Source organism: Halichondria panicea, chromosome 15 (assembly GCF_963675165.1).
Source record: "Halichondria panicea chromosome 15, odHalPani1.1, whole genome shotgun sequence".
In the NCBI taxonomy this organism is placed as follows: domain Eukaryota; kingdom Metazoa; phylum Porifera; class Demospongiae; order Suberitida; family Halichondriidae; genus Halichondria; species Halichondria panicea.
In genome coordinates, this window is record NC_087391.1 from 1,445,297 (window position 1) to 1,671,990 (window position 226,694).

Here is a 226,694-nt window from a genome sequence, read left to right on the forward strand (position 1 = left end):
GGCAAGAGGTTTTCTTTCCGTTGTTTCAAGGAAAGCTTATATTGAGAATTTCATTAGAGCTTTAGGTAGCTTTTATGGTATCTGGAATTTGGATTCTTTCGTACCGTCATTCCACCTATTTGTGCAACGGACATCAGTCAAATAAATGTGCTTACTTTGGACTATGCTATTGCTTTTTATCCATTGGTATTGGTTATTCTGACTTACTTTCTCATTAGTTTGCATAGCCGTGATGTACATATAGTTGTTTGGTTGTGGAGACCTTTTCATAAAGTTTTCAGTTTAGTTAGTCAAAGCTGGGATACGAAAGGGTCGATTGTGAATGCTTTTGCGACCTTCTTTTTACTCTCCTACTTAAAATTTCTCAACACTACTACTGATTTGCTAATATTTACGAAAATGTATGTACTGAAAAACAACAGCAGAGAATATGTTATAAAGAATGTCCTTTACTATGATGCGACAGTGGAATACTTTGGACATAAACATCTTCCGTACGCAATAGTAGCTTTGTTTGTCGGAGTTTTCATTGTAATACTTCCTATAGTGTTTCTGATTGTATATCCAATGAAATGGTTTCAGAAATGTCTCAATTATTTCAAAGTTCATTGTCAACACCTTGATATGTTTGTCAACTGCTACCAAGGTTACTACAAGGATGGAACGAATGGTAGCAGAGATTATCAATGGTTTTCTGTGTCATACTTTATTCTTCAGCTGATTGCGTTTGTACTATTCACATTCTCGCAAAGTATCTATTGTTTTTCCATTGGAGTGATATTCATAATTACCCTCATGTTTATGCAACTTTCGTTACGACCATACAAGGAAGAATTCAAAGTGTATAACATAGCTGATGCCTTCATGCTACTAATTATGAGTGGAGTGTTCATTATGATAATTGCAGGAGATGAAGCTGGCATCAAAGCTTTTTACTTCAGGAAATTTTCTTATTCATTTCTAGCCCTCATTGCAATTGTCCCGATAATCTACTTTCTTGTAGTAACTATTTGGTGGCTCCTGGTAAAGAAACAACTCAAAACTTGGTGCATCAGCAAATTTCGTAGCTTTCGTGCTCCACCTGAAAATCCACAAATTGATGAGTCATTTTCAGAGAGTGATATTCCACACCGGTTAGAGAATCCATCAGATTACTCATTACCAAATACTCCGCTGATTTCTGCCACTGGAAAAGATGCAAAGTATGGCTCAGTTGCTTGAAGTGTCATTCCAGAGCCATGATTGAAAAGCTGACTTAGTATAATAATGTGGTATCCTTACGACATGGAACTAACATTACGATAAAGATTGTGATTCCGTAAATACTGTACTGTAAGACTGTGATTCCGTAAATACTGTGTTGTGTTAGTTCTAGTGGTTTCATGTTCGTAATTTCTGTACTTTCTAGTGTATAAATAGCCTGTGTATTTTGTATGTATCAGAGTTCGAATTATTGAAGTTATCTCAGTATATATAAAGGTTACTGGCAGTATATAGTTTTCTTTCACATACATAGGTTGCATGCAGAAAGTTGTTGTGTACCTCTGTGACATCGTTATTCACTATATATATATTTATAATTATTTATGTAGCTAAATGTACCTTTGTAAGTTATGATTGTCCCCCTATAATATACAAATGTCAGTGTGTGTAGTACATATATAATTATTGTGTGGGTATTTCAAAGTGAAAGTACTGCACAAAATATTAATGACAAATTCAGGTGATGTCATGCATTGTATAAAGAGATGAGTAATGAATAATGCCAGAATCACTGTATAAATGTATCAGCTTTCTCAGTTCTCACTACCCTGGAATAAGCGGCTGCTGATATATATTACTGGCACTAGTCACTGCTTATAAAAACAGTTAATTTCATAGGCAAAAACGAAGTATACTGCACATAATTATACATACAGAGTCTACCAGTACGTTGTTGTCGACGGCCTCCTATTCTTAATTCCCTCCTTCTGTGCTGAATTCCCCCCACCCCACCTGATCTCATGCACTCCACTGGAATGCTGATCTGTATAACTCACAGTTTGCCTTAGTACCAATATATAATCATCTGAAATCATGAAATCTATCTAGTAAGGGCAGATCATAAATAAGATTGCTGTCAACCTATACAGTTAGCCAGAATATGAACACGAAGACTATAGCAAATTTTCTGCGTTTATTTGTTATGGAATGCCCTACATTTACCCTGCAATTAATTACTAATAATTATATTATAGACTACTATTGGCTGCCAGTACACAGTGAATATGTTATCATAATGGCTGTAATAAATTACACCTTTGAAGTTTTTTGGGACCACTATCATAATGAAAGCACCGTGCATGGGTGCTGATGCCTCGGTGGAGGTGCCAAAGCTACATATAAACTAGCTTTTATACACACATTGATCATGATCACAACATTTTATTTTGCTGCATGCAGAATCACAGGGAAACTCGGGTAATGATTGAAGATGATTGTTGTTAATGGTGCCAAAAATTCAAATGTAAAATTAATGGCTGCAAGTCAGTAGAGCCTTGCAGCTCTCTTCCCAGGGGTATGGAATAGGGGGCTCACCTCCCCCTTCCTTTTAAGAACCGACATAGACTAGAACTGCCCTCGGTAGACTAGTACAAATCCAATACATGCACCCTTGATATCCATGGTACAACTATTTAATACATGTAGGTACCATTTCCTATTGCTGTTTTTGTGTGGAGTGCGGTGTATGTTGTACCCATGTGTCCTAGCGTGATTACTTCTATATATAATTATGTTAATTTGCATGTGTTACAATTAGCACGCTATAAGTAAATTAGTAGCACCTGATCCAATGTTCCAATCGAGCCCCACTAACCAGGTCATGTACAATTGCAATTTCACCATGCATGATGTTTGGAGTACCTACTTCATGCACACAAGAACTGAAGGTTTTGGCACTGATCCAGCACTAGCTAATCGTGCATAACCTTTATAGTCTGCTTGCACTATAATTACGTTCTTCTGGTTTTGACACTGATAGACACTTCCTAAAAACACTAGAATGACCACATAATTATATCAATCGGATTGCAGTATTTTGTCTAGGAGGTTGTTTGTATAATGTGCTCCTGTTGGTTACACAGCCAAAAACCCACAGGATCGTTTCATGACATTTATACGTATATCATCTGCTCGCACTATTCATTCAAGTTATGAGTGAGTTAGTCTTGGAGTTAGTCTTGCACTAAGGCGGCTATAGCTAGCAGTGGCATAGGCAGAGGGGGGCTGACGGGGCTAGAGCCCCCCCCCCCCCTTTTGTGTTTCATCAACTCCAAACCAGCTTGAATCACCTTGATCTGTCAATCTATTCTGCACTGCACTGCATGCGTAGCTAATTACTAGAATGATGTCATTCAATGGAAATGTGGGCAGGGCCATCTACTGCGCATGCTTACTGCTGATGAAAAGTGAAGACCAGGTAAACAGTCAAATCAGAGGAGGTTGGCCACGCGTCATCAATCATGTGACATTCCTAAGGTCTCTGCTCACGTTACCATAGATACCGAATAACTGTAATAAAAAAGTTATGGATACTCTTGCTTTACTGACTTGTAACACCGGACTAGCTGTGTCTGTTGTCTGGCTGGACCAAGATTAGCTAGACTATAGGGTAGAGTATAGTTTAGCAGTGCTGTATGAAGCTTGCATTGTACTGGCTGTCAAGAATCTAGTAAACACTGTATGCACTGATAACTCGCCAGAATAAAGGGGATCGGTGGGGATCGGGTTGGTTAATGAAAGTTTTATATCAAAAGAAGCCAGCGAGGCACATACAGTTTGCCTTCAGTCTCTAATGACCGTGCAACACCAGCTAAAAGTTTACATAGAACTCATTTGTCAATTTTTGTGCCAGCTCAGCAAAAAAAGTGGTGCACGTGATCGTGTCCAACCTCCTCTGCAGTCGAATGGCCAAGGACCGTTTTAATTAAAAACAGGAAGTAATTCCGGACAGTGCCTTGCTCTTGCGGTTTTTGCTTCCGTTCTTCTATCCTTACTTTAAACAAACGTAACTTATTTACTGCTAATGCTGCGACGTTCTAACCTGTCCTGAACTCTTGTCTGGTCTTCCTGGAGCAGATTGATACTAGATAACCAACTGCTTCCCTTGGATTTTTGCTTCTAGCCCCCTTCTTGCACATACTACTGATTCCATAACAAAATTAGTGGTTCTAAACATGCCGTGCAAAAAGTTTGTTCCCATCGTTTACAGCCCATAAAATTTGGAGGGTAGTTAGACCAATAGCCACTTGTTGTGCATAACAAAAAAACAGGCTGTGATCGCACAAATTTATGAAGCTAGAGCATGCCAACAACCTTGCATGTGTTCATAGATCTAGCAGTCTGGTTTTCAAAGAAATCTGCAAGAAACACAAGGACTACACTATAACCTTTTACCGGTCAAAATGTTGTAATTTTTACAACAATAATCTGGGAGGGAGCGTGCTATCAACTTGTGAATGTTGCACGATATTGGATTCTGTGGCAGATTGGATAGTATCATGAATGCGATTATCCTTTGATGTTCTGCTGAGCTGTTCAATTAGGACACTTAAAAAAAAAAAAAAAAAAGGTTTAAAACAAGCTATACAGCATGTAGGACTGAGTAGTATCCATTGGTAGACCCTCTGGACTATCTTGGTAGCCATAGAATATTTTCGAAGAGGAAGCAGCAAGCCATTTGTGTACACAGGCACTTCACAAGTGGACACAAGCTCTACAATAGTCTACATGCTTGCTAAGCAGCTTAGTTGACCAGAGTGCAGCTTTTAAAGGCCACACATACTTCCATCGAGGCAGCAGCAAGGCATAAAATCGATGGTTAGTTTGTGCACAGCCATTGATCGACCCACGCCCATCTCTACAAGCCATTAGCCACTTCATTTGGGGCGGAGATAACATCAAGCTAATTTGGTGGGTTGGGCTCAGATGCAAACTAAAGTGATGGAACTGTTCCAGACTTTCCAGATTGTGTGCGGCTGAACGGTAAAGGGATAATAAGATCAATACAAAGTAAGGCAACCTTTAAACACATTGGAATAAGGATGTCCATGGGCATGGGCTGAAGACAGAGAGGAGAGTTGGAGTAGTACACAGTGCATTCTCTCATGATGGTCATTGGTATGGCCTTACTTCCTTAGCAGAGACACTGATAGAGACTTGGAGGAGTCTGCAGAAAAAAATTAGAAGAAAATAACAACATAGAGACAGACTGTTCAGACATGAAAACTCAATAACTTTGTTCCATCATAACTTTTTTTGTGCATCTCATCACAAGCTACAAAAGGTATCATAATTATTATAGATCTACTCTTACTCTATCTAAATCCAAGATATTAAAATATATAAATGATGGGAACAAACGTTTTGCACAGTATGAAAACATAAGTGTGCAGGATTGGTTATTTATGCATGTTATACTGACATTAGCATGATATGTATAATTGCATAACATCCCCACATTATACATGTAACATATAATGTTGATATAAAAATGTATAATGTGCATAATGTCACATTCATACAAGTGATGTAATAATTATGACATTATGTATTTTATACTTGATGTATAATTGTTATGCATATTGTGCATAATGTCACATTTTAGTAAGTGGTGTATATTATGCATAATATGCATAACGTCAAATTTTATATTTGATGTATAATTGAGCTGCATAATGTGCATAATGTCAAATAATTATTTTAATTGTGTATAATATGCATAATATGCATAATGTCAAATTTGTGAGATCCAAGTTGGGATGTGTAGGTGTTACGGATATAGAGTTTGGCTACAGGTACACTTAATTGTGTATGTATATTACGCATATAATGTGCATAATTTCGGGATTATGGGCGGTTATAAGGGTACACTGCATGTAAAAAATGGTGTGTGGTTTGCGTGACTATTGTGGAAATTATCAGGAAAACCGCAAGAAAAAACGCACGTTTGCCACAATAGCCATGCACTCTGCGTCAAAACCACACATCATTTTTTACAGTGCGCACTATATAGCTATATAAGAGGTTAGGTAACGGTATGGGTATAAGGGTTAGTTAGCATAAGGGGTAAAGGGATAGGGTTATAGGGCGTAAGGTTAGGGGGTTATAGGGTAACAGGCTAGGGGGTCAGGGTCAGGGTAAAGGGCCAGGGTAAGAGATTAGAGTTAGGGTAAATGGGTTAGAGTTAGGGTAAAGGTAAAGGGGTTAGATCGAGTTAGGGTAAAGGGGTTAGAGTTAGGGTAAAGGGTTAGAGTTAGGGTAAAGGGTTTGAGTTAGGGTAAAGGGGCTAGAGTTAGGGTATAAAGGGTTAGAGTTAGGGTAAAGGGTTAGAGTTAGGGTAAAGGGGTTAGAGTTAGGGTAAAGGGGTTAGAGTTAGGGTAAAGGGGTTAGGGTTAGGGTAAAGGGTTAGAGTTAGGGTAAAGGGGTTAGTGTTAGGGGTTAGGTGGGTAAGGTTAGGGTAAAGGGTTAGGGTAAAGGGGTTAGAGTTAGGGTAAGGGATTAATATAGGTGTTATGCACATTATATACACTGGCACAGTTGTGCGTAAGTGTGACATTATACACGTTGACTTTATACTGTATAATGTCTAACATGCATGTGTATAACACTGTGTATAACATGTGTATACGTGGTATAATTATGCATGCGTTATGCAAATTATACTGGTATTTTGGGTCCCAGTTGTGCGTAAGTGTGACATTATACACGTTGACTTTATACTGTATAATGTCTAACATGTGTATAACACTGTGTATAACATGTGTATAACGTGGTATAATTATGCATGTTATGCACATTATACTGGTATTTTGGGTCCCATCAGTTGTGCGTAACTTCGGTAAGTGTGACATTATACACGTTGACTTTATACTGTATAATGTCTAACATGTATATAACACTGTGTATAACATGTGTATAACGTGGTATAATTATGCATGTTATGCACATTATACTGATATTTTGAGTGTACAGTTGTGCGTAAGTGTGACATTATACACGTTGACTTTATACTGTATAATGTCTAACATGTGTATAACACTGTGTATAACATGTGTATAGCGTGGTATAATTATGCATGTTATGCATATTATACTGGTATTGAAAGAATACTGACTATCAAAACAATGACATCATAACTGAAATAGTAAGACAATGCACGAAACTGATTCACATTATACTTATTATACTTAGATTATGGTGGTAATTTGTGACTTTATACATCACTCTATGCAATATAACATGTGTATAATGTGTATAGAACCATGTAAAACCTCTATGTGTATAACATCCTAAAGTATAAATAGTATAAAATAGCCAATCCTGCACTGCTCTCTATGAAAACATCCACTACAGCAACACTGGTTTTAGTGGGTGCTACTCAGGTTGGATTATCTTCATGCCTCCTTACCTTGACTGGCTGGAAACGGCTGCATTAAACTTCTATATGATTAGCCTTCACTCAAACTGTTTAAAGTTATAGTTATTGGCGCTGTCATCCACAAAAGACAGTTAAACAGACAGCTACAGATCGCCCATTTTTGGCACGGATTTGATAAATGACGTAATGATAAATGAATATTTGGACCTTGGTCATCCGACTGTAAAATTCCAAGCTATTCAGCGCCTGCATGCTCTGGCCCTGCTCAATGGATTTGAGCCCTGCCCTTCCCAAAATCCTGGCTACGCCACTGGCTAGCTATAGCTATACAAGAGTCGGCTGCAAAGCTGTACTGTATACTGGCTATTGTGAACTCTGACCCCCTTTTAAATTAATATCAGCTGTTGCCATGTTACATAATTATTAACAATTACCGGTATGCTCCCCAGCTAGGATTAGGTCACAATTTGTCATTAGAAAATGCTTGTAGTAATACTGCAATCTGATAGGTCACTGAGAGGTCCATTATTTCACTTATGGACCTGAGGTCTTCTAAGTAGGTCTATTATACTGATTATGCCTACAGGCAAGATGATGTCAAGATTAACTTGTATGGAACATGGCAACATCACACAGTTTATGTTGAAGTCATAGTAACGATGATACAGTGCATCATTAAAAATTAATTTTTTTTTAAAGTTTTGTGTTCTGCAGTGCCGCTTTGCAGCTTTTATCTCTCTCTTGCAGCTACAATAGCTAGTGCTCTAGTGCAGAGCTAACTACTATGACAATAGCAACTTTTTATTTGCAATGCGTGATTCTCAAGAAACAGAAACTGCCTTCATCAATGTGAGTTTTTTTATGTAGACTAGCCAGAGCAAAGCTTTAACGTTGCTTGAGGCTTGTAGAAACTCTTGGTTTCAGAGTCTTCTTTGTGTTAATATAGCCTAGCTTGCTTAGCACTATTCTAAACCAGTTATAGGCATCGTCAACGGTCACTATGGAGTTTTGAGACCCTCAGGCCCTTAGTAGCACCCTCGCTACGCTCGAGATGCTACAGCCTCGGGCCTTCAGGTCTCAAAACCCCATAGAGACCTTGGACTCAGTCTATAACTATTATTTAGTTGGCTTGTGTGTTTGCCTGTGATATGCATTGTAATTCTGTCCCCAAAGTTAAATCTTTTTATGAACTCCCAGTTTGTTGTAGGATCACACTTACTTTATATGTGCCTATGAGTGATAATATGTGCCTATGAGTGCCATTGCATGTAAGTTTGCTTGTGGGAGCCTATAATTATACATAATTATGTCTAAGGTTGCATGATTCATAATTATTTGGCACCCTTGTATGAGATGTACTGTACTTTGTGTATGGCCATTCTCAATATACTTTTTTAGGTTTGTTGGCTTGTGAGTTAGTGCTGTGTTACATGTACATTCCTAATTTTTAGTCTGCTGTCTATTATAGCAATTCAATTATAATTATGTGGCTGAATCTTATTATTCAATTTAGTGTGTGTATTGATTGCATGATAATCTTTTGATCTTTTAGGCACCACCCCAAACAAAGGTACATTTAAAATTCAATTTCTTTATGGCTGGCTTGTTGGCTGGTGTTTGTCTCTGAGGAGGTTATGTTCTACTGTGTGTAAGAACAATTGATTCTAGAGGTGGTCTGCTTGGTTGGTAATACTCCTTCTTCCTCATGCAGGTCTGTGAAACTATCATCACTGCTATCTGCCATGGGACCACCACCATCTTATGGGTCTGAGAAGCTCTACTCACTGTGACTACTATCCAGGATACCTAGGAGTACCTCATCCCCTGTGTACAGAGGCCTCTTAGTCATTGTTGTACCATAGAATTAATTGTAATTGTATTTATTATAATGTATGTTCACTTTTGAGATTGATATTGAAATATAAATTTCACATGAAAATTTCAGCAAATTTTTGATTGCTAACCTATGGTGATCGGACTCAGTACGGCTTCTGTTGACCTTCGAGAGAAGCCTTGCAAAGCTGTGGAGCTCTGGAAGGTTGTAGCTCACCACAAATTAATTAAGAGTAGAGCAATGTGCGGTTGACGCTTTGAAGCGTCAACCGCGGCTACCAGCTACAGCTGTTTGCATAGACCTTGAAAAATACTAAATCAGCCCACTGCATTACCACAAAACCACAACATCGCCATACAATGTTGCTATGCAAACAACATGCAGTCCTGAGCAATGATGGGTTCTAGAACTTGTATAACCGGTACTTTTTGAGTAGACCATCGAAAAATACCTGCTATATAAGGTGGTATAAATTATATCAAGAGTAGTATCTACTCTTGGTGGTATGGAAACTCACATAATTATGGTGAGGTTTGAAGTTTCAGGCTGAAGAAACTGTTAGTACGAAGTACCTTAAACACTAACAGATCACAAAATATTGTTTAGTGCTAATCTAGTAGAGAAATATGATCAGACTTGATGGTCAAAACCGGTATACCACAGTGAGCAAGTTAGTAGGCTCTTTAGCGTAACAATTTTTCAGCATAAGGCGTTGGTATAGAGCATTCTCTACTTCAAATCTAGTTGGGCGGAGCCCGACCGTCCCTGACGGGAGGTCGGGTTGCAAGCCTATCTGGAATTTGTTCTGCACAATATGTAGTACTGCTATGAATATTATTATTCTCAAGTGGGTGTTAACCGACTTGATGACGTGTAAACCACAGGATAGCACAGCAATACTGCATGCGGTTTTGCAACTAGATGCAAGCGGAAGTGTAACCAAGCCACGTGAAAAATGCTGCAATCTCATAGGGCGCCACTATAGTGGCGCTAGAACAAATCCCAGATAGGTTTGCAACCCGACCTCCCGTCAGGGACGTCGGGCTCCGCCCAACTACTTCAAATCCTCCCGGTTCTATGACTCTCCATGTAGTCTATTTCTTGAAGTCATGCACCATTGCTCACTTTTTATGAATGTGAATGTACCCAATACTATTTGTTTGCATAGCAACATTGTATGGTGGTTTTGTGGTAATTCAGTGAATGATTTAGTATTTTGCAAGGTCTATGCAAACAGCTGTATTCACGTATTGACGCTTCAAAGCGTCAACCGCGGCTATTCGGTTAAAGTCCCCATGAGAACCCACGTCCTCTCACGAGTACTAGCCACACCCTTAACCACTAGGCCACATCCATTCTTCACCAATCTTTATCAGGAGCTCGTAAATAAATTTTTATGACGGCTCTCTTCTGATGCTACACAGTTACAATACATTTATTATTGATAACAAAGCTGCATGCGCAATTGTGTGGACACATTGACTCAACAAAGCATTCACATCAGGTATAATTATGGTGGATAGAGTGCTAGTAGTCACCACACAAACATTTATAATTGATATAAAGAACAAATTAAAAAATAAATGCCAGCAGTCACAGTTTATAATGGCTAGAGGATATTGTCAGGCTAGAGTGACTTGCAATCTTCCCTTGAGGTCCTCAGCAATGTCAGCTCTACTGATAACGGGAGACTCTAGAGCTGTCAACAAGTCCTCCAGTTGTGGACCACCTAGTAACCACTCTACGAGCATGTGTGTGAAACACTTGGTGATACTGTTGGGCCTTCTGGCATTCTCCTCAGCTATCACCTACAGTGTACATTATTATTATAATGACATCATTCTGTAGTTCTACGGTATATCGGCTGAAATTATGAATCATGTCAAGTTAATTGTTGAAAGGAATTCAGTGGCCAACCAATTGCTACTAACATGCAACACAGCCACCCACACCACTAAAGAAACAAAACTACTAACAGAGGAGGGGGGGGCCATGGGCAAAAAATACCCCCCCCCTAGAAATCTGAATATTAATGATGTCATAATAAAAATGTACAACTTTTCTCCTTAAAAATGTCTACAATCTCGTGACATTAATTTTATGCACACAAAAACCCTGCACCTCAGATAACCATTCCTCAACAATTTTTCCGGGGAAGGACCCCATGCAGACCCCCTCAATTAAACGTTTCCCCCTCCCAGCTAAAACTCCTGTATGAACCGCTGACTAAAAATAACCACATCAGGATATGCCATTGTTATGTAAGAATAAGCTTAGCAAAATTGAAAACGTGCAGTACTGCTTGCTGGCACATTCCTTAACTGATGATGCCTGACTGTATGAGCACAGGGCTATATCAAGAGTTTATGATAGAGAGAGAGTATCGAACGTAGGCATACTGTACATCAGATGTATGCGGAGAGTAACGTGACTTCCTGTATCTGTCACAAGCTTGGAATTTGCACACTGACCAATCCAAGCGTGGGTGATGTAATCTATCAACCCATCCAAGTGTGGGTGATGTAATCTACTTTCTTGATAGATTACATCACCCACACTGGATTGGTCAGTGTGCAAATTCCAAGCTTGTGACAGATACAGGAAGTCACGTTACTCTCCGCATACATCTGATGTACAGTATGCCTACGTTCGATACTCTCTCTCTATCATAAACTCTTGGCTATATTAGTACACAGTCATCTACTGCTATACAGTGTTAAGTACACACACAGCAGAGCACTCACATCTAGTGTCCCCTCATTGACACCCAACTGCTCTCCCAGAGGACGCCATGTCCCCCTCACCTCCCAGGCAGCTGTCCTCACTACCCTCAAATGATGATCCACACTCAGTCCCTCTGGAAGGAACACACAATCATGACAACAACATAACACTATCATTATAATTATTCCTAAGCAATGCCTACTAACTAAAACACACATTACTGAAGGAAACTCTGTATTGTACTGATAAGATCAGCTACATCATTATTCACTGCTGTTAGTTAAATCAAGATTAACCCTTTCCCGGCTTTAATTAAAACAAAATAATACAAAATAAATACATGTTTTTCTTTAAAAATCCATATCTGAACCATACATTGAAATCACTCGTAACTATTTCCTACAGGTAGCCCAGACCCCGGGGGTACCATGACATAATCATCGTTACCTAGCAACTGACCACCCCCAACTAATTAGCGATTGTTTACAAACATTCACAATTATGTACACAAACAATATTATACGAAGGCACAAAGTGATTATAGACACTAAGTAAGTGTTCTCAATGTTCTCACGGTGACATAGTTCGATCAGGATCTGCCGAAACTTCTCTGCGAGGTCGTATCAGCAGACGCCCTTTTCCCGGGAAACGTTCTTCACCTACACACGTACACACGTTTACAAGTTCAATGGTGGCTCATGATATCCACTGCTGTACTAACTAGCCTAAGCAAACCTATACTAAAGCTATCCTGAAGCTATCAGAATACAGTATGTTGTACAAATGCTACTCTAGACTTACCAGATCCAGAAACTTGGTCCAGCTCCTTCAGGCTCCTCAGGCTCTTTATTTTTTAGCTTGAGGTAGCTTCCTACCTAGCTACGATCCCAATCACTGTCCTCTCACTCTACAAGGCCATAAGCATCGATATTCTCACTGTCTAGCAGCTCTAGAACCCCACTGAGGTTGTACTACGAAGATCTTGAAGTCATCATCAAACGGTCACTTTTCTTTCGACGGTACTGCACGAAGCGTACCTCGAAGCAGGATGTTGAAAATACCACGTGAAAGAGCAGCTCAATGCGCATGTGCTGGTACCTACCGCGCGCATAGCTCCAACACAGTGTGCACAGCAAATTTTTGAAAAATCTCGGTCCGCTGGACGACATATGTCGTCCAAAGCCGGGAAAGGGTTAATGTGCTTACCATCGTGAGTGAGAGGACAAATATCAGGAGAGATGTCGCTGGTAGCTTTTGTCTGTAAAGAGAAATCAAATATTAGTTACTTGTGTTTATATAACGTATAATTATAGAACATGTTCTGTAAAGACTTGTAATATAGTTGCCAACCTTTATGGTTGTTGCAATGTCCCCACGAGCAATGGCGGGAGACTCGAGTGCTCTAACAAGGGCAGACCAGGAGGGGGGAGGAGAGGAGCGCTTCACCCAGTGTGTCAGCATGGCCTCAAAGCACGGCTCAACCCAGCGATAGTCCTTCTCAAGACTCTGTATCAGTACACACAGTGAAACACAGTATTAAATACTTAGTAAGAGCTCAGCATTACGTTGCTATAGTAATCTGTTAAAAAGGTTGTTACTTTATACAAGATTACACCAAATATGCAGAGTCAGCATTGCTAGAGATACCTCATTCTAAGAATGCTTACAATTGAAACGCTCACTATTCAACCATTAAATAACAGTAGCAGTCAATTAAATAGTGCACACACATAATTAGAATGAAGGGACTACACTGGGAGAATATACTCAAGGTGGTGGAGGTAGTCATTGTTAAGGTCTCACCTTCCTAGTTGCATAGTCAATGTCCAGTTCTATAGCCAGGCTGTACCAGTCAGAGCGTACCTCTTTGATCACTTCCTTCATATCTGCAAACAGCTGGTCAGTTTCAGAGCTGGAGGTGTCCTCTGTAACAATTCAAATATAATCATACATTGTACAGTACACACGTAACAATGTACACACAATCTGCACACATGCTCTGACATTATTCTCACCAACACTCTCTTTGAGGCAGTGGTACACGGTGAAGAAAGGCTTCTGGTTCTTGGAGATCTCACAACTGATAAAACCCTTGAAGTGACTATTTGACAAAGCCTTAACTTCCAATTCATTTTCCCTACCGCTAAGTCTCGGACTTCTCTTCTTCCACTTGAAGGAGAGGCTTGGCTCTAGGTCCTCTAGATCAGCAAATGGCAGAGCAAGGAGAGTAACATCATCTCCCAGGCTGACTTCCTGCACACACACACAGAAACAATAAGTCAATGCACGGAGAAAAATATAAATGCCAGTATACACAAAATACAACTAGTTCACTTACTTCTGCAAACCAGCATTCTTGGTGAGGGCTCAGTGAGACTTTGCTAGTGCATTTAAAGCAGGGATCAGCTCCAGGTGTGAGGAAGCAAAGCTTGGAACCATCTTCATGCTTGCCACAGTAGCAGTCGAAGGCAATAATCGGAGTGAGTAGTGGACTAATATCCTTCATCACCAACAGGAGGGTTGAGAGGACGTAGGAACAAAGCTCGTGCATCGTATGGTCCCTGTCCTGTCGAATAATCCGTATCTCATAGCAATCGACGTGAGCAATCAGGGTAACAAAATGCTTGGCAGATTCGTCAATGTGAAAGGAGACGAGGTTTCTCTTTACTGAGGTATCAGTGGCAAGTTTCCAAGTCATGCCCAGAATGCCTCTGTCTTTACTCCCCCTTGAGACCAATTCACTGATCATGGCACAGAATACTCCAATGGGAACGTATTGGGGTTTGAATGTGATTTTGATTGGAGAGGGTGTATCAATGTCAGTGGGGGGTGGTTTCGTTAGTTCCTCGCGAGATGCACACTTGAGAATAGCGGGGATGAAATACGTCGTTTCGTCCTCTTTTGTGGTATGGTCTTCCTCCACTGTTGTGATCTTGGCCAAGAGGTGGGAATGCTCGAGTAGTATGAGCAGCTTCTCAACAGGAATCAACTGGTCTTTCTTCACACCCTGGTTTACATCGGAATGGCATCGAGTGATTGTTTTCAGTGAGAATTGTCCCTTGAGTATCCAATTCCTTCTCTCATCATCATTAAACTGAATACGGCTGTCTTCAGAATGGAGCTCCAGCAGCGGATTGACAACGAGGACACTGAGGCTGTTGAATACCACTTGGGGGTTGCAAATGACAAAGTTCCCAAACCAACCATCTTTGTCCTTGATCTCTGGATGATAGATCAAAGCTCCAACGTACCGATCCAGATACCAAACGGTGAATCGAACCTCCTCCTCTCTCATCTTCAACCCCTCGGTACCGATACGAATGCATTCTTCCATAGACACAATGTCAAACTCTTTTCTCAGTACAACTCCAAACAAAAGCTGTTGTGGGCGAATTCGAAGCTTGGCATCTTTGAAATAGCTATTGAATAAGCCATGAAGATGTTCACGAAGAGGTTCCATATCAGAATCAGTGCCTTCGTAGTTGTCCATTGCTATGAACTTCTTGTCTTTTGGGTTAGAAAGTAATTTCTCAAACTTGCTGGTAATCTTGCTCACGGCTTCGTTTTTCTGTGTCAACTGTTGCTCTAAACGGTCTTGGAAATCTTTCTTGAAAGTGTCTGAGTTGAGGTGTTGGCTGACTGTTTGCTCAATGGCAGCCATGTCTTCTGCACTGACGTTAGCATGCTCATCACTCTTCTGTTGAGTCAAAATGTTCCGAAGTGTTTTCTTTTGTTCGTGTTCTTTTTGGCTCTCGCTGGCAGTGGTACTATCGCTCTTGCTGGCAGTGGTGCTATCGCTCTTGCTGGCAGTGGTGCTATCGCTCTTGCTGGCAGTGGTGCTATCGCTCTTGCTGGCAGTGGTGCTATCGCTCTTGCTGGCAGTGGTACTATCCCTCTTGCTGGCAGTGGTGCTATCGCTCTTGTTGGCAGTGGTGCTATCGCTCTTGCTGGCAGTGGTGCCATCGCTTTTGCAGACAGCTGTTGTGGAGGCACAACATTTCTCGTACAGAAGATCAACTTTGATTTGCATTGCCAGTTCATCCTTGAAAGTACCTATGAGGGTAGCAACAGGCTTAGCAGAGCCTAGATTGCCCAGTTTACTACACTGCTCTCTGTCAATATCCGAGTCAATCTTGGTATGGTGGCTGATAGCTGAGAGGATTTGAGAGAGTGTTTCTCTGCTTGTGTACGTTGAATCGTACGGTGTGATCTTGTCCTCTCCTCGTTCGTAGGAGACTTGACACATGTCATCGAGGTCTTTGTCCAGTCGAAAGAATACCAGGAAAATCCCTGCGCCTTTGCTTAAAAATGGAATCATCTCCACGAATCCAGGCTGCCCACCTATATCGACCAGATTGAGTAGGATTTTGTTCAGCAGCTCTTTAGTGTACTCTCCTGAACCCACAATACTCCGGAGTCTCGAGACAACCTTTCCAACATCTACAGTGGTCACTTTCACGACCTTTTCCGGTGGTTTTGGTGTTGGCTGATCAGTTGGTGATACTGTTTCTGGTGTTGGCCCAGGTGTTGGTGATAACGTTTCTTTGGGTGCAGTAGCAGCTTCATCGATCTTTTCCGGTGGTTCTGGTGTTGGCTGATCAGTTGGTGAAACCGGTGCTTCATCGATTTTGAGTTGAGTTTGCTTCTTGGGGTCAGTGGTTTCTTGTGTGGGCTGTTCCTTAGGTGGACTGACAGTGCTGTCTTCAATAGGTTCACAGGACATAAGGTAAGAGAAGATAAACTGTGTTTCTTCCTCTAGACTTGAAGATGCTTTGAATTCAAGCTTTGTTCCAGATTTGTCCACAAAGGCCAATACTTGTTCACACTCGGCTAGTAATGTACTGCAACGTTTCCTTTGATCTTTGGGCAGCAAAGACAGGTTAGTAATGGATCCAACAAGCCGCTGTCGAGTGGTCGTTTTGCCAATACCCGAAGGACCAATGAAGTATGTCTTGAGATAGTGTAGCTTAATGGTGTTGTTTTTGTCGGTCATCAGCTCGTCCAGTTTCTTCAAGTAGGTTTGGTTTTGAATATCGACTGTAAAGGATTAAACAATCGGTCATAACATAATTATTGAAATTGTTGCACATTTTGTATCATTTGCAATTGTGTAAATCAGAGGTCCAGTTGATATAATAAACTACAATTCAATGCTTCCAGAGGTGATTTCAGTGGTTCCAATTTCATGAAACCATAAAACAAGACCTCTCAAAAGTGTTTGGCGATACGTATCATTGTAGTACATGTAGCCGTCAGATAAGTTCCCGTTGCGTTTTTTTTTAACGGCAAGCTGGCGTAACAACGGAACAGCAACGCAAGGCAGCTCATTACATATTTATACCAATACAATAACTTAAGTTACTTTAGCGAAATATCAAGATATTACAATGCGCAGGGTCTACTAAATATTGTCGATGAGCAGAGCCCTAGGTCCAGAGGAGAGCATGGCTGCAAGCAGGTACTATAGGTGAGGGATGGAGGAGATGCTCAAGTGATACTGGGAGACCCAGAGGAGAGCATGACTGCAAGCAGGTACTAGGTGAGGGATGGAGGAGATGCTCAGGTGATACTGGGAGACCCAGAGGAGAGCATGACTGCAAGCAGGTACTAGGTGAGGGATGGAGGAGATGCTCAAGTGATACTGGGATACCCAGAGGAGAGCATGACTGCAAGCAGGTATACTAGGTGAGGGGTGGAGGAGATGCTCCAGTGATACTGGGAGACTGCCACCATCACAATAGGAGAAAGGAAGAGATCTATACACATGAACTGCATACTTTTTTTTTGTCACTTGTTAGTATTATTATAATATGATGATATCAAGTGATGAATGAAATGGTTCACAGTCAATATAAAGTGATCATGTGCTGTATATACTCATGATAATTATAAACAAAGTATACACATGAAGTCATACAGCAATGTAACAATCAACATACGATTATACAATGTACACTTGCTTTACAATGAATGGCTATAACCATATAGGCTAGCTGAGAAGTTGCTTTGTTCTCAGATTCTTTGTGTCCTGATATTGCTGATTCAGTCACAGTTTCACCCGTTTTTATGATCGTACAACAAATTTTATATAAAACAAAATTAGAGTTTTTCTGTAAACAGTACGGGGAACTTTATTCTGACAGCTACTGTATGTATGTATGTTACTACTCATGCAAGAGGCTAACACAACTAGAGCTAGAGGCATGCTGACACTTTTGAGAATGGAATTTAGTAGTGTATGAGAACATGCATTATGGACTAAGTCAGCAAAGAAGACTGGAGTCTTAGATATAATTATGGCTCTTCTGGGGCTATAGGATCAGGATAAGCAAAGAAGCAACAATCACAATTATAATTACAATTTTAGCTTTCTACTTTAGTAACCCTTTTTTCCATCTGGTACGGGATCATGTAAACTCATACCTCGAATAAAGGACGCGTGTAGCTAGCTTGCCATGCAGCCAACGATGGAAGTTCCGTTTTTGCTTGCTTATATTCAACAACGAAGCTTTAATGCCTTAACGCAACTTGTTGTGTGAAGACTATCCATGCTGTTGACGCAGTGCCATGAAGCCTACTATATACATGACTATATACATCTCTTTAATTTATTATGATTGATCATAAATATAATAATTATGCAATATTCAACACAGACGACATAACTTCAATACAGCAACCCTAACCCTATTATTATAACAAGGTGAATGACATCAGTAATCCAATATATCAGGAGAATATTGACTTGGACACTATACAAATGATACAGAAAACCACTCATAGTACAGTGTGTGTGCGTGTGTGTGCGATGTCAAGTTCTGACCTGGTTCTGGTGGAGGCTCGGCTGGTACCGGGGTGGATTCTATAAAGATACTTGGGAAGACCCCCTCCTTATTGTTGAGCCTCCCTCTACACCATCCCTCCTCCTCTTCTGCTATCACCTCCACAATCTACACAACAAAGCAGAATACTCATTTATCATCAAATGTACAATTCATTTTATAACTAATGTTCAAGCTGGCGCTGTGCTAATGCCTCTCGCCATATTTTTGCTTTCGCTCAAAAGTATTAGAGTGTTGTATTAGTTTTTATAATGAATTTTATATTAAAGTTAGCTTATCTTAGAAAATACTTATTTATTGTTGTTATTTATTGTATTATGTGGCTTACCAGGACCTCAAGAAAGAAGAAAATTGATTCTTCCAGGATCTGTAGTTCAGTGTATATAATATCTAGACCTGTGTACATGCATATTGTTATCTTTATTATATTGTTATTATGGTAGTGTTTTGTGGCTTACCAGGCCCTCAAGACAAAGATGATTCTGCCAGGAGGATCTGGATCTTGGATATTATTTTCTCACACGTGGGGAATTAGTGCGCATGCGCATTACATCCACAGGAATAATTAAAGGGTGTGTCCAAAGAGATCAATTTCTACTGCTAGCTAACAGATATTTTCTGAGTATTGTAGCTAACAAAAAGCTAGCGCTTTAGTGCAAGGCTAACTCATAATTTATGTTGAATAGAAAGTTTGTGCGGACAGATGATGCTATGAAAGATTCTGAAGAGACTGTAACAGCCTTCAATGTGAGTCAAACTAGCCATAACTCGAGAAAGAAGCTTTAGTTTGCTAATCCACGAATCAAAATCCAAGAGAACGTGGCTAGAAGCCTATAGAAGCTGTTAGCTTTCGTCGCATTGCAACCGTTGAGCAGTTACAGCTGGAACAGACACACACACAGACAAACACACACACAGTCAGCTTTACCGTATCCCTCGTGCGGCTACGCCTCGAGGCATAATTATGTAAAACCTCGGACTTCCTAATAAGATGAGCAGTTACTCTGCCTAACGCTTTATGATGGTACAGTGCACATAACAAAGGAAAGCACATGACTCTAGTGTATAAGACAATACTCTGCATGACAATAGACTGGTTTACACAGTTCATAAACATCAAAAGACCTGCACAGAACAGTCAGGTCTTAATTACCTGTCCAGCTTCAAGAGAAAGCTCGTCAGGACTTTCTGCAACAAAGCTGTATGCCACCTTAGCACGTCGGCTCTTTATAGCTCCTCCACCATCTGAAATCACGCAGACACGCACATGTAACGTTAGCATAGTTTACATACACACATCAGGATATATTTTCCTTGTAGCTCTAACTAACTGTTAAGTACCTCGCACAACCGGTGGCTGTGATGGTGGTTCTGCTGGAGATGGGATCTCGGCTGGTCTCATTTTGACAAAATTGACAGGGAAGAGCCCTCTTTCTCCATTCAGAGTTCCTTTACACCAGCCTTCATCACCCTGTGTGTGTAAGTGGGTGGGCTTGTATTAATCCTGTAATGTTAATTTATGGGTGAAAACAGAAAAACGAAAGTCTAGGTGCACAGAGCTCCCTCTGAAACTAGAACCAACACCCTTTCAGAGGGGTTATTGCTCCAAATACAGACTCCCCCACACAGGAAAACACTAGCCTGACCAGTACATACATATACACACCATTTACAAGACACACTACATACAAAACTAAACACTGTCACAATAGAGAAGCCTGGATCCCTAAACAGTGAAGCAACACACACAACTCACTGTCACAACATCTTGAATGATATCCCCCACCATCAAAGACAGCTCACCATCTTGAGTTTTCGGAAAAGCAAAAAGCACTTCTGCCGCTGCATGTTTGGAAAAACAACACTTAATCCTTTCCCCGTTGAAACCGTTATATGACGGCCACTCTATTGGTAATTTTCAAAAATTCGCTGTGCAAGCTGTGTTGGAGCTATAAGGACACTGTAGGTACCAGCACATGCGCATTGCGCTGCTCTTTCACATGGTATCTTTAATATGCTTCCTTGAGGTATGCTTTGTACAGTAATGTCAAAGGAAAAGTGACCGTTTGATAATGTTTCAAGATCTTCGTAGTACAACCTCAGTGAGGTTCTAGAGTAGCTAGGCAGTGAGAATATCGATGCTTATGACCTTGTTGAGTGAGATCATAGCTAGATAAGAAGCTACCTCAAGCTAGAAAATATAGAGCCTGAAGGCCTGAGGAAGAAGCTCTTGCGATGGACTAAGTTCCTGGATCTGGTAAGTCTAGAGTAGCATCTGTAGTCTTGTATAACTGTATTTAGGCTAGTTACCACCATTGAACTTGTAAACCTGTGTGTAGGTGAAGAAAACATTTCCCGGGAAAAGGGCATCTGCTGAGACGACCTCGCAGAGAACTTTCTGTAGATCCTAATTGAACCATGTCACTGTGAGAACATTGAGAACACTTACTTAGTGTCTTTAGGCACTCTGTGCTCTCATACAATAATTATTATTTGTGTACATAATTGTGAATGTTTGTAAACAATTGCTAATTAGGGGGGTAGTCAGTTGCTAGGTAACGATGATGGTGTCAAGATATCTCTGGGGTCTGCGCTACCTGTAGGAAATATTTACAAGTCATTTCAATGTATGGTTCATGATATAATTATGAGAAAATTGTTATTTATTAATTAAAACGGGGAAAGGGTTAATGAAAAACAACATAATTATACAACACAAACAAATTCAATGATTTTCTGATTTTTTGAAAGCTTAGAAGGAGCTCTTTCAGATCACTTGCTCAAATCTCAAATTTAAAACAGGCCATAATTTCTCTTTCAGAAAAAGACCATGGGCTACCGTATAGCGGGTATATTTCGAGGGTATAAATGTTCGCGGTTTTCGCCTGTACCGCGAAAATTTATACCCACGAAAATTTATGAACAGTACTATTAGTAGGCGTGTTCAGTATTATTGACCACACCTATCGACAATAAGAGGAAAGAAAAAAGGAATCAAGAGACAAGGACGCCGGTATAGGCCAGATTGTTTTGTACTGGTGCATGCATGGTATCCCCTGACCATGGCCTGCATAGCAAACGTTCTGCTAGAGGTGGAATACATAGTGCCTTACCGATTCTATTATTTTATACAGGCATTCGAGGCTATTACCGCTAAAGGTGTGGAGGTACAGCTGCATGTTGATGTGCGCATGCGCCAGAAGGCTGGAACTCAGACCACGAAAATAAAATCCGTGAAATCCTTCGTAGAGGTCCATCCGCGAAAATTTATACCCTCAAAATAATACCCGCTCGGTACATAGCTTTGAAAAAAACCGTTTGCTACTGCCTAATGATAGCTGTTACCTAATGAAAGGCAGTATAGGGCTGCTGCCTAGCAACAAGTCAAAAACGTGGAAGGAAGGGGATAAGTATAATTGTACTAAGCAAAAAAGTTAGCCATATGAACTCGATGCATCAAAAAGTGGAGAAGAGCCTACAGAAGCTGTATCACTGGCAGCTTCAATGCAATGGTAGAGCAGTTACATCAGTAACACAGGCGGACAGCATGGACTTTGAACCCAACAATCATGATCGATTCATTTTTACACACTACCATATTCCTTCGCTGTGCATGCGCACCGAGGCATAATCATTAATAAGCACAAAACCAGTATCTATACTCCATATATGGGCGTACAGTAAACCCTTTCAATCACAAGGTCAGGAAACATAAGTATTATTATAGTGTTAACGTGTTTTCAGCATTACACAAAGCGTGTGTGTATAAAGAGAAGAGGGCATGCAACTCACTATGTATACTAGGGAAAATATAAAAGTGTGAGGCTGTATCAATGGCATCCATTTACACATGAACGGCAGGTCTAAAAATAGCGACAGTATGAATTCTTTTGGCTGAGTCTGAGCAGCATGCCCACTTCTCTTAATTTAAACGTACCACTGATTGGCACTTCATAATAATAATTATTACTCACTTGATGAGGTTAGGTTAGGATAATCCTCTGAAGAAGTGGAAGGAAGTTGTTTGGAACCATTTGGAGTATCTGAGGGTGTACAGTAATAATGAAAGCACCGCGGGTGCTGATGCCTCAGTGGAGGTGTCAAACAACATAAACAAATAAAGCTATACTAGCAATAGCTTATACACACATTGTATCATTTTTTTGCAATTTTACTGCTGGCAGAATACAGGGAAACTCAAAGAGTGGGTAATGATCGACCATGATTGTTGTTAAAAACGATCGATGCCGAGTATAAAATTATAGTGGCTGCATCAGCAGAGCCTTGCAGCTCTCTTCTCACTCTTGCAGCCACCAATGGCTAGCGTTCTAGTGCAGAGCTAACTACTAAGTAGAGTAGCAACACTCCATGGACAAGATTTGCTACGCACTCTTCTGAAAAGGCAGCAATGACATTCCAAGTAAGCAAAACTAGGCATTACTCGAGAACCAAGCTTAAAATCCACGAATTAAAATCCAAGTAAACATGACTAGAAGCCTATAGAAACTCTTACTTGCACTTTATTGATCCTAGAAGCAGCTGTAGCAGTCTACACAGACACACACACACACACACACACACACACACACACACACACGCACACAGACACAAACACAGACACACACTACCGTATACCTCGCATGCGTACCGAGGCATAATTATTATGTCATGTAATACATAAAGTACATTATAGTGTAATAGTGATTCAGAAAACTCTCCGATCTACGTAACAGTAGATGCACCCACACAAGTGCTAGTGATGTATTTATAGGCCAAAAAGTAGAATGGAATGTGTGTGAGAGCTACTAACATTCCAGGTATTATTGGGGTCTACATATTGGGGTCTACAAACATGTATAATTGTACCACAACCAATTGTCCTACAAAAACATTGAAGGTATCAATGGTATTGGTGTGCCAAGTTTGAACTTGCTATATCAATATTTGTGGAAATTAGGTATGGGATTTCTAGTGACACATACCTGGTTCAGGAGTGGACTTGAGATAGTCAGCAACTTCAGTCTTCCTCCTCCGTACTGCCAAGTCAAGAGGAGTGTTGCCACGATCATCAGTCACACCTGGACAGGTGAGGGACAGAGATCTTGTAGTAGTACTGACAGCATTGACCATTACCATGCAGGATGACTACATTATTTTATTATCACGTACCAACAGTGTATTGTATCACAGTTGCCATGACAATACAACTGCAGGTACACTGATTGTTTCATTAACATGCACATTGAACCACATTAATATATTCGCGGGTTGTCTATCAGAGGATCTAATGAAATAGTATACCCATGCACTACAGAAATCACTCACCAACATCACACTTGCCCTCCTCAACTAGGTATTTCACTAGTTGTATATGTCCTCCCCAACAAGCACTGTGCAGTGGTGTCCAGTTGCCCTTGTCCCTCACATCTGCATGTGTGTGTGTGGTGATATCTCAATAATTAAGTGAGATATGTTATTATAGACTATAGACTCAAAAAATAAAACAAGCCTATATACAAATAGAAATAGTTGGTCTTATATTGGTATGCAAAGTTTGAACGTGATACACGACTGTGTGCGGAAGTTAGGTATGGGATTTCTAGTGACGATTTTAACTTTAGCCATGTATAAGTAAGGTCAAGATGGACTAAACATGTCATTGTACCACAACCACTTGTCGTACAGAAAAATTAAAGGTAGCATAGGAAAGGGCATGCCTTGTTCTATTGGTGTGCGCTTGATACACCACTGTTTGTGGAAATTAGGTATGGGATTTCTAAAGCGCATACAGAAATGCCTGGCTTAATTAAGTATCATACAATGTTAGTCATGCATGCTGGTCCATTATCCCTGGGAATGTTGTTATTAGTGTACACAGTTATAGACATTGTCACTCACCAACATCAACCTGGCACACCTCCACTAAGTACTGCACGACTTGTATGCTTCCTCCCCCACAAGCAATGTGCAGTGGTGTTAGGTTGTACTTGTCCCTCGCATCTGTGTGTATACCTCAGTGAAGTGATGACATGAACACACAACACACACAATGACAACATATGTAGAGTGGTTTGCAGAATTCTATATGAAGCCTACCATTCGACAATATAGAAACAAGCATCTTAAATGGTCAGTAATTACACCAGCTGGGTGAGATAATTATGTTAGTAGACTATTTGTAGGATGGGAACGAAATACAGAGATATCCGAAGAGCACACTAAATCTCACCAACATCCATCTTCAGCTCCTCCACCAGATACTGTACCACGTCTTTACTTCCTCCCCCACAAGCAGTGTGAAGAGGAGTCTCGTCATCATTATCCCTCACATCTGTTGTGGAACAAGGTTCAACTATCACATAATATATTTTTAACAGATATTTCTATGGCAATCGTATAGCAAAATGTTTATGTATTTCAAACAAGTGTATATGTATATATCACTGTTAAAACTGGGGCGTAAAAAATGCAAGGAGGGGTGTAAACAACAGCCCTTATAGGGTGTAAATCTGGTACTGGTGTAAAATGGTGAACCCTGGGGTGTAAAATAGTTAACATGGGTGTAAACAGGAGCCCATAAATAAGAGAAGGAGCGGCTAACTTCAACGTATACTCGGGGATTATGTCTCGTAATTGCCGGTGAAACCGCACTTCCTTGTTTGGAAGCGACTAAGTGCTTGCAAACCGCAGCCCTGTATTGTGTATAACACGTGTAGGGATTCAACCACTTAAATGACTCTGCATATATGGAAATGCGGTCATAACCACTTACAAAACGTGATCCCCGTAGTCAGCCTCTCCTTCTCTTATTTATGGGCTCCTGGTGTAAATAATCCCACAAGAGTGTATACTGTAGCAATATTTCCTGACCAGTGCATTTTAGTTTCTGGTCGGTGTCTTTCATCACCTGGACATAATATTATGCTTTTTATACTTTATGCTGTTAGCAGACTCATCACATTGTGACAGTGTAGCTGTGCTTCAGCAAGTACCCCCCAAAAGTCTACAGTATATACATCTGGTGTACGAACGATCTACCTGGAGTATTTTTGTAAAGGAAAAATCTCAAGGCATTGTTACAAAGCCAGTTGAAAGATATGCACAAGTTTGCAGCTAGCTATTGAAGTGGTGGGTGCTCAGTAGATCTGTTAGCTGTGAAACCATGTGCTGCTCCAAAAGACAAAACAAAGACAAGAGACAAGACAGGATTTGTTCACTGACTGCATTACAAGACAGAATAATTTGTTCACTGCATTACATGAAGTGGATGGTGTTACAGTGTACTTCTATGACAGGTAAGGAACAGACAGATGACTAGTTATCTATAATTAGGTAAACACTGGTCACTGTCTATTTTTCTACTTTCTAAGCATACATAGTCCACCTTTTTCCTACAGTAAATACTAACTGCATGGCAAGTATACATGTCAATGTGAGAAAGAATAAAGCAATCTGGCCGGAGCCAGGCGACCCTACAGAGTTACAAGGTAAGTATGTTGTGAAAATAGTTTTCAATAACATGATATGAACTTTCCACATGCCTAGGTGAGTGCTTCATTGTCAAGAGTGATCGTCTTGCTATACCTGAGTTCTAGTTTATGTTACACCAAGAAGACGTGTTCCGTAAACAATCAATTTCCTTTGTATTGTCTTTCCTTTTAACTGTTGTTTTGTTAGTAACTGTTGTCACTTTTCACTTCAAACACTGTTAACATTTTAAAGTTGTTCATAACCTATATCTGCATGTGTGAAAAAAGTACCCTGGATGAGTAGTAGCTATACACTCTTTGGGGGTATAGTTTACTCTTGTATGGGTGTAAACTAACTGCTCCAGTTTACACCCCTGGGGTAGAGTTTTTAAAGGGTATGCATCCAGTACCCATAATTGGGTGTAAATTTCCACCCCAGTTCTAACAGTGTACATTGCAAATAATTATTCGCAATTGAAATGTAGCGTTATTAAACTTTCCGCTGTATGCATGGTATGAAAACTTCACATACACAACGACTACTTACCAGTGCTACGACTGCTACATCGCAAATAATTATTACACTACGCGAAATTACTGACACAATTGATATTGCTATACACAGTACATGCATGTATATAATTCAGATACCATAATGATACTGATGGAGAAACAATTACAATACACAAATAATTATAATGACTACTTACCAGTGCTACACCCGACCTCCTCCTTCAAGTACTGCACCACCTCTTTATGACCTCCCCAGCATGCCCAGTGAAGTGGAGTCTTGTTGTTCCTCCCACCACCTTTATCAGTACGAGCTCCATGAGTAACAAGTGTCTTCACAATCTCAAGGTAGCCTTCATCACAAGCCCTGTGTAATGGAGGCTTACCCGCCCACTCGTCACTCCAGTAGAGCTGGTGGTTGGGGTCTGCTCCCTGTCCCAACAGGGACCTAACTTTGGTGACGTCATTATTGACTACAGCCTTGTATAAGTCCACGGCTAGCTTCTTTTGAGCACTGTACAAAATAGATGGTTGGGGGTCAGTCATACAGAAAATTACTTGATATGTGTATATAGTTTATACAAGTGACACCATGCACATATCCAGCTGTCACTTTGCTGTACAGTATTCCACCTCTGATCATAGCCTGCTCTGACTCTACTAATGGAATGAGCCTCCCTCCATGCAATCACAAGGTGCTACCATGAGTAGTAATTATAGTCTACATGTTCACTCACTCTGAATCCTGTTCAGCCATTGAATCTTTGTTTAAACTCTGTCAAATTCCCCCCTTGTTTCTCAGTAAACGAAGCAAAGTGCCACCCTCGCTCTTTCTGCATAGATAGTGTAGAAAGAGGGATTGGAAACGGACCGCGATTGTTGGCCAGTCCAGGCTGCGCAGGAAGTTAATTCACTGCACCGGAAGCTAATAATAGTTTCTTCACATCACCTTGGGGTACAGTGGATTGCAGTGCACTTGCACAGAAAATTTCCAAACAGCAAAACCACAATCAGATAAATTATTATGAATATCATTATCAGTTTTTTGGAGTTACTCTGAACTTTTCCAAGAGTACTTTGACTTTATTACAGGTAGAAAGCATAGAGCCAACTGAAATGACAACCACTTTTCAGCAAACACACCCATTGAACCTCTCTAGGCATGCCCCCTCCCCCCCAAGAACGATTTAATTAACATGCATGACATTTGTACACTGTACATGCAGTCGGTCAAGCATTCTTGAAATGTATTTCATGTATTTCTATGTTCAAGGCTTTTCAAGAATGCTATATCAAAGTAGCCATTCTGTAGGTATCTCTGAGTGATACTAATAGGAGTGCCCTGAGATTATATCTATATAAAATCACATGGAGGTGTATGACTGAGCACCTTTTTGGGCTTTTGAATTCCCCCGGGCCCAGCTTGTACATTCAATTTGCTCATACCTGTACACCTTTAGGAATAAGCAGTTGTTCAATGAGATTCTGCAAAAGTACAAGCTGAGCTTAGAATTATTATTGGTAATGAAATTCATATCTGGTGGTTTTGCTGTTTGCAAGTGCACTGCAATTCACTGTACAGGGTTTTCAGAGTTCTTGCATTTGCAATGTCTAGAGCGGAAGTACTTGTCACGTGAACTGGCAAGATTGAATTTCTACCTCATTCCAAACCGATTTTTTTCTAATACATGATTTAGGAGAAAATCAACCTTTGGAAATAGCCTTTGCAAGCCTTTTGCATCACCGCTAAAGCTATCCTTGAGATTGTAAGCAGTTCAAATAGTTTTGTGAGCTACTATTAGTAACACAAGACTGGATGTCTAGAGCTAAGAGAGATTCTACTGTCTGTATTACTCATCAGCTAGTCTCGCACCAGCAAGCAACAAGTAGCGTTGGATTGTTGGATTGCTATTTTTATGTTCTTCATGCAGTTCATTTTATGTTTTTCATTTGGCATATCCCAAGGAACTGAAAAATGTACTGCTCTTCTTACAAGACTACATTCTAGAGCAACCAGACTCGCAGAAGAGGCCTGGAACATATTTGGCTGTGGCAGCAGATATTAAACGATTTTTCAAGCAACAAGTAGCGTCGAATAGACTAAAACAAACTTGAAACTCAATGCAGGTTTGTTGACTCTTTTCCCCATTATCTTGATTTTAATATAATTATGTGTAACATAATTATACACAACATTGTAACACTTCATGATCATAATGAATCCTCTTGTTTATTTTCTCTTGTTGTCCAATTTGAGTCTGCTGCATTTATTAAAACGTGCATGATCATTAGAATCATGTATATATATAATTATGTGGGTAGCATAATTATAGTTACAGCATTTTAATGCATGTGTATACTGTTACGTTATATGGCTATACTAATAATGTCATTTTTACATTAATGTATAGGAGAGTCACTCTAATCAAAACGTAGATTAGGTATACGTTCAATAATCAATATAATATTTACAATAACTGTTTCTTCAGTTAAAATATACATTTTTACAATGACTGTTTCCTTCAGTTAAAGTAACTATTATAATTATACATTAATTTAACTATACCTTACATTAGTTACAATTACTGTTTCCTTCAGTTAAAGTAACTATTACAATTATACATTTAACTATACCTTACATGAGTTACAATGACTGTTTCATCAGTTAAGGATAACCATTATAATTAATACATTTAACTATACCTTACATGACTGTTCCATCAGTTAAGGTAACCATTATAATTAATACATTTAACTATACTTTATATTAGTTGCAATGACAGTTTCATCAGTTAAAGTAACCATTATAACTATATATTTAACTATACCTTACATTAGTTACAATGACTGCTTCATTCAGTTGGAGTAACCTTTAAATCACATACTTATTTTAACTATATCATATAAAAAATATACGAGTTATAATTACATATTTTTCTTCAGGTGGGAGTAACAAATATTTTAGTTATATTAACTTAAATCAGAAGTATCAATTCAACTACATTAAAGTATTTTTAACCATCAAGTTCAATGGTTAATTTGAGGGTTAATGATGTCATCTATAGTGAACCGAGATTTGGGTCACCTGAGTTGCAACCATTTCAACCCATTTTTGAGGGTTACTTTAAACAAAAAATTTTTTCAGTGTACAAGGCCCTGTCAACGCAACAAACTAACGAGTAACGAGAAACTGTAGCTGCACTGTTAAAACAGGGGTGTATTCAGTACCCAGAGGGGTGTAAACAACACCCCATCTAGGGAGTAAATCAGGTGCAGGTGTAAACTGGGGAAATATGGGGTGTAAACAATCCACTTCGCAAGGTGTAATTAGCTATATATAGCCAATGAGCAATTAATCAATTGCTTGTGTTGTAAAAAGCACATATATACTGCGGTATATACAAACCATCATAATAATCAGAGACAATCAGCAAAATTCATTTCAAACGTGGCTATATATTAGATGTTGGCACACAAACAACGATAATAATAATATAGGTTAACCAACACTGAATTGAATGAAAAACGTTTTGAATAATGTCACATTAAGCACAGGTGACACTTTGAACTGTGGCTCGAATGGAAGTTTCACACTGAATGTGAGGAATTATCCCAAAATTGTTTTTTATATACGATTGAACGATTTCTTGGAATCCATCAGATTATTCATCACCAAATACCCTGCTGATTTCTGCCACTAGAAAAGATGCAAAGTATGGCTCAGTTGCTTGAAGTGTCATTCCAGAGCCATGGTTGCAATGCTAAAGTTGACTGTACTGAAAGTGTACCTTTCCTTCACATACAAGTATAATTATACAGGTGTTAGTGCACATGCAGTGCACAACTACAATTATATAGTGGTAAGACAGCATGTAATATTATATGTCATCATTATTTTATTCCTAGAGCACTACAGAGACAAATCGGCCTGGGAACAAGTATTATTAAGTACAATGTATAATCTTAGCAGCACTTAGCGGTTTGACATAATTATTTGTATAGACGATTCAGAATCCACATATAGTAAGACGCTCCATCCCCTCATCTGCTCCTGGTATACGTCAAGAGATTTTTTATGACAAATTGATTTAGTACCTCGTGTATAGTCTGTCTGAACATACTATTAGCGAAACATGCATTTCATTTTCAATACTTCATCATGTTCATGTGTATGTAGCTATCAGTATACATAGTGGAGTCCATGCATGCTTATACATTGTGACATCTTGTAATGGTATACACCATGCAAGAGTAAGAGTGTTGAACTGCTGTAGTAATCGTGCATGGAACCGCATTTGCCTTAACATGCGTCATCACTGTCGTCACTATTCAATTAATGAGCGCACGTGATCTGTGGTTTGTAGCACTGAACTGCACAATCACAGCATGTGCGGTTTCTTGGAAGTGTTGCTAACATAACAAATTAGTACTGATTCATATTAAGTGATGACGCAGGAGCAGGTTCCGGTAAGCTACGCCTACGTTAACATTTCGTGTAGGTCAGCTTGCCCACGAAAATAACGAATATTTTACCCCACGAAAATTACCTGCTATACGGTACACACAATGGAATTTTCATGCATGCATGATGGTGTTGCGTAATGTAGCGTAAGAGCATAATTTTGCCCTCAGCTCAGCTATAATTATATTATTCTATTTGGATTTACTCACAAAAGTCTTTCAGTTGACTGTTTCAGTTGACTATACATACAGACGAAAGAAAACAGAGTATTCATAATTAAAATTCCATGCAATACATAAAATAAAACATTCTATTATAACATGATATTGTTTACTGTTTCACTTTCGTCACCAAAATAATACATTTAACCGGGTGCATGCTAGTGCTCTACTAAATAGGCTTATGCTTACCAAATAGATAACAAGCTCCCACAGTCTAAGATTTATAGATATGGACTTCTATTATTATCTCCTAATGTTAACACTTTCCTCTCATCTTATGATTGCTACTGCTAATTCTGTAACAGTAGAAGCAAACACTGACGCAGTGGATAACAATACTTGCTGGACAATACCCTGTGAAACTTCATCAACCACACAAACTGGTTTAATAAAAGATCTCAGCTCAAAGAAGTCTATTAGTTCAACAGTGATCCAAGATCATGACTTGGATTGTTATCCTTGGATGTTTCGTAATTCAACAAATGAAAAATGTGAATGCAGTAACATTCCATATCACTCTGTACTATGTGATGTTGAAATCAGCAGGACATCCATTCTTGATTGTTATTGTATGACTTACGATAGTGAGAGCAATGAAACTCAATTAGGAAGATGTGTGTATGGTTGCGGACATAAAACGGACACTGTCTTTTATCCACTTCCAAATAACACAGACGATCTTAATTCATACTCTTGTGGAAATATGAACCGCGATTCAACACCGTGTGGGAAATGTCTACCAGGATATTCACCACTCTTGTACTCGTATGAAATGAAATGCATGAACTGCACAGGAGAGAACATGACGTACAACTGGATCAAGTACATAGCAATTGCTTACATTCCTTTAACATTCTTCTTTTTCTTCGTCGTAATCTTTAAATTTAACGGAACTTATCCTTTGCTGAAATTGTTCATTAGTATTTCCCAAGGAATGTTTTCACCTATAGCGGCAAGAGCTTTTCTTTCCGTTGTTTCAAGGAAAGCTTATATTGAGAATTTCACTACAGCTTTAGGTAGCTTTTATGGTATCTGGAATTTGGATTTCTTTCGTACCGTCATTCCACCTATTTGTGCAACGGACATCAGTCAAATAAATGTGCTTACTTTGGACTATGCTATTGCTTTTTATCCATTGGTACTGGTTATTCTGACTTACTTTCTGATTAGTTTGCATAGCCGTGATATACGTATAGTTGTTTGGTTGTGGAGACCTTTTCATAAAGTTTTCAGTTTAGTTGGTCAAAGCTGGGATATGGAAGGGTCGATTGTGAATGCTTTTGCTACCTTCTTTTTACTCTCCTACTTAAAATTTCTCAACACTACTACTGATTTGCTAATATTTACGAAAATGTATGTACTGAAAAACAACAGCATAGAATATGTTATAAAGAATGTCCTTTACTATGATGCGACAGTGGAATACTTTGGACATAAACATCTTCCATACGCAATAGTAGCTTTGTTTGTCGGAGTTTTCATTGTAATACTTCCTATAGTGTTTCTGATTGTATATCCAATGAAATGGTTTCAGAAATGTCTCAATTATTTCAATTCATCGTCAACACCTTGATATGTTTGTCAACTGCTACCAAGGTTACTACAAGGATGGAACGAATGGTAGCAGAGATTATCAATGGTTTTCTGTGTCATACTTTATTCTTCAGCTGATTTTTTTCTTACTATTCACATTCTCGCAAAGTATCTATTGTTTTTCCATTGGAGTGATACTCATAATTACCCTCATGTTTATGCAACTTTCGTTACGACCATACAAGGAAGAATTCAAAGTGTATAACATAACTGATGCCTTCATGCTACTAATTATGAGTGGAGTGTTCATTATGATAATTGCAGGAGATGAAGCTGGCATCAAAGATTCTTACTTCAGGAAATTTTCTTACTCATTTCTAGCCCTCATTGCAATTGTCCCGATAATCTACTTTCTTGTAGTAACTATTTGGTGGCTCCAGGTAAAGAAACAACTCAAAACTTGGTGCATCAACAAATTTCGTAGCTTTCATGCTCCACCTGAAAATCCACAAATTGATGAGTCATTTTCAGAGAGTGATATTCCACACTGGTTAGAGAATCCATCAGATTACTCATTACCAAATACTCCGCTTATTTCTGCCACTGGAACAGATGCAAAGTATGGCTCAGTTGCTTGAAGTGTCATTCCAGAGCCATGATTGAAAAGCTGACTTAGTATATGTGGTATCCTTACGACATGGAACTAACATTATGATAAAGACTGCATGTGATTCCGTAAGTACTGTGTTGTGTTAGTCCTAGTGGTTTCATGTTCTTATTTAGTAATTTCTGTACTTTCTAGTGTATAAATAGCCTGTGTATTCAGAGTTTGAATTATTGAAGTTATCTCAGTATATATATAAAGGTTACTGGCAGTATTATAGTTTTCTTTCACATACATAGGTCGCATGCAGAAAGTTGTTGTGTACCTCTGTGACATCGTTATTCACTAATTATTTATGTAGCTAAATGTACCTTTGTAAGTTATGATTGTCCCCCTATAATATACAAATGTCAGTGTGTGTAGTACATATATAATTATTGTGTGGGTATTTCAAAGTGAAAGTACTGCACAAAATATTAATGACAAATTCAGGTGATGTCATGCATTGTATAGTAATGGATTAATTAATAATGCCAGAATCACTGTATAAATGTATCAGCTTTCTCAGTTCTCACTACCCTGGAATAAGCGGCTGCTGATATATATTACTGGCACTAGTCACTGCTTATAAAAACAGTTAATTTCATAGGCAAAAACGAAGTATACTGCACATAATTATACATACAGAGTCTACCAGTACGTTGTTGTCGACGGCCTCCTTTTCTTAATTCCCTCCTTCTGTGCTGAATTCCCCCCACCCCACCTGACCTCATGCACTCCACTGGAATGCTGATCTGTATAACTCACAGTTTGCCTTAGTACCAATATATAATCATCTGAAATCATGAAATCTATCTAGTAAGGGCAGATCATAAATAAGATTGCTGTCAACCTATACAGTTAGCCAGAATATGAACATGAAGACTATAGCAAATTTTCTGCGTTTATTTGTTATGGAATGCCCTACATTCACCCTGCAATTAATTACTAATAATTATATTATAGACTGCTATTGGCTGCCAGTACACAGTGAATATGTTATCATAATGGCTGTAATAAATTACACCTTTGAAGTTTTTTGGGACCACTATCATAATGAAAGCACCGTGCATGGGTGCTGATGCCTCGGTGGAGGTGCCAAAGCTACATATAAACTAGCTTTTATACACACATTGATCATGATCACAACATAATTTTATTTTGCTGCATGCAGAATCACAGGGAAACTCGGGTAATGATTGAAGATGATTGTTGTTAATGGTGCCAAAAATTCAAATGTAAAATTAATGGCTGCAAGTCAGTAGAGCCTTGCAGCTCTCTTCCCAGGGGTATGGAATAGGGGGCTCACCTCCCCCTTCCTTTTAAGAACCGACATAGACTAGAACTGCCCTCGGTAGACTAGTACAAATCCAATACATGCACCCTTGATATCCATGGTACAACTATTTAATACATGTAGGTACCATTTCCTATTGCTGTTTTTGTGTGGAGTGCGGTGTATGTTGTACCCATGTGTCCTAGCGTGATTACTTCTATATAATTATAATTATATTAATTTGCATGTGTTACAATTAGCACGCTATAAGTAAATTAGTAGCACCTGATCCAATGTTCCAATCGAGCCCCACTAACCAGGTCATGTACAATTGCAATTTCACCATGCATGATGTTTGGAGTACCTACTTCATGCACACAAAGAACTGAAGGTTTTGGCACTGATCCAGCACTAGCTAATCGTGCATAACCTTTATAGTCTGCTTGCACTATAATTACGTTCTTCTGGTTTTGACACTGATAGACATTTCCTAAAAACACTAGAATAACCACATAATTATATCAATCAGATTGCAGTATTTTGTCTAGTTTTTAATAGGTTGTTTGTATAATGTGCTCCTGTTGGTTACACAGCCAAAAATCCACGGGATCGTTTCATGACATATACGTACGTAATGTATATAATAAAGGATTATAAGGAGAAGCATTGTAAAGTGTACACATGCATGGGGATGCAATTGCATTTAAAATATGCATTCATATAAATTATTGTGTGGTTTCATTGACATTAACATTAATTAAAATTAATTATATATGTAAAACTGATCTGATTACTTGATGCTTTTTGGGATAATCGTTACAAAATCACATATTCTTACTGACAATAAAACAACACTGATAATTAATGAGAACTATAAACTAAATAGTCAAGGTTAGGTTCGGTTCATAGTTTGAGATCTTGCAGTAAGAGACCAGTCATGTCCAATTAATTTTATCATCTGGAGAAGAATGAAGGGGAAACAGTAATGGGCATACATGTACATAGGAAGAATTATTTCATGTACTGGCAATCTGCTATGATTACAATTTTGACATACTCCTATACCTTCAGCTAGCTACCACAGCACTATTAGTGTACAATGTGTAGGGTCATGAATAACTACAATCACCAAAGCCTTAGCATGCATATACAGTGTAAACACAGTGTCAATATTATGACCCACCCCTCGTCCCTCATCATGGTCAGTGGAGGCTGAGAGGTCCTGCTCCAGTTGCAGCTTGCTCTGTGCACACTGCATGGAGGATGCCCTCTTCCACTGTCCCATCACCCACCAGCCTCAGCACCATCACATCCCTGTATGCATTCATGCAGGGAGGGGGAAAATATAGAGTATGAACATATAGAACACCAACACACGATCACCCTATAGTCAGGAAAAACAATATTTATTGTATACTCACATTCTTTTTCAGTTCTGAACTCAGCAGAATCCCATCTCACAACAACAATTAATGAACCATAATTATACGCGTATACCTTTATGTCGTTCTATATTAGGATAAAAAATATATAAATGTGTGTTCATGCAGACACCGAATCAAAATTATTCATATGAAGTGAACATTATTAATCCGCAACGCAAAGGTGATGCAGTCGTTCGATACTTATACAATTGTGCATCAAAATTTGATTAAGCAATGTACCTTTGAATAAAACTTATTCAAGAACTCAACGACCTCGTCCCTGATACAATGTCGTTTAATGTTGGCATTGTTGGGTAATTTGAAGGACAAGGGCAATCTAAGATATGGTTGGTTGGACAAGAAAGATTCTTTTGACCATGTACAGAAAGTATTCGAGAGTGTGATGGACGAAAAGATATCGACAATCAGGGAGTATGTAAAAGAAAAGTATGAATGACAGGATAGAGAGGAAGAAGTGGTTCAAGGAAAAACATGGAACCAAGTGCGACACTCCTAAACTCCGCCTGTGGGCAAGAACCATTTGTGATTTAAATAATCCCCCTGATCTTCCAGTGGTTTTCGTGGTTTGTTGTTTGGAACTAAACACTCTAGATTGTTCTTTGCTGACCATATACCTATTCTAGATTGTTCTTTTGCTGACGGCATACTTGTTTTTTTGCTGACTGTGCATAATTTTGTTGTTAGTAATTATAAGTGTGCTGTTTTGTTGTGATTCGATTACCTCTTCACTGACATTGGTGTACATATTCATCCCATTCAAGCGTGCTGTGCAATCAATATCTCTGTCGAGTCATCGAATTGATGACACAAACCTCCTGAGAGCTCTTGACAATGCAGGGGATGCAGTACCAATTTTTGTTTCTCTGGGGAAACATTTTCAAGAAGCGACAGGGAAGAGATTGATAAAAAAGTTTCAGACATTCTGACTGAGAACAACATTAACATCAATATATGCAATTTCAACGCACATATACCATCGTTTGCATTGAAGGTTAATATGCCATTTCATTTTATGCATGTCATAATTATGTCCTTCAATACATGTATGATTAGTCATAATTATGTCCTTCAATATATACATGTCATCTATCTTTTCCAGCTTGCAGACCTTACTGCAGTTAGGTCCATCTCATGACGAAATATGGGACTATTTTGTGACAAAAATCCTTCCAGTTGTGGCACATTAGCAAATTGAAAAAGTGGTACAGACTGAGCTCACCTATACTCTATAGGAGCAAGTGGAGTAGCTGCTATCATAACTCTTTTAGTTTCTGGTATTCTGGAGCAGCTTGTGTCTTCGGATGCAAATCTGATTCTCACCACCAGACACATATTTGAACCAGTCAAACAAGGTTTAATTGAAGGATTTACCAAATTGAGTAATAGCCACTCTGAAGGACTTAGAGTAATCAATCGAATATCGGGCGGCACCTATTTCCGGACACGGCCACGCCTAACTAGAGAACAGCTGTGATCATTTATTGCCAGCAGTACATAGCAGGGGCCCCTACTAACCTGGACACAAAATTTCGAGTCGTATCATTAGTCGTAGTAGAAGCAAGAGCTCTTGAAACGCAAAATACGGACATACGCATGATCATCCAATCTGTTGTATTCTCGTTTAGCCACTGCAGAGACCTCTTGTAAAGAGCAAACAGAACGATAAGTATACCTAAAGAAAGATAGACTACTGTGCTATACAAACAGCATCTAAACAAAACTCTTGGTGCTATACAAATTACACAGTTCAAGTAATCGTTGTAGTGAAGGTTAAAGTGCGGACATCTTCTCTTCCATTGCTGCCTCCCTGATCACACTACCTCAGCAGATCAATTTCAAACACGTGGATGGATTAAAGTTAGCTGATGAACGTGTGCATGTGAAGGGCTCTGTACTGGACCTTTAGCTTGCTTTGAAATTTGTGAGTTACACTTACTTGGTTGTAATGTTTTTGTACACAGTGTGTATGATTAAACTGTTACATGAACCTGAGACTTTCTGAATAATAGTCAGATGCTCTTACTACTGAGCTACCAGAGCTCTTAGGCATTGGAACGGAGAATATAATTTCAAATTCAAGCCTAGAGCTTTGTAATAGGCCATATGTGTAGTTTAGCCTGTAAAGGGGCATGTGATTGGCATGCCAGCACACCTAAGGCCAGGCACGTGTGTAAAAGTATGCCCCTTGAATAGAAATATAGTGCTAGCTATTCTGCACATACATTTAAACGTACATAGTCTCATGCCCAGCCACTTTACCTGTGGTAGGCTAATTGCAAGAACCTGCTGTTGTGGGTATAAGGCACAGGATACAAAGTATTCCTTTGGTTTTTAATATGCATATTTTTGTTGTTTGCAGTTGTTTGATGGCTCAGCTCAGCTTGAATGACCGTGTGTTTGTCGCACGAAGAACTTTTACTCTCTCGCCACCGCGATCGTCTTATATACCCACAGTTGCGAAACGACCAACCTCTTACAAGTCATGGACTGAAAGTACCCTCTATAAAGCATACTTAGCACATATTGAAGATGGGCTCTCAGTACGAGATGCTGCCGAGGCATATGGAGTACCTAAGTCAACTCTTCAGGATCGCGTCAGTGGACGAGTTAAGTTTGGGGCGAGAAGTGGCCCACCAAAGCTCCTCACTGATGAGGAAGAGAATGAACTTGTTAGTTTTCTCTGTGGTTGTGCATCAATGGGCTATGCAAAATCCAAACAGGAAGTTTTGGCACTGGTTCGTAACATTGTTCAAACAAAAGGACTTCGAACTGCCGTAGTCACTGATGGGTGGTGGACCTCGTTTAAGAAGAGGCATGGTGAACTAGCTGTACGTGCTGCAGAGCCATTATCATACTCAAGGGCTGTAGCAAGTTCTCCCCAAGTAATTTCTTGCTATTATGACTTGTTGGAGCAGACGCTGACAGAGAATGATTTACTCGATTGCCCATCCCAAATCTACAACATGGACGAAACAGGCATGCCCCTCGACCCTGCACCTCCAAAAATCATCACTGTCAGAGGTGTAAAACACCCAATAAAAATCTCAACCGGAAATAAAGCACAGCTTACATGTGTTTCAGCTGTCAGTGCAACAGGTCAAATCATTCCTCCTATGATTATATTTGACAGAATGAACATTAAAACAGCTTGGACTTATGGAGAAGTACCAGGAACTAGGTATGGAACATCAAAAAATGGATGGATTGATAGTGTGTTGTTTGAAGACTGGTTTAAGTGCCAATTTTTGCCTAATGCATCTCCAGTGCGTCCTGTGTTGTTAATAATGGATGGCCATTCTACCCATTACCAGCCGAGTACTGTGAGACTTGCAGCTTCGGAGCAGGTAATACTCTTCTGTCTCCCGCCGAATACAACGCATTTAACACAACCCCTTGATAAGGGCTGTTTTGGGCCACTGAAGCGTGCCTGGAGGAAGGAATGTCATAGTTATATGGCACAAAGTGGTGGAAAAATGGTGACCCGATACGAGTTTTCTCGGCTGTTCAACAAAGCATGGTTTGCATCAATGACCCCAGCTAATGCCATAAGTGGATTTCGATGCACAGGCATAGTCCCTTTTAATCGAGAGGCAATTAGGCTACCTGTTGCTGATTTTAAGGATCGGGTTTCAAGCTTAGCACAGGAAACAGGCCTTAATTTCATACCACTCTACAACTGCAGTCCATCAAGATCTATACATCTACATGATGCAAGTGTTGAAGAAACAGACTCTTCTGATGGTGACTCCCCTGCTAAGAGTCCTGCTAAAAACAGCTGTGTTCTACGACAGACTGCTGTTACGAAATGTCTTTCTGCAGTGACGGTGCCTGAGTTGCACACCCAACAAGCTAAGCCAGTTGGCAGTGGACGGGTGCTAACAAGTTCTGAAAATCTGAAGATTATTAACCAAAAGGAACAAATGAAGCTTGAGAAGGAACTTAAGAAGAAACAAGCTCAGCAGAAGAGACTTCAGAAGCAAGAAGCAAAGAAACAGAAACAGAAGCAAACTCTCACACCCGCAAGGTTGCCCAAAGAATCGACTAACTGTGAGTCAAAGTACTGTTATGTTTGGTCGTATAATTATAGCTTATAATTATTTATGCAGCTGTTCCTGAGAGTGATGTTGTCTTCACCGACAACGAGTGGGACCGTTTTGAAACGAGGCTGCTTGAAGGCTATGATCTTGCACCAAAGGGAAGGTATAAACTATGGCTTGAAATGTATCATCCACAAGGTGGGTTTTGTGTGTTACATGTGGAACGTTACATTCGTTCTCTAGAGTGTACACGTACTGTACACACATTTTTGTTTCATACATGTAGCTGGTGGTACCTGTAACAAACAAACTGACGAGCGTGAGTCGGATTTAGAAGTGTCTCCTCAACCAGGTACTTACATGTACAATACACTTCATTATACACTTTACGTAATATTTGTTTCCTGCTTTTGAAGATGCTGATGATTCAGAAGGTAGAAGATCGTTCGGACCAGGTACATGTACATATTATATGTGCTGTATTGGATTTGCGAACACAATAATGACTGGTTTTTTTTATTACTGTAGATGATTATTGTGATCCTATTGTGGATGCCCTTTTTGATAGTTGGTGCTATTCAGGAGATGAATCTATTGGACCAGGTAAAGAATATAATATGTACTCATGATACAGCGTGTTTGATTTTCACTCTGTAATACAGTTGTGTACCCTATAATAACATGCTGCTTTGTTCAGATCGTGAAACAGAGTCTGTGCCTGATACTACTGGCAGTTGTCTGCCGAGAGCTGGTGAGCTACAATGTAAATGTTTGCTGTACTATAATTGTACAAAGTTACATAATTAATTTATACAGTATGTTTATTAGAAACTTTTTTATTTCAGGCTCACAGGAAGTTACTCCACCTGTTCCTGGGAACAGTCAAGGTATATCTCACACATGAATATGTGAATGAGTGTGCATACATGTACCATATACAGGTACAGTTGCATACATGATAAGCCAACATGATTCACACAGATCCGTTATCAGTAAAGAGCTGTAAATATACTCTTAGGAGTTCAAGGAAAACTGGTAAATTATTGGGTAGTTTTTGGAAAGTTCATTTTGCGCCATTTTAGTCTCGCAGAAAGTTTCACCACCTGGTCCTGTGAACAGTACAGAGTCTGTGTCCAACAAGAAGCTTCCCCCTCTTGGGCGCCCACGGAAAACTGGTACAGTATGTTTTGTATAATTTTACTGTGAGGGGACAAACTTATAAATTTCATTTTTGCGTAGTCTCCCAGAAGGTTACTCCACCCATTAAAATAACTGTAAATAGTCAAGGTGTTTAAAAAATACATGCAGACGTTGTGGCTTTGAAAATTAACGTCTAATTAATTTATTTAGGAGCTGAGAATAGTGGGTCAAGAGTTGAGGGTATATGTACATTTGATTTGTACTTACATGTAACCATTAGGCACTAAAATTTAATGGTACATAATCGCTACATGTACTTGTATAGCATGATCACATGTACTAGCTACATGTACGTGTATATGGATCGTACAGTGTAATAATAATGTTAACTATTGGATCATAATAGTAACCTTTACTGGATCATAATAATAACTATTTGCATATTAATAACTTTATTATGATACAATAGTTTATACGTTATTATTACAATCCAATGGTTGCGTTATTATTACGATCCAATGGTTGCGTTATTATTACGATCCAATAGTTAACGTTATTATTACACTGTGCGATCCAATTAAATGCATACATGTAGGTGACCTTCATGTTTTATAATTGTCACAGAGCCTGTGTCAGCTGCTGCGAAGAAAAATGGCAGTCTCATCAGTCAAGGTCCAGACAGCAAGAAACGCCCTGTTAGGTGCCCAAGGAAAACTGGTATGTTGTATAATTATGCTGTAAGCCTGTGGGACAAACTTATAAACTTTCATTTTGCTTCTTTTTAGTCTCCCGGAAGGTTACTCTACCTGTTACAGCAACTGTGAACAGTCAAGGTGTTTAAAAATACATGCAGACATTGTGGCTTTGGAAATAATTATTAAGGTGTCTCGTTTATTTATTTAGGAGCTGAGAATACTGGATCACAGGAAGTTGAAGGTATATTATACCATCATTAGGCACTAAATGGTTCATGATCGCTACTTGGTGTAGCATGATCCAACCTACAGACATGTAGTAGTTAATTATAAATGCGTTAATTGTCACAGAGCCTGTGTCAGCTACTGCGAAGAAAAATGGCAGGCTCATCAGTCAAGGTCCAGACAGCAAGAAAGGCCCTGTTGGCCGCCCGAAGAAAACGGGTATGTTGTATAAATATGCTGTGAGGGGACAAACTTATAACTTTTCATTTTGCTTCTCTTTAGTCTCCCGGAAGGTTACTCCACCCGTTACAGTAACCGGGAATAGTCAAGGTGTTTAAAAAATACATGCAGACATTGTGGCTTTGAAAATTAACGTCTAATTAATTTATTTAGGAGCTGAGAATAGTGGGTCAAGATCACAGGAAGTTAAAGGTAAACCAGTAAGTTGTATACACTGTTCCATTTTTGTCTCAATAATGGAGGTAAATATGCACCACACTGTCTGCACCTAGCCTCACGTCATGTGCTTACTGTCTGGTTATTGTACATAATGTAAATTTATGATCTTTGCAGAGCCTGTGTCAGTTACACACTGTAGTACTGCTGGTCATGCAACGAGAACTGGTAAGCTACAGTTAATTTAGAATAGTAGTACACACTTACTTATAAGTTTTACATGTATACACCTTTATATTTGTTTTCTTAAAATTAGTGCTGCGGAGGGTTTCTCCACTTTGTCCTATGAACACTCGAGGTATTACACACACACACACTCATGACATTGAGCTCTACAGTTATACAAATCATTTTCTCTCAGAGTCTGTGGCTATCAACAAGCACAATGTTGGGCGTCCAAGGAAGACTAGTAAGTTGTGAGAAAGTAACGTATATATTAGAAACTTGATATTGCTCCATATTTCAGTCTCGCAGAAGGTTACTAAAACTGGTGTTGTGAGCAGTCAAGGTATTCCCTTCACACTTGTATGCACCCATTGTCATTAAAGTTAATGTTTCTTGTGTAGGTCTGTGCATCAGCCGTAGGTGCACTAATGCTGATAGTGGTGATTGGGTGAAGTGTGACAATTGTGGGCAATGGTATCACTGTGAATGTGTGGGAATTGTTATAGAAAATGCCAAAGAAATCCGTTTTGAATGCTGTTAGATCTATTTTTTTGTGAATCATTTTGCAGTATTGTGTTATATAACTGTTTATTAGTTTTATAATTTTTCATTAGTCATGTGTTTTTCATTAGTCATGTGATGTTTGGTATGATTGGTAGAGTCTACACACTGTGTACAAAAACATTACAACCAAGTAAGTGTAACTCACAAATTTCAAAGCAAGCTAAAGGTCCAGTACAGAGCCCTTCACATGCACACGTTCATCAGCTAACTTTAATCCATCCACGTGTTTGAAATTGATCTGCTGAGGTAGTGTGATCAGGGAGGCAGCAATGGAAGAGAAGATGTCCGCACTTTAACCTTCACTACAACGATTACTTGAACTGTGTAATTTGTATAGCACCAAGAGTTTTGTTTAGATGCTGTTTGTATAGCACAGTAGTCTATCTTTCTTTAGGTATACTTATCGTTCTGTTTGCTCTTTACAAGAGGTCTCTGCAGTGGCTAAACGAGAATACAACAGATTGGATGATCATGCGTATGTCCGTATTTTGCGTTTCAAGAGCTCTTGCTTCTACTACGACTAATGATACGACTCGAAATTTTGTGTCCAGGTTAGTAGGGGCCCCTGCTATGTACTGCTGGCAATAAATGATCACAGCTGTTCTCTAGTTAGGTGTGGCCGTGTCCGGAAATAGGTGCCGCCCGATATTCGATTGATTACTCTACCAAATTGAGTAAAAGCCACTCTGACCTGGGAGTATACGTAGGAATTGGAATGGGGATTGTCGGCGTCTGTGCGGCTATCGGCCTTATCTCAATTGCCGGTGCTATACATATACACGCACACGTCGACCATCATAGTAGGTGAATGTAATTTGTATTCCATTATGTGTACGTCTAATGTCAGTGTGTACTGTACCAAAGTGGAAATTGATAGTATTCATCAGCGGTAGATCCAAGGGCCTAGGGGTGATCCAAGGGAGCAATGGAACCTCCCTTTTGCTCAGAATGTTGGAAGAGTCATTAAATTTTACAGTATTAAAGATTACATACCTACATTACACAAAACTTCTGTGTCCGGAACAGCGAAACTGGTCATTACTGAACTGGACGTTCAAATGGTGGACCTGTACGTCCAGTACATCCGCCCTGTCCAGATTGCCAATAAGACCTCCAAGAGGCTACTAGTCCTCTCTGGTGGACACAACTTCAATAAATTCAATCAAAGATCAAAGCAGATATTCCACCATTTCGGGTTGAAGCTCATTTCGGCTACGAGATCTCGTAAGTTAGCTGCCGCAACTAAGCTCGACCCGAAGGACAACAGCCTGATGACTGCCATGCAGGCACCTCTCCCACTCGACAGAAACAGAGGTACTGCACTACCACGCCTTTGCCTCTGCCTCACACTCTGCAAATGCAGTCGAGATGATACACAAAGCAACAACAAAGGTCAAAGACAAGGAATTCCGGTAATTATTTTCACAGGTAGATTTCTGTTTAGGTATTAAATTCTGCTCAAGTTGTGAAATTCATAGTTTTCTAATTATTTGCAAGTTGGTTTTAATGAGCATTTTCCCAATTATATACACATTTTTGCAATTTTACTCTCCTTCACAAAAATAGCAAAACACGCAAAATAAGATTTGTATACACAACAGCATGTGGCTGGGACGCCTATACCAGGGTTTCATACAGGATTTTTAGCTAGGAGGGGGAAATGTTTAATTGAGGGGGGTCTCCCGGAAAATTTTTTGAGGAATGGTTATCTGAGGTGCAATTTGGGTTTTTTGTGTGCATAAATTTCGTTCTATTAATGAGATTGTAGCATTTTTAAGTAAAAAGTCATACATTTATTATGACATCATTAATTTTTAATAAAGTTTAGCTGGGGGTGGGAAATCCCAGGGCGCCCCCCCCTCTGTATGAAACCCTGCCTACGGTGTTAAGTGGAGTTGCCTAATTAACTCTTGGAAGCTATATAGAATATAGATGAGTAAGGGTTGTGACTTGTATATTGACAATTATTGTTGATTTTTTTTATTGTACAGACATACAACCACCACCGCAACAACGAACAACCCCAAGGAGAACTATAATGAATTAACTTTACCGGACCACCAATTGTCACAATTATCACTTTACTTGTTGTATATACTTTGTATTCTCGACAGTTATTATGCATGCGTAGGGAGGGGCAGGGCTTTGGGGGCTGGAGCACCCCTTCCTCTAGTCTGGTGTGGCCTGACTACCCTTCCTTCTTTGAAACCACACCTTTCTGGGGGAAGGGGTGTGGGTAAGACCACACGCTTTCCCTGAACCGCTATTAATTCAAGGAATGTTAGTGGAGCACTGGACCATGGGAGACATGTCAGGGTCTACGCACACTGCGCTAGGCAACCGTGAGTTAGTACATGTACCGTACTGGTGGGTGTTTTAATTCGGTGATTTGGCGGATTTTACCATAATTATAGCTCGGATAACTGGAGAGCTCAGAGAACTGGAGAGGGCTTGGAAAACTATAGAGAGCTTGGAGAACGGAGAACTGGAGAGCTCGGTAGGATCCCGGGTAACTGTGGTACTTAGACACAGGGGATAAATGCCATGGGGTAACTCACATCATAATGACTAGGTATTGAGGCCAAAACGAGAAATTAGAAGATCTGAAAACGGGGACTCCATCGGTGTTGAAGATTACTGATATGTTGTTCGGGTTGGACAAAAAATTTAAAGACATTTGTTGCTGATAAACTTTGCCATTAATAAATGTCAGCATAGCTGTTGGTGGTTTTGTTTCGCAATTTGGAACGACTCAATATCGTTTCCATTACACCATCTCCTAAAATAAATAGTTATTATAGCATGATTATTAAGCACACTATATGTGACTTACGTTCAAGGATTGCTTTTAATTGCTGGTCGAGAGGTAATTCAATAAAAGATGACACAGAGTTTAATTGGCTGAGCGAAGCTCCACATACGCATTCTTCACAGTTTGCACCATCAGCTACTTCGGTTACGCATTGATTACAAAAGTAGTGAAGAATGGGTTTGTATTCCAGTTCTGGAAATTGCTTCTTAAACTGATAAACGGAACTTAAACACAAGTTAGGTGAGGGGCAGTGTATCTTAACAAGTCAACCAGAGCTTCTTTAGTAATGTTGTGTCGCATAACAAATTTCTGAATAAGGACACTGCTGGCTGTCACGTTTAGACGTGATCCTTCATAAAGAAGTGTATCAGACCGAGACAATGATAAAATACTGTCTTGGAGCAGAAAGTCCTCATCAACATCTGGCACATTGTCCCCTTCAGTCTCGCTTTCTTCAGCATCTACAGCCATATCTATAACAGTACTGCCAACGTAAGAAATAGGTCTCAGCCCCTGCTGCGGATATTCGATTCGTTCATGATCACCCTCGCCCTCAGGCTGAGATAAGCTTAGGTCCACAGCTTCACATACTTTACTCTGTACCTTGTGCTTTTGCTTGCTGAACGTGGGCCAAGTGGGTCATCAAATTTAAATCTTTCATTGTAGCTTGCAATCTATCGTAAGATCTCGATTTAAAGCGACGCTTTTTAATAATTACGAAGCCAGAGGTCGCATCTTTTGGAGGTTGAAAAATTATATTGAAGTCCTGGTGTCGCATATTTAGAGGGTCGGATCTAATTGGAAGTAACTTTACAGAGTCTACTTGCCTCGATTTCAGGCCGCTTAAAAACACTGATTTTCCAGTGGGCTACAATCGAGGCTAGGGAGTGGCTACATTTACCTCTATTTAGAACGCGACATTAAAAAATAATTGTCAACGCAGCTGTCGCTACTTTTAGAGGTCAGAAAATTGCTGAAGCTCCTGGGTGTCGCATATTTGGAGGGTCGCCTTAAATCGAGGTCTTACGGTAGCTAGCATTGGATAAATTTGCTCTTTAAATGGAATAAATGCTCATTAGCTAGCTAGCTAGATCTATAGCAAATTTATTCCATTTAAAGAGCAAACACGTGGTTGTCTTGACACGTGGAATACAGATGCCAGCATACACAAAAAAGGCGCTTGTGTTAGTTTAATAGCCAGCTATCGATAATCTATGATCCAACTACGTACCTAGCTAGCCAGCAAGATATACCTACCTACCAAGGCCAAAGATTCGACAGACAACCGTGTTATCGTAACTATAGTTGGCCTCTTGTGCACTAGTCATCAACGTGCATCATGAAGAAGTTTGTTCTAGTGAGGTGGCTGGAAGAGGACAGTGTTGGTGTTATGCCAACAAAGGCTGTCCATAAGGAAGATGCTGCTTCCTTAGTTGTAGGAGCCATGATCAGACTTAAATGGAACTCGACGTTTTATGACGCTGAACTGTTTGGTAAGCTTGCTGTAATGTATACGTAGGCTTAATTAAACATTTGCTATGTATAGGATTGGGTAGGGAAACCATTATTGATTCACTACTGACTTTTTCCATCCAGTTGCTAACACCTGCAGATAAGCATTTTTAAGCCATTTTGCTTGGGAGTGATTAGTGGGCATGTCTAATTCTGCTTGTCACTATAATTGGCCTCATGCAGCCCTCCCTACTTAACTCATTCTTTATCAGATTATCAGATATCGAATGAAGATGTTACTTTTATGCATTACTAGACAACCGACCCCATTTGGTGAAGCTGATGGAGCGTTTCATTTCTATGAGTATCACTAAAGAAGAAATAATGAGTAGCAATGACTATGAAGAAGATGAACCACCCGCTACAGTAGACTCCACTACTGATATCAGAGTCTAAAGGGCGAATTGCGGCAGTGATGCATGTTCTGTTCCACTGGGAAACGCCCGCCAGTATCCCAATCAAGCAGCACCCAAAGCTCAATCCTTTGCCCTCTCATTACTACTACCTGGCAAGGTGTTGCACTTCAATGCGTTGAACGAGAAGAGTGGATTAACCGAACAGGACGTAGTTGTTGCTGGTCCGGGAAGGATTGTTCTTGTTGCGCATGCATGAGCCGAGAAAAGTAATCCCCTGTAACAACAGGGACTGGAAGATGATCGTGGTAATTAAGGATGCTATTTATGTCCGCACAGTATTGGAAATTCTAGTTCCCCACAGTTGGTGGAGGATGGACTCACTGATGATGAAAGGGTATGATTCCCGACAGTTGGTGGAGGGACTCACCGATGATGAAAGGGTATGATTCCCCACAGTTGGTGGAGGGACCCACTGATGATGAAAGGGTATGATTCCCCACAGTTGGTGGAGGGACTCACTGATGATGAAAGGGTATGATTCCCCACCGTTGGTGGAGGGACTCACTGATGATGAAAGGGTATATGATTCCCCACAGTTGGTGGAGGGACTCACTGATGATGAAAGGGTATATGATTCCCCACAGTTGGTGGAGGGACTCACTGATGATGAAAGGGTATATGATTCCCCACAGTTGGTGGAGGATGGACTCACTGATGATGAAAAAGTATGATTCCCCACAGTTGGTGGGAGGATGGACTCACTGATGATGAAAGGGTATGATTCCCCACAGTTGGTGGAGGGACCCACTGATGATGAAAGGGTATGATTCCCCACAGTTGGTGGAGGGACTCACTGATGATGAAAGGGTATGATTCCCCACCGTTGGTGGAGGGACTCACTGATGATGAAAGGGTATATGATTCCCCACAGTTGGTGGAGGGACTCACTGATGATGAGAGGGTATATGATTCCCCACAGTTGGTGGAGGGACTCACTGATGATGAAAGGGTATAATTATGATTCCCCACAGTTGGTAGAGGATGGACTCACTGATGATGAAAAAGTATGATTCCCCACAGTTGGTGGGAGGATGGACTCACTGATGATGAAAGGGTATGATTCCCCACAGTTGGTGGAGGGACCCACTGATGATGAAAGGGTATGATTCCCCACAGTTGGTGGAGGGACTCACTGATGATGAAAGGGTATATGATTCCCCACAGTTGGTGGAGGATGGACTCACTGATGATGAAAGGGTATGATTCCGTGGAGGATAGACTCACTGATGATGAAAGGGTCGGTCCAGTTGATGGAGGATAAACTTCACTGATGATGAAAGGTCCCCACAGTTGGTGGGAGGATGGACTCACTGATGATGAAAGGGTATTAATATCTCTGTGTGGATCGTGCTTGAGGAAAAAGGGAGCTTATCACCTCTACTGGCTGAAGCATGTCTTTCCTTCGAATTTGTAGAGCACACTAATACATGCATGCAGAGTTGTCCGAAGTACAAGGATCAAGAGACAAGCTATTCGAGCAAATTCACCCGTAAGGGTAAGATAGCACATCGTGTGAAAGAAATGACCCGGAAGGGTAAGATAGCACATCGTGTGAAAGAATGACATGCTCAAGCTCAAGAAATGACATAAAACTAGTCAGTGCTTACGAAACTTTGTGGTCCTCGCAGAGCATAATCATAAGTTTTATAGCCAAGTGATAATTAATTGCAGTTTGGTTGATAAACAGCTATTATATAATAGCTGTATGCTTGTTGGGGGAAATAAGTATTGGAAAAAATCCTTCACAGCCACAACCATCAATATCCCTCAGGAAGTGTATACGCTTCCTTCTGTGGCTAATTGTACAGCATTCTTTGTTCTGTCCACAAAAGCTGTCACAGAGTTATAGCTAGCAGAGAGAAAGAGACTAAGGTAAAAACCCACATTGTTGGCACTTAATGTGTCAAAAGTGTGGGATGTGCCCCTAAAAAAATCATAATTATGAAGTACAGCAAGCCCACATTTTACCATAACCATACTTCTATAAACACGGACTAACTTACAGAATTTTAAACATAATAGTTTCAGCATAACAGTATAATAGGGGAGAATGAGTTGCTGTGCTTCAAAATGGTGAAGTTTGATATTACAAAAATCCAACTCGAATTCTTATAAAGTGGGATGCGAGATCTAGCCAACTCCCAACACGTGATCAGCGTCCATTTAGGCACGTACATGTATAGTATATATTCGCTTTAAACGCAACAGTAAGCCACATCTTTCAGAAAAAAAACATTGGCATGCCTGTCAGCCCACTCTACTACCAAGAGCTCCACAGATCAAAAACAAAGTGTAATTACGCGACATTGAGAGGAAATCATTATATAAAAGCCGAATTCTGTGTAGCAACTTCTTAGGATGCGAATTGGAAATAATTATGAAATTAGAATGTGATAACAGCTGCAATTAACATTATAAATGATTTAGCCAAATCCCATGAACCAGTTGGACGTGCTCCAAGATATTTATGGCTGCTCTGAGAGACGTTCTAGGTATAGCTGATCTAAACAAGAAAAGCCATCTTTTCTCAGCAACCAGGATATCTAGAAGAGCTGCTAGAAGCCAGGAAAGCTGCTCGACATGAAGGGCCACTAATGCGAATCGAGAGGATAAAGTTCATCCGTCGTGTAGTCGGGGAACCAGAGAGTGTAGCCAAAAGAATGACTTTGGTATTAAAGGTAAGTTAACATTGTTAATTAGTCTCTTTCTTCAACAGGCCCACCAAGAAATAGATCACCAGTGTTCTTCGCAAACACTGGCAGCTGGTATGAAAGTCAACAACCTCACTGTGGCTGATGTTGCTTATCCCCTAATTACGAAGAAGGTGAAAAACGTGTTCCAGTTGCAGCTCATTCACGTGCGCAATGGCTGCATCGTACCATATTATCAAGGACAAATCAAAGAGCATCCATGGAGCAATATTGCCCAGCCGGATACACTGCAACTGATGGTGGAGGGAGCAAATATGAAGTAATGAAACAGTTAATGGATTTATTCGGTGACGTCCAGCCTGGAGAAAACTGGTCAATCGTACCATATTATCAAGGACAAATCAAAGAGCACCCATGGAACAATATTGTCCAGCCGGATACTCTGCAACTAGATGGTGGAGCAAATATGAAGTAATGAAACAGTTAATGGATTTATTCGGTGACATCCAGCCTGGAGAAAACTGGTCAATCGTACCATATTATCAAGGACAAATCAAAGAGCACCCATGGAACAATATTGTCCAACCGGATACTCTGCAACTAGATGGTGGAGCAAATATGAAGTATAATGAAACAGTTAATGGATGTATTCGGTGACGTCCACCTGTTATGTTTGATGAAATTGGAGAGCCCAGTACCAGCTATAGACATGGAGCAGTTAATTTTGTTCTACTTTGCTGAGCATCTTACATTATACGTGTATCTACCAAGCGCTTTCCAATATAGATCTGCCCTCTCTTGACAGATGCACAGGTCCTCCGAGGGCAATAGTGCATGCGGCAGCCTACCTTTAACGTGAAGCTGCCCTTGATGCTCCGTATTGGGAGAGAGAGAGCACCCCAGGCGCAAAAAGTTTCTAGTTGCCTTGAACCAAGCACAATACACTGAGTCATACTGCGTAATGGACAGGGTTGGCCAGTGTATTGCAAGCTACTTGCATGGAAAGAGAAGGGTGTGCATCGGTTTTCAAGTGGACAAAAAAAGGAGTTTTCGTGTTGCGAAGAGAGTTCCTTGTCAAATGAAATGCGAGTATACAATAATTATTAAGAAAACTTCTGTCACAGTATATATACGTGTTCATTTTAATCTAGAATGTGTACCTTATACAATGTCTGTCGGCAGTGCTTTGACATATCAAGACTTAAAGATTGTTCTAAACAAGCTGCATAAGTACTGACCGATTAAAGGGTGGATACTGAAACTCAAACGGAGTTGATGTTATGTACATTGCAAGAAAAAACATGGATTCTGTTTCCGTGCAGAGTAAGTCTACGAATAACATTAATTTCACAGAATTTAACACCAGCACATGTGAAAGTAATGAAGGTACTACATGGTTACAAACCACATACCTAAATAGTGACGACAAGCGTTTCACTTTCTGCTGATGAACCGTGTCACCGTGAAAACATTGGGGAACACTTTTTTAGTGTCATATTGTTTGTAAAAATGGATGTGGTCAGTTGCTAGGCAACGATGATTGTGTCACGATATCTCTGGGGTCTGGTGTAGTATGGTTGCAGATGACTGCCCATCTCCGGGCTCTGATCATGTGTGCAAATTGTGTGCCTGCGCCCAGACCGTGAGTCAACGTAGTTTAATCCTGTTGCATTGCGTGGGCGTGGAGTGTTGCCTCATAACTTTCATCATCATAACTTTTTATAACTTATGCCCATGCGCAAGCGATGTATACGCCGTCTGTCTGCATTTTGTGCTACAGCTGCATGCTGATGTTCCTTATTCGAGAAAAAACATTTTTCATTAACGGGTACTTTCCCTAAGGGGAAGGTATTTCTGACGTTCGATTCTATGAACAAACTGATCGACTATTATGTCGATGTCCTCGAGGCAAAACCCTAGCAACTACTTTTACAAAAGAAAGAGACCAAAAGGGACCACCCAGAACTGCTGCGAGAACCACCACGGCGAGACCTACAGGAACCACAGGAAAGACAAGGCCCCTGAGGAGAAACTCACGAAGAACTAACCCCAACCACATCCCAGTTGACAGACACAATATTTGGATATGTCCGAGGAATATGTGTCTCATGCATTCAAGTATGCTGCCTGTGTCGAGAAAATCCCGAAAAAGGCCCCGGTATATGTTGATAGGGGAGAGGAGATAGCTAACAATAATGATGTCTAAATTTGTCATCCTGTACACTCACAATAGTGAATCCGTCAGATCTCCCGCCCCTCGTATCTTCTCTGCATCGGAGACTCCAAGCAGGCGGCTAACAACCCCAGAGTGGTCTGGTCACAGTTGAATAGCTCCTTGTATGCCCTGGCTAATCAGAACCAGCGGGGGAGGACGTGCCAACATTGTATGGAGAGTCCTCGGCCCTCCTTCGAATCTGGGAGACTCCCGTCTGAGGCATTCAGATAGGGATAGGGGCCACTGGGACAGACGCCGGCTTCATGTGGGGACGTTCGGTAACAAAACTAGTTCATAGTAAGCTTCCACTCCAATCATTGTTGACAATATGCTATAGCCACCACCACTGTACTGTAACAAATTATCCCATCTTGATAGATCGTCAGCAAACCCGCTTATTTGGCTGTAAGGTAAGGTCAGTATACAGTGGTTTCCATACCTTTGTGCAAGAGCACTGTAACCATACCCCACGAAAATTACCCGCTATACGGTACTATTTTTCGAAAATAATCCCATCCTACATGCATGTATATGTTATACAATGAGACACATTTTCTTTCATACTTAAGTATTGACGTGTTTGGTCTTTCTTAGAAGCTTCATAGCCAGTACATGGATCACCCCCTTTCCCTTTATGGAGCAGCTGAGAAACAGCGCCACGAAGAGGGTGTTGTGGTCTCCCACTGAAGCTTATCCAAGTGCGTAATGGATGAATCTACGATGATCCAGAGTGCCTACCGTTTGTGCATGAGCATGATCACTATACCACCCCACTGGCAGCCTGTGAACGTTTTATGCTTTTGGTAAGAAGGTTCCACCAGACAGCATGTCACCAAAGGTATGTGCCTGTCTGTATCACATATGCTGTACTCTGGTTTAAAGTTGGGTGTGCGAGCACTACTGGCTTTCCGACTGGACCATAGCCACTGACTATACTGACATATGCACTTGTGAAGTCTATACTCCTCCTACTTCTGAAACACACGGCGTGTCATAGCACCTCAGAGACTGTCTGAAGGAAAAGTGTTTTTATGAATTTTCTGAGAAAGGGTTAAACAGAACACTATATGTATAGTGTCTATGCCACATGGTTAGTCATCTTGTTACAAAAGACGTTATTTGTATTATCGTGATAAAGGAAAAAGAATACTTCTGTCTGCTTTGTGCAGAGCTAATAACAGGTTTAATCGATTCGCTACTTAAATAACTCATTGTCTATAATACGTATCTTATACCAAGATATTGATGCTACCAAAGAAGAGATTATAAAGAGATTATAGGTAGCATGAGCAAGATGAACCACCTGACTCCACTAACACCTAAAAAAATGAAAGTGAGCTTAATTAAAACCAGTGAAAAAAAATTTGAAAAGTGAAAAAAAAAGAAGAAACCAACTGCCTCTCAAGAAAGGGCAAAGGAGATATTTGCGGCACAGAAGCTGCGAGCAGAGGTTAAAATCCAGTAAGTTATATATAAAAATATTATTAATTTTAACTGAGGGTACATCCACAGCTCACACCAGTGTAACAAATAATGTCCTTTAAAATTTGATTCACTTTCCAAAAAATGTGTACTTGAACGAATGCCTCTCGCCATGTTTTGCTTTCACTCAAAAACTAGTATAGAATATAGGATGTGTATTTTGCTTTGTATATAATTATAATGTTGAATGATCTTCTAGAAGTAGATCGAAGTTGTAGTAATGGGAGTGGGCCGGCCAAGGGAACACATGTCACTGTCTGCGTATACCTTATCAAGCCAGCCAATTACGATACGTACATACGTTACATATAATAGCCCGTTTTTTATAGTAGTACCGTATTACTGGGTGCATGGAAAAGAAGGAAATGGATAACGGAAGGCGAAAATAAATAATAAAAAAATCACGTGTGCCAACTGAGGCGTGTGTACCGCGCGTGCATAATTATAATGGAAATATGGTTATGGTGGATGAATACTATTTTCCTGATCACATGCAGGACGTGTTTCTTTACCTCCGACTCTATCTCTTTTGGCTCTGGTGGAGGGTGCATGTACGTGTGCTTTTAGTGCTGATTCGATTCTTCAAATTTGTGAAGCGCACCCAAATTACTGAAATTCGATAAAGAATGGGTCGTATCTAAAGACATGTATTTCGATGAATTTGGGGAAATAAACTCAATGCCTTCATTTGGTCATACGAATGTCTTGCCTCCAAGTGTGACAAAGTTTCACCAAGTGAACTTATTCCTGACGTCGTCCTCCAAGATCTGGACACACAATGTCTCCTGACAATTTTAACAGTGCTCTTCTGGTTGTAGGTGGAGCCCTAGGCGTGATTAATCATTTTGGAGTATTTTCTATAGTAATCGCGTATGGGCCAGATGCCAGCGAGCTGGATTTTATTCAAGAGGGTCCACTGCTTACATGATGGAGCGTTCAGCACTTTCATGCTTCCCCTATGCAATTGACGATATGGGGTCGTATGCGGGTAGAAAACAGCTGGATATTGGAGAGCTTGTTGTTGATCCGTACAACGGAGCTAAAACTGCAAATTTAAGATCGGGAGCTCTTCAACCTTGCTCGGCCCCACTTATCGCAACCAATACACCTCCAAAGGACGATCCAAGGTTAGTTTACTTATTATGTAAACATTTCACCATTTGCCTTACGGCCCTCGTCACCAACCACCTTGAAGACCTGGCGTCAGTGGGAAAAGGGATTGAAAAAGATTTTACGGCCCTCGCCACCAACCACCGTGAAGGTCTTGAAACACATGGATAGGGCTTGGTCTATTATGCCTGGCCATAGGTGTGACGGCTTTACGAACGATACAAACGAAAACTCCTGAAAGCGAAAATCCTCTTGTGAGGTTGTCCTATGTAAATATTATTTGTATGTGTGTACGTCAAGACTGTGATGTCTAATGTCACACTAAGGGTGAATTGGAAATTGATAGCCAATTCTGCTTACCGGTACCCCAGCATTCACTATTATCCTGAGGGCTAAAGGTATCATAATAATTATGTATGCCTCGAGGCGTAGCCAGACCACGTGTTATCAGAGATACAGCAGTTTGGAGATGAATGTGACCAAATGACACTCAAGTACCTTAGTTCTTAAAAGAATGAGAACTGGTTTTGCCTTCTTCTCTGATTGGAAGGAAGATGTCATTGAAAAAGGTGTATGTTCATAATTATTACTCTTGATAATGCCCACGCATACAACTGGGAATTTAACTGAAACATGTATTGCATGTAGGTGTGAATGTGAGAGACCCTAAGCAGACAGCTTGGCAGGTATAATATATACATGAACACGTATCTATAGTATTCGCAATACATGTGTGTACATGTTGCTGTCGTGTATCTGTGTACACAGACCTGGGACTTGCTGGACTTTGCCAAGAGTTTATACGAGACCATGGTGAAACAAATCCCATGGTGAAACAAATCATTACATTGTCCCCATTTAAATCAACGGGAGCTCAATTGAGATTAGTCGATTTAAGTACAATGCAAACGGGAACCTTTCGGCTGTTAACTACGAATCTACGATGGCTCGCTTACTTAAACTAACCAAGTTTCAAGAGAGAACAAGAATGCAAGAGATGAGTACAGAAACACCGATATACATGTTCATGGGCAGATTAACTTTGGCTGCATACGGTTTAAGTTCATCTCTTGCTCCATGTCTGATCCCAGAATGCCTTCGTTTGCTTAATTATAGCACATAAACTTCTAATTTTACTCACATGCAGTCACACATGTTCGATCACTAATGACGAAACACCAGCTGTTTGAAGGATGGAACCCAGAGGGTGAGAATAGCTTGATAGCTGCGAGTGTACACAAGGGCACGATGTAAATTCTGCCATATTGTTCCTTTCCATTACACCGAAATGAGCAAATTGTCGCATCAATGAAGTATTGTTCCTTGGTAGTAAAATTCGATTGAAGCTACGTACTTATCTGGGGCTATTGCCAGTTACTTCTTGTTTTCTTCCGTGACAGTAAGGCAGTAAATATCACCTAGAACATAGCACCCAGGAAACAATGTGTGACCTAGTTTGCTCTGTGGAGAAGCATATGCATTCAAGAATGACAGCACTCGCTCTGATTCTTTCAAAGTTGCTATGTCATCTTGTAAAGAATCTAATGTATTGTTGAGATTAAGAAAAGAAGACGAAGAAAGGAAATTTGAAGAACAGTGTAGGAGGAATGATGAGATATATACATGATATATTGTACGTTGTACAAAGTATCATGCATACAATAATATTGATTTTGTGTGCAGTTGATGGATCACAGTTCTCAATCGCAGAATTATTCTGGACTGTCTCAGGTAATGTTGTGTTCATGCAGAATAGGGTACATCTGATTTACTAATTATTATTACAGGCACAAACTGTGAACCTCGATAAGAGGCTTCTGAAGCTGGCAACGACTATCCGCATATTAAGACGGCTAGAAAAGGGTGGGGGCACTGGGAGGACCATTGACACCACCCCGAGCGATCAGGTGGATGAGGATCCTAAGTACACGGTAAGAGTATACTATAAGCATTATAATTATTGTTAATTGTACATGCATGCAGTACAATGGAATCAACCTGCTGACTCTGTTTGGAAAGGACTATTTAGCGTATGGACGACTCCTTTTAAGCCATCTCTTCACTAAAGAGGAGCAAAAAACGTCCTTATTCCACAAGACTCATGGAAACAAGTCTATAAAACCCACCCTGGACACAGAGAGGGTGCAGCTTCTATATGGTAAGTGTATACTCAGGCGTACACCATTTTCTATAACAATATATAGATGTATATATGCCAATGCACGCCCAAATTATGCACATCGTAATAGTGATGCATAGTCCGTACAGAGTTTTTAAACTGTAATAATTATACTACCTCGGAGGAGACTGCATGCAACTCTGTTGAAGGGTTCTTGAGTAGTTCCAAAATCAGTACAACATTATTCGGTATATACATCCCCCGCCAGCTGTCGGAGTTCCACATGCATGCTGTACTTAAGGTTACGGTATACTAATTGCTCATGAATAATTCCTAAGATATTTATTTTCTTTATTTCTCATCACTACATTATTTTTGTAACTAGCAATGATTATCAATGAAAAGAGAACATGAAACAATGCTAGCTATTATTGTAGCTAAAAGTATCTATGTCTTATAATCCAATGAAGTGGTCTGAGGTCAGCTGGAAAAAACTGAAAATTTTAGCGTCAAGTTTTGTTGACTGCATAGCTTCCAGATTGTCTTTCTGACCAGTATTCGATGCCTAAAGACTTACTGGAGGGCGTCTCGAAGAGATCTTGTTCATAGAGACCTTACAGCAAAAATATATCCTTGTTACTACTCTACAGTCGCCATATTAGCCTACAAAAACAGCTAGAAATGGCCGTAACTTTGTTTCAACTTACTCTCTTGGGAAAAACTCTTAGAGTCGCCCTGCCCCTTTATTCGTATAATAAGAAACAGCAGACTATACGGTAAGGAGGGGTTTCCTGATGCTTAGAATTGACGCCAAGTGACCATTGCCAGATGAGAGCCATTTTACTAGTGTACTGCATTGAACACCCACGCAAATTTGAGCGTGGGTGGAACAGTATACCGTAACCTTAAGGCTAGCCACATTCCACACAATTTTATGTGAGAAAGTATGTTTACGTTGGTTTCGCTGAAGTGTGCAGGTAGGAAAAAGTTGCTCATGTAGCTCGAGGCGAACCACTCGCAACGGTGCATTAACTAACTAGTACATATCGCGCATTTTCTCGCATTTTCTTTCCACTTTTACTGTTCATGCATTCACACATCATAATTATTTATAATTTTTTACAGATTGTATGGACTTCAAACACAGAGGTTTTATGACAAGGTAAAACTGATAGTAAGTCTCAATCAAAAATGCCGAGATGCAAAGACAATAATCATACAGTGAAACTGGCTACTTGAGAGAAAACTTTACTTATTTACAATTTCGGTTTTGTATTGTTTTTGTATTGTTTCTGTGACATGATTTATTTACAATTTGATCCCTTATGATCTTGAACAGTCTTTATTCAAAGATCACGTTAGATCTTTGATGATCTAGTTCCAAAACATTGTATGATCTTGGCTATGATCTTGCACATTCTTGTAGCAAGATCTTAGATAGATTTTTCAATAGGGTAGCTGGAGGGAGGTGGGGTTAATCAAAAACAGTGAACATGCTAAAATGTACGTATCCTGGGCCTATATATACTCAAAAACACTGCTAGCCACACACATTTTAACTATGTACTACCAGTGTGATCCAGCTAATACATAATTGTATTTTTGGAAAAATACCCACTATAGAAGTCCACAATTGGGCCCGAAACAAAATTAAATTGATTTAAGCACAATAATTATTTTAATTATTTTGTGTAGCACTTTCAAAGAACTACTAAATTCCAAATACGTTATGAATTATTTATGGTCAAACTCATAGCTAGGCATCCGCTCACCTACGACTGACTTCTTGTCTCCGATGAAGGCACACACACAAGGAGACTCGTTGGGTAAACTAAACTGGATCTACGTACGACCCCATGGTGAGACTAGTAATTGTACAAGATAATTACTAGGTACCAGGGGGAGAGGCGTCGCATAAAGTGAAGTTATGTTGACAATAGCTATGCATGTCAACAACTGTCCCAATGTACAGTTTGAAGGTATGACAAGAGAGGAAGGACACTCACTGACTTTTGTATTTGTATGTACGTAGCAAAAGTGCGCAGAATGTTTGTGCGATCGTGCACATGTGTCATGTGCAGTATCTAAACGCGTCTTTTGTCCGTTCACATTGGCAACAATAATTTCACGCTGTGTTATAATTAATAGGGCAGCACTGCGAGCTACTTTCAGTTGGAATCTAGTACACTGGAACTAACCTCGCTTCATTGCTGCTTACTGATCAAGTCTTCTTGTAGCTGCTAAACTATCCAATATGGTGAAGAGACGTCCTCCTCTGAAGGTACAACAAACCCGGACCTAGTGCAGATCCCACAAGAAATCCTCATGGCTCAGATCAACTTTGTCCAATATCTTGTGTTATGGCAAGAAAGATGTTGTGGAACCTGACCACATTATTGTTGACAATAATTATGCTATACCCACCATCACTGTACTATAACAAATTATTATATGGTGAATCTAATCTAAATCTTGATAGATTGTCAGCAAACCCCCTTTATCACGAAGAGGGTGTTGTGGTCCCGCTGAAGCTTATCCAAGTGAGTAATGGATGTATCATAGATAGTAGAGGGGACTATACCACCCCACTGGCCACTTCTTGAAGCACACAAGCAAGGTGGAAGCTGTGAACGTTTTATACGCAGCGTGGGATTGGCACAGAAGGTGCATGGTAGACAATCGTAGGCGCATGCGTGCTCTTGGTAAGAAGGTACCACCAGACAGCATGTCACCAAAGATATGTGCCTGTCTGTATCACTCATACATACACATTGTATTCTGGTTTAAATAAGTTCTTGTAGAAGGAAAATTATGATTGCAAGGAATAGTACGAATGCGAAAGGAGATAGGGCAAGTAGTGGCTACTGCCGTTACTCACTCATTATGCCTCGAGGCGTAGCCGCACGAGGGATACGGTAAAGCTGACTGTGTGTGTGTCTGTATTCCAGCAATAACTGCTCAACGGTTGCAATGCGACGAAAACTAACAGCTTCTATAGGCTTCTAGCCACGTTCTCTTGGATTTTGATTCGTGGATTAGCAAACTAAAGCTTCTTTCTCGAGTTATGGTTAGTTTGACTCACATTGAAGGCAGTTGCAGTATCTTCAGAATCTTTCATAGCATCATCTGTTCGCACAAACTTTCTATTCAACATATGAGTTAGCCTTGCACTAAAGCGCTAGCTTTTTGTTAGCTACAAGACTCAGAAAATATCTGTTAAAACAGCTAGCATGCAGTAGCCATTTGTGAAATTGATCTCTTTGGACACACCCTTTAATTATTCCTGTGGATGTAATGCACATGCGCGCTCATTCCCCGTGTGTGAGAAAAAATAATATCCAAGATCAGGTCCAGATCCTCCTGGCAGAATCATCTTTGTCTTGAGGGCCTGGTAAGCCACAAAACACTACCATAATTATAACAATAATAGATAACAATATGCATGTACACAGGTCTTTTCTTCTTAGATATTATACATGTATACACTGAACTACAGATCCTGGAAGAATCACTCTTTCTTGAGGTCCTGGTAAACCACATAATACAATAAATAACAACAATAGATGCATGTAAATAAGTGTTTTCTTCTCAGTGACTTTATATAGATAAGCTAACTTTAATATAAAATTCATTTATAGATAATGCTCTAATACTTTTGAGCGAAAGCAAAAACATGGCAAGAGGCATTAGCACAGCGCCAGCTTGAACACTAGTTTACTGAGCACAACAAACACCCAACCTTGAATTCCATGACCCCCATGATTTTATTGGACGAGGATTGTATTGTCATCGTGTTCTACGATTGCGTACAAATGTGGGTGTGCGAGCACTACTGTGCACTGACTTCCCAACTGGAACATAGCCACTGACTATAATGACTACGTTTTGTGTCGTGTACATATGCACTCTATACTCTTCCTACTTTTGAAACACGCGGCGTGTCATAGCGCCTCAGAGACTTCCGCATGTCTGAAGGAAAGCATTTTTAAGACTTTTCTGTACATTCACAATAATATATTGAGAACAGAACACTATATGTATAGTGTCTATGCCACGTGGTTAGTCATCTTGTTAACAAAAGACATGATTTATATTAAAATATTAATCGTGATAGAAATAAACAAGGAAAAAGAATACTTCCGTCTGCTTTGTGCAGAACTAATAACGGGTTTAATCGACTCCATGGTTGCTACTAATCTTTGAACAGGAGGCAGAAAGTCGATATCTCTAAAAGTACGGACAAAGACAGTTTATCACAGTGCTTGCATGGTCACACAAAAGATCGGAAACACCTCTTAAGGAAACACCTCTTAACGTTTTAAGGTAGATATAATTATATGCTTGTTTAATTACTTACTTGGTAAAACTTAAATGTTTCTGTTTCAGTATCCAGGATGCTGCAAAAGCGCTCCGGAGAAGAAATATTAAAATATTGATCGTGATAGAAATAAACAAGGAAAAAGAATACTTCCGTCTGCTTTTTGCAGAGCGTCTAATCGACTCCATGGTACATCTAGTTATAATTATTGTTTTAAGACAATGAGGATAACTACTTAAGCCAATCTTTGTGTTTTTTTCATAGCCTACTCTATTTCAACAGTGGAGTCTTCTCTATCAATAATGACCCTCCGAACCAGAGGCTAGGGCTATCCTCAAACGTTAAAATCGTTTTGGATGGCGAACTGGTACATTGCAACTTGACTGTGAGTCATGAATTATTTTGTGTATTGTACAAACGAACAAATATACAGGGTGTAACGGATGGAGCTATCTTAGATGAAGACAAGAATCAAGTCTTCATTGCAGAGGTATTTTTTCCCCTCTACATAATTTATGTGTACATGCATAATTATTATTTTTATTATTAACAGGCCAAAACAGATGAAAGAAAATTGGTCAACAGCATGGGGGAGGGGCAGCTACTAATAGCGATGCTAATCAGTTTCATCAAAATTGAAATGAAACATCCAATCTGGGGTTTTCTTATGTCAAACAATCGTGTAAGTGAGGTGGTAACACTGATTATGAATACTTTTGCTAAAAAGTTTGCGCATAATGTTTACTGCCTGTGTTGCCATTGGCCTGGCCCGGCCACACGTGCTTGGCTTTTATCCCTCCAGTTAGACGTTGTCCGTGTATATCTATTGAGTGGTGAGATTAAAGTTACGACCAGCTCCATCGGACCATTGAACAGCATAAAGTCTCTCATACCTGTTTTTATTGCATGCTTCTGTGAGTTATCGACTAGTCTAGCAATATTCAGAGTCTGTACAAGTGCTACAATTTTCAAAACTTGTACCATTGTAAGTGCATGGGGGTGCAATTGGTGAGCCCATTCTCTAAAGGGACCGTACCGTGACCTACATCTATACAAATCTCTATTTGACTCTCACTTCCTGCTAATTGTATTTTACGTATGATGTAAACTCACTCCACCCATTCCCTCCACAGATGCAATGCGAGCAAGTCTGGGTTCATCAGCTGGTCAACTCCCCACAGATGCAGATGTACGCAATAATAATTATTTCCTCTCAGAAACATAGGAGTTAGTGACTATCTACCATCGGGGAAATCTCAACCATAACGAAGGCCTCGCCACCAATCACCGTGAAGGCCTGGCGTCAGTGGGAAAAGGGATAACGGCCCTCGCCACCAACCACCGCGAAGGTCTTGAAACATACGGATTACGTGTCGCCCTAGGAATAGGGCTTGGTTTATTATGCTTGGCCATAGGCGTGACGACTTTACGAACCACACATCCTGAAAGCCAAACTCGTATTCCTGAATCAAATGCGGCTGTCTTAGGTAAATATAATTTTTATGTGTGTACGTCAAGACTGTGATGTCTAACGTCAGGTGAATTGGAAATTGATAGCCAGTTCTGCTTACCCACTATATAGGAACCCAGGCATTCACTATTATCTTGAGGGTAAAGGTATCAAAATAATTATGTATGTATTGACGGGAAATTTTACTAACAAAAAAAACTTCTACATGCATTGTAGATCTACAAGCCATCAGATAAACTTCTGTTCACTGTGTGGAATTCATTCTCAACATTTATTTCGTAACATACCGTTATACCATAGATAGAGTAGAGAGGGATTGGAAACGGAAGTACCCACGATGTATCTCCGCGGTTTTAATCAAGGCTTACTTTTTAACACATGTTAAAAGCGTCGCTGCGCATGCGCAGATCTGAGAGTAAATTCTACAGGATCAGTAGGCTTTCATAAGGAAGAGCGAGTTAGTGGAAATTCCGGGCCGTCTTGAAGAGTGCGGGTGTGAACTTGAGTTCTTATGCTGGCCACAGTTTTCGAATTGGAGCAGCAACGACAGCCGCTAAACATGGACAGTACTACTGTAAAGAAAAAGAAGCAGCGTTCATCCCAGAAGAGGCAGATGAGGGAAATGGATTGGGAGAGAAGGGTGTTCCTTCATAAATGGAAAGGAATTATCTGGTAAGCTATAGTACACCTAAAAGCACTGAAGTACTAACCCTCGGCCGTTGACATGATCTACATACAGATGCTGAGAAAGGATTCGAGGACTCAACTATTAAAATGCTTGCATTCCAGGCCTACATTCAAACACCCAATACAACCTTGGCGGCAATGTCGGCAAGATTGATGGACAAAGGACCGTCAGGATCATCGTGAATGACAACACCCCATCCCACAATGATCAAGTCTGCTAAACTATGTACTGCACATTGAACGTGTTTTCTTTGCTGTGTATATCTACAGAGCCAACACTAGTACTTGTGTGTGTGCTGGGTTAACAATGTTCATATCACCTGCAGATCAGTTGTAGGCCCACCAGGATCTCTCCTCCGGATCCAACCATCGATATCATCACTATTGAGGATCCAACCATCAACAGTATTGAAGAGGTAGGTGTGCATGTGTGTTGTGTATAATAATTATGGTGGTGTTCTGTACTTCAATATGGTGAAGAGACGTCCTCCTCTGAAGGTACAACAAACCCGGACCTAGTGCAGATCCCACAAGAAATCCTCATGGCTAAGATCAACTTCGTCCAATATCTTGTGTTATGGCAAGAAAGATGTTGTGGAGCCTGACCACATTGAAACGGGGCAAGCTGGAGCATCATTGTCACCCACAGTAAGTCAACACCCATGATTGAATGATAATATTATTTTGTTGACAACTGCTGCCTTGAATACACTTCAGCAAGCGAGAATCCCGGAGACAATCCCAACAACTTCTCAGTCTGTGGAAGACACATCCTTCCAAGAACTTCTCAGTCTGTGCAAGAGACTTCCTTACAAAGATTTACCGTCTCCTTCAACAACGAAAAGGATTTGTGTATAAGAAATGACAACAACAGGCCAAAAGCTGTACAAGAAATGACATCAGCAGCTAGAAGAAGAATTGGCCAAACAGGAATCATGGAAGCTACTTCTTATTCTGTGCATGACACTTCCTCTCTGTACCGTCCCCTGCAACAACAAATATAATTTGTGTGTCGGAGATGACCTCGAGAGTTTGAACTTCCTTGCAGAGAAATTGACCATCAATCATCTTCTCATTCTGTGCATGACACTTCCTCTCAAAAATGTATCGTCCCCTGCAACAACAAATATAATTTGTGTGGTGGGAGATGACATAGAGACTTTGAATAAAATTGAAGTGACCCATCAATCATCTTTTGTGGAGACAATCCCATTTAACGTCCCTTGCAACAAAAATAATGTGTGCTCTGTGAGAGATGACCTCGAGAACCCGGAGGAAGAAGTGGTTCAACAAGGAATGTCTCAATCATCATCTGTTTCATTGTAGATGGCGGGACTCCCCACACCAGCATCATTATCAGCTGTCACTAAGAACTGGAAACGCTGACAAGGCATTCCAAGCAGGGACTCCTCGAGAAAGTGAATAGAGAAGCTGGTTGTTGTCATGGCGCTATCTAGATACATCACGTTGCCACTGTCGGTTACGTTGAATATGGAGAGAGTGTAGTTGGTGCTGACCAGTGGGGGGGCGTTGCCGGGTCGATCCCATACTAGCGTCCTGCAGATGATGCCTAGCCCCAGAGGACTAAGGAGGACTAGTTTGTTGTTAACAACAATTATATTATTATGAGAGAATATTATGTTAAATAAATGTTCGGAACCCGACCTCCGTGTGATTATTATTAATTTTGTTATGCTCTGGCTGGCATGCAGCTATATTTTAATCTACATCGAGGAATGCAATAATAATTGAATGGGTACATGGATTTAACATCCCCTACAACAATTGTGGTGTATGAGTGATGATCTCGTTTAAACAATCCAGAGGAGGAATTGGCTCAATAATGAATGGTCTCAATCATCTTCTGTGGAGATAATCCTATTTACCGTCGCCTGTAATAATTTGTGGTGTGTGAGTGATGACCTCGAGACTTTGAAAAACCTAGAGGAGAAATTGGCTCAACAAGGAATGTCGCAATCATCATCTGTGGAGACAATCCCATTTACCGTCCCCTGCAACAACAATACTTTAATCAGCCTGGAGAAGGAACAGGGAATATCACAATCATCTTCTAAGGAGCTTTAGAGAACGAGCAAACAGTAAACCAGCTAGTGAAGTATATACTATTATTGATCGTTTTGATTGAATATAATTATAGGAAGTGCCTTTATGCAGATCTTAGGGTTACAGGTGTAGGTGGCCACAGTGTTCAGACCCAGTGTTTGGTTAGAGTAGGAGATGACTCCATTGGTGGGGGGAGGAAGGAACATACACACCACTGTGAGAAGGTGATATTGGATAAGGTGATCATTGTACAAGAAGCAGGGGACCACTTCTGTGTGATCACCCGGCTCGCTTGTAGGAAGGTATACACACGTAAACTTATAAAGTTGTATGATGATGGGTACCTCTACTGCTATATGTCAAATTATTGTTAAACGTATAATCATACAGCACACACTATTATTAACTATAGGAAAACAAGTCCAACACCAAAAGAGAAGATCAAGTCTTGGAAGCGCACTGCCTGTATTTTTGTGTCTGTGGATCACCTGGTATAATATATGTACTTTTTCAAATTTACTGCTGTTGTTCGCTTACACAAACGTATCCAAAAGACAGGGCCGTATCATTGGTACGATTCAGAATACTTCCTTCAAAATCTTCTCAATCTTGGGCATCCCCAACTGGCTCTGTGAGAAACAGCAAACTCTTGAACTATAGAGAACAGCAAACTCGTGCATGCATGAACCAAAGAACAAGCAAAGCGAGTGCGCGCGCATGCAGTGATGCCTCACATGGCCAGAAGGAGTTTGATGACTAACATTAGAGCACACGTTTTCTTTTACATTCCAAATAAAGGACTATCGTATATCGTCTAACTTTTCGGACACTTTTAATTACCCCGACACTCTTAATTTTGAGACAACATACCTTAAAACTCAACTTTTCATTTAAACTATAATTATTATTATGGCGTATTGTATCAAAGATGACGGTAACCACCCCACACTCGTACCTATACACGACACTTAAAAAAATTTGTTTAGTTAGGAAACTGTAACAAAGAGGTACCCAAAATAGCGAAACAGTTTTGTGAAGAACTGATGATTTCGGTGAAAGTTAGTGGGTACCCAGTCTCAAGAAAGTACGAAGCCAAGCACTCGAGCATCTACGAGTACAGCATCCACAAAGGAGGATAGAAATTAATAGCTATGAAAGCGGTGCTGCACGAGATCAGACAGGAGATGGACAAAACAGGGTTACTCACCACAAACGTACCCCCCCCCCCCCCCATGAAGCTGATCAACCATTACACACGCTAGTTGACAGACACAATATTTACGTTGAGTTTATATCCAAGGAATGACAGAAATGGCCGAATGTGCAGATTGCTAGCAAACCATGCATGGAAATACTCTCATCGTTACTATAATATATACCTGGCAAAAGTATTGCACTTCAATGCGAAAAAGAAGGTTCAGGGATCGAGGAAACAAACCTGGAGCAAAACTAGCTTGGACATTGGACACAGACAATCACTGCTAAGTCAAGCACCAAGAACCCTTACAAAGAAAACTCCCACGAAGAGAACGAGGAAGGGCATTAAGAAGCTGCATTGTATGATTATAAGAGGGCCAATTATTGTTTTTCTTGTTCTCTCACTGCTGAAAACGTTCATTCCAAGTAAGAAGCACTTTCTAAAAAAACATGATATAAAAGTTGTTGTAAATCACGATTGGTGTCCTTGATCACTCTGAAATAACATGAGAGTACTACAATAATATAACTCACTGGTTAGCAATCCTACACGAAAATTATTCTTTAATTTAGAATTATCTGCTATAACGTACAAAGATTTAAAGGCGTGGCTTCCAAGCAGCCATTTCGCGAACATTTAGAGGCCAATCCACAAAATATAAGTGCCTCGAAAATTTCACGCTATATGGTAGTTATATACAATATTACTACAGTAGAACTTCGGTAATCTGGACCTCTTTAGTCCGAAACCTCGCAAATCCGGACAAAACGGCAAACTGAAAAAGAGGAGGGGCTGTCAGTATAGAATAGACTATTGCGCATGCGCAATCTAACTAAAGCAACAATAATTTTATTAGTAAACTGTTCAAACAATGGCCACTGCAAAGAAAACGAAGAGCTCACAAGACTCAATGTATTGGAGAGGAAGTTGAGATAAAAGACTTTCTAGCCAGCAGCCGCTCTTCTGACCTCATTAATATTGTACAAAAGTGTCTTCGTTAATGATATTCATAATCAATTAATGGCATCCGTGTATTCAGATCAATTAATGACAATCCGATGTATTCAGATGGGGTCTAGTGGGGCTCTATTCTGTATAGATTATTGCTTTTTAATTAATAAGTGCTGTCATCAGCGTTTTACATTCCAATTGTATAGGAAGCAACTAGTCACCAAGTGTGCAGATATTTTTAATTATTGCACACCCGAAAATGTGATTAAGCAAAAAGCTCGTAAGAAAAGGTGCAAGTCCTCCTCAACCAGCAGATCCCACTCTCTCTCAACAAAATAAAAGCATCTAGAAAGACATAAATTCAACAATGTCATCCATAAGACACGTAGTAACGTCACCTCATATTAAGTATATGTGTTTATTTTTGCTTGTGTGTATACACTGTTCTTTTGTTTTAAATTCCCACTTCAAACCTTAAACATTACATACAATATATAACGTACAGTACAGTATACACTTCGGAACTAGAGGGCATGGAGAGACAAATTCCTGAATGTCAATACTCACAAAGGGAGTTCAGTAAGATAATAAATTTTGTCGTGTTTATGTGCAAAAAAAATAATAATTATAGATATAGCTTTTTTTTTACTGATATGGATGCCACCATAAAGCCCTTATCGTTTAACTACACTACACTACCCATAGTATGAGCTTAGAGCTCGAGGTACTCCACAGCTTGAGCATAGAGCTTGAGGCACACTCATAAATATCTATGTGGCGTCACTTTACGCCGTAATGACGGGCCTATAGTCCCCAGCAAACACACCTTCGGACAGACGTTCTCTATTCAACAAGCTCTCTTTCCCCAGTATAAGGCACAATGAACTAATAGTGCTTGTGGACTCAACATGTTCAAGTGGTGTCAGTAGAGAAAAGATGCACACAAAAGGCTGTATTGTGAACTTTGTTGACAGAAACTGAGGTATTTCAGGTAGTAGACGAGTCCTTAAATAAGGTCATTGATCTCATTGGGGTGTACTTTTCTTCTGCAGCCAACGGGAGCAAACAGAAGTCACTCTCGGTATAGTTTCCCCAGGTAGCTATCAATATTTGGGGGTTGTATTCAGAGCTATTTTGGGGGGCTTTCTTAGAGAAGTAGATGATGTTACGACAGGGATGGAAGTATGTGGGTGGATGTTTGCTTTCACTGTCTGTAGATACGTTAATACCAAATATCTCCTGCAGATCTGGCTGGCTATTGCTTGATGGATATTGCTGAAGTCTTCCAGTTTTCTTCATCTTTCTGCTTTGACAGTGCTCAAAACTAGCTACTTACCAGTTGCAGCCATATCTGTAGAGTAACACTTCCTCTTTCATTCCACACACTTTCATGCAAGTCAAGGTGGAGCTCACAAGAAAGCTACTACAGTGGCGGCACTATCATTGTGATGCGTAAAACACAGCTGATCATGAATATGCTACACAAGTAGTATCATGAAGAGGTAATTATATGTACATTACAGCTGTAGTGTTTCCTGAGACACTCCCCTCACAGAAATACCGGTAACCATGGTTAGAAGTATGGCATGCAAGCAGGAAATAACGTTTCATTGCAGTTCAGTAATGTTCCAATTTAACACTAAGTTGCACACTTGAAACAGCGGGGAGCCATGCATTTTCGGTATGGGTGGCTACCTGTGATATATAGTCTCGCAGGCCATGAACTGATACTGATTAAAGTATGGCCGGCAAAACTGGAATAATAGGCATCAATGTCCGTTTTGGTAAAGATCATCACATTAGGCAAGCAGGAGTACACGAGGAAATTTCATGTGCTCCTGGTTCAAGTGACATTGACATAATTAATGTGTGTTTATATTTACGTCTTAATTTTGTCTTTTATTATGTGCTTCGAATAATGAATAATTTATCAGCAAATTTTTTATGGTCACTGCATTACGATTCACAACTTCTTTGGTTGTTACAGAAGTAAAGTAGTAAGCTGCGTATCAAGAAAATTATTTAATGCGTGAGTGGCAAATATTTAGACTCGATTACAAGTCACCATGGATAGTTTGTTATCGAGGCTAGGTATTACCGTATAGCGTGAAATTTTCTAGAGGCTTAATATTCGCGGATTTCGTGGGTTAGCAATCCCTACACATTAAGTCCACGAAAATTGTTAATTACATGCTATAACTTGTAAATATTTACGTGGATTCCGGTAAGCAGTGCTTTTAGAGGCCATTCCATTCCACGAAATATAAGTGCCTCAAAAATTTAGCGCTATACAGTATGCTGTAATAAGCATGTGGGCGGTGGTTGTGACGTCAGCATTATTATAAGAGTTTTTCCGTGCGTGAAGAATCTCACGCACGGACCAACTCTTTGATAAGTAACTTACCAGTCCCTCTTTGAAGGCGTAGTCTCCAGTCTAGTCTAGAAGGACGCACATAATGAAAAGTACTTGAGATTGTCTCCTAGACCTAGTATTAAATGCAGTAGTTGATCAATCATGGAATTGTGTGTTGACTTACTGCGCTCTATTTCAATTCAATGTTGCTGGGCTAGCTCCAACAGCATCCATGCCATGGGGACGGGGACGTACGTCTTGTCACAGATGACGACATAAACAGTTCAGCAGCTAGAGGACTCTTTTCACAGATGACAACATGGGATGGACTATGTCCGTACGTCCATCAGTATATACAGTGGACAGAACAAGGTACATGTACGTAGCAGTTTAATCGTTTAGGCTGATCTGACAACACAACCACGTGGACACTTAATCAGTTAATGCGCATGCGCGGCAGGCGTTTGCTCAAGCAAATTTGTCGGTAGCCTCGATCCCAGCCAGCCCCTCTCACTAGAGGGGCTAGTCTCGAGGCCAGACTCCTCCCAGGGAGAGAGTCTGGCAAACAGAGTCACTTTTCTTTGGTTTTCAGACAGTCAAAAGTGGGCGTGGTGACGATGCTAAAACTGGCTGGCTATTATCTCTACTCCTATACAGATTTAGTGAGATTTGAAAGATTCTCTGTACTTGAAATAACATTTTTAGTTGATGTATACAGGAATTTAAGTTAGCCATTGCCTACTGGCATAGTTTTAAAAATGACAAAGGTCAAGTACTATCAACCTCCTCTGTGAAGTGGAATCATGTGACAGTTTAATTGCATTCTTGCGAATCTGATTGGAGATGTCAAATTTTGACATCTGAACCAAGAAAAGTGACTCTAAATGCCAGACCCTCTCCCTGGCACATGTCAGATCACGTGCAAGGGAGTGGTCTGGGGCCAGACTATAGAGGGGCCTGGTAACCACCGTTTGTGCGCGAGTGGATTCAATAGTAAATTTGTTAGTAAAACTCTTTGTAATTTATCAATTAACCTTTTGTACTATGGTCACCCACGTGGTTGATTAAACTATGAGAGAAATCGCCATCACAACTCTAGGCTCATACAAGGAGCACTGATCTTACTGAGATGGCATCAAACAAGCGTCTGGAAGCAAGTAGACTTGCCAGAGCCGGTAGGTACTGGCAAAAAAACGCCCACTACTCTACCACAGTACAAAAGAAGACAAAACCTGACTTTTCAACACTGGAGCCGGAGAGAGCTTGAGCAAGAGCAGAACAGAAGTAGAAGCCATCACAACAAAACTAGTCACTAGTCTAGGTCATAAATGTTGTTAGTAGCTGTGTTATTTCATTAAAACTGCTGTGATTTGTGCAATAACATCATTGTAAAATATACAATAATTTACTAAGATATCTCGATCCCCAAGAATCTTGGGGCAATTGACGCATGCGCAGACAGTGTATACGCCGTCTTTCAATTGAGAGCGGCCTGAAATCGAGACTAATTTGCCGGCTAAGGTTTCATTCGAGTTAGCCTTGCACTAGCCTCGATTCAAGGCCTATTTTAATCGGCCTTGAATCGAGGCTAGCCTTGCACTAAAGCGCTAGCTTTTTGTTAGCTACAAGACTCAGAAAATATCTGTTAAAACAGCTAGCTAGCAGTAGCCGGCCATTTATCTCTTTTTGGTTAATTTTTCCTGTGGATGTAATGCGCATGCGCGCTCATTCCCCATGGGCCATGTGCGATATCCAGATCCAGATCCTCCTGGGCAGAATTTTTCTTGAGGGCCTGGTAAGCCACAAAACACTACCATACAACAATATAGATAACAATATGCATGTACACACGTCTTTTCTTCTTAGATATTATATACACTGAACTACAGATCCTGGAATCTTGAGGTCCTGGTAAGCCACATAATACAACAATAGATGCATGTAAATAAGTCTTTTCTTCTCAGTGACTTTATATAGATAAGCTGACTTTAATATAAAATTCATTATAGAAACTACTATAACACTAATACTTTTTGAGTAAAAGCATAATATGCATGGCGAGAGGCATTAGCAAGCGCACGCTTGCAACACTCGTTATTACAGTGCATGCTTGCAGAGAGCAAAATACCACATTAGAGTGAGTGGTTGTACTTAAATGTATCTCAAGATTGGAATATTTCTACTGATACCATTGTATAGGTGAATGAATAAGCTACAATATTATTTGTAATTATGGTATTCACAGCACAGGGCTCGCGCTAAAAATATTAGCATGACTGTCAACATGTCAGTCCAATTAATGCTTTGATCTGACAACATGTAATTTTGCTCTGACATGCAAAGTTGGCTAGGCTATACAATTTCTATATTCAAATCAGGCACACAAGTCATTGGTTCTTGTGCATGAGGCTGGCAGCATGATCTTCGAAGTTGGACTCTCAAATATTCCTTGAGCCATCCATAAACTCGTTTAAGTTTCTTAGGCCTGATAGCTTATCATGAAACTTTGTAGAGAAAGACCCACCAGCCAAAGAGAGAGACCGACCATTCAGCCAGAGAGAGATAATAAACTAAGAACTTCAGAGACAGTTCGCTTGCTCTCAGCTAGCTAACTACATTGAATGTACAGCCACGAGGCAATTTGTAATTCTTGGTCATTTTCACTGATCCATTTATCCACACTTCTTGTTCTGAGCTACAAGAACTCTGATAAGGGCTCTTACTAGTGCTAGAATAGCTAACCCCTATATAGCGATCTCTGGCTAGCTCTACATGTATGCTCCGACAAAATGTCTGACTAACACGTGCAATGATCGGACACGTGCATAATGACCGGAATTTGTCAGGTGTCAGACTGTAATTTTGAGCCCTGCAGCACAATACTGATTAAGAATGAGAAGTGTGCTAAAGGCTAAACTGTACTTGTCAGATAACCTATATACTATACTAAGAGAGAAAAGGAATATTTATATTGTACTAGCCGCCTATTGCCCTATATCCCATTGTCACAACCTACTACAACCCTTCTTCATCCTACCTTAGGAGGGGGATTGTTCAGCCATCCTACCTTATCGTACCCTGTCATACATCCTACCATGTCCTACAAGTCCTTCTGCATTCCTCACTGCAGTAAATAATCTATTTCCTTCAAAGTTAAATTTGCTAGGGTGGAAGCTACGCCCTCTTTAATGAGTGCAGAGGTGAGGTCGCCATTGTTTACCTACTGAGCATGCTCAGACATAGCAGATGGCCACACCCCTCTTATCTTAGCAACCACTTGAGATCTATAGCAACAGTAGTGTTTTGCACTGTCGATTCTTACCGCTCCAGTTAATGCTCCTTGCTAGCCTCGATCCCAGGCCGCACTTCATCAGGGAATCACTCTTATCTTAGAAGGCCGTCCGTGCCGGTGAAGGAGGCTAGGCTATAGCTCCTCGCACGCAAGTTGACACAAGCTCTTATCTGAGCAGCTTTTATTCTGCCCCTTATATCATAAATTTAAGTTATCATAAAGTTCTTGGTCTTGTAGAGATGCATGCAGTAATCATAAGGCTTATGATTATTGCATGCATCTACAAGACCAAGAACTTTATGATAATTATCATGACAGACACTGCAACAGTGCAAATAAAAATTCGATCAGCCTACAGCTAGCTAGCTAGATCTAGCTGTAGCAGCTTTCTTTTTTATCATAGTACTATGGTAGTCGAGCGCCGCCGCCCTCCTTGAAGGAGGTCGGGAATCAAGCCTATCCACAGTTTTGTTCTGGCCTGTTAAGCAATAGTATCATGAATATCATTCATTCTATGTGGGTGCTAACCAATAGCGATGAATATCATTTATTAAAGTGGGTGTTGGCCTCGCCTCTCAGTCAATCCAACGTGTGCAAAATTCACACGTGGTACAGTTGAGTGGGTGTGATCAATCCCCTTTGAGATACTGCAATCTGATTGGAGCTGGTGGAATTGTTGGATTTCCAACAATTGGAACAAAACTGTGGATAGGCTTGATTCCCGACCTCCTTCCGGGCAACGGTAGAGGGCGGCGGCGCCTGACTAGTACTATGGTAATGCCACCTACTGAAGATATTTGATCTAGGTAGCACCATAGAATCTATGTGCTGGTACCTATAAGAAAAAAAGTGTACAAACAAGTGCATTTGTGAAAAAAATAATGGTGATAAGTAGACTACCGTATAGTGCGAAATTTTCGAGGGGCTTAATTTTCACGGATTTCGTGGGTTAGCAATCATACACAAAAATTAAAGTCCATGAAAATTGTTCTTTAATTAGAATTACCTGCTATAACGTGCAAAGGTGTGGCTTCCGGTAAGCAGTCATTCCGCGAACATTTGCAACGAAATGCTTTTAGAGGCCAATCCATGAAATATAAGTGCCTCAAAAATTTCGCACTATACGGTATCTATGGTTGCATGTTGGATAAGTTGTTCAAACCAAAAAGGGAGTGCACAAGATGGGTAACCCTAAAAAAACGCCCTAAAAAAACGCCCATTAACAAGTTACGTGGCCTCCCAGGACCACTCTATGCATGCATGCAGTGAAAAAAGTTTGCAAACAAGTGCAAAAAACATTTTTGAAAAAATGGGGAAGAGTATATAGGGTTGGAAGAGCATGTAACAAAAAGTTCGAAAACAAGATTGTGGGTTGGTATAGTCTTTGCATGCTCCAACTAGTTGGGAGTGGGGCTCAATCTTTACGATCTTTAACAGTTGGGTCCAGCACTACTTCGAGTTTTGGTGGGCAGGGCTCATCTGTATAGAGTCTCAAATTAAGGAGTGCTATTCATGCGGCACTCTTGTAATTATACACTATGTGTTTCGGTGCTGGTCCTCCCTGGTGGAAAGAAAAGTCTCCTGTATCGAAACACATGCAAGTTGATGGTCAAATAGGGGATCGAGCGCCTCGCATAAAGAAAAAGGTGAACGAGAAGTAGTGCTGGACCCAACTGTTAAAGATCGTAAAGATTGAACCCCACTCCCAACTAGTTGGAACATGCAAAGACTATACCAACACACAATCTTGTTTTCGAACTTTTTGTTACTTCAATGCACATGCTCTTCCAACCCTACTCTTCCCCATTTTTTCAAAAATGTTTTTTGCACTTGTGGATCATTAGATTCTATATTGCCAATTATAATTATTCTGCCTGAATTAACTAATTTTGTCGCAAACGCGTTCCATGCATATACATTTCGTCTTCTTTTTTGCATCGCTGAATAATATATCTATGCATGATATATACGTCCGTATAGCGGGTATATTCATCTGGGCCCACGAACTTGTATATACTGTTGCTCCACTCCTGGTGTTGCCGAAACTCAGTTATGTCACTCGGGGGTGCATGAAAAAAGTGTCTATATACATAGGCCTCACAACCTCTACCAGAAACATAGCCAATTTTCTCTCTAGGTTTGAATGTATAAGCGTCATCAAAATCTTTTGTTATATGGCACGTTCTCTCGTTGTGTGATATGACCAACAGTTCCAGCAGCTAGAACTAAATCGTGATCGAGCTTGCCTGATGCTTCGTAGTGAGTGCTGATTGAGATATTATACCGATGAAATAGATCCTACTTCTGAACGGAAGCCCCCTGGCTCTCAATATAGTGGATAATACGATGAGTCACAAACCCTTGAAAGTAAACTATAAGCTTATAGCTGCATGAGAGTACTAACAATTGTATAATTATTTCATGCACATAATTATATCAATTATAGTTAAATTCTATTTTATGTGCTATATAATTACAGACTATAATCTGGCCTGTTTTGTATGTGATACGTGTGTACGATATATACACAGCAGCTAAAACTAAAAGCTATCTACGTATTAGTTATTGCCCACATTCCATATATTGCACTGGAGCAACATAATTATAATGCCCGAAGGCCGTGCAATAACTAACTTGTTGCCCATGGCCAATGACGTCAAATCTTCTGATTGGTCAATTTTCCCCTTATAAATTGTAATAAAAGACATGTGTTTTGAGCGGAATTTTAGAGTTTTTGAATTCCATAGTAAATTCTTAGGTTTTGTTCCCACAAGTAATGAAAAGGCTATTATTGGGTGTGAGGGTGGGGGATAAGTCCCAAAAGCAGATTTCTTTCTCAAAATCTACTGCATTTACATGCACTGCATATAATCCCAGTGCAATATAATTTTATGGTTGCTATATATGGTAGTATAAATGCAACATGCCATATACAGAGCACTTGATCTACCCACTCACTGGGCAACAAAATCTATTATATCTACAAAGGAGAAGAGTATATAGGCTAAAAGTTATTTGGGCACATCCATTTATTGCCAGACTCCGTTGTTATCTTCATCTTTCTTATACACAAGTCGTCTGCATGACCCGAAATATGTTCCTTAAGCATTCTGTCTCTGCTGCATTTCAACTTATCTTCGGCATTGTTGTAGTACAGAGCAAATGTAAGAAGTGACCAAGTAGGATATTCTGACATATATCGTGGTCGAAACTCCGCCTTGCTTGCACAAGAAAGATCCACAATCTTGCCGTTTTCATCAACGAGGCCGTTTGGAAAGAATGCCGGGTCTATACCATTGTCGAGGATAGGAAATTTCAATGGCTGGTAGTCTTTCAAAGCTTCTGAATGCCTGTCACTCTCCGTACACACAATAATTAAACAGCACACTTCCTGAGGGTAACGCAGTGTACCTCCAACTAGAAAGTAAAGGTCTGGTTTCTTTTCCTCCATTTGCAGTTGACGAGAAGCTTGATAAAAGATAAGTAAATTTTCCAAGGTACAAGAAAAGGCAACATTGCCAAAGACTGATGCAGGAGAAACTACTGCCTTAATACTTTCCGTATCTTTTACATTCTCAACCCATTTTACAGTATTGATTCCCCACCACGAGTAGTGGCCATTCGGGAGAAGGGATTCATCTGGGCCCACAAACTTGTAATGTTGCTCCACTCCTGATGTTAGCCGAAACTCAGTCATATCGGGGGTGAGAAAAGTGTCTACATAGGTCTCACCACCAGAGCCCAAAATTTGGCCATATTTCGCTCGAGGTTTGAACGTGTAAAAGTCATCAAAATCTTTTGTTATGGCACGTTCTCCATCATTGTGTGTCACATGACTAACAGTTCCAGCAGCTAGGACTAAATCGTGATCGAGTTTGCCTGATGCTTCGCAGTGAGGGCTAATCGAGGTGAAGACATGCCGGTGAAATATTTCACATCTACGGAAATCTCCTGGCTCTCGATAGTGGATACGATGAGTCGCAAACCCTTGAAAATAGCTGCATGAACGTGAATGGGGCTCATAAAATAAAAATATACATGTGCACTAGACAATCATTAATACTTACACAGGCTCTAGAGCTCTATATTAACAGTGTCATAACCCTAGCAATGCAATTGTTTTTTCTAACCTGCTGCTCTTCAGAGACATCTTCCGTTGTTACATGACATGATTTATGTCTAGAAAGTCAGAGGACATGTGTTATATTTGGTGTATCACCAGACTGCAATGACCACAATGCACTGAACTCCTCTGCTAGAAATTAAGTGGGTGGATCTGAACACTATGGGATGCCAGCAAGGTAGGTGTAGTTGATTAAATATCTTTTATCTATAATGACTTATTAATGAGTTCATAGAAAAAGGCAAGGCTTCATGTAAAAGAGCTATAATGTATTGTACTGAGTCTGAGGACAATGAGGTGTTCAATTTGACTCTACATTCTTGTTCACATATCTACATGCTGATTCAGCTCAGTAACTGACTTGGCGTGTTTTAATTTGGCGTCTCAGGTGTGGCTATTGCTGCAATGACATTGCTCCACCGGAAAACTTGAATTTGACCGTTTAAATTTGCATGGTAAAATTTGCCAATCACCAAATTAAAACACCCACCAAACTTTCCTGTTATAAATTATTGCAATAAAGTTGACAGGATAAATTTGTATTTAATACAGGCATAGATCAGCTTATGGTATCACAAGATAAATGCGTAAAGTTTATGAATTATTGCGACAACCTTCAAAATAGATTAATCAGCAGCAGATAGTACTATATTTATAGAGGCTAAAATTGGAGGAGAATGTTCACCACACACTTAAAGTAGACAGTTCTAATAGCTATATCAGTCTGTCAAACTGTCTCTCCGTTCTGAGTGATACTGGATTGGCTATCGTCAGGGAGAGGTGAAAGTTCACGAGAGTCTCCCGAGTGACCATTTAGGCATTCAGTTTGTTCACTATAGAAGACCTTTGCTCTGACGGCATCTTTCATAATGTCAAGCTTCTGTGCTTCGTATTGCTTTTCTTTGATGCACTCCTCAAAGAAATCTACAGTGAATAATTTAACACAATAATAAGGGAATTTTATTCGCACAATAACGTACAATTTTACTTTCACACATTACAACTGTGCCAACTAATGTGACACTTGACAAGGTGAAGTGAAGCTACCTTTTAGGTTTTTCACATCAGTCTCAATTTGTAAGTCAATCTGCACTCCACTGTCTCTGAGAGCTCTGTCCAACCTCTTGAGGGAATCTTCTGCTAGTCGTAGTCTCTTTTCTGTGTTGATCCTCCTCTTCTTCTCCTCCTTCCACTTGGTCTCAGTCAATTGCTTCTCATGCGATACTTGCTGAAAAGTGTGTGGAAAGATTAGTAACTTTAGCACTAAAAGTCTGTTGAGTGGGCGTTGGTGGTGAATGTGTATAAGAATAGAATCGGTTTTTGTGGTTACATACTTGACAATGTGCATGTGTGTCTATAATTATGCTCACCTCTAGGTTAGCCTGCAGACCAAGAGCTGTAGCAGATATTTGTTTCTTCTCAATCTCAAGTTTTTTGGCTGTCAACTCCTGGGACTTCAACCTGAAAAGTGTGAAAAGACGATTAGTTCCTGAAGTTATTATCAGGTCCTTGAAATAGCACAAACACACCTCTCTTCAGTAACCATTTTCTCTTCTTCAGTCATTCTCTGCTTCTCCTCAAGTGACTAAAATATGGGGGGGGGGGGGGGTGATCATAACAGCATTGTAATTCTTGCAGCCAATGCATTACTATAATTATTATTAATGTATCGCACTATAATTATATATGCACATACGAACCCCTCAAAATATATTACCGTATACTGGGTATCAAATGCGAGACTCTTTCGATTGCGAATTGCGAGTTTTGCAAACAAAAGACTCGCAAAGGAGAGATCGTGCGCATACAATTTGTAAGATTCGCATGCAATTTGCAATGATTGGAAACTGCTTTTAATGTGTCATTAGAAATTGTATAACTACGCATTCGAAACCCGATACAGTTAATCCAAATTGCTATGTACCTAGTCACAGTGAGTATGACTGTTGTAACATACAGTGAGATCTCCCTTCAGGTTGGAGGTGACATCTTCTAACATCTTCTTTTCTTCCTCTAGTTCTTTTGCCATTTTCTCCCTCTCTTGAAGTTCAGCAGCTGTCTTTTCTTGCTCCTCAGACACAGACTGTGAGAGGAAAGAGGATCACACACACCGTAGAAATGACCACAAACAGACGATGGCGTAAGTATTCAACACAACTTTTTGTGATACGGCATTCTACATGAGATGAGTCTACATCCATGACTGTATTATTGAGGGAAATAAAAAGATCCCTTCTAATAACGCACTAGCTCTATAGAGACGAAAACGTCCGTTCTAGGCTCATACATAGCACTATAATTATAGTCACCCGGACGTCCTCACCTGAAGGTTCTTCTCCAGGTCCTCTGTCTTCTTGCTCAGAGTATCTTTCTCCAGCTGGATGTGCTGCATAGACGCCAGCGTCTGCTGCAGTTCCCTGAAGAGCAATCGTACAATCATAATAATGGTGGGTGAGGTATTCAATGAGCCATACATTATTGCTCCTAATTGGGCAATCACTCTCCCATTCAAATCAGACCCTGCACACACCATATAATTTTGAGACCAAAACTTTCGCGAAGTTACAACGCCACCTTTCAATGAATGCAAAAATGCAATAGAACAAAAGTCAGGCTGTGATTTCTATATTGTACGTAAGAATACGGTCATCCCAACACTAGCTGTGAGTTGGATAGATAGATGAAAAGACAAGATGTAATTACTGAGGTGTATATATTATTATACCGTATAGTTAGCAGGTTATTCTGAGGCATTAAATGTTCGGGGATTGCTCAAACTAAATATTTCACGGATTTTATTTTCAAAGATACATTTGTATATGTCCAAATGACCACATCCCTACAGTAGAGAGGCCTTTCAATACCGGAAGTAAACCAAGTTTCAAAGAACTAAATTTTCAAGGTTCAGGTCAATCCGCGAAAATTTAGTGTCTCAGATAACGTGCTATATGGTAGTACTCACTGATCTGCTGTGTCCTTCTCCAATCTGAGGTTCTTGGCGGCCTCCTCAATCGATTTTTTCTCCTCCTCCAATTTGGCTGCCAGAGCTTCTAACTCCTGGAGAATTAAGACACTGACGTAATCATGGTGAGCACTTACGTACATGTACATCAGACAATAGCAATCACAAACTGCTATCTATTATCGGCCTCTACAGTAGACTATAATTATGTAAGCAATGCACCACAACATATTGTGGGTTAGGTTGCACATGTGAATAAGCAATCTTATGGTATTGGGAAGCTAAGTGCACAATAGCCATACTCTACTTATTGTTGTTATCTTATGTCACACTGTAAAAAATGAACCAAATTGTGCTCCCAAACTATACAGTGTTGACAAAAGGGATTGCTCCACAAGAAAGATAACATCTCATTCAAACAGCAGATATAATCCCTTGTAGCTAGTACACACACTTGACAATAGATACACACTGTACGTATGAGTTACCAGTAGCGATCCCCCAAGAGTATAGTGATTAATGTATCAAGTTTACCAAACTAATAGAGCAGATAATGTAGTGAATGTGATTAACACTTCAACTCACAGCTTTTCGCCCTTTTTCAACCTCAAGGTCAGACGCCTCTTTGTTGAGGTTAGAAATGGCTGTATCCATTTCTTCAGACATTTGCTTGCTCTTTTCCTCTAACTGCATTATCACTCTGTCACCTAGCTGGGCATTACGCCATGTACTGTGTGGGTGTGCACACAAGGGTGAGTAAAGTGAGTCACAGTGCTTTGGCCATCTATAGTAGTTTAATTGAAAGAGTACGTTCGGCCTACATAGCAGTGATAAGTTGTGCTTGTACCATACTTGACTTACACAGTGCCAGCTTCCTTCAGAGCTTTAACCCACTCTATTCCATTGTCGTACGTCTCCGCCCCTACCCAGATCTCACCCTATAGCAAAACGTATAGTCAGTGAGACAACCTGTGTATCAGTCTATGGACTAAGGAATCAGTAGAAAGAAACAAGCATCTATGGCACTAATGTCCACACCTAAACACACTATGTGAGAGTAGTGGGCTCAGCGTGTACAATGTACTGTTTGGTAAAAATAAATGTCCAGTTTTCGCTAATCTGGGTTAACTCACTACAAAGTGGCTGTTGGTGATTTTGATGGCATACTTCTGCGGTCCATTGACAGTTTGCTCCACTTCACAGCCGGCCAATGGAATCACTCCCTGCACGTGCATGTGTGGTTAGGATGGGTTAGGATGTGTGTGTGGTAGGGGTATATGTTTGCATTTAACAAGCAACAATGATTGTGATCATAAGTGTAACAATCCCCACTTACATAACTACCATTCAACACAGTTTCAATGTTTCAATAGCAACTTGTTAGCTCAACAAATCAAAATTAATGACATAACATCAACACTGACTTAATTCCTTCCTTTCATCTCTAGAGAAGGCTTCACCACAAAGAGCTTGTTTGCAATACCTAATATCCTGAGGCTCAACAAAGCATATATTGCATCCTTACCGTGCATCCTTACCGTGCACCCTTACTGAGCACTGACTTCTATCAACACAAAAATTAATGATATACTGTATACTGGGTTTCGAACGCGAGGCTCTTCGATTAAGAATTGCATCGATTTCAATTAAAGACACGCAAAGAGTGAGCATGTGCGTATAACGGTATAAGGCTTGTACAATCTCATTCGCAAACAATTATTCAAAACCTTGTTACGGTATTGGCTTCCTAATTGCAATTAACTGTTACAGTAGCATTCCTGATTTGCAATACTAAAAGCATTATATACAATGGCTACAATGGCTAGAAACGCCATAGCACAGTGATTAAGATAAATATGAAGCACCTAGGTTATTGTAAAAATCTATGTATGGGCAATTTTCTCTCATTGGGTAGCTGAAAAATAATTGAGTACCTTAGGGTGGATATTGAAATGATGGGACTTCTCAAATATCTTGCTCTCAGACTCGTTGTAGTACAACAAAAATCCTTCTTTTACAATGAAGAACCTACGAGGGTGGGTGTTAGTAGGAAGGTACAATTTGTTTACAAAGACACTGATTTTAACAAACAGTGTGAAGTACCACAACTATAGCGTGGTTTAACATGCACTCACAACAAAAGTACAATTACAAGTACAAGTAAAAATGCACACAGATAATAACTAAATTGGTGACCAGCTAGATAGTGAGACTAGACATTATATGACAAGCATGCATGCATGCAGCATACAAAAAGTCTAGATCCTGAGTAGACGATCTTATATAGCATGCGTACTTGATCATAGTTAGACATAAAAACAGCCAAGATGCAGTTTCAAGCAGCTATAATTATAAATTATAGTTATTACATACCTTTTCTGCCATCTTGCAGACTTGTGGCCAAATGGCCTTTTCATGAGGAGGCCAAAATGCTGCACTTTGGTGTCCCCAATATCGAATGAGCCCATGTCTGCAGAATACCTCTGCACAATAGGACTTTCTGCCATCTCTAGTTACTGACCTGGGGCTAGTTTAGTTAGCTATTACATGTATATATGACTGTAGGCCTTTTAGGCAGCGCACAATATTTAATAGATCTGTCACATGTGGTCTAGATACACACCCACTATTCGCTACTAGATCAGATAAACTTCAGACTCAGAGGTCACATAATAGCTAATGATGGAGTCATCTCCACAGGAAACTCAACACATTCCTTGGGATGAATACATTCAAAGTATGTTGTAATTGTCTGAAGACTGAAGCATGTGATATCAGTGTATCTTTGCAGATAAGCTTCTCTCCAGTGAATGCGGTCTGACAGGTGTGGCATTGCTTACGAAAAAGGGTGTGTGTGTGTACAGCCATGGGACATTGGCTAATAACGAGAAACAGGTGTCCCACGATTAATGGTCACCAGCTGGCCATTGAATTATGTTTTTCAGTACAGGATTGGGACCTATTGATTAAACTGTTTTCAGACAGTGACGAAGGTATTAATATTAATACATATAATTATAAATTATAACGTATGCATTTCAATCAGGTGCTGTATCAAAGCTATCCCTACTAGTGGACGATACGAGTGTACAATTCCAACCCATCAAAACTACTTTAGCAAGGTAAGCAAAGCTGTGGTCTAAAACAACAGATTTTTGCACCTTGTTATTCGGGCCTTTATCCAGTGTGTACGGGGTGTGCATAGGAAACACACACCGTTTGGTGGCCTGCTCCTTTCCCCTTGGAGTGCTAGTGTGCATCAATGAACCTCCTGTTCCCATGAGCAGCGCTGTCAAGATTGTGGAAGAATTCTGTGCCCGTATAAGAATTTGATTGCTCACTATGCATCCTTTATTAGTTTCTGTATCTTCCATCTTATTTATAATTCTTCCAATAAATTATGTGAACACTGTCATAATTCTTAAGCAAAAATTCAGGTTCTAGTCATCTCTTAGTGAAATTTTGACTAGCACCATCATAAAAGTGTGTGACCAGTGCTCTTGAATAAAAATAAACGATTGCATGGAGAGAGTAAAAAGCAAACAGACACACACACACAGTGACATTGTTCCTATGCCTTCCCTCCACCGCTACCTTCAGAGTGTCCAGTCTGTGTCGTGACCAGGACAACCACCAGTATCACAGCCACTACCACAACATTCACCAACACCACGGGAACGATGTACTTGGAGTATCATCTGGGGAAAGGAATATAATACTCATAACTAAAACTTACACTATAGGTGCTCATTAGATGGCTTATTGGTCTGCTGTACTGTAAACAGGGGATAATTATTTTTTGCTTACTTTACTTCTGCCCAAAGACATGAACAACTGTAGCGTTCAGGAGATTTCACTCTAGTATTGAGTGTCTTATCCTCTATTGTAAGGAGTACTTCCCTGTCATTATGAGTTCTTTCTTCAACAATGTTTCGACCTTCCATATCCATATCAGCACATCAGTTTTGGTGCAATAAAGTTGGTGGGTAATAAATGGAAAGTTTCTACAAAAAGGTCAAAGGACAACACGTATGTATATAGACTCTAAACTACAAAGTTCAAGTAAGTATAGTCAGCTTATTCATCAACATCGTTTGCTACTGGAGAGGCACTTCGAGATCTGGTGTCGTCTGCTGCAGGGCTTTTCTTGGGGCTTTTCTTGGGAGAGGGCGAGCGAGAGTATTCTTTTATGGGTGAACGGCTTGGGGATCGACGTGGACTTCCACTAGTTTCCATCTTGATCACCTCATCTCCATTATTCTCAGCAGAAGGGCTTCTAGATCGGTCTCTAACAGGTGACTTGCTCTTTGAGTGGCTGCGAGGAGATCGGCTTCTATCTCTGGAACGAGAGCGACCACGGTCTCGAGATCTGGAACCGGACCTAGAGCGATCACGGGAGTGGTCCCGGTCACGAGAACGGTCTTTTGAACGGGAGCGATCCCTGCTTCTGGAACGAGATTTTCGATCACGGCTTCGGCTTCTGTCACGGGATCGAGACCTGGACCTTGAACGACTGCGATAAGAAATTGCAATAAATTTTTGAGCATCTAATTGTTGTTTTATAATCATCACTTATTCTAGATTTGGTATCAGAAATTAAATTTTGCTCATTGACTGCGCTCAAACAAGAGGTGTCAGATAAAAAAAATTCATCACACGCCAAAACACACACCCTTTTAAAAACTCATAACACCAGTTTAAAACTAATACTTTGTATATAACGCACGTCTTTCGCCTGCTTCCACGATAGTCTTCGTGGAGTTTTAGCTTCCGTCCATTGAGGTCTGCTCCATTCAGCTTTCTCATGGCACACTTCATATCGTCATAGCTGGCATACTCCACCACACTGTGTGAAATTGTTTTAGTCATACCTTATTCACTGACATTTCTATATACATCAACTGGTATCAAACACCAAGACTTTTGGACACACCTATTAATTTTAGTAGCACCAACGCTACAATTGAGCATAACACACTAAAAACCCACCCATCTCCTACTCTTTGTTTGTGGGCATCAGCAAACGTAATCTCTCCAGCAGAACGCATGAAGTCTTTCAAGTCCTGAGCACACAAGAACACTTTCGATTAATTCCCATTAGAATCAATTATTGGAAAGTACATGATTGTATACAACAAAAGCTGGCATCAGATAAATAAATTCTGCTCACAGACTAAGCTCATACAAGAGGTGTCAGAAGATAGTTACATCATATGCCAGTCACCACGCTACGCACCCAGTCACAAACATACCCAAGACTTTATATAATTATATACACCTTCTCAAGCAAAGCTAGCACATACTATATACTATACTACTACTACTAGTATCATACTTCTCTCATTCAAGTCTGAGAATACACAATAGGCAGAGAGAGAGCCACGGCACACAGAGTAAGCCCCATAGCATGCCCCAGTGGTCAGAGATGGAGTGTGGTGGAAGCCACGAATAGTGTGTGCATAGTTTAGAAACAGGCAGTCTGCCCAGAGACACAATCAAGCCACTAGAGAGAGGGGGCCACAAAGACCATCAGAGTACTGTCTGGCTACCAGAGACCAAAGTGAATGCATGCCACGTCACACACGGGGTCATCTTACCCTTAAAAAAACAGAGCAAAACAATAAATTGAGTACACACTCGTCCAAGATTAAACCACAGCCATGAAACGGTGTTTTCCAAGAAAATTCCCCCACATTGCTAGACTAATAACTACTCACCTGCCAACTGACGCGACTAGAAATATTTTCCACCGTAATTCGATAATCTGTTCTTGTGGGGGGTCCATACCTGTGTAACAAAGTGAATCAATTAAAAAGCACTCGGGTAGAAATTACTTGTTATTATTTTTACAGCCCTTTCCAAACCTCAAAGTGCAAATTTAAACACATACCAACACAAAGGAAAGTGAAACTGCTATATGGGTTGGGAACAAAGGTATAGCCATGGACGAGACCAGACATAGGATTATCTTACTTGTCGAACCAAGCTCTGTAGAAACAGACAAAAAGGAGGTTACTCCCATAATTATCTTAGTCCCTCCAATAGAAAATTTACCCTTTTCTCCCATCTCTCCCGCCGTCTCTCCCATCCTTTCCACCATACATGCCGCCGCTTGATCGGCGATTGTTGTAGCCGGCTGAGGAGCCTCGACTGTGTTCCACGATTACACTGGGTTGAGAAAAATTCAAATTTAACATAGCTGTGATGTTTTATAGTTTGTTATTATTTACCGCTCTCCAAGGAGTTGACACCCATTCAGTTCGTACACAGCATCATCAGCATCCCTAGACTCATCAAATTCCTGTCGTTGGGGACACATGTTAGTTAATAAGTACCTTTCAACTGAGTGATCACACTTACAACAAATCCAAAACCATTCTTCAAGTTGATATCTCTGATTCTCCCAAAACCTTTAAAAAATCGCTCAATATCCCTTTCCTTTGCGTTGTAGGGGATTCTCCCAATGTAAATTCGAGAGCCGCTCATTGTTAAGACCTGACTTTAGAGAAAGACGTTTCTTCTTTTCACCCCTTTTTCTCTTTCAGGAAGCGTGCTTTTCTTATCAATGCGCATGCGTTAACTTGAATGACCTTTGACATGTTGCTGTGGACTCGACTTGACTCGACTGCTGTGACACCGTAATGTTTCATGTTGTAATAAAAAATTGACTCAAGATAATTAGGTAAGTGGCTGAAATCTTGAAAGCTGTGTGGAGTGGTAGCTTGCAGGAACTTTCTGTCCGCTAAAAGTGTACAGTCTGTGTAGGTATACGCAGACATTATGATGGTGTGCTTTATTTAGACTTATGGTGGTTCTCTGTTTATTGTGTAGTACATTGAAGTAAAGATGAGCTCTTCGGTTCCTAAGATTGAGGAAATAACATTGGATAAAAAGGGAACCGGTAAGTTGCCCCAGATTTAGCGTGACTGTATAGGTTGTTGGAAATTGCTGTGTGTATTCTTTTGGTTGTAACGTTTCGCAGTACGTAGTACATATTAATGAATGCTACGCTTTCAGGGCTTGGTTTCAACATCAGAGGTGGAACTGATAACATGCATGTTGGGAAGGACTCTGGCATATTTGTGACAACTGTGAAACCCAATGGAGCAGCTTCTAAAGATGGTCGCCTACAACCAGGAGACAAGATATTGGAGGTACGATATTTATATGTGTGTCTTCTATTGTGATATAAATAGAGGTAAATACCAGAATGGAGTGCTTTTGAGAATCTATACAGTAAAATTCACATGCCACATGCACATCATACCACATTATCATAGATAAAGGAAAGAGGGATTGGAAACGGAAACAGGGGGTGTGTCTTATTTATAAAACTATCCGTGTTACCCCACCAAACGCTGAGAAACACTTTTATATGTTTGAAAGCCCCCTTTTTTGCAGACCTTTCTTTCTAAGCCCCCAAACTTCATTTCCATTTCCATGCTCTATTAATAGTGGGTATCATGTGGAAATGCCAAACCCTATTCTCAATTGTTGGGAGGTACACAACGTTTCTTTCACACTTTTGAGATGCTTCCGTTCTGTACCTTTAATACATACAATGTATAGTGTAGCTAAAACTGCCTAACTCAGTAGTGTCACATACAACCTCTAGTATGGAAAAGAGTGCAAGTTCAGCAGCAGGATTGTTATACTGACTGTAAGACAATCGTTTGTCTCCTAGCCTGAATTTCTTTCCACTTTGTAGTATACAGCCTCGAGTAAAACCGGGGCAACGAATCGGATTCCAATCCCTCTTCCCTTTATCTATGATTACACAGACCCTGTCTCATAGCTGTACGATTGTATAGCAGAGACTTTTAAAGTTTATTTTTAAGGGGGCTTGACTAAACAATATGCCTTGCACTCTCTATGCATACTAATTCCAACCCCCTACGTTATTAATCATAATCCTAGTGTGCAGCTCTGCATAGGAACCTGTCACTAGATACTGTGTCTGAAAGTTACGTATACAGTAGAACCTCGCTAATCCAAATAGAGCCGGACCAGACCCCATCCGCCAGATTAACGGATGTCATTAATTGATTATGAGAATATCATTAACGAAGACACTTTTGTACCGTGTATTATGATATTACTGTGGCCAGAAAGGAAAGCTACTAGCTAGAACAGTCAACTTTCTCTCCAATACAGTGAGTCTTGTAAGCTCTATTCGTTATCTTTGCAGTGACCATTGTATGTTGAGCGAGCAGTTTTATTGCTGGCTCAGCAAAGCAAGTTAGAGTTACAGTACGCATGCGCAGTAGTCTATTCTACTGACAGCCCCTCCTCTCTTCAGTTTGTGATTAGCAAGGTTCTACTGTATTTAGTTCTACTGTATTTATAATAATTATATGATATTGATGATGCTTATTGTGTAAATAATTATGTACTCTTGTTTGAATTCGTGTAGATAAATGGCAATGATCTTCGAGAGGTAGCTCACCAATCTGCAGTGACACACTTTCACAATAGCGGGGACACTGTTAAACTGCTTGTTGAAAGAGGAGCAGAGCAAAGAATTTCAGTGAGTCACTCTATCATAGGCACAATAGTTATACAATCAATTTCTCACCAATGATAGGAAGAACTCAAAGCTGATGGAGGAGTCACTTCACGATTTTTGGTAATTGTATAATTATGGTGGCAATATTATTTCCTACCACTAGTTGGCACCTCCTGTTTTTATAGACTAAGTATTGCTTGAGCAAATTAAAGACTGGTGTACAAAGCTTCGTGTATGTAGTACACTCCATTCATAATTATTATGCCTCGAGGTGTAGCCGCACGAAGGATCCGGTAAAGTTGACTGTGTGTGTGTGTGTATTTCAGCTGTACTGTGTTTTGCAAGTTGCTTGGCATTGTGCACAGTAAATGGGCGTTGTCTATAGTACTACTGAGTCTGTAGTAAAGTGAATGTGTCTATTCAGCAAAAAAATTTAAATTGCTAACTTAGTTAGCTAAGCTGTTATAGTGTATATGCACATGCAGTACTCTCTGTTGAATTGCTTGAGCCAGTATGGCAGTTGTTTTAGTTATAGAAGTGCACTAAAAGAGCAGGTAGAGATTAGAGGACATAAAGAAAGTTAGGAGTGGAACACATTCCTGATCTAGTAACCACAGTAGTACACAGGAACGTCCATTTACTGTGCACTATGACAAGCAACTTGCAAAACACAGTAACTGCTCAACGGTTGCAATGCGACGAAAACTATCAGCTTGTATAGGCTTCTAGCCATGTTTTCTTGGATTTGGATCCGTGGATTTGCAAACTAAAGCTTCTTTCTCAAGTTATGGCTAGTTTGACTAACAGTGAAGGCTGTTGCAGTCTCTAGCATCATCTATTCCCACAAACTTTCTATTTAACTTATGAGCGACAATCGTCATCCACGATCGTCATCCACACTGTTGCAGGCTGTGAGTCTTTTGTTAACATAGCAGGCTAAGGGTAGCTATCAGAGAATGCTATCCGATGGGCTAGAAACCTTCAATCGATTTTTCTATCTACTTCCTTCAATCCACTTCCGTTCGTTGTGATGTCATAGTTTTACTGAGCATATACAATGTTATCCAAAGCCCCCAAATACCGGGGGGATTTTAGCGCATGCGCAAGCAGTCGATACCAGGCCCACTTCCCTAAGTGAAGTGGGAAGCACTTAAGCTAAGCACAGCTTGCACCCCTATTTGTATAATATATGGTGTGTTCAGCAGAAATTCTATTAAGAAATAATCATCAATCATGTTTTTCCCTATACAGAACTCCTCGAGGCGGCCCAGTTGGTCACCATGGGTCTACCTACCACTAGGTCTTGCTATTCTCGGAGGTGCAGCTGTTATCGTTTTGTACATGAGGAAAAGACGATGAAAGAAATCAGTGTTGTAGGACCCGTTTGTTATGAGTAGCTTGTGTGCACGTTTGTTAGGCATTTAAGCTGATCTATTGTCGATTAATCAGCTACAGTCTCCCTTATCATAATTATCAATTATTATTCTATTATTAACAAAAAATTAATTGTCGAAAAATCACTCTTCTTTATGGGGCGGGGTGTCAAATAGTCTTTAATTAGTTGAACGTGGTACAGGCGTACACAAGTCTCAGACAAGTCATAGAAAAGAGCAAATAATGAGTAAGTTTCTACTGCATGTTACAGGGTGATGCTTTTCATTGTTCAGTATAAGTAAAGGTATTCATTTAGGATTGGGGTTCTTATTAGAGCGCACTGTTACAGTGTTGTTTAGCTTGTGTAATTACTGCATGTACTTTAATTATGTCTCGTCTATTAAAAGGTACTTGGATGCAATTTTTCAAAGATGCAGGCATCCCAATGACAGCAGCAAAAAGGTATGTATATACATACGTACGCATACAAACATGTAGCTATTGTGTATTATTTTGTAAAAACTAACGCTTGTAGGTACACCATTGTTTTTGACGACAATCGGATCACCAAAGATTTGTTGCCGGACTTGTCCAAGGTATAAGCATACGTTATCGCTACACTCGTGCATAACTACACTCTTGTGTACGGGTGTAACGTTTGTGTGTGAGATTGCTGCTCTGTACGTTACCATAGCAACTAAACGAATAACAGTGATATGTCTCGCCTGTAGAATATACATTTGGGTGGGCAGGAGTTCATACACTCCTGGTGTGGGTAGTAGCATAGTGTAGTTGCATTCAGTCTATGGAATAATTATTATCATTGCTGCAATGTCATGCAGGAGATTCTATTGGACATGGGAATCAAAGTTATGGGCGACATCTTGTGCATTTTAAAGCATGCAAAGAAGGTGAGAAAAATGCAGTACACTTTGTATGTGCAGTGGGCGAGCTGGCTCCCAGGGCAACTGTGCATACACCCCTTTTACTAGATAACCTTAAAACCACTGAAACCATAGGCTGTCAATTAGCAGAGTTCGTCAAACAAGTTCTCCCTTATACAAAAAATGTAGGAAACGGTGATATCAATTTCAACATGCTGTGTATTAAGTAGGGCTGCATCTAGTATTACAGCCGAGGAGATCACGTTGTTGCAATGAAGCATACAGAATCTTTTTATTCTAAGCCTAAGGCAACTTCTACTGTACCACCCCCTTGCTGAATGCACTAACCTTGCTGTTACGACTGTTATATTCTACACCCTGTAGGAGATGATGAAGACTGAGCTTTGTGGTGGTGATGGTGTTATGTTGCCTCTGGCTCATTCCACCACTCCCGGTCAGCAGGACCCTGTCTCCACCACCAGTGAGCCAAGCAAGCGACGTAATTGTTGTGTGTTATGTGGGAGCCAGGTCCTTAACATCCCCCCATCTCCAAGTTTTGGGTATCCTAATAGGCCCGTTGTATTTGGGCTCCACTGTATGTCCTGGTATATCTTCAAAAAAACAATCTTATACAAGCTGCTTTAGTTGTGAGGTAGAGGGTGATATCTACTTTAGTATTCTCAAATTTGATACTTGGTCTTAAGTGTATCGATACCAATATGGTAAAGTTTACCTCTGTCATTGGATCTCATAGGAGAAGCAAGAGGTCAGGGTCTATCTTCGCCTGAGATTATGCAAAGTGGTGGACTTCAACTGGGGATTGCTGAAGCTATTTCAATTCTACCTACTATGAGGTTTGTTCAAACATAATAATTATGCAGCCCATTATACCAGAGCCGTGTACATATCCTGACTGCCTTTGCCATTATACATGATCCTGGTGGTCATTTCTCCCATTACCAGGTCTGACCAAACGCTGCTAGATGCCACTGCCCTACGCCAACCAAACTATGAGGATACCATTATCACTGAGAGCTACAGCACTGCAGCGTATGCAGAAAAGAACAAACACCAAAAGGTTAATTGTTAAAATTCTGCCATGCATAAAATACCGTATAAGCGGGTAGTTTTGGGGGGCAAACATTTCGTGGTTGAATCCCTGAGCACAAAATTAACAAATGAAGCGATCATTGACCACCTGTACCTGCAGTGCAAGCAACAACCACTAAGATAATATCCACAGACTGGCTAAACATTGCTCAATCACGAATGTTTTTACCCCCGAATATTACTCGCTATACAGTACATGTAACTCATTAAGATCTCTTTAAGAGGTAATATAGTGGGTAAAGGTGCTACTGATCACTGTGTTACTATCCCTCACAGAGACAACCCACCATCTATGCTGATGAGGAAGCTGAGTACTCCCCAGTGAAGCACCCTCGCGTTGTGGTCCTACCTGGAGAGAGGGGGCAGGAGATGTACACGGCCACTGCCCTACAGAGAGCTGCTGCCATTGCTGTTGCCTCTGCAGCTATCATGACTCAAGAAGAGACAGCAGCCACACAGAGAAACAAGAAAATTTTGGAAGCTGCAGGTCCATTTGTATTGCATGAGTGTTTAATACATGTACGTGTTAATTGCAGCTGTCGAAGAATAAATCTTTGATCATCAACACTGTCCATACTTTCTGGCATGCAAAGTTCCACTATACGTTTTTGCTACAATACATTATACTCCACCACTGCAGGTCTTGTTCCCTCTAGTGAGAAGTCAACTGGAGGCTCTGTATTCTCACGTCTGGATGGTGATGGTTCATCTAGCAGTGCCCACGTTTCTTCCCCACCTACCTCTTCTCACCCAAAGCAATTTCCCCCTTCAACCAGGGTATCTGCCAGCTCACAAGTTACGGTCACAATGAATTCATCAAAGACTAGAACCGCAGTCGACTCCTCGAAACCAAGAACGATCAAGTTGGGAAAGGAACGAAAAGAAGCTATTTCGACTTCCGATATTAAGACCACATCTCGGGCACGAAAATCGGCTATGGTTAATCGACTTGGTGAAGTATCTTCCGTGAGGAATACTGAGAGAGAGAGGACAAGTCTTCGAAGTGTATCATCTAGCGAGGGTCCAACTATGCGATTCAGAGTCGGAAAACAAAAGAAATCACACACATCTGTCTCGAGCTCCAGTGGTGAAGTTTTGAGGAAGTCGTCTTCAAGAAAAAAGGAGGAGGGAGGTCGTCCAATGAGCATGGTGGCTGATGAGATGGACTATCAGACCCAGCGACAAAGTGACGTTCGATCACGACTGGAGCTAAAGGAGAAAGAGAAAGCTGCCCGAAGAAGAGGCCCCCTCGCTGGACGCTTAGAAAAGCACCATGTTTTTGGTCGCTTAGAATAAACATATTATTTTCATAACTTCTACACTTATAGTTATGATGTCAACTATTATTGTCATGCATAATTATATTTCTCTTGCACAGTACATGATACTCGATACTTAGTTATGATTCTTAGTTTTGACAATTAAAGATACACAAAATTAACATAATTGTATAGAACATATATACCTATTCTATAGAGTTCAGTTGCACCAATATTATGTCAGAAAGTCACAACTTTAGGTCCAGACTTTACAGTTTTATTTCTCTTTGTTATGAGTGGCTGATGGTCAAAGTCCTCTGCATCTACACTACCCTTACTCTGCATAGTCAGTCGTCCCACAGTGTCTGTAAATATATGAGTGTGATAAAATTGTATACACAGAAAAATTGTTGCCTCACCTTCGTGATCTTTCCTTGGTTGTCCTTGGTGTCTAGTTGGGCAGTTAGTTTTAAAGTGTTCCACAGATCCACAAAGGTTACACCCACCACCTACATTAGTAGAAAAAATATAAAGGCACTCGAAAAGCAAACTTATGTCTATAATATGACTCTATATTGACTATTTACAAGCTATCTGCCTTAATTACTTACACATATGGAACACATTTTCAGAAAGAAAAAACCCATATCCCATTTGGTCTAGACTACATGTATCTCTTTTTCAACATTTAGAGCTCTCTCTTAACTGCATGGTATAATAATTATTATACTGAAAACATTTTAAGTGTGACAAACAACTTACCGTGAGGATAGAGTCCCTTGGGGTTTTCTGGACATGCTCGTGACAAATGCCCCACCTCTCCACAGATAAAGCACTTGGCATAAGGATATTCACCTACGAAAAGTGATAAAGTCTGTATCACAGCTATCAGCATTGATTTACCTTCAGGCATTCTTGCTTTGCAATTCTTGGAGGTGTGGCTACTTGCCCCACATTTGAAGCACATGCCAGTTCCAGCTCTATCTCCGGACTTGGTACACTCACTCACATGATGACCTGACTCTCGACAGTTGAAGCAGACCTTGTGAAACAGAAACAAGAAATTGTGATAGAAGAAGTTCAAGTGTAATTATTGCAGCTTACCTTACGTTTTCGTCTGCGTAACCTTCGTGCTTCATTTTTTTTTTCTCTTCGCTCATCTACAATAATTGTTTCTTGTAGTTTAACCTTGGGTTTAGCTTTCTTTGCTGTTAATACGCTTGCTGTTTTGTTTTTAGGCTTTTTTCCTTCTGTTTTATTATTCACGTCAATGGTTTGAGAGTCGTCCATGCTATCAAGCAATGGAATTTTGTCCTCAGCAATGTCCTGCACTTTTGATTTTTTCTTTGATCGCTTTTTTTTCGGTTTTGATAGTGTTTTTCTCATGCTGATCGGCATAGAAGTTGAGGAACTGTGTTCATCTGAGGTAGACTTTTTACTGTGCTTGTTCTTAGTTGATACCTGCTTCACGACCTCATCACTCTTATGATCTCCGCCGTTTTCTTTGGCAGGACTTTCACTTAGGAGTGGTATTGCTTCCAAGTCTTTTCTCGTCATTTTCTTCAATTGAGCCTTAGCTGACAATTCAACCTTTTTCTTCTTAGTCTTTAGTTTCTCTTTCTTGCTGATTCCCAGAGTAGGTTCACTAGAGACAGGTTCATCACTATCCGATGTGTCACACTGTGGGTCTAAAAGGGGGGGGTTAATCAATATGTAATCCACACACAGCTACTTACCCTGAAGGGATTTATAGCCTGTCTTGAGCTGTGCCCATGGTGTGGATGAATGAGCCTCTCCCTTGGACCCTATTCTTGCTGTTCTAGTCATTCTGCCCAAAATACACATCCACGTGGACATGGGTAGAAAACGACCTTTACACTTAGGGAAATTCCATAATTCCATTAAAAGACCACTCTCCTAGGCCATGCACACACGTACACAGTAAAGTTAGTTCCTCTTCTCTGGTGTCAACGCTATTAATATGGGATACATTGAATCTTGGGAAGAGTTTTCCAAAGCAGCTGTAAGACTACACTCACAAAATCCCTGGAAGGTATGAGTTGAATAGTGTGTTGTTGATCAGTACATTTCATCTGCATCCTTTTATACACTTGTAGGTCAGGTTTGTGGTGAAGTACAGGCACTGTGATGGAACGTTGGTATGCAAAATGACAGATGATAAAGTGGTAAGTTGTGTGGCGTACAGTGTACTAGGTCACTGATAAGGCCACTCCAACAAAGATCTTAGTTTCCCATCCTGAATTCTCAGAATTGATCTTTATTGCCATTATCCATTACTAGGATATAGAATATAGAGCACTGAAGTGCTAACCCTCGGCTATTGACATGAATAAATAGAAACCAAGAAGTGTTCAGTAAGAAGCAACAAACCGCAACTCCAGCTTTAATTTAGAAACCTGGTAAAGGATCACTTCAACTGCAAATAAATATTATCAATTATAGCAGGTAATTTTCATGAGGTAAAAATGTCGTTCAACTCGAATAAAGGTAGCGTGTTAGTTAGCTAGCTGTGTAAGTTCAAGCTTCTTAGCTTTTGCTCGCTTTTATTCAACAACGAGCCTCTAACATCACTAATAACTTGTTGTGTGAATGCTATCCATGCTATAAACGCACAAACAAACCAATGGACTACTATATCCTCTGGCATCATCTAGCATCTAGCCTGGCTGCAAGATGTCAGGCAAAGTAGCACGGCCTCGGGTAAATATATATTATATCATTACACTCCATTGAAAATGTGCCATTAACTACTTTGCCTGACATCTTGCAATCTTGCAGCCAGGCTAGATGATGTCATATTAATTAACACGAATAAAAAGGTACAAAGAAGGCCAATAATGGAAAATAAGGAGGTAGGCTGAAAAGCACGCACGCTTAGAACGGGAAACTAAGTTCTATGTTGTCAGTGGCCTAAAGCATGTGTGAATGATCTGCTGTATCTAAATCGACATCAAGGACATTTTTATACTTTTACTATAATGTGAGAATGAATTAACGTAGGGGCATGCTTTCTAAAAAAAGTTACTTCTGAATAATTGTAACTAACCATTGTACTCTTAGCTACATGCTCGTACATGTACATGTATAAGGTACGTTAAAAGCTGTCTCTGCCATTATGAAAATAAGTGTTGGTGATGTTTACTGTATGTTTAACAGAAGCTATCACTTCCTGAAATATGGGATTAATAGCACGAGTAGCAAGCAATTGCTAGGCCTATAATTGCACGAGGCAAAACCGAGTGCTATTTACCTTTCCAGTGTTTGTTGTGAGCGCTATTAATATCTTATTGCACGAATAACCAGGAGTGCATGATTGCTATCGTTTTAGAACAATTTTCAGCAGCGACCATTACTCGAAAACAAGCCCCCATGCAATTAATAGCCTGGATATGATGCGCAATTAATGCTGCTTTGTGCAAACTCCAGTGCAATATAATACTACACAAACGATTATTGCAGAAAAGTATAATGTTATACGTTGTGTACTTTAGACAGCCTAGATTTGGCAATTTTACTGCTGTTGTATCGTAATTGTCATCTAAAACAGCGGCCAAAACTAGGTAAGCTAGGTAGGCTGTCTAAAGTACATAACACATACAACAGAAAAACACCAGTGGCAGTATGTATTAATGTTTAGTCAACTTATTAATAGATGTACTAGTAGCATAAAGTATGTATCTCTAACTAAAGTCTATTTGCGTTGAGTTGGGCGGTACTTGGGCCCCAAAAGTTATGTGATCATTATGGCTTCATTTATGCTGCCGTATAGCGTTAATTTTCGCTGTTTTCATGGGTTAGCAATCCTAATTTTAGCTGGTTGGAGCTTATCAGCTCTACAGCATAATTATAGATAGAAGCATTGTTTAACAAGAACTCCAATTGTATATATGAAACATGACAAAGTTATGACAACATTATGAAGGTCGAACTCAGGCACACAAATAATCACCCATCCATCATCTTTAGTGAATTGTTTTTGCAGTGTTTAACAGGTTATTGTTGTTTTCTGCAGTGTTTAAAGTACCAAACTGACCAACTTCAAGATGTAAAGAAGCTGGAAAAACTTAGTAGTTCACTGATGAGAAACATGGTGTCCAAAGAACGCTGAATCATGCTCCAAGTCTACTTTCATCTCATCTTTCCCGACTTATTTACTTTATATTGTTTGAAATTATATTTGTAATCAATATAACTATCGTTAAAGCAATGAAGTAAACATGAATATCAGCAGCATTGAATATCAACAGCATGTAAAATGGATGATAAATAAACAAGAAATGAACACTCAATATCAATATGAACGTTCATGTAAACCAAGAGATAGATAGTAAGAATAAGATATATAGCAAAAAATTATAATGAACATGAAAAGCATGATGAGCGATAGATAACAGAAATAATGAGTTAAGAGGTGAGCTCTTGCTCAATCTTCACCCTTGGTTGCAACCAGAACTTCGTGTAACTTCCTTTCCCTTTCATTTCTTCACTCTTGGGGTAGTCTTTGTCCCAACGCTGGTACTGCACATCTGGTTTCAACCACCGAAACTTGGGCTGTTTATCAATCCACCGCCAATTCCCAATGTTCACAAATGGGTCATAATCGATCAAACGAGTAGCAAATGTCACATCTCCTGCTTTCCAGTATTCCCCTTGATTGTGGAGTAGGTAGTTAGCCACAATCATTCGCCCACGGTTGTGCAAACAACCCGTGATATCTAGCTCCTGGAGGCAAGCTTTCACAATATCAGGTGCCCCATCACTCAGCTTTGTTTCTTCAACTTTCTTCTCCCATTCGAGCTCGGCAGGATACGCAATGTAGTAATGATAGTAAAACTCTCTCCACATTAGCTGTCTTCGTAGTGCCATTGATGCAGTGTTGGGTGCCTTGCCTAGTCCTTCCCAAGCCTCACGAATTGAAATGCAACCAAACTTGATGTAGGGGGAGAGCTGGCTGGTGGTGTAACTGAGGTAATCTCTGCGCTCGGAATAGTATCTCTGGGTTTTCTGGACTTCAGATAGTATTCTAACACCCTCAGAGCGGCCACCTCTAAGCCCACACGGAGATAGCTTCGAATTTTGTTGAAGACAATCCCATCCAATTTCTGAGAGCGACGATTTGAACTGTGTTTTTTTCATGAGCCTTTCAGCATTTTCAAGAGATTTGGATTTGTCAACATTCTCCCGTTTGGAAGCATTCAGAAAAGGAGTAAACACTCGATATGCAGTTCCACTACATGTGGAAATTGATCCAGGAGGAAACAATAAATAGTCGTCAACCTCAACAACACATACATCTCCTCGAAGCGCTTTCTCAATTTCTACTTTTCGTTTTCGAGCAAATGGCGTATAATCATTGTTCATATACAGCGTTGTGACTCCGGCTTCGACCAGGAGAGGAGGCAGAACACGATGAGGCTCACCCTCTAATAGCAGCAGCTCAGAACCATGTTTCCTTAGCTCTTCTTGTAGATCAGTGAGTGACTGCAGCATAAACGAAAGGGAGAAAGGAGAGAAGAACTTGTTACCCCTGGAGGATGCTTGTCTAGGGTCCACACAGAAAATGGGCAGAACAGATTGTGATTGATTGAGGGCCTCCAGTAGTCCCAAGTTATCAGTCAGCCTCAGAGAGCGATGGAAAAGGAATGCAGAAGACATTTCCCTCAAGCGAACTTGTATCTAGATTTGCCTCGTGTTATATTACTATGGGTTACATAAGTATTTTACCACAACAAAGTGGAAATTGACAGATATGGGATAAGATGATTACCACATTATAGACAAAAAGCTTCTAGACATTGCTATCACAAAAAGATACACATGTAATGGGGAACATTTATGCTAATGGCACAAATTGACGGATAAGGTTAAAAAATAGTGCTTGACTGTTCCGAAGGAAACGGATGACTTCGAACAAACTCTGCAAGGTTCTTTTGAAAATCCATCACAAAGTTGTATTGCTGTATGAAAAAAAATCATAATTATAATGACCAGACAGACACATGTCTCTCAGGATTTCATACCTTAATAGTTTGGATGGCAGCAGGTCCCCTGGTTTGTTGGATGTGCGCTATGGCCATCGTAGGTGGGAGAGGGGGGTTTAACATCATACAGAGAGCTGCTAAAACAAGACAGGACTGACCCAGGCCGTCAACACAACTGTAACAAAATAACAAAGATGACATGACTTATTAAGTGACCATTTTAACGTACTGAATCACAGGTTTTTTGCCCTTCATCAAACAAGATTTGATGTCTTGCAGTAGCTTGAGACAGAGCTTCATGTCTGGATGCTGGTCTGCAGCCATGGGGTAGTGATGGGAAGCAAAGCCCTTCTGCAAATAGTCCACCACAAGACCAGGAACTTTGCAGCTACAGAGAAAAAAATTAATAATTAGAACATTAATTTTTACAATAACTTACCGACGGAGCTCAGTATCAGTGCAGAGTACAAAAATGTCAGTCACTCCATTCTTCCTCAGCGTTTCTACACAATTGATGTATAAAGCCTAAAATTCTCAACGGAAAATTGCTACGCAATTCAATACATGTGAGGTTGGTTGCACAGGCACTAAAATAACTCACCCATATCTGCAACTAGACTCCTCCTAACGCCACTATGTCGATCACCTGGTAATGAGCACACAGCTACACGGAATTCCAGTATCTGTACCCTGCAAAACAACAATTTTAAAGCATAAAATAAAAACAAAGTGCACAAAGCATGTGAAACGCTACTAGGATCGATTGCAGGCCGCCCTCGAAACTCTGGAGAAGCGGCCCGGTATATATTGTATGCGCATGCGCGTACATTACTCCAAAAGGGGGCTATCTGTATATTTGTGGATACTGTCAGCAAAATGAACACGTATACTATTTTGTATTCTGAAGTTTAGTAGCCTGTGTTTATAAATTGTGCAAAGATGATCGAGTCCTGCTTTTCTTGTGTCAAGCCAAGCCAGCAGCTACCTGATATCACCCTACGGACGTCATAGGAAAGGCATGACTTGTGTTCTTATAGGACCCCTGTGGTTATGGATTAATAGCACGAGTAACAAGCAATGGCAAGTCTACTAATTGCACGAGGGGTAGCCAAGTGCTATTATAACCTTGCCAGTGCTAAATTATTTATGAGTGCTATTAATCTCTTATTGCACAAGTAACAATACTATTGATTTCTAATCGTGTATGATGAAGTCTCTGCAGTATTATTAACATTTTTGGCAGTGGCCGTTATTCGAAAACAATCCATTGTCATTGTCAGCGTGCGATACGGGATTAATTGCTGTACACTCGCCAGTCACTAATAGCACATCACACGATTATAGCACGCCCATGACGTTTCAATGACGCATGCATGTGCACTTCTCCATTAGCTGGCTCAATCGTTGTCTGCAAGAGGTATACAGTATACAGTCATATCAGCAGTAACACAACTAGTGAAGGATACTTCACATTATAAGGAAGTGTGGAGACCAGTTGTTGGGCAGAGAACTGTGCATGCGCCTTCTATCGAGGCTCTTGGTCTGCTAACCAGTATGCGCCTTTTAGTTGATGTGGGCATTAACCAGATTATACGGTACTCAACTCAGTAGTTAGGTCTGCAATACAGTAAGTAGCTGCAAAAGTGAGAAGAGAGCTGCAAAGCTGCATTGTGTTCAGTAGCTATTAATTATGGATGTCTGGCCATCATTTTCAACAACAATCATGGTCGATAATTTCCCACTATTTTACATTTAACAGCTATAGTAGCCTCCACTCTGGCCTCCACCTAAGCATTAGTAGTCAGTACCCGCGGTGCTTTCATTTTACGTAGTGTATTTGAAGGCTGCCCCACATGGTCTTACGTTGTATGTCTGTTTATTTACATCATAGTGTGTAATACTGACAAACATACGAATTATTTCAAGTGCGAATGCTAGTAACCAGGCCGCCTTTTTCCTTCTCTGCCGCCTGGAATCGAGGCTATGGGTCTACTACAGGCCAATTTTTCTCTAAGAACGAAAGGGAACAATACAATCTGGTGTCTATTGCATGGGTGATAGTGCACATGCGCTTAGAATATGGGGAATCCTTTATCCATGTATCTATGGTGAAGCTGCTTAGCTAGCTATGGCTTATGTCCTCTATTACGTTGGTCAAGAAGCCTTACACAGAAGTTAATTTGAAGCCAGAGGAGGCTCTCCATTTACCTCTACAATGGTCGTATGGTTGAGATGTCTGTGCTTGGTTCTGTACAGGCTCAGCGTGAATTACCCAGATTCTGATTACCGTATATCTTCTAATTTATCGGACACTTCTAATTACCCGGACACTCTTTTGGGAAATTTTCGTTGTTCTAATACAACGGACACTCCAGTGCTTTAATATTACATTTGTTCTAAATATCCGGACAATACTTTGAAAAGTAGAGTTTACATTCACAGACGGCAAGTAAGACTTAGAGTGCTGCAGTTAGATAGCTTTGAGTAGCTAATTTTAGATAGCTAGTGCAACTATTCAGTCGCACACTGTTCTATTAAACTTAGCTAGCTCGCATGCAGCTGCTTGCTTGTTCTAATTATTCCGGACACTTCGCATGCTCTATAAAAATCTGTTCCAATTATACCCGGACAATTTCCAAAATAATTATTTTTTACTGTCCGATAAATTAGAAGATATACAGTAATTGTGGTGCACATGTGAACCAACACCCATGCAATGGCCTAGTTGGCGACCATTATTTCAGAGACAACTCGGCCTGGGGATGAGGCTAAGGCTCTACCAATTCTTCGTGGTCTAAACCAAAGCACAGGTGTTTACCAGGTGATGTCCAGAGGGTCTTGGTCTGCCAGTCCGTCTACCTCATCATCTGAGTCCCAGTCTGTACGGTCGGTCTCAGGGTTAGAAGATTGAGACGGTGGCTGCATTAGGAGCAAATAATAATTTATTGCTTGGTGCGAACAATTAGCTTGAAAGCCAAAAACAACAACTTAATACTATTACAATGAAGCATCGACCTCCACTTCACACAATTGTCACTCCACCACAAATTTTATTAGACGACTAATGGATACCCTAGAGCTATGATTATACTTGGAATACAGTACACATGTAGAAAATAGAAGAATGGAGATTAGAAGGGCGTACGACAAAACATCAAAGAAAACCACACAAACTCTTGAACTCATCCTAAACACCAGTCTCTAACCTGGTATGTACGCGGTACCACAAAATATTCAGTTTTAGTTTAGGGGTGTTAATTAGAGTCGCATCGCATCTTTGTATGATTTAAGGACATCCGATATTCTGCATAATTCAGAGTAGATGTGTAAGTACAACAGCTCAATATCTGTTTTCATAATAATTAACAAAAAACTAAATTATTAGGCAAAAACACAGCACTTACTAAATAAACCATTCTTGTGACTTCAGCCAGAGGAGCTGCAGCAGTTGCAAATCAATTGGATCTCTGCTGCACTGTACTGTGAAAAGACGTTGCAGCACAGCTAGCTAGCTATTAAATAGCTCCAGAACTCCCATGTGGGTTGAAATAGATCGTCACTTTGATTGGTTGTTTCGCAAAACCACGTGGAGTTGACACTGGGCACTAATTCAGAACAAAACAAACAAAATTGCCTACTCAGCAGTAAATCATCTTTTTATAATACTTTAATTATAGTCAAGGTCTCTCTTCTGCTCTACAGACAACAAAATGGTAAAGGATATACATTTGATTGCTATAGATCTATTGCATCTAAAATTCACTTTAATTGTCTAGGAGATAGGCTTATGTCCAGTCATAAATGTGGGTGTGTCTGTGATGAAAAATTACTTTTAGTATCTCTAATAAAGATCATGATCTGTGTGTTTTGCAGCCTCACACCATCCTGTTGTTGCAACCCACCAGTGGCCATGAGTCGAGAACATTCACAGATTATGAAACGGTTCAGGAGTGCTTAGAAGGTGCTCATACATACCTACTGGTTTCATTGCGACATTTCGCCCTATTACAATTATTATAGCGTATTTTTATGTGGTGCCATAGTAGTTCCCCGTCGTGGTATATCTTTAGTCTTGTTCTTAATGGTAGGTTTCCTAATAACGGCTTCCTATTTTATCTCCACTGGTTAGGTATTTCTTGAGCAAACAAATAGTGTTGTCATTGTGTATCTAGGTATCTGCAAGATCTATGAGGAGCACCTAAGGCAAGTCCACCCACACAGTCCGTCCATCACATATGACATCAGTGAGCTGTTCAAGTTTGTGGACAACCTCTTTGACCTCAGCTGTCTAGTGTGAGCTGCATCCTCCGGCACTGTTACTTTTAGTATGATTGTACATACGTACGCTATACATGTAGTAAGATGTTTAGGATAATTTAATGCCGATCCAAAGACTTGTCTGGGATTTATTGCCTGATTCATTGAGTATTAACTTCATGTGCAAGGCTAGGTACCCTCGAATCGTGCATATAGTATGTCAGCCTCCGTGGCTACGAAGTATAATGGTTCTTTTAAAGACTACATGTAGGTATTGCCTAAGCATGCAAAAAAGTCAACTTAACTTGTTTTACATTTATGATTATACTTATTCCTTTTGTGAAGATTCCTGTCCCCCCCTGCAGCCATCAGTCCTCAACCAACACCTATGCCCCCCATAACAAGGAATGGCTCAAAGAGAAAATCTACGGGATGCTCAAAAAGCAGGCTGGTGGCACTGTGCGGTGATCTCAAAGCGCACCAGACTCCACTCTTTTTTTGACTCTAAACAAATTTTTCTAACATGTGACATGCTCATGATTATACATTGCACTTCACTTTGTATAAATGTAACTCTTTTTTTTGTGGGTGTTAGCTGCTATATACAAAATAGATGAATAGAATTGCCAATTGACAACGAATAAAATAAAACAATAATGGATACATGAACTAACAGTTATATATATATATATAATGATGAACAATTTTTACTTTGATAATGGTGAGTTATAGTACATGGGCATTCTTCGTTGTCTGAGTTTTGGGTCAGGTGTGGAGGACAAGGATGTTTCGTGCTTTGAAATTGCTTGCCTTCTCTTTTTTGTTGTGTGAGTGTAACCGACCAACTTAGCAAAACCATTACCGATAGACTTCAAACTGCCAGCGACAATACCAAAAATCCAGCTCAGTTGAAGTCGTTGAAAATCCAGTGTGCCTACTGCTATTCGTGCATTCAATATGGCCTTCCAAACGCCACCAAAAGGTCTGACGAGAAAAATAATAACAGTCCATACAGAACTGCCACCTGCAATACCCAGCCGATAAAATAAAGAAATCAAGGCTTTGAGAGATGTGACTACTGTAGAACTTGTCAGACATTGACTCACAACAGTAATAACAGGTGTTGCAAAAGTTTTCAAGTGAAGGATTGCCTGAACAATGGGAGCTAGCAAGAGACCAGTGAGGACGTTAAGTGGACTCAGATATTTGTGCCAAAGACGAGTGAAAAACAATAAAAACCAGTCGAAATACTCAATCACAAAAGCAAGATGTATCTTGAGTGCTTCTATGACAGGTTCAAGAACCACGTGAATGACATGCACATGCCGATAAAGCTGCCAAAATGCCCATATAACTGAAAATATGTAGTACATAAGCATGAGTCGCTGTAGAACAGTTCTTGCATTCTTTGAATACACCCACCATGGGATATAAAGCACCCAGATTGGAAGAAAATCCAGAAAAGTTAGCTTTGGAGATTTCACATTTTCACTTTTCTTAGCTGCATGTACATGAGAAGCAAGCTCGGGATTTAGGTCAGCTATGTTCTCACATTTCAGAAACAGGAGAATGTCTCTAAAGTGCCCAGCTTCGTGTGCTGATGCGAACAACTTTACGACACGGCTCTTCAAGCTGTGGTTTCCGTTTTCATAGGGTTCGTCCTCTGACAAGCTTGCTTGTACAGTGGGTTTAAAGACAATATCATTTTCCAATTCAAGAATGAGCCTAGACACCATACTTTCTAGAGAACCTGGTACAATGCAATACAGTGAGAGATCTGCAGCCGAGACGCCGCTAATTCTATAAACGCCGGGAGGTTCACCATTATCTCCTTCGATATTCGATCGGATCAGAATGTCCGATGACTCCAATTCGTATAAAACTTCTACATCATTCCAACCACTAGGAGAGTAAGTGATGGATCCAATCTGCACTTTGTTCAAAGGCACACTCACTGGGAAGACCTCGTTGGCTGTGAAGAAATCAGCTTCATCCAATTCAGTATCAATAGAACTGCTTCTTCGTTTGTATGCGGGAAATGAATAGAATCTGCTAAGTTTCCGTGTTTGAGCATCCATTTTCCTTCAATAGATCTTGTGTGTGGCAGGGAGACGGTCGGGCCACGCCCAACTAGTGTGTGGGTCTGGGTTAGTCTCGCGAGCAGACGTGGGAGGGAGGGAACGTTCCCTCTAGGACAAGTCTGCTCGCGAGACTAGGTCTGGGTACGGTACGGGTGGGTATTTGTAATTTTTATGCTGAGCTAGCTATTAGCCTACTGGCCTTGGGACCTGGTAACTTCATGTAACTTTGACTCTCAATCAAATGTGTATTTATCTCCGGATCCATACCATATGGAAGATCCAGAAATTTATCTGAGGAAACATCATGTCCTAACATACATAGAGGATGCCGTCTCGTTCATTCTGGAGCGTAAAGACGAAGACGCAAAGACTAAACCCTTCGAATTGCTCGCAGAATATTTTAAGAGTATTAAAGCGGGAACTCATATCCTTTTCCGTGAATATGCTTTCGTTTGTGCAACTCCCCACAATAGGGTATCATTTGTAAAGCTTTTTTCGCAAAGTTACACAGAAATAGCAGCAAAAAATGAATTGATGAGAGTGGCTGATTACCTGTCTCTATTGCGATTACTGTGCCACGATTTTCCAGTGTCTACAGTTCAAAAAATTGGTCAAGTTCTATTCACGCAGAATGCAATGGATAATTTGGTTTCTTTCCCGGATTTCCTCTACACATTTCAGACACTGTTCTACTATGAACATTTTCTTAGTTTGTGTGAACTGATATTCATGAATGGAGCGGATACTCCACGCACTTCCTATGGAAGCAGTACAGTGGTTGTTTCAATGCCTAGTGCAACAGAACAAGACAGCATTAGTAGACCTACTACTTCTGAAGGAGAGAGAACTTCGCAGATCATAAGCGACACATTTCAGACTGAGCCAAGTGGGAAGAAGTTGGACTCAGATACTTTTGTGACAGCTGCAGTCAGTCTTGTGCAAAGATTGCAAGTTAAGGAACCTTGGGAGCGTTGTCCAGCTATAGATACTTTGTACGAAGTCATGCAAGGCATTAAATCGCTGTCGTTCTTTGATTTTGTCTTGTCTTTGGCAAAAAGTGAAGCAGTTAATTCTGAGATTGGAGTATTACCACTAAAGATTAAGACAAAGTCTTCACCTGACAAGACTTGATATATACGATTATGAATTCTATAGCTAGAATACCCAATGTTATCGGTATAATTATGTATTTAGGTCATTTTTCACCACAACAATATTATTGTGCAGAGATAAAACAGAAGTTAACACTGACACTGATGGGTTCACTGTTCAAATGAGGGTTGAAAAAACAGCTAGAGTAAGAGTTTCCCAATAGTAAATGTCTCCTTTCTCATACAGGCAGTAGATCATAGCAGCATCATGGTGCTTGACCATGCTCGAATATGCAGAAGGTCCCTTCCAGAGTTGATAGGCATCTTTCCAATCGTATCCCCCATCGGAAGAGTAGAAAATTGTCATGTTAGTTCGGCCTAGAGCGTATGGTTGTGAGACGTATAGGTGTGTGTTAAATTTTACTCCAACATAGGTTACTGCAAGCACAGCACCTTGAACAGACGTCTGCGGGTTAAGGCTTTTAGGTTGCGACATGTTGTGCCATGACTCGCCACTGTCATTGCTGTACCCAAATGTTCTTATTCCACTGCTTGTTCTCATGTACATCAACAGTTTGGTGTTGTTACGAGACGGGTTGTCATAGATATCTAGCGGTACCACCTGACACTCCCCTGAGGTAACATCGCTTGTTGGTACTGACATGATCCAATTCTTGCCTCCATCGTCTGAAAATATTGAGTAAGATCCTGGACCACCACCAAATGACTTGACATATCCATACATACCTGCAGAAGCAAAGAATTACTTGTACAGATTACTGTAACTGTAATAGCAACAGGTATAGACACACACTAGTTGATAAGATCTACATGGGAAGTACATGGGAAAAAGTGCCTCAGAACATGAGACTTAGTATACCTGCAATTTACTTAGTATACCTAGCATTCCATTGTCAAGACGACTCGAAGGCAAGGTTTGCGCATGCGCACTACTATCTAAATGAGTTAGACACTGTTTTGTCGGTGTCCGTGTGATTTAAAAGCCCTCAGCCACTTGTAATACCCTCGCTACGCTCGGGATACTAAATCAGTGCCTTTGGGCTTCTAAATCCCATGGACACCTCCAAAACACCCCATATATATCTACTATTATTTAGATCATGTTTGCCATAAATACTCACTGCGTTCGGGATACTACAACCAGCCCTTTGGGCTTCTAAATCATGTAGAAACTTCCTAAACAGTGTCTAACTATTATATAGATCTATAGGTATCTAAGAGCTCCATAATGAATCAGTTTGATGTTACCTCCACTCACAGCTGTTGAGATCATGAACATTGCATACCATATTTTTCTCACCTATATACTCTCTCAGATTTTACACTCTAATAATTATAATACTCACATATGAGGAATCTGCCAGAGGGAAGCTGAAGTCCATCCGAAGGCCCACTAGCGATAAAGGTCCATATAGGCAGTTTGACCATAGTGGTGATGTCCACCATGTTACCCCAAGTGACGCCATCGTCTGTACTCTCCAGCTGTAGTACATCTTTGTTGTCCCGACTGCAGACCAACACTATGTTCCCAGTACCTTTGTCCTCAACGGGAGCAGGGTTTCCTGTAATCACCCAATGAAAACATTACCTTGATAACAGTTGTACATTACACTCAGAGTGAGTAAATATATACAATGCCATAAATTATAAGGCCATGTTCATAGTGCAACAAAGGAGCTAGCAATTGGCAAGATCCATTAATAATTTAATGAACCCACCAATTGTGTGAGATGGCTCCGAATGCACAACCATAAGAGGGGACCAGGTTTCCCCGTAATCCATACTTCTCTTTAGTACAATGTGTACATCGCCATGATCTGCACAGCCGCTTGTATTTCTACCCTCGGCAAAAGCAAGGAGAGTGTTCTTTGAGGTCAGATGAAGAACAGGAATCCTAAAACAGAAGTAGCCAAGCTCCCCTTTTTCAAATATCACAGTCTGTTTAACACCGTCCAGTTGACCATGCACCAATATGGCCAGCCAGGCTACAGCCAACGTAACTGCTAAATGTCCTTGCATAGTCAAAGTTCTAAAGAATATTGTGAGCATAGCATATTCATAGTTATCACAAAAACACATGTGACAGGATATACATGAAGTAATGAATGGTGGACGTAAATAATAACTACAACGACCAACACTCTACATTGTGCCAGAAGTAAAAATGTGAGCAAAACAACAGATATCGTTACGTCAACCTAAAAGTTTTGTCATGTTCTCCTCTTCTTGTCAGCCTCCTCCTGCTCCCCCCACACCTGGTCGTAGCTGCTCTCTAGATCTCTCACTCTTCGTTCATCGGTACTCATCCTCCTCTCGTCAGTAGGGGGGCTCTGGGGGAGGAGGGGGGAGGTCAACAAATATCTTTAGTACTCATAATTAGGATACATATAGTTCTCCTGTTACACAGTCAGGCTTTTATGTGCGTGTACATTAGCGTATATACAAGGGATAGTGCGTGTACATTAGCGTATATACAAGGGATAGGTATAATCATGTAGATAAAGCCTTTATGATAACGTACTGTAATACTATGTAAATTTAAATTGGGGGCGGGGGAATAAATGTGAAAATTTGGCGAATCTATACTAGATTGTACTATGAACTGTGCATACGCCTCAATCTACATGTATCTCAACCTTAATTAACAATGCATGCGCAGCAAGATTTCCAAAATTGTCAAATTGCCTCATAAATTTGCCTAGCACTACTACATAGGGGTATATTTCGAAGGTACGCATTTTTGCTGATTATGCATGTACCGCGAACATTTATACACATCATATTAATATCGCGCGCCAAAAAGTTTATACCCTCAAAATACGGTATTAGTTTTTGAGGTAGTGTTGATGATAATTATAAGCTTACATTAAGGGTAAACAATTTTGACAGTTCGGAGTTTCCAAAAAGCTGGCCTTCCCCGAACTTTAGTATCATTTTGACTGTATCATCATTTTCACCATCAGTCTCTAACTCAGAATCTTCATCCAGCAGCATCTCCATGACATTCATCGGCAAGGCAACCACTTTCACATCAGCCTTGCCTTCTGTTAGTGTATGTGGGGTGGGGCATGTGAGTGAGAGTCAAACATGGAAAATACAATAAGTACGATACAAGTAATGCATTTTACTAGAATATTTTGCGGATGAAAAACCTTTGCGAGGAACCAAATCAGCAGAAAAATTGACCCTTTGCGATCTAACTATAGTGCGTTCTGGCAAGGATCGTGTGTATTTACTAGTACTAATTTAGGTTTGATGATTTTATTGTTGCAAATTGATCAACCCTCGCAAAGTTCGCATATCTTTTGATACTCGCAAAATATTCTAGTAATATGGTATGTATTTGCTGGAGAATAAGTACAAGCACTGCTACAAGATCAATGACATTTGTCTCATCTCACCTATTCCATTCTCCCGAAGGTGTTCTTCAATCTCTTTGTTTATTGCCTCCTCCATATCGGTTAACCTCTCGAAAGTGAGCGCATCTTCTTCCACAAGCTCCTTCTCACCCACCCTCTCCAGTGGGGCGTCGACTGATCTCTGTGCCTCCCTCACACCTTGTACTTCATACGGCTTCACTGCAGGACGTTCCTTCTTGGAGGAGAGGACACCCTTAGACTCTTTGAAGTTCTTCACATCTGGAGTATAAAACAATCGATCAAATTTACAAATGCCTCCGTGTTAATTTTAATCAGAGTAAGTAATTAAGTAATGTATTGTACTGTATGTACCTACGCAAGCAAATACAAGCTGCAATGACGACTGTGTGTACATGCATGTACACTACACCAATACTGCACACTCTACCGCACACTCACCCTCTGTCAAGTGCTTCTCAACTTCTTCCTCCATAGCTTTCCTTTTCCTAAGTTTGTCAAAGTCTGAGTAGTGACTAGTGATAGACTTCTTCAGTCGAGCTGCTGTTGGGTCAGTGTCTTTTTGCTCATCTAGACTAGCTACCAACTGCTTGTAAGCATACTCAATCTCTTGAGTGAGTTTCTCCACTGTCAAATCCTTCATATCACTCAAAGAAGGCCTTGTGTGGACTTTACTATCAATATCTTCTCCTACTTTTTCACCTTTGTTAAGTGAAGGGGGGTTCTGTTCAGTGTTGTCGGTATTTGTAGTTGCTTCACCAGGAGTGGTTGACTGCTCCATTGTTGTATGTGAGGTTGGTACATGTATATGGTCTTTGTTTTGGGAGGTGGTAAATTCTGAAAGGAAAGACTGAAAATCTCCATTTGTTGGTAGTTTGTGCTCAATAGTATTTGGGCTGTCTGCACTTCTTTTGCTGTGACCTGCAGTGAAAGAGAAAGCATAGTTCATAACCATCGGCAACAAGACTGTACCCTATACTACAACCATATGGATTGGCCCATTCGATATTAAACATGCCACGCGATATAGGAGAGCTACCAAACACAATCTTCAACTATAGGCATTTAGTTCAACAGAGGGTTGTTTATAGGCCCTACTACATGTACATAGTACAGTCGCTTCACTCAGTATGTTCAGGTACGTACAGTATGATACAAACTCATACCTAACCGTTCCTGGTACTTTTGATAGTCACTCTGAGAGAGAAGTGGGTGACAGGAGAGAGTGTGAGTGCGACCCCTGTTCCCCGTGACAAAGAGAGGGTGATGACAGAGCATAGCGGTGTGGATGATGAGTGTGTAGCTACACGTCTCTCTCTCCACCACCTCGTACAACTTGTCGTCACTGCTTAGGCTGCAACGGATCTAGAGGAGAGAGGAGGAAGTATGAGCAACATTGGGACACTTTAGTCCTAAGTGCTTGGACAAAGCTGTACATAACTAGTGTTCAAGCTGGCGCTGTGCTAATGCCTCTCGCCATGATTTGCTTTCGCTCAAAAGTATAGAAGAGAAAGTATAGAAGAGGAAAAAGTGTATAAAATAATCTGTCTAAAACTGACTTGCAATTGTATAATTATGGTATCATTGTTGTGTTTTGTGGCTGCTTATACCAGGACCTCAAGGATCTAGGAAGCAACAAAGAAGAAGATTTTGTTTTCAATTAATTATAAGCGGAAGTGCATAATTATTTCATAAAGTTAGCTTATCTATATAAAGTCACTGAGAAGAAAAGACTTATTACATGCATCTATTGTTGTATTATGTGGCTTTAATACCAGGACCTCAAGAAAGAAGAAAATTGGATCTGTAGTTCATGCAGTGTATAATTATAATATTTAAGAAGAAAAGACTTGTGTACATACATATTGTTATCTATAGTAGTGTTTTGTGGCTTACCAGGCCCTCAAGAAAAATATGATTCTGCCAGGAGGATCTGGATCTGGGGAATGAGCGCGCATGCGCATTACATCCATAGGAATAATTAAAGGGTGTGTCCAAAGAGATCAATTTCACAAATGGCTACTGCTAGCTAGCTGTTTTAACAGGTATTTTCTGAGTCTTGTAGCTAACAAAAAGCTAGCGCTTTAGTGCAAGGCTAACTCATATGTTGAATAGAAAGTTTGTGCGGACAGATGATGCTATGAAAGATTCTGAAGAGACTGCAACAGCCTTCAATGTGAGTCAAACTAGCCATAACTCGAGAAAGAAGCTTTAGTTTGCTAATCCACGAATCAAAATCCAAGAGAACGTGGCTAGAAGCCTATAGAAGCTGTTAGTTTTCGTCGCATTGCAACCGTTGAGCAGTTACAGCTGGAACAGACACACAGACACACAGACACACAGACACACAGACACACACACACACACACACACACACACAGTCAGCTTTACCGTATCCCTCGTGCGGCTACGCCTCGAGGCATAATCAAGTGCTCGATCACCCAGTAAACCAACCTCTACATTCCACACATGCATACATTAATTGCTAGTGCATTTCTAGTAGCCAATAGGTTTCTGGATCTAGAACATGTGCATTCGGTATCTATGGTTATAGTGTTCCTCATCCCTCGAGCTTTGGGACACTATACACATAGATACCGAATGCACATGTTCTAACTATAACTTAATTACATGACTGTACTGTAACAGTGACTAAAGTCTATTTGCGTTGAGTTCAGCCCCGGAAGTTATGTGGTCAATTATGGCTTCATTTATGCTTTATGTGGTGGACAAGTAACCTTGGGACTTCTAAATGGAAAATGCTAACTTTTAACTGGTTGGAGCTTTTACCAGCTATACAGCATATAAATAAAAGCGCTTTTTAACAATGGTTTATGAAACTTTGAATTTCAGTAAAGTATGACAAAGTTATGACAACTTTCTGAAGGTCGAACTCAACACAAATAGACTTTAATTAGACATAAAAACATACATGTACTGTTTTATTACTGAGGCAACTCACCAAGACTTTGGCTGTTCTTGGTTTCTTGTTAGCTTCACAGACAGTTCCATTGACAAAATGTACTTGATGGTAAGTGACTGGCAAAGGACCAGCTCCAACCGTATCCTTCAGAGAGTTAACAATACTCTGTGACAGTAGGAAGTACAGAGAATCAGTTCAAGAGGGACACATACTAGAGTACAATCTTTCAGCAATTATGTGTAGACTGTATTAATTACTGCATGGTCAGGGGCTTCACAAACCAACTGTTAGTATATATCAACCTCTCTAAACGAACCACCACTGAATTTCTGGAGGACATTATTCTCACCTGTACCCTGTCAACTTGTTCCTTGTTCCACTCAGTCTCGTTCTCATAGAAACCGATATAGATGGTCTTCCCTACAACCTTACCACCTGCAGGTTCAAACAATGCTGATATCGGATTCAGCAATACAAAGTGACCAGAAAACAACTATTCAAGAAATCCACTGAAAATGTATTGTCACTATCCATGATCAGTGACTGTTTAAGGAGGAACAGTTCTTGTAGGAATTTCATTGACAATTAGACGCACTACGTAATTATAAAATTGTAATTATATCGTATCACACACTGCTGTACTGCACATCACCTTCCATGTGGTACTGACGTACAAACTGGCCGTGACAATACTCGTAGGTCCACCATCCCACTGTCTGCAAGGGGCAGGACGTGTTACATGTACAAACTGGTAACTAGAGAAACAGAGAGCATCTTGTACAATGTGTGTACATGCATGTAGCAAAATCAACACAGCACCTGCTGCTTGAAGTTGTTTCCATGTACTGAGATATTTATATCAGGACACTGACTCAGTACATGGACTGTATAGAGAAATCGGGGGGGGGGGGGGGGGGAAGTTGCTATTATACCTTAATAGGACATGGTCTGTTCTGTAGAGGTAGTAACAAAGCTGTGATGTTCATGTCAGGTTGTTTTTGTTCCTCTATAGTGTGCTCATCACTCGGGGATGACTGCCATGGTAACTCGCAGGCATACCTCTGACCGTGTCTGGAGACTAACGTCGTGTAATCTGCCTGCAAAGAAGAGGAATGTATTATTTTTGTCAGTGATAATCCTAAGGTATACCACAGCTAGGGGTTTTCCCTTTAAAGGCCGTTACAATACATGTAGCTACAAGTCACCACTAGGGGTTTTCCCATCGCAAGAAAAACAACTAAATCTACAACCTACAATACCAATGAATCTTCCCCAAGACTCGACTGTCAAGTGGTCAAAACCAAATTTTTCTAATGCTGTTGCCCATATTCGTGTGTGGAGCAGTACCATAATACCTCGATTTTAAGGCGACACTTTAAATTATGAAACCAGAGGTCATTTCTTTTGGAGGTTGAAAAATTATGTTGAAGTCCCGGTGTCACATATTTAGAGGGTTGCATCTAATTGGAGGTTGGGTCTACTTGCTTCGATTTCAGGCCGCTTAAAAACAGATATTTTCAAGCAGGCTAGAATCGAGGCTAGGGTGTGGCTCCATTTAGTAACAAAAATTGTCAACGCAGCTGTCGCCACTTTTTTAGAGGTCAGAAATTGCTTATACTCATATTTGGAGGGTCGCCTTAAATCGAGGTATTACAGTACGTAGGTCCCTACACATACACACACATACAGTCACCTTTTCTCGGCCTTGACTCAACAGGGCACTCTCTGGTAGCGGTACTCTGAGCAATTCAACATCATATAAAGCCTGCTCAAGCTCTGTGAAGTTAAAGGGCCCAAATTTGGCCTCTTGAAGGATGCCATGAATGGAGGAGGTGGTAACTAGAGCAGAGCAAAGAATGAAGGATACCAGGACAGATGACACTGAATACAGCCAGCAGTTTTGGATGCCTTTAGCCATGACTTAGAGGATAGACAGAGTGAGTAAAGGAGACAGATATCCAACTTGTTGCTTGGTATCTAGATCTAGATGGGTAATGAGCGATACTTTTAAAATTAGATAATAAAGGTCTAGATATCTGTGTCTACGTCTAGCCGGCCAGAGATAAAGTACTATTACTCTATCTCTGGTCTAGCCATGGCAAAGAAGAATTGTTCACTGTGGTTGATATGTGCAGTAATATTGCTACTGATTACTCAAGGCTATTTTATGACAAAGGTTCTAAGCCCCAAGATTCCTAACCTTAACCGAGACAGTTCAACATTTTTAACCACAACTTTGGATACATTCATCTTCAAGAAAGCCTACATAGATGTTGATCACAATTCAGCTCAAGAAGATAAAAGAGACGAATCACTAGACTCTTATAAACCACATGCTGATAAACCTGTAGCTGTGAACGAAGCAGGTAGAAACAACTTGGAAAAAGTGGTCGATGGATTACCGCAGAAAAGAACAGCTTTACAACACCACCCAGCTCAGGAAAATGAACCTGTGGTTGTAGACGGAGTAAATAAAAACAACTTGGAAAAAGTGGCTACATTATCACAGAAAAAAGTAGCTTTACGACACCACCCAGCTCAGGAAAAAGATACTTATAAACCTGTGGACGGAGCAAGTAAAAGCAACTTGGAAAAAGTGGTCCATAGATTGCCGCAGAAAAAAGTTGCTTTACCGCACCACTCAGCTCAGGAAAACGAAATATTAGATGCTTATAAACCTGTGGCTGTGGACGGAGCAAGTAAAAGCAACTTGGTCCATGGATTATTGCAGAAACAGAAAAAAGCAGCTTTACAACACCACCACTTGAAGAGACGTCACTTTAATTTATCGTTGTTATTTGCTAAGTATCTAGCTGATAATGATCCTGGACCCTTAGTAGAAACAGATGACACACTGACTCCACGACCTTTAACTGCTAACGAACAAGCTGGTAACAACATATTGTTTACGTTGAGGACCACAATGAAGTACCATGAGCAAAGACTGCCAGTTTTGTTTGATACTTGGCTCACTACAGTCAACACCAGTAACGTATTTCTGGTCACAGATGGAGGAGATACGAAATGGAAAGGGAGAGCTGGTATGGATGCTAAGTTTAACCATTCATTTGTATTTATTTTGCACGTATATCTAGACCATAGTCTCATGAATCAGCCGCACCTTTGGTGTCCGTCTGAGCACTCTTTACGTGAACTCATGGGCCACGGTGGATTTCCAACGTGACCAATGAGATTGCTCACAAGCATCAGGTGACTTGAATAGGAGGCAGCAAATAGTGAAACTTTACATGCGGTTGAGCAGCAAGCAGTGATGTGGCTGAGCAGAGATAGCGGATGTAGTTGCATTTTTATGGTTTTGTTAGCTTGTACAGTGACGTAATACATTCCATTGTGAAATGACTTCACGTAAAGAGTGCTCAGACGGACACCAAAGGTGCGGCTGATTCATGAGACTAATCTAGACCAGTGGTGTGCCCAGAACTGTTGCATGGTGGCTATTTTCAATCTCAATCTCAACTAAGCCTAGACGTTATTTTTTGTCTAGTGCCGTGGTGGTTATTTTTGTCTCAGGTGGTTAGTTAAATACATGTAGTGCCAACTCCACCAACCAGTGTGGGCACATCCCTACATTAAATAACTATAGATTGTCCCTTTGTAATATTCTTTTAAGGTTTAAGCTAATAGCATTTACACGTACTTGTGCAGGACTCAAGTACATCGATGTTCCTTGCCATGCATCATATCAAAGGTATGCAAACAACTATAAGTCGATGTTACACTTCTTTGCTATAGGAGCAGGCTGTATATGAGTATGCTTGTATTATACTGATGCAGAAATGACCTTTGCTGCAAGGCTGGCACTGAGCTGTCCCTGATGTTCAGAGATGAGAACCTCCATTATGAGTGAGTGTCTTAGTAGGTCTTTCAGGTAAATATATGGTTTGGCCCTCGTCCCTTAGAGCAAAGAGTACTGTGACGGGTAAGTTATACCAACCTCACCATACACTCGGGTTTATTATTGGGATTCCTTATAAGTGTTAGTGCTACTACGCTAAGGGGGGGTGTTAATTGAATTAAACAAGCTCTAAAGAAAATATTTTTATGTGTGTTTTACTGGAAATTAAATTTAATACTTTATATAATGAATCTCCTCATCTCCCTTTAGTTGGTTATGCCATGTTGATGACGATATTTACGTACTGTTGAGGTCTTTAGTTGAGCAGCTGTCAAAGTTCCGACCAAGAGAAGAACCAATTTACTTTGGACGCTCTGGATCAGCTTGGACTATACCCAGAGCTGTGATACACGGGGCAAAGTACGGGAAGCCTGGACAAAAGTATCACTTTGCTGTTGGTGGGATGTATTGTCTAAGTAGAGCCATGCTGGAGCTCGCCAAGCCTTATCTAGTGTGAGTTACATCATCATGGATAGAATGGTTAGTCCATTTCTGACCCATGTAGTACTCACTGTGAGTGTGTGCATTAAGTTTGATTTCTTTCTCCAGCAACGCTAACACTAGAGGCCTGAATGTTGTGTGTTTGCATTTATTAATATTGTTTATAGTGAATGTACACACACATTCCCGTACTGTCTTAGCTATTGTATTTTAGATCATGTATACCATAAATACTGTAATCTGATTGGCTGAAGGGAGTGTTCTATCCAACATAGAAAATCATGTACTTCACTTAGAAAATCATGTAGCAAAGATTAGATAAGAACATTCAAATCTGATTGGCTAAATACTCATGGTTGCTATGATCTAAAATGCTTAGACACTGTTTAGGAAGTTTCCACATGATTTAGAAGTCCTCAGGGCTAGTAGAACCCTCACTGCGTTCGGGATACTACAACCAGCCCTTTAGGCTTCTAAATCATGTAGAAACTTCCTAAACAGTGTCTAACTATTATATAGCTCTGGGCTTTAGAACTGCATGTCTACTGCCTCCATTCTTCAAGCTGTTAACACCCATAACAAAATTTGCTATGGATTCGTTTGCCTACATTAAATTTACACTTGCTGTATTACTTTTGCTACACGTGCAGAGGTGGGCAAGAGTTTGCAAACTCTTGCAGCAATACTCTAGAGCCAGAAGATGTGACTGTGGGCGTAGTGGTAGGTGAGTAACATCCACCATGATAGATCACTGTATTATAAGCTAGCTGTACAAATCTCTGAATAGTTTATAAAGCACACGTACATACATGTAGTGTACAGTGTGGTACACTTAATAATTACATCGTGTTATATAATTGTGTGTGTGTCTGAGCTGAGCTAGTGCTTGTAACTTCACTGGTTATGTGAATGTGTTGCTTGTATGTATGCATGATGCTATACTTTGCATGAAGAGAAGCTACATGTACATCGTTAAATTGTCCTTGTGATCGTCTCTCAACTTAATACTCTCATCAATCATTTTGTGAAAGCTGAGAATCGAAGTATGCGAATCATTCAATGCACACATAATCACGATTTGTAGGAGTGTTGCTGAATCAGAATTTGTCAAGAACGGAGATGATCTACACCCACGGACTAGGACTATGGGATGCGACAAAGAGGTTACAAAAGGAGCTGGACGAAAAGGTATGACAGATACTATGACAGATACATACACACTCTACAATGTACAGCGTTCTCTCGGTGAGCACTGGACAGGAAATCCACAATGTTACCTTTTTGAGGGTTCCCCTTTTATCACACACAATTATACCGTATGGTAGTTATTTTAGATGGATAAAAGTTTTTGGGCGACAGTATGTTTTATTGAGCACCCAGCAATTTTCATGGCTTTCCCTCAGCTGTATGTTATAAATTATGACTCTGTGCTTCCTACAGTTATTCACATAATTATACTGTGTTTTTAGCATCTTTTATGGTAACATGATTGTTCTATACGCCCACACAGATTGCTTATGCTTATGGCTGGGGTGCAATTAATTGGGGTGCGCCCGGAACATTCAACCATATCGCTGTGCCTCAGGCCCTCTACTCTGAACAAGAAGACAAAACACAGTAAGCTGCACATACCATGTACAGTATATAGCAATTGTACGTAACTAGTTGGTAATAGATACCGTATAGCGTGTAATAGTTCGAGGGTATTAATGTTTGCGGTTTTCGCTGATTAAGCATGTACCGCGAAAATTTATACCCACAAATTTAATATCGCATGCATGCTGCAGAAAAGCTGCTATTACGCGAAAATTAAATCCGTGAAAATCTTTCTAATGGTCATTCCGCGAAAGTTTATAATATTATCCTCGAAATATACCCGCTATACAATAGGTATACTAGCTATTTCAGGGATCACATTTAGGGGTGCCCCAGTACTGTAATGTTGTAGGTACATGCATAAACCAAGTGTCCCTGAGTAGTAGCCAACCTAACTTCAAAGGCGTATGTAGCGCTTCAGTTTACCTGAGACAATTTTCCTTTCATAAGACTGCTTGGATGAGCAGGGCCGTAAGAAGATGTTTTATGGTGGAGGGAGGGCACATAATAGAATGGGGGAAAGCGCTGCCCAGGAGGTGGATCCGGGACGGGGTCTTTCCGGAGGTGAAATTTCGTGTTTTTCCCAGAGATAACAGTTGTTACGAAAACAAGTGAAAGATAATTGCCTGAATAGAAACTTTGTGTGAACAGATGATGCTACGAAAAGTTCTGAAGAAACTACAACAGCCTTCACTGTAAGTATGAAAGCACCGCGGGTGCTGATGCCTCGGTGAGGTGCCAAAGCTACTAGCTTTTATACATTAATATTTTGCATTCTGCATGTAGGCAGAATCACAGGTAGCCTCCTTCACAAGGCCTCAATCTTCAGTGCGGCCTAGAATCAAGGCTAAATCACAGGAGTGGGTAATGATTGGCCATGATTGTTGTTAAAAACGATCGATGCCAAAAGTTCAAATCTAAAATTAATGGCTGCATCAGCAGAGCCTCCTTGCAGCTCTTTTCTCACTCTTGCAGCTACCAATAGCTAGCGTTCTAGTGCAGAGCTAACTAACTAAGTAGAGCAAAACTCGGTGAACAAGTTTTGCTATGCACTCTTCTGAAAAGGCTGCAATGGCATTCCAAGTACGCTAAACTAGGCATAACTCGAGAACGAAGCATTATTTTGCAAATCCACGAATTAAAATCCAAGAAAACATGACTATAGAAGCCTATAGAAACTCTTACTTACACTTGATTGATCCTTGAGCAGCTGTAGCAGTCTACACACACAGACAGACAGACACACAAACACACTACCGTATATATACCTCGCTTACGCATGCGCACCGAGGCATAAAAATTAGCCATAACTAGAGAGCAAAGCTTTAGTTTGCAAATCCACGAATCAAAATCCAAAAGAACGTGGCTAGAAGCTGTTAGTTTTCCTCGCATTGCATCTGTTGAGCAGTTACAGCTGGAACAGACACACACACACACACACACACACAGTCAGCTTTACCATATCCCTCATGCGGCTACGCTTCGAGGCATCATTATGGCAGCATAGTAATGACAGTCTGGGAAGGGGCCATATTGGAGCAGTTAGTAATTGAGTAATACCCAGACTTCACAGTGTATAATCTCAAAATAGTTTATAGTTATGTACTACGTACCTCTCTGCAAAATCTGATACTCTAAATCCAACTCTTTCCACTGAAGCGCTTTGTCTAAGCAGCCACCATTACCTTACCCTTCCCAATTTTGCGTGGGCGTTTCTCAATACTGCTGTTTCACAACTTCGAGTTTCCAACGCGCATAACTCAGGCATAGAATGAGGTATGTGCACACTAAGCATATCAATGCGCAGGCAATTCTTTGCTCTATCATCTGGTATTTAAATCGCAAAAATCATAGCCTGTTCCTATATGGACTTTTTCCCAGAGCCTGTCAGGGCCCTTTAAAAAATAACTAGTGTTCAAGCTGGCGCTGTGCTAATGCCTCTCGCCATGATTTGCTTTCGCTCAAAAGTATAGAAGAGAAAGTATAGAAGAGGAAAAAGTGTATAAAATAATCTGTCTAAAACTGACTTGCAATTGTATAATTATGGTATCATTGTTGTGTTTTGTGGCTGCTTATACCAGGACCTCAAGGATCTAGGAAGCAACAAAGAAGAAGATTTTGTTTTCAATTAATTATAAGCGGAAGTGCATAATTATTTCTTAAAGTTAGCTTATCTATATAAAGTCACTGAGAAGAAAAGACTTATTACATGCATCTATTGTTGTATTATGTGGCTTTAATACCAGGACCTCAAGAAAGAAGAAAATTGGATCTGTAGTTCATGCAGTGTATAATTATAATATTTAAGAAGAAAAGACTTGTGTACATACATATTGTTATCTATAGTAGTGTTTTGTGGCTTACCAGGCCCTCAAGAAAAATATGATTCTGCCAGGAGGATCTGGATCTGGGGAATGAGCGCGCATGCGCATTACATCCATAGGAATAATTAAAGGGTGTGTCCAAAGAGATCAATTTCACAAATGGCTACTGCTAGCTAGCTGTTTTAACAGGTATTTTCTGAGTCTTGTAGCTAACAAAAAGCTAGCGCTTTAGTGCAAGGCTAACTCATATGTTGAATAGAAAGTTTGTGCGGACAGATGATGCTATGAAAGATTCTGAAGAGACTGCAACAGCCTTCAATGTGAGTCAAACTAGCCATAACTCGAGAAAGAAGCTTTAGTTTGCTAATCCACAAATCAAAATCCAAGAGAACGTGGCTAGAAGCCTATAGAAGCTGTTAGTTTTCGTCGCATTGCAACCGTTGAGCAGTTACAGCTGGAACAGACACACAGACACACACGCACACACACACACACACACACACACACACACACAGTCAGCTTTACCGTATCCCTCGTGCGGCTACGCCTCGAGGCATAATGATGAATCTTCAGTAAATCCTTTGATCTTTCAGGCAACAGATTGCCTGGAAGTTAACCATGGATCAACTTCAGGCAACAAATAAACAATTTTGTAACATACACGAGCAATTCGTTGCCTACAACTGTTGTAGGCAACATAATATTGCCTAAGTTGCCTGGTGTATGGTGGCCTGCGTTATTATAATGATGGCTGTTGTAGGCAACATAATATTGCCTAAGTTGCCTGGTGTATGGTGGCCTGCGTTATTATAATGATGGCTGTTGTAGGCAACAGATTGCCTAAGTTGCCTGGTGTATGATGGCCTTAAGACCCAATGAAATTAGCATTCTTATTTCACGCAAGTGCCTGACTATTTTGGTAAAATATCAGGAAAAAACGCACATTTGCCATAATAGCCACGCTAAAAAATCACACATTATTTTTTACAGTGCTCAATATAATACAAATGCTTGGAACCAAGGATTATTAGAACAATATTATAGGAACCATGCATGGAACGCTTGGATGCCTTGGAACCGTAGAACCATGAACTATACACGTGTAATTGTAGTTCAGTTGGAATGCTAAATGTTAACTCAGCATGTTTTGTGCTATGCATTAACCCAAATTTGGATTGTGTTTGTTAATTGATTGTTTGTCTTTCTGCTGCAGATTTTACTCTCTACACTGCTTTCTCTACCCATCACTGCCCCGCTGTACCAAAAAAGCACGAGATAACTATATTAAACGACGAAAAAAACCAAAATAATTCTGCTTTTATAATTTTGTGCTTATTTTCCAACCAATAATTATATCATTTATTCTTAAATTGAAGCTAAGTGACAAAAACAACAAGAAAATAATGACCACAGCATATTATACTTTATATTTTCTAACGGCCCGGTTCAATGTATATAGCACGAAATTTCTGTTTTCGAGGGTTAGCAATCCTCCACCAAAATTGCTCCATGACATAGCAACAGCGGATGCAACATGCATTGACATATATACCCTAACGTTGCATTGACATACCCATATAGTGCCAACGAAATGTTTTTCCATGAAAGTTTAGTGTCTCAAAATGTCACGCTATACAGTATATTTCCTTAAGCGGTTCAGTGTGAGCATTAAGCTCATGCAGGACGTTAGTTTGTGTCTGACTATAATTATAGCATAAATCCTGCACAGAACATAGAGACTTCCATGTATCTATATTTAAGCGACTTCACAAGGGTGTCGTAACAATCTTTCTTGCTCAGGCAATATCTATAGCACAACGTAATTATACTAATATACCTCAGGATGCATGCATGCATGCATGCGTGGTACTCAGCCTTCGGGCTTCAATTCAGTGCAATATATACCATGCATACGTCCCTCGTGCCCATGTTATAACTATACATATTAACACTTTAAGAACAATATAGGCAACACTAAAACACATGCAATATAGCACAGTCAATCATAATGTGCAACCTATATACTGGTTGTATAGAAAAGTGAGTTCTCTCACTTTTTTCAGTATAATGGTATAACAAAATAAAATTGCTGCTCTTTGATGTACTGAGCTAGGTACATCAAACACTGACTCAGTGCATGGACTGCATATATAGTGCATATACCCTTTTAGAAAAGTTATAGTGCCAAGTGAATGAATCTAATGCACAGGACATGATATAACAAAGCTGTATAATGTTAATGTCAGGTCGTGTAATCCTCCTGCAAGAGGAATGTACAGTTAGCATGGCTTCAGGCACATACAGTTACTGAGTTAGTCTTCTTCGCAGGCGTCTAATGAAGAAAAGGAGGCCTATATATACTACTGACTGTTTGCGCATGCGCAAAATTATTGTAAATTTGTATCAAGTCGTACACAGAGCTATATATATAGCTAGACACAGAGCTGTAGGTTTGTTGCAGCAGCTATGATGAAAGTGTTCGCTTCATTGTTTTCTCATTTATTGTTTTTGTCGCTTAGTTTCAATTTTATTGACCAAATCTATTAATAATTCAATCTGTTTGCTAATGTGCATTGGTTGGGGTGTAGCTATAGTGAAGTGAATGAATAATAATCGTGGATTGTAGGACAGCTGTACAGGTTGCAAGTTGTACACACCCATGCAATAAAGTAAGCATGATTTACAAGAACATGCACGGCCTCAACAATTAGATTCAGTTTTCCCCACAAAATTGACATTGTGCAACAAATACCGTAGCTGGTTATTTTTGAGGATTGACCCAGAAAAACGAAAATTTAGTGCCTCGAAAATTAGGGTACATGCAGCAATGCTAGACTGGCGGCGACAAGCGCAAGCGACTGGCCAACTGCCTATATAAGTCACTCGTCTCAGCGGAAGTGTATAGATCATATGACACTACCAAACATGCATGTAGATAATGTGGTTAAATTTTGCTATGAGATTTAGCTACTATATATTGAATTCCCTGAAGTGTAAGTGCGGTTACAATTACAGGGCTAATATGATGTTGAGCAATCTGATAGGCTGCAATGCTCATTGCAGCTGAGACGAGTGACTGATAGGAAGTTTGCCAGTCCCTCGCGCTACGCATGCGAGGGGCTGTCACCGCCAGTCTATAGCAATGCATGGACTATAAATACAATTCCACCCCGACATCGATCCAATTATCCTTAAATATCCTCCCCATTCTGACGAGCTATCAGTGCAGTGCATAGAGTTTTTAATTTGATTCCTGCCAGCCAGTATAATGCAAGCTATATACATATATAGCACCGCTGAACTATATACTCTACAATTCAGATACGCAAATGTTCTTTTCTCTTCGAAGGCCGGTGAAGGAGGCTAAATAAATACCTTTCTGCATGCAAGTACACGGCAAAATTTTCGATGAACTGAAGTCTACAGACTAGACCTATATACACCCATGTTTTCATTTATGATATTTAGTTTCTCATGCAAGACATTTCGAAAACACCATTATATTGTATTTTCACTGCAATAATTATACTTGAGGTGCCAATTTATAAGCCATAATTTTCAAATTCCCTTGTAGCCCTGAGGTGCATGGCAAAAGTGCACGTCAGTATATAGGTGGGAAATATTATAGATTAACACTACATGGCGAGAGGCATTAGCACAGCTTACAACACTACCGTAGCTCGTTATAATTAGTTGACTTCTTTCTCTATGCTTATAATACAAAAACAAGACTAGATATAGTATTGAATTTCACCCATATTCTATTATAATTATGATGCATATAATTATCATTATAGCTGTGATATCGTTTAAATTTTGCAATTAGCATTACGAGGTAGGTGTATTAATTCCTGAGCCCTAACATGAGCTATGTAAGCTACATTGCCAGGTGGATGAACGATTGTTGTTCCTCCCAACCTTCCAGCTGTAGAATGAATTCCAACCGATGTCGTCAGGGTTGGTCTACAAGCAAATTTTGTCTCCGGTGCCGTCCAGAATTCTTTAACTTTGAGTAAACGTGTTATATTTCCGTCTTTCAAATTTGATAACGGTTGTGTTAAGCCACAATCCGGAAAATATTTGAGCCATACAAATTCAGCTGATACTTGATTGTCCTCAAGGAAAAATTGATTGATGTAGTCATGTATATTAGTCTTGTTAGGTAAACGTGGGATAAAAAAGTCATCAGTATCTAAAAAGAAGGCAAATTCAAACACTTCTCAATAGTGATACATACAATCATGATAGTTTAGAAGTTGTGAGTGGTAGTAAATCTGTGATATATCGAAATATGTTTTGCGATTCTCTACTTTCAGGAAACCTTCTTGAATATAACTTTCAACAATTTTGAGATTTTCATTGTCACTTATAAATTGCTCTTCAACATATAATTGAACCAAATCAACTCCAATAGTCTTCTGATATTTCAGCCACTCACTTAACCAAGGTGGTTTGCCAAAGCAGTTTGTACAAACAACAACTTTGTCTTTATAGTCATCTCTACGTGCAGGGTATGTAATGTCAATAGTACTTGTTATTGCTTCTTTCGAGTTTGGAAGTGGACGGTAACGCACAAAAGCGGTGCTGTTTTCATGGAGTTCAAGATCGTAACAATCAATCATTACTTCCTCATGAGTAAGTTTTGGGTAATGTTGAGTAATCCACAGAAAGTAAAGAGTAAAATCTTGAAAGTTTTAGCGTTAATGGAATCAGCACCACAGCCTTCATTCAATTAACCCATGTTTGCGTATTTCCATAGAGACCTCTGCAAAAATCACTACTGTGTTAACGGAATGTTTGCGACCATTTCTCGCACGTGTGTCAATGTATGCTGATCAAATAACCATAGAAGAATAGACATCTGACCCTGAATGAACTTGTTGGGTTAACACTACCTTTTGCTCCCAAGTACCATTAGAAATAACTTCTAATCTAGTAACCTTTTGCTTCGGAGTACCTTCTATTTGTGGTGAGCTTTTAGTATATGAAGTAGCATATGTATTTGGAGCATATTGATAGATATAGATGACACCGACCAAAAGAAGTACCAATGAAGAAGATCCGTAAAAGTCCTCTTCAACTTGTTATCAATCATAATTATCCTAAAATCTACAACGTTCTTTTTGCAGCAAGGCCGAATCATTATGCCTTGGTGCGCATGCGCAAGCGAGGTATACGGTAGTGTGTTTGTGTGTGTGTGTCTGTCACTCTGTGTCTGTGTCTGTGTAGACTACAGCTGCTCAAGGATGAATCAAGTGCAAGTAAGAGTTTCTATGGTTAGGCTGACTATTGGGTACTACCTGATTCTTCCAGGTACTACCTCAAAAAAGAAATTTCCCACCTATTACAAAGTATTAAAACGTCAATAAAAAGCAATAAAGTAATTGGCAATAGTGTGCAAAAAATAATAAAATGTGAGTGCAAAAAGCTATAAACTGCATACAGAAATAAAATGTGAGTGTAACAGCCTATAAATTTAAACTGGGTACTGCTCAGCCATATTTTCTAAAAGTTTTTCGAGTAAATCCGATGCTCCAAACCTTCTTCTCCACAAAAACTCGATAGGATACGTGCTCTTCTGAAAAGGCTGCAATGGCATTCCAAGTAAGCAAAACAAACATTAATTTGTAGGTAACCATTCCTGGCAATTGAAGGCCACAATAATGTTGAATAGCATCCCATTATTGTTTCGAGCATTCGAAAGCAGCACTGCCATGTTAGTAGTTTGGTCAGCAGTACTTCACTTCAACATCTAGTCAAACACGTCTCCAAGATACATGCGTACATGTAAAGTGGGCTGTCCAGCACACATTCATGTATATGAGTTGATACTTCCCATCATTTGCTGTTTCCATTGAACCCAGCAACCATTCACTCGAATCTAGAAAACAAAGCAACAAAAATTGCAGCTCTAAAGCAAGTATTCTTTAACAGAGAAGTGGATACAACAAAATATAGTAACATACGATACTATCGAAGACAGGTATATTTCGTCACTTTTCAAACATAATACTTGGTACATGCATTCTTTATACATTTTGTAGGCTAAGGAAAAATTACTAGAATAAAACGCTCCATCTAGCTAGTCTCATCCACAAAGCAGATTTGTTTCACTACACGTTTAAATTAAATGTATGAACGTACATGTATGTAAATAGGATGTTTAATTATGACAAACAGGGAGGAAGAGGAAAAAAAGAGGTGCAACGAATGCTCTGAAGTAAAAGAAGATTGTGGTTTGTGTCAAACATGCAAAGACATATTGGGGGCAGTATATGCAAGAAACAATGATTATAGAAACTGCGTTTAAACAGTTAATACGTAACTTAATCATTGATACTCACCGGCACAATGCAGGCATCTTGTAACCAAGACAATCTTCTCAAAGTATGTGTTGTACCTCTTTCTCTTTTTTTCTCCCTGTTTGTCATACTCATTTATATATCTCATGCATTTACATGCAGATACATTCATACATTAAAGCGTGTAGTGAAACAAAAAATTTACTGCTTTGTGGCTGAGATTAGATGGACTCAGGAGCGTTTTCTTCCAGTAATTTCTCCTTAGCCTACAAATGTATAAGGAAATAATTATAATGTTATGGTACCAATAATTGGAAAAGTGACGACATACCTGTCTTAGTGCTTTTATTCGCATGTTGTCCTATTATTCATTGTGATTCGTACAGTGATTAATCGCGTATCAGTAATTGCCTTGACGACCACACGTTCGAATAACGGCCGTGGCAAATTTTTTTTACTGAAACTGCAGCTAAAAATGTCCTTAAAACTGCATCACAAACGATTAACAATCAATAGTAAGGCTACTCGTGCAATATGGGATTAATAGCACGAGGATACTAATTGTCTAATCTCATACAACAATATTGAGAAACTGAAAGGCATTACAGTGCTCGCTAAGCTAAAGGTATAGTCAGTTGCTTTGGTGTGCATGTGTTTGTGGGTTTGTTTTGGTATTTGTGGTTGCTTGCATGTAGTGTGCATACAGTAACTTGGCTGATAATTGCAACTTGCCTCAGGTGCTGTACATGCATGTCTAACAATAATGTCAAAGAATGGAGTGAATTCCAGAAGCTTGGTGAACTACAGAACTTGAGGACCTCGTATTTGTAGGTAAGAACAAGCTAGGCGGTATGCTATGATTCACCAACCCAATGCCATTGCCTGTTTTTAACAAAGCCCGTGGTTTTGGAAAATATTAAGTTGGTGAACCATAGCACACCGGCTAGCTTGTTCCCTAACCCACTAACCGCAGTTGAATATCATGCATGGAGTTGAATTGGTGATAATTATAGCATACTGGCTAGCTTTGTGCTCGTACCTACAAATACATAATTATGACATAGTATGGCCATACAGGCAATCCCCTAGAGGAGAAGCACTCAGGTGATGGAGACTGGAGGGAGCAGGCTCTCAAGAGAGTGCCCAAACTGAAGAAGTTGGATGGAGTTCCAGTGGTAGGTCAAGCAGACGATGAGGAAGAACAACAATAACTATTAGACTCCCAAATTGCTTATATTAAATAGATCTACACTTATTTAATTTGTGCTATCTGTCTGGATGCTTTTATTATCTGCTAGAGGAGCTACACTGAACTGAACTTGTATTGTTTTACCTTGCACGTTCTTTCCATCAGGTCCAGATGCACTGTTAAGCATTGCTCTAGGAATTTTCAGTATTCCAGTGACTAGCCTCGAGTCTTTCATTATACACCGGCCGCTTTCCTTCACTGCTGCTTGCATAATTATGGTAGATCTATGTATACGTAGCTAGCTTGTACTGCACGACTTAGCCCCTCCCAACACACCCATTCATATAAATATAAATTTGGCATATGGGCATGCGCACTAAAGCATTTATAGATACCGTATAGCGGGTATATTTCGAGGGTATAAATGTTCGCGGTTTTCGCGGATTGAGCCTCTACCGCGAAAATTTATACCCACAAAAATTTATATCTTTATTGAATAGTAGGCGTGTTCAGTATTATTGACCACACCTATCGACAATAAGAGGTGCCTCACCGTTATAGGCTAGGCCTGGATTCGAGGCTAACGGTGTGGTGGTAACAGCTGCATGTTGATGTGCGCATGCGCCAAAAGGCTGGAACTCAGACCACGAAAATAAAATCCGCGAAATCCTTTGGTCCATCCGCGAAAATTTATACCCTCGAAATATACCCGCTATACGGTAATAGACAGTAGTTGTAGTTGATTTTGTGATGGAGCAAACATTTATGTTGATATGACAAAATCCCATTCAATAGAAGTGTCTGTATTGTGTTCAGTGTCACATTGTACTAGAGTGAGGTGCTGCTCATTGCTACTGGTAGCACAGCGTCGGGTTGCAGTGTGCACCAAGAGACCATTAGACTGGAGCTGGAAGCTTTGAGCTGTCCTGAGAGTTACACCAAGGCACAGAGTTCGCTGCTTGACACCTCCCTTGGAGTACATAGACTATACGACTGCAGGACAATAAAAAAAGAAAAACAAATGATCAACATCAGTCTGCTGTTGAGCAACTTTACAGGAGACAAAATTACACAAACTTGTAGATGTGGCATATGGCCTCAAATTCACCTTCAACCTTTTTCAACCAGCTGAGTCAGCATTTTTGTCTCCATCTTGTATTACATCTTTTGTTAGTTTAAGAATCGTAGTAGTGTAAGCCTATCATTGCTATACCTGCTGCTACATTAAGACAGGAGTCAAAGAAACAAGGAAAGTGCAGCAACAACTGGATGTTTGTGGTTAACTTAGTTTCTGGCTCATTGCTTCGAGTGTGACTATGCTACTCACTTACTGGGTATTGTTAGCATCATCTGCTACTAGTATAGAGTGCTACAATCGTTTGCATGCAGCCTTCTGGTTTTAGCTAGGATAGCTACTTTTCATGCTTTTCTCTGTAGGTTTCCGTATTTCTTTTCTCCGTGCACACACATTCCTCCATTTAATTATGGTGTTACTATACAGTTAGTGTTTACCTGTCCCTTGACAGACTTGTCTTTGGTTGGGGAGCACTGACTGAGGACCACTGGCTGACTAGCAAATGACCTCCTAGCATCCAGGCACAGACCACTGCCAATGGTGCGCAGTTGACCATAAGTGAAGTCTTGAATTGGTGGAGCACTGTAAAACAAATAATTCCATTGCATGTTGTACTTACATGTAGCACGCATGCATCATGACCTGACATGTGATTTATGTGAGATATCTATAAGAAAGAGAAGGAACATAGTGTACTCACCTAAACTGAGGGTAGATGTTATCCAAGAACCATTGAAAATAACTTGCAATGCAACTGCTCTCTCAACTCTTGTTTCTCTGAAATACTGAATGAACACAAGATAAGTAACATTGCTTCATTACTATTGTATGGGTTGAGTGTGTGCATGGCTAGTATAATAGCTATATACTTACTCTCCAAAATCCACCTTGAGATTCTGCTCATAGTAGTACGGCTTGTAGGAGTCCATCCAGACCTCAACAGTGCGCCTAATGTTCCTATAGGCAACCACACAAAAATACTAGTTCAATACAACCCATTTCACTTCACTTGAAGCTAGCCTCGAGACCAGGCCGATCAAAATACGGCCTGGTCTCTATTGCATGGGTGATAGTGCACATGCGCGAACTGAGTCAAGAATCTGGGTGACTCGTTATACTTTAGTAAACCTTTGTAAAATTAAACCGTAAACTAGTTTGTTTACTAGTTTCTTTCCGTATTAATTTTAACAAATACTTGTCTCCTCTGAAGCTGTGGCTTATGCTCTCTATTGCGTTGTCGAGAAGACTTGCTGGCTAGTCTGAAGCCAGAAGAAGCTCTCATTTGTACAGAAACCAAGTTCAAAACATCACGACCATCCAACCATCATAGAGGGCCTCTTCTGGTTTCAGACTAGTGTGCAAGCCTTCTCGACAACACCATAGAGTGCCACAGCTAGCTAGCTAGGCTATAAAGCTTCAGAATACATATAATTATAGTAGATAGTACGTGGGCGTGTATGGACCACGCCTATGATTAATTACACATGCAATAGGTGCCAGGCCGTATTTTAATAGGCCTGCATGGATTCGAGGCTACTTGAAGCAGGAGTTGCTCTCAAAGAAATGCTATACTTCAATTGACTGATTGACCTCAAATGTATAGTAGTAAGTGTAGCTATAGCCCATGCACTGTGTAGACACTGTAGTGGATATAGTGGCAGGGTGACTTGCACCTTCTCTCATGAGGTTGGCATTTAATTCAATTAAGGGACTGAAGAGGTGTACTACAAGCTAATTGTTTTTTATAAAGCTTCAAAAATTATACTGATTACTTACTCACTACACTATAGTATCTGGTTGTAGCCCAGGATTCGAAACACTTCAATGGATACACTAGCTGAAGATCACCCCTCACCTTGTAACAGTACTGTGGTACGAGTTCCCCTCTCCAAACGAGTATGGCATGGCTGACCGGAAGATGTGTCCAACATGAGAACAAGGAATGATCTCCATACTACCTCCACACATCCACACTCGCAGGGATAGCTCTGTGTGTGCATGCATGGTGGTCATAAGAGATTATAATAATTATACAGTATAAGCTAGGACAACTCTGCATGAGATAGAGAGAGTGGAATGCTGTAAAATACAAGATTGTATAAGGGGGAATTCTTAAGATAAAAAGTTATAGCATGATGGTTGTTGCCACTATAGCAAAATTAAGAAGCCAGCTGTTATATAGCTAATTGAGACAGACTTACTCACATTCTCTCCTCCCCATATCTCCATCTGTCCATCATACAGACCAATGTGCTCAAACCATGTCTTGTCCACTGCAAACAGCCTTCCAGCAATTGCAGGGGTCCTGCAAACCCCACCAGAGGGGGGGGGGGGGGGTGGTTATATAGTATGCCTGCATGTCTGGGTGAAGTGTTTGGCTAGTTTCCACCCTCACAATGCATATGTGGTGGTGGTGGTGGTGGTGGTGGTGGTGGTGGTGTATAGCTAGACATGCACGGTTATATACAACTAGGTGTATGGGTGGCTGGTACCTGATGGGGTCCACTGGTGATCGTGATCGCATCTCCTTAGAGGACATTGTGTCCCACTTGAAGTGAAGGTTGGACCCAAAACCACCTGCAGTGAGAGAACCAGTCAGAGCAGCTACATGCATGTACAAAACAATGCTAAGTATATACAAACAACAAATATTAATGTAGTGAATCTATTGCACTATCTATATCATGTTGTTTCTGAGATGTAGCATTGTTTTGTTACAGGCAATCAATTCTACTGTGTTTTACATACAGGAGGATGGTTTTATCACTTGTCCCTTATATAAACTCCCTATATGACCTCAATAGATGGTAGGGGATGCCCTGGGGGAATTCATAGGGTAACTAAATGTAACCCACCTCTGACCACGGGGCTAGCCAGTGTGTAGCTCATGTCGTCTTTGTTCAGAATATCAATAACTGGTGAAACAACGTGAGACGAGTTCTGTAGCACAAAAGAAACACACGTCTCTAAGAGGTGTGCATGATATCTACACCATCGGTATAATAACACAATGTCCAAAAAAGTCCAGGCTGCATAGTTGGTTAAACTCTTAAAATGCTTTTCCTATTGGTAGGCACTACTCACTTCCTTGATCCGACTGAGGAGAGGTTCTAACCATCCCTGAGTGGCCTCACAATGGCTGTCCAGGAATAGTACCACTGGACCAATGGCTTGTTCAGTTCCAATAATCCGAGACTTTATGAGACCATGTCTAGATTTCATACGGAGCAACTTCACTTTAGGAATGGCTTGCAACAGTTCACCATCTTGTGCTGTAGGGCAGATAGTTAGGTCATTGATTCAACTACAATAATAGCATTACGATCACGGCTGAAATCATCCACTAAAATGATCTCTTGTATTAGCTTTGGAGGGCTTCTGTTCAGCACACTACACACACACACACACACACACACATCAGTCACTATACACACACACACACACACACACACACACACGTCACTATGCACACACTCCAAGGCTTGTTGCTTTTACCTGACTATTGTCCTGAGGAGAGCTGATCGAGCTTCATTATGGAAGCAGATGATGACACTGGTTGGAGGGAGGTTGTCTTGTTGAGCAGCAGGGGAGCTCTTACACCTACATGCAAGTGTGGGGGAATATGTCCTTATCTCTAGAAATGAAGCCATCAAGAGCAGACAATACAAACCACATATCTGTCAGGACGGGTAGCATCGCTAACTATCTGGTTGAACTGGAAGCTCTTCATAGCATCACCTTTCACTATCTTCTAAGCACCGAGATATGACTCCATGTCAAAATCACCCAGTACAGCAATTGATTGAGGCTTCTTCTCCAGTGGACTGCTAGTGGGCTGCTTACCAAACGGTCCAACTACCTTGTCCACAAGAAGCTTTCTCTGCTTGCCACTGTCCCTTGATTCTTGAGCCATTTTCATTCGATTCTGAAGTTTTGGACCTAGTGATTTTCTTTCCTCTTTCAGTCTGATCTGAACGAGTGGATCGTTTTTATCGGAGGGTATCTTTCATTTGATATTTCTACTACTAAGTGATTTCTGAATATCAATTGCAGCATGTTTTCTAGCCAAGTCAGAATCTATGAGGTCCTTTCAAAGGTCAGCTCTTTTCTTCATATACTGGCGATTGAATTCGTCACCATCATTGGTCCTCTTGCCTGGTTGCTCTAGTTTATGTGGTGCCCTATACGCGTATGCAGGAGAACATTGTCTACTAGCACTGACTCAGCCTTGTGATTCACTAGTGGCTGTGAGGGTGAGGCAGTACGCAAGCTCAGGAATGTGCTGTATTCTTAAAGGGTCAATAACTTTGTATGCACAGTCACGCAGTGCTGAATATACACCATTCATTATAGTTATATCCAAAATAATTTTTATAGGTAGTCAAAAGATATGCGTTAATTAATTAATGAGAACGTTGCCAAGTTCAATACATAATTATTAATAAGCCAAGAAATCACCCTCCTTTAGGATATCATACATCACATAGTCATGCTACTATTGAGCAATGGCTGAGGCCTCTTTGCATCGAAGACAAAGGGATAGAGTTAATCAGGTTAGGGGACACCACTACCACTATCTCATATCAGGGTTCTGTTAATTGTCCTGGAGTGTGAGCGGGAGCATTGTAATACAACGCTCTGCTCACACTCCAGGACAATATAACAAGCCATTCAGACATCAGCTACCACCCATTTAGTACATTCATAATCCAGCTAGAGCTACTGCACTGACCTTATCCACAATGCCCTGAGGGATGTCTGACCGGTTGTTGATAAACAGGAACACTCCTGCAACTACACAGAGCCCCAAGATGACCAGGACAGGCTTCTTAGTAGCACGTCTGGTCCACCGTATCTCCACGCTGAGCTGTGATGGCTAGAGCTATTCTCACCTAACTCCACTGTGGTTGGCTAGCTAGCTAGTAGCTCAAAAATAACAACACAAGTGGAGGAGGGGCTTGTACATGCCACTCCCATTATTTGCAGCAGAACCAGACCCTCCCACCTTCCTAATTTACGCAGCAACTAGCCCCTCCCACTATGGCTAAAGCAAAACAAATGGAGTGTATCAGCAAGATTAGTTGCTTCTTGATCTTGTTGCTGGTTACCTTTGGAGCAGCTAGGGTGGCAACCAAGCCTAACATCATACTCCTCTTTGCAGATGATGTGAGTTGAACATTGAAAAAACTGTCCTCTCTATTGATGGTTTGGTTCCATTCCCTTCATGCAGCTTGGCTATGGAGACCTGTCTGTGTATGGCCACCCCACCTCCAGCACCCCTAACCTGGACAAGATGGCCTCCCAAGGACTCCTCTTCACTCAGTTCTACTCAGCCAGTCCACTGTGTAGTCCATCACGAGTTGCTCTGTTGACGGGCCGCTACCAAACACGCAGTGGAGTGTACCCTGCAGTGTTTGCATCTGGAAGTGTGGGAGGTATTTTTGTAATGTATTCAGCAGCACACAGCTTCACTGTCATGCAGGTCTTTCACTGAATGAGACCACCATAGCTGAGGGATTAAAGGATGAGGGATATACCACAAGCATTGTTGGAAAGTGGCATCTAGGAGTAGGCAAGGACAATGAGTACCTACCAACAAGACAGGGCTTCGACTCTTATCTGGTACGCATTTTCGATGTGTACTGGTGTTTAATTAATTATTACAGGGGATACCATACTCACAAGACATGTGTCCATGTGTACACAAAGTGTGCTTCTATCCCAATGTTCCCTGCATTGACAAAGCCTGTGAAAATGGTTGGTATACATTTTCAACTGTCAACATTGTAAATGACTTTCTGTATAGGGAATGTTCCTTGTCCACTCTTCCAAAACGAGAACATTGTACAGCAGCCAGCCGACTTTCTCCAGCTTATGCAAAACTACTTGAAAGGAGCTGAATCGTTTATTAAAACTTCTGCTGGTGAGTAATTACTTCTACACACAGGTATCATTTTCTATTTCCTCCAGATAAGAAGACTCCATTCTTCTTGTACTTGGCCTTCCAACACATGCTCCTCAGTTTGCTGGCAAGATGTTCACTAACTCGAGCATAAGAGGACAATTTGGTGATGCTCTCAATGAAATGGACTGGGCAGTAGGCCAAATATTCCAGTACATAGAGGAGGCTGGAGTCAAGGACAATACGTTCATTTTCTTCACTGCTGACAACGTGTGAGTAAGTATACGTACCTCCTAGAGCATCTATTATCATATTGCAGACCATCTTTGGCGAGGGAGATTTATGGAGGGAATGCTGGTCCCCTGAGATGTGGGAAATATTCGACCTGGGAGGGCGGTCACAGAGAGCCTGCCATCGCTTGGTGGCCAGGCAAAATTAAACCAGGGAGAACAATGGAGGTATTATTGCACTGTTCCTATGTACGTAGTTGAGCATTTTTCAACAGCCATAACTTCAGTACCGTTGATCCGCAATGTAAAATATATATAAAAAGAGATCTTATAAATGATGTGTTCAAATAAAAGTTGGTTGGAAACATTATTTTTGTTTTTCGCCCTTGGACCATTGTATTGGGCCGAAATTATCATGATGGTAAGTTTTTCATTGAAAGCACGGAACTCAAATTATGGCGATTGAAAGCGTTCCCGAGCTATAATTAACGGGAGGAGAGGGTTTACAAGTTTCCCTAACCTCCTGCTTGTACAGGTAGCTGCTACAGTGGATGTGTTCCCTACTCTAATGAACATAGTGGGAGGAAAGATACCTGCAAATGTGACAATGGATGGAGTGGACATGGCCCCAATCCTCTTCAATGATGGCAAGGTATGATTCACAGCATGCTAGTTTGCTTGGGTACGTATATAGATTAAGATCTCGCTCATTTCTTACAGAGCAACAGAGACTTCTTTATTTTCTATCCTGGTGATCCAAACAAGACTCTCGGTATATTTGCAATACGTTGGAAGGAATACAAAGCTCATTATTATTCCCACGGGTAATCACTGTACCTAGCCACATGCAATACTTGACTGACCCTGTGCATGCAGTGGACTATGCACGACTACTCACCCTGATGTTGTGTGTCGGAGTAATTACACACTTCATGCCTACGACCCTCCTCTTCTTTATAACCTTCACAATGACACGGGTGAGATCTACAAACTGAATGTCAAAGAGTACAGCGATGTCATGAAGCAAATTGAAACAGTGAGTTGTCTATAGTGTAACCCTTGTGCTATATTTATGGCTGTATAGCATTATGGTAGGAATCTTCCCACTACTCATGTATATATGCAGTTGAAAAAGACCTTTGAGGCTGACATGGTGTGGGGAGAAAGTCAGATGGGCCGAGGGCAGAGCCCAGAGCTGGAGCCATGTGCCAGGCCTGGCTGCACTCCCTTCCCTCTATGCTGTACAACTAGTTCTTTCCTACAACAGGACATGAGCCTAGCTCTAATCTAATCACTCTAGCTGTGGACAGATCTAGCTAGATAGGTAATTTGCATAATTTTGTTAATGTTGTTGAGTAGTAGCTTAGAAATAGAATGCATGCATATAAGGGTGTCTCTCGATCTCCTAACTCAACTGACTCACAAAAATGACCATCAAGACTCAAACATCCGCGCCGCGCCGCGTGTCAAGGTAATGTTTTAGACACACATTCCTTAGGTCAAAGTTCAGGAATGTGCGTGATATACTGGTTGTACAGAAAAGTGAGTTCTCTCACTTTTTTCAGTGTAATGGTATAACAAAATCAAATTGCTGCTCTTTGATGTACTGAGCTATGTACATCAAACACTGACTCAGTGCATGGACTGCATATATAGTGCATATACCCTTTTAGAAAAGTTGTAGTGCCAAGTGAATGAATCTAATGCACAGGACATGATAATAAAGCTGTATAATGTTAATGTCAGGTCGTGTAATCCTCCTGCAAGAGGAATGTACAGTTAGCATGGCTTCAAGCACATACAGTTACTGAGTTAGTCTTCTTCGCAGGCCTCTAATGAAGAAAAGGAGGCCTATATATACTACTGACTGTTTGCGCATGCGCCAAATTATTTGTAAAGTTTCTGAAATTTGTATCAAGTCGTACACAGCTATATATATAGCTAGACACAGAGCTGTAGGTTTGTTGCAGCAGCTATGATGAAAGTGTTCGCTTCATTGTTTTCTTCACCATTTATTGTTTTTGTCGCTTAGTTTTAATTTTATTGACCAAATCTATTATTATGAATAATAATTCAATCTGTTTGCTAAATGTGCATTGGTTGGGGTGTAGCTATAGTGAATAATAATCGTGGATTGTAGGACAGCCATACAGGTTGCAAGTTGTACACACCCATGCAATAAAGTAAGCATGATTTACAAGAACATGCACGGCCTCAACAATTAGATTCAGTTTTCCCCACAAAATTGATATTGTGCAACAAATGCCGTAGCTGGTTATTTTTGAGGATTGACCCAGAAAAACGAAAATTTAGTGCCTCGAAAATTAGGGTACATGTAGCAATGCTAGACTGGCAGCGACAAGCGCAAGCGACTGGCCAACTGCCTATATAAGTCACTCGTCTCAGCGGAAGTGTATAGATCATATGACACTACCAAACATGTATAGATAATGGGTTAAATTTTGCTATGAGATTTAGCTACTATGGAATTTACTGAATTCCCTAAAGTGTAAGAGCTACGACGTTGCTATTCAACCAGCTTGTTCCTAAGGCATGTAAGTCGGCGTGTGTAGGGTCAGATTCTGCATAACCCTTTCCTTGCCATTCGTGAAATCTGGAACAGGAGCGTCTTTAGGTCGATCAATTAGTGTGGATCCGGCCTCACCACGCCTCCAAGTCATTCTATTAGTCTAGATCCGGCTAGCAATTCTAGCTGGGACTCCCAGTTCTAGCTCCTTTTGTTTAGCGTGTCAGAGACTGGGAGAAGATGATTGGCACTCCCTGGCTCCTTTGGATGTACAGCTGTCCAGATCCCTAGAACATACCCTCCATTCTGACGAGTTATCAGTGCATAGGGTGCTTACTAGATTCTTGCCAGCCAGTACAGTTCAAGCTACACACAGCACCGCTCAACTATTCTCTACCCCATTATCTAGCTAAATCTGGTCCAACTAGACAGCAGACACAGCTAGTTAATTCAGTAAAGCCAGGGGTAGCCCTACTTCTACGGTTGTTCAGTACCCACGGTAACAATTCCTCTGGGCTGGGCTAACTAGTTGAGCCACGCCTCCCAATTCTCAAGGCTAGGTACATGTCTCTGTCTAGCTGCTTCTTCAGCTTCTTGCTCAGTTTTGTGGCTTAGAGAAAGGCCAGCTACTCAGGGGGAAGAGTCCAGATGAAAGTCTGGCAGCCAGGTGACGTCCAAACGGTCAGTTATTCTTTCCACCAACTTTTTAATCTAGTCTAGTCCTGCTTGCACTGCTACTACTACTGCTGCCTACTGCTGCTACTCTTCCTAGCTAGTCAAAGGTTTCTTTTTTTTTTTTTTTTTTTTTTATAACTACATATGCACAAAGAGACATCAAAGCTTACATCAAAGGACACAGATTTTTAGCCTACTTGACTGATAAGGCGGTTACCTAGACTACAGTTTGTTTGTCAGGGAGGAGCTCACATACAACTTCATCTAATTCATCATAACGATTCCTTACCCATTGTTGTAATTTCTACAACAGATTGCCAAGGAAAGAGATAACGCTGTTTGTTTTTGCTTACTGTGGTGCTAAATCGTTCGAAAATCCGTGTTCGAAGTTCCATTGTTTACTCTATATGTATATGTCTAGGGGCCCACCCGTACCCTAATCGAATCCAAGATAGGAGGTACTAAGGCACTAGGCCTATATATATAGGTACAGGTAAGGTACGTACGTGTGTCCTTGCCATGGCAAAGAAGAATTGTAAACTGTGGTTGGCATGTGTAGTAGTAATATTACTACTGATTGTTCAAGGCTATTTTGTGGCAAAGCTTCTGAGCTCCAAGATTCCTAATCGAGAAAGTTTGACATTTGTACAGAAATCGGACATTTCCAAGAAAGACTACGTAGATGTCGATCACAAGGCAACTCAAAGAAACGAATTAGTAGACACTAAACCTAGGGCTGTTGATCGAGCAAATACGGAAAAAATGGTCGGTGGATTACCACAGAAAAAAGCAGCTTTACAACACCACCATTTAAAAAGACACCACTTAAATTTCTTAGCAGAGAATCTAGATAATAAGGGTCCTGAGCCCTTAGTAGAAACAGATGACACACTGACTCCACGACCTTTAACTGCTAACGAACAAGCTGGTAACAACATACTTTTCACATTGAGGACCACAAGGAAATTCCATGAGAAAAGACTGCCAGTTTTGTTTGATACCTGGCTCACTACAGTCAACACCAGTAACGTATTCCTGGTCACAGATGGAGGAGAAGATAAGAAATGGAAAGGGAGAGCTGGTATGGATGTTTTATGTTGTACGTAATGGTTATTACATGGCATGCAATGAGTGCCACAAACAGTTTATTGGCCCAGTAGTAGCTAGTGTCCTAAAATATCTACTACAAATGTACTACATATACAAGGGCCAATAGTCCGTTTGTGGCACAAACAAGGCCCGAGTTCACATCTACTACAAGGGCCAATAAACTGAATTGCCACGTAATAACTCTTAGACTGGAAACCACTCTCTTTTTGGGGGGAAAGGAGTGGCCAGCTGCCGTGTTGAGAGTTTCCCGTTGGAATGCAATTAGTACAAACCACAAAAGAATGCGTGGGGTACGTGTGATATTACTTTCCTAACAGCTAGACCACCAGTGATGCGTTATAATTGAGGCTTATATTAATTATTGTGTACAGTAATAGTTAGTGCGGTGATGGAACATGAGCATTTGTGACGTTTGCATTCTTGTGGGAACATGAGATTCTTCATGCGCACTGGGACAACTCTCAACACGGCAGCTGGCCACCCTTCCTTGGATGGTAATGTTTCATCTAGTGGGGGGGCAGGGGTGAAACTTCCCCCCAAAATGTTTGTATAATGACGTTATTACTGTCTGTGATGTGCAATATTATATTATAACTAGATTTACTGTGATGCACTAGCATGTAATAGAGGGTGTGGACAACAAAAATGTTGCGGCGTGCGCAAACCTCCCCCCAAACTTTTAATCCTAGATGAAACCCTGATGGTAATGTTTCCAAAGGTCATTTTCCCACATACATGGAGCTGTAATTATTGGCACTGCATTTCCTTTGATCTCCGAGGTCAAAAGGAAACAAATAATTATAGACAGTCCTCCGTATAATTATATATATCTTTTGCATTTGTATAGGTTACATGTAATATCATTTACACGTACTTATGCAGGACTCAAGTACATCGATGTTCCTTGCCGTGCATCATATCAAAGGTATACAAACAACTACCGTATAACGGGTAATTTTCGTGGGGGTAAAAATTTGTTCAACTCGAAAAATGGTGGTTTTAGTGAGTAAACATTTCGTTTAGTCTCAGTTGCCTGCACTGCATTCCTACGTTCCGGTAAGCCACGCCTACGTTATAATTTCGTGGAGGTCAGCTTGCCCACGAAAATAACGAATATTTTACCCCACGAAAATTACCTGCTATACGGTATATAAATTGATGTTGCACTTCTCTGCTATTATAGGAGCAGGATGTATAATTATGAGTGTGCTTGTACAACTGGACAAAATTTTTGCGGTTTTCGTGGTTTAATCTCAAACCTCGAAAATTTTCAATATTGAAAAACCTCTCTACTGAGGGGTGTGGTCATTTGAACCTCTATTCTCGAAAATAAAATAAAAAAATAATGTTTAGTGTAAGTGAAACTTAGTACCTCGAAAATAACCCGTTATACGGTATATGCAGATATGACCTTTGCTGCAAGGCTGGCACTGAGCTGTCCCTGATGTTCAGAGATGAGAACCTCCATTATGAGTGAGTGTATAGTATGTCCTTTCAGGTAAATATGGTTTGGTCCTTGTCGCTTAGGGCAAAGAGTGCTATGACGGATGATTAGTCATACCAACCTCACCATACACTCAGGTTTATCATTGGGATTCCTTATAAGTGTTAGTGCTACTACGCTAAGGGGTGGTGTTAATTGAAGCTCTAAAGAAAATATTTTTATGTGGGTTTTAAATTTAATAATCACATTTTTATATATGAATCTCCTTCTCTCCCTTTAGTTGGTTATGCCATGTTGATGACGATATTTACGTACTGTTGAAGTCTTTAGTTGAGCAGCTGTCAAAGTTCCGCCCAAGAGAAGAACCAATTTACTTTGGACGCTCTGGATCAGCTTGGACTAAACCCAGAGCTGTGATACACGGGGCAAAGTACGGGAAGCCTGGACAAAAGTATCACTTTGCTGTTGGTGGGATGTATTGTCTAAGTAGAGCCATGCTGGAGCTCGCCGAGCCTTATCTAGTGTGAGTTACATTATCATAGATAGAATGGTTAGTCCATTTCGGATCCATGTAGTACTCACTGTGGGCGTGTGCATTAAGTTTGATTTCTTTTTCCAGCAACGCTAACACTAGAGCTAGGCCTGAATGTGTGTTTAATTGTTTATAGCAACACATTCCCCTACTTTATCTTAGCTATTGTATCATAGCTCTGGGCTAGAACTGCATGCCTATTGCCTCCATTCTTCAAGCTGTTAACACTCATAACAAAATTTGCTGTGGATTTGTTGGGCCTACATTAAATTTACACTTGCTGTATTTACCACAATACTTTTGCTACATGTGCAGAGGTGGGCAAGAGTTTGCCTATATACTGCCTCCAGCCTCGATCCCAGGCCGCACTTCCCACTTCACTTAGGGAAGTGGGCCTGGTATCGACTGCTTGCGCATGCGCTAATATCCCCCGGTATCTGGGGGCTTTGGATAACATCGTATATTCTCAGTAAAACTATGACATCACAACGAAGGGAAGTGGATTGAAGGAAGTAGATAGAAAGTTCGATTGAAGGTTTCTAGCCCATCGGATAGCATTCTCTGATAGCTACCCTTAGCCTGCTATGTTAACAAAAGACTCACAGCCTGCAACAGTGTGGATGACGATCGTCTGAAAGGAGTGAAAGCTGAGACAAGAGCCTATATGGACAGGCCACGCCCATTTAACACTATCTTTGGTGAAAGTCTACTATACTACTGCTACTGGAAGAAAATAGCAGTACAACAAACCTACACAGCTCTGTCTCTAGCTAGCTAGCTATATAGCTCTGTGTATGACTTTTAAGATATTTTCTCTGATGAATCCAGTATTATAGGAAATTTTACGGGAAAAAAATCCAATAATTTGGCGCATGCGCAAGCAGTCGATAGCAGGCCTTCTTTTCTATGAAGGCCGGTGAAGGAGGCTACCATTCTTCAAGCTATTAACACTCATAACAAAATTTGCTGTGGGTTGGTTGGCCTACATTAAATTTACACTTGCTGTATTTACCACAATAAATACTTTTGCTACACGTGCAGAGGTGGGAAAGAGTTTGCAAAATCTTGCAGCAATACTCTAGAGCCAGAAGATGTGACTGTGGGCGTAGTGGTAGGTGAGTAACATCCACCGTGGTACATGTAGATCACTGTATAATGTACTGTACTAATGGTTTATAGCATATGCACGTATATATACATTGTATATTGTGTACATGCAGTTATACACTAATCCTAAATAATCGTATGATGTACTGCACTGGAATTCCTACTGTAAAGCAGTGCAATTAATAGCGTATCACACCCGGAGCAGTTGCATGTCGTCAAGCAAGTTAATTGCACGGGGATGTTTTCAAATGATGGCCGTAACAATTAAAACTCGGGAAACTGCATCAATACTATGGTTACTCGTGCAATGATTAATAGGGTTAATTATAACTCGATCAAAAATCATAATACAGTAGAACCTCGATTATCCGGACACCTTGGTTCCAGAAGCAGGCCGGATAAGTGAATATGCCGGATTATCGAATAGATAAACCACGCCTTGATCCACCCACTTTATTGATGAATAGCAGTACCGCATGTTGTCTGCGCATGCGCAAAAGAAAAGCAGGCATGTCTCCATGGTAACAGCTGCAACGCGCATGCGCATTTGAGGGACACGCCCATTTTCTGAATTATAACTGCCAAGCCGGATAATCGAGGTTCCGGATAATCGAGGGCCGGATAATCGAGGTTCTACTGAGGTAAATAGCACAAGGCAAATTAGGCCATTGCTTAATCCCATACTGCACACTTAACTAATTACGTTATGTTGTATATATGTGGCAGGCTAAAACATTCTAAGGAGCAAGCTACCCCCTTTTTCGCAAGAGCAGTTTAACTTTTGGCTCAATGGGCTTGATTATTGAAGTGTCAGGTACTGTATCTGGTGTTTTAATGTCAGTTTTGACATTATATTCAAATGACCGTATAGCTGGTTATTTTCGAGGATTGACCTCAACGTCGAACCTCGAACATTTAGTGCCTCGAAAATTGGTTTACTTTTGGTTGAATGACCTCTCTACTCCAGGGGTGTAGTCATTCTCAATCCTCAAAAATAAAATCCAGGACATGTTCAGTTTCAGCGATCCGCCAAAATCTAGTGCCTCGAAAAAATGAAAGCACGCCGGTGCTGGATGCCTTGGTGGATGTGTCAAAGCTACATAACATAAAGCTACTAGATTGCTAATACACGATAATAATTATGATGAGAACATTTTTGCATTGATTTTTCTGCATGCATGCACATAGTTGGGCGGAGTCCAACCAACGCGAGTGCCTTGTGATTATCTCCAACTCCCTCAATTTATTATTCGTACGTATATTCACAACGATAATTCATAATTGTAGGAGTGTTACTGAATCAGAGTCTGTCAAGAACGGCGATGATATACACCCACGGATTGGAACTATGGAAAGAGACAAAGAGGTTCCCAAAGGAGCTAGACAAAAAGGTATGACATACAGGAAAGGTATATAACCTTCTTGAGAGTTCCCCTCACAGTACCGTATACCGTATAACTGGAAATTTTAGTGGGTATTTGATTTGGCAGATTTTTACTGAAGATCGCCAAATTTAACTGCCAAATTAAAGTTTTCTAGTGGACACAACGTCATTATGCCTTGGTGCGCATGCAGGGAGGTATACAGTAGTGTGTTTGTGTGTAGACTGCTACAGCTGCTTAAGGATCAATGAAGTGTAAGTGAGAGTTTCTATAGGCTTCTAGTCACGTTTTCAATTAGTGGATTTGCTTCGTTCTCGAGTTATGCCTAGTTTTGCTTACTTGGAATAATTATTATTGCATAGCAAACCTTATCCATGGAATGTTACTACTCCACTTAGTAGTTAGCTCTGCACTAGAACACTAGCTGCAAGAGTGAGAAGAGAGTTGCAAGGCTCTACTGATGCAGCATGCAACCATTAATTTTAGACTTTATACTTTGGCATCGTCTTTAGTCACTATTTGAGTTTCCCTGTGATTACAGATGCAGCAAAATTACCGTAAGAACATTATGATGTCTGTGTGTATTAGCAATAGCTATATAGTATCTTTATGTTATGTAGCATCCACCGAGTTATCAGCACCCGCGATGCTTTCATTGGTGTAGTAGCCCCGCCTGAGACACCAAATTAAAAAACCGCCAAGTCTGTTCAAATGGCTCATTTGCCAAATATAATACCCGCCAAGTACCCACCAAAGTTTAGTATAGCAGAGGTAATAAATAATAAATGGAGTATAAATTTAGTTTTTGCGACAGTATCCATTATTATTTTTATTATTGAACACAATTTTCATGGCTTGTGAAATCTGCGAAATCCGTATCGCTTATTATGACATCATGTACATGCTCATTGTGGTCAGACATCAGTGGATTGTACTACTGTTGTATATACAGTCAATGCCTGGGTAATACAGTGTCACCAGGATGTAGTCGATATAACTGATATCAGACCGATTCAACCAAAGCACCGCCCACCTACCTATTAGCTTGAACTGGAGTGCATTGATGCGTGGTAAAATCCAATGCAGTCGGGTAGAATCCTGCAATCAGATTGGTCCATTAGGTAATGATCCTTGAATTTTGACATTATTACACAATCAGCAATAAGTAGGTTATTACGTCATGCCCCGTGCTGTACTGCTAATACAACTCTTGCCCTCGGGCTCGGGTTGTATTAGCTGCTTCCCTCTTGCATGAGTAATAACCTATATACGTACATGTGTAGTACTAACATAATTATGTTATGGTAACATCATTGTTTTAACCACAGATTGCTTATGCTTACGGCTGGGGTGCAGTTCATTGGGGTGCGCCCGCACAAATCAACCATATCGTTGTGCCTCAGGCCCTCTACTCTATAAAAGAAGACCAAACACAGTGAGCAACACATGCATACCATGTACAGTAAATGAGGACATTTTGGGTGCTTGTTTCTGATTAACTATTGAATTTGGGTACTTAGGTCGTAGTTTTAAATTTGATGTTAAAGCTTCGATATCGAGCAAAAGCTAAGTAGCTAAAAAGCTCAAACCTGCACGTTGGCCTAGATGTACACGCGGTTTTGACTCGAGGCTCTAGACTTACTAAACCTTGCAGAGGGTTTGCACTTCAGTGCTCTAAGTTGATTATAGGCACCAGTAACTGTATACTAGCTATTTCAGGGAGCACATGTAGGTAATGTACTGTAATGTCTCGGAGTGGTGCTTATAACCGTCGATCTGGAAGTGTTCCATCTTCTAGATAGTGGATCGAGTTCGAGAGTAATGGATTCTTTAGTTGCTCTTCTCTGAAAGATATACCGTAAGCAGGTTATTTCGCGAGTGTACATTTTTTGCGGAAATGCCTTTAGAAAGGTTTTCCCTTAGCAGCCTTTTTGCAGCATGCATGCAATATTAAAATTCGCGGTTATAATGTTCGCGGTACATGCTTAATCCATGAAAACCACATATACCCTCGAAATATACCCGCTATACGGTATATTCATGGGAGGTATACATGTACATAAAATCTACAAGTGTCCCTGAGTAGTAGCCAACCTAACTTCAAAGGTGTATGTAGTACTTCAGTTTACCTGAGACAATCTTCCGGATTACATAATAATTATTTACATGCACTGAAACTCATATTTGCAGTGTAACTCGTACATTACTCGTAGTCGTACACATTTTGAACTTGTTGGCATCTCCTTTTTAGCAACTATCATGAATCATAATTATGGTTGACTCTTTTCACGTACCTATGTAAGGATGCTGAAAGTTCGAAGTCCATAATCCATAATTATTACCGCCGTATATAGCCGGTAATTTTTGTGGGCAAGCTGACCTTGATGGAAATTTTACTCATGACATGGTACGTAGAAAGTTAGGGCTTAACAATGACATCTGATTCTAGCTAGTCGTTTGTGTTCAACGTTCAAAGCTGTAGTTATGTGGGGGGTACCTCGAATAAAGGCCGTGTGTAGTTAGCTAGCTGCCAACGGTGTGGTTTACTGGAAAACATGCAAGTGCATCTAATGAAACAAACAAAATTGTGACTCATGAAAATCACAGCTGTTCAAGTTCAACGAATTTTTTACGCCCCACGAAAATTACTTGCTATACGGTAATGGCTGAAAGCTAATGAACAGTGTGGATTTGCAGCTCTTTTCTCATGCAGCTACCAATTTAAATAGCTAACGTTCTAGTGCAGAGCTAAAAACAGTGTCTAACTATTAAAACTCGGAAAAAGAAATCAAAACAACACAGACACACACACGCACGCACGCACACACACAAATAAACACCTTGCGCACCCGAGGCATAATTATGCCAGGGTACAGGGACGTACATCAGAGCGAATGAATGCAAATTGCCCTACCAAACCCTTCATTAAGTTGTTTACTATAAAGCTGGAGGTTCCATTGTATTCTGTTCTGTAGGCTCAACTATAATTATTGATATATTCAACTGTTTACGTGTACACATAATTATATTACATGTAATTAATTATGCATACAGGTGCATGTAACATGTACACCATTCAATGTATTAATTGTATCATTAATTCTGCTGCAGATTTTACTCTTTACACTGCTTTCTCCACCCAACACTGTCCACCTGTATAAAAAAAGGCACAGGATAATGTTAAATCACGAAAGACACCAAAATAGTCTTGCTTTTATTATTATTTTTGGACGAATTTTGCCTCATCATTAAATTAATCATCGATTATTTGTTTATAATTTTTATAAAGACTAACATAATTATAATTGTATTTGTAGTCCATTGCTATATATACATGTAGCAACAATATTTGCAGTGGGGTGGGATGGCAAACTGGTACTGAGGCTACGTATGCATGCATGTTCGCAAATTAAGCTGTAATTATAGTGCATGGCCATGGGTGTATACAATTACATGCAATTGCAACCTGTACGGCTGTCCTATACAATCCACGATTCATTCACTTCACTATAGCTACACCCCAACCAATTAGAACATGTTAGCAAACAGCTAGTATCGATCATGCATTAAATTATCATTCTGCATGCATGGTAATACATTGTAATAGATTTGGTCAATAACATTGAAACTAAGCGACAAAAACAATAAATATGATGAAGAAAACAATGACCACAGCGAATACTTTCATCATTAGCCAACGGTTCGAGGTAATTCCTTGGAAGTATTTGAGCAGTTCAGTGTGAGCAGCTTCCACGTTGGTTTGTGTCTCACTCACGTTAGCATCAATCCTGTACAGAATAGAGACAGTAATAATTATTCCATGTACCGTATAGCGGGTTATTTTGTACGTATTGAAGAGCATCATACATTGAAAAGCATCATGAAATTATTCTACCGCAATAGATTCAATGTCACTATCCTGAGTTGTATGAAAATTACCCGCTATATGGGTGTCATAACAATCTGCTTAGGCAATAGTACAGCATAATTAAATAGGTTACCTATACCTGAGAAAAAAGAATGTAATATGAAACGTATACCAAGAAATCTATACCTAGAGAAAAAGAAATGCAATGAAACGTATACAAGAAAAAAGAATGCCTACATCTATATGCATGTGTAATGTAGAGAAAGAAAAAATGCAATGCTAGAGAAAAGAATGTATAATAATTATTACATGGAGGCTATTTCCAAATTACAACCATAATTATGGCCTACCGCCTACCATGCAGGGTTTCATCTAGGATCAAGTTGGGGGGGGGGGGGTATATATTATATGCTAAGCACATCACAGTAGATCTAGTTACATATTGCACATCATAGACATGCATGCAGTACTAACGTGGTGATGTCATCATGTGTGGGGGGGAGGTTCACCCTTCCTCCCCTCCACTAGATGAAACCCTGCCTACTAGACTAATTTAATTAAAACCACTTGTATTTATACACAGACTCTAACGAAGGTCATGAATTTACAATGACACAGATACTAAAACTTTCCTTCACTGATGTGGTTTGCTATCGTTATTATATAGTGTTGCTTAAAAGAACATTAATTATATTAACCGTACTTGGATGGACTGCGGGCTAACATTACCTTCGAATACTAGCCCTGTGATAGGATCAATTTATACTCGTCCGGGACAAACATTTTTTACTGTCTTTTATGCTTACAAAGCCTACAGCAAATAGACTCAAACATTAGTCTTCAAACCAGTTCAACACACTCATTGGACCGGCAAAGTGAGCTGTATATCAATCAATTCAACAGTTACCATTATGCACGTAGTCACTACACAGAAAATCACTAACTACTTTCTATGAAGACAGGTGTGTTACCCCAGATAATATAGTTCTATTATACCACCACTAATTGATCTATCTCTTTGACGGCTGCAAAATCCGGCATAGTCTTGCTCTTTTTGTAGTATGCATTGTGCACTGCATGAATTGTTGCTAGGGGGAGGTCCTTTTATAGTGCTGCAGTCATGTGGTATAAGTCAGATATACCACACCTACGAGGAAGATATGCACCCCATATATCCTCTGCTACTATGGTTACTCCGAAGAGTATGTAACCACGGTAGCGGAGGATATACTGGGTACATGTCCTCCGAGTATACTTGTTTAGACAGAGACACATAAAGTTGCAAAGCATAGATACAGTCAGTGCCACACCATCAGAGAGCATAACGGTACTAAGCATCTTACCTGACAACTTGCTCCTCTTGCTCCTTGACCATCTCTGCCAGCTGCCTGAAGATCGAGCCTAGCTCAACAATGGTCGAGTGGATGTTGTCCATTGCCTCTGCCCGCTCTTGAATGTATGTATCCTGTATGCAGAGGGTGGGAGCTAGTAGTTAATAGGTGGGATATTAAGTGTGTGAACATTAATACACCATGACTGTGTAAAAACTGCATGTTTAAAATCCACTTTAGAGCATCGAAATGCTAAATCCTCGGCAGTTAGATATGGGGTGTCATTTATGTCAAAACACCATGACTGTGTAAAAACTGCATGTTTAATGTAGATGAAAATCCACTTCACTGTATCGGTCTAAATCGGTCTCACATGTTAATAATTTGGTCTCACGCTTTATTAAATCGGTCTCCCCCTTTCCTAAATCCGCCTCCCAATTTACTAAATCGTTGTTCCGATTCATTTCCTGCAGCTGCTAACCCTCGGCTGTTGACATGACATGAATAAGTATAGAAACCAGAGGAGTGTTATACAATAATAAAGAAGCAACACAAACCACAATTTTAGCGTTCTACTTTAGGGGCCCTTTTCCACTGATCCTGGTAAGCCATTATGTGAAAAGCAGTATGTATGAGCATACATGAAGCAGCGTCTAACACGGGCAATAATAGATAGCAATAAGATTTGCGAGCTAGGATAAGTACAGCCACACGGCTTTGAAAACCGCAGTGCCAGACCAACCATATGTAATGGAACTAGGAACACAGCAGAGTCAGCAAAGACGCCTGAGGTGTTACAAATAGGGTAGTCTAATAGTAAAATCTGCAAAGAAACCTGGAGTTATCTCTCAGAACTCCTGTAGTGCACATGTGAATAGCGTGCCTGGAACTACAGTATAGCCATACTTAGCTAGCCTGTAGAGCCAACGTGCAAGGTAAGTTTCTTATCATTTGCTTGCTTGTATTCAATGACGAAACTTTAACATAAAAATCTGCTAGGAGATAATTATGCTGTAAACGCAGTGCTATGGCAGCTAGGTGAGCAGACTCAAATATATATAAACAGACATAATTATACGTAAAGAAGAGACAGACTGACAAACCAATGCATACTACTATAACCCGTGGCCCCCCACGCTACTTGGCACCCACATATACATGTTATTATATGTACAGTGCATGTGTCTTTTATAGTTACCTGCTGTTCTAGAAGCTGCATCTGGTTGTGCTGGTCTTTAGACAAAGAGTCCATGTCTATACTGACACTGCCATTGCGATCACTTTGCATCAACACAGAGCCACCTATGCCAATAAAAATGATGGACTAGTGATTTAGAGATGTGCACACACTTGTACTGGTGGGTGGTTTGGTACGAACCACCTCTTGAAAAAATCACCACTTCGTTTATCGCATCATAAAGAGGAAAATTTGTGTGCTGAATTTAGATGAGGATTGAAAACAGCGACCACTGATCACTTCGAAAATTTGGGGCCCATCCACCAGGTAAACATTACAAGCGTTAGAAGCTACCACTGACCTCCCAATGCCGGAGAGCTGGTGAGTGACGTGGACACGGTTGCTGATGAGAACTGCTCTCTCCTCTGCTTCTGTTGTTTCAAATTCTGTCAAGAACAAGACATAATCATCAAAAGATGGTTCCCAAGTGCATGTGATTGAAATACATATGAATGCAGGTGCACAGTAAAAGTACATTTTCACAAAGCACCACGGGTACTGATGCTTCGGTGGAAGCATAGATTGAAGAGTTAGAGGGATAGGAGACAGTTGGTATTTTCGAACACGTCCGCGCTACGCTGCGGTTCGAGGCCATCACAACAATACCTATTTAATTCTACACCCAGTGCATAATAAACTACAAGTAACTGTGCTTAGTCCGTGCAACTCACTTATATTTCAAGGTCTATACCTATTGTAGTAGTCATAACCAGCACGCTTACACGTTACATGTTCCATTAGCTCTAAAACAGCCTTGGGAACTTATAACTTTATTGGAAAGTATCTTTTTACTGGGTGTGGTCAGTCATTAGCAAGTACTACACGTGGCTCATGGACTAGGCGTGTTATAAATTGCTGAAAGAGATGATGTCTCGAGGAAACACAACTTTCTTATTTGAGGGAGTTACCCGGCATAATAGCCTCGTTCATAGGGCGTAACGCGGATAGTTTTCGAGGCTCCACTGCAGATTCAAAGTAAAATCATCACGTGCACCACTCCGTTTCCTATCCCTCTAACTCTTCAATCTATGGTGGAAGCTACATGAATAGTTTGCACGCAGGGAATGATGAAATGAGTAGGAAATGATCGACCGTGATGTTGCTAAATGATGTTCAAAGTTCAAAGCAACAACACGTGGTAGACTGAATTGGGAATGTGCATTGATGCGATAATTGATGCAATGGCTGCTCATAGATATACATGTAGGCAGTGGAACTTTTACAGCTCCTTTATAACTCTGGCAACTAAAATAGCAGGGCTCTACTGCAGAGACAACTACTAAGTAGAATAGTTACAGATATTCCACACAAGGGTAGGTCTAAGCTGAGACTAAATGGCCTTCCAAGTAAGTAACTCGAGAACTAAGCTTTAGTTTGCAAATCAAATCTGACTAGAAGCGTCTAGAAGTTATCACTTGCACCTGCATTGCAACGGTAGAGCCGTTACATCAGAAATACACACACAGACAAACACACTACCATATACCTCGCTGAGCATGCGCGCCCGGAGCATTATAATTCACACACAATCTAAATGACCTACGCCTAGGGTGATACATATGGTTGTTGCCAAGCTACATACTACCATAGATTGAACTCTTCAATCTATGATACTACACAGCTTTTGGGAATGCTCTACAGGTACACCTCATGCATTACCACAGCACTATATGTACTAACACCCACCTCTGTTCTCACTTCCAGCACTCCTTTAAAGTCCTTGGACAGGTCCACTAGTTTGCTCTGAAGTGAGACCACTACGGAGGATGAGTGAGAGCGCATGTGCTTTGTCTCTCCGTACGACTGGCTCTTGACTCTCTGTTGCAGATCAGCAATGTCAGAGTTGAGTTTAGAGAGGTCTTGCTTTATGACTTGCGTCAGCTCCTGGATCTCAGAGGTGGGGTCTCCAAACAAACTCCGCCCTCTGGCCACTGTGGGGAAGGAGCAAAGGAAGGAGGAACCATTTGACCTTAGTTAATTAAGGTCACTAATTAGTTTTTGTGAAGCTTCGCCTGCAGTGCATGAATGATGCATAGGCTATGCTTTATGCCAAAATGTGTATTAAGCCATAGCAACTCAAAATGTCTATTTCAAGTAGAGGTCATCTTTAAATCTTGCCAAATCGGTATAAGAGGGATAATAGCTGGCCACTCCTAGATGGGCGTGGCCCATGGTTAATAGGTCACGCCTATTTAGGCGGATACCTGTTCAATAACTTATTGACAGATTTCACACACCTACTAAATGTTACATGTAGCTCAGCCTGAAAGCATTCTTATTGTTTGTGGGCCGTTCAAACTAAAGGCCAGAAAACGTACCATAGCTCTATGGAGGTCCAAACTGAAAAAATACCTAGTCAGCCTTAGGGTTAGGGCTAGGGTTACGGTTAGCCAGCCTTACCATTTATAAAATAATGACCTAAGGCTAAGCCCCTGGAAGCAGTGCATCAACCTTACATTCAGTGAGCTTCTCTAGTTTTGTGCAAGTACAGCTGATGTCATATCCAATTCGCCTAGAGGAAAGGAGGAAGGCACATGATGAAACAATGCAATCCCATAGAAATTGATATAATACCAGTAGCTCCTAAGAGAGTTGGTGACTTACTTTGCAGCCCTCATCACTTCTGAGGGTTTGAGTGATCTTTGCCTCACTGTCTTGTTAGGAGACTGTAGACAAACACATACATGTACTCGTATGACATAGATACACATACAAGACTCGAATTACGATCAATGTATATGTTTACACTATTATTGGGGTGTACACGAGAAAATCAAACCTCTTCGAATACATAATTAAGACAAAACTACACAATCAAGATACACCTACATGTATACCACGGAATCTTGTCTATTGTGGTCACACCAAACACGTTTATACCAGTACTGTTTCTGTACTCACCTGATAAGACTGCAAGGAACTAACTACTGAGGAGAACTCGGCCGTTCTGTCTCTGCCAGTTGTCATTGTGTCCAATATTGGTGTGGCGGTGGGTGTGGTCTGAATGAGGGGCGTGGAGTACGTCTGTGTAAGAGCAGGGCTTGTGGAGTCAGCCTGATAGATTGTTTCCTGAGATGGATACTGACGACGCCTGGAGCGAAGACTAGCCAGCGTGTTTTCTGTAAAAGATATATAAAGAGAGTAGCTATGAAATTTGACACAGCAGTATAAAAGTAGACACAAACTAGACCTTATTAAAGAAACATAACTGTAGATCAATCTACACTACACTGATTTGATGTGTGTACCTGGTAACTGGATAGTGTGCTAACAGGATCAGAGAGTTTTTTGCTGCTTGTTTGGATCTTGTGTAGCTAGCCTCTTGTTATTGAATTGTTGACGTTGCATAATGAGGTCATTCATTCTATTTAATGCACATTTATTCTAATAAGAGCTCGAGTTACTTTGTTGAGTCCAATAGCTTGTGCTTTGCGCTTGCTAGTATGTTGTATAGATGTCTGGACAGTCAATGGGGCCATCTAAACTGTTTATAATATCTATCATCATCTTCATCGAGCTACTAGCACCAACATTGGAATCAAAGCAAGAAACAGCAATCAACGATACCACCATGCAGAACAAGTACAACAGTCATGCAACAATAGATGAAAGAGACTGTATACCGATCAGTGAGGAGAAGGGAAGCTCCTGTCATCAAGTGGTCCTCTATCAGCCAGTGTTCCCTGTCTTGCAACAAGACGAGCGACAGTTTGATATTGTAGGCAAAAAATGGATTATCCGCCAGCAGTGGGACCAGATAGGACTCTCAGCTGTCATCTGGGAAGCGGTAATGAAGTAGTGGACTCTGTCTGTAGTACACATGTCATCACATGAGTGTATGAATTGTGCTCATATAGGCCTACATCTGCATGCCTTGTGTTTCTAAGCTGAGCTAGATATACTGAGTAGATCTCTACTAGTGTTATGAGACTGCAGTGTACATCATGCTATATCATTATGGTACTGTGACGCAGCTAGTGTGCAGTCATGAATTCCCCTTTGTATTCATGCCCAGGCGATTGCTCTAACTGAGTATCTCGAGACACAGGGGCCTTCTCTGCTGACAGGACGGAGTGTGATGGAGCTGGGAGCTGGTACAGGCTTAGTCGGAATGGTGGCCAGTTCATTAGGTGAGTGTCGCCAGCTGTACGTATAATTATAGATCTATAACAATTTATAGTTGTCATTACATTGCCTAGTCAATTTTTATTCTCAAGATATCTCAATCTACAATTTCACCTTGGTAGTATATAAATTTTTGACGTTTAGAGTGATGATAATAATACACTCGAGCTGGATGATATAATAAAGGGACATGGGTGGTTTTGAGCTATAATTATGTTATTTCTTACTCAGGTGCTCAAAGGGTTGAGATAACAGACAAAAACATAGCGTCAGCCCGATCTAATCTAAAGTTGAACAGTGAAAATATCCAGAGAAATAGTGTGAGCGTCCTGGAACTGGAATGGGGAGTAACAGATCTATGTTCATTCCAAGCTCCTTATGATGTCATACTGGCAGCTGATGTGATTTACATTGAGGACACATTTCCTGCTCTCCTGGACACTCTTTGGGAGCTCAGCTCAAATGAAACTCTGATTCTACTCTCTTGCAAGAGACGTTACGATCGAGACGACAGATTCTTTGAGTTGGCTGAGAAAACACAGCAATTCAAGTATGAAATCATTATGAGATGGACAAAGTCAGACAATGTCACAATATATCGCCTTGTTAAAAACTTTGTAGATACAAAATAATAGTGAAAGCTTTGTCAATTGTCTATAGTCTGTAACAGTACAGTATAGTAAGAGCACGCAATAATGAAAGCCTTTAGCTACAGTAGGAGCATGCACATAGTTTCTCCTTGCCATCAGTTTCATCCAACTTTCTCTTTTGTAGCAACTCCTTTATTTTAGCCTCCAACTCGCACAAGTGTGTGTCTTGAATGTGTGGTGCAATCCCTCTCATCCCCTTAGCTAGCTCCATGGCGTACTCGACATTGCAACCACTGGGACCTCTAGAGTTTACAATCTGCTGAGCTAGAGCTCCCATTTCTGTTGGACCCAGGTAGCTTGGATTCGTCTCTGTGGCAATGTACACTAGAACCTTCATTGTGGGCTGGTGGTTTGGAATAGCAGGGAAGAATTCCACTTGGTGAGTTTTATAGCCGTCAATTTCTCTTTTATCTAGGTAGGCCATTGTTTCAGAGACATCTTGTGGTTTCACTTTGTATGCAATGCCCCATGTCCTGTCTTCCTGAATTTAATATTGATACAACGTTAAAATGCCCTACGGGAAGGCTAAAGCCGTACGTACCTTTGATTGTACTAGAGTTACCACTCTGCCAGGCTGTATGGATTGAAAACATAGACATTATAATTTTAGTGTTTGTGGAAGTCGTACAATGTAGTAGATCTATATAGGTATAATTTAAATATGTCATGCTAATGTACAGCTTTCGGAGTGCCTCTGTGGTCGGTGCTCCCCTGCCAGAACCTCCTGGAAAATCCACACACATAGCCCACCACCTTCTCCTGGTAGGGAAAATTGACCTTCCATATTAGAGAACCATAACCAAACAGCCACACAGGCTCTGTATTTGGCACTACATCCATCTGTGCTCCACTCATGTTCTTCTGTGTCTGCTGGTACGGATCGTGTCTGCTACATCATATCATTTGGCTTTCAAATAAATCCGCCCTCATAAAAGACCTGCCTCACCAATGGAAGAAGGCAGTACCGATACCGGTACTAGTGTCTCCTCAGTGTGTGTGGAATGTGGTGAGAAGAATGACCAGGCTCTATACAAGAAATTCACTGGAGGAGCCATCCAGCTTTCTCAGTGTGTAAGATAACCTCGCATGCTGTATGAGGAGTGTCACTTTGTATGGCATGGCATTCATTGACATTGTTGGTATAATCATTTAAAACTTATCTTGTGCGTAGGTCAAGTGCAAATGTGTGCTGGACAAATATGTGGAGTTTGATGCGGTGATACTATTGTTGGATATTCTCCTGCTCAAGATCCAGACGTATCGCCACCTCATCTTTAACTATGGCCTCACCACCTCCTTCCTCACCAAGTTCTGTGTCCTCCTCATCCTCTGCCAAACCTATATCCTCACATTGGTGTATAGTACATCTTGATGGCTGGTCAATAAAAGGCCGGAACCTATAGACAATGTCACTGTGATTTAATCGATTGTCCTATCCTACCGATTGCATGCATTTCCAATCATTGTGTGAGCGTCTCTGTATGTATTCCTGTATTTGATGCTGTACTTGTTGTCTTGACAATACGTATGTGAACATTCCAAACTCCGCAGCCTGGGTTTGAATGATGCCTCCACCCTTACACTACAGGTCCACTTCCATTCTTTGCTCTTACAATCCACAGCAGGTACTATAATATAGCTCTTAATCACTGCTTGTGGGTAAATATATCCTCAGCACAGTTTGCTGTACTTGTACCGTCTACTGTATTATTTCCTAGAATTGGCATGTCTTTTGGCTGTCTCTTTTCTACTTGTGAGGGTTTTCTGTCCTGTCTCTGCTAAGTGAGTCTTTAACTCACAGTATGCAAGTGTGTATTACCTCCTCCTTCAGCAACACGCTTAGTGGTGTGTTTCGAGCAGTGGTCATCTCCAGTTTTGGTAAGCTGACCTCGGTGGCAGCTGTCGTGTGGACGGGGGACTACTTCTTGTGGTTACCCACTGTCCTCGTCCTACCTGCCCACATCCAGGCTTTCAGAGGTCAGCTCCCATTCTGATGAGAGTGTCTGATGTTTGTTAACAAATAGCGATGGGGTAATAATTATTTTCCCTAGTGTATTGCCAAGGAGGTATTGTAAAATCCCTCATATAAATTATCCTGTACATGTGTGTACGTGTGTATTACAAATTATCTAGTCTTCTTGTGATCCCACCCCGGCTGTGAACCTGCTTGTTTTTGCCTGTAATCTACGATGTAATCTACGATGTGATCATAATCATGTATTTTGATCTAGTATAATTATATACATTATTGTCTGTTTACCCTGTTGCTGTAGCTCTCCTGGACGTATCTCTGTCCCGGGCCTGTGCGATAGTATTACTACAGAGTGCCTTTATGTATTACGCTGACTACATCCTCAACCAGTGGAGAACACACATACTTATGTACTTGTTAACATTACCCTAGCTATAGCCTCTACTAGTACCTAATTAAGTTCATTTTGTGCCGATTAGTGCACCTGACTCATGCACGATCATAATTTTATTATGCAATTGTAATTTTTGCTGCAAGATTGAATTAGTGAAAATTGGTGAAAAATTAATTGTGAACACAAAGTACTCAAAACAGACAAAAATAACTACATGACATAACTGTATTGGCTAACAAACTTTTTATCAGCTATCTGATGTTTTAGGTCTATAGGTATTAGGAATTTTTTTGCCTCTACGGAGCGCTTTTTGTTTAATAGTATTTTGTGTTTCTTCTGGTCTCGGTTTATTTTTATGTTCAGCGTTAGCTTTTTCTCCAGTGGAGACAGTCTCAAAGTATCCCGACCTGATGATCTCACAACACATGTACGTCTCCCAGGCACAGACACAGGTATGCTTTCCCTCTTGTTTTCGTTTTTCCCTGGCTTCAACGAGGAATCTTTTCTGGTCAATACACCAGTGAAGGGTTGGGTAGATATGGCAGTGAATAGACTTGAACCTGGAGGAAAAGAATGACAAATTAATTATTATGATAGTTGATTGCAAAGGACATGACATGTTGATTACACCTTCCATTTGGTATAGTTACAGAGTATATGCATTGCATGCTTTTAAAAGTATACGTCATTACAGTCTAAACTATATGATGTGCTTGTCAACCTACTGTGTGAGATCCTCGTCGATACTGAACAGTGCCCCGGGGACAAATACTACGTTAGGCACAGGCATCCAAGGAGCACCAGCCCCAAACCCATTGGAGAACGCTATCTGCGTAAACAAGAAACATTGGCTGATTTACACGACATTAAATTCAAACAAACTTTTACAAATTATGACAAAAACAATGGTCACTCGCAAACAAATTTCATTGCAGTATGAAACACTGGGTGTACATAATTATATTCACCAAAGAAACAACGTTGACGTCATTATCTCTCCTCTTACCATGTCTCTGATGTAGGGGGAAGGTGTAGAGGTGAGCAGGTCCAATCCATGGGTCCAGATCATCTGTGTGTGGGTGAGTGGCTTCCTCAGTACTGCACCTGTGAGCCGTAAACAATTAGTACCAATGCCTACAGACAGAACTTTGTGTTGCTTCTAAAGCCTAATTCAATGACAATCACTTTTCTCTAAGTATACATACAACCACAGAAATTCGTTACTGTTGCTTAGAAGGAGAACAATAATACATATGAGTGCTACAAGTGTGTAGCCGAGAAGCCACCATTGCTCATTATCACTCCCAATTGTACGTAACAGCTGCTCACCAGTGACTAGTCCCACTGTGACGTCCTCAGGCATTTGCGTCTTGCTACAAGACTCGTTAAAGGCATGGCAACCACTGCAGAGATCAATGGAGTGAAAATGAACGTGTATACTTTCTTGCCGTATAGATTTAAGGTAATCAAAACAATAGTTGTAATGACTAGTTGAATAATTATAGACTTTGAGTGAGTAGCTATTTACTGTTAATACAAGACGACACTCACACTAGATAAGTCTTGGCGAGCTCCAACATGGCTCTACTAAGACAGTACATTCCTCCAACAGCAAAGTGATATTTTTGTCCAGGCTTGCCCAGTTTTGAGGTGATGTTGACAATGCGAGGAGAGTCCCATTCAGAGCCAGACCTTCCCAGATACACAGGGTCTGTGCGAGGGTCGAACTTAGAGAGTTGCCGGGCCAACGGTGGTACATGCACATACATGTCATCATCAACATGGCATATCCAGCTGTGTGGGTGTTGAGAGAACACAGATGTACTAATTGTTTGTGTACACGCTGCAGTGATAACATAATTATGAATCCTTACACTGAGGTTCGAACTCATACAAATGAACTCACTCAAAGTGCTTATTCTCAGGCTGAAACATTAGCTCCAGCTCCACTCCTGCCTTGCAGCACAGGTCCACTCTGTGAACAATAGCACTACTAACTTCCATATACAGCTGCAATAATATTTAACAATGACTATTTACCAATGCTATGAATTACATAATGAATGCAAACACGGATCATAGAAGCTGCACACTTACTTTAAGCCCACAACCATCTATAATAGTTATTGAGGCCACATTTTGGCCTTATAATTTTTAGGAAGATGAAATGTGAGCAAAGGGGCTGCATTTCATAGTACAGATAATTACACAGACTTTGTACCCTATCTACGTACAAAAACAACTCACCTGTTGTGGGTGTGTCCAGACTTGGCATTGATGTAGTGCATGCCCACCTCCTCCAGTTGCTCCGCTAGCTCACTGTCTTCATCATCCGTCACCAGGAACAGCGACTCGGGATACAACGTCATCACCCACGTCTCAAACATCACCCCCAGTCTCGTTTCATGGTAATCTTTCGTCGTTCGTATGGTGAACATAATGTTTCTACCTTGTTCTTCGTGAGGGGTAAGTTTCCGCATCTTTTTATTTGAGCATTCGAGTAATTCTTCAACAGAACCACTGCAAAAGTCTTTTAAGAATTGAGTGAGATTGCTGCTTCTGCCTAGAGATTGAATACGGGCCACATAGTCTCTAATAGAGACTCCAGATTTCAGGCCAGGGATTTTAAGCGATTGACGGTATGAATCCATGGGATTGACTCGAGCTAAAAGTGATTTCAGTTTACCACTTGTTTTGATTATTTTCAGTTGATGTTTCTCCCAGTTTTTCATTAGCTCTTCATTCTTACCTAGTTCTATAGATTCTGATTTTTTTGACGGACGATTCAAAACTCGACGTTTTTCTGTGGTGGATACATCTATATATCGTACTGTAGCTCGCCTTAAACCAGTGAATTCCCTACTAAAGTCATTAGGAGGCTTCTCTTTTGTATCTAGCCCAATATCTTGTTTGTACTCCATATGACCGTCGTCGTGCAATTCATGTTTGTTGTCGTGCAATTCATCTTTGTCGATAGGCAATTCATCTTTGTCGTAGTGCAATTCATTTTTGTCCTGGTGCGATTCATCTTTGTCGTGATGTTTAGGAGCTTTTTCCAATTCGTCCATACCTTCTTTGGACTTTTTTCTCTGCACTATCGTCTCCTCGAAAGCATCATCAGTTAGATTTTCATCATCGTCCATTTGGGGAGACTGTTTTACGGACCTCATATTTGCAAGTGATACATCGGCTGCTGCTGGAGAATCCTCAAAGTCTTGCAAACTTCTCGGGTGATGTTTTGGTTCCAGTAATGATGCATGTACAAGCCTGGGATGATGCACTGAGGGACTGAAATAATTGAAGAGAGCAGAGAGAATGAAGAGTTGGGCTATCAGAGTCAAGAGCACAATGGCCATCATACCCAGCACGCCGTTCCTTTTGAGCCTCATCTTGAGAGTTTATTTTTAATACCTAAGTTTGGATTGAGATATAAAAGTTGCATCCATGAAAGAGACTAGAAAATATAAACATCTAGACTCTGTATGAACACAAATATAGAAAGAGCCAGTAGTAAAATTAAGGCTGGTAGTATATTACCTTACCTAAAGATTCGTGTACAGTGTGTGATCTGATCTGACAGAACTGACAGATCGAAGCTTTATGTCCTGGAATCTCTTGTCAATAAGGGAAAGGTCGATAAACCAACAAAAATATCAAATGAATACTATTAACTCTTCAATTAGGCATTCCTTCATTATTATTGAATGTGGGGTATATATAGCTCAAGGAGATAAGCTACATGTACATGTTTACAGGAAAATATATTTTAATGACTCTTCAATTAGGCATTCCTTCATTATTATTGAATGTGGGGTATATATAGCTCAAGGAGATAAGCTACATGTACATGTATACAGGAAAATATATTTTAATGACTCTTCAATTAGGCATTCCTTCATTATTAGTGAATGTGGGGTATATATAGCTCAAGGAGATAAGCTACATGTACATGTATACAGGAAAATATATTTTAATGACCATGAGAATGAAAAGCATTGAACAAAAGAGGTAAGAATGCTCCAGATACTAACCAAACAAGTTCTGTTTTACTCAGTTTCCCGCCATTACTATTAGCCTCTCCACCGGCAGAGCTATTGACGACCTCATTGAGGACGTGGACAGTGGAGACGTACAGGAATGTGCCGGCTGAGAACAGCATGGCTATGCCAGTCAGAGGGAGGTGGACAAGGTACATCACCTAGAAGTAGTATGTTGGTGTGGGTAAGATGTAATTACTATTCAGAACTGGTGGCAAATCAGTAAGCATAATTATGGTAATGGTCTAAGATACAAGATAACTACCGTATAGCGGGTAAGTTTCGTGGGGTAAAAAATTCGTTCAACTCGAGAAACGGTAGTTTTCGTGATAACTACCGTATAGCGGGTAAGTTTCGTGGGGTAAAAAATTCGTTCAACTCGAGAAACGGTAGTTTTCGTGAGTAAAAATTTCGTTTAGTCTCGTGGCTGCACGGCATTCCTACGTTCAGATAAGCCACGCCTACGATAAAATTTCGTGGAAGTCAGCCTGCCCGCCCACGAAAATAACGAATAATTTACCCCACGAAAATTACCCGCTATACGGTATTTAAGAGTAGCTTGTTTAAGTAAACGAGCCACGTGATGAACAAACTTATGCTCTGTGTTCAAAACAAAATCATGGTAAAATTACAAAAAAAACAGTCTACAAGACAATACGTTAGTTATGTAAATGTACGCGAGAGTTGTTAGGCAAAATCAACATAATTATCGTCAACAATAAGGGCCTCTATATACACTCAGTCAAAATTAATGAGTGTGCAAACGTGACTCACGATAGTAGTTATTTATTCACTCACTTTAACGAGTCCAAAGAAAGAGACGAAGGAAGCGATAGGAGCAGCTAGAGAGAACATCAGTAAATGCTTCTTTGCCGTGTATTTATCGTGGCCCTACATACAGTACACCATCATACATAATTATATCCAGGCTGACCTCACAAACTGTATAATCACGCACACCACACATACCTCGTGAATCAGGAATGAGGTGAAACCGAATGCAGCTGGAGCCTATAGAGGAATATCCATACGGTGGTCATGTGACTATAAGCAGTAACGCCACACCTTGTGTAGCATGATTGCTAAGAAGATGACGAGCTCGACGTCAGCTTTTGACAGGCCAGCAGCTGCTCCTAGTGCCAGACCATCAGCTGGGAAGGTAGACATCACATGACTCATACAGTAAACTACCATTTCAATGCGAAATAAATAAGCAAGATTTTCATGAATGCATGAGAACAACACTACCGTCACAAAGGTATACATAATATTGCGTTGCATGTAAATTAGAGACTCACCTGCTGCATGTACTACAAGTCCAATGGTGGCTGTCATCTTGTGTCTGCTGTGACGAGCATTGCCATTGGCTCCATTCTCAGCATCTGAGGAGAGGGGAACAAAACACTGAGTGAGAGAATGACCACCATGGTTGATTATTTCCTAGAATATGACCTATTAAATTTCTGAATCACTGAAAGTATTAATTGTGTTTGGTTTTTGATATACTGCAAGGACACTAGTGGAATAGCTTCGGCTACTAATCATGCAACAACATATAAAGTAAAATGACTGAGCTAAAGTATCAGCAATTGTAGAGGACGGTTAGAGTGGCTGTGATACCGCATAACACAGTTTCAAATTTAAACGAGGACTATGTAATTAGAAGTTTACAGAAACATAGCACTACAAGTGTACCTAGAAACAAATACCTCAATCACCAAGTGTTTCTAGACTACCATAATTAATGAATTACTGGACATTTGCTTCAACGACAACACGGTGACCACCCCCTCCCCTCTAGCTCATGTACCTGGAATTGAATGGGCGTGTCCCCCACTGCACTGATCTATGAGTAGCATGAACACAAAGCCCAGTATTAGGGAGAACCCCATCATGAACTGCAGCTGGTCTGTCGAGTACAGCCCCTCCTCACTGCCTGGTAGAGCACCCTCCTCTGATAAGGCTTTGATTTTCCGAACATGAGCACTGTTAGGGATAAGGTTATTGATTGGTCCTTCGTCGGCCGAGCGAACTTTCAAGGAGAGGTCGGAGAGATCGGATTCGTGGGTGTGTGAGTGGTGGTTGTGATGACTGTGGAGTGCTGTGTGTGTGTTTAGGGGAGGGGGTGAAGAGGGATAGAAGATACGGTTCGTACAAATCATGCGTGATAAATAAATATTAGGAGTCATTCACAGGAGACGAAAGTCGGAGATGACACATAATGATCATAATTATACATACCCTCTCCAAAGAGTGCCTCCATACCCTCCGGTATGATCACAATCAGAGCCGTCCCAATAAGCAGACCAGCTCCAAATGTAGTCACTTTCCTTAGTACTCCCTATATATATATATGGGACCAGGAGTGGATTATGATAACATAAACAGTACTGACACATAACATCAGGCTTAAAACAATGCTATAAACATTGGTATAAATGCAGTTTGTGTCTATATGTATACTCACAGCTGAGAGAGACAGCCCTAGGGGTATCAATGTGTGTAGTGTGTGTCTAGGTGTACTCACAGCTGAGAGAGACAGCACTAGGGGTATCATTCCTGAGACATAGCAGCCAAAGAACATGGAGAGAGATAACAGCACCAATCTCCAGAATCCGTCCATATCTTACCGGTATTCAACAGATTCGCCAGTTTGGAATCATTGTTTAAGGTAGATCAGATATTGTGTATCACTCACTCTTGCTTCTGGATTTACATGCAATGATTTCAATTTTTCATGTTTTATTAGTTAATTAGAGCAGAGATAATCTCTGATGAGAACCGTTCTATTCCCTTCTACTTCAAAATCTTGCATGACACCCTGACTCAATACAGTCATATGTACATGCAGTGTGGATATAAAAGGCAATTTTAAAAAATATGGGCGGGAAAAACAACTTGTGCTTGAAAAAAAATCAGCATTGCCAATGTGAGGAGATAAATGTTGTAAGCAAAGTTAAAACATTGAGTCCAGCTCTGCGGCTAGTTCATCGTGTCCAACAGATTGGCTGCGTAGTGCTTTAAGGAGTTCCTCGTGTGATATGTTACTTGATTTGAGTCGAATGCGAAGTATATCTCTGAGACGGTCCCCATCGTCAGGTCTCTTGTTCTCGATGCTCTCAAGATCTACGCAAGGGAGGCCCAGACAAAGGCCCAGGTTGAACCACTTGTCCTTGGCAGGATACAATTGCTCCAAAAAACGTAGCAGGTCTGTTTCTTTCACTGTAATTAACATGTAGATATTGATGATGCTATGGATGGCATGGGAACATTATTTTACAGATTTCGTTACATGGGTAAAAAAATCCAATTACCAGGCTGGATGTCAGGGCGCTTGGAAGCTGGTGTTACAGGAGTTGCTCCAGTGTCATCTCTATTTCTTTTCCTACAAAGGACATCTGTACATGCATACAAACATTAGATTATCAAGGTAAACATAAGAAGACCGGTACACATATCTAATAGTTGAGCATGCCATTACTTGTGTCCTGGCTAGTAGTAGCCTCGTAATCTCCATTGGAATCATCTGCCATTTTTTTGGAAATCGAAATGAGTTCCTTGAGATTCTTGTCACGACATTGCTCCTCATACTTCCTCACTAACGTCTCGGCAGCATATTCTTCACGTGGTGGTAATGTCACTGACAACTTCATGCTACACTTTTTATGAGGACAACACAAATTGTTCTTTATCCCCTCTATAATGCACGTGCAACAAAATAGGTGGGCGCATTTTGAAGCTATCGGTTGTTTCCATGCACTTTTGCAGAGAGCACAAAATACATCTTCCTTGAAGATACTCGGATTAGCCCAACGGCAGATGTATAGCAAGTCAGCCCAAACGTCTGCTTCCATCACCCAGAACTTGGAGTTGATCATCCTGAAGACTAGATCCATTGGAAGACTCCATTTTGAATGCAGGGTCTTGAGGAGGGCAATTAGTTCACTTAGTGTGATTGACAGGAACATTTGAGCATTTTGAAGTTTGAGTATGCGAAGCTGAGATCTTTTTAGTCGCTTTTGTTCAGTGCCACAATCACATGTACATGTAACATGTCCATCCTCCTGAGACAAAGAAGAAGACAAGTATATTGAATTGGCTAAAGCCTCACTGTTGCTATGATTATATAGATAGAGCAGAGAGGGATTAGAAACGGAAGTACCCTCGAAGTACCATCCACGGTTTTAATCGAGGCTTAACACGAGGGCTAACATGAATAATTCATGAGAATTGTTTTGCTGTCTGTAAGAAGTCCACAAGCAGTTTTGCTGCTAAACATCATTCGTTTCATACAGCTCTGTCTCTAGCTAGCTATAATAGCTCTGTGTAATGACTTTCAATACTTTGTCAGGATATTTTCGTGATAAATTCAGTATTATAGGACATTTACGGGAACAAATATCCAATAATGTTGCGCATGTGCAAGCAGTCAGTAGCAGGCCTTCTCTTCAGGGGAGGCCAGTGAAGGAGGCTAAGGTACTATATAGGAACACAAGCATGAAAAAGCGCTCTGTGTACCTCTAGCTATTTCACGACAATCAAGCATTCTCGTTCTGTAATCAAATATTTGTATACAGTACATAGTACAACATACCCAGTCCATAATAGTCCGGTTCATTCTCATTTCAAAAGTACTTGATCCAAAGTGAACACGTTTTGGTATGTGTGCGAGTAGCTGGTGATTGAAAGATTCGACCCAGAACGTGTCACGACACTGCAAATAAACACAAGGCATGAATAGTAATCATAGTAATTAAATTAACATCCTTACTTGACAGTAAAACGGCGCATTTCTACAGATAAGAGTATCTTTTAGTCCTGCCTTACAAGCTTCAATGGCAGCAGGATCCTCAAGTTTTATCTTGGTAGGGCTGTCACCTAGATGCTTGAATAGTGAGCTTTTGTCACAATCCTCGTGCTCGTCCTGCAAACGCTTAGCCTTACGTTTGTCAGATAACTCTGGAAACCAGGTTTTTCCTCTACCCTTTTTGGTACCAACTGCTATTTTCGCCATTTTCTTTGCTACATTTTTGGTGCCTGCAAATACACTGACTTGGTATTACAGAATGTACTTTGTTATCACTTACCGTTCCAGGTGTTGTACGAATTGAGATCATCAGCGACATACTTCTTCACTACAGGTTGATTGTCATGCTTTACTTCAACAACATTGAGACCTACACATACAACAAAATACATACACACAATGAATAAACAAACGGCATGGGGAATTTGATACCTTTTTCCAAAGTGCGAGGAAAAACTATTTTGGTACATGCAACTTTTCGAGTCGGTGCACAATTATGTTCGGTGTTGGACCCATTTGAGCAGCCAACAATTCTTTTTGCACTAATAACGGTTAGATAACAAGTGTTACATAACAGACATACCTTCTTGACAGACAAGGAACGGTGATATTATACTCATTGGCTGTAGAGTCGTGGGGAGCATCTGTTATTACCCATTGTTGATAAAGTACACTTGTTTCAAATACGATAATGGCCAGAAAAACATTTTCCTTGTTATCAAGTGTTGCGTTCACTTCCTCAATTGCATTCAGCATGGATGACTTGGCACACGCGTCCACGTGTCCTCCTTTGTTACATACCATAATCACACAATGTTAATTATTAAGTGTAATAAAAAGTCCAAACAAACGCACGTGAAGTAATGTATCGAGCACCGACTTTTCCCAAGCCGGCGGCATTGCCACTGAAGTGAATGCACTGACTTGGTAGAATTCCAGCACACGTGAAAGCATGAACGATCCTGGAACAAAGAGTCAAAAGTAAATAAAATAATGAACAAACTCACTTCTGGTTGACAATGTATCGTCCACCCTGTGTTCGTGAGCTAGCCCACCACTGACGCCTTCCGCTAGTGTCACACAAAAATTCAATGCGGAGGACATGCCCCTTCTGCAAAAAATTAATTACGGACAGTCATGTGAATTATGAGCAACGTACCTGCGAATATAAACTGGTGCAGAGACGGTGAAAAGTAGTTTGCTCACAAATGAACGGGAACTGGTCGTCACTGGCGTTGGCATTGCCAGTGAACATTCCTGAACAATAAATCATACAAACTTTTTCCCACGAGCTGACACAAACCTGACTTCTCCAACATTTGTTATACAGTGCAGTATCTATATTAGTTGGGCATGACTTTATGTTCAGAGTCGGGGCAAAATCTGTCAGGAAGGCTAAGCTGCCAGTTCTACAATATGTCCTAGATCCTGATCCAATCGATGTGTCTACCACGTGGGCTAGATTTGCACACATGCGCGAAAATGAGAAACTCCTCCTAGCTGGGGCCAGACCACTCCTTTGGCCTCCAGCTGTGTAAGGTCGAAGGTCACCCACGTGGCATAAAATTAATGTCAATGGCTTTATGCAGTCGTAAGAACTTCTACCCTTCTTTTTGTTGGTCGTGCAGGCAGCTATGGAGGAGTAAGGCTGGATTGAGGTTGCTAAGAAACATAGGAGGTGAATTATCTGACAACCCACTAGCTCATTTCGTTCGTTTTCTATCTCCGAACACAAGTACTCTACCAGTTCGATATGTCCACACCTCATCCCAGTCATGCAGGGACAGTTCTGTATCCACCGAAGTAGGAGGAAGGTGTGTACAGATACGAATAGAATTCACAAAATACTAGTGGTCGCTTACTAAATAGCCATTTCGTTATTTTTCTTTCAGCTCCATAAATTTCTCCACTGGGAAGTTTGCCAAACTGGCCTCAGGCTCTGCTCTAGTGGAGGTATGCATGAGCCTGTATTGTTTTTAGTGGTTATGTGCCTATAATTATGTGTTAGTGTAAGGTTGGAGTAATTCAATGAATGTGTCCTATTCTGTTCTGCTCAGAGTGGGTCCACCAGTGTCCTAGTAACGGCTGTCAGTGAGTACAAAGCAGATTCGTCAGCCAGTTGGCTACCATTGCAGGTAGTATTTGTTTTAATTCGTCATAGTCTATGAAATAATTGATTGGTTAAAGACTTAGTTCACACATCTTGATAGAATAACCATAATGGTGGAAAATTTCGTTATTTCGTATTGTAGAGCATCATACTAAAGTCATAACTACGAAATTATTCCGTTCAACATCACTATCCTGGTATTTAAAATACTAAATGGGTAGTTTATACTAAAATTTGAACCAACGAAAATTACCCGCTATACAGTAGCTACATGCAATAATGACAGCATGTACATGTACATGTATGTGCATGATAGAAAGTACCATATATCTTCATTATCCATGCTCCACTGACTGTTGCTAGGTTGACTATCGAGAGCGTGGTTCTGCTACTAACAAGATTCCTCAGACCTTCTTCAGACGAGAGCTGAGGCCCTCCACTAAAGAATACCTCGCCTGTCGCTTCATTGGTCAGTTAAAAAAAGTATTAACACTTATATTTATTTGAGGTTTCTTTAGATCGCTCCATTCGACCATTATTTCCGAATGGCTACTACTACAATACACAGGTTGGAATGCTCGTATCCATCCATACTGTGTAGTGTCAGCTGTACTGTGCTCCTAGATCATCTGTAATATGCTGGCAGTGGACGGTAACGAAGACCACGAGATCCTGGCTGTCAACGGAGCAGCTGCTGCTCTCATGCTTTCGGACATTCCCTGGAATGGGCCCATCGGTGAGTCAATAGCCAGCTGCTGTAGTCGTAGTCAGAGGGAGGGTTTGGTTGCTATAAGTGATGTCTTACTTAAGTGACATCTTTGCAAGGAGCGATGCACTAACTGTTCTTTCACTTTTCAGGTGTGGTACGAGTTTGTTTAATGGATGGCAAGTTCTGCATTAACCCCTCAACTAGAAAAGTAAGGTTGTGATTCTACTTGAACTACGTTGTACTGTTACATAGTGTGCTTGTCAACCTCTGTAGCAAAGCGCTTGCCAACTGAACTTGATTGTGGCCTGTACGAAAGACAGAATAGGTGAGTGGTGTTTGCACTGTTGTACCCATAGTAACTGATGTGGACTAAGAGCTTACATATGTATGTATTAAGCACCCGTACTTTGTACATGTATTGCTTACTTACACGGTCCCCCTCCCCTACTCAGTCATGGTGGAGGGCAGCGGAGAGGAGGTACCAGAGGACATGATCTGTGAGGCTGTTCACTTTGCACTCAGTGAGGTGAGAGCTTATAAACTACTGCAGACTACAGGACGCAGTTATGATTATTGTAGAGATGTCTATTTTGTAGTCAGAAAGTCACAGGAAACTTGTATGGTTCATATACATGTAATGATCGACTGCATTGACGTTCCAGGCCCAACCTCTGCTAGAGTCACTCTCTGAACTGGCCCAGCATCGTAGAGTACCAACCAGAGAGTCTCATCTTTTCCTGCCCTCTCAGCATGTGCTTGATACCGTGAGAAGGTCAGAACTTATCCAATATCTGTTTTCATTGCAAGGGAGTGTATGTAGAGCTCTATGAAAAGTGTTGAGTACCAGATAGAGACCTGATATTGCCAGATAATGGTAATCACACTTTTGTCCATGCACCTTAAGCTTGTGCCGAGAGCAGCTAATGACCATCCTGTGTACAACCACTCACTCTAAGATGAGCAGAGATGAGCAGCTGTTCTCGTTATTGGATGCCACCAAGAAAATGTTGGCAACAGATGAGTTGGTGGATGTGAGCAGAGTGGGAGATGCGTTCTGGGGCAATGTACATCATTGTATGCAGGAGCTGGTTCTGGAGAGAGGGATAAGGTACAACATTGAGATAGAAGTACCTGAGTGTATGCACTACTTACCCTCCTTATATCCCGTTGCTATGCTGTTGCTATGTGCAATATGCAGCATAATGCACTGTATCTCATATTCTGCACTGACCGCAAAGCCTTGAGGGATTAAATGATCATGATATACATGGCAAGAGCCCATAAAGGAGAGAGAGTGTGTAACTTACGTGTCTGCTACAGTACGGGCAGATTCTAAAACCGCTACTATAAATAGAACTGTGGTCACGTGCGATTACATTCCATACACATCACTGTCACATGCAGCAGTGAGCGATTTCAAGAATTGTACTACTTATAGTAGCGGTTTTTGATTCTGCCCGGTCTGTAGTGGGCGGGAGTTACACGCTCTTGACATATATTTAAAATAAATGCTGCATAGCAAAGGCTTCCAGTATTGTCCAGTTCTTTACTGTCCGCTTCAGCTTAGGACACAGTCGTATTCGTACTCGTTGAAGGCATCGTCGGAGTTGGCCGTTAATTGGGGAGTGGCTGTTTTGCAGGGGAGGAACTGTTTGCAGGCTGCAGCAGAGTTTGGGGTGGGGCTGCTTGAGTTGCAACTTGCATTGCAGCTTTGGGGTGGGATGTTTTGCAGTGTTGAAGGTTTTGCAGGGGTGGGGCTGCTTTACTCTTGTCTAGCGAGGTCCGAGGAGCCCGACGTTTTGTGAGTCAAGCCATTCGTTGTGCCAATGACAGCAATGTTGAATGGTCAGATACTGGTGTCTTTGAGCAGAGATGCAAGCAGCTGGAACTAGTCTCTTTCAGCTGGGGTGTATTTTGTGTTGCTAGGGGGATATAAACTAGTTATGACACATGCACTCGGGATGCATGGTGTATATTGCACTCAGCCCTCGTGCTTTAGTGCAATATACACCATACAATCCCTTGTGCCCGTGTTATAACTATTACATACCCCACACCCCACACCCCATACCCTGTTCATACCCTGTCCACCCTCTACACCCCACCCACATATCAATCCCTCTACACCACACACATCCCATACCCTCTACACCCCACACCCCACACCCATACCCTCTACACCCCACACCCATACCCTCTACACCACACATCCCATACCCTCTACACCCCACACCCCACACCCTTACTCTGTTCACCCTCCACACCCACCCTGTACTCTGTTCACCCTAAGGCCTCTACACCCCATAACCCTGTTCATCCTCTACACCCCATAACCCTGTTCATCCTCTACACCCCATAACCCTGTTCATCCTCTACTCCCCACATCCAGTTCACCCGGCACCCTAAAACAATAATGCTACATAATTTGCTCCGATTATTCCTTTTATTGGCTTTTCAGATTAAACCTACAGTATGTCTATACTCTCCTTTCTTTCACACATCGCCTTTGTGTCCTCACACACAGATGTGATGGTCGTGGGTTCAATGAGCTGAGGAACATAGAGTGTGAGGTGGACACATTCAAGCCGCTTCACGGGACAGCTGTGTTTCGTAGGGGGGAGACCCAGGTCCTCTGCACTGTCACCTTTGACTCTCCAGGCTCAGCTGTCAAGGCAGACATACTGCAAACATTACTAGGGTGAGAAGTTCTTTATTTGTAGTTTCAGAAGATTATAAGTTATGGCCACTCAACAGAGGAGGTCCGACATGCGTGTACGTATTTGGCCTGTACACTATCACGTGACCACAATGACACTAATGCACTGAACTTGTAGTGATTTGTGCACGCATGTCGGACCTCCTCTGTCCACTCAAAGATCATCACATGTACACGTAGCATAATATTATGTGATTATATGCCGCCAAATACGCTACTAACACTTTCTCTGCAGTGCTCAGAAGACCAGCAGCTTCATGGTACATTATGAGGTAAAAAGACCCATTCAAAGTGCTATAGCCACAATACTGTGACATACTTTTCCTTCAGTTCCCGCCATTTGCGACAAACTCTATTGGAAACTTCATGAATCACAACAGGAGAGAAGCTGGACACGGTTAGAAACTAGAAGAGATCGAGTTGTCTTTTGTTACACATACAATACTTTTGTACTTCAGAGTGTTAATTAAGTGAAGGTCACCTAAATATGTTTCTTTGTTGCTGGACAGGTGCCCTTGCCGAGAAGGCTCTTACTCCACTCCTTCCCAAGAACTTTCCTTTTACAATCAGACTCAACTCTCAAGTGCTCGACTCGAATGGTGAGCCTGTCGACAATCTAAAGTGTCCCTTTCTCAATAATTTTATGTTTTTACACGCAGGCTCTAGTTCCATGGCTACCATATGTGGAGGCAGTCTTGCCTTGTTCGATGCAGGTGAATAGTATGTATACATGTACCTTCTGTGTAATGTTGCTGGCATCTTAATGTGCTTTGCGATTTAATTGACTCCCCCCTAACTTGGTTCAGGTGTTCCGATGCCCCGCCCAGTAGCAGGTGTGGCTTGTGGTCTAGTGAGCAGGACACACCCCGAGACTAGGGAGATTGACCAGTACCAGATCATCACTGACCTACTGGTGTGTACTGTATGTCATAATCAATACCCAATCTTCTGTGTTAATTTAGTTAGTATATGTATACGGTCGCTGAACTTAAATTGATCGTGGAAGTGTTGTTCATGGCGTAGATAAAAGTTTTGTCTTTTTTTCCAACCACACTGCAAGATGCAACCTTCAATGCAGGGTATAGAGGATGCCAATGGAAACATGGACTTCAAAGTTGGGGGCACGAGAGAAGGTGTCACTTCAATACAGGTCAGATGACAGTAGTCACGTGACAACCGTTTCACGTAGCAAATTATTCGGATATAGATGGATGTTAAGAACGTTCTTGGAATTCCTTTTCATATTTTCGAGGAAGCCCTAATAAAGTCAAAAGGTTAGCAGTCTGTTAGCCCCCTACTGAGACACTCACCTACACACCCTCACACGTATGCCCACCCACACACACCCCTCACATGTACGCCTACACCCCATTGCAGCTGCTCGTTTCCAGGTGCTGGACATTATGGACGAGTGTCTGTCAGCTCCACGAGAAGAACTAAAGAAGAACAGACCAGCACAGAGTAAGCTAAGATTATGGCAGTTGTACACATCAGCTACTGTATAGCCTGTAGGTGGAGCCTGGTCTAAAAATTGTGAATTTTGTGGATCAAATTACAGAGGCAGCCGTACTTTTATTATAATTATTGTACACCCACAAATTTTGCAATTGAATAGGTATATTTTGAGGGTGTAAATATCCGCGATTTTTGCTGATTAAGTATGTACTGCGAATATTTACATGTAAAACTGCGAAATCCTTTCTAATGGTCTCTCCGCAAAAGTTTATACCCTCGAAATAATAATACATACTTGTTAAAAATGCTAAATCCCTGCTGTGGTATGCAGATACCTCTTCTCATCACTACACACATACATGTACTCACATGCACACACACACACACACGCATGCAGCCGTGATGGAGGTTGCTCCGGACAAGCTGGGTCGTCTACTAGGGGTGGGCGGTCATCGTATGAAAGGCGTGGCAGAGGACACTGGTACCACGTTCCAGGTTTTGGGGGAGGGTCAGGTCTCCGTGTTTGGCCCCTCCCAGGAGGCTGTCGATGAGTTTATAGAGAAAGCAGACAGTTTCCTCAAGGAAGACGTGAGTGGTAGAAAAATTTATACGATCTTTTTGTAGTAGCTACGTGCACTAACGTTAGTCTAGTGCCATGGCTAGAAATCGTTCTTGGTTTGGGCCTAAATTTCAAAAAATGTTAACCATTAATCTGAATTTTTATTTTTATTTTATTTGCTCCAGCTTCTAACTAACTGTTGGTTGGTCATCCTCAATCATTTCATTTTCCATTTCTCGCTCAACCCAGGAACAAATTTTTGAGATTGGCTCTGTGATTAAGGCGAAAGTACTGGAGGTACGAGAGATAGGACTAATGGTGGAGCTGTCCCCTCGCGTCTACACTCTGCTGCACATCTCCAGAATCAGTCACGACTTTGTGAGTGGAAGCGTTTGAGTCACCATAATTATAGTGTAGCTGATCAAAGTATATGTACTTGTACGTTTGTTGGCAGTTAGTAATAGATACATGTAGGTGCAACCACTACTGACAATAGAGACAATTAAGTTGAATATAACGTGAATGTGGTGAAGAGCTACTAGCATGTATTCTGTCTATATGTATGAAAGTCGTCAGCTGTGAGTAAAATTCGTACGAACACATAATTTATTCAGATTACATCGTCATGTATGGGTATGTGTTCTGTAGATCATGTGACAGGACAGCTTTGTTCTACGTAATGTCAGTACCTCACACTCCCTCCTTATTCTTGCAGATAACGCATCCCTCTCAGATCGGTGTGGTAGTGGGAGACACAGTGAACGTCAAATACTTGGGCAAAGATTTCCTGGGAAAACACCTCGTCTCAAGAAAAGCACTCACGGAGCCACCCCCCAAGCCAGATGTTGTGCGTACCATGCTAGTAACTAAGTTACAGTGTACTTAACAACTTCTAGGTCTTGTATATTTGCAAGTATTGAACGTAGGTAAATGTATGTAGGTACAATCAGGAGCCCTATTTATGGGCTCCTGGTACAATGTAGATGTATCACATTCATTGTTATCCTAAAGTAAATAGAATATTGTTAGTTCTGTGTACTGCATGTACACAAGTATGTAGTAGACAACAGTATGCGATGCTTGTACCATGTCTTAGTAGTAGCCCATTCTAACATTGCTCTCTTGTACACTGTCTCTTTGCAGGCCCAGTCGAGCATGTTCAGCGTTGGTCAGGTGATCCAGGCCACTGTCAAGGAGCTGGTGAGCTTTGGCATCGTCATGGAGCTGGCCCCTGACGTCTCCGGGCTACTACACATCAGGAACCTAGACCACGCCTATGTGAGTTAATTAAGTAAAGTGCAAAATTACATCGACCACCATCAGGGTTTCATACAGGATCTTTAGCAGGGAGGGGGTTCTGGGGTCCTTCCCCGAAACATTTTTTGATGGTTATTCGAGGTGCAATGTGTTTCAAACCATAAATTTTCTCTATTAATGTATCATATTTCTAGGGGGGGGATTTTGGCTGGGGGTAGGAAATCCCAGGGCACCCTCTCTCTGTATTAAATCCTGACAATGCATTTTTGGCAGATAAGTTTGAGGGCTGATAAATGTCTAGTAACCTTTTACAGGTCAGCCGCACACAATCTGGAACCTGGAACAGTTCCATCACTTTAGTTTGCATCACTTTAGTTTGCATCTGAGCCCAACCCACCAAATTAGCTTGATGTTATCGCCGCCCCCAATGAAGTGGCTATGGCTTGTAGAGATGGGCGTGGGTCAATGGCTGTGCACAAACTAATCATCGATTTTATGCCTTGCTGCTGCCTCGATGGAAGTATGTGTGGCCTCTAAAAGCTGCACTCTGGTCAACTAAGCTGCTTTAGCAAGCATGTAGACTATTGTAGAGCTTGTGTCCACTTGTGAAGTGCCTGTGTAACACAAATGGCTTGCTGCTTCCTCTTCGAAAATATTCTATGGCTACCAAGATAGTCCAGAGGGTCTGCCAATAGATACTACTCAGTCCTACATGCTGTATAGCTTGTTTTAAACCTCTTTTTTTTAAGTGTCCTAATTGAACAGCTCAGCAGAACTTCAAAGGATAATCGGATTCATGATACTATCCAATCTGCCACACAATCCAATACCATGCAACATTCACAAGTTGATAACACGCTCCCTCCCAGATTGTTGTTGTAAAATTTACAACAATTTGACCGGCAAAGGGGTAAAGGGGTTATTCAATTACCGTATAGCGAGTTTACTTTTAATACTGGAAATAAAATAATCCCAAATTTTCGAGGTACAAAGTCAAATCCGCAAAAACTTCAAAAATGCGTGCTTCGAAAAAAACCAGCTATACGGTACATCCTTTAACTTTGTTGTTGTCATGAATTCATTATTATTCTGTAGATTCGTCAGACCTCTGATCTTGGGTTTAAGCCTGGTGACATAATCCCGGTGCAGTACATGGGCATCGATAATGTGGGTAGACACGAGGTGTCTCGTAAAGCCCTCCTCTCCACACCTCCTCAGCAGAAGGTCAGTTATTACAATTTCTGCGTAAACAATTAAATTATCGTAAAGGTGTGCATGTGTAACAGTTGTGTACAAGGCTTTGTAACAAAGAGCTCTGTCCATGTAGCAAGGATGTTGTTGTTCAGTGTTTCATCCCCAGATGCGTTTTGAGCCGGGTCAGGTGATCCCAGCAACAGTCAAGGAGGTGAGAGACATTGGGGTGATGTTGGAGCTGGCTCCTGACGTCAATGCTCTACTGCACATCAGGAACCTGCAGCATTCATTTGTGAGTGTACTTATTTCTTAATCATGACTTCTTAGAAGCCATGTGCAAAGTCGACAAATTGGTCCTGTTATAATACGTGTTTAGAAATGTTGCTTCTATATCCTGGTTAAGACATTTTTTTTAGGAACCTATTAATTATATTGTATTGCCATGCAATGTATTACGTTCTTAGAGTTTACTAGGAAAACATGTGTGCACTGTATTCATTTGCATCTATTCTTCCTTCCCTGTCCCTACAGGTCCGCCACCCCTCTCAGCTCGGTTTCAAGCCCGGTGACAAGCTATCTGTCAAGTACATGGGTAGTGACGAGAAGGGTCGTCACATGGTCTCTCGTAAAGCACTCTTACCTCCACCTGATGTACCTGACGCCGCCGGCATGACCAACAGGACTGTGGTAGAGGAGGTCACCTCTACGGTAACAGAACAATAGTTATAGAGGAGGAGTAATAATTTATTAATTTATTGTTTGTATACTATCAGCTATTAAATCACACCACCTCTTCAGAGGGCTTTGCAACAATTTTGTAATGCTGTTAAACTTAAACTTGAACTTGACATACCGTAATATTATTTATTATTAGAGCATGATGTACGAGCACTTTTAAAATGAATGGTACATCACACAAAACGTTGCTAATACCATTGGTACTGCCTAGTAATAAAAATTATATTAATAGTGTACCAATGGCAGATTATTTTCAGGCAGCTATAGATATATCTATATATAGCTTTTTGGCAATCTGAATTAAGGGGGTTTCCCAGGGAAATACCTGGCCATAAAAAAGCAAAGGCAAGTATTGAGCAGCTGTAGATCTATATTAAGTTGGCCTGATAATTGTGTACTCTTGATCGATCCTCAACCTCAGCGCAGCCAAGACTTAAGACATCAGATTCAAGACCAGCTGCCATACTGCACGCAATTAAAGGATGTCGCAAACATCTGGTGGAGACAAGTGGTGGCGTTGCACCAATCCTGTGTGTAGTCATCCTCCTACCATTCCACTATCGGTTGGAATTGCCTTTAAAGTATGTCCCTTCTGTACAACAGCTCAGCCAAGCCAAGAAGCCACGTCCCAGAGAAGCAAGCTCAGACAAGAAGTCGCTGAGTCTCTGCAAAGACCCCCCCTCCATCTTGAGGCTGACCTGGTAGAACGAGCATCAAACCTTGAACTTTCCACTCCTAATATCTCTGAAATCCAAACCCAGGGATCACTGGAGAACGCTAGTCAAACCTCGTCCACATCTCGTAACGTACCGCAAGTACAGTTTTCCCCCGAAGGAAATGTAACTAATGCTAAGACGACGGTTGAATCTCACAGTTCTCAACAAAAACCCTCCAATGACCCACCAAGTGCTCCTGGAGAAAAACCCACACCAGGCAACAATGGCCCACCTGGAGAAACCCCCAAACCAGACAGCGGCTCACCTGGAGAAAACCCCATACCAGGCCCTCCAGAAGAAAACCCCACACCAGGCCCTCCAGAAGAAAACCCCACACCAGGCCCTCCAGAAGAAAACCCCACACCAGGCTCTCCAAAAGAAAACCCCACACCAGGCTCTCCAAAAGAAAACCCCACACCAGGCCCCCCAAGAGAAAACCCCACACCAGGCCCCCCAAGAGAAAACCCCACACCAAGCCCTCCAGGAGAAACCCCTAAACAAGAGAATACACCAGACAACAATGATACATCTGGTACTCCTGGAAAAGACTACATCCCAGGAACCACTGATAACCCAGCACCTCAATCAAACCATGAGGCCTCAGGAGCAGAAAACAAGGATAGCCACCCAACTGGAAACCCAAAGGTGAGTTGTTTTTATGTGGTATTTTGCTCTGTGTAAGTTTGACTCCTGTGGTTTTCAAAGTAAGTGATAACCCAGAAACTTGGTTCTTGGTAATCCATAATGACTTTTACTATACAATGTAGCCTTTCAAGAGCTTTGTCTTAGTTCTAGGAAAATAGAATGTCATATGGAAGCAATGATTATGGCTTTCACAAGAACTATAAATATAGCTATATGAACTTGTGCATGCATGGGAATGATGATACATGTGATTGGACGGATACCTATACATATGTACATGGTGTGGCTTACATGGCACTTAATACAGTTGACTGCCCAGTGCCCCACCCCACTGACACCACCCCACTTATTATCACAACTTATTATCATACGCTGAGTACGTGTATAGGATATACCACACCTAAGAGAAGGATATATGGGGTGCATATTCTCCGAGTAGGTGTGGCATATCTGACTTATACTATGTGACCGCAGCACTATAAAAGGACCTCCACCTAGCAACAATTTAATTCACGATGCAGACTGCAAAAAGAACAAAACTATGCCCGATTTTGCAGCTGTCAACGAGCTAGTTGAGCAATGCTTCGACTCCTACAGATGCTAAGAGCTTCCTTAGTCCAAGCGTTGACCATTCGACGTCCCTTACTGAAGTTGCAAGCTCTTCTTGGATAAAATGCATTTAAACCACGCCCATGGACCCATGGAAGCTTATAGCTATCTTGTTAGAGAGCAGCTGCCATGTTTCTGCATTCGCTTTGAGTCTTAGTACCGTCAAGCATGGCTTATAAAAAAACTATAAAACAACTTGAAAAACTGTGCATGCCTGGGGCTGTATGCTACAGCTGTTGGCCAATGAGATCAATTAGTGGTAACGGAAGTGTGGTATAAGGACGTATAATTATGCATGCTTTTGCTACTGATTCACATGCAGGGTTTACAAGATGACCTCTCAGAGTCACAAAGTCCTCTGCATGTACAACGTGAACACTCCACTCCGGATAGTAATACGAGGGGTCCTGTTTGCCTTTATTGCGAAAAGCACCTACTTACACCTACGGCTACGACGTGTGCAGGCTGTGGACACTTGCACAGAGCCAGTATTAAACTTACACCAAAAGAAAGTATTACTGCCAGTGAGCATAATGTTCAAGAAACTAACCATCCAAGCAGTGGAATAGATACTCAAGACAAGCAGAGCAAATACCCTACTGTTTTTGGAGCTTATTCATCTGCTCAGGTACTCTCTTTGCCTGCTGGAACCCAATGTTCAAGTAGAAATCAAGAAGCCTCCTCCGAAACAAGTGATGATATACTGAAACGAAAGCGTAATTCTTCTTCAGATGGGACCAACGAACAGTTAATAAAGCATATCAGGACAGATGATATGTCCGATCCAGGGGCTGCTGTTTCTGATGGAAAGAATGAAAGTAGCAAATCACCTGAAACAAAAGCTCTCAACCCTTCGCAAGATTCTGATGTAGGTTGTATTGTGTATATGCATGGTTGTAGCCGCAACATAATTTCTTTTATTATAGGCTAAAATGCAAACTTACAAAAAAGATGATTCTCCTGGAAATCTAGTTTACCCCAAAAAAGGTAAAAAGTCTAAAAAGAAAAAGAAAGGTAAGGATAAGCATCCTGGAACTATGTCTGAAGAACAGTCTGCTACACCTGACGTGGGGTATGTCAAAGTTTTTATGTTTAGTTAATCCTGCAATACGTATGTGTTTAGAATCGTGTCAAGGAATCCAGAAGTCACTGTCAACCTAATTTTCCACGTGATCATCCCAAAACAGTTCTGGGAATGGGATGATCAATCGTTTGTGTCTCTACGCTTTGGAAACGATGAGTTGGGGTCTTGGGAGAAAAATTGTGGTGATTTTCACATATCGTAAGTCAACTAGTATAAATTATTTTTCTCACATTCATTTTCAAATTTGGCAGACATGTCACTGAGAGCTTCCTTGAAGTGACTGGTCAATTGGAACTTAGTGTTCAGCTGTTAGAAATTAAAATTCCATACAAGTATGTTGTGTTCACCGATAAGTCTCGGACAAAAGAAGACGGGTGGTATGAGTTCATTCGTTTGGCTGAAAACAAACATGGAGGAGATCCGAATAGAGTACTCAACCTCACCGAGAGAGCAAGAATTGATGAAAGTATAATAATTGTGTAATGTAAGTAACATGACCAGTATGTATGTGCAACACTGCAGGTGTGTACCATCAGTATGATAGCATGGTGTTCCCAAGGGATGCACTGATAACAAGGGGTCTTAGTGAAAGAGTTATATCCGGTGTGAAAAATTTGTTCCCTTGGTGGAAGAAGGATGAAGCAATTTCAAAGGATAACCTTGAAGTTCCTGAATATCACATAATATTGCAAAATTGTCTCATGTTCTACATCGATGCTAGTTATAAAGGAATCATTTCTACTGGCCAATTTTCAGACTCTATTCCTATTACAATGGTTGTTCAAGGAATTTATCACATCTTCACTTGTTTGCTTGAAAGTCAGTTTACACACGATGATGGTCCTCGGATTTTTTCCTTTAAACCATGGCTTAAAAATCAACCGTTACAAGAGGTATATTGATTGTTGAATTTGTATGATGCGAAATTTATTCTATTGTTATTTAGGCCATCGTTCGTGTATTAAATTCTGCCATACTTCCAAATGGAGAAACCAAGCAGTTGATGTGTGCTATCTTCATCTTGTCGTGCATATCAGAATTGGATATTCCATTCTACACTCAAGGTTTTCAAAGTCTCTCTTCTAAATTACTAAGGTTGATGTGTGCATATGGAGAAGAGGATGGCTTTACTGAGAAGTGGTCAGAGTTAAAGCAAGTTTTCAAAAACGGGAGTAACAGGCACGTAATTTTGTTATAATGTATAATTCATAGTGTATATAATTCTAACTCATAAATTATTAGGAGACGGATTGGTGGGATTGCTGGTCGTATGTTGAAGTACATTTCTGAGCAACAAGCAACAAATTTAGAATGGATGTACGGCTTACCTCTTCATAACTTTTTGATGGAAAATTCAGAACCATTTGACAGTATTAATTCAATGAGTGTGGATGTTCTTATGAATAACTGGAAGAAATTGGCTCATATTCTATTAAGTATCAGAGGAAAATTTGCTGGAAATCGTCAGCTCGCGTAAGGCACTGAGTTTTACTGCACGTTATTTATGTTTGTTATATGCAGGTTTATGCAGTACTTTCCAAGTATGTTCTTCCTCATGAAGATGGACCCTCTCACTTTTCAAGCATTTGTATTCATTTGCCCTGATCATGAGCTTGGCAGTCTTTTTGCTTTGATTTCGCCGCATGTTGCTACTACGTGGGTCTTATACCTTCTTCATGAGTTCCGTTATAGACCATCAACCAAAGATGATGTAAGTCATGTATATACCGTGCTCTACCGAGATTACACCCACCCTAATTGCATGCTACAAAGCAGCTATAGGCTTAATTTCGAAAACAGTTAGTTTTGCCTCGAAATTAAACCCACTCATTAAGGAATAAGTCTTTGTCTCATGCCTGCCAGCTCTTGTATTTCTTGAAATACAATGAATATACATCAATATGCAACAATATGGTAATGCATGGGTAAATAGCTAGGTATAAAGAGTATTATTATTATAAAGATTCTGCATCAGAAGGTTGTTCTTTGTAACTGTCTTCAGAGAAGATTGTCCTTGTCTTTGTCTCTTATACGAGTAAGTATTAGTATAATTATATCTATATAGCTATTATATCTAGCTATATTCAGAGCTAACCAGCTTACACAATAAATTATAAACAGCTAAACCTTTTCTTGACAACTTGCTCACTGACAACTGCATCACTTTTCCTGCATGGTGGGCGTATTCTCGAGGCAAATTAGCCTATGTAGGAACTTTTTATACTCAAAAGTGGGAATGGGCGTAATTTCGGACGTGGGCGTAATCTCGGTAGAGTACGGTATATACTTTTTGACATCAGCATTTCACTGAATTCTTAATACTATATTTAGGCAACAAAGTTGGCTAGCTGGCTGAGTGTAATCCAAAAGAATATCTCTTCAAATCTCGAAAGGTTTATATAATTATTATGTATATGTATGTGCATAAATTTAGTTTTATTCATGTTGTAGTGATCTATTGCATCTCATGGAGTCGACAGTTCTCCTTTTCAAGAGATGTACTGCCAGTATGAAGAGCTCTGATGATCACTGTTTACAACTTCTTAGATCTGTGATTTCAAATTCTCTAGAGTCTTTTTCCTGCTACAGCTATGTCCACACTGCTAATAATATGTCTATTATTCAAACAAAAATTGAAGCAATTCAGCAACTGCTCCAAAGTTGGCTCTCTTCCCATGAAGTAGTTGGAGGAAACATGTTTGGCTACGGCCCACAATATCGAAAAAAATTCCTGTTGAAGAGCCGTGTTGAAGTAAAGGTAACTCAATCATATTTATTTATTACCCTGCCAACTTAAATTCTGTGTTATGTACATGTACGTTACATATATAGATTTGGAAGTGCTTTCTTTCCGCAAAGTGTTCTAGCAATGAAGTGGAAACTAAATGGCAACAAGCAATGGAAGTTGTTTTGAAGGGGCGATTGAGTAAGGTTAGTTGCATAACCCACTGCCAATCCTAGGTTTTATTTGTATGCATGTAATCATAACTACAGCTAGGTCTGCGATTTCATTGTTTAGCTCATTTTGCCTGCTCAAGTTGTGAAATTAATGTTATTCATAGCGTTTCTAATTACTTGCAAGTGAATTTTTCAATTATCTGCAAGTAGCAATTTTACCCTCTCACAGAAATATAGCAGAAATTAATACTCGCTGAAATAATTATGTCATCTTAACCCTTTCCCAGCTTTAATTAAATATTAAAACAAGAAAATACTACATATTTTTCTTTAAAAATGCGTATCTCATGAACCATACATTGAAATCACTCGTAACTATTTCCTACAGGTAGCCCAGACCCCGGGGGTATCTTGATACCATCATCGTTACCTAGCAACAGACCACCCCCAACTAATTAGCTATTGTTTATAAACATTCACAATTATGTACACAAACAATATGCACTAAATAAGTGTTCTCACGGTGACATGGTTCAATCAGGATTTGCAGAAACTTGTCTATGAGGTAGTATCGGCAGACGCTCTTTTCCCGGGAAATGTTTTCTTCACCTACACACGTTTACAAGTTCAATGGTGGCTCATGATGTCAACTGCTGATGTAACTAGCCTAAACAAACTTATATTGAAGCTAGGAAGAGTACAGATGCTACTCTATAGTTACTTACCAGGTCCAGGAACTTGATCCGTCTCAAGAGCTTCATGAGCTTCTTCCTCTGGCTCTTTATTTTCTAGCTTGAACTCTGAGGAGTAGCTTCCTATCTGGTTATGATCCCAGTCACTCCCCTATGACTCAACAGGGCCATAGGCATCGATATCCTCACTGTCTAGCTGCACTAGAGCCTCGCTAAGATTATGATACGAAGATCTTGTAGCAATTATCAATTGGTCACTTTTCTTTTGACAATACTGTATGAAGCGTACCTCGAGGCAGCACAATGAAAATGCCACGTGAAAAAAAAAGCTCAATGTGCATGTGCTGGTACCTACAGCGTATGCATAGCTTCAACACAGCCCGCACACTCATTTTTTGAAAATTAACAGTAGCCATAATGCCTATAGGCGGCTAAAGCGGTGAAAGGATTAAAGTATGTGAAGTTTGGGAAAAGCGGGTATAATTTTTGTGGTTGAGCAACAGTTCATGGGATATATTTTTGTGGCTGCGTGCATGCAGGTAAAGGTTTTTTATTCGTGGGTAAAATAATATCACAAGTATTCAATCCACAAAAAACTACAAGATTTTTACCCCCTTCCCTAAAAATTGCCTGATAATTATGTTGAAGCCATAAATTACATAATAGTTAGACACTGTTTTGGAGGTGTGTATGGGATTTAGAAGCCCAAGGCACTGATTTAGTATCCCGAGCGTAGCGAGGGTACTACAAGTGGCTGAGGGCTTCTAAATCACATGGACACCGACAAACAGTGTCTAACTCATTTAGATACTAGTGTGCATGCCCAAACTGCTTTACTACAATGCAATTACTTGACAACGGAATACTAGGTATACTAAGTCCCATAGTATACCTGCTGCACTTTTCCCATGTACTTCCCATGTAGATCTTATCAACTAGTGTCTAAAGTTTATTATTATACCTTACTCGTACTATAGCCTCGATCCCAGGCTCAAGAAAGAATAGAGGTAAAGTTAAGAAAAGGAGAGCCTGGTATGCGAAGTCACGTGCATGACGGTAGAAGGGTAGAAGGGTAAAATTGAGCGTGGGCAGGTAGACGTTGAGATATTGGACTGTCCACCTCGATCTCTTTGACTAATAAACTTTGTGGGCAGGACTGTACTGGTGACATGCATGACCATAGACTTGGAATTGGCAAGCAGTTTATGTGTTATATAAGCTTGCTAGCTATATTTGCTAGTACTAGATTGTCTAGATCTAACTAGATTCTACTATTTATATTCAGTTTTGTTGTGCCATGCTGAGCTAGATTTGCTAGATCTGCTAGATTAATAGCTTAGTCATCATTATGCCTCGGTGCACATGTGCAAGCGAGGTATACGGTAGTGTATGTGTGTCTGTGTAGACTGCTACAGCTGCTCAAGGATGAATGAAGAGTTTTTATAGGCTTCTAGTCATGTTTACTTGGATTTCAATTCATGGATTTGCAAAATAATGCTTCGTTCTCGAGTTATGCCTAGTTTTGCTTACTTGGAATGCCATTGCAGCCTTTTCAGAAGAGCAGTAGCCAAACTTGTTTACCAAGTTTTGCTACTCTACTTAGTATAGTTAGCTCTAGCACTACAACACTAGCTATTGGTAGCTGCAAGAGTGAGAAGAGAGCTGCAAGGCTCTGCTGATGCAGCCATTAATTTTAGACTTTAACTTTTGGCATCAATCATTTTTAACAACAATCATGGTCGATCATTACCCATGCATGTACTCTTCGAGTTGCATGCAGCAAGTTCATTATGTAGTAGCTTTATGTTATGTAGCTTTGGCATCTCCACCGAGGCATCAGCACCTGCGGTGCTTTCATTTATCTAGGTAGCTAATATAAGCTACTTGCTATCAGAGCTGGGCATGCTGGTTCTGCACTGAGCTTGGTCTCTCAGTCTGCCTCCTGGCCTTATAAACTTTGGTAGAGATTTCTAGTGTCTTAATTAATGCGTGGGAGAATACCCTACGTCACGATTGTGGGCCATATCACCCATATTCATAAAAATGTATGTGGATTACGCGACTTCGCATACCAGGCTTTACTTCTTTTTTTCACGTCCATCATGTCATTCTTTAGTGCCTCCCATCATCTCTAGCTTATTTATATTGAGAACAGACAAGAACAAGAAAAAGTAAGGCCTGGGGACAAGGCTACTCATACTATTCAGTGTCGCGTATAGGAATTTAGTTACAACAACAGAGATTAATGCAGCAAACAATACATTAAGAGACTACTATTATAAGGTTATAGATTGGTAGTAATTTCAGATCTGTTTTAGGGTACTAATTTGGGGGGATTCCCAAATTCAATGTTATTTTGTCGGATATAGATGATGGTTAGCATACTCTCAAAAGTACATTTTCATTTGTTTTTAATGAGATTCATAAATGCGTTATTCGCTAAAATTAGTACTCGTTTTGTAACATTAAGAACCTCGATTATCCGGACACCGTATAGCCTCGATTCCAGGCCGCTCAATTGAGAAAGACAGCCTGGTATACACTGTCTGCGCATGCGTCAATTGCCCCAAGATTCTTGGGGATCGAGATATCTTAGTAAATTAGTCAGTATATTGTATATTTTACAATGATGTCATTGCACAAATCACAGCAGTTTTAATAAAATAACACAGCTACTTACAACATTTATGACCTAGACTAGTGACTAGTTTTGTTGTGATGTCTGTTCTGCTCTTGCTCAAGCTCTCTCCAGTGTTGAAAAGTCAGGTTTTGTCTTCTTTTGTACTGTGGTAGAGTGGTGGGCGTTTTTCTGTCAGTAACCTACCGGCTCTGGCAAGTCTACTTGCTTCCAGACGCTTGTTTGATGCCATCGATCAGTGCTCCTTGTATGAGCCTAGAGTTGTGATGGCGATTTCTCTCTAATCAACCACGTGGGTGACCATAGTACAAAAGGTTAAGGTTATGGGCAACAGTTGCACCCATGCATACAAATTTCGCTATGAATATAATTATAAAACCTGCAAAGCCCACAAAGACACTCTCATAATGGTGGTCCAATAGTTCTGCGTCAGTTTATGAAGCACTGACAGTTTGAAATATAATTATAAGAATGCTAGGGCAGGGCCAAAAACAAAAAATTCAAGTAGACTCATAATTAGAGAAGAGTTATTCTTGTTTTAGTCTGCTTTCTTTCTGTTCTACTGAGTAATCCAGGTATGTTCTCAAGTACTGAGCTCTCTATGGAATGAAAAAGGAGGATCTGGTTATTTCTGGCCCTCCAGTAGGTTGATACCTTGCCATAGACACTGCACATAGACACTGCAAGCCCCTGGTTCTGAGCCTTCTTCTGTCCATAAACTGTTGCAAAAAAATATATTTTTATACAATCATGTACATGTTGGACCAGCACCTACAATAAGCTTCCATATTTTCTTTTCTAGGTTATGTTGTGCTGTTGAGATATGTATATAAAGTTTGGTACAGCAAAACTATCTTCATTCTCTGCATGGACATAATAATAAACATGTACCTAATTAAATATTCATAAACATTGTTTCCCATAACCTTAATTGATAAATTACAAAGAGTTTTACTAACAAATTTACTATTGAATCCACCCACGTGCAAACGGTGGTTACCAGGCCCTCTAGTGAGAGGGCTGGGATCGAGGCTAGACACCGGACACCTTGGTTTCAGAGGCAGGCCGGATAACTGAATATGCCGGATAATCGAATAGATAAACCACGCCAGGATCCACTAATTTTATTGATAAACAGCACTGCCACATGGTTGTCTGCAATAAGCAGGCCTGTCTCCATATAGTAACAGCTGCAACGTGCATGCCCATTTACAGGACACGCCCATTTTCTGAATTACAAGAAAATTTCCACGCCGGATAATCGAGATTTTACTGTACTACAAATTTAGAATGTTAATTTTGTATCAATTTAATTTCATGTAGGTACCTGATGGATGTGCTGTCACGCTACTCTATGATGTGGAGAGCAATAGCCAAGAACATGAAATACTAACAAATGCCGTCATGGATGTAGCTGTTAAAGGTGCTGAACGTGTTTTTTTCGAGGTAAACTTATAGTGACATACTTTATTACCCTCTGTCCTACCATGCATGATATGTATATAAACGTTCTGAGATCATTGTATACCATTTTTTCCCTAGCAACCGGACAGAGCTCTGAAAAGTTTTACAGATATGACAAGTACAGACTCACAGCTTCTGGGAGTTGTTCTTGGAAAGGTCTTGAAGAAGCAGTACCCTCAATTGAACCCTGACAACAGTTACTGGATCACGCTTGATGTTCTGCTTAACTGGGTGCTATGGCCAAACTATCTTAAAATAGTTCAGCAAGGTTACCACTTGCACTGATTGTTTACCACTGTATTTATCAACTTATCCTCCATAGGAAATAAATCTCTACTGAAAGACGGGCTCCCTGAAGAGTGCCAAGTTGTATGTGTGTGTGCTTCTTCCAAGTTTGAGGAGATCTGCAACAGACTAGAGAAAGCAAATGTTAGTCTCAAGGAGCTCCGTAAAATGAAAGACAAGGAGAAGCAAGTTCAGCGGTTGTGTGAAGCTGTAACTGGATCAAAAAAGAGTCAATTGTCTTATAAGAGAGTTTCTTGCAGTCTTCATCAAAGGTTTAAAGAATTTGACCACTTCTCCAGTCGTCGACAGGCTTACCTTGAAGTCTGCATGTGGATTCTAGACCCAAGCAACCCTAAGCAAAGAACTGCTGGTATGTAAGACTGTGATATACCTTAATGTTACTATTATAAATGGGGTTTAGCGAATTTAGCAAATGTGCAATTAACGCTAAATTAAGTCCGCGCTAATATATAAAAAAATATATGAATCTTCATTAAAAAAAACTTTTTTCTTTCTTTGAAAATTAATGTACTTTTGAGAGAATGCTAAGCAAGATAGCCCTTTTTTTCCTCTGTATCTGACTCCAAACTTTTCCTTTAACCTTAAAACTCATATTGACATGCTTGATCAGGAGCCGCGGCTACTAAATGTTTCATTTTGCTGGGAGAGGAGGCTACGATTTAGTTGTCATCAAAAGTTATTTTCACCTCCATAAAAACTTGAACTCTGCCATGAGAAAGTCTTTGTGAAGCACTAACAAGCTGCTACTTGTACCTAGTAGCTACGTACATGTAGCTAGCTGCTAGTTTTAATAATTTTGTTGGCTGCCATGTGCATAAATGCTAGAGTCAAACTTCACTGAGGCTACTATCTGAGAGCGGCTACTAAATGTTTCATTTGGCTAGCAAGGGAGGCTACTATTTGAGTGCGGCCTTTATACAAGAGTGGCCTCTGATCGAGCATATACGGTATACATTTTTTAACAAAATAATCTTGTGCTAATGAATTTGCTACAAATCCACCAAAAAATTAGTACTCTAAACACAGAGAAAAATCTGAAAACACTAAAAGTACTACCCGTCTATAATACTAACATTATATTTTTAGGAATTCTGGAGCTGAAAGTAGAGATGGAAAAAAATGTTGATCATATGAAGATCAGTGATCTCTGCCAACTAGAAAATGACAAGTTACAACTTTGTTGCTTGAAATCTGCTCAGCCTCTCGACGTATTTGTGGACAATTTTGCCGTAATGATACGCAAAAGTCCAAATATATTTATCTGCAAATTGACCAAGAAATTAAAAGAGGCTTTAGCACCATTAGACACTGAAATTACTGTTAACGATATTTTTTCTAAGATTTGGCAGCCAGCATTCACCTTTTGTCAGAATCTTCTGACTGATCTTGCTAATCGGAGCATGAAGCTGGATTTTGTTGACAAGCATCTCACTAACTTTTCCGAAACTCTTTTAAGTGATGTAAGGAACTTAGCTGAAGCAATAAGAAGTTGCGGATCCCAATCTACCACCCCACCAGTTCATCAACTCGAACTTGCTGTGAAAAAAGTTTGCGACTACTGGCGATTGTGCAGATATGAAGAGGGTGCTCGAGTGTTTCTACAGCTTAGAGATGTTCTCAATCTGAAGGGAGATTTCAGCGTCATTGAAAGCCGTTTTTCTGTTCAGGTAAACACCTAGCTGCTCAGTATTTGTACATGTATAGGTAAACGCTATAGTTATCGTGTACATGTAGCATGGGTCTCACTTAACGTTTGTATAGTTTAGTTTATACTAATGCTTTTGCTTTGTTATGATTATAGCTCAAAGAGTCAATGAAAGACCAAACAATTGATGCCATCGATAATACGTTGGTTGAAACTGGTGACTTTTTGAAAGAGATTGTTGATCATCCTTTAAAGCACAAGTGTCTCTATGTTTTTGGCGGATGCCAAGGGTTGATAAAATGGCTTCGAGAGTTCACCACAAGTAAGTATTGCGCCAAATGCTTTTTTTAGGTCTTAAACCATTTCTCTGCTCAACCTCCTATCATGCACTCCTGCTCCTATCTATATCATTCATGTTATCCCATCCGTGCCCATTATGGAAGCAGCAGGGATACATGTATGCATGCATGATTGATTGTTCAGTTGATTCCCCGTACTATTGTTGCCTAAAGATCAGTGACACCTACACCTGTACCCTGTACTCCCGTATTGATTAATGCAGCTTCATGTGTTAATTTGATTCTTTTTTCAGGTGTTAACGACATCCAGGGTTTCGTAACTGTTGCCCTAGCCACTGCTGCTGGAGGAGAGGATGACTTGGCCAGTGACAAGCTATCTCACTTACGAACTGTTGGCAGCGGGTATGCATCACTTATCTACGAGGTGAAGGAGTTAGATGGCTACAAAAAGCTTAAGGACAGGTGCAAATCTCTATGGGATGCCTTGGAAAAGAACGGCAATCTGCCGGAATTGCTGGTAATTGCATCTATAATTATGTGCATGCATGTGCTTACAATATCTCTATCTGTATGGCAGGTGAGCTGCAACGATGACATTGAGTGGTACAAATCTGTGAAGGAGACCCAAGGCTCTGTGGAAACCACCTCCTATGGCCAGATGAGTAACATCCTAAAGTATGGCATGTACCGAGTTGGCTTTAAGAAGAACGCTCAGACTGTTCATGACCTCATCTCTGTTACTCTGAGCCGGCGTTGCCAGAAGGTAGTGAAGTGGAAGTATTCTTTAGACGAGCTTCGAGACCTTGAGAGCAAGCTGGTGCTAATTTGTGGGAATAAGGCGGAAAACAGGGCCGAGGTGGATCACTACCTTAATGTGAGTAAATATTTGTGTTTGGCTTGTACAGTCACAAATGTTAGCTGACAAATTTAAGTGTGAATGTTGCTTATATCCTCTGATTTACGTGTTTATATACCCTACCTACCCGCTGCAACAGTGGCCATTGATTCATGTGGCAACTGTAGCTGTAGTCAATGGAAATTGTAAGATGCATTGTTTGCTGGAGCTTTCTGAGTATGCAGGGTTTTTTTGCACTTAGTATATATGGTCAAGGGCGTATAAAAGAAGAGAGGGTATGCAACTCACTATCTAGCACACGTAGCTAGCAGAATTTAAATATAGACGAAGGTTAATTGTAACGCCACTAATACGAGGTGTGGCTTCTGGTCAACCAAATTTCAGCGCTGTGTGGCTAATCGCCCTCTTTTATCTATAATAGCACCCTTTACCCTGTGCTCATTGAGTTAAGTTAGCAGCTGTAGGTGGTCTACAAATCTTCTGGCACAACAACACTTATAGAACAAACCCCACCCATTTGATGCACATGCTCAGAATGAGCTTTATACCCGCTACTGTATAGCGGGTAATTTTCGTGGGGTAAAATATTCGTTATTTTCGTGGGCAGGCTGATTTCCACTAACGTAGGCGTGGCTTATCGGAACGTAGGAATGTCGTGCAGCCACGAGACTAAACGAATTTTTACTCACGAAAACCACCTTTTCTCGAGTTGAACGAATTTTTTACCCCACAAAACTTACCCGCTATACGGTAATTATTTAAGTTTTGGAAGACCCGGCCGGATTCGTGAAACAAACGATCAATTTGGTTTGGCCTAAGTAGCTTCATGTCGTAAAGCGCCTCCACCGAAGCCACTGTGCTTTTATTAATATTCATCCTTATTTTATTTCTCTTTAGCTTTTGCACAGTGCCACTAGGATAGCTGAGCTCTACCTTGACCTGCAAAAAGCTGGAGAAGTTACCTACACTGATGTTAGTCTTACTTTCCGATGTGCCGTCTTCACTGCAAACCAACTCGGAGACGATGACATCCAATTCAATGAGACCAAGGCAAAGGTTAAAGTGATTACCCTACAGGATTACATTAGGGCCTTGGATAGACAGTTGATTGCTTGGAAACAGAATGTGAACAATGCTCGTGGGAAGTACTATGAACTAAATTATTTCACCACGATTCAACTTCTCCAGCTGAGGAAGGAACTGGGCATGCTCACTCGGCCCAATGCAACCCACATTGTGAAACCCAACGTGCTAATGCTGCTGAAGAGTATCTCCCCACAAGTGGACAGTAGGGTGGTAGTTGACTCAATGCAGGCATCCACACAATCTGAGCTGATGGACTATGAGGGTGAAGTGGAAGCCATCACCACTGCTACAGCCATAGCTACAACCACCGATGTTGAAGTTATGGAATCCTCTCCTCTTTTTGGAAAACAAGATCCTCAGCAGTCTATCTCATCACCCTCAGCAGCACTCGGACTGTCTTCACTTATGTACGAGGATCTAACTGAGCATCAACAGGAAGCATATGCACATTGTGTTGACTTTTTCGGCTATTCTAAAAGGCACGTACTGAGAGCGTTTATGGAGTGTGGAAAGGAGACAACTAAATATGACATAGAACAATGGTGTGTCAATAATGAGGACATCACACCAGAGGAGGAGTGTAGTGTGGGCCCACTTGAGAGGGAGGAAGAGATGACCGACGTCTATGACCCTCTTGACGACTCAGATTCTGATGAGGGCATGGACACAACTAAAGTCCTGTCAGAATCACAAGCCAGTACTGGTAAGTCATTAGATAAAGTGGTCACCTCGTTTTAAAATACTCTGCTAGTGGGTATATTTTTAAAAATACCTGAGCCAAATTTACAATGCGCACACACACACACACACACACACACACACACACACACACACACACTTGCAGATACTTCTGCTGCTGTACTAGAAGGGCCACTTTCTAACTTTAGTCTCCAAATTAAGACTGTGGTGACACAAACGGTAGATGAGAGTCACCCAGGAGTGCAGGAGCTAGTAAAAGCAGGTTACGAACCCCAGGATTGTGTGGAGGCTATAGAACAATCCCTGGGAGATATGCAGGAAGCCATGAAGCTACTGGATGCTAGAGAGATGGGGGAAGGGGCCCAATCTGGAATTTTTGTGCGCTCCAAAAGCAAGGAGGAAGAGCCAAATTGGATGGAAGACCAGTAAGTTGCACTATATGTACATGCAAACTATCAGTGTTAAACTGAGTGTTTTCCAGGGGTGATGCTGAGGCTGATGAAGATAATTTCATAGAGCATCGAGGTTCTGATGCCGGTAGCAGCTTCTTGCAGCTTGATGACCTAGGCCGCGTGCTAAAAAGTATCAGCACTCTTGTACCAGGTAACTGTACCCCTTTACTGAATCAAAGATGACTAAAAGATTTTTGCTCATGCAGGTGCTGTGGATCAACAGAGGAGCTTTAACCCAAGTTACCTCAATGCTGGACACCCCAATCTTTTGGTTACTCCACCAGGTATACATATAATTAATAATGTGTATATTGTACGTGTGACTTACTATCCTCTTCTGTTTTTAGACGATGTGCTGAGTAGTGTGTTGGCTCTGTACACGGAAGACCACACCCTCCCACTCCCCACACAAGAGGAGGTCCTTCTTTGTACTTGTAGAACCACCACTGAAGAGGTAGGTTTGTTCATTGAAATCACTGTAGGTGCAATGTAACCTATAAGATTTTAGTAATGCCGACCTTATTCTACCATAGTTCATTGTTTTATATGCTTCTCCTCACCCACATCCAGGTCAGTCTGCTGTGGCGACGAGCCATTGATGACCCTGGATACAAAAGAATATTTTGTCTGGCTCATGCTGAGAGACTGTCCTACCAGGTCTGTGATGCTGCTCTCAGATCACTGGAGGAGCTGTCTCAGGGAAAGACGCGTAAGTGACTGCATGTGCGTATGGAAAAATTGTTGGTGTGAGTGCTGCATGCTGCCACTTAATTTATGTACGTAGCGTTCTATATGTACATGTACTTAATGTGTGCCACTCTTTAGTTGTACACTACTGTCTGTTATCCCCTTCAAGATTTTGGTTAAGTTTCACCCCTAAGCACTTGAGGGAGAATAGTCTAGCTTCTCCCCCTACACTAGTCGGCAAATTTTAAAACTAGATAAGGTAAATGGCATTCAAATTACATCTGAGAAGTTCTGAGAAGCTAAAAAAAATTCTCAGGGGACATCGCCCCGAACCTCCCTTAATTAATTCATTCATCTTCCCCCCAAACCATTAATCCTAGATAGAACCCTGCCTTTGCTGCAGGTTATCATTTGGTCGTGATATGTGGCAAAGAGAAAGAGGATACATCGCACATCATCTCACGACTGCACTTTAACCGACGAGAAGTGGTCCCCACGCTGGTGGTAGATAATTGTAGGGAATATCTCAAGGCACACTTTGTGCACGACATGGACATGGAGTTGGATTGTCAGGTGACACCCACATCAGACCAACGGGCCTCCATGGTGGATCCTGAAAAGTTAGGTTTTGTATGAATTTGATTGCTAAAATAAACCTCCCCTTATAGCTCCTGTGTTCGTGTGGTATCCTCCACCCGCTCTGGTATGGGAAAGTCCCTGTACGTTAAGAAGATATCTGCGTCTTTGAGACAGGCCATGTCGAACGATGACGTTCATGTCACTATTCCTATCCACGGGCCAGTGGTCACAGCTGACACACTCATGGACTACTTCAAAAACTACGCAGGGAGAGATAATAGTACTATCTATCACCTGGACATTGCACCACGGGTAAGTACCTTTAGGCCAATTGTGTAGTAGTCAATAGCGAGCATCCTGCACCAGGTATTGGCTGAGGTAGACTGTATTCTGTTCTCGCTGCTCATTCTGAATGGGCTGAATGACAGCCGAGGGCTAGTGTGGAGGAGTCATGCCAGTCACCTCTACATAGTAGAGGTTACCCTACCCGAGAAAACTGTGAGTGTATATATATAGTTGAAATTTGAACCCCTCAGTGCATGCATGTCCTGTTTGTTTGCTGTTTAGACTCATCAAGAGAGCTTTCAAACTCTTAACCTGCTGAATCTACTACCTACTGTTCATTGTACAAGCCCTAGAGATGTGGCTCTAGTGAGACAGCAGCAACTAGGTAAACGATATAGCTGAAGTGATTAGAGAATCTATGCACACACGTATACATCTAATCATGCAGGTGCTGATGTGCTTGGTATGGATGATAATGAGTTCAAAGGGGCCACTATTCAGAGAGTGTATCAGTATCTCAGGAGGCATGCAGGTGGTCATAACCTGGACACGTTCTCTTACCAGGGCGGTTCAGTTGAGGGCAAGGTACAAGACTGCCTCAAGATTATTCTCAGGTGAGTAATTGTTGTTAAGTCAGCTATAATTATGGGTATGTGTTTACTTACTATTGTTATGTAACCTCCTATAGCAAGTGTGGTATCAGAGACCCCAGCTGGGCAGAAATCCACTATTTTGCAAAGTTTCTGGACATTCAACTCAACTCCTGTGAGAGCTCGGTGTTCTGTGATGAGACTCTTGTAGGTGATGTCATGTCTGGTCTCAAGGGATTTGTGGTCAAGTTCATGATCAGGATGTCTCAGGTGCATTATTTTGTAACTGCACAATTATATATAGACAAAGTGTTCAACAAAGTTTCGCATGTTAGTAAGTATCCGGAGTCCCCAGTTTCTGGGGATTATGTGGCGCATGCGCAAACAGTCGATACCAGGCCCTCTCTTTGAGGAAGAGCGGCCTGGGATCGAGGCTAGTTAGTAAGGTGCGAAGCACTTAATCTTTGATGCTAATTAATTATATTCTTTAAATGTTCGTATATATGACACCGGGTGCTACTGCCTAACTGGCATCGAAAGAGACTGAGTGTTTTCAAACAGTTTGTTCTAGTATCTAAAGACAATCTTTCCCTTACATAATTATATGTCTCTATATGTTGTAACTGCCCTGAGCTAGAGCTGAGCTGCATGACCTTACTTCCTCTCTATGCTTCCTGGCCTTTTATTTGAGACCCCATAATGTGCACCCAAATTGCTGCTAACACTATTATACTCCAACCCTTCTAATTCCCGTGCAGGATTTCTCAACACCCTCTCTGGAGGGAGTGCTGGCCAGGGAGAATCTAGAGGAAGGTGTGCCAGCTGTTGCTGCGGCTGATGATGATGACCAGCTGGAGCAGTACCAGATTGTTGAAAGAAGGCAGTGGGAGCAAAAGTATGTGTATAGTATTTTTGTGTATACATTCATTACTACAGTATGTGCTTGGTTGTACCTCGATCCCAGAGGAGGTACGACAGGCGCGGTGCAGCTCAGGCAACTAGCCTGTGATTGAACAATAATTATCCGCCCACGTCGTATATTTTTGCTGAGAGTAATCAGAGGCTAATTACTTGAGCTGCACCGGACTTGATCCTATATGGCACACACATACCCTCCACACACATATTACTGTATCTTACACCTTGCACTTTTCTACACCTTTAGCTCCCACCCGTATATATTTTTCAATGAAGACAATGTGAGCATCACATTCGTTGGGTTCATGGTGACACAGAACGGAGACCTTGTGGACCCAGCTCATAGAACAGTGCTTGAGTCAGCAATCATGAGGCCACAGCTCTACACTGGACTCAAACAGAACAGGGTCAACTTCGATGAGGACTATCGCGGGTGGAGTAAAGCCCAGATGATCACCAAGATAGCAACTGTCATGGGGTTTGACTTCCTTTACGATCCCGATGACACCTACGTCTTCACTACAGATAATCTTATAAAGATGCTGGCCATCCAGATGAGATTCAGGTGTGTGTGTAATATTGGCTGCATATTGCTGAATGTCCTGTTGTGTTACACAGATGTGACATCCCAGTGGTGATTATGGGTGAAACAGGCTGTGGTAAGACCAGGTTGATCCGCTACATGTGTGACCTGGCACGGGGTGGCAGGGACCTCAAGAACATGCTCATACTAAAGGTACTATGTATACATGTAGCTCTTGCTCAGTGGTCAATCATAAATTGTTTGCACAGATCCATGGTGGGATAACGGACCTAGATGTCACCAAATTTGTTCAGTACGCTGAAGAAACGGCTCGGACCAACAAGGCAGTTGACCCCAGATTAAGCACTGTGGTGTTCTTTGACGAGGCCAACACCACTGACAGTATTGGACTCATCAAGGAGATCATGTGTGATCGGAGAATCAATGGCCAACCGTTGTCCAACAACCTCAAATTCATAGCCGCTTGCAACCCATACAGAAAGTGAGTGCATGTCTTGTAGATGTCTCGGTTACAATACCACCCTCTCTACAGGCATTCGGAGGAGATGATTAGAAAGCTGGAAGCAGCTGGTTTGGGCTTCTATGTGAGAGAGACTCAGCAGAAGCTAGGTGAGAAAAGACAAAATGTTGCTGTGTCTATGAATATTCTTGCGACTACCACCTCTTAGGTAAAATTCCCCTGCGTCAGTTGGTGTACCGTGTACTGGAACTGCCTCCTAGTATGTGCCCTCTAATCTATGACTTTGGGCAGCTCAACACTGCTACTGAATATGACTACACCAGCCAGATCGTTAAGGACCATGTGAGAGTATAATTATTTCTCAGCAGTTTTCAATTTAATATCCATTGCCTTGTAGGTGCTCGGGCACCCCTTGCTGCGTAATGAGAGTCCTGCCATCATTCCAGCCATATCAAAAGTGCTGACTAAATCTCAAAAATTCATGAGAGACCAGAAGGTTATTACTTTATTTATCACTGTATATTGTCAACATACATGTAATATAAATGTATATTTATACATGTACCTGCTCAGAATGAGTGCAGCTTTGTAAGTCTGAGGGATGTTGAGAGAGCCATGATTGTCTTCGAGTACTTCTATGAGAAGATGGATCGTGTGTTTGCTCCACTCATAAACAAGAGAGCAGAAGAGGCCTACAATGAGTATGTAGATAGTGATAATGAGGTATGGATACAAGTGGAGTCTCTGGAATAATTATGTATTAATGATATTCTCATGCAACCTTGCACTGTAGGATGATGAGGCAGCAGTTCTTCCCCCACGTCCACATCCACTGAACAATGTTACTATTGCACTGATCCTCTCTCTAAGTGTGTGTTATCGTGCTAGACTACAGGACAGAGAACCTTATGAAGAGCATATCGCAGCATGTTTTAATAATCCACTACTTCTACACGGAGGAGATGAGCGATTCAGAGATGAGATAAGATGGTCAGCTTGTTGGTTTTAGCATAGTTATAATTATGTATCTAGTATATGCAGACCTTAATTTTTTTGTATGCTATCCAGCTAGTAAATAGCGTGCCATTGATAGTATCAGATAGAAGGCAATGAAATTACCATCTTTCGAGACTCTATTATAACTGTCACCCTGTTCAATGTCTATTTGTAGTTGTACGTGAAATTATGAGAGATGGGCTGTATTTGCTGCAGGTGTGAGGAGGGTTTGCTGGACAACATGGTGCTTGGCCCTAACATTGCTAAGAATGCAGCCCTGCGGGAGAACGTGTTCATGATGGCTATCTGTATTGAGCTCAGGATCCCTCTCTTCTTGGTGGGCAAGCCAGGCAGTTCCAAGTCTCTGGCTAAGTCTATTATTCAAGATTCCATGCATGGACCAGGATCACGGTCACCAGTACTGAGGGACTTCAAACAGGTGAGCAAAATAGTGTGTAAGCGGTTAATAGTAGCAAGGGGCTGAGCGGTGTTGGCAGGGTCACGTCCTGTGCGTCGAGCTGTTAAACAATGTGTGCCGTGTATAACCTTATAGGTTATCCATTTGGAGGGAGGGGGTTCAGTTGTTCTCCCGAACACTGATATGTCCTCTCTACGGTGGTATCTTTAATAATCTTGTTTCCAGGCCCGGGTTTACCCTTTTTCCCAGTGGTGTATCGCTGATATTAATGTGTTTTTGATATAATTACTCACATAATTATTGTTCCCTTGGAATTTAAAATGTATACATGACTGCATGTATGTACATAACATGCATTGTCGAATTTCCCTGCAGGTGCACATGTTCTCATACCAGTGCAGTCAGCTCTCCACTCCTGAGAGTGTTATAGAAGTGTTTAAAGCAGCTGAGAAGTTTCAAGCCAAACAAGATATCAAGCAGTATGTGTCGGTGGTTGTGCTGGACGAAGTGGGACTGGCTGAGGACTCCCCTTCCCTGCCCCTCAAGGCATTGCACCCTCTGCTAGAAGACGGGACAGATGGGTCGGGTAAAGATCATCAGCAGCAGGTATTGTTTGTGTAAGCCTTCTAGTGCTATATCACGTACACTTTGTATGATTAACATACGGACGGTCATACTTGTGCATGCTTTCTCCCAGACTGTAGAGCGCGAGAAAAGAGTGGCCTTCATTGGCATATCTAACTGGGCTCTGGACCCTGCCAAGATGAACCGTGGTGTCATGGTAACGAGGGGAGACCCTGAGAAGAATGACCTGGAACTAAGTGCTGAGGGTATCTGCTCTAATGCAGACGGTAAACTGATCAAGGAGCAACTTCATAGATACTTTGCGCCTTTGTCTGAGGCTTATATGAACGTTTGTAACATTTGTAAGAAACAAAAGAGGCAGTTCTTTGGGCTCCGAGACTTTTATAGGTATATTCATGTTCAAATCTCATTAAAAAAAATCACTTGAGCTCCATTGTTTTTTCCCTCTAGCCTTATTAAGATGCTCTACTGGATGTGTGAGAAGTCTGGGGGTCACCCCCTCTCATGGCTCCAGCTGAATCATGCCATACGCAGAAACTTTGGTGGATTAGAATCAAAGGAAATAAATCCTTTAGAAGAGTTTAGTAAGGCCATCACTGACTACTTTGATGACAACCAAGACTTCAGTGGACTGGATGACAAGGTTCTGCCACTATTAAGATAGCTACTATAGATGTGTGCTTTTATTATTGATCTATACCTTTGCAGATGTTGTCGATATTGAAGCCTGACTGTAGTCCACTGGGTCTGATCAAGACTAGCCTTTACACCAAGGACACCACCACGCATGGGTAAGGTCTGGTCTGTATACCATTAGTGTTTAGAATAGCTTGCAAGCGATGCATGTAATAGCAGTGCAGTATTTATTCTGTTCACTTGCTAAATCCAGTGAGAATCGCTACCTGCTGTTCCTGACTGAAAACTACGCTGCTCTGGACATTCTGAAACATTATGTGAGAGGAGAAGGGGCGAATGATTCAGACCTCACGTCACAACCGTACATCCTCTTCGGTAGCAGCTTCCCTAAGGATAAAGGGTACACACAGGTACAGTTGCATGCCAGGCATAATATGTAATTGTGTTAATGGCTACTTAGCCATGCCGTATGATATACACTTAGTTTGTAGTTCAAGCCTAAAATGCATCAGTGTATATACTGATATACTATATACTTAATTATCATGGGTTGTGTACTGGTGCACTCTATTCCTTTCTATAGGTTTGCCGTAACATCAATCAGATTAAGATTTGCATGGAGACTGGACGGACAGTCATTCTGCTCAATCTAGAGAACCTCTATGAAAGTCTCTACGATGTTCTCAATCAGTACTACATGTACTCTGGTGGGGTGCGCTATGTGGACTTGGGATTACAGACACACAGGGTCAAGTGCAGGGTTCATCCTAACTTCAAGTGAGTGAATAATTATGAGTAAGCTAAAATACAGCAGCCGTTAAATCGTTAAATTTTTAAAACTGCCATAAAATGCATGCGTATATATACAATGTAAATAGAACCGCAATGTAATGCAAATTATTTTGCCCCTTCTTTCCCCTTTGCACCATGCATGCAACAAAGCGTAATTAGTTATGAATGCTATCATGCATTCCTTCATTGAGCATTTTTCGGCAGCAAATAAACGGTAACGCAAAAGCAACCCATTTAAGTTGATGGCTTACATGTATACCTCCTGTGCACAATGGCCATCGTTGTCAACCCCACAGGCTAGCTAGTAAATTCTGCTTCCCTAAACAGACTTATCCTGATAGCTGAGAAGGACACTGTGTACGAAAAATTCCCTACCCCCCTTATCAACCGCCTTGAGAAGCACTTTGTTCTCACCTCTTCTGTGCTTGAAGATTGGCAGAGTGATATTTTGGAAGACTTCAATACCTGGATTCAAGATTTCTCAAACACAAGGTAAACTGTATACTCGTGTACATGTATTTACATCACTTTTGTTGTAATTTCAGAGGGAATCACTTTAGTGAAGCCCATGCATTCATAGGCTACCAGAAGGACACACCTGCAGCAGTGGTGTTCCAGGCTACTAATCTCTTGAAAAGACTACAACAGAATCCGTCACTTCGTAGCAAGGTTGAACAACTGCAGAGGGCTGGTATCATTAGTGAAAACTTTGCTGGCTTGTCTGAGGACTCACCACAGTGGCCTGACTCAGTGAGTTAACGCCTGTAATGGTGCTGTTAGTATACCGATTTCTATTACACGTATACTGATAACTGCATGTCAATGTGCACTGTTAGCGTAGCGAGGAGCTTATTTGCTTTCATTATGCCTCTGTGTGCGCGTGCACAGCGGGGTATACAGTAGTGTGTTTGTATGTTTGGAAGGAGGGGCGATAAACACAAGGCTAACTGAAACCTCACACACTGAAACATACCATTAGCCCCATTCACGAGCACTAATCCGGGTCAGATTATTTTGAGTAGTGGGCACAGTAAACGACCACTAAATGCATTTGTGCAAATAGTGGCTGATATAAAGTATGTATTCGATTTAAGGCGACCCTCTAAATATGCGACACCCTCGATCTTAGCAATTTTCTGAACTCGAAAAGTTGCGACTGCTGCATTGACAATTTTTTTATGTCTCATCCTAAATAGAGGTCAAACCATAGCTTCGATTACAGGCCACTAGAAACAATTAAGCGGCCTGTAATCGAGGATAGTAGAGTAACCTCCAATTAGATGCGAACTTCTAAATATGCGACACCAGGACTTTAACATAATTTTTCAACAAGAAACGACCTCTGGCTTCGTAATTATTTTTTAAGTGTCGCCTTAAATCGCAGGCTTACTCTAGGAATACTCACAAACATGTACAACAAACATGTACATGCAACACCTCAAAATTAGCGCTTTGTGTTTACTCAGAGCTAAACCACTTCTAACCCACCCCCCCCCCCAAGCCAACCTACCTCTAGCCTCGATCCCAGGTCCACCTCCAGAGGTTTCGGTCCTTTTGATTTCCTGACTAGTGGGTAGCTCAAGGAAAGGCGAGACCACTCCCATACATGCAGAGTTCGAGTGTGATCTATCAAAACATTTGCAGTTGAAAAAAGGTTTATATGTAGGAAGTGCTTCAAAATTTGCGACCTTAGAATATCGTCTTTCTTCTAATTACAGCACCACTCTAATAGAAGCGCCAAGTTCACAAAATAATTTTTACATTTGAGCGCCAAGTAAATTCTGAAATTAGTTTTTGCTGGTGCTTAATACCGTCGCTTAATACCGTCTTTGTTCTAATTACAGCACCAAAGCAATTAATTCGAATCTGGAAATAGTCTACATTTGGAACGACATTGGTTCTTAGAATAGGGTGGAGCTAACAAAAAGTGAACGAAATATTCAATAATGCGCACTGAGGCATAATTACAGTGACCAGATTGCCTCGAATGTAGCAACCGTATAACCAAAGGTCGTCGTGCTAACTATAATGTGTAGCTCTATACAGTATAGACTATTAGTATAGCTCTATACCTGTAACTGTTTTAACTGTATATTCTGAGGCATTAACTAAGCACCACAATAAAAATAACTACAAAATGGAAATGGTTCATAGAACATAAAACTGAGAGTTGGTTCTTCTATTAGAGCGGTTCTGTAAATAGAAGAAAGACAGTATTAGAACATAGTTATAACTCGGCCTTTAATCGAGGCTCTTCAGGATCTATGATAGCCTTGTGGAAACAGCCACTAGTACACTACTCTACATTTTATTGCTAAGCGCCAAACTGGAATCATAGTTTTTTTCTTGTTCTATTTGTGCGCCACAGGAAAATCCTAATTAATTTTTAGTGGTGGTAATTGTAATTATAGAAGAAAGACTGTACATGTAGTAAATTATTAAGCAAAATGTAACCCACGTGACAACGCCAGTTTCTTCTGTTATGAGTGAGGATGCTTTTATAGTTCTGCTAATTTTAATCTTTAATACCATGACGATTGTGTTTAGGCTCATGTGATTCTCATATCTGGATATCATCTTATGTTTAGGCGTTTTGTGGCTTGTAGCTATACATGTACAATCAGTGTAAGATCTATAACCTGACAATGTTAATACAGTGGAACCCCTCTAGCTCTATAACGGACACCATTGGGTAACAATGTTTTGGCCTTTGTTGAGAGGTTGTTTTGTACACAAACTGTTCATTTGGGACCTGGGTGCCTGGCCGTTATATAGCAGCTGGCCTTTATTCAGAGGTGGTTGTTAACAGAGGTTCCACTGTAGTTTAGAGGATTTCAGATTGTTGACACCCTGATGATGATGGTACATACCGTACCCTCGCGAAAATAAGCCCATCTTGAATTCCCTCTTTCGCTTCGAAGTTCTTGCAAAAGGGTATTTTGACTCGCTTATACGCCTACACAGAATGAAGAGTTTGAGCCGGCAGCTAAATGCCACGTGTTGACTTTTAATTTTAGTGGAGAAAGTAGGTAGTAGCTAGTTAGACTATACTCCTTGCAATGCTGGACCAAGATCAGTAATATGAGTGGATCTCTTTGCCCTTGAAGATGTATGCAAGGAACAACTAGTTCTATATGCAGAAAAAGGAACAATTTAATAACACAAATCTGAGAACAAACTCATCACCTAGGCCAATTTTGCAAGTTACTTCATTGCCTTGATTTTCTGAAACAAAGTACGTGATAGCTCTGTTGGAGTATGACCTACCATCCTTCGGGAAGTTCCTGCTGCTACATCTGACGAGCAACGAATAGAGTCAGAGTCAACTTCTTCATGTTCATTCTTCATTAGCATGCATTAGTTTATAACATTGGTTGTCAATGAAAATTAATGTTCACTATGTACTGAAATGAAAAATTAATTAGTAAACATTGAGCTAAGTGTATGCCTCGATTTGAGGCCGCGGGTGGGCGTATATTCGAATGAAAACTCGCCGTTCGCGATTAAACGCCCAGTCTCCTAATAAGCCCAAACTTCTTGCAGAAAAGGGTGGGCGTATTTTCGCAAGGGTACGGTATATCGCAAAAATTTGTTGGCACTTAAATTTCGTAGAATGGCCCTAAAAGCAGTTCCTGTTGTGGGTGTATTGCTTACCGGAACACTCCGAGGTCACGCGTTTCATCTTTGCACGTTAATAGCAGATAATTCTAAATACATGTAGCGAACAATTTTTCAAAATTAAGCCCTATTATATTGATGCTGTAAGGTCTTTACTGTTCATTTTGGTACATGCTCTGGTTCAGTGATTGTTCTTGAGGTGGCTGTACATGCACTATGGAACAGTTCCTGTAGCAGGAGAGGGCCTTTAGCATTTAAAATGTTTTTCACTGATGTCCCTACATGCAGGTTCTCAAACTGAGCCAGTTCCTTCTGCTCCAAACAGCTGCTGACGATGCAATTATCCGTCTTCGTAAATCCGATCTTTTACAAGCAGAGATTAAGTGTCTTACAAGCTGGTATTTCAAGCACCAATACCACACCTCCATAGGAGAGTTTCTACAGTATGAGTGCAGTCACAATCGCGAAGTGTTCTTACAGGTATAATAATCATGTTATCCCATGCACACCTCATACCGTTGCGTATCTCTTCAGGTCACTACTCACTGTCGACTGATGACTCGTGAGGAGTTAACCAAGGTCACTGACGCTGTTGGCATGAACTTTGCACATTTTGATCTACATGAGTTTGATTCTGAACTGGATTTCTCAAACAAAATAGGGTACGTCGTGTACTATAATTATAATAACATTTCTATAATTATGTTCACTGATATGCAGCCCCAAGTTTATTCGTGATGACGTAGATGATGCTAAACCATTCCTGGTGATTGTACAGTGTGACTCTGGCCATTTGAATTCTGACCTTATTGCGTGTGCCAGATATAGGGTCTGCGATGAAGCCATACGAGCAAAGGCTAAAAACAAAATTCATGGTGGTGACAATATTGATGTCACTCATATATTGTTTGTCATTCACTTGCCACAACAAGAAGTCAAGTCACAGTTTGTGGGCTTTCAAGGGGACCCCTGGATCTCGGTGCACATTGATGACTTGCGAGCTACTTCTGAGATTACAGTGATACCTGAACAAGCGCTGAATGCATCTATTAGTCAACTTTTCATCGGGCAATTGAGAGAGAAAAACCAGGAGCGACCTGATTTAGAAGAAAGTGATGAGCAAGAACTAAAAAAAGGGAGTGACTCTTACTTTAGGATTGAGACTGGGGAAGAGGATAGTGAGGGCGAAATGTTTCATTCTGCCGAGCATAGGCATCGCATGAGTGACAATGATATATACAGTGATCAAGACATGTCTGATGAAGCAAGTATGCCAGATACTCCCCAGCTGCCTAGCATATCTAGTTTAGAAGAGGTCAACAGAATGGATACTGAAAGTAACGAACCTCATGTAGAGCTGGCATATAGAGACAGTGCTCTCAATGATGAGGCAAGCAACATGATGGACATTGAGGATGCACAATTGTTTGATCCTCTACTAATCGACCTAGCAGTGCCTCCAGTGGAGGCTGACAAGCTGCCTAGTGATACTATGCAAATCAGTTTACCTCCAAGTGAGGAGATTGAAAGCATTGTGCCTACAAGTCCCATCAAATATTCTGATAACGACAATTCCGAACCCACACCTCGTCCAACGAAAGCTTATCCAATTGCTGAAATTCCTACTCTAAACTCAAAAGAAGTTCCATGTCAGGAGGACAAGTTATGGGCTGAGCCCAGTGGATCATTCCACCCTCAGCACCACCGGCTGTTGGGCTGTGTGCAAGCTGCTGTATCACTGCTCAAAGACACTCTGAAGGACAGAGCAAAGCACAGAATACTGAAACTCATGTCACTTATTCCAAAAACACATCCAGGTAACCATGCAGTATGTACACTAATTACTGTTCTAATAAGTTATCCCTATATATAGGTGAGGCTCCGTTTTACGACCTTTTGGTCAAGCTTATTCACTCGGCTCTGCTGCAGAGAGAAAGTGACCGAGTTGACGAGAGAGAATGGGTACTCAATGAGGCCATGAGTGGCAGAAAGCTACAGAATGGAGGGACATTCAGAAATGTTCTGGCTCGCCGTATTGATGAAGTCATCACTCCCTATTTTGCTGAGATCATTGCTCATGTTGATCGGAACTGTAACCTTGATCTACTCGATTCCAAAGACCTGAATTCACCTGTGTCAAGGTTATGGCTTACCATATTCAAGTTCACAGGAGGAAGGATTGACTTCTCCTCACTAGCAGAGGGCAAAACAACCATAAAGAATGACTTCCAGTGCCAATTTCCTTTCTCGTGGTTTGTAAGGGACATGGTGAACGCCCAGAGAGCTAACATGCTAGGTTGGTGCAGTTGTTATGATGTTATGCATGATAGTGCAATCATGTATCATGCATTACCATAGATACTGAACAACACCTCCATAACTCACTGTGTGAGGCTCTGAGTCTAACTGATATGGGGACAATCTTGGGCAGTGTTGATGAGGATCACGTTGACAAATTCTACAAACTCTATCTTTATGATTTTGTGCGTTACATTCACAAAAGCAGTCACAAGAGCGAGCTAGGCAATATGGAGTACAAGGTATGTCTTGCATATTTCTTTTCTTGTAGTTGATGGGGTAACTTGTTTCATAATTTTCCTTACAGCTGGTCATGAATGCGTTGGACAATGTGACCCACCATAATGACTTTTGCTTCGTGGATGGCCACAAATCACTGTCTCGGAAAATAGTGGCTCTCCATCTTGTTCATGGCCAGTGTTCTTCCAAGGTGCTCCAGTTTGGTCAGATTGTATTGCACAGACCAAGTATTCTACGCTCCCTATCGAACAAGGACTCATTCAGAGTGGCAGGACAAGTAAGCTGACTTATATGTATACAAGTATGATTGTTTCGGTAGATCGGACATTTGATTCTATAGTTCACTCAAAACTGTCAGTGTATTGAATGTCCACAAAGGTACTAACCTCACATTGTCATTATTATTACCTTCTGTAGGATTTCGCTCTTCATCTGTATGCGGTGCAAAGAGTGCTAGAATCGGATCAGGAATATAATGACCCCACTAGCCAGGACTTGGCCGGCCTTAACCCTCCTTTGCACAAAACTAACCAGGATGATCTCACTCGGGACCTTCAGCGATGGTTAAACCACGTCCGTTTGTCTCAAAATGTCATTGACACCATCTTGAGATCAAGCTTTGGGGATGATACTACCATCATGTCAAGGTTAAAAGAGAAGGCTGTAAATGCATGCATCCATTAGTTTTACCATTCTGTATATAGGCTGACATGGCAAAGGATTAGAGCTCTGCAGATTTTCGCTGAGAAGGTTTATCTCCATCACTGTAAAGTTGAAGGGATGCCTTTTATCATTAGAAGACTTGCGCTAGTAAGTTTCATTTAAATATATATTTAGACGTTGCAATGTTGTTCATTCTCCATAATTATTATGTTTATGCAGATTTTGAAGTTTCGTTCAGACTTTCTAAAAGAAGTCACCGTCAAGGAAGTCAAACAACTGTTGAATGCTGTGTTCAATTTTCCAAAACTCAAAGCAGATAATATCACGAAGAAGAAAATTAGGAAAAATTGTAATCGTTTCTTCATTGAGGTTGTCTCTAGCTTGTGTTTCGGTGGTATGGAAGCACCAGAACCAGAGCTTGTCAAATTGCTGTTAGACACTGTCCTTCGAGACAACCAAACTAGCAGATTTTCTCCTTACAACGACGAGCAGCAGGATGAGACTCCTACAATCAGATCATTCTTACTACAGCTGCTGCTTGAACATGAGTGAGCCGTTAGCTAGACATTTTGTTTTTTAGAGGATTTCATGTCTTCTTAACTCTTGACAGACATGATCAGGTAAAACAGTACCTAGACGAGTACTTCAAGCGGTCCATTGCAGTGATCAGAGGGCATGGCATGGACCAGGGACTTCGTCTGCTGTGCATTCAGTGCTTTGAGGTGTGTGTGTGTGTATGTGTATAGGTGTAATATTTTGTGCTTAAGTCTGCGTATGTAGCATCATGCATTTAACACAGCCCCACAATACACAACACACAGGATTCTCTACGTAAACGAATAAATGTTCTCCCTGCTCAAAGCCGGGCTAGCTACATTGAGCGGATATTGGGGGAAGGTTATTTGGTTCTACAGGAGTATTTTCATACACCCTCAGTTAGTTTGCAGTATCTGGAATCAGTCGCCGGTGTTCGCCTTTCCCTCTCTGTCCTAGCCCAGGAGCTAAAGAGTGATCGTGTCAACAGCAGTCTTCTCAGAGTGGCCAGAGATCTGTGCATGGACACCAGAGTAAATGTGATAGACCCCAAAGGCAGAGTGGACACTACAGGACCTGTGCTCTACCTCATGAGGCTCCTAGTGAGGCAATTTGGCTTCCCCTGTCTCCAGACTGTCAGCCAGGCCCATCCCTGGGTCGTCCCCGAGACTCTGAGAAGAGTGGACAATGTAAGTGCTTATACTCTGGTTGGGTCAATTGTATACTATTGCTATTCTAGGAGGAGAAATCAATTGACTTGTCTGTGCTGTATGAGCAGGGGTATAAAGATGTGAGAATTGCTGTTAACACAGCATTGTACAGCAACGAAACAACAGAACTCGCAGCATGTGTGGAGGTACATGTACTTAACGTTTTTCATTAGGTATATGTGTGTAATACTTGATTTTTTCACGTTCAGGATGGAGCTGAGGTGTGTTTGTTGGCCTTTGCTTTTTACCAGAAAGCAACTCTATCTCGAGCAAGCACAGCACCAGCGGTTCAAATAGAAGCGGAGGTACTGACAAAGCGACAGACAAGATACATGATTATTAGTTTTTATCCTCCCCATGCATGCAGGCCCTCCAATTACTAAACACATTCGTCCAAAATTACCCAACTATCTCACCAGAATTGCTGCAAGTCTTGCGCTTGCTCTTGGCCAACCAACAGGGTGGCACCTTGGCCCAGATGGTTGTATCCCCCCACCAGGCACAGGCAGGCCTGCACAGATCCATCACTGGCCTTGTGGTGCACATTGTTACAGTGCTACTGAGCAGAACTAATAATGAACTACTGCTGCCATTCCTTAACATGCTTACAAATCCCACTTTACTCAAGGTATAATTATATACATTCACAGGGTTCTGAAAATACAGTGATTCTATAAATGCATGTTTACAGAATGCCTACCTGCCTACCATGCCTGAGGATATGCTGCAGGAAGTGAGACAAGCTGGAGGTACCTTTTATGGTGAGTCAGTAAATTTATAGGGCTATATATAATTTCATATATCTCCACGGCTATTTACAGAATGCCCCAATGGTCATCCCTATCTAGTTGGAGAGGTGAGTACTTTTCTTTCAATACTTGCTAGGTCCGTATAATGTTATGGTCCAAATTATGACTGTACCAATACATTTACTTTAATAGTGTGGACGGCCAGTGGAGCTAAAGACCTGTCGTGAGTGTGGAGCATCTATTGGTGGTACCAGCCACAAGCTGAGGTCTGATAACAGGACTGCAAGAGAGTAAGTACATCATGCACAAGTATTTCAACTTGACACTTTTATAATGTTCATGTGTCCTACATTCATCGTAGTGAAAATAAACCTTTCAAAGTGTAATTACAATACAATTGCAGTAGGAGATACTGAGAGTTCATTAGGAAGAGTATGCAACTCCTGTACACGGGCGGCGTTCTGCCAGACCTACATCACAAATACATAACCACAGCCACTTGAGATATGCTAATAGGAAACGAAGACAATGAATAATTAAGATTTCACAGTTAAAACAGCATGTGGTTGTGTCGTAGGCTGGACAGAACGCCTACTACATTATACGGTTTTAAGTGGAGTTGCGTACTCTTTCTTGGAGATACACAATTATTTAGTCAGGGCCATGCGTATAGTTAAGGGAATCTATACTTAAAGTATATTTGTCTTGAGTTTGACCTTCATAAAGTTGTCATAGCTTTGTCATACTTTACTGAAATTCAAAGTTTCATATACCATTGGAATCGTTGTTAAAAATCTATCTACCGTATAGCGGGTAATTTTCGGGGGACAAAATATTCGTGGTTCAGCAATATTGAGACATTTCGTGGGTAATATTTTCGTGGTTGCTGCTTGGATTGTAGGTAAAGGTAGGCATGGTTGAAGCATTCGTGGGTAAAATATTCGTGGTCAGACCTCCAACCACAAAAACCACGAATATTTTGCCCCACGAAAATTACCCGCTATACGGTATATATGCTGTAGAGCTGGTAAGCTCCAACCAGCTAAAAGTTAGCATTTTCCATGTGCATGTAGAAGTCCCAGGCATACTTGTCCACCACATAAAGCATAAATGAAGCCATAATTGACCACCTAACTTCTGGGGTTGAACTCAACGCAAATAGACTTTAGTTTGAGTTTTTAGAAATGGTTTTTTTTTTTTTTTTTTTTAACAATTCGGCAAAGCCGGGATACAATAAAAATAGCAGAAGCTAATAAGTTAGTACCCTAAAAAAAAAATATATATATATATATATATAGTGTAACTACCTATTCAAAGAATGCTAAGTACTACAGGGTCATTAAGCATAGATTTAAATAATTTTAAGGGAGTACAAGTGCTGATTATAAGTTCACGATTTGCCATAATCCTGTTCCACAGTTCAATGGTCCTTGGGAAAAAGGAGTTATTATGGACCGATGTTCTGCATGATACTGGAGTCAGAGAAAGATTGTTAACATATCTTGTATTGTATGTTAATTGTCTCTTCTTAGGTGTGTCCTCATAGTAACCACATAATTTTGAATAAATGGTGCAGACTGGCCAATGCCCTTCTCTGACCCAGCGTTGGTAGTTCTGCTCTTTTCAAAAGTTCCAAATAGCTGATAGAGTAATCCCACTGTTTTAGGCAAACCTTTAATGCAAACTTCTGGACTTTTTCCATATCCTTGATAATGCATTTTAAGTGTGGGTTCCAAACAATTGAAGCATACTCTAGTTTTGGTCTAATGAAAGATTTGTATAATTTCAGCATAACAGAAGGGGGAGAATGAGTTGCGAAGTTTCTGTGTAGCAGTCCAACAAGTTTTCTCGATTTTTTACAAAGTGCCTTAGTGTGGGAATGCCAAGAAAGATCTGATGAAAATTGTATTCCTAGATATTTGAACGTCTCCACACGCTCCAGGGAAAAGCCATTGACTGAAAATGTGGGTGGCTCGATGGACCTACTTCTCTTGTTTGATATTAACATCACTTTACATTTTGATGCGTTGAATTGAAGGTGTTTGCCAGACATGAAAGCAGCAACACTGTTTATGTCTTCCTGAAGTGTATCGTAGTCTTTAATCGATTTAATGACTCTATAAATAGCCATGTCATCTGCAAACATATTTAGATGGGTGTCACTTGAGACTACATCAGAGACATTATTAATGTACATGATAAAGAGCAATGGGCCTAAGACTGATCCTTGAGGCACACCTGACATAGCATGGAGAGTGGTAGACGCTTGCCCATTCACAACTACAAATTGCTCTCTCTTCAATAGGTAACTTTTAAGCCACTTCAAAAGGTAGCTGTTTATTTCAAGTAAGTGAAGAAGTCGAAGTAGTGGTAAATGTGGTACTGTATCAAATGCCTTACGTATGTCCAGAAAAACAACAGCAACCTCACTTTTGTTGTCAATAGCTTTGCTCCAATCATCCACAACTTGTATTAGTGCAGAGACAGTTGAGCGTGCACGCATAAATCCCCACTGCCTTGTTGAGATTGGGCAATGTTGTATCAGATGTTCCTCAAGTATTGACTTAACATGTTTCTCTAGGAGCTTGCTCGCTGAGGGTAAGATGGAAATGGGTCTATAATTAGATAAAAGCTTTGCGTTACCACCCTTGGGGACTGGGACCACTCTTGCTCTTTTCCACTCTGAGGGAAATTCACCCGTACTGAGTGAGTGGTTGAATATATTCGCAAGTGGTAGTGAGACCGAGTTTGCCATTGATTTCAACATTCTGGGTGTTATATTGTCAGTGCCACATGACTTGTTTGCCTTCAATGATTTCAGGAGTATCTCCACTTTGTCCTCACTGCAGAGTAGCTCTTCGGGGCAATCAGAGGGCACTAGATCACCAATTAGGTCTTCCATATCACACGGTTGCAGAGCAGGATAACAATGGTTAAAGGTTGAATAAAAGTACTGATTTAGAGCTTCAGCCTTAGATTCAGCAGACTCTAGAGTTACCCCATTGGCTTGCAGAGTAGGGACTGATTGCTCACTGTTGTTTATGACTTTAACAGTTTTCCAGAATATTTTGCTATCTTTTGAGCTGAGTTGGGCCATGTAATCTTTTTTACTCTTACGTAACAAGGAAAGGGTTTGATTCCTCTGGTTTTTGTATTTCCTCATGTCAGTGGGAGCTTGGGTTGCGTAACTGTCATTGGACCTTTTGCATGCATGCATGTGTATATAAGAGAAATGGCATGCAACTTTATACTCCACAAGAAATTCATAGGTCTATATTTAGCAATACTGCACCCATGCAACGCGGTTGAACTTTGACCCTATATATCTACATTAGCCACGTGCGGTTCGATGGGTTTAGATAGATGAAGAAGCACCCTCGTGGTACCGTCAGTGTTTCCCCACGGTTTTAGTCAAGACTTATTTCCAACGTGGAAGGTATGTAAATATCCACGAGCAGTTCTTAGTTTTGGTAAACACTTCTTTTGCTTCACGACGGTTATTTACAAGTGATTTTACCGTCATGGAGGTCAGTTATGTGGTCTTTGAAGTGTATACCGTATTACTAGAATGTTTTGCGAGCATCAAACATTATTTTGCGAACTTTGCAATGGTTGATCAATTCACAACATTAAAATTCACCAAAAACCTAAATTAGTACTGGTAAATACACACGATCCTTGCCAAAACGCAATAATTAGATCGCAAAGGGTCAACTTTTCATTACAGCTAGCTATAGACTATATAATTATATATATACTCCACATGTAAGCTATCCCACTTCATAAAAATTGGAGAAGAGTTATATGCAGGGAGGGAAATTGAGTGGGTGAATTCAAAAAATACAAAAGTATTTCTCAAGCAGCTTGAGTTGCAGTGAATGCAATGGTATAACCCCCGCCAATAACCATGCAGTATCAATCTATTGGCATGTCCAGTCTTTTCACTGGGTATACATATGCTTAGATGCATTCCCTCTCTTGATTGTCACAATTGTTATCAGAAAAAAATTTATATATCTTCCCATTTTTGCCATTATATACAGGAACGACACAACTAAGACTGGCCATGACCTTGGTGCCCCTCAACAACGCACTGTTAATTCCGAGAGAGAAAGAACCTTGTCTGCTACAGCAGTGAACGTTGTCAGGGTGCTCATGCATGCTTCTTTCCTCTGGGCTGCCTGCCACGACCAACAGTTGGAGCTTATTGTTGAAGTGGTCAAGGGTGTCAGGCCACAGGACCTAGCAGAGTTCTTCTGGTTCCATCTAGTGAAGGACTTGGAGTGTATGCAACGTAGCACTGGAAGGGGGATGGATGAGTGTGTCATGATCATGCATCTGGTGCTGAAAGAGATACTAGGAACCAATCCTTCAATTTGTAAGTATACAGAGCTGAAGTAATAGATCTGTTTGTTCAATGTATTTGATCTACAGCCTGTGGGAACTCGAACCAACTACAAAATAAGACTGCACGCAAAGAGTGGGAGCGGCAGTTCAATATAACCTATATTGAACCAGTTCTCAACCAGCTTGAAGTAGCTATGGCCAAAGCACTGGATCTTGTAGCTAATGACGATCAACAAGGTTTGGCTCTTTACATTGTGTATGACCTTTATACTCACTGCGTCCATCTCAGATCAAGATCGTCTGTTCTACTTGGCCTATGAGAAGGTCAAGGTGGTTGATGAAAAAAAGTTAGAGGTACATCTCTGGAGTTACAGACCACAAATTTGCCTGGAACATCTTAAAAACGCTGTACAAGCTGGGAATGAGTGCAAAATTCTAGACACATTCCTTCAAAATGTGAGTTTGCATTCATCACCAATCGCATGATTTGTTTGTTTTCTTTTGTAGGAACCAAGCCTACGAGCTACTCAATACATCCCAGACATTGTAAGACTCCAGCAGTTTATGTTTGAGACATTTGATAGACGCTTGGACAAGAGCAAAGCAGAGACTATGACTATCAGAGAATTCCTTAAGGAAGTGAAAGATACAAGGAATGGTGTGTGATTAGTATGTGAGTCATATAGCAAGTGGTTATATGTATGCATGGTCTTCTTCTACTCAGAAAACACCAAAAACGAGTGCCAGGAAATGATAGAGAATCTGAAGAAAGCATGGACTCTAGTAGGACAGAAGCTCAAGAACCACAGTAAGCTGCGTGTATACACTGCCTGAAGTGTTTCAGGCATGCATGTGTTCTTCAACAGACCGACTGCCAGTAGAGGAGGAGTATTTGATAACGGAGATCAACGATAAAACACCACTGGTCTACTTGATCCCCACTACCATGAGGGAAGGGCGCTGTACCACGGCACTTGTTGACTATCTTGTCCTCACACACAACGATTTCATTGAAAAGTGCAGGGGGATCGTGAGTCAGGGGTCAGAGTCTTCTGCTTCGGCAGTGTGGAAAGAGCACAAGGTCCCCATCACTCATGTGCATCGCTGCCATTTGCTGGAGTATGAGCAGCATCTACAGTCCATCATCCTCTCTCACTGTCACTACTCACTTACCGTGGGGAGTGGTCAAAACATCAAGTACGACCTCCCTGCTCTTGAGAAACACATCCTCAACAGATTTATTTATGGCAAACCAGCTGTTCTTCTGGACATTCATTGCGTAGCTTATCGTAAGGACATCTACAATGCAGAGACTTTCCAGGAGATACGACGCAAAGTTAAACCCCAGGTAAATTATATCTGAGTGTGTCATTTGCTTGGTGTAAAATTTGTTGTCCACAAAGTAAATTTAAATACAAATGTACATAACTTTAGGACGATGTTTTTGTTTATCCACTACAGATACGACTTCGCCAACGTATTCAGCAAGACATAATAACTGATCTGCGAACTCCTGACAAACTGAAAGAATCACTGGATGTGGTAGACATTGTCCTTGGGCTGCTTTCATCAGGAGGGGCCAGCGATGATGTTAGGTTGGAAAAGTACATCTTGTCTAGAAAAATGGGCAAGAAGCCATTTAGTGCCAAAGTGAGTAACAGAGATATGTATCTACTTTGCTTGAAGCTTCTGATTTACACCCCCAGGCTAAAGAGCACTGCACGCTTGGTCATATACTCTCCCTGTGGGAGACAATCTCTGTGGAATTGGCCAGGCAGCTGTGGCATACTGGGCAGGAACCGTTCGAGGGAATTCCTGAAGGGTATTCTATTGACCTGTCAACTGATCAGTTGAACGACCTGAATAAGTGCCTGAGGACCTTTGACCTGGCGCTTTTGCTAGGCAGTTTGTTTGAGTTCATTGAGGTCCACGTCAAGCACATAACTATCGACGAGGAGAATTTCGCGTAAATTTTAATTGCTGACAGTATTTTTCAAGTTTGCACTAAACGTATACTTGCCAATGTATAATTATATGCAGGTGCATCTGCATTAACGATTGTAATGAATATCTACCATTAATAAATTATTGTTGAAATGTTTATTTCAGTACACACACACACACACACACACACACACACAGACTGGTCGAATCTCTCGTACTCTACTGGGACATGACGGAACAGAGCCCAATTGACCTTGATCGCCTAGATGAGTTTCCTGAAAGTATTACAGTACCCCAGGCTGTGGCCATGTGGAAGCATGTCGCTGAATACAAGGAAAATAGACAGTGACACTGAAGTGAGAAATTTGTAGTTATTATAATTATAGCAGTCAATTGTTATGTTACTATACATTCGTAGTTTTTTTGTGATTAATTATTTATTTGAAATTAAAGTCAATTGCAATATCAAATTTTTCTTCTCCTACAGGAGATCCGAGGCTATAGCATCAATGTTTGATGCATGATATTGTGCATTTAATTTACTTCACAGTATTAATTATAGTTGGTGGTTAGTTTGCAGTGGCATAGGCAGAGGGGGGCTCACGGGGCAAGACCCCCCTCCCCCCCTTTTGTGCAACTCCAACTGAATCGATAATCACTAGTGCATGGTGATGCTATATAGTGATCTATTTCTGCACTGCTAGTTACTAGAATGATGTCATTCAATGGAAATGTGGGCAGGGCTATCTAATTATATGCGCATGCTGGCTGAGAAAAGTGCATGATGACCTTTAATAGAGGAGGAATACCAGTGTCAAAAGGTCACTGATCAATAGCTTCCCAATATCCCGGCTATAGGCCACTTATAATTATAACCTAATAGGCATCTCATGCACCTATTTTAAAATGTTATAAGGCAATTCATTTTTGCTGTTTTCAAGTGTTTGCAATCCTCCACGAAATTGTTTCACGAATGTAGTTAGTTACCGAGTAATTGCCATATACCGTATAGTACGTGCAAATTTATATAATTCTATACGAAAGTTAAGCTTCAGTTTTTTTGTCTGCGTTTTCATAAAAAGCTCTGCAGTGCTAAACGCGTTTTGTTTGAGTATTGGAGTACCGTACGTATTACTAATCGTGTGAAAACCTTTCATATCATAAAACCAAGAGTTTATGATAGAGAGAGAGTATCGAACGTAGGCATACTGTACATCAGATGTATGCGGAGAGTAACGTGACTTCCTGTATCTGTCACAAGCTTGGAATTTGCACACTGACCAATCCAGTGTGGGTGATGTAATCTATCAAGAAAGTAGATTACATCACCCACACTTGGATGGGTTGATAGATTACATCACCCACGCTTGGATTGGTCAGTGTGCAAATTCCAAGCTTGTGACAGATACAGGAAGTCATGTTACTCTCCGCATACATCTGATACACAGTATGCCTACGTTCGATACTCTCTCCTCTATCATAAACTCTTGATAAAACTAACTTTTGCGTTCTAGCAAGAATCATGATATCATACAAGCTGTAATACCAGTATATAGGATTTTAATTTTGCAAAGTGACCAACACTCGCAAAATTTACTTGTTTGACGCTCGATAATACGGTCTACAATAGACTGTGTTAATTGCTATTCTGGCTCTCTGAAGTAGTTATGGCCATGCACCTCGATGTACCGGCCATTTGGTTTGGCACGCATGGGTTGCTGGCTAGATATTTATTGCATAAAACTCGCCCTGAAATGCGGCCACTCGCTATTCTGCATACTGGCCAGTACTGGCTGCCTCAAAGTATATCACATGCAGTAAAAACACCCCGGTGAAGGTCACCAATTTGAGTGGTGAGCTTCACCATTTTTCTACTTCACCAGTGTAAAAGACTGAAATTCTCACTATTGCTCTTTTTTCACTACCTAAATAAACGGTGATCATCACCATTTTATTTACCATGTTGTTGGTGAATTGTAACAGTGATCCACAATAATGGTGATTATCACCTTATTAATACCATTTTATTGGTGAAGATCACTGGCAGTTCTTGTTAGCAACATACCCGGTTCACCAATAATATATTTACTAGTTCACATTCACCATTGTGGTTTGTACATTTGCTCGTAGCTGTACATTTGCTTGTAGCTGCATGTACATAATTATAAGATTCTAATATAATTTAATACCCCTAGCCTATATATAATTATAATAGCCCATGCATGCATGGTCCAAGGTCAACAAATGACAAAATTGATTATGGCCCCTTAGGCCTATATATATATATGATTATGTGCATGCATGCATATAAGAGTGGCAGTTTTCTGACAACATTTGATTGTATATAGATGTCATATATATCAGGAGCACATTCTGTAATGTGCTCCTGCAGCAGTAGCTAGCCCTGTACTGTACACATGTACATGCATGTCTATCTATAGTCAGTAATTATGTATAATTATTATACTATTATATTATTGCTGTATCCTATAGCTACAGGGGTGCACAATGACGAACCAAGTTGTCAAGAAGTTGTCAAGAAATTAAATTAGCATGCATGCATGCATACTTAGTACATTTCGTACCAACGTTAAACAAAGTCTGTTCTAAAATACAATAGAAAATGTAACGTACGTACGTGTTATAATTATGTCCATGATTATGTCCAACAACAACTTGTTCATCAAAAATTAGCAGTATCGATTAGATTGAGCATTCACTGACAACTCTCACAGCCTCCTGCCCTTCAACAGGGGATTGTGAGCGTTAGCCAATAGCATCTTCTAAGTAGGGTCCTTTAGTACTTACTTCACTAGGTCAGTCCGACGTACACCACTGAAATGCGTGTGCAGATTATGGCTAGAAAAAATTAATGGAGAGATTAATTCCTATACTTATACAGTATGTAATATCAGGAGTACATGAATAGGAGTAAGCAACTACTATACAGCCCATACAAACGTGTTGTTATCTCACTGTGTCATGTCATGTCATCATACTACATGTGTAAAACGCCCACATCTCAAGTGGCCTACAACCACAATCAAAACAGTGTGGTTAATTACATGCATTGTGCAAGCACACTTGGTAGAATAGGTCCAGGTAGCTAGCTCTTGCACAAAATGAAGAAAAGCAAAGAAACATGAACACAGCAAAGCAACTGTGATAGAAGTTGCCAAAAAGCTTGCTAGCATTGGTGAGAAAATTAACTGAAGAAGTAGAGAAGCTATACCACAACTAGAGATGTACCCTGAGAGAAAATAGGTTTTTAATCTAAGGAACAGGATGATGGCTTGGTGAAGCTTGCAGACCGCCTGTGCAATCAATACAAACAATTTTACATCAAGTGTAGAGGCAAAGATGCATACTTAAATTTTCAAATTCAGTGGTACGATTTCCTACATTGCGTTGCATCTGGGGTAGAAATGAAGCTCTCAAAAGACTCACAAGTAATCGACTCAGACTATGAAGAAACTCCTGCTTTTAATCTCTTGTTATATACTGCTGTGTCTCTCAAGGTTGACGTTGTTTCCTCAGACACACAACTTGCTGCAAGTTGTGTGTCTGAGGAAACAATGTCAACCATTGCAAGTAAGAGATGGAGCAACTTTAGCAGCTTGTCACACCTCTAGTTTAGTTCTCTCTATACACGGTAACCCGGCACCACACACAATGCTAACTGAATTGCATTGCATCAAACATGTTATTCAGTAAAGATTAGTTACCAATTTCATGGTGAACAGCCAATTCCGTCTTTTTCTAAGGTTAAGCATTCTCTAGATGATATTAGCTGAGTAGATCTAGATCTATGCTATTCTCTAAGTCTTGTATATATATAGTTTCAGCCTAGCCTGCACATGCACTTGCACTCTTGTTGACAATTTCTGTGAGCCTACCATGCAGCCATACATGGTCATGTGTACACAAAGTAACCACAGTTTACACTACTACAAGTGTTTGTGACGTATTGAGATAATAACGAATTTATATGGTGTACATAGTAGTTGCTTACTCCTATTCATGTACTCCTGGTAATATACATGCATACTTGTAATTATGTGTCGGGCCATGGCAACAAATAGTAAAGAGACCCATAAAGTAAAAAACAAACAAAAGTGGACTCACCTGGCCATGGAGGGAAGGCCAACCTGCAAAATATTAAAAATTCGTGACAAAAAAGTATGTATATAAACAGCAGTGGTATAATAGTTATGTACGTTACTATAATTATAGTAGATTTAAGACAACATTAATTTATGTAACGTCAATGAGTAATGTGTCAGAGGGAAGTAGGCGATACTTTACACAAACAAAGGTGTTTTAGCTGGTTTATGTTGCGTAATAGTGTAAATTGCCACGCCCCTGTGACAAATTATACCTAACCAACTGGGTGCACAGAGGAGGGAGGACACGATTAACCTTAGCTCTAATTAGCTAATTATCGCGACCTTTTAATTACATTCTTTAAACGATTCATCTTTTCTTTCTTTATAACCTCTACATATTGGGACACACAGAACAGTACTGTAGTATGAGTGACAGGCAATTCTTGCAGGCACAGAGCAAACCATACAAATAAAGGGGTGCTAGAAGCTAGTGTCATTGATGTTCTTCATGTTGGAGACACTCTGAACTAAACAATTCCATGTTGCAGCTTTATCACAAAGACAGGAGTGCCTGGGGTGCTTCTCACAGGGATCTTGGAGACAGGAGTGTCTGGGGTGCTTCTCATAGGGATCTTAGAGATAGGAGTACTTGAGGTGCTTCTTATAGGCCTGGGGTCCTATTACCTTCAGGTCCTGACAACTTGGCCATAGGGGTACCTCCACTAGTAGGAGAAAAGGCTTACTTTGCACTAGCTCTTGTGTCCAATATGTAGAGGTTATAAAGAAAGAAAAGATGAATCGTTCAAAGAATGTAATTAAAACGTCACGATAATTAGCTAATTAGAGCTAAGGTATGTTAATTGTGTCCTCCTCCTCTGAACTGGGTGTGTAGAGTAAAGCATGGAAATTCAAGCTACATGAAAATCCGGACGATTTAGCACGACAGCTAGCAAAAACAGAAAGAGCTATGCAGAAACTAACTTGACACATAAAGAGAAACATACCTTGTAATCGATCTGGTGCGGTATCAGCTTTCAGCTTTAGCTAATTGATGCTCTAAGTAGCTCAACTCGAAATTGCATCGCATTCTCCGAAAATGCAATTATCCGCACGTTTATTTTGCATGCTCATTACCTCATTATGAAGAAAGCTGTGAAGCTGATACCGCACCAGATCGATTACAAGGTATGTTTCTCTTTATGTGTCAAGTTAGTTTCTGCATAGCTCTTTCTGTTTTTGCTAGCTGTCGTGCTAAATCGTCCGGATTTTCATGTAGCTTGAATTTCCATCCTTTACTCTAGTTGGGGCTAGGTAGACATCACATGAGCTTGGATGTAGCAAATAAAGACAAAATGATTTGTGATGTCACAAATCAATGAATATCATTGCTACGTCAGCAAAAACGGGCAAAGAGCAGCAAAATGGAGCAAAATCACCATTTTTGACAAGAAGGGCTGCTCTAGCAAAGAAGAGACTGGTCTAGCTCCTGTAAGTTAGCACAAATGAAAAGTATACTATTGTAGTACATGTTCCTCAAAAATCAGACCTTAACTAGCATAAACTCAAAAAATCAATGCCTAACACATTTGCTACTAAAAATTTACAAAATTCTTTGTATCTCAGAACCTACTAACAGCCTGCACTTCCTCTGGATCTCAAAAGTTGCACAAGGTAATGATGTACTTGCACAACAAATTTTAGATCTTAACTCAAACATAATTATAAGATAGTTCCATGCCTAACATATTTTCCAATGTACACATATTCTAGCAGCCATTTGGAATGATAATGTCATATGATGTAACAGGTGGTGGTCCACTGGAAGCGCCAATAGTTGAACTTTCAGTACCTGCACTCAAATTGATCCAATCACATTTAGTTTAGAAGATAATTATACACAAAAACGTAAAAAAACAAAAGTTCTACTCTCTTTGGTTGTTGCACTGTAGATATATCTATATACCGTACCCTCGCGAAAATAAGCCCATCTTGAATAAACGCTCATCCCCTCTTTTGCTTCGAAGTTCTTGCACAAGGGTATTTTCACTCCACCCAGAATGAAGATTTTGAGCATGCGCAGTAGCTAAATGCCACATGTTGACTATTAATTTTAGTGAAGAAAGGACGTTTTAGGTAGGAGCGAGTACGACTATACTCCTTGCTGGACCAAGATCAGACATATAACTTTCTCTGTATGGATCTGTTTGCCCTTGAAGATGTATATGCAGGGAACAAGTAGTCCAAGAAAGTTATCACACAGGCCAATTTTGCAGGTTACCTTGCCTTGGTTTTCTGAAACAAAGTACCTGATAGCTGCTCTGTAGGAGTATGACCTATCATCCTTTGGGAAGTTTCTGCTACATACATCTGACATCGACACAAGTGACAAGCAACGAATAGAGTCAGAGTCCACTTCTTCTTGTTCATTCTCTTGTCTTGCTTTATCATACTCATGCATTAGTTTATAACATTGTTGTTGTCAATGAAATGTTCATACTATATGTATTAAAATGAAAATACAATAGAATTATCTTAGAGAAAAGTATAAACCTCGATTTGAGGCTGCGGGTGGGCGTATATTGTAATGAAAACTCGCCGTTCGTGATTAAACGCCCAGTCCCCTAATAAGCCTAGACTTCTTGCAAAAAAGGGTGGGCGTATTTTCGCGAGGGTATACGGTAATAGGAATCTTTGTCCTACAGTGGATTTCAGTTGCGTTCGAATTTGCGTTGACTTCCGTGTTGCGCTATACGATAGGAAAAACACGGGAAATTATTATATTGTCACGTGAGCTTCCACGTGAAAATTTCAGAGCCTTCTCAGATTATTCACAGTACGTGTCTGACAGTAACAGGGACTCTGGCTGGCCTGATTACATGGAGAATTGTGACTACCAGTCCCACTCGCCATACCCTGGGCCTAGCCCTGGGTATATCTCTATGGGTCGTTGTTGGCAAGGCCAAAGTAGAGTGGAAGTTTCAGCACCCAAAGCTACAGTTAGCGCTGTTTCCATGTAATACTCTTTGTGTACACAGTGTGAAACAGCACGGGTTAGGGTTTCCCCTTCAAAATTATCTTCTAAACACTACGTATATTCGGTAAAGGTAGTGAACCCAGTACGCAAGTCCGAATACACTGTCAGAAAGCTTAGTGCTTATGATCGTTTCTCCTCATTTGATGAACTAACAGAACAGTTGCAAAAGTGTTTGGGCAAAATATCACCCAGCCAAATAGGCTACATTGAGCCAGGGCATGGATTAAAGGGGAAGCAGAGGTGGCTTTATACAGATGAAGATGTAGATACCATGTAATACTATGACATTTACAAGAGAAAGACTGAGATTCTGCTCTGGTGCTTTTCTGAGAACCCTGAAGGATCTGAGATCACTATACATGCAGTAAATCGAAAAAGCAGAGACAAGTTCCAAATCTAAGAAGGAAGCAATTGCTTCAAAAATTAACGAAGTTGAGTGCATCGTGAAGAAACTTCAAGATAAGCATGGCAAGCAATATTCAGTAGAAAAGTGTAATGCTTGGGTACATTTGATTCATATGGAAAAACACGATTCACACAATGATCCTCCAGATTTACCATACTTCCGAGGAACAAAGAAACGAAAATTGCAGACTGCTAGTGAAGGACGCGAGAATTCTCCACCTTCACCTCAAGCTGCCTCTAAGTCTTCACCATCAATTATTACTTCTCCCAGTAAAAGGGTTGGCCTCCGGAGTCAGTGCATTGAGCAGTTAGTTAAATGGCACTCACTGCTTGAGAAAGGTGCCATTTCTCAACTGCAGTATGATGAAATGCAAAAGGCAATCATGGAGGAAATTAAATCCAACTATTGACTGTTTGTGACATTGCTAAATTCGAGAATTAAAAAATCAGGAAATTGCTTGCCTTCAAATCAAGTATTGTGTATGAATGACAATGTGTAACTATATTATATGAATGGAATGCACAAATTATTTTGAGTAACCGCTGTGTCGAATCCAAGCAGTACAATGTTCACTGGAGATACTATCAAAAGCTGAGTGTATTATATCAGTTGGGTTGGTGACAATTTGCAGTAGGTTATCGTGTTTCCTTAAGTAGTTTTTTACAAAACTAAACATTTCTTCTGCCGGATTGAGATCAGGACTATACGGTGGAAGAAATAGTAAAAGTATGCCCATTTGTCTGAATAGATCTGTGATATCTTGAGTGTGGTGCACAGACAAATTGTCCATTATAACAATTGAACAAGGATTAGATCCATTGAATGATAGCATGTTTGGTATGAGGGATCGTCTTGCATAGTCAAAGAACACTTCCGCATCAACATTAGACTTAGTAACTTCAACAGCTACTACACCATCAGTGCTCATGCCAGCAATAGCATTAACTCTTTGCCCACGACTCAACAGGCGTTTATTCTGTGGTGCCAATCCTCTTATTGCATATCCATACTTTCTGATATGATCTCTGGCATATGAACCCGTTTCATCGATAAATACAAACTGGTCTGGATTAAATAGTAAACACTGAGCCATAAATGCTCCACGGAGTGTATAGCACCTTTGGAGAGCTACTTGTTGAATCTTCTTTCGATAAATACAAACTGGTCTAGATTAAATAGTAAACACTGAGCCATAAATGCTCCATGGAGTGTATAGCACCTTTGGAGAGCTACTTGTTGAATCTTCTTTCGAGTGATTCCATATCTTCTAAGT

At 40.7% G+C, this 226,694-nt stretch overlaps 29 protein-coding genes, 1 long non-coding RNA gene and 1 pseudogene across 53 annotated transcripts; 15 read left to right on the plus strand and 16 right to left on the minus strand.

Moving 5' to 3' along the window:
• Positions 1-10,728: 10,728 nt before the first annotated feature.
• Positions 10,729-27,687, minus strand: LOC135348759 (uncharacterized). 2 transcript variants are annotated; one of them, XM_064547072.1, is made up of 18 exons: positions 27,537-27,687; positions 27,000-27,313; positions 25,050-25,151; positions 24,719-24,820; positions 24,146-24,247; positions 23,803-23,898; positions 22,795-22,863; positions 20,577-20,662; positions 20,162-20,291; positions 19,974-20,065; positions 18,802-18,928; positions 14,317-17,015; positions 13,994-14,231; positions 13,782-13,903; positions 13,329-13,484; positions 13,185-13,236; positions 11,999-12,111; positions 10,729-11,062 (listed from the first exon to the last, which is right to left on the minus strand). In XM_064547072.1, exons 1-18 carry the CDS (start codon positions 27,554-27,556, stop codon positions 10,877-10,879), a joined length of 4,806 nt encoding a protein of 1,601 aa, XP_064403142.1. In that variant the 5' UTR covers positions 27,557-27,687; the 3' UTR covers positions 10,729-10,876. The 2 variants fall into 2 exon arrangements, with proteins under 2 accessions (XP_064403142.1, XP_064403143.1); XM_064547073.1 differs by lacking the exon at positions 27,537-27,687 and adding an exon at positions 25,593-25,727 and having other exon boundaries at positions 27,000-27,111.
• A 10,109-nt stretch (positions 27,688-37,796) lies between these two features.
• Positions 37,797-43,879, plus strand: LOC135348769 (uncharacterized). 7 transcript variants are annotated; one of them, XR_010398813.1, is made up of 21 exons: positions 37,797-38,300; positions 38,739-40,426; positions 40,486-40,614; positions 40,703-40,768; positions 40,833-40,871; positions 40,945-41,019; positions 41,114-41,179; positions 41,262-41,303; positions 41,398-41,451; positions 41,499-41,591; positions 42,181-42,273; positions 42,342-42,389; positions 42,460-42,492; positions 42,603-42,695; positions 42,759-42,806; positions 42,870-42,916; positions 43,050-43,100; positions 43,189-43,230; positions 43,294-43,341; positions 43,399-43,440; positions 43,499-43,549. XR_010398813.1 is itself a non-coding variant. In XM_064547087.1 (21 exons), the coding sequence occupies exons 2-21, from the start codon at positions 38,746-38,748 to the stop codon at positions 43,636-43,638; spliced, it is 2,922 nt and encodes a 973-aa protein (XP_064403157.1). In that variant the 5' UTR covers positions 37,798-38,300; positions 38,739-38,745; the 3' UTR covers positions 43,639-43,879. The 7 variants fall into 7 exon arrangements, 6 of the variants coding, with proteins under 6 accessions (XP_064403161.1, XP_064403160.1, XP_064403162.1 ...); XM_064547087.1 differs by having other exon boundaries at positions 37,798-38,300; positions 42,870-42,908; positions 43,499-43,879; XM_064547088.1 differs by having other exon boundaries at positions 37,799-38,300; positions 41,114-41,167; positions 42,870-42,908; positions 43,499-43,879.
• Positions 43,880-64,152: 20,273 nt separating this feature from the next.
• On the plus strand, positions 64,153-66,004 carry LOC135348963 (uncharacterized). The gene is made up of 3 exons (XR_010398831.1): positions 64,153-64,439; positions 64,507-65,102; positions 65,172-66,004. It is a non-coding gene; the product is annotated as an uncharacterized LOC135348963 (long non-coding RNA).
• Positions 66,005-77,180: 11,176 nt separating this feature from the next.
• LOC135348901 (uncharacterized) lies at positions 77,181-78,574 on the minus strand. The gene is made up of 2 exons (XM_064547285.1): positions 78,443-78,574; positions 77,181-78,310 (listed from the first exon to the last, which is right to left on the minus strand). The coding sequence occupies exons 1-2, from the start codon at positions 78,460-78,462 to the stop codon at positions 77,317-77,319; spliced, it is 1,014 nt and encodes a 337-aa protein (XP_064403355.1). The 5' UTR covers positions 78,463-78,574; the 3' UTR covers positions 77,181-77,316.
• A 475-nt stretch (positions 78,575-79,049) lies between these two features.
• Positions 79,050-83,906, minus strand: LOC135348862 (pleckstrin homology domain-containing family D member 1-like). Its single transcript, XM_064547225.1, has 12 exons — positions 83,771-83,906; positions 83,332-83,425; positions 82,531-82,620; positions 82,259-82,335; positions 81,983-82,127; positions 81,398-81,492; positions 80,759-80,852; positions 80,393-80,518; positions 79,965-80,020; positions 79,806-79,896; positions 79,483-79,663; positions 79,050-79,359 (listed from the first exon to the last, which is right to left on the minus strand). Exons 1-12 carry the CDS (start codon positions 83,902-83,904, stop codon positions 79,163-79,165), a joined length of 1,380 nt encoding a protein of 459 aa, XP_064403295.1. The 5' UTR covers positions 83,905-83,906; the 3' UTR covers positions 79,050-79,162.
• Positions 83,907-83,983: 77 nt separating this feature from the next.
• On the plus strand, positions 83,984-84,809 carry LOC135348943 (uncharacterized). 2 transcript variants are annotated; one of them, XM_064547359.1, is made up of 5 exons: positions 83,984-84,134; positions 84,189-84,292; positions 84,348-84,390; positions 84,444-84,519; positions 84,583-84,809. In XM_064547359.1, the coding sequence occupies exons 1-5, from the start codon at positions 84,077-84,079 to the stop codon at positions 84,728-84,730; spliced, it is 429 nt and encodes a 142-aa protein (XP_064403429.1). In that variant the 5' UTR covers positions 83,984-84,076; the 3' UTR covers positions 84,731-84,809. The 2 variants fall into 2 exon arrangements, 1 of the variants encoding a protein (XP_064403429.1); XR_010398820.1 differs by having other exon boundaries at positions 83,992-84,134; positions 84,189-84,390; positions 84,603-84,809.
• Positions 84,810-85,360: 551 nt separating this feature from the next.
• Positions 85,361-87,896, minus strand: LOC135348897 (serine/arginine-rich splicing factor 5-like). Of its 2 annotated transcripts, XM_064547278.1 has the most exons (8): positions 87,758-87,896; positions 87,628-87,698; positions 87,452-87,565; positions 87,371-87,385; positions 87,115-87,184; positions 86,387-86,460; positions 86,124-86,243; positions 85,361-85,910 (listed from the first exon to the last, which is right to left on the minus strand). In XM_064547278.1, the coding sequence occupies exons 1-8, from the start codon at positions 87,881-87,883 to the stop codon at positions 85,475-85,477; spliced, it is 1,026 nt and encodes a 341-aa protein (XP_064403348.1). In that variant the 5' UTR covers positions 87,884-87,896; the 3' UTR covers positions 85,361-85,474. The 2 variants fall into 2 exon arrangements, with proteins under 2 accessions (XP_064403348.1, XP_064403349.1); XM_064547279.1 differs by lacking the exon at positions 87,371-87,385.
• Positions 87,897-87,939: 43 nt separating this feature from the next.
• On the plus strand, positions 87,940-91,423 carry LOC135348940 (synaptojanin-2-binding protein-like). Of its 2 annotated transcripts, XM_064547356.1 has the most exons (6): positions 87,940-88,079; positions 88,229-88,298; positions 88,415-88,551; positions 89,811-89,924; positions 89,982-90,023; positions 91,155-91,423. In XM_064547356.1, the coding sequence occupies exons 2-6, from the start codon at positions 88,244-88,246 to the stop codon at positions 91,260-91,262; spliced, it is 456 nt and encodes a 151-aa protein (XP_064403426.1). In that variant the 5' UTR covers positions 87,940-88,079; positions 88,229-88,243; the 3' UTR covers positions 91,263-91,423. The 2 variants fall into 2 exon arrangements, with proteins under 2 accessions (XP_064403426.1, XP_064403427.1); XM_064547357.1 differs by lacking the exon at positions 89,982-90,023.
• Positions 91,424-91,439: 16 nt separating this feature from the next.
• Positions 91,440-94,644, plus strand: LOC135348859 (uncharacterized protein C19orf47 homolog). Of its 3 annotated transcripts, XM_064547222.1 has the most exons (9): positions 91,440-91,524; positions 91,685-91,739; positions 91,813-91,873; positions 92,120-92,188; positions 92,546-92,660; positions 92,916-93,015; positions 93,125-93,239; positions 93,548-93,758; positions 93,912-94,644. In XM_064547222.1, exons 1-9 carry the CDS (start codon positions 91,521-91,523, stop codon positions 94,565-94,567), a joined length of 1,386 nt encoding a protein of 461 aa, XP_064403292.1. In that variant the 5' UTR covers positions 91,440-91,520; the 3' UTR covers positions 94,568-94,644. The 3 variants fall into 3 exon arrangements, with proteins under 3 accessions (XP_064403292.1, XP_064403291.1, XP_064403293.1); XM_064547221.1 differs by lacking the exon at positions 91,440-91,524 and having other exon boundaries at positions 91,582-91,739; XM_064547223.1 differs by lacking the exon at positions 91,440-91,524 and having other exon boundaries at positions 91,582-91,739; positions 92,546-92,642.
• A 19-nt stretch (positions 94,645-94,663) lies between these two features.
• Positions 94,664-96,427, minus strand: LOC135348874 (zinc finger CCHC domain-containing protein 9-like). Of its 3 annotated transcripts, none has more exons than XM_064547253.1 (6): positions 96,267-96,427; positions 95,934-96,218; positions 95,635-95,903; positions 95,293-95,572; positions 94,950-95,039; positions 94,664-94,895 (listed from the first exon to the last, which is right to left on the minus strand). In XM_064547253.1, exons 1-6 carry the CDS (start codon positions 96,385-96,387, stop codon positions 94,771-94,773), a joined length of 1,170 nt encoding a protein of 389 aa, XP_064403323.1. In that variant the 5' UTR covers positions 96,388-96,427; the 3' UTR covers positions 94,664-94,770. The 3 variants fall into 3 exon arrangements, with proteins under 3 accessions (XP_064403323.1, XP_064403324.1, XP_064403322.1); XM_064547254.1 differs by having other exon boundaries at positions 95,293-95,385; positions 95,434-95,572; positions 95,635-96,218; XM_064547252.1 differs by having other exon boundaries at positions 95,635-96,218.
• LOC135348953 (signal recognition particle 9 kDa protein-like) lies at positions 96,422-98,773 on the plus strand. The gene is made up of 3 exons (XM_064547371.1): positions 96,422-96,583; positions 96,648-96,716; positions 98,564-98,773. The coding sequence occupies exons 1-3, from the start codon at positions 96,512-96,514 to the stop codon at positions 98,657-98,659; spliced, it is 237 nt and encodes a 78-aa protein (XP_064403441.1). The 5' UTR covers positions 96,422-96,511; the 3' UTR covers positions 98,660-98,773.
• On the minus strand, positions 98,759-100,206 carry LOC135348872 (deoxyribodipyrimidine photo-lyase-like). The gene has a single exon (XM_064547249.1). The coding sequence runs from the start codon at positions 100,204-100,206 to the stop codon at positions 98,956-98,958; it is 1,251 nt and encodes a 416-aa protein (XP_064403319.1). The 3' UTR covers positions 98,759-98,955.
• Positions 100,207-100,267: 61 nt separating this feature from the next.
• LOC135348926 (cyclin-dependent kinase inhibitor 3-like) lies at positions 100,268-104,104 on the minus strand. The gene is made up of 7 exons (XM_064547319.1): positions 103,937-104,104; positions 103,351-103,451; positions 101,134-101,222; positions 100,972-101,035; positions 100,762-100,920; positions 100,572-100,707; positions 100,268-100,508 (listed from the first exon to the last, which is right to left on the minus strand). Exons 1-7 carry the CDS (start codon positions 103,946-103,948, stop codon positions 100,416-100,418), a joined length of 654 nt encoding a protein of 217 aa, XP_064403389.1. The 5' UTR covers positions 103,949-104,104; the 3' UTR covers positions 100,268-100,415.
• A 24-nt stretch (positions 104,105-104,128) lies between these two features.
• LOC135348952 (enhancer of rudimentary homolog) lies at positions 104,129-105,419 on the plus strand. The gene is made up of 4 exons (XM_064547370.1): positions 104,129-104,245; positions 104,406-104,493; positions 104,705-104,825; positions 105,155-105,419. Exons 1-4 carry the CDS (start codon positions 104,243-104,245, stop codon positions 105,255-105,257), a joined length of 315 nt encoding a protein of 104 aa, XP_064403440.1. The 5' UTR covers positions 104,129-104,242; the 3' UTR covers positions 105,258-105,419.
• LOC135348864 (uncharacterized) lies at positions 105,408-106,960 on the minus strand. Its single transcript, XM_064547227.1, has one exon. The coding sequence runs from the start codon at positions 106,865-106,867 to the stop codon at positions 105,497-105,499; it is 1,371 nt and encodes a 456-aa protein (XP_064403297.1). The 5' UTR covers positions 106,868-106,960; the 3' UTR covers positions 105,408-105,496.
• Positions 106,961-107,018: 58 nt separating this feature from the next.
• LOC135348914 (centriolar satellite-associated tubulin polyglutamylase complex regulator 1-like) lies at positions 107,019-108,127 on the plus strand. The gene has a single exon (XM_064547305.1). The coding sequence runs from the start codon at positions 107,141-107,143 to the stop codon at positions 107,999-108,001; it is 861 nt and encodes a 286-aa protein (XP_064403375.1). The 5' UTR covers positions 107,019-107,140; the 3' UTR covers positions 108,002-108,127.
• Positions 108,041-110,061, minus strand: LOC135348883 (sialidase-1-like). Its single transcript, XM_064547263.1, has 3 exons — positions 109,701-110,061; positions 109,329-109,544; positions 108,041-108,708 (listed from the first exon to the last, which is right to left on the minus strand). The coding sequence occupies exons 1-3, from the start codon at positions 110,059-110,061 to the stop codon at positions 108,140-108,142; spliced, it is 1,146 nt and encodes a 381-aa protein (XP_064403333.1). The 3' UTR covers positions 108,041-108,139.
• LOC135348811 (protein OS-9-like) lies at positions 110,020-116,319 on the minus strand. Its single transcript, XM_064547166.1, has 10 exons — positions 115,976-116,319; positions 115,215-115,379; positions 114,935-114,998; positions 114,632-114,717; positions 114,322-114,447; positions 112,526-112,724; positions 111,801-112,280; positions 111,384-111,620; positions 110,848-111,026; positions 110,020-110,312 (listed from the first exon to the last, which is right to left on the minus strand). The coding sequence occupies exons 1-10, from the start codon at positions 116,198-116,200 to the stop codon at positions 110,193-110,195; spliced, it is 1,881 nt and encodes a 626-aa protein (XP_064403236.1). The 5' UTR covers positions 116,201-116,319; the 3' UTR covers positions 110,020-110,192.
• Positions 116,320-116,377: 58 nt separating this feature from the next.
• On the plus strand, positions 116,378-123,934 carry LOC135348828 (beta-1,3-N-acetylglucosaminyltransferase lunatic fringe-like). The gene is made up of 8 exons (XM_064547185.1): positions 116,378-117,323; positions 117,949-117,991; positions 118,078-118,146; positions 118,409-118,651; positions 119,290-119,363; positions 119,724-119,827; positions 120,150-120,256; positions 123,773-123,934. The coding sequence occupies exons 1-8, from the start codon at positions 116,378-116,380 to the stop codon at positions 123,867-123,869; spliced, it is 1,683 nt and encodes a 560-aa protein (XP_064403255.1). The 3' UTR covers positions 123,870-123,934.
• A 6,844-nt stretch (positions 123,935-130,778) lies between these two features.
• Positions 130,779-135,038, minus strand: LOC135349253 (polypeptide N-acetylgalactosaminyltransferase 16-like). Its single transcript, XM_064547762.1, has 13 exons — positions 134,969-135,038; positions 134,864-134,894; positions 134,621-134,725; positions 134,448-134,515; positions 134,210-134,397; positions 133,981-134,065; positions 133,618-133,702; positions 133,327-133,430; positions 132,981-133,113; positions 131,999-132,082; positions 131,826-131,910; positions 131,563-131,707; positions 130,779-131,043 (listed from the first exon to the last, which is right to left on the minus strand). Exons 1-11 carry the CDS (start codon positions 135,036-135,038, stop codon positions 131,844-131,846), a joined length of 1,020 nt encoding a protein of 339 aa, XP_064403832.1. The 3' UTR covers positions 130,779-131,043; positions 131,563-131,707; positions 131,826-131,843.
• Positions 135,039-136,154: 1,116 nt separating this feature from the next.
• Positions 136,155-138,639, plus strand: LOC135348840 (arylsulfatase A-like; annotated as a pseudogene).
• A 1,227-nt stretch (positions 138,640-139,866) lies between these two features.
• LOC135348880 (beta-1,3-N-acetylglucosaminyltransferase radical fringe-like) lies at positions 139,867-149,380 on the plus strand. Its single transcript, XM_064547259.1, has 9 exons — positions 139,867-141,137; positions 141,216-141,540; positions 142,452-142,494; positions 142,974-143,042; positions 143,294-143,536; positions 144,587-144,660; positions 145,940-146,043; positions 147,363-147,469; positions 149,146-149,380. Exons 1-9 carry the CDS (start codon positions 140,979-140,981, stop codon positions 149,210-149,212), a joined length of 1,191 nt encoding a protein of 396 aa, XP_064403329.1. The 5' UTR covers positions 139,867-140,978; the 3' UTR covers positions 149,213-149,380.
• A 231-nt stretch (positions 149,381-149,611) lies between these two features.
• LOC135348911 (syntaxin-5-like) lies at positions 149,612-155,832 on the minus strand. The gene is made up of 9 exons (XM_064547301.1): positions 155,719-155,832; positions 155,372-155,589; positions 155,075-155,136; positions 154,927-154,982; positions 154,157-154,401; positions 152,772-152,856; positions 152,432-152,535; positions 151,246-151,367; positions 149,612-149,822 (listed from the first exon to the last, which is right to left on the minus strand). Exons 2-9 carry the CDS (start codon positions 155,435-155,437, stop codon positions 149,663-149,665), a joined length of 900 nt encoding a protein of 299 aa, XP_064403371.1. The 5' UTR covers positions 155,438-155,589; positions 155,719-155,832; the 3' UTR covers positions 149,612-149,662.
• On the plus strand, positions 155,832-157,235 carry LOC135348915 (protein N-lysine methyltransferase METTL21A-like). Its single transcript, XM_064547306.1, has 3 exons — positions 155,832-156,257; positions 156,486-156,600; positions 156,827-157,235. The coding sequence occupies exons 1-3, from the start codon at positions 155,925-155,927 to the stop codon at positions 157,225-157,227; spliced, it is 849 nt and encodes a 282-aa protein (XP_064403376.1). The 5' UTR covers positions 155,832-155,924; the 3' UTR covers positions 157,228-157,235.
• LOC135348929 (putative glutathione-specific gamma-glutamylcyclotransferase 2) lies at positions 157,141-158,100 on the minus strand. Its single transcript, XM_064547324.1, has 3 exons — positions 157,924-158,100; positions 157,787-157,819; positions 157,141-157,726 (listed from the first exon to the last, which is right to left on the minus strand). Exons 1-3 carry the CDS (start codon positions 158,098-158,100, stop codon positions 157,301-157,303), a joined length of 636 nt encoding a protein of 211 aa, XP_064403394.1. The 3' UTR covers positions 157,141-157,300.
• A 26-nt stretch (positions 158,101-158,126) lies between these two features.
• LOC135348922 (protein ARV1-like) lies at positions 158,127-159,781 on the plus strand. Its single transcript, XM_064547312.1, has 6 exons — positions 158,127-158,316; positions 158,417-158,585; positions 158,781-158,870; positions 158,964-159,027; positions 159,077-159,222; positions 159,519-159,781. Exons 1-6 carry the CDS (start codon positions 158,194-158,196, stop codon positions 159,647-159,649), a joined length of 723 nt encoding a protein of 240 aa, XP_064403382.1. The 5' UTR covers positions 158,127-158,193; the 3' UTR covers positions 159,650-159,781.
• On the minus strand, positions 159,736-163,454 carry LOC135348799 (uncharacterized). Its single transcript, XM_064547145.1, has 8 exons — positions 163,154-163,454; positions 161,859-163,022; positions 161,518-161,586; positions 161,163-161,405; positions 160,941-161,014; positions 160,618-160,715; positions 160,337-160,440; positions 159,736-160,171 (listed from the first exon to the last, which is right to left on the minus strand). The coding sequence occupies exons 2-8, from the start codon at positions 162,998-163,000 to the stop codon at positions 159,859-159,861; spliced, it is 2,043 nt and encodes a 680-aa protein (XP_064403215.1). The 5' UTR covers positions 163,001-163,022; positions 163,154-163,454; the 3' UTR covers positions 159,736-159,858.
• Positions 163,455-163,494: 40 nt separating this feature from the next.
• Positions 163,495-166,404, minus strand: LOC135348888 (zinc transporter ZIP9-like). 2 transcript variants are annotated; one of them, XM_064547267.1, is made up of 8 exons: positions 166,116-166,404; positions 165,890-165,989; positions 165,459-165,749; positions 164,947-165,030; positions 164,714-164,799; positions 164,618-164,659; positions 164,447-164,539; positions 163,495-163,809 (listed from the first exon to the last, which is right to left on the minus strand). In XM_064547267.1, the coding sequence occupies exons 1-8, from the start codon at positions 166,269-166,271 to the stop codon at positions 163,582-163,584; spliced, it is 1,080 nt and encodes a 359-aa protein (XP_064403337.1). In that variant the 5' UTR covers positions 166,272-166,404; the 3' UTR covers positions 163,495-163,581. The 2 variants fall into 2 exon arrangements, with proteins under 2 accessions (XP_064403337.1, XP_064403338.1); XM_064547268.1 differs by having other exon boundaries at positions 166,176-166,403.
• A 74-nt stretch (positions 166,405-166,478) lies between these two features.
• Positions 166,479-169,944, minus strand: LOC135348780 (uncharacterized). Of its 6 annotated transcripts, none has more exons than XM_064547112.1 (12): positions 169,759-169,944; positions 169,615-169,712; positions 169,463-169,525; positions 169,311-169,417; positions 169,039-169,255; positions 168,888-168,997; positions 168,736-168,825; positions 168,420-168,685; positions 168,243-168,362; positions 167,130-167,712; positions 166,963-167,046; positions 166,479-166,870 (listed from the first exon to the last, which is right to left on the minus strand). In XM_064547112.1, exons 1-12 carry the CDS (start codon positions 169,927-169,929, stop codon positions 166,605-166,607), a joined length of 2,175 nt encoding a protein of 724 aa, XP_064403182.1. In that variant the 5' UTR covers positions 169,930-169,944; the 3' UTR covers positions 166,479-166,604. The 6 variants fall into 6 exon arrangements, with proteins under 6 accessions (XP_064403182.1, XP_064403185.1, XP_064403186.1 ...); XM_064547115.1 differs by having other exon boundaries at positions 169,463-169,566; positions 169,759-169,913; XM_064547116.1 differs by having other exon boundaries at positions 169,764-169,902.
• A 37-nt stretch (positions 169,945-169,981) lies between these two features.
• Positions 169,982-179,246, plus strand: LOC135348768 (polyribonucleotide nucleotidyltransferase 1, mitochondrial-like). The gene is made up of 27 exons (XM_064547085.1): positions 169,982-170,269; positions 170,348-170,408; positions 170,513-170,590; positions 170,929-171,034; positions 171,084-171,133; positions 171,190-171,301; positions 171,424-171,482; positions 171,548-171,599; positions 171,727-171,800; positions 171,937-172,046; positions 172,179-172,382; positions 173,799-173,972; positions 174,226-174,262; positions 174,321-174,387; positions 174,500-174,589; positions 174,650-174,703; positions 174,797-174,903; positions 175,069-175,140; positions 175,198-175,264; positions 175,368-175,451; positions 175,843-176,033; positions 176,254-176,382; positions 176,720-176,851; positions 177,148-177,282; positions 178,357-178,485; positions 178,622-178,747; positions 178,987-179,246. Exons 1-27 carry the CDS (start codon positions 170,025-170,027, stop codon positions 179,176-179,178), a joined length of 2,937 nt encoding a protein of 978 aa, XP_064403155.1. The 5' UTR covers positions 169,982-170,024; the 3' UTR covers positions 179,179-179,246.
• A 275-nt stretch (positions 179,247-179,521) lies between these two features.
• LOC135348751 (E3 ubiquitin-protein ligase RNF213-like) lies at positions 179,522-218,332 on the plus strand. 4 transcript variants are annotated; one of them, XM_064547056.1, is made up of 75 exons: positions 179,523-180,554; positions 181,486-182,031; positions 182,090-182,235; positions 182,287-182,445; positions 182,499-182,713; positions 182,770-183,140; positions 183,194-183,426; positions 183,490-183,720; positions 183,769-183,958; positions 184,579-184,640; positions 184,699-185,005; positions 185,080-185,178; positions 189,799-189,921; positions 190,018-190,207; positions 190,262-190,594; positions 191,332-191,912; positions 192,047-192,212; positions 192,483-192,706; positions 192,767-193,063; positions 193,943-194,834; positions 194,976-195,255; positions 195,312-195,433; positions 195,489-195,566; positions 195,630-195,736; positions 195,853-195,991; positions 196,373-196,589; positions 196,638-196,860; positions 196,915-197,046; positions 197,116-197,218; positions 197,282-197,447; positions 197,522-197,693; positions 198,182-198,318; positions 198,589-198,906; positions 198,960-199,077; positions 199,134-199,366; positions 199,418-199,494; positions 199,554-199,687; positions 199,743-199,841; positions 199,919-200,068; positions 200,139-200,335; positions 200,558-200,780; positions 201,135-201,365; positions 201,457-201,731; positions 201,795-201,987; positions 202,053-202,135; positions 202,234-202,390; positions 202,564-202,757; positions 203,100-203,264; positions 203,318-203,522; positions 206,679-206,870; positions 206,925-207,052; positions 207,111-208,207; positions 208,264-208,686; positions 208,749-208,930; positions 208,996-209,205; positions 209,346-209,575; positions 209,633-209,738; positions 209,811-210,139; positions 210,202-210,313; positions 210,413-210,814; positions 210,865-210,981; positions 211,045-211,140; positions 211,203-211,463; positions 211,527-211,596; positions 211,657-211,691; positions 211,777-211,874; positions 215,628-215,962; positions 216,019-216,168; positions 216,221-216,387; positions 216,439-216,589; positions 216,656-216,739; positions 216,798-217,279; positions 217,393-217,581; positions 217,638-217,897; positions 218,074-218,332. In XM_064547056.1, exons 1-75 carry the CDS (start codon positions 179,676-179,678, stop codon positions 218,222-218,224), a joined length of 17,229 nt encoding a protein of 5,742 aa, XP_064403126.1. In that variant the 5' UTR covers positions 179,523-179,675; the 3' UTR covers positions 218,225-218,332. The 4 variants fall into 4 exon arrangements, 3 of the variants coding, with proteins under 3 accessions (XP_064403128.1, XP_064403126.1, XP_064403127.1); XM_064547057.1 differs by having other exon boundaries at positions 194,976-195,002; positions 195,299-195,433; XR_010398812.1 differs by lacking the exons at positions 217,393-217,581; positions 217,638-217,897; positions 218,074-218,332 and having other exon boundaries at positions 216,439-216,604; positions 216,798-216,815.
• Positions 218,333-226,694: the final 8,362 nt, after the last annotated feature.

Bases quoted from the DNA above. Each gene is read 5' to 3' on its own strand.
- LOC135348759 (XM_064547072.1), bottom strand. From the start codon at position 27,556: ATGGCTGAACAGGATTCAGA. The intron at 25,152-26,999 runs GTAAGTAGTCAT...GTTCCACAACAG, and splicing joins GGAGGTCGGGTGTAGCACTG to ATGTGAGGGATAATGATGAC. The intron at 22,864-23,802 runs GTATGTGTCACT...GTACACCCTCAG, and splicing joins CAAGTCCACTCCTGAACCAG to ATACTCCAAATGGTTCCAAA.
- LOC135348769 (XM_064547087.1), top strand. From the start codon at position 38,746: ATGGCTCAGCTCAGCTTGAATGACCGTGTGTTTGTCGCACGAAGAACT. The intron at 40,427-40,485 runs GTGAGTCAAAGT...TTATTTATGCAG, and splicing joins GCCCAAAGAATCGACTAACT to CTGTTCCTGAGAGTGATGTT. The intron at 41,304-41,397 runs GTATATCTCACA...TGATTCACACAG, and splicing joins TGTTCCTGGGAACAGTCAAG to ATCCGTTATCAGTAAAGAGC.
- LOC135348901 (XM_064547285.1), bottom strand. From the start codon at position 78,462: ATGTCTCTGAAGAGCAGCAG. The intron at 78,311-78,442 runs GTTAGAAAAAAC...ACGTTCATGCAG, and splicing joins ATGTCTCTGAAGAGCAGCAG to CTATTTTCAAGGGTTTGCGA.
- LOC135348862 (XM_064547225.1), bottom strand. From the start codon at position 83,904: ATGGCAGAAAGTCCTATTGTGCAGAGGTATTCTGCAGACATGGGCTCA. The intron at 82,621-83,331 runs GTACTCAATTAT...ATGCACGTGCAG, and splicing joins ATTTCAATATCCACCCTAAG to GGAGTGATTCCATTGGCCGG. The intron at 79,360-79,482 runs GTAGCTTCACTT...TATTCACTGTAG, and splicing joins TGATGTGAAAAACCTAAAAG to ATTTCTTTGAGGAGTGCATC.
- LOC135348943 (XM_064547359.1), top strand. From the start codon at position 84,077: ATGATGGAGTCATCTCCACAGGAAACTCAACACATTCCTTGGGATGAA. The intron at 84,135-84,188 runs GTATGTTGTAAT...GTATCTTTGCAG, and splicing joins TTGGGATGAATACATTCAAA to ATAAGCTTCTCTCCAGTGAA. The intron at 84,391-84,443 runs GTATTAATATTA...CATTTCAATCAG, and splicing joins GTTTTCAGACAGTGACGAAG to GTGCTGTATCAAAGCTATCC.
- LOC135348897 (XM_064547278.1), bottom strand. From the start codon at position 87,883: ATGAGCGGCTCTCGAATTTACATTGGGAGAATCCCCTACAACGCAAAG. The intron at 87,699-87,757 runs GTAAGTGTGATC...CCCCAACGACAG, and splicing joins AGAATGGTTTTGGATTTGTT to GAATTTGATGAGTCTAGGGA. The intron at 87,566-87,627 runs GTAAATAATAAC...TTCTCAACCCAG, and splicing joins TGTCAACTCCTTGGAGAGCG to TGTAATCGTGGAACACAGTC.
- LOC135348940 (XM_064547356.1), top strand. From the start codon at position 88,244: ATGAGCTCTTCGGTTCCTAAGATTGAGGAAATAACATTGGATAAAAAG. The intron at 88,299-88,414 runs GTAAGTTGCCCC...CTACGCTTTCAG, and splicing joins ATTGGATAAAAAGGGAACCG to GGCTTGGTTTCAACATCAGA. The intron at 88,552-89,810 runs GTACGATATTTA...GAATTCGTGTAG, and splicing joins CAGGAGACAAGATATTGGAG to ATAAATGGCAATGATCTTCG.
- LOC135348859 (XM_064547221.1), top strand. From the start codon at position 91,666: ATGTCTCGTCTATTAAAAGGTACTTGGATGCAATTTTTCAAAGATGCA. The intron at 93,016-93,124 runs GTTTGTTCAAAC...TCCCATTACCAG, and splicing joins TCAATTCTACCTACTATGAG to GTCTGACCAAACGCTGCTAG. The intron at 93,240-93,547 runs GTTAATTGTTAA...TATCCCTCACAG, and splicing joins AAAAGAACAAACACCAAAAG to AGACAACCCACCATCTATGC.
- LOC135348874 (XM_064547252.1), bottom strand. From the start codon at position 96,387: ATGTCCACGTGGATGTGTATTTTGGGCAGAATGACTAGAACAGCAAGA. The intron at 96,219-96,266 runs GTAAGTAGCTGT...CCCCCCTTTTAG, and splicing joins AGGCTATAAATCCCTTCAGG to ACCCACAGTGTGACACATCG. The intron at 95,040-95,292 runs GTAAGTTGTTTG...CTACTAATGTAG, and splicing joins CAAGGGACTCTATCCTCACG to GTGGTGGGTGTAACCTTTGT.
- LOC135348953 (XM_064547371.1), top strand. From the start codon at position 96,512: ATGGGATACATTGAATCTTGGGAAGAGTTTTCCAAAGCAGCTGTAAGA. The intron at 96,584-96,647 runs GTATGAGTTGAA...ATACACTTGTAG, and splicing joins ACTCACAAAATCCCTGGAAG to GTCAGGTTTGTGGTGAAGTA. The intron at 96,717-98,563 runs GTAAGTTGTGTG...TGTTTTCTGCAG, and splicing joins AAATGACAGATGATAAAGTG to TGTTTAAAGTACCAAACTGA.
- LOC135348872 (XM_064547249.1), bottom strand. From the start codon at position 100,206: ATGTCTTCTGCATTCCTTTTCCATCGCTCTCTGAGGCTGACTGATAAC.
- LOC135348926 (XM_064547319.1), bottom strand. The intron at 101,036-101,133 runs GTGAGTTATTTT...TCAATTGTGTAG, and splicing joins GAGTCTAGTTGCAGATATGG to AAACGCTGAGGAAGAATGGA. The intron at 100,708-100,761 runs GTACGTTAAAAT...ATTTTGTTACAG, and splicing joins GGCAAAAAACCTGTGATTCA to TTGTGTTGACGGCCTGGGTC.
- LOC135348952 (XM_064547370.1), top strand. The intron at 104,494-104,704 runs GTGCTCATACAT...TTGTGTATCTAG, and splicing joins GGTTCAGGAGTGCTTAGAAG to GTATCTGCAAGATCTATGAG. The intron at 104,826-105,154 runs GTGAGCTGCATC...CCCCCCCTGCAG, and splicing joins TTTGACCTCAGCTGTCTAGT to CCATCAGTCCTCAACCAACA.
- LOC135348864 (XM_064547227.1), bottom strand. From the start codon at position 106,867: ATGGATGCTCAAACACGGAAACTTAGCAGATTCTATTCATTTCCCGCA.
- LOC135348914 (XM_064547305.1), top strand. From the start codon at position 107,141: ATGGAAGATCCAGAAATTTATCTGAGGAAACATCATGTCCTAACATAC.
- LOC135348883 (XM_064547263.1), bottom strand. From the start codon at position 110,061: ATGTGTTTTTGTGATAACTATGAATATGCTATGCTCACAATATTCTTT. The intron at 109,545-109,700 runs GTGGGTTCATTA...GGGTGATTACAG, and splicing joins GGAGCCATCTCACACAATTG to GAAACCCTGCTCCCGTTGAG. The intron at 108,709-109,328 runs GTGAGTATTATA...TTGCTTCTGCAG, and splicing joins CTCTGGCAGATTCCTCATAT to GTATGTATGGATATGTCAAG.
- LOC135348811 (XM_064547166.1), bottom strand. From the start codon at position 116,200: ATGGCTAAAGGCATCCAAAACTGCTGGCTGTATTCAGTGTCATCTGTC. The intron at 111,027-111,383 runs GTGAGATGAGAC...ATACACTAACAG, and splicing joins CCTTCGGGAGAATGGAATAG to AAGGCAAGGCTGATGTGAAA. The intron at 110,313-110,847 runs GTAAGCTTATAA...CTCCTCCCCCAG, and splicing joins CAAAATTGTTTACCCTTAAT to AGCCCCCCTACTGACGAGAG.
- LOC135348828 (XM_064547185.1), top strand. From the start codon at position 116,378: ATGGCAAAGAAGAATTGTTCACTGTGGTTGATATGTGCAGTAATATTG. The intron at 118,147-118,408 runs GTGAGTGTCTTA...ATCTCCCTTTAG, and splicing joins GATGAGAACCTCCATTATGA to TTGGTTATGCCATGTTGATG. The intron at 120,257-123,772 runs GTAAGCTGCACA...TTTCTGCTGCAG, and splicing joins GAACAAGAAGACAAAACACA to ATTTTACTCTCTACACTGCT.
- LOC135349253 (XM_064547762.1), bottom strand. From the start codon at position 135,038: ATGGCTCAAGAATCAAGGGACAGTGGCAAGCAGAGAAAGCTTCTTGTG. The intron at 134,516-134,620 runs GTAAAAGCAACA...GTGTGTGTGTAG, and splicing joins CTCCTCAGGACAATAGTCAG to TGTGCTGAACAGAAGCCCTC. The intron at 133,114-133,326 runs GTAAGTCTGTCT...ATGCACACACAG, and splicing joins ATGGGGAGGAGAGAATGTGA to AGCTATCCCTGCGAGTGTGG.
- LOC135348880 (XM_064547259.1), top strand. From the start codon at position 140,979: ATGGCAAAGAAGAATTGTAAACTGTGGTTGGCATGTGTAGTAGTAATA. The intron at 141,541-142,451 runs GTATGGATGTTT...GTACTTATGCAG, and splicing joins GAAATGGAAAGGGAGAGCTG to GACTCAAGTACATCGATGTT. The intron at 143,043-143,293 runs GTGAGTGTATAG...CTCTCCCTTTAG, and splicing joins GATGAGAACCTCCATTATGA to TTGGTTATGCCATGTTGATG.
- LOC135348911 (XM_064547301.1), bottom strand. From the start codon at position 155,437: ATGACAACTGGCAGAGACAGAACGGCCGAGTTCTCCTCAGTAGTTAGT. The intron at 154,402-154,926 runs GTAAGGTTGATG...CCTTCCCCACAG, and splicing joins ACTAGAGAAGCTCACTGAAT to TGGCCAGAGGGCGGAGTTTG. The intron at 152,536-152,771 runs GTCAGTGGTAGC...TTATTGGCATAG, and splicing joins CAGCTCTCCGGCATTGGGAG to GTGGCTCTGTGTTGATGCAA.
- LOC135348915 (XM_064547306.1), top strand. From the start codon at position 155,925: ATGTCTGGACAGTCAATGGGGCCATCTAAACTGTTTATAATATCTATC. The intron at 156,258-156,485 runs GTAATGAAGTAG...ATTCATGCCCAG, and splicing joins CAGCTGTCATCTGGGAAGCG to GCGATTGCTCTAACTGAGTA. The intron at 156,601-156,826 runs GTGAGTGTCGCC...TTTCTTACTCAG, and splicing joins AATGGTGGCCAGTTCATTAG to GTGCTCAAAGGGTTGAGATA.
- LOC135348929 (XM_064547324.1), bottom strand. From the start codon at position 158,100: ATGAGTGGAGCACAGATGGATGTAGTGCCAAATACAGAGCCTGTGTGG. The intron at 157,820-157,923 runs GTACATTAGCAT...CAATCCATACAG, and splicing joins ACAGAGGCACTCCGAAAGCT to CCTGGCAGAGTGGTAACTCT. The intron at 157,727-157,786 runs GTACGTACGGCT...TATTAAATTCAG, and splicing joins TAACTCTAGTACAATCAAAG to GAAGACAGGACATGGGGCAT.
- LOC135348922 (XM_064547312.1), top strand. From the start codon at position 158,194: ATGGAAGAAGGCAGTACCGATACCGGTACTAGTGTCTCCTCAGTGTGT. The intron at 158,871-158,963 runs GTACTATAATAT...ATTATTTCCTAG, and splicing joins GCTCTTACAATCCACAGCAG to AATTGGCATGTCTTTTGGCT. The intron at 159,223-159,518 runs GTCAGCTCCCAT...CTGTTGCTGTAG, and splicing joins CCACATCCAGGCTTTCAGAG to CTCTCCTGGACGTATCTCTG.
- LOC135348799 (XM_064547145.1), bottom strand. From the start codon at position 163,000: ATGAGGCTCAAAAGGAACGGCGTGCTGGGTATGATGGCCATTGTGCTC. The intron at 160,441-160,617 runs GTAAGAGGAGAG...TTGTTTACGCAG, and splicing joins CCCCCTACATCAGAGACATG to ATAGCGTTCTCCAATGGGTT. The intron at 160,172-160,336 runs GTAGGTTGACAA...CTTTTCCTCCAG, and splicing joins ATCGACGAGGATCTCACACA to GTTCAAGTCTATTCACTGCC.
- LOC135348888 (XM_064547267.1), bottom strand. From the start codon at position 166,271: ATGGACGGATTCTGGAGATTGGTGCTGTTATCTCTCTCCATGTTCTTT. The intron at 165,990-166,115 runs GTGAGTATACAT...ATATATATATAG, and splicing joins TAGGGCTGTCTCTCTCAGCT to GGAGTACTAAGGAAAGTGAC. The intron at 164,660-164,713 runs GTGTGGCGTTAC...ATTCCTCTATAG, and splicing joins TAGCAATCATGCTACACAAG to GCTCCAGCTGCATTCGGTTT.
- LOC135348780 (XM_064547112.1), bottom strand. From the start codon at position 169,929: ATGTGTGCAAATCTAGCCCACGTGGTAGACACATCGATTGGATCAGGA. The intron at 167,713-168,242 runs GTATGTTGTACT...TCTTTGTCTCAG, and splicing joins ACCGGACTATTATGGACTGG to GAGGATGGACATGTTACATG. The intron at 166,871-166,962 runs GTAATTGGATTT...TGTTAATTACAG, and splicing joins GCGCCCTGACATCCAGCCTG to TGAAAGAAACAGACCTGCTA.
- LOC135348768 (XM_064547085.1), top strand. From the start codon at position 170,025: ATGTCAATGGCTTTATGCAGTCGTAAGAACTTCTACCCTTCTTTTTGT. The intron at 170,270-170,347 runs GTGTGTACAGAT...TTTTTCTTTCAG, and splicing joins TCCACCGAAGTAGGAGGAAG to CTCCATAAATTTCTCCACTG. The intron at 178,748-178,986 runs GTGAGTGTACTT...CTGTCCCTACAG, and splicing joins GGAACCTGCAGCATTCATTT to GTCCGCCACCCCTCTCAGCT.
- LOC135348751 (XM_064547056.1), top strand. From the start codon at position 179,676: ATGTCGCAAACATCTGGTGGAGACAAGTGGTGGCGTTGCACCAATCCT. The intron at 199,842-199,918 runs GTTATTACTTTA...GTACCTGCTCAG, and splicing joins AATTCATGAGAGACCAGAAG to AATGAGTGCAGCTTTGTAAG. The intron at 211,692-211,776 runs GTGAGTACTTTT...TTACTTTAATAG, and splicing joins ATCCCTATCTAGTTGGAGAG to TGTGGACGGCCAGTGGAGCT.